The 281,575-nt window shown below is 39.1% G+C and overlaps 26 protein-coding genes, 1 long non-coding RNA gene and 1 pseudogene across 63 annotated transcripts in view; 15 read left to right on the plus strand and 13 right to left on the minus strand.

The window, feature by feature from the left end:
* Positions 1-11,344: 11,344 nt before the first annotated feature.
* LOC116050916 lies at positions 11,345-13,397 on the plus strand. The gene is made up of 3 exons (XR_004105208.2): positions 11,345-11,650; positions 12,901-12,971; positions 13,105-13,397. It is a non-coding gene; the product is annotated as an uncharacterized LOC116050916 (long non-coding RNA).
* Positions 13,398-21,106: 7,709 nt separating this feature from the next.
* Positions 21,107-49,211, minus strand: LOC116052759 (muscular LMNA-interacting protein). Of its 7 annotated transcripts, none has more exons than XM_035992735.1 (12): positions 48,978-49,211; positions 42,023-42,145; positions 35,111-35,248; positions 32,715-34,307; positions 32,008-32,079; positions 31,414-31,491; positions 31,250-31,333; positions 31,086-31,145; positions 30,565-30,609; positions 30,057-30,119; positions 29,817-29,939; positions 21,107-22,049 (listed from the first exon to the last, which is right to left on the minus strand). In XM_035992735.1, the coding sequence occupies exons 1-12, from the start codon at positions 49,005-49,007 to the stop codon at positions 21,846-21,848; spliced, it is 2,613 nt and encodes an 870-aa protein (XP_035848628.1). In that variant the 5' UTR covers positions 49,008-49,211; the 3' UTR covers positions 21,107-21,845. The 7 variants fall into 7 exon arrangements, with proteins under 7 accessions (XP_035848628.1, XP_035848627.1, XP_031159447.2 ...); XM_035992734.1 differs by having other exon boundaries at positions 30,565-30,612; XM_031303587.2 differs by having other exon boundaries at positions 30,565-30,642.
* Positions 49,212-51,021: 1,810 nt separating this feature from the next.
* LOC116052769 (protein scribble homolog) lies at positions 51,022-53,960 on the minus strand. 3 transcript variants are annotated; one of them, XM_031303603.2, is made up of 7 exons: positions 53,619-53,960; positions 53,049-53,288; positions 52,791-52,880; positions 52,647-52,724; positions 51,898-52,173; positions 51,697-51,747; positions 51,022-51,480 (listed from the first exon to the last, which is right to left on the minus strand). In XM_031303603.2, the coding sequence occupies exons 1-7, from the start codon at positions 53,754-53,756 to the stop codon at positions 51,334-51,336; spliced, it is 1,020 nt and encodes a 339-aa protein (XP_031159463.1). In that variant the 5' UTR covers positions 53,757-53,960; the 3' UTR covers positions 51,022-51,333. The 3 variants fall into 3 exon arrangements, with proteins under 3 accessions (XP_031159463.1, XP_035848645.1, XP_031159456.1); XM_035992752.1 differs by lacking the exon at positions 52,647-52,724; XM_031303596.2 differs by having other exon boundaries at positions 52,647-52,880.
* A 762-nt stretch (positions 53,961-54,722) lies between these two features.
* Positions 54,723-78,978, minus strand: lrrc1 (leucine rich repeat containing 1). Its single transcript, XM_031303614.2, has 14 exons — positions 78,363-78,978; positions 69,380-69,497; positions 68,621-68,699; positions 66,241-66,330; positions 63,394-63,450; positions 63,129-63,192; positions 62,209-62,283; positions 61,600-61,744; positions 61,196-61,314; positions 60,623-60,706; positions 58,577-58,692; positions 57,876-58,048; positions 56,640-56,779; positions 54,723-56,098 (listed from the first exon to the last, which is right to left on the minus strand). Exons 1-14 carry the CDS (start codon positions 78,519-78,521, stop codon positions 55,940-55,942), a joined length of 1,578 nt encoding a protein of 525 aa, XP_031159474.1. The 5' UTR covers positions 78,522-78,978; the 3' UTR covers positions 54,723-55,939.
* Positions 78,979-83,784: 4,806 nt separating this feature from the next.
* On the minus strand, positions 83,785-89,522 carry eloal (elongin A, like). Of its 2 annotated transcripts, none has more exons than XM_031303630.2 (11): positions 89,380-89,522; positions 88,446-88,502; positions 88,227-88,339; positions 87,185-88,133; positions 86,992-87,094; positions 86,746-86,913; positions 86,564-86,661; positions 85,114-85,294; positions 84,865-84,976; positions 84,229-84,335; positions 83,785-84,031 (listed from the first exon to the last, which is right to left on the minus strand). In XM_031303630.2, the coding sequence occupies exons 1-11, from the start codon at positions 89,455-89,457 to the stop codon at positions 83,970-83,972; spliced, it is 2,028 nt and encodes a 675-aa protein (XP_031159490.1). In that variant the 5' UTR covers positions 89,458-89,522; the 3' UTR covers positions 83,785-83,969. The 2 variants fall into 2 exon arrangements, with proteins under 2 accessions (XP_031159490.1, XP_031159486.1); XM_031303626.2 differs by having other exon boundaries at positions 86,992-87,097; positions 89,380-89,521.
* A 2,611-nt stretch (positions 89,523-92,133) lies between these two features.
* klhl31 (kelch-like family member 31) lies at positions 92,134-96,276 on the plus strand. 2 transcript variants are annotated; one of them, XM_031303635.2, is made up of 3 exons: positions 92,134-92,235; positions 93,200-94,405; positions 94,501-96,276. In XM_031303635.2, the coding sequence occupies exons 2-3, from the start codon at positions 93,231-93,233 to the stop codon at positions 95,231-95,233; spliced, it is 1,908 nt and encodes a 635-aa protein (XP_031159495.1). In that variant the 5' UTR covers positions 92,134-92,235; positions 93,200-93,230; the 3' UTR covers positions 95,234-96,276. The 2 variants fall into 2 exon arrangements, with proteins under 2 accessions (XP_031159495.1, XP_031159501.1); XM_031303641.2 differs by having other exon boundaries at positions 92,140-92,235; positions 93,203-94,405.
* Positions 96,277-98,779: 2,503 nt separating this feature from the next.
* On the plus strand, positions 98,780-109,364 carry gclc (glutamate-cysteine ligase, catalytic subunit). The gene is made up of 16 exons (XM_031303654.2): positions 98,780-99,460; positions 100,431-100,543; positions 104,262-104,444; positions 104,967-105,080; positions 105,336-105,394; positions 105,647-105,783; positions 105,918-105,992; positions 106,215-106,331; positions 106,748-106,886; positions 107,013-107,125; positions 107,217-107,309; positions 107,409-107,513; positions 107,641-107,722; positions 107,810-107,919; positions 108,397-108,517; positions 108,630-109,364. The coding sequence occupies exons 1-16, from the start codon at positions 99,311-99,313 to the stop codon at positions 108,809-108,811; spliced, it is 1,893 nt and encodes a 630-aa protein (XP_031159514.1). The 5' UTR covers positions 98,780-99,310; the 3' UTR covers positions 108,812-109,364.
* Positions 109,365-115,270: 5,906 nt separating this feature from the next.
* On the plus strand, positions 115,271-130,216 carry elovl5 (ELOVL fatty acid elongase 5). 4 transcript variants are annotated; one of them, XM_031303671.2, is made up of 8 exons: positions 115,271-115,528; positions 121,523-121,587; positions 122,038-122,225; positions 123,983-124,060; positions 124,645-124,816; positions 126,044-126,168; positions 128,352-128,486; positions 129,630-130,211. In XM_031303671.2, the coding sequence occupies exons 2-8, from the start codon at positions 121,530-121,532 to the stop codon at positions 129,756-129,758; spliced, it is 885 nt and encodes a 294-aa protein (XP_031159531.1). In that variant the 5' UTR covers positions 115,271-115,528; positions 121,523-121,529; the 3' UTR covers positions 129,759-130,211. The 4 variants fall into 4 exon arrangements, with proteins under 4 accessions (XP_031159531.1, XP_031159533.1, XP_035848647.1 ...); XM_031303673.2 differs by having other exon boundaries at positions 115,412-115,435; XM_035992754.1 differs by lacking the exon at positions 115,271-115,528 and adding an exon at positions 117,568-117,701 and having other exon boundaries at positions 128,352-128,481; positions 129,625-130,216.
* Positions 130,217-137,227: 7,011 nt separating this feature from the next.
* Positions 137,228-144,000, minus strand: fbxo9 (F-box protein 9). Of its 2 annotated transcripts, none has more exons than XM_031303710.2 (13): positions 143,796-144,000; positions 142,926-142,997; positions 142,439-142,570; positions 142,309-142,366; positions 141,823-141,922; positions 141,377-141,504; positions 141,162-141,276; positions 140,832-140,950; positions 140,151-140,241; positions 139,971-140,066; positions 139,778-139,871; positions 137,716-137,870; positions 137,228-137,643 (listed from the first exon to the last, which is right to left on the minus strand). In XM_031303710.2, exons 1-13 carry the CDS (start codon positions 143,796-143,798, stop codon positions 137,535-137,537), a joined length of 1,272 nt encoding a protein of 423 aa, XP_031159570.1. In that variant the 5' UTR covers positions 143,799-144,000; the 3' UTR covers positions 137,228-137,534. The 2 variants fall into 2 exon arrangements, with proteins under 2 accessions (XP_031159570.1, XP_035848640.1); XM_035992747.1 differs by having other exon boundaries at positions 143,901-143,994.
* Positions 144,001-145,533: 1,533 nt separating this feature from the next.
* On the plus strand, positions 145,534-156,077 carry LOC116052847 (serine/threonine-protein kinase ICK). Of its 3 annotated transcripts, none has more exons than XM_031303684.2 (14): positions 148,127-148,468; positions 149,386-149,648; positions 149,729-149,783; positions 151,485-151,606; positions 151,721-151,800; positions 151,901-152,033; positions 152,115-152,286; positions 152,495-152,662; positions 152,756-153,136; positions 153,516-153,724; positions 153,916-154,058; positions 154,810-154,926; positions 155,047-155,154; positions 155,301-156,077. In XM_031303684.2, the coding sequence occupies exons 2-14, from the start codon at positions 149,548-149,550 to the stop codon at positions 155,456-155,458; spliced, it is 1,947 nt and encodes a 648-aa protein (XP_031159544.1). In that variant the 5' UTR covers positions 148,127-148,468; positions 149,386-149,547; the 3' UTR covers positions 155,459-156,077. The 3 variants fall into 3 exon arrangements, with proteins under 3 accessions (XP_031159554.1, XP_031159544.1, XP_031159550.1); XM_031303690.2 differs by lacking the exon at positions 148,127-148,468 and adding an exon at positions 150,928-150,960 and having other exon boundaries at positions 149,387-149,648; XM_031303694.2 differs by lacking the exons at positions 148,127-148,468; positions 149,386-149,648; positions 149,729-149,783; positions 151,485-151,606; positions 151,721-151,800 and adding an exon at positions 145,534-145,584 and having other exon boundaries at positions 151,954-152,033.
* A 3,663-nt stretch (positions 156,078-159,740) lies between these two features.
* On the plus strand, positions 159,741-161,596 carry gsta.1 (glutathione S-transferase, alpha tandem duplicate 1). 2 transcript variants are annotated; one of them, XM_031303713.2, is made up of 7 exons: positions 159,741-159,844; positions 159,940-160,066; positions 160,172-160,223; positions 160,464-160,596; positions 160,693-160,822; positions 160,973-161,098; positions 161,254-161,596. In XM_031303713.2, exons 2-7 carry the CDS (start codon positions 159,980-159,982, stop codon positions 161,386-161,388), a joined length of 663 nt encoding a protein of 220 aa, XP_031159573.1. In that variant the 5' UTR covers positions 159,741-159,844; positions 159,940-159,979; the 3' UTR covers positions 161,389-161,596. The 2 variants fall into 2 exon arrangements, with proteins under 2 accessions (XP_031159573.1, XP_031159579.1); XM_031303719.2 differs by lacking the exon at positions 159,741-159,844 and having other exon boundaries at positions 159,862-160,066.
* Positions 161,597-161,820: 224 nt separating this feature from the next.
* Positions 161,821-164,436, minus strand: zgc:163080 (uncharacterized protein LOC799515 homolog). 2 transcript variants are annotated; one of them, XM_031303739.1, is made up of 5 exons: positions 164,355-164,436; positions 163,812-163,894; positions 162,562-162,663; positions 162,383-162,470; positions 161,821-162,282 (listed from the first exon to the last, which is right to left on the minus strand). In XM_031303739.1, exons 2-5 carry the CDS (start codon positions 163,885-163,887, stop codon positions 162,240-162,242), a joined length of 309 nt encoding a protein of 102 aa, XP_031159599.1. In that variant the 5' UTR covers positions 163,888-163,894; positions 164,355-164,436; the 3' UTR covers positions 161,821-162,239. The 2 variants fall into 2 exon arrangements, with proteins under 2 accessions (XP_031159599.1, XP_031159590.1); XM_031303730.2 differs by having other exon boundaries at positions 164,313-164,430.
* Positions 164,437-166,553: 2,117 nt separating this feature from the next.
* On the minus strand, positions 166,554-177,794 carry agpat5 (1-acylglycerol-3-phosphate O-acyltransferase 5 (lysophosphatidic acid acyltransferase, epsilon)). Its single transcript, XM_031303751.2, has 8 exons — positions 176,949-177,794; positions 176,249-176,318; positions 176,054-176,169; positions 175,848-175,937; positions 174,329-174,419; positions 172,993-173,154; positions 169,049-169,172; positions 166,554-168,479 (listed from the first exon to the last, which is right to left on the minus strand). Exons 1-8 carry the CDS (start codon positions 177,165-177,167, stop codon positions 168,254-168,256), a joined length of 1,098 nt encoding a protein of 365 aa, XP_031159611.1. The 5' UTR covers positions 177,168-177,794; the 3' UTR covers positions 166,554-168,253.
* Positions 177,795-178,786: 992 nt separating this feature from the next.
* mcph1 (microcephalin 1) lies at positions 178,787-211,589 on the minus strand. 5 transcript variants are annotated; one of them, XM_031303826.2, is made up of 17 exons: positions 211,474-211,589; positions 210,473-210,527; positions 210,287-210,378; positions 210,074-210,192; positions 209,839-209,923; positions 208,530-208,641; positions 208,317-208,448; positions 208,131-208,211; positions 205,080-206,180; positions 203,930-204,048; positions 201,140-201,177; positions 200,851-201,013; positions 200,678-200,755; positions 184,523-184,564; positions 184,318-184,372; positions 179,379-179,616; positions 178,787-179,280 (listed from the first exon to the last, which is right to left on the minus strand). In XM_031303826.2, exons 2-16 carry the CDS (start codon positions 210,504-210,506, stop codon positions 179,393-179,395), a joined length of 2,475 nt encoding a protein of 824 aa, XP_031159686.1. In that variant the 5' UTR covers positions 210,507-210,527; positions 211,474-211,589; the 3' UTR covers positions 178,787-179,280; positions 179,379-179,392. The 5 variants fall into 5 exon arrangements, with proteins under 5 accessions (XP_031159686.1, XP_031159678.1, XP_031159691.1 ...); XM_031303818.2 differs by having other exon boundaries at positions 184,318-184,381; XM_031303831.2 differs by lacking the exons at positions 184,318-184,372; positions 184,523-184,564 and having other exon boundaries at positions 178,787-179,276.
* angpt2a (angiopoietin 2a) lies at positions 184,130-197,303 on the plus strand. Its single transcript, XM_031303845.2, has 9 exons — positions 184,130-184,767; positions 189,026-189,181; positions 190,303-190,424; positions 190,526-190,764; positions 191,148-191,275; positions 191,637-191,738; positions 192,343-192,509; positions 194,090-194,220; positions 195,627-197,303. Exons 1-9 carry the CDS (start codon positions 184,498-184,500, stop codon positions 195,797-195,799), a joined length of 1,488 nt encoding a protein of 495 aa, XP_031159705.1. The 5' UTR covers positions 184,130-184,497; the 3' UTR covers positions 195,800-197,303.
* Positions 211,590-211,619: 30 nt separating the features above from the next.
* Positions 211,620-212,505, plus strand: LOC116053101 (cold-inducible RNA-binding protein B-like). Its single transcript, XM_031304027.2, has one exon. It carries the CDS (start codon positions 211,806-211,808, stop codon positions 212,310-212,312), a length of 507 nt encoding a protein of 168 aa, XP_031159887.1. The 5' UTR covers positions 211,620-211,805; the 3' UTR covers positions 212,313-212,505.
* A 2,506-nt stretch (positions 212,506-215,011) lies between these two features.
* Positions 215,012-220,928, minus strand: npy4r (neuropeptide Y receptor Y4). Its single transcript, XM_031303854.1, has 4 exons — positions 220,692-220,928; positions 219,573-219,689; positions 219,303-219,434; positions 215,012-216,601 (listed from the first exon to the last, which is right to left on the minus strand). The coding sequence occupies exon 4, from the start codon at positions 216,553-216,555 to the stop codon at positions 215,203-215,205; it is 1,353 nt and encodes a 450-aa protein (XP_031159714.1). The 5' UTR covers positions 216,556-216,601; positions 219,303-219,434; positions 219,573-219,689; positions 220,692-220,928; the 3' UTR covers positions 215,012-215,202.
* Positions 220,929-220,969: 41 nt separating this feature from the next.
* Positions 220,970-221,886, plus strand: LOC116053098 (cold-inducible RNA-binding protein B-like). Its single transcript, XM_031304025.2, has one exon. It carries the CDS (start codon positions 221,158-221,160, stop codon positions 221,704-221,706), a length of 549 nt encoding a protein of 182 aa, XP_031159885.1. The 5' UTR covers positions 220,970-221,157; the 3' UTR covers positions 221,707-221,886.
* Positions 221,887-224,167: 2,281 nt separating this feature from the next.
* On the minus strand, positions 224,168-226,686 carry LOC116053111 (beta-microseminoprotein). Its single transcript, XM_031304036.1, has 4 exons — positions 226,657-226,686; positions 225,640-225,745; positions 224,798-224,900; positions 224,168-224,420 (listed from the first exon to the last, which is right to left on the minus strand). The coding sequence occupies exons 1-4, from the start codon at positions 226,657-226,659 to the stop codon at positions 224,300-224,302; spliced, it is 333 nt and encodes a 110-aa protein (XP_031159896.1). The 5' UTR covers positions 226,660-226,686; the 3' UTR covers positions 224,168-224,299.
* An 898-nt stretch (positions 226,687-227,584) lies between these two features.
* LOC116053012 (sphingomyelin synthase-related protein 1-like) lies at positions 227,585-235,437 on the minus strand. Of its 5 annotated transcripts, XM_035992746.1 has the most exons (7): positions 235,325-235,437; positions 231,015-231,641; positions 230,806-230,901; positions 230,527-230,644; positions 230,207-230,357; positions 228,851-229,173; positions 227,585-228,819 (listed from the first exon to the last, which is right to left on the minus strand). In XM_035992746.1, exons 2-6 carry the CDS (start codon positions 231,635-231,637, stop codon positions 228,869-228,871), a joined length of 1,293 nt encoding a protein of 430 aa, XP_035848639.1. In that variant the 5' UTR covers positions 231,638-231,641; positions 235,325-235,437; the 3' UTR covers positions 227,585-228,819; positions 228,851-228,868. The 5 variants fall into 5 exon arrangements, with proteins under 5 accessions (XP_035848639.1, XP_031159723.1, XP_031159747.1 ...); XM_031303863.2 differs by having other exon boundaries at positions 227,585-229,173; XM_031303887.2 differs by lacking the exon at positions 235,325-235,437 and adding an exon at positions 235,289-235,304 and having other exon boundaries at positions 227,585-229,173.
* Positions 235,438-235,484: 47 nt separating this feature from the next.
* On the plus strand, positions 235,485-236,711 carry LOC116053072 (dual specificity protein phosphatase 13-like). Its single transcript, XM_031303970.2, has 3 exons — positions 235,485-236,049; positions 236,124-236,338; positions 236,450-236,711. Exons 1-3 carry the CDS (start codon positions 235,736-235,738, stop codon positions 236,656-236,658), a joined length of 738 nt encoding a protein of 245 aa, XP_031159830.1. The 5' UTR covers positions 235,485-235,735; the 3' UTR covers positions 236,659-236,711.
* Positions 236,712-236,937: 226 nt separating this feature from the next.
* LOC116053081 (dual specificity protein phosphatase 13-like) lies at positions 236,938-238,304 on the plus strand. Its single transcript, XM_031303981.2, has 3 exons — positions 236,938-237,226; positions 237,377-237,591; positions 237,695-238,304. Exons 1-3 carry the CDS (start codon positions 236,988-236,990, stop codon positions 237,904-237,906), a joined length of 666 nt encoding a protein of 221 aa, XP_031159841.1. The 5' UTR covers positions 236,938-236,987; the 3' UTR covers positions 237,907-238,304.
* A 682-nt stretch (positions 238,305-238,986) lies between these two features.
* On the plus strand, positions 238,987-240,948 carry dusp13a (dual specificity phosphatase 13a). Its single transcript, XM_031303957.2, has 4 exons — positions 238,987-239,463; positions 239,635-239,760; positions 239,842-240,083; positions 240,563-240,948. The coding sequence occupies exons 2-4, from the start codon at positions 239,636-239,638 to the stop codon at positions 240,781-240,783; spliced, it is 588 nt and encodes a 195-aa protein (XP_031159817.1). The 5' UTR covers positions 238,987-239,463; position 239,635; the 3' UTR covers positions 240,784-240,948.
* Positions 240,949-241,001: 53 nt separating this feature from the next.
* On the plus strand, positions 241,002-242,206 carry LOC118493243 (annotated as a pseudogene).
* Positions 242,207-242,410: 204 nt separating this feature from the next.
* On the plus strand, positions 242,411-246,511 carry LOC116053082 (dual specificity phosphatase DUPD1). 2 transcript variants are annotated; one of them, XM_031304003.2, is made up of 4 exons: positions 242,411-242,572; positions 245,270-245,457; positions 245,541-245,764; positions 245,876-246,510. In XM_031304003.2, exons 2-4 carry the CDS (start codon positions 245,279-245,281, stop codon positions 246,097-246,099), a joined length of 627 nt encoding a protein of 208 aa, XP_031159863.1. In that variant the 5' UTR covers positions 242,411-242,572; positions 245,270-245,278; the 3' UTR covers positions 246,100-246,510. The 2 variants fall into 2 exon arrangements, with proteins under 2 accessions (XP_031159863.1, XP_031159856.1); XM_031303996.2 differs by lacking the exon at positions 242,411-242,572 and having other exon boundaries at positions 245,084-245,457; positions 245,876-246,511.
* Positions 246,512-246,777: 266 nt separating this feature from the next.
* Positions 246,778-255,333, minus strand: adka (adenosine kinase a). 4 transcript variants are annotated; one of them, XM_031303918.2, is made up of 11 exons: positions 255,106-255,333; positions 252,154-252,228; positions 251,158-251,211; positions 250,138-250,216; positions 249,823-249,995; positions 249,610-249,718; positions 249,223-249,393; positions 249,062-249,097; positions 248,835-248,949; positions 248,652-248,738; positions 246,778-248,547 (listed from the first exon to the last, which is right to left on the minus strand). In XM_031303918.2, exons 1-11 carry the CDS (start codon positions 255,195-255,197, stop codon positions 248,411-248,413), a joined length of 1,128 nt encoding a protein of 375 aa, XP_031159778.1. In that variant the 5' UTR covers positions 255,198-255,333; the 3' UTR covers positions 246,778-248,410. The 4 variants fall into 4 exon arrangements, with proteins under 4 accessions (XP_031159778.1, XP_031159770.1, XP_031159785.1 ...); XM_031303910.2 differs by having other exon boundaries at positions 251,140-251,211; XM_031303925.2 differs by lacking the exon at positions 255,106-255,333 and adding an exon at positions 254,131-254,299 and having other exon boundaries at positions 251,140-251,211.
* A 945-nt stretch (positions 255,334-256,278) lies between these two features.
* Positions 256,279-260,784, plus strand: ap3m1 (adaptor related protein complex 3 subunit mu 1). The gene is made up of 11 exons (XM_035992749.1): positions 256,279-256,388; positions 256,504-256,582; positions 256,912-257,189; positions 257,690-257,861; positions 257,967-258,104; positions 258,683-258,768; positions 258,881-259,014; positions 259,303-259,510; positions 259,838-259,982; positions 260,085-260,333; positions 260,467-260,784. The coding sequence occupies exons 3-10, from the start codon at positions 256,917-256,919 to the stop codon at positions 260,183-260,185; spliced, it is 1,257 nt and encodes a 418-aa protein (XP_035848642.1). The 5' UTR covers positions 256,279-256,388; positions 256,504-256,582; positions 256,912-256,916; the 3' UTR covers positions 260,186-260,333; positions 260,467-260,784.
* A 772-nt stretch (positions 260,785-261,556) lies between these two features.
* Positions 261,557-281,575, minus strand: part of LOC116052919 (vinculin-like) — a 25,118-nt gene continuing 5,099 nt past the window's right edge. The window contains exons 2-24 of one of the 7 annotated variants that reach the window (XM_031303771.2): positions 280,754-280,824; positions 279,464-279,614; positions 278,743-278,851; positions 277,935-278,057; positions 276,893-277,053; positions 276,585-276,587; positions 275,091-275,181; positions 274,849-274,996; positions 274,608-274,761; positions 274,187-274,362; positions 273,334-273,524; positions 272,931-272,957; positions 272,386-272,585; positions 271,907-272,035; positions 271,657-271,806; positions 271,439-271,547; positions 270,977-271,279; positions 270,756-270,880; positions 269,658-269,843; positions 268,300-268,476; positions 264,328-264,531; positions 264,132-264,236; positions 261,557-263,817 (exon numbers count right to left, since the gene is read on the minus strand). In XM_031303771.2, coding sequence (XP_031159631.1) covers positions 263,671-263,817; positions 264,132-264,236; positions 264,328-264,531; positions 268,300-268,476; positions 269,658-269,843; positions 270,756-270,880; positions 270,977-271,279; positions 271,439-271,547; positions 271,657-271,806; positions 271,907-272,035; positions 272,386-272,585; positions 272,931-272,957; positions 273,334-273,524; positions 274,187-274,362; positions 274,608-274,761; positions 274,849-274,996; positions 275,091-275,181; positions 276,585-276,587; positions 276,893-277,053; positions 277,935-278,057; positions 278,743-278,851; positions 279,464-279,614; positions 280,754-280,824 — 3,240 coding nt within the window. In that variant the 3' untranslated portion in view covers positions 261,557-263,670. The remainder of the gene's footprint in view (positions 263,818-264,131; positions 264,237-264,327; positions 264,532-268,299; positions 268,477-269,657; positions 269,844-270,755; positions 270,881-270,976; positions 271,280-271,438; positions 271,548-271,656; positions 271,807-271,906; positions 272,036-272,385; positions 272,586-272,930; positions 272,958-273,333; positions 273,525-274,186; positions 274,363-274,607; positions 274,762-274,848; positions 274,997-275,090; positions 275,182-276,584; positions 276,588-276,892; positions 277,054-277,934; positions 278,058-278,742; positions 278,852-279,463; positions 279,615-280,753; positions 280,825-281,575) is intronic. The other 6 variants (XM_035992733.1, XM_031303779.2, XM_031303788.2 and 3 more) reach the window with 6 other exon arrangements.

The following is a 281,575-nucleotide window of genomic DNA, read 5'->3' on the forward strand; positions in this document are numbered from 1 at the left end:
GACAGTTGACTTTTGGTTTCACATGGGACACGAACCCAGGTCTCCTAAGTAAAGGTCCTGTGTTTGATTGAAATGTGGCGCTCTTAAACTTTGTCACCTCGCTTTCTCATTTGCTCTTGTGATAATTACTACAGCCACAAAACGTCACTGTGGGTTTTTATGAGCGGCTTGCACAAGTTTTCTGGGTGAGGACATGCTGAAAGAAATAGTTTGATGTTTTGGGAAATATGCGTATGCACTTTTTTTGCCTAGATTAAGATCAAAACAACTCATTTCTGCATACGCTGAATATGAAGCTACAGCCAACAGCCACGTAGCTTAGCTTAGGATAAACACTGGAAACCAGGAGTAAGAAAATCCTCCTACTATACCTCTAAAACTCATTAAATAACACATTATATTGTTTAATTTGTACAAAAATGTCAAACTATTCCTTCAAGCCAACAACAATTATACAGTGTGTGATATGTAAGATGAATATGAAGACACTCTATTCTTTTCTTAAGATTGAAACACCTCTGGTGGTTCCACTGTGGCTTCACCTGAAAAGACCCATGAAGAACAGAATATCTGTGCCATTGTTTAGTTGTGTCTTGCATCTGGGTGAGTGTGGAGATAAAGTAACCTATGCATTAAGTCACAGGGAGTTTTCTTTCCCTGAAGCAGCCTCCATGTGAGTCACCTTTTGTGAGACACAATCCATGCTCCTTGCTGTTGTCATGATCAGTTCCCCTGGCGGTTCTTGGCTCATGCTGGCAAGTCTGAGCAAGTGTTGAGTGTCGTTCAGTCGTCTGCTTCACATTAGCACGACTATGACCATTGAGTGAATACAAAATACTAAGAATACGGATCAGTCTCAAAGGCATTTAATAATCGTTTACCTGCCACCATGGCTTTATGTTCAAGTTCTTTTCGTGTCTGACTGTAAAAACAAATATTTTGAATAGTTTTCTTTTGAGAAAAATCCAACAGAGACTGAGCAACACACTGAGTAGACACAGAATTATAATTATGATTTTACAGCCGTATTTGTACCTTCATTTTGCATCATTTAAATCAGCAGTCCACATAATGATGATGATAATATTTAAAATGTAAGCGGCATGATAGCATATTCATATAAAAGGTGACATCAAAGTTGTCGGTTGATTTGAATTACAGGTTTCACTGTATATGCTGAGGCGCATGATGTCACACGAACCTGTTCATTAGAATGCGTTGTTTAAACACAGGAAGGAGAGTTGTACAACCACATGGTTGATAACAGCTTGTTTTGTGGTTTATATTATGAAGTCAGTAGCCTGTAGAACAAGGAAGTAATAAATGTGGGAAGGCCGCAGCAATCAAATTCTACTGCCATGCAAACATACAGTTAATTGCTATTTCCCAAAATAAATATAAGAAACACAAGCAATTAGAGGACAGGTGCAGGTATGCTGCCTTACAAAGACAAAACACAGGCAATATAGTTGGTCAAATGTATTAGTTAATTATAACCTGTATCTGTTTTACTATATAAAAATATTATAGAAATATGTGATTTCTGAGAAAACGGCTTTATAAATTTGCAGTGACTAAAAACCGTATCTCACTCTAAACAGCATGGATGGATTTGTTTCAAAGTTTGTATGTGTGTGGAAGCACCAGAGACACAACATAACACCCCAAATCCCAGAAAAAGTGTTTTTGTTCATAATATGGGCACTTTAAATCCAACATTTTTTAGTCTGGGTGGGGGGGGTCGGCCAACTTTTTTATTCATGAAAAGAGCAAAATTTCAAAGTGGCTTGTTTGGTGCATATTTATCCATGTAGCTCTCAGTCTCGACCCCCTAGCAGATGGGTCTGACCGCATACGTGGAGTTTGCTGGGGGGGCAGGAGGGGAGCACTGCCCCCCTGGTGGCTCAAACGGGTAATTGCATTGTTTAAAAAATTAGTGGAATAATTACATCTGGCATGACCAGATATTAAATAAATATCTTAAATAACACAAAACAACTAAATGGTGATAGGTAATGCATCTGATTTCATATACTGCTTTGGTAAAAAAAAAAAATATTACCTGGCTGACAATGGGAGCAGCAGGACGCAAAAAAACGAAACTTACTGTTGCACTAGTCTGGACATCTTGCCGTGCCAACCTTGCAATAAAGGTTTCCTAAATGCCATGTATATAAATGTGATGTCAGCTTACTAATTGATTTCGGGTTTTGTGTAGATTTGGACTTTTATACGTTTATTCCACTTTGTTTAAACGGTGAAGTGGAGAGGCCTCGTATAGGTCCAACACTGATTGTTCACTGTTACATTTTAGTTGAATTTAAGCGTCTGTCTATTGCGTTCCAAAACAGCCGTGCCGCGATTGGATTTCATAAGGGCGAATTGTTAAATTGTTACAATGTAACTTAAAAACTTTAAAAATAAACATATATGTTTTGGAATATAATGTTCAGCTTCGGCAGTTTTACCTATGTGCTAAAATATACAATGACGAAGCCTAGTGACGAGTCCATAGCAACCAGTGTTAAATTGGTTATATCCCAGCGTCCTTTGCTGAATGGTCTCAATGTTTTATTGTTCTATTTCATATGAATACTAGTTTACTAGAGGAGTAACTTAGTATTTGAAGTAATGCAGTAATACATGAAGTGTGCATTTAGTTTCCATGCTTATTGTGTTTCCACAACAATGTTAGTGAGTAAATCTACTGAAATGGCCACCACACCATAACAGAGGAGTGTGATGTGTAAGATGAGAATGCAGAGGTTTACTCCTGTATATCATGGCTGTAAAAATCAAATGGTATCTGTACATCTTTGGTAAGTGCTAACTTGGACGCGCGGGCAGGGTCATTCTTTTTTTTCAAATCGTTTTGGAGGCCATATGAAAATTAATACTGACGAAGGGAAGGTCACGTCTTTTTATATTAGAGGCCACAAAACTCTTCCGGTGACTCCTTAGTTAATTAAATAACGAGCAGTCCGTAATCACTTCATGATGGGAAGAAGAAGAAAAATGCCATTATGTGACATTTCTGCGGAAAAAAATAATCTCTTTCATGCAGCACATTTTCACTTAAGAACATTTTGGATTTAAAAAGAGTTACATCCAACTTTCAGCGCAATATCTGTTCATATTATTTTGCTCTGTGTTACTATATCAGGTAGCCACACCGCCGTCAGCCTCTCCAGGAATAGAATAACTCCCAGCTGGGGAACAGTGTGACAGCAAGAGCTCTCTGACACTCTAGATGTCAGAGAGCAAGTCCATTTTTATGTGGCTGTGCTAACACCCGCAGCTTTTGTTTATGAGTTGTTTCCTATATTACTCTCATCTAAGGCTCAATCCAAATAATTATCTAACTCTAACAATTAGTTCAATAGCCCATTTTGCCTTTTATCGATTATTATTATTGATGGCTTTTTGCAATCTTGATCAATTCACACCTGTCTGATACTTTTTCTCTTTATTTTAATTGGAGGTAATGAGGGAGAGAAACAACAAAGGAACATTGGAGGAACGCATTGTGCACATAATGCAGTAGAACTTGAAATATAATATAGGCAGCAATAACAAAAAAAACTATACATTCAATCTTGAATATTGTTACTAGACTCTTAATAATCTTCCAAAGATTATTGATTCTTTGACTGATAACTTCACTCGTGTGCAAACAAATCAAAGAGAACAGACTTCAGTATCTTATACTTATGTCGTACTATTCCATAATTATGACTTTGTATCATGTAATTATAAGATCTGTACCTCATAATCAAGGGAAAACACCTTTTAATTGTATTTTCTTTTATGAGGACATGGGGGTTTTGTATTTAATTAAGTATTAGTGGGAAAAACACAAATTAAATAAAGGGAGTAAGTGATATGTTCACAGAAGTCTCTATGTTTGGGTTTCCACGTGTTCACATGGATGATACATACATACAGTGGAAATGATTTGATCAAATTAAGAAATATCTAATTTCCTATCTCTCTGTTAATATAGTTATGGACAAAAAGAAAGTTCAACAACCTATTGTTCATTTTCATTTTTATGTTTGATACTGACTCATATATATTTGTATATTACTTAATGAAAACCCAACAATGTCCAGGATGTACCCTTCGAAGGCTGAAAAAGACAGCTACATCACCTAATTAGAATAAAGTCTAGTTTGTTCCTACAGCGCTAAAAAGTGCGCCCATATACTGTAGAGCTGTGTGTAAAAGATTGTACTGTCTCTTTCTATACAAAGACACGACACTTGTATTTCAACACTTCTTAATAGATATTAACAAAAATGCACTATTCAATGCTCTGTTAAAAGTCAATTCTCTTTGTAACTAAATTAAATACATAGGCTTATTTTTCCCCAGTCCCACATTGTCGCCCTTCTTGTTCCAAGTTGCACAAAAACATCATTGACCCACAGATGAGAGGACAGAAGAAATGTTGAAAATACCAAAATCAACTGTGAAGTGAGTTCCACTTACCATTTCATACTGATGCTACATTCAGGGACACTGTAAGGAGTCAAGATGATAATTTCTGCATTCATTTAGCACTGATTATATCAGGACCTATACACAAATCAAAGAAAGTTGTCTCCCCTTAAATTATTTAAAGTAAATATAATGAGAACAATATAAATATTTGGTTGAACACAATTAAAGACAAACATAATTACCCTCTTGTAATATTCAGGCAGCAATTAGCATGTTAGAAGATTTCCAGTAAGATCCCCACACTTATAGTAAGTAAAACATGCATTTGGTTTTGGTTTTTGTGTTTGAACATGGGTATATATTTTTCACGTCATTCTGTCTGGACCAAATGAAATACTATTGCTATTTAGGACAAGTGTTTTGATGAAGTGATACTAACCCCGTACAAGCCTGTGATTGAATGCTGGATCGGTGAAGGTTGGGAATAATGCATTAGAGTATCATGCTGTCAGGAGATGCTGTCAATATGTGTCACACTGCGTCCTGTGATGATGTGCTCAAGCAGCATCCAATGAAATACATCATGGATCATTTAAAGCATTTTATGTTTAGGGATTTTACTGACACTTGTGAGTTAATATACAATAATTGGCATTGCATTTCTCAGTTGTGGTCACATTCTTTGTTTTTAAAACATATTTGACACATTGAGAAAAAAAGGAACATGATTAACTAGCATTATACATTCAAGAGAGGTGACAATTGGCTGTTATAAACCCCTATCCCAAACAGTGATTGTTCAAAAATTGCTTTACATCTGTAACTATGGACGGCCTGTCAAGCCTTGGATTTGCCTTGCACATGCTGAAGTGTGGTGCATGAAGCTTTGATAGAAGTGATACTCAGCGTCTAAAGAGTTTGGAAAGTGGTGTAGTTTTTTATCGCCTTTTCAAAACCAAAACCCAAGAACAAAAGGATTAAACAGTGTGTTTATCTGCTCTAACATGCCAAAACGTTTCCTGTGAAAAAGCAACAAACACAAACATTAGATTACGCTATAGTTAACCTTTTCATACACTAATAAAACAAATGTATTTAAATTAAGCAAATTACTTGCATGCTTCTTTTTTTTTTATAGATTTGAGCAAAGATGTAAATTCAATCTGGCATTAAGATGTTTTCACATGAACACAGTTAAAGGGGTGATTGAATGCAAAACCGATTTTACCTTGTCATAGTTGAATAATGACAGTTTAGTGGGTAAATAGGACATACATAGAACCTCAAAATCCCATTGACACCTCTTTCCTCTGCAAATCTCACAATTTGAAACTGCCTCTGAAAACAGGCAAATCTCAACGAGCCGCCGATTTGAGTTGACGTCAACTCGGCGGCTCCTCCTCATTTGGCTCTAGTCTCTATCTTTGTCACGGCCAAACATTTACATAGGCCCCTAGCTAACTGATCTGAGGTCAGTTAGTCTTCTAACTCTAGGTCGCGCAAATCTCAGACACTTTTTACATTGTTCGCCTGTTCTTGCATTACTAAATTCACTTCTGAGACTTTTTTATGCGAGAAATCAACTATGTAGAGGTCAAATATGAGCCGTTTTACGAAAATTGATGGCTAATTGCAAATTTTGTCCGACTGTGTGTCGCAGTTCAGCAGGAGCTCAGCAGGCTACGTGACAGCGGCCGGTGCTGCCTCGCCGCCCGGCGTGTCCTACTTCATAGACTCGCTGTGAGCTAGCTGGATCTCCGTCACGAAAGGAAGCCTGCGGTGCTCCATACCCGCGCAAAGTCACCGGTTCTGGGTTACTGGACTACAGAATGCCGAGGCCCTGATGGAGCTCCAGGGCCTGCAGCTAGCCGCGATTCATAGGATTGAAGGGACAGTATCAGCTAACAAAATCCCTAATGCTCACAAAAATGCATTAAATTGAAATCGGACACCATAGTTAGCTTTATAAGACATTGGGGTACATGTTCTGTAAGTGACGTAACAAAATTCAAACTGTAAATATACGAAAGTTATGCCGAAAGTGTAGCAACGATTATTATTAAATGGGACACATAGCCACATATGCTTGCAGCTCTGGAGCTCCGCGGAGCCCCGAGCCCCGGTCGTCCAGTAACCGAGAACCGGTGACTTTCACTGGGTATGGAGGTTGCTGCTTTCTCGTCAGACTGTGTGGAGCTCCTAAAGTCCGACACGTCTTACTAAATTTGCAATTAGCCATCAATTTTCGTAAAACGGCCCATATTTGAGCTTTATATAGTTGATTTCTCACTTAAAAAAGTCTCAGAAGTGAATTTAATAACGAAATAGCCCGACAAACAACGTATAACTTTGCAGTGTCTGAAATATGAGACCTGCTGTCTCGTCTCCAATGTGTTTCTATGGGGTTCGCTCAAACCAATCAGCGCGCAGCTCATCTAAATATTCATGAGCATACCATATTTGGAAGAAAAGCTCTTGTTACAAATAGAGCCATATTCACAGGGTAGTTAAGGGCCTAATAAAATAGCATTCGGGCAATTTTCAGCCCAACCAATGTTACATACTCTATTAGGAGACCTTAAGGAACAGTGTGAAATACCCTATATAATCACTCAATCACCCCTTTAATGTTTTTTTAAAGCGGTGACAAGTTGGTGCAGACTAAACATAATTGCAGCATACAATGTAGTTGTGGATACCTTGTGGAAAGAATTTTTATCTACTGCCCTTGATCTGCACACTAACAAATGCTCAAGTATATTATTACTGTCCTGTACACGCATGTAAAGTCTGATGCAATTCAATACAATAGACATGCAATAAACACAATCTTGGTGACGCTTCTGTTCACATGTGTCAGTTATGGTCATGATTTAGGTTGCATTAATACACAAATCCATAAAGTTCATGTGTTTGAATTCCATTGAAAGTCTGCAGAAATTCTCCCGCTTTTTACTTTAAGATCTTTTTTATAAAATACAGGATTTGTCAGCTGCACCAGACTGTCGACAGCTTCATTAATAACCCAGAAATACTAAAGAACACTTGAGAAAAGTAGTCGCAGTAGTTTGCATAATCCACGCCAGCAGATACCTGAGGATACAGCGTCTGATCCGTTTAACTCCTTTGTAAAACCTGAAACTACTGACTTCAAATTAAGGGTACTGGGGAAATGAAATACAAATCCAGTAAAAGCTCAAGTTCTCTTTACTTTTAAATGAAAAATTCCACTTCCCGAAAAAAACATTATTTAACACCGATGAGATGTGAGAACATCCAAAATATAACAAAATACAACTATTTTTATTAGATTCCAGATTAAACATGCAGTCTTTTTCTCATTGTCAAAATTATTTCTGCCTCCCAGATACAGAGAGAAATGCCATACATTTTACCTGACAAAAATATTTCCTACACAACTGCGTTAAAGACCAAAGCTCAGTGTATGTCTGTGTTGTTTGAAATGTTGCTGTTGTGTTTGGTGTGAGACTGCGGGAATCCAGAAGTCAGGTGGGTAAGTAGAAGGTACTGGAAGAAGAAACAGGTGTGTTGCTGGCTCAAGTAATAAAAGGCTAGATTGAGATGTAGTAGGGGGTCTTTGTCAGGCTGCTCATGTAGGAGGAGATAAGGAATTCAAACACAATTGTGGTAATTAAAGTATAAGAGGAAAGCTGAGGGAATAACAGAGTAGCTGAGGATCTTAAAGGCTGGACAAGTTTTCTCCTGAGGCGTTTCTAAGTATACACTGGGCCACAGTGATAAAACACCTATACAATAAAAACTGTTAGTCATCCTGAGTCCTGTGTATTGTTAGGTTTAGGCAACAGAAGCACTTTGGTTAATATTAGGGAAAGATTAAAAAGACTCTCCTGTTGAAATCAGAGTTGACCTCTTTATTATTTAATCAAGACCATGATCTTTCCCCAATTACGTGCCCTAAGTGTCTAAACATAACCATAAATGAAATAATTGCTACAAGTAGTTAAAAAGAAAAAGGTTGTCAGTGAACTGATACATTCAGCATTAACATTAACAGTGTTTCCTCATCATGTTTCCTTCGAAATGTATTTGCTGTTACAAACCAGTATTATATTCTCTATAAGAAACAGATATTACCCCAAATTGCACAACTCATGTCACAACACGTATAGTAGGTGTCCAAAACCAACACGCTGTCTGTGGTGCATTTTGGTTTGTAGTGGTCATTCCTTATTTATCCCTCCTCCCCTGTGCTGCCTCCCCAGTGTCAGTATCTCAAGATGACATGCTGATAAATGTAGCCTATTTATTTATCTATTTATTTATTGTCAATAAAACAGTGTGTAATATCGCTTGAAATGCCTGACTATTTAAAAGGTGAATGTACCTGTAAAGGTTGTTAGACATTGTTAGAGGTTGCTGTCTCCAGGCTACACTATTATCAGCTGGACAATTATGTAATATTCAATATACTAAAGATTCCTAAGAATGATATATGATACAAATCACTGTATCCTCATTTATCAACATGTAAACCTGAAATGAACTAATTTGGATTAAATTAATCTACTGTATATCATTAAGGCAATTAAGGTGATGTTCACATACCAACCTGTGAGTGTTCATGCTCCCAGTCTACATTTCAACCACATGTGCTGTAATTTTACTGCATACATTGAGGCAGTCATGATGCTGTATAACAAATGAGCTGAGCTGAGTTTGTTCACAGTAATATTTCATTCGGCATATTGCCCTTCTGTGTGAGTACTGTGTGTATCAACAAAATGTTGTTTTAACAAGCTATCTGCCCACACCTTTTTAGTTATTGCTACAATATGTATTTTGTTGTTGTGTGAGCACTTGGGTACACATTGTTGTTTTTATTCTATTTAGTTTTACTGAACTCTAGAAAGAGTTCCTTGTGCATCATCTGAACTGAACATGGGCACTACCACAGGTATATAAATAAATGTAGATTTTAAAGTTGTCCAAGGTCTTAGCTAAAAATCTGAGATGGTTTGCGGTGCGCGTTAGCCAAATTAAAATTATAGTATTGCCATCTCTATTTACTTCTCTTCCAAAACATTCCCATTCTAATTAATATATATGATACAAGTATTATATATTTCATATAGACAAATACACCTAGTCAAATCTGAATGACCCATCTCCAAAGACCAACGTGCCAAGGAGGTCTGGCTTTGCCTTATTTCCTTTGCCATTATTGGGCATGCAACATTCAGAAGTTAATTCACTGGTTCAAAGACAAACCAACTGCAGGAAAGGCAGACTGGCCAACACCACCTGGACTCAGGTTTGTGCAGCCTTGCCCCTTCTTAGCAAAACTTTGAGTTCAAATATAATAGTTAATCACTCACCAGGAATATGGGCTCAGTTTAGAGGACATTTTGTGCAGCAAGGAACTTCCACCCTCTAACCCATGAAGTCAAATCACATTGTTCATTCCCTCCTGTTCAGCTCTATGGTTTAAAGTAGGGATCAGATCAGTCCATAATGTACAATATTCATAGAAGAAACATTTGCATCTTTCTCTTAATTATCCCAAATCTACAATTTAAGAACCATTTCTTAAATGTCAGTCCTGAGTATGGGGGATGTATGTATGTCTCAAGTTGTGGTCCTGAACTCAATAAAAATAAAAACTCAATGTCTGAACACTCCTTTAGTGGTCTGATGAATGAAGCCCTGCAAAATGCCAGCATCTATTCAAAGAAAAGTAGTCATTATTAGTCAAATTCTTGAGCAATGTTCCTCATATCGTAATATCAAAGTCATGATACAATTACCACACCCACATAAATAAAGACATTACACATCAGCCTGTAAGGACTTGTTATGATGCCCCAGTTAGTATGCTTTAATTATTACAGTGGGGATTTAATTTTTGACTTCATTGGTAAACTATACTTACTATATCGAATGGCTGTGTGTGCAATCTAAACTACTGAAACAGATAGACCAGTGATGGTGCTTGCAAAAGGGTGAACCACACCTCCTTAGTGAGATAAAACAAAACAAAAACAGTTCTCATTCATAGATCAAACTACTCCTGAACTGGGGTTGTGTGTGAGGACAATTTCAGGGTCCGTGTACGTTTTGATAGTTTGTTTTTTCGTTTGAACCACAAAACAAAATAAGGAGAAACCACCTGTTTTTCGTTTGTAGTTTCAAACCAAAAACAAAGAAACGGTAAAAAAAAAAGAGCCGTTCTCCCGTTTTTGGTTTCTGAATCCAAAAACAAAAAACGACTAAACCAAATTCAAATAACGGTCCGATTTTGTTTTTTTTTAAATTCCTTTTTTCATTTCTCCGTTTGAATATCTACATTAAAAGAAAGACAAGTTGGCCAAGTGACCCGGAAGTAATAGTAAATATAGCCTATAAAAATAAAAGCCAAGCTTTTAGAACGGTCATAATATGCAGCACTAACGTTATACCAGAGTAACGTTAGAAGAAAAAAATCAATCAATAAATAAATAGGCTTATATAAACCTGGGCTGAAAGAAATCTGTTAGCAACAGTAGTTTATTACAGTGATTTAATATCGTGCCTATCCACGTATACATCACCAGTCACGTTTAATGAGCGCATTGTTTGGTTCAATACAGTTGGTAATAGTTAACCTAAGAACTTATTGTGTGTGCAGAGTTGTTACTGTTATATTATATAATTAAATTAATATAATGGAAAAGCTACAGAAAAGTGTTGGGCCCATGGTGGGGCTATCATTGGATACCGCCTGATGCATTTTGTTTTTCTAGCACCTCATATTCATTCAAGTAGTCTTCTTTGAAATGTGTACCTTGACAATGTTTTGTTTACATTCCAGATTGATTATAAATGCTACTTGTTGTCAGCAATTACTAGGCATATTGGTAATATTAAGCAGAATAGCCTACACTCTTAGAAATCGCTGTATATTTAGCAGCACAGTAGGCTACTGTAAAAATCTACAGTGCAATACCACATTTCTTCATTACAGTAAAATACTTCATTTTATGTTGCATTGTGGGTAATTTTGATGAAGCGGGAATATTTTACAGTATATTTTAGGCTTGCTGTAACCTGGCTGTAATATCTGCCATGGCAATAATACAGCATTGCTGTAAAAAACGACTCCTGATGTCAGTTACTCAGACAGAACACCAAACTGGCCCCCAGATACTGAAGGAGAAGCCTTGCTAGCGGGGGATGTTTGGAAGTTTTGGTAAGTTTGGTTTATTTTATGTATTTCATGCTAACTTTTATCATAATGTTTCATGATTATACGCTCAAGTGTAACGTTACCACAACATCGTTCTTTTTTTTATAGTGTGGGGTGCACTGGGCATCCTAAAGTTGCGATATCCTCACACAGAGTAATTTTCTAGCTAACCTTGTGACTTTAGTGTGGATAGCAAGTGGCTATCCTCCGAACATATTGTAGCCTACAGTTAATTGCATATCTTGTTTTTTTTTCTCTGAACAAAATACCCTTACATTTGTTCATACTAACTTACTTGTTACAGTTAACGTTACGTTAACATTAGTCTAGCTAGTAAGTACGTGTTCTGCCCATTACTTTCCAGACTCCGTTAATATATTGCTCAATTTAAAAGATCTGGGTTCCCCTTGACACATATAGCTAGCTAATACTCCTGTTTTATAACGTATGACTTTGTATGACTCCTAAAGAAAGGCTTTTCATTTCAGCTTGTATTTAACTTAAACAGCTATTCTGTAAACTACCTTTAAACTAAAGTGAGATGAAAAAAACCTAGCTAGCTAACGTTACTGTTTGACATCCCGAAACAACGCCAGTTAGCATGTCCACGGAGCTTTTATAACTTAATATTTCATTAAATTAGAGTTCTGCTTCGTGAAACATGATGCCGATTTGATCAGAATAACTTAGTGAATTACGAAAAGTCTGTTTGATAATTTTATTTACAGAAATGACTGACGAGGCAAATAAAATCTTCAACTCGTTCACTGTCTGAGGCAAACGTCCATTAATATATCATTAAATTAAACAGAGCCGAGCTTTACCAGTAAACATCTACTCCTTCTTAAAGATCATTTATGTTTTCTTACGACTCATAAACATTCACTAACTATTTCGTCGATCATGATTTAACATAATTTGGTTTTAACTTTAACTCCATGTAAAGAGATTAATGATGTTTCCCAGGTAACGTTAATGTTCGTCTGCTTAACGTCGCAGTTTACACATTTTTATTATTACTGATTCATTAAATCGGAGTTCTACAGAGTCAATCATGACGCCGAATTTAACGGTAGCAGAATAACTAACTTATTAAGACAAGGTATTTTTTGTCAGGTAACAAACATCAGTACCTATTGTCTCATAACCAATAATGACATCCAAAGTGAACCCACATTCATCACTATAGTCTACTCATGTTTCCTGGGACACTGTAACAACTCTTTGCTTAATGTTGTTTTATCATGATGCAGGTCACTGCAACCCAAGCAGACATTGAGGCACATCAGATGACCAGACAGACAGCCCCACCCTCATTATGATGGTAAGTAAAATACAATCCCTTTATAATGGAATCCAGTCAGTTCCTTCCATTTGTGCAACACAATAGTAATAATATATGTGTATGATTTCAGAATAAAATACTGTAGGTAACAGGTTTTTTTTATTATTTTCAGGTGGATCTATTGAGGGAATTTTCATCATGAGAGCTGGACAGCAGTGAAACATTTGCAGCTGCCTGCTGCTGCTCTTTGTGGAAACATGTTGAAGGATATCAACACTATCACATTTGACTGAAAGTTGCTGCAGCTCTCTGGGCTGAACTTGCAGGAAAAATGTGAATGTCGTCGAAGACAGGAAAATGTTGAAAATTTTAAAAATGTTTAAATAAAATTATTTTTTAAATTAAGAACAATGTTTGGATTGCCTTTTGATTTGTATTTGTTATTCTGAAGTATACCTTATTAGTAGTACAATATTAGTAGCTGGAGATTATTATATAATATTATTTATAATAGTAATGATCAATAATATAGTAATAATTAACAGTAATGTATCAATATTAATAAAACTACATATTACAGTACAATAGCATCAAATTACAAAATACCATAAAAATATAGTAAAATACTGTTTGTGCTTTTACAGTATTGTTATATATACTGTAAATTGCATTACAGTACAGCTGCAGTAGTTTGCTGTAAAATCGATTTACAGTAACTTACTGGCAACCGTGCTACCTGTAATTTACTGTAAATATACAAAAATTGTTTAGACTTAACTGCCATCATTATGTATTGCTACAGGACCACACTACAGAGAACACCTCCTAAAGTTTGGATAATATTTATGGAATATCATTTATGGAATTGTATTTTTACTTTTACATACACACATTTTTCAGATAAAGTTCATGCAGTGATGCACAGTTCACTTCTCCATCATCTATTGCTACGATATCTGTCATTGCACAGTCCAAATGATATACTGAGCTGCAGTCAGAGGAGTGAAAGCAAACAAATGTTGATTGCTTATGCTGCTTAAGACACATAGGTGTACAGACACATTCTCATTTCTTAATTTTATGCCATTCTAAAACATTTTTATGTTAACATTTAAGCTTTCATGAAATATAAAGACAGTGCTGCAAGTCTGATCATAAGTAAGGACAGTCAAAGTGTGGACAGATGAGGTCACCACCCAGGAGAGCCTTGAGGATTATACATCATCAGTGTGACATCTTACATCAGCAAATGTGTTGATGATGTGGTGATCACCTGACTGGAAACATCACAAACTGGTATGGGATGTGCACGGCCCAGGACTGGAGGGCTCTGCAGCGGGAGATTAAAACTGCTCAGAAGATCATTGGTACCCATCTCCCGAGCATCAGTGATGTCGGTGAGGTGAGGTGAGGTGCCTACGCAGAGCCCAAAGGATACTAAAGGACAGTACCCACCCAGCCACAGCCTGTTCACCCTGCTGCCTTCTGGGAAGAGATATAGAAGTTTCTGCTGCTGCACCACCAGACTGCAGAGCAGCTTTTCCCCCAAGCTATCAGACTCTTAAACTCTAGTTCATCCTCAGTACTGCTCCACTGATTAACATTAATTTGATTTTAAATAAAATCAAAATCAAAAACCAAATGAAATGAACAACAATAAATACATCTGTATCAGTAATCTTGATTTAAAACAGTTACCAAAGACACCATACAGTCAGTCATTTAAATACTGCCACCTGCTGGTAGAAAGGGGGAACATTACGGTGGAAACCACATTAAATATTCATTTAATTATATAATATAGTGCTAACAGTAACAACTCTGCACACACAATAAGTTCTTAGGTTAACTATTACCAACTGGATTGAACCAAACAATGCGCTCATTAAACGTGTGGTGATGTATACGTGGATAGGCACGATATTAAATCACTGTAATAAACTACTGTTGCTAACAGATTTCTTCCGGTCCAGGTTTATATAAGCCTATTTATTGATTGATTTTTTTCTTCTAACGTTACTCTGGTATAACGTTAGTGCTGCATATAGAGCTGGTAAGTCCCGCCCCTTCCGTAAAACCCCGCTGGACCTCAAAGTTGAAAAACCGTCAATGCAAGTGAATGGGAGAAAATAATTATTTTCTGGTCCCGTTTGAATTGTGCCATGAATGTGAACATATGTTGTCTGTGAATTTTTTATATAATTTTTCATGTAACGAGTTTGACAGTATATTGCATGATTCTTCGGCTAGCCGTTGTGGAAAAGACAAAACTAGAAAGACTACATGTCGCATATGTGACGTCACCCCATAACGCATTTTCCCTCCATAAATCACGGTGCGATAATCTATGAAGACAGATCGAGATGCCTGTGTGTTTTGTACCCAAATGTCACCATTCAAACAAGCTTTGCTTTTGCTACAGTAACTGCTACTAGCATTTTGCTAACGTGCTAGTTAGCTATTAGACTCACCGAAACATTATAACGCTTTTCTCTTCGACTGGCGTGGACAACGCCGACCATCTCCCCACTTGCGAACTTAAACCCCTCCACATGCCCAGACCTGAAGTGGTTTTCACCACGCTCAATTAGTTTGTCCTCTCCCTGAAAGAATGCGGTGAAGTGCACCAAAGACACAGCCATGTTTAGCGGGATCCATGTGCTAGTGGTGGTGACGTATATAAAACGCGTCGAAAGCAGCGAAGAGCTGTAGTCCACAAAGTGCTCTCACACAAAGTCTAACCGTATCAAAATTCTACCCGCTAAATTGAAGCATTCTTTACACGAAAAATTATATAAAAAATTCACACACAACATATGTTCACATTCATGGCAAAATTCAAACGGGTACAGAAAATAATTATTTTCTCCCATTCACTTGCATTGACGGTTTTTCCACTTTGAGGTCCAGGGCGATTAGCGGAAGGGGCGGGACTTACCAGCTCTATTATGACCGTTCTAACAGCTTGGCTTTTATTTTTATTGGCCATATTTACTATTACTTCCGGGTCACTTGGCCAACCTGTCTTTCCTTTAATGTAGATATTCAAACAGAGAAATTAAAAAAGGAATTAAAAAAACCAAAATCGGACCGTTATTTGAATTTGGTTTAGTCGTTTTTCGTTTTTGGATTCAGAAACCAAAAACGGGAGAACGGCTCTTTTTTTTTTTTTACCGTTTCTTTGTTTTTGGTTTGAAACGACAAACGAAAAACAGGTGGTTTCTCCTTATTTTGTTTTGTGGTTCAAACGAAAAAACAAACTATCAAAACGTACACGGACCTTTCAGGTAAATAAAGAATCATTTTAGATATTTCTTCTCCAAAGCCTCTGCACTAAATGTCTGCAACTGGACCTTGGAGCATTGACACATTTCATGTTTTGAACACAAAGTGGAAAGACAAGCTTGCTGGTTTATCTGGTTTGCATTGTTGTGTGTGCTCTGGTGCTAATGTGTGCGTGCTCGGCTAACTAATGCACAGTGAGAGCTGTGTTGTAACATCACCCTGCTATGGCTCAGTATTCACCGTCAGTGTACGTGTTACTTGATTGTGATGGATATACTAATAGAGCAGCAGACAGACCACTTTATTGCACTGTTGCACTAAATTTGACAAGTCTTTTCTTTGTGCAAGAGAGAGAGAGAGAGAGAGAGAGAGAGAGAGAGAGAACCTGATGTTAAATCGTTGGCTTTACACTTCAAGTTTGGGTCCAGGCCAAAAAAGTTTGTTACAGTAGCCGTTGGATTTAAGTCAATCAGGCTGGTGTTGGAAACTTCTCTACACTGCACTACCAGGCCAAAGCGAATCTTTCCCTCTGCATTACTACAGTGGCACTGGTGCATTTTTATGGGTTTGTGCAGAATGCTATCTCAGCTTGTTTTGTCATTCATCTGTTTTCACAAGATTTCCTGCACTACCTTCTTCATGTTTGTTGGCAGGAAACTGATACTTTATCCTCCTGTCTGGCTGTCTGCTGCATGTCTCCACAGCTTTGTAAGATCTTAACATCCATGCTGCCCAGAGGATGAATCCTAATAACTTTAGTGGTCCCTCTAGTGCCATCATGAGGTTTACATTTCCAGTTTTAAATGAAATATCTTGCAACTGTTTGATCCATGTCATTTGGTACAGACAGTCATGTCCCCCTCAGAATAAATAATTCTCACTTTGATAATCCCTTAATTTTTTATATAACACCGCCAGCAGGTCGACACTTCGATTTGTCATTGGTTTATGACCAAAGACCTGTAAAACTAATAACATTTCCATCAGCCTTGCATGTCATTGTGAACATGTTAGCATTCTAACATTTGCTAATTATCACTAAACACAAAGTAAATCTGAGGCTAATGGGTACAATTAAATTACATTCATTTTGTATTGGAGTCCCTGCTGTTTCAGTGTTTTAAAAATTCATAGTAAATATTTATATAAAATCTTAACTTCACAAGAGCAGCCTAATCCATGTATTGTTCCAGTGCATTACAGAGATCGTCTGACTAAGCACCCACACAAATGAATGACTATAAGCACAACATGGGTCCTCACACTCCACAAGGGAAATGGTCAGTTTGGCTGCTGTGCTTTCTGTTCAAACACTATCAACACAAAAAACATCCTCCATTAGTCCATCCACAAAGAGGACAACAAACAAAAATAGAACAAAGTTTAAATGCAATGCTATGTGGGATGTTAGGTTGCCTACTGCAGACAACATACATATTATGGAGTTCTTTCAGTAACAAACAATGATTTCTTATTCAAGGATGAAACAGTTTAACAGTTTTTTCAGCCTAAAGCAAGAATTGGTCATTCTTGTACAGTTAAACCTTTTCTTTTATGAACGCTAAAACATATTTTAGGGACAATTACACACACAATTGCACACTATCAATTCAGTATAATAATTTTTTTAATGTTCTGAAATAAAAATTTAAAAATCATGCTCCCAAAAGGTTTCTGCTTCAATGCCATCCAAGAAATTATCTCCTTGGGATTTTCTCACAGATTGGAGGAGCAGGTTATCGATTGTTGCCCATCCGTCATGCTTGTGATGGCAGCTGGCTGGCACAGCTGAGAGGAAGCTTAAGATCCAAGTACTTCAAACCAACTGATCTCAGCTTATTAGCTGCAGCCACAGTTTGCAGTATGTTACATCAAAGTGGTCACAGAAACACTCACTCATCTCATCATGGAATTGAAAACTGAACTCACTTTTGTTGTTGTCAGTCTTCAGAGATTCAGCTCTCTTGTACATACATCACAAGGGAGCAAAGTGGGTGTCAGGCTGACTCCACTGGTGGAGGACTGGGGCTTGGGGGTTATTTTTGACCTTCCTGAGTCTGACTCTCTGTGCCCCAGAGACAGATGAGACCAGTAATCAAAGTTCATATAAATCCACAACCCCTGCGTCTCATATCAAGCTTGAAAAACAACATGTTATTTCATCATTTTTACATTTATTTAAACCTCAGGGTGCACTGATGTCAGTACATGTCAAATTATGTTATATGTTGTGATCTTTAGCCTTTATTGGATAGAGTATTTGAATTATTCTGGTCCCAAAACAAGGCTTATATTGAATCAAACACACATGCACAAATACAGAAAGGGAGACTTCATTATATATAGTGGGGATAGTAGATAACTAGATAACACATAGTAAGGAAATATGTATTGTTAAATTACTAATAATGTGTTGAATGATGAATTAGTAGTTATTTAGCATTGAGTGATCATTGTATGACGTCAAGTGGGAGTTAAATAAATGTGAGCATGGTCAATAAATTACCATTTAGTTACCCTACATTAAAGATTGTTGCTGACCGCAGATTTGATTGCTCTTTAGACCATTTTGTTTTATTTAAGTGCAACTCTCCTAATTATGACCCCATGGTTGTTACCACCTGGGTGTTGGTGTAAACTGTACAAGTCAGAAAATGCTGTATGAATAATTTACCTTCTTTCTTTTTCCAAGACAAGTAACCATTTTATTTTCAGTCATTTAAGGCTTGTTCATAAAACACTGACTGATCCAGGTCTTATATAAAAAAGTACAATGTCAACCTTGGTTGGTGGTTAAAAATGAATATAGATGTGCACAATAATTGAGTTGATTGACACAATTGTCTTTTTTGTCTTTGCTGTGAACATTTCCACAGTCTCCAAGGGCAACAAGACGAATGTGTCCTTATATCCTTTGTTTTATATGCACGGTCTTCCGCTTATGTATTGATGAGTCATGTTGATTTAATCTGTAGAACATTGCTGAAATAAAGTGAGAATTATACAGTCAAATGATAACATTTTAACATTGTCCACAGAAGACACCGCTACCACAGCCAAACTAGAATGTAAGAGGGTGAAAATGTTGACAAAAACTTGAAAGTCAAAGTAGATCTGATAAACAGGAGAGAGCAGCGTGAAACTCTGAGGCTGAGAGCACTACAGCAGAAGAGACAATAAATTATATTCTCATATATTATCATTGGAAACTGTTTGGAACACTTTCAAAAAATACCTGGCAGGTGATTGAATCAACCATCTGTCTATCACGTCCGCCGTTGTTTTGAACCACCGTCACACCTAAACCCCGCCTGTAGCTGCCAGTAGCTTCTCACCCGATACTGATTGGTTATTTTAGGCTGGTAGTTCAGACACAAACGCATTACTTGTAGCCTAGTCCATAAACCCCTGACATTCCACTTCCGGGATTGCTCCGGTGCTGCAGGAAATTCCACCGGATGCATGTATTTTCCGTTTCCTTCCGCTTTCTTTGTGTTGGAATTTTAAATTTGGTGGATTTTTGAGGACTATTATTGACTGCTCCTCAGATCTCTGCAGGGTAAATTGAGACAGCTAGCTAGACTATCTGTCCAATCTGAGTTTTCTCATGCACAACTATTTTGCAGCGGCTCTGTGCAGACCTTAGCACCGCCCATGATGATTCTGATTGGTTTAAAGAAATGCCATTAAACCAGAGCATGTTTTCCTTCCATCCTCTAATGCTATGTGGAGTAGCCAAACCCTCCTTCAGTGCACTTTGGAGGAGGGTCTGGCAAAGCAAGACTCCTTGTAGCCTGACAAGAAGGATTTTCGCGTGATCTCATAATATCGCAAGAATCCATCTACCATGCAAGGTAAAACCAAATCAGACCTAGATTAAAAACTGCTCAAAAATGAACCATGTTTTAAAATGTGGCCAACAGATAAATAAAGCTTATATGTCCAACAACCAAATGACAGCTCTCTAAGCTGTTGAACTCAAGGTCATGGCTACCGTTCAAGATATTTTTATAACGCTGCTTCATCATTCTTGATTGTGGGCACATGTTTGAAGTTGGACTTCTTTGAGGTCCACAGCAGGTAGTGGAGGCTGAGAGTGCATCAATCATCAGCACCGTTTAAACTCTCGCTTCTCCAAGAGCCGCTTTGAAGTTGTCTAGGCTTTTCGTTGAGGATTTCTAATCAAGCGTAGGAACATCCATCCATTAGCTACACCCACATATTCTTTTAGAGGATCACGGGGGTGCCAATCCCAGCTAAGGTGCAGTACACCCTGGACAGGTTCAAGTTCAAGTTTATTTTCATGTGCATTTAAAAGTACAAAGAGAATGCAATGAAATGTGTTTGCCTTGGCCCTCTCTTCTCATAAAAAAACTATAAATATAATTTGAATAGAATATTAAAAAATGACCTGAATACGTAGTACAATCTAATATGTTGTAGCAAGCTAAAAACTATCGCAGCCATCACTGAAATAGAGAAGGATAAAAACGTCATCAAATAAATAAATCCACAGCTGCAACATCACTGAGTGCCGCTGTTCATAAGTCTCACTGCCTGAGGGTAAAAACTGTCTCTAAGGCGGGATGTCCGAGCACTGATGCTCCGTAGGCGCTTTCCAGACAGGTTAGCAGTCAATCACAGAACTGACACAAAGAAGGGTGTAGGAACACCCAGGAGAGAAATCAAATGATCAGCCTGTAGCACTCCTGCTCTGTAAATAAAAGCACTTATGTTCTTTGGAAGATCCTACCCATTAATAAAATGCCTGCATACCCATTGTTCTCCATCATACCTTTTATTAAGCAGACGTTTATGTCATTAGCCTGTGATTTTCTTTGTTGATATGAAAATATACATTTAGCAACAGAAGGATATAAAACTCAGAGCATTGGGAAAGACAGGGATGCCCTTTATTACATATTACAGCTTTTTCTCAACTCATTCAACAATATTAAAATAGTATTTTCTTTAGAGGTGAATAACTTACATCATTTGCATGATGCTTTATGTTATACAATGGCCGTGACCATGTTGACTGTTTGTAAATTCAACAGCCTGTGAGACACACAAAGGGCCTTTAGTTTTTTTTTTATATTTTTCTTTTGTAATTCAAAATAGATTTTAACTTACTGGGCCACATCACAATTGACCTTCCTTTCTTTGCTGTTGGATATTTTGTACCAATTGACTAGTGTTCGCTAAACATGTCGCCTAAACAACAACTGTCCAAGCATAATTTAGAAACAGTAGCAAGGCACTGCAGGTCTGTCAAGCGTTGGATTTCTTTACATACTATACCAAAGCAGTCTACCGCTGTCTGAATCTAAGGACTAAGAATTTTAAATGGTAAATCTTCTACCACTTATTATTGTAAAATATGTGTCATGTGCAAGTGGAAAGCTTGACCGGCATAGCAACAGTAACTAAGGGGTTGGGGCTTAGGGATCGGCTTTTCAAACCTTTGCTGGCAGTACATATGGATATGCACTCATTCACTAATTTAGGTCAGGTGCAATTAACCTGTCATTCCTCCTCTAACGGTAATGGTATTGCATGCTGATTGTGTCTTAGCAGAAAATATTGTTTATTAAGAAATAAAAGAATTAGGGGTCAACGTTTAATGCTTTAAATATGAGTCTCAAAAGCTTCCATCCGCCTTTTAGATGGACTAAAAGATGTTGAGGCATCTTTCACAGAGGGACTCATCTGGTCTGCAGGCTCAGTAATCTGCAGGTCACATACTGAGAATGGACCTCTTCTTTCAGGCTTCCACTCTTCTCTCAACGTGTAAAAATCTGTTCCTGCCTCTTCATGACTCATACTGTGCACCTGAAATAGAAACGGACACAATGGTTTTTAGGTTCATGCATTTATAATAAGAGAGGCGAGAGGAAAAATCCAAAATAGCAGCAATTTCTCATCAGTTTCTACTGATTTCCATTTAGGACTGATTTCAGCCCACTGTGAAATTGCTTGAAATTAGTTCCCCATGCGGCTGCTTAAGGTTTGCAGTGGGATGAATATTCATTGTGTATTTCATTATAATTGACATCTTCTGGATTGCATGGTGACTTCAATCACCTACTATACAATTCTGGGAGGACCTTTGGGCTTATCAACCTAATTTTGATGCTCCAAACTGATGTGTTGTCTGCTATATTGTCTAAAAGTCAGGGACGAGAACTCTGGTCTTTGTTTGTTTGATTGATTGATTTATTTGATGATTAAAAAAAGCACATATAACACTGCACAGCAGTAATTATATAGGCCAACATTAAAAATCTCTGAGGATAATAACACAATAAAGTCCGAATAGCTTATTTCCATTGTGATCCTCTAGTAAAACACTTATCAGGCCACAAAATTAAACAGCACAACATTTGAGACAAGTGCAGACAATACAATCAACATATAATAGCAGGCAGCAGGGTAGCTATGTCAACATGCTATTTGTTTTCTTGGGAATAAAAATAAAAAATTAGAATGGAAACTGAAAATTCTACATGGTACTGTGTAGCCATTTCTACTAGGCCACTATAAACGTGTTCAGTGAAACACTCAGTTTCAGATTTCTGGTCGGATTATTCCACTGTACTGCTGCACTGTAGACAGATGTGTTTCAAATGCTGCATATGCCCATCCGTCCACGTCAAAATACTCATTTCTGCAGAATGTGGAGGTTATAACAGCCATTTTCATGTTATACTCACAAGGCTCACTTTTTAATGGGATTTGTGTCATCCCCCCCCCCAATGAAATGAACATCACAGGGATCACCACACAGTCTAACAAAAGAAAGAGTGTTCCCTTTCAGATTCAGTAGCTAGACTGTCTGCGCAGGTGCAGTGGTGCCATGAAGTGGCAGCAGAATATTTTCCAATTTCTAGTAAAGCTGCGAAAGAGTAAAGACTTTTAAATGTCGGCGAGGCTCTTCCTTATGGACAAAATTAAAGCCAAAGAGAGGATTTGATAAACATGGAGGTGGCACATAGTTCAGTTACACACAGCATTTATTATTAATGCATTAGAGGTAAGTGGTTGGTATTTCACAAAGCAACCCAGCACTCAGAGAAACAAGCCAACTGCAGCATAAAGGTGGTTCAGGTGTTGAATACAAATCCCTTGATCAAACAGTGCAATGCTTCTCTTCTTTTGTTATGTTATGTTTTGTTTTGAGGCTCAACACAACACATTACTGTTCACTTTTCCCCTGCCAAGGCCGGTAGAGCCAGCATCTTTGACACATCTGTGTTCAAACCTGCTGTGTTTAATTCTGTCAGCCTTTGTACACTGAGCGGAAGGTGCAAACTTTATTCCCAAATTAAAGGTGCCTTGTAGAGTTGTATTGTAAACAAGCAAAAGTTATGTTTGAATTTTATATCTTTTCCTTCCTCATAAAACATTTGCAAAGCTGATTTAGTTTTATAATGCTGCTGCAGTGTTTACATTCATTGACCGTTTGCTTGCTAACAGTCTGCTTCTTCCTCGCTGCAAGTATTGGCACATTACCGCCACCTGTCGATCAGTAGAACAGTGTGAAACCACTGAAAGGGCGTTGTATTGCGTCACCCTCGTGACAATCAAACAAAATGGGGACCCGCTCATAAACACATTGCTCTATAGCGCTGCTAGTGGTCAAAAACTCCACAGGGTACCTTTAAGAATGTATCTATGCTTACAATGAAGAATACTGCCATCCTAGATACAACAGTCAATTAAGATAACAAATGAAGAAGAAAAGTAGACCGTAGACATGTAGCCATTCAGCCATTCAGCCGGGGGAGGTGAATAAAAGGTCTGGCAGGAAACTCTAAGGACAATGGAATATAAAGCACTGTTGTGCAAAGTCAAAAGAAAGACTAAAATTATAGTAAGCTGCAGAGTTCCTTTCAGGTTATCTAATTAAAATGCATATTACCTCTCTAAGTGCTTTTTTTCTGTCTCTTTCAAATTGACTGACCTTTGACCATCATTATCTGCTTTCTTTTCCTTTTCTTCTTTCTTTGCCTTCAACAGCTCTTGTCTCTACGTCTTTACCTTTATAATTGTATTGAAACACATGTTCAGGAGATACACTACTCAGCAATATAGAGAGATATATTATATTATATCTTTTGTACTTTCAAACAGTCACTTGTGGTTATGGTGATCCCAGACTGTGGCTCTAAAGTCACCCTTGTCTGTGATTAAAATATTAAAGTGTGATCGTTGAGTTGGGATTGGTTCAGGAAATTGCAAAACAAACTAGAGACCATCTTGTGAAGGGATTACATCAGCTGCGACACCAAATCAGACCAGGGCCGTAGAGTGGGGGTGTGGGGTCAATGGCCCCTTTCCGTACTTCCTACTTCCGGCGCCCTTGTTCAAACCCAATCCATCTTCAAAAACACTCTTCATTTTGACTAAACACCTGCAAAGTTTCGTGACTGCATCTTGCATGGTTGTGACGCTATCACAGTGACAAAATCTGGCCGCAGACAGACAGACCTATAAACACCTGGCAAAGTACTCAAATCTGCTTCTGTGGTAGTATCGCTGCAGTAGTCTCCAGGACCACATTTTGCCATGATGACACACACACACACACACACACACACACACACACACACACACACACACACACATACACACACACACACGCAAGGTGAAAACAATACCATCCGATACCATACCATTTCGCTGTCACAGCAAAACAAAAGTTTTTATATTAAACCATTTTTCTTTATAGTTTCCAATTATCCATAAATAGTTATTCTCATGCTGCTAATTATTGCCACAGCATTTAATTATACCAAAGACAGATTCATCAGCCAGTCAGGGATTAGACCGTATACTGCGGAGAGGTATACCAAAGACTGTAGTAAAAGAAGATTTTTGAAGCATTAACATCACCTTAAAGATAGAAATCCAACAAATTGCAATCAAAGTTAATTCTAAAATTTGCTAAAATCATATTTAAAATCACATCTCATTTATTTAGTTGATAACAGCACTTTGTTGTTTTAGTTTTCCAGGGAGTAATGTATTCATGACTATTTCTAGGCTTGGCGCAGTCCTGAAGTCTCCACTGGCGGCCTGGAAACCTCTATATCATTATCAATGTGTTAATTTTACGAGATTAAATGTGTTAATTGGTGAGCTTTCGAGGTACTGCTAGGCGGATTTTGTTACTGGCAAACAGAAACAGGCTACCTGTTTCCATCTGTTTCCAGTCTTCATGCTAAGCTAAGCTAATCAGCTGCTGTCTGTAGCTTGAAATTCACTGTACAAACTGAGAATGGTATTGTTCTTCTCATCTAACTCTTGGCAAGAAGGTGAATAAGTGTAATTCCCAGAATGTGGAAATATACTTTCAATAATCACAATATCAAATCCCACACCCAAATTTAAAAAATGCATATTCATGTCTGCAACAAGTGTACATAGATTTTGAAGTTTTATTTATCCTCACTGCAAACTTTAAGCAGAAATGTTTGTTGGCATTGCACACAACAACTTCAACAGTGTGTAAATTAAACTTAACCTTAAATGTAATTAACATGAGCTGAAATATATTATTAAGCACCTCACTGCATTATGTCGACTGTAATGGATCAAAGATCTGAGGTTAAAAGACCACAGTAGGGTAAACCACACACAGTCAACTGTGCCAAGGTACACTGTAAGAAAAGATACACCATATCTACTCAATAAAAATGAGGCAACAGATTACAAGCAATATTATTAATTAAATTTCACATGGTTTGGTATTGAGTAAATATGAATTAAGTGAGACCCTTAATAGTTGTCCATTTAATATGAGTATATTCGAATAGAAAACAGTACAGAATTAATTATAACCTAAACAAAAATATTGAGTTGATTTGAGAAAAGATAAACTCCCTAATGTGTAAATAGTACTAATAAAAAATAATTTAATTCTACATATCAATGATATATAATTGAGTAATAATCATCTACATTAATCTGCACATCGATTTGAATTTAATCAATGCAAAGAATTAAATCTAAATATTCTTTCTTAGGAATAACTAGTCTATGGCCGAGAAAGTACAGAACTTAACAAATACTCAAATAAGAATTTTATTAGCAATTCACTTTTGTGCTTTCAACTCATTGTAGTAGTGCTGGGAAGTATACCGGTATACGGATATTAATTTCCCATATGATATGAATTTTTCACATACCATAATACCGGTGCAATGCCGCAGAGAACGCTATGGCCAAATTGATCTGCGAGTGACATCAGAACAGGAGTCCTGTTAACTTCGTACCCTTCTCACTTATGGTTGTGACAACGACAATTAACCCACAACTAACTCTCTTTAATAGGATACAACACCATAGCACACAACTATTTGTGACTTTAACAATATTTAACACTAATAATTTTACATTTAGCCTACAAATTTACACAGCCGAACGGCATGCTGGGTAACATTATAGCTGTTAGCTAGCTAGGTTGACAGGAAGTGCTTTTCAATTAAAATTAGCCTGATTACATTGATTTGAATTAACTCAATATTCTCTCTATTTGGGATTAGATAAATATAATGCTTATGTTTTATTTAACTACAATGGTTGGATTTTATTCCAAACATTTTTATTTGAAATTTAATTAAATATTTGCCTCAAAATCAAAAACACAATCATATTGAATATATTTTACCTAATACATTAATTCAAATCTACATGACCACAGAATCATTTCTTACAGTGTAAGTGCCGATTGCATCAAATGCTGAATATCAATGTTAAAGGTTCTTAACACGCTGCATATTATTTTTCTCCACATCAGAACAAACCATTAAACTAAATACAATATAGCCTTGGAAATAAGCTACCAATCATCTATGCATCGCAAATGGTGCTATTGTTTGTCTTTCTGGAGGTAAATTGTTGCCTTTCAAATGGAAAACTGTGCGTCAAACATGTCAGGGGCATTGACTTGAAAACACCACTATAGTGAGGAAGATTGTTGAAAGCGAGCACTCAATGACATGGTTGAGGTTTAAGTGTTCACTGTCTCATCAGTTCATTGTATATATATATATATATATATATATATATATATATATATATATATATATATATATATATGACCTTGACATTTCATGTCATGTATTCAACAAATAAAGAAGGTTCAGACTATAATTTTGCATAAAGCTCAATATTACACAAGAAGTTTAACCTGTGGGTTCCATCGAAGGAGCTTTCATTAACATTTTGTGAAGTGGTCATTGCATGGAAGAAATATGGTCTCAGAAAATACAAAATGCAATCCGAGGCACACTAGGGTTTATGCAAAATTAAAATGCCTTTATTTTACACGGCAACATGTATTTAAAATGATGTTGCGTTGCGACCGACACAGGTCTTCATCAGGGTCATTGTCAGCAGTTTTAAGTGATTATTTAAAATAAATTACACAGCTATGGAATTACTATTACTACCATGTGTGAAAAGGAGCAGGTAAATGAAAACTGGCCTGATAAAGACATTTGTATTATGGTAAATGTTTTTATTACAATGTTGATGTGAAACAATGATGTCAGTTTAAACTCAATGAATAACAAATAAGCCTATTTTACCATCTCTCATTGCTGTGTATGACTAAAGGTTTGGCTAATAAATTGCCACACAATCATCCATCCTCTTGATGGCTCTTCAAACCTGTTTTCTTTCATCAGCAGAGCCCCTGGGATTCTCTGAGGCAGAGTGAAAAAGAGTACTTAAACTGAGGTGACAAGTTATATGTTGAGGTTTTTTTTTTTTATTTAAAGCTTTAAAAATTATACCCAAAAACTGCACTCTACACTGCTCCAATGTTTTCCAGCAGGATGGAAAGTGGGCCACTTTTTAAAGCTCTTCAGTTAAAGTAGTTTGACAAGAAGAGCTCTGGAAACACGCCAGAACCTCGACAGCTTGTGAAGCAAAAGGAATCGTCCTCTCAAAAGGTTTGACGAGGCTGGCTGACGAGACAGGCCATGTGGTGAAAAATCTATAAAAGAGAAAAACAGACAACCCAGCTACCCTGCTGTCGACCATGGTATTGAAAAAATATTTGAGTTAGAATAAAAACAGGAGTCTGTCACCTTTAAACCTACATTGTGTAATTTTTTGAGTTGATTATTAGCAAAAACCCCTTTGTTCTTTCACAAATATGTGCTCATTTATGTGTAATTACTTCTACCAACTAATCAAAGTATTCTCGTAAGCGTAGAATCTGCCATTTAGAATCATTCAGAATACATACGGGCGAGTCGCTCGCGTGATGGACGGCATGTTGCGCCTCCATCTTTAAAATACATTAGCCAAAGAGGGACATACCTCCACCTTTCGCCCTTTTACACTCAGTGGCACCCCGCACCGTGACAAATGCCAGGGGGAGATTACTCGCCAGGGAAGCAAAAAAAAAATTTAAAACAACAACGCGACAGGCAAAGCAAAAAGACCAAAGTTAATATTGGAGTGGCTAGAACAGCTGTGTGTAAACGATGGAAATACTAAGAGCTAATTTCAGATTCAGCCACCATAGCAGATAAAACGCGATCAGAATGGGAGGGGCTAGAAAGTAATATTCAGTTGGTTGTCATACACAATTTCACCGCTAGATGGGAGAAATTCTTACACAATGTAGCTTTAAGCTAAACATATTTCGATATCTTTCCACAGTAAATTAGGCGACTTCAGTTACATAGATGTATGGAGGCAGTCCACATTTTCTCACCATCACATTAATAATTTTAACTTGAATTTGGAGTAATCTTAACAGAGACACTGAATAAAATGCTTAGTTTACACTAAATTGTATTGCCAAATCTATAGTTTATTATGTGTTGGGTTCAAACTGAACCCCTATGTGTTAAAGCGCCTATGTGTAGGATTTGTAAATGTCGGACATGGATCTGACACTGGCTCAAACAAAAATGTATGCCATCACAATAAATTGAAAGATGTTTTAAAAATAGAATTTCCCTCTAAGTCATTATTATTTAATAAAGCAAAAGTGAGAGGGTTCAAATATTTAATACGAAAATATTGGAGAAGGAAGAGGCAAAGAGCTCTCCAACGATTACCACAGGCAGAAAGGTGTTTTTAATTTGGTATCCATTTTTTAAAGAATGTGTGTAGTCACATAAACCCATGATTAGGTCTGTTTCACCAGAGAGGTAACTGGCATTACAAAACTATAACTTATCTGTCATCAAATATTCCACCCTCAAGGTTCACTTACTAGGTTTTTGTATAACTACAAGTTTTCTTCAGCAGATGGAACTTGCTCAGGTATTATTATGTGACCGGATATACAGTATTTAGACATGTTTGGAACATACCAGGCATGTGAATGACTGCAGAGAAGTGGAATATAGTGTGATAAGTTTCTTTGCTCATTTTAAAAAAAAAAATCTGCTGCCAAAACTTGTCAAAGTTGTAACTGTCATGAAATGCATGACACAATTGTTTAACAGCCATATTTTAAAGAGTGTGAGTGATAAAAAAAAAAAGACAGATTTTGCTATTTTGCTATCACTTAAAATAAAAATACTGTGTGTCACTATATAGGTTTGAAAACACACTTTTTTACCAGCCTACCTTTTTGTTGTCAGTCGGGTTCTTGGCGACAAACTGCCTGAAAGGGTTCGGATGAAATTCTTCTTCATCCTCGACCGTCAGTCTTGGAATGGCCGTCATTGGGCGAATAACCCCAGGCTTCGTCTGGAAGAAAAGATTCAGAGTTTGAGAGCAGAGAGGAAATCATTCCTGCTTTCCAATACACTTTACCATAATCAGTGTTAGAGCAGTTGCAGTAGGAAACTAAACTTGAATATGTACCTTTTCTGGATCAATAAGCTTATTTTCCACACCGGTAGATGGGTACAAGCTGCATACAGACGCCTGAATAAACAAAGAAGAAAAACATTTTGTTAGTGTCTCCCATAAACCTGAAATACTGATCAAATAAAGCACTTGAAGTACTGAAGGTTATTGTAAAGGCAAATGAAATGATCCCAAAACGATGAGCTATTCCTTTAATGTTGTTGCAGTTGGTCAGAGGTTGACAAACATCATAAGTTCTGTCTTCAACAGCATTTACCCTCCAAAGAGTGAGCCTTTGTTCATGCAGGCTACATCAACTCAGTGTTCAGATTTTTGAAGCAGTAAAATTCCTGATGGAAAATATTCTCTTCATATCTTTGAGGTGTAGCTCACAATACAAGTGTTTTGAATGATAAAATGTTGATTTGTCATAACATACTGTACTGTCAGTAGTGGGTCCTGTGAGTGTAAAATCCAGTGAAAAATGTTTGCCGTTAAACAAAACTATCTTACTCTTACTCACATATTTGGTTTCACGTCCAAAGGATTTTGTTAATGATGAGTTGTTCTGCTGAAAGTAAAGAAGGAAAGAATGAAATGTCTAAAACAAAACAACAGAGTTACAACAACCTCTTCTGGTGGGGAATTGGAAAGATTTCATGTGAAAATGACATATCCCCCCCCCTAGAAACCAGGAAGAGCTTTCTCCCTTGATGAATAATGAATGAACAATTTTCATTTCTCGTGCTGATGATTATATAGTCAGAATTCACTTTTATCTCATGTCCAGTTTGTGTTTCAGTGAAACACAGAGCGCTGGTTTCCATGGCTCCAGGTTCACTACAGTTTGCTATTAGGTTCCTATTTTCTATTTAATTTAACTTTATTGATTTACAATATTAGTCATAACTGTATTGTAGCTGTTCTATTACTTTCTGCATGCTGTTGGTGAGAGATGTTATTCCTTTAAGAAACTTGAGTGGCAAATCAAGAGTTTAGGAGCTTGCCATTCTTGTCACATGCTGATAAAGAATCACTCTTTACCTGCAGATCAATGTTTGTAGTCGATGACCTGGAGGGCTGCTGTGACTGGGATGTTTTGCTCTTAAAGTTTAAAAAAAAAAAAGAATCACTCTTAATATTCAATAGACAAACAAATCAACATTTGCAAATGTTTAATTTTATATGATGTAATCCTTTGAACTCACTGCTGGAATGGAATTTGCCAATATCTCATCAATAACTGCATAAAGATCATCTGACTGCTGCCGGAGCTCAGCGGGTGAGCACATCTGTAGAAAATAATTGATATTAACGGACAGTTGTGTGAAGTGTGCAGTGCAAACCAGCAGTAATGTGTTCAGAAATATACCTCAGCGTGGGTGTCTGCAACACCTCTGTCCAACCTGTCACACGGACTCTCTTCTCTCTCTAGTTGCTCGTCTATTGTCTGTGAATGCAAAGCAGAATGGACAGATTGAGCTCCCTGTCAAGACTGCTGCTCCGTGTGAGTGATTATACAGGAGGCTTAGACAACATTGCAGCAACTCTTCAATTCATATTCATCCACTCTGTATTCTTCTCAGACATCTCTCCCTCCTCCACAGCTCTAAATGTACCATACTGCAGTGTAAATGACACAGCAATATGCCATATTTCTCTTTGAGTCTGTTTTGACTTTTACAAGGGTTTAAAATCAAGACTTCTTGCTTTATTGCCTGTAAATCCATCTGAAATAAGTTTTCTGTCAACAAATGTTTGCAAATACAAAAATGTATTTCTCTAAGTAAGTCTGAGGAGTGGACTTATACCTTATGAGTTTATTCCTATTTCACATTCACTACATAATGGTCCAGATGGCAACATTTGCTAGAGTGCCTGCATCAGGCTTGCATTAGGGCTTCATATGGATGGTTGTTAGAAGGAAAAGAAGATGAGTTAGTTGGACAGAGTCAAGTGAACTCACCTGCTGATCCAACAGAAGGGTGTTTGTGGGAATTGCAGCGAACGATTTGTAGCTTAACTTTATCTTGTGCGTCTGGAGTTCATAGAGAGAGAAGAGTAGACAGTGAAATTAAAATGAATTCAAATTTCTGCATTTTACTAAAGATAGACGTTATAGAATATCTCACTTTATCTCACACTGCTGTAGGCTACTAATCATGCAAAACAGTCAGCCCCGCTCAAGACGCACAACAGTTAAGTTACAACCAACTTTTTCTGACTGACAGGCAACATGGCTGTGTCCCACATCGACTTATATTTCCATGCTTGCACTAAATAAATTGGATTTCTGATGGTTAATACTCAGATGTTACTTAACTTCAAGCATGTATGTCTGGCCTAGAAACCAGAGTTTTAAAAATCTGCTTTATCAATTGTATGATGATGGTTCCCTCTTGCTTTAACATATGACATTTCAGATCTGTCAATCATTACAATCCAACAAACTGGTTGAAATCTCTGCGAAGCAAAGATCTATAACAACATCAATAAAAAATGATATGGCAAACATAAACATAAATCTAAAAACAGAGAACAGCACTTGATATCCAGCTATCAAGTGAGGGAAATCTGTTTTTAACTACATAGCGAGGGAGAACAGCATGTCACAAGGAGCATAATAAATAATATTCTCAGTTTAAGCATGCATATGGCAAGCAAAGCGGCTACCTTTCTTTTTTTACTCTCCCTGTCACTGCAGTCTGATATTCCACTCCCAGGCCTTGGGGAGGGCGTGGAGCGCATGGAGAGAGAAGGGGACGGACTGAAGTCTCTGATTGGTGGAGCAGGAGAGGGCGTAGGCGTGGGGGAGTTAGTGGGTGAGGGCCATCCGGGAAAAGCCATGGGTGTGTAGTGGGAAGGAGACAGACAGTGAGTTCTGTGAAAACCAGCTGATGTTTTGGAATCAGGGCAGCTCCTCTCTGACTCACACCTTTCTGTGGTGTTTTGTACAGGTGGTGATGCCGTGTCACAGAAAATTGTGACACCGGGTGAGCGTGATTGAGAAGGCTGAAGCCGAGGAGAAGAGACAGAGGGAGACCTCAGTTGTTGAGAAAGCGAGTGAAGACTTGAGAGAGATGAATTTGGCAGGGGGCTCCATTTCTGGGCCACAGAGGTCTCTAACTTATTAATATCTTCAGGGGACGGGGAGATTACTTTTTTAAGGTTGTTATCTGCAGGGCCCTTGAGGTAAATGTCAGTGTTGATGGTCTTCAGCTCGTGGGACTTGGAAATGGACACGTGTGGGTGTTGCAGCTTTTTGGAAGTTGCACAGTCTATTCTTGTATGCTTTAGTGGGGAAACATAATTGAAGTTTGAGCAAAATAGAGGCAGTGGCACTCTCTGGAGTGTGCTCTTTACAGTTGGTGGTGAAGTAACCTTCTCCCATCTAGGTACACTGCTTGAGCATCTTTTCTCTTGAGTTTGAGGGCATGTTCTACTGAGCTCATTTGACTGCACAGGTGGAGGAGCTGTGACACTTCTATTAGGCTCCCTGTGAGCGTGGCTCTGACTATCTATAGATGCTGATGAGGGGAACCGAGAGGAAAACTCAAGGGGAATGGAGGCCACACTGGAGGCTGCTGAGCATGCGTTACAAAAGGACAGGGTCACGGGGCTAACAGGCCAGCAGGGGGTGTAAGGCCTCTGCAGAGCAGGGGACAGGACAGGAAGACGGCCTTTTCTTAGGATGGCAGTGAGGAGGGAGAGTCGGGTGAGAGGAGGCCGGTGCCGGGGAGGAGGAGGTGGGGACTGGGGACAAACAGAGGAGGACAGGCTCTCGCAGGATGTGAAACAGGGGGTGTGAACCAGACTAGAGCCAGGAGCGAGAAAGTGCCTCTTGATCTGGACGACAGTAGGGGAGAAGATGCCGGAGCGGACAGATGAGCAGGGAGAAACAGTGCGGCTGAAAGAAACAGGAGAGGTGAGAGAGGAAAGCTGCACAGCCGACCAGCTCTTCTCTCTGTCCAAGTCCTCTGAGAGGATGGACTCTCTGGATGAAGCCGGTGTGGGGAACAGGTCTGCAGAGTTTGTGGGGCTCATTCTGTCTTCTGACACAGGCGCTATATTTGCAAAGAAACCCGAGCTAACCTCAGCAAGTCCAGAGGTATCGTGACTCTGCCGCTGGGAAATGCCCCTGTGTTTATCAACAGCTGTTTCCATAGAGGCTGTCCCGGCAGCTACGTGATTGGGGGTATTTTCAGACTGAACCCTGACTGAAGGAGAGGCTTTGGTTTGAGAGAGGTTCAAGTGATCCGGTGAAGGCTGAAAAACAAAAAAGCAAAGTGTGATTAGTTGTTTTTATGCGTTTCACTTTAAAGGTGCACTATGAGTTCCTGCGTGACATCACTTCTGTTGACGTTCCAAGTAAATTTCAAACAAAACAGAGCAAGCTCGCCCCTCCCCCCATGTTCCGTAACTGTCATGACTAACTGACTAACTGTCACTAACCCCCACCCCCGACCATCTTGTCGGTGATTGGCTGGAGCGGTTTGTTGTATTTTGGTGCACAGGCTGTGCCTCTAGTGTTTGTTTGACGTTTACGACCCCTGTGTTGTCTCCCGAGACCGGGCTTTTTCACAGTGTATTCAGGGGACAGGCAGCTAGCGGATCAAGGAGAGATGCCTAAGATTTGAGACAAAAATGAAATCGCGCTGAAACCATGTAGGAACTCATAGTGCACCTTTAAATTCTTAAAAAGCTAGCGTGACCAAAATGTGTGCAGAGAAAAAGAAAGAATTTTGATGAAATCTATATCTGACACTAACACAACAAACCCATTATAGAGTAGAAACTATGAAACTTGTTGGGTTATTTGCATATTGACTAGATTCTAATTATACTTCTCAAATTTGAAAGGCAATAAATGTCCACCTTGGACTGTTACATCCATTTATTTTATGCCCTGACAATCCCTTTATGTATGCCAACTTGATAATAGTATATTTATCCTGCAAATATACAGATATATTCCACACACACACATGCACAGATATGTGAATATGTCAGTAACAAAGCTTTCAGTCATAGTTTCCACATAATATTAAGAGTGCACGTGTTGTACTTACTTGAAGTTTTGTCCCTGGTTGGACTGTGTTTCCTGCTCCACCCTCCGCAGAGTCTTTTATAAAGACTATCTCTGCTTTGAAAATCTCCCTGTCCGACATGATCTCCCCGGCTGTCTTCTCATGGGACACTGTTAAGTTCTGACAGGAGAAAATGAGGCAAATGTTTAGGAGGAACTGAGCAAGTGAAACCTGAGAAAACCCGAGGTGAACTTCAGCGAGCCTCTCTGAGCTCAGGGGGTGTGCTTGGTTTCACCACACCACACCACATGCCAGCCTCACACATATAATACATATGTACATGTACATGTCCTGCTGACGTCAAAGTTGTACTATTCTCATGTGCAGAACTGAGCAACTGAGCAACTGAGGAGAAGCCTGTAATTAGAATACACACCAATTTAACCCTAGCTCATCCTGGTCCCAAATCTATTCAATTCAATCAAATATGAAAATTCAAGCATTTGTGTGCCAAAACCAATACAATTAAGGGGTTAAAGCTGAAAAGCATAACCTTCTGCAAGATAAGGTGCTTAAAATAGTGTTTAAACTACAACAAAGATGACAGAGCGTCCAGAGTCTTGCATGTGTGTGATGTCACCACACATTACCGTTGTGTAAACAGCTGATGTCCTTGACTGACCAGGGAACATCCTCGATAATTTGTTGTATTGCCTGTGAAACATAGAAGTACTGTAGAGTAGAAGTACTGTATTACAGGGTAACAGGTACCTCCATTGTATATAAGTACTTAACTTAGTTACTTCTTACCTCTGATAACTAGACCCTAGAAAATTATATCAGCATGTGGTAAAATACATCTTTATATTCATTATGTATTATCTTGTGTTCACTAAGTGAGTTTGACATTTTGGAAAAGTTAGATGAGAATATCAATACCACTCTCTCTGTATGTTAAATATGAAGCTAGCCAGCAGCCAGTTAGCTTAGCTTAGCATAAAGACTTGAAACAGGGAAACAGCTAGCCTAGCTTGGCCTATAGGTAACTAAAAGGTAAAGGTAAATCCACCTATGTAAATTACACAATAGAGTATGATAGGAATACATGGATTTTTGCAAAATTAACATAATTTACATACACTCCACTTTGTTTAGGCTACAATTTCCCCAGTGAGAACAGACTTTAATATCAATGTCCCACAGATCAAAACGGGTGTGACTGCAATTTCATATTATTTGACCAAACTCAGGCCATTATATCCCATAGAATATGATTCAAATTGTTGTGGTTTATTGAATGTCCATGAATTTAAGTGGAGCTATAAAGAGTAAGTGATTATGACATGCATCATTCCTGACATGAACTCCCACATTTATAGTAGCCTAATTATGAACCAAAAAATATATATGACACCACATGATGACACCCTTCAGCTTTTGAAATGAATGAAATGAAAAATATTCTCAGTGCTTTTCTGTTACCTAACTGTAGATTAGCGTTATTTAAATAAATGAAAGGCTGCCAGAATGACACTTATTCCTAGGACTGTATTTAACATAAATGTCACCTCATGTTGATAATATCACCACATGTTGAGTGTTGAAAGCAGTTATATTAAGAACTTGGATTAAATGCACAGTGAGTTGCTGGGATTTTTTCATTGACATGTCTTCGTACTGCACATATGATGATACCGTAATGACTCTGACAACTGGCTGGAATTAAAGTTTTCCGATATGAAATTTAAATCTGTTTCCATGAAAAAGCCATTAGAGTATTTTAGATAAACAGTAAGTTTATGCAAGAGTGATACATTCTAGCTATTTTTGAATGAATTGACTATTTTTACTATTTAATCCTATTTGACGTGGCTCTGTCTTTAGGCAAAGATCTTGAGTAATTAAGATTTGCTCAATTTATTCTGGTTGCTTCTCATTAGCTGAACTAAATGACATGGCACGAAACTAAACAAAATGTCTCACAAACATACTGTGTATTTCAGAAAGGAAATATCTGCTACCACTTAAACTAATTTAGTCTGTTTGAAGATTTGTGATGCACAATTAGTAAACAGTAATAGAAAAAAAAGTATTCGAAGCAAGAAAATAATTAGACAGGGAAGATGAAGTATTGTGCCTTAGTAGCCTACCTCATATTTCAAATCAATGGTGGCCACTCAGAATGCAAACTGATAATGGCCACTTGAGGTTAAAATAGGTTGAGGTTGAATAATGCAAAAGCAAATTCCTTTCTTTTGAATAGGAGCTATTTAGAAGTGTAGGCTGCTCTGAATCACAGTGGTGGATTAATGAGCTGGCATCTAAATATGGCAGTTGTCTTTCCGCAGGGAGTATCACTAATCTGTAATGCTTTAAAACGACTAAATGTAGTGCAGCAGTACAAAAAGCAGGTGTGAGAAAGCAAAAAACTGATCTTGTGCCACAACTCAAGATCAGTCACTACTCAATAATCTAAAGGTGTTCTCACCTGACTTGACTCTGAGTAACATCATCATTAGTTTTGGTATGCATTAAACAAACAAGATACAACATATTAGCAAATGAGTCTTCAGATTTTGTTATCGTTGGGTCGAGCCAGGCTAGCTTTTTCCCTGTTTCCAGTCTTTATGCTAAGCTAAGCTAGCCGGCTGCTGGAGGTACTGTAGCTTCCCATTAAACCTACAGACTAAGAGTCTATAAGAGTGGTATCGAGCTTCTTATCTAACTCTCAGCAAGAAACTTTTCCGTTTATGTTACATTCATACAGTTTAACATGCTTAGTAACAAAATATGAACACAAGAACGTGCATTTGTACAAGTTTTTATTTTCTCACATGCTGGCATTTAGTCCTACTACTGCAGTGGTGGAAAGGAACTAAGTTCAACATTTACTCAACTAATGTACAATTTTGATGTACAATTACTTGAGTATTTCTACTTTATGCTACTTTATACTTTTACTCCCCTACATTACAGAGGGAAATATTGTATTTTTTAATCCTCTATGACAGCAACCCTATTGTTTCTAGTTACTTTACAGATAATAATTTTTCAAAAAGAACAACTCATCGCATCATAAAATATGAAATATGAAATTGCCAATTGCTATATAAAGTAGATTAAATTTGCTTCAGTTTGAAATACATGTTGTGCATTAATAATCCAACATTGTAATATACTAATGTAGAAATATAAACATCTGAAAGGAACCATTCTGCATAATGAGTACTTTTACTTTTGATAGTTTAGGTTTATTTCGCTGTCAAAACTCAATTAAAACTTGAATGCAAGATTTATATTGTGGCATTGCTACTTTTGCAAGGCCTAAGTAAAGGATATTAGTGCCCACTGCTAGTTATAAAGCAGCAAAGTGTATCATCAAAACCAAAACGTGGCTTTTTAAATCTCTAACACTGCTCTGTGGTAAAAATAACAACAACATAAGAGAAAGATGGAGATAGAGTTATAGAACAAAAAAATTGAGTGGAAATGGAGTTCAAATGAAGACATGGTAGAAAGAAATGAGCACAAAGCCATGCGTGACACACAATCTAATATAGCTCATTTAAGAAAAGATAATACTCCCTGTACGCTACAACACGGGGTTATTCAGTATATTATATGTTGTTGTGAGTTTATAACACAAAGGGATTTAGGTAATAGCAATGTGGGAGGTTGAAAGACTAATGGTGCCACCCCAGTGCGAAGATCTTTGAAGTCTGACTCCAGGCAGCAGAAGAAGTTGGCTATCCTGAGGCACCCAGAGCTGTGGCGCTGCCATGATGTTGATGCTGGATAAACATCCTTCAGCAATCAACACTACAGGATGTTGGGGGTTCACACCAGCCCCCAGGATGATAGCTTTCAAGAACTTTTGGTTGAACATTTGTAGTTTGGGTGCATTAATGTAGCCTACATAAGCCCAAGATCAGAAAAAGAAGAACTTAAAGAGGATCTGTCAAAAGAAAACATATGGCAAAGAAATATTAATGCCTTGTGTGTTTTCTGTTGGCATTTGCCTTTCAAGCAATTGTTTTATTATTATTATTATTATTATTATTATTATTATTATTCAACGTACTGTAAAAAATAATGGCCTTCTTCTATATAATGCACTCTTATATGATGAACGGAGAAATCCTATTGACACCACAATAATTGTGTGTGTATATATATATATATTAGGGCTGTCAAAAATAATTAAATAATCTGAGAAGAAAAAATTACGCGTTCAAAAGAATTACGCAGATTAATCCATTCCATATTGAGGTTTGACCCGGAGCCGTTCTAGCCACCATTAACTGTAAAATGAAGGAGGGAGACGAGAATGTGCTGCCTGGATCATTGATTAGAACATTTACTTGTAAAAATCTTCTTCCTGTCAACCCTGGTTACCGAAATCTGGTGCCACTGATATGTCTGCGCTTCTCTCTGATGCTCTGAAACAGACGATAGGCAACACAAACACCACTGCACGTGACGCTAGTTAACACTACTATACTCGACAGCAGCTAATGTTAGCCTACCGCTAGCTAGTAGCTAGATTAAAAACGGTTAAAATGCTGACAGCTAACGCTAAACGGTGTAAAGTTTGACTGTTTTTTACTGTAGAGGATTCAACACCGGTATGTAACAGCTGCCGTCGGAGAAACAACACAGACGGTGCGTTCAATGAAACTGGTAAACTACAGCCTCGTGGTGCATTTGAAGTTATTGTAAATGTCCTTACCATCTGGTGGTTGTTTTTGTCGTTCAACAGCAATTTACTAGTGAAATAAGTTATTGTTATTGTTATACATTATTATTAAATCATTTCATTTTGACCATATGGTCTTAGCAATAAACAAGCCGTTCTTTAATGTCACCGACTGTTGTTTAGTACCCTTTTTTTTCTTTTCTTTTTGGTTCAGGCACCGTTAATTATGTATGCGGTTAATTTCGATTAATTAATCACAGATTATGTAATTAATTAGATTACATTTTTAATCGATTGACAGCCCTAATATATATATGGGCTGTCAAACGATTAAAAGTTTCTTAATCGCGATTAATCGTTGAATTTCTATAGTTAATCGTGATTAATCGCATGTTTTATCACATGATTAAAATTCTATTATTTTGCATTTCAGAACTGTTTTTAAGTACATATTAACAATGGAAAGCCATTCTTACCAGTGTATCTTGATTGGGAATCAAATGAATGCAAAGAAAGTGACTTTATGAACTTGATTTTAAGATTTGTAGTTGTTTATTATATATTTAATCTAGTCACACATTTGAATTTAACAACAACTTTGAAAGCACCACAAGGCTGTAAATTACCAGTTTCATTTACAGCCTGTGTTTTTCCGACAACAGCAGCTGCAGATTGTTACATCTTGGTGTTGGAATCCTCTACAGTGAAATACAGATACACTTTACACCGTTTAGCATTAGCTGTCAGCATTGTAACCATGTTTAATCGGTTTGATCCAGCTACTAGCTAGCGGTAGGCTAACGTTAGCAGCTGTCAAGTATAGTGTTAACTAGCGTCACGTGCAGCGATGTTTCTGTTTCCTGTAACGTCTGTTTCAGAGCACCAGAGAGAAGTGCAGGCGTATCAGTGGCACCAGAATGAGGCACCGAAATCCGCGTTGCTATTCCTGCAGCAGCAGGATGTGTTACGAGGAAGTACGGCAAAATAGTAGCCTGTTAGGCACGACACAAAGCAGAGTGAAGTGAAAATAAATTAATAAATGGCGGCATGCGATTAATGCGATTAAAAAAATTAACGCATTATGCTCGACCCTTAATCACATCGCGATTAACGCGTTAATGCTGACAGCCCTAATATATATATATATATATATATATATATATATATATATACACACACACTACCGGTCAAAAGTTTGGGGTCACTTATAAATTTCCATCCCACTCCATTACAGACAGAATACCAGCTGAGATCAGTTGCATTGTTTTTTTAATCAGGGCAGCAGTTTTCAGATTACATTATGTGCTTACATAATTGCAAAAGGGTTCTCGACTTTTGATTTTAAATCATATCAATCAATGATGTTCATCCATTAGAAGGAAGTTATGGTGTAATTGCTAAAATGCCGCAGGTGAGAGTGAGATTGATTCTTCCCCAGGAGCAATGGTGTGTCCTTTCATCCTTAAGCCACTGACATGATCATTAGAAACTAGGGTCCTTTGAAAAGGCGGGAAAGTTGCAGAATCAAGTTTTCTGGATCATTAAAAGTTACAATTCAGAGGAATCTCAGGCTCATTATTGGCCAAAATTGTTATTACTGTAAGAGTTTACTGCACACTCAGATTATGTCTTTTTTGTCTCTATTGTTGAAAGTGTTTGAAAGTGAAAGTACTTTGCAATATAAAGTATTGTTTGTCAAGGCTCATAAGTTTAATAAATTTGCAATATAAAGTATTGTTAGTCAAGGCTCATAAGTTTAATAAAAAGCAATGTCATCTAGAGAATAAATGGAGAGTGTGGAACAGAAAGTCATATCTGTCACATCGAATATAAGAAGAAAGTGGTCATATTGATATTCTTATGCAGGGACCGTCTGGGTGCATTTAAACTGGTGATCTTAGCAAGTAGCACGAGGCTGTGGGCTCAAGAATAAGATCACATCAATTTAACCGGACAGGCTGAGTGGCTTCATTTTCAATGCTGCGGATTTCCCCCAAAATATAGCACATGAGTAAGTTTGTCCACTTGGAGCTAGTCTCGATTTGCAAACAGATAGTGATTTAAAACAACACTACAAACACAAGGTGACAGCTAAATCAACACTATATATATGTTCATTTTGATAAACGCCTTGCAATCAAAGTTACAGATCAAGAGTGTGTGTGTGTGTGTGTGTGTGTGTGTGTGTGTGTGTGTGTGTGTGTGTGTGTGTGTGTGTGTGTGTGTGTGTGCTGCTGCTGCTGCTGCTGCTGCTGTACCTTATTTGGTTTTTCTGTCAAAGCTCCAGATCTCTCCTCCTCAGTAACAATGTTTTTAATTGGTAATTTCTGCACCACTGGCAAAAACGTGAAAATACAATGGGATGGCACTCCTATTGAAACCTGTAAAACAGAGAGGAGAGGAACAAATCGTCCACATGTTACAAGCTCTCGATTATAATTTCTAATATTATCTAATATTCTTTACTTACAGTAAATGATGAGTCATGCACAATGGGACTTCTTATCTGTTAAAGTTTAAGGGGCCATGTCGAGGTCTCCATAAAATCCATGTTTCAGTCACTCACAGTTGAATATCACTGCATTTCAGCTTCTTTCTAGCCCGCCACTAATGAACCATCATCACACTCATACAAAGATCAGGCACCCTGCAGCACAAAACCTCGCCACACCCAGACTCAATTAGGAGTGATGAGTTGCAATTAAATCAGCTTATGTTCTCATCTGATTAAGGCACCTTACCACACACATATTTTGTGTGCTGTGCTGTTAGTTTGGGTGAAAAATGTTGAATATTATGCAGAAACTCTGTAATAAGAAGCCAAAGATGCTTCTCTAACAACTTGAGCAGCTTTGTAATCTATGGGCCTTTTCCACTGGGGTGGTTTCCACTGTTGTCCAGCAAGCAAGTTCATGGAGCTAAATTTCAACGCTGTTTAAGAGATTATATAAAAGTTCCAGGTACTCTGGCAGCTTTGCTGGCAGTGCTGTCGTTAATGATTTGTCAAGCACTTGTGTCGTCACATCATTAAAAAAAATGTTTTTGTTGCTGCACATAAAACATAAGCCAGGCTGTTTCCAGTATTTATTCTATATGCTAAGCTAATTGCCTGCTGGTTGTAGCTTCATATGTAGCATAAAGATCTGAGAGTGGTACTGATCTTCTCATCTAACTCCCTGAAAGAAATAAGCCAAAATATTGAGATTCCTAAGAAGGAAATACTTTGTTGAATTTGCACCAGTTTTCGAGTGATCCCAATACTTACTACAGTGAGAGCTCTGCCGACATGTGACATAGATGAAAGGAGCTTTACGTTTTTAACACATCCTTCTGGTGCAGCAACTCCTGACTGATGACCAGCTTTTAGCACCCTGGATGTCATTTTTATCACATGATTACTAAAAGATGCCATTATCCAAGATTAGTTTAATTGCCAAACAGATACGTTGGTGTCCTCTGTAAAAATGAAAAGGGGCTATGTAAAACCACGTTGGTGTTGACATTATTAAACAAACCCAGGGACAAGCAGTTCCATAGGGCCTACTAGGAAACCTCTGTACTGTCCACGGAGGTGACCTGTTAAATCCGGTTCTCAGCTTTTCCTGAACCTGCATAGTTTAGTGGGTGTACACCGCAGCATTCACACTATCAGCGATAATGGGTCCATTTTCAGCACCCATGCTAAAATGCATGAAGAAGTGAATCTGTGAATTGTGATGGATAAAAGCTTTGCCAACAAAGATAAGCAACATCTCTGCGCCTATAATCTTGAAGGAATTGGAGTCGTAAAAATGTAAATTCAATCAGAACATCCATATGTTTCCAGTTGCTAAGCTTACATTAGGTAAATTGCAAGAAAATTGCATCTGTAGAGACGACTGTTGAGCCACTCTATATGTTGTATATAAATGTGAGCAATGGAAAACATTTCCTATTTATTCTCACTGCAGCAATCAAAGCACATACTCGTCAAAAGTAGGCTACTTCCACTTTTCTAACTGATCATGATTCTTCTCTCCACAGTGTTGACAGATCATTTGCAACATTCAAACTGGAGGGTAAGGGCACTGAAAGTTCCTTCACTAATCAGTGGAGCTTATTGTAGCACATACTTGAGATTCTGTCTAAAAATAAATCACACAGCCTCCGCTGGTTGATGTAGACCCAGTCAAAGTAATATAGGCCTAGGCTAATTTGTGTTAGATTAAATATTTGAAGAAGACACAAAAGCTGCATCAAAATAAAATGATTACCAAGATGATTACAAATTACGATTTCTCAGAACTTCCATTTTCAAATGTAAAACTATATGTTTTATTTGAATAACATGCTGTGGATCCTGCTGGGACTATTTCATTGATGTTTTCAGAGCAGTTATTTATCATTTCTTACTTTGTGCATCATGCAAGACACAGTACATATCACATGCTGGTCTTCTAGAAAGACTTCACTCAAAGATAAATGTGCCAATACTGTGTTGATATCTACACAAATCCATTTAATCTGAGGGAAAAACAATATTTGTAATTAAAATGTCATTTCTCCCAAATAAGGTTTTCAGCAGAACATTCATTTCTTCTAACAGCTTGAGTCTGTCTATTGTTCTCTTTCTTTGAATTACAAAGTGTAGCGACCGGACGTGTATTTCTACGCCCCAGTCACAAAGCGATCTCTCTCTCTCTGTAATTTCTGTAATGTAAAACTGTAATTGTAGCCTATATGAGGCTGTATGTGTATGTGTGTGTGTGTGTGTGTGTGTGTGTGTGTGTGTGTGTGTGTGTGTGTGTGTGTTGTCTTGTTTAACTATATTCGTGGGGTCCAAAAACCAGGAATACAGTATACTTGTGGGGTCCGGACAGCTTTGTAGGGCCAAAATGCTGAACCCCACAACTTTAAAGGGCTGTTTGAGGGTTAAGACTTGGTTGTAGGATTAGGGTTATAATTAGGTTACGGTTAGGGTGAGGGTAAAGGTTAAGGTTAGGCATTTAGTTGTGATGGTTAAGGTTAGGGTAAGGGGCTAGGGAATGCATTATATCAATGACGGGTCCCCACAAAGATAGTGCCACGCACTATGTGTGTGTGTGTGTGTGTGTGTGTGTGTGTGTGTGTGTGTGTGTGTGTGTGTGTGTGTGTGACTCATCTGGATTCAAATGAAGCAAAGGTCTTATCAGCTGTCAAAACAACAGTATTTTTGCCTCCAATGTCAAAAATACTGGTCTTAGCCGTGTGTCCAGTTAGGCATTAAAATAACTGCAGGCCCAATATCATAATGTCTTTTCTGCCAAAAAAGAATTTTTCAAACCAAATATGTGGCTTTTTGAGTTCAATACAGTACTGAGCAGGATGTTTGGCCTTTCTGGGTCATTATATATCCCAAAGAAGCAGAAGACAGACTCATGGAGCCAGATTTAGTCTCTTAATCGCTGGTGGGATGTAAATGAGTACATTTACATTTAGTATTTAAGTTTTTATACAAATTCATAGTTATACTCCATTGCATTTCAAATAGTGTACTTTTAATCCACTTTATTTATTTCACATCAATACTAATTGCTGGTTACTTTACAGCTTCGTATTTGTGATGAGTTTTTAAAATATGATAAATATAGAAATAAAGAAAATACTCAATAGCACATGTACAATAGTTCAAATTTGCACCACATTCACTAGCTAAGTGTAACTGCAATACACTTAAAAGCCATAGATCCTCTGAATGCCCTAGGTCTCTAGTTTGTGGTTGTAAAGTTTCATGAGGCTGCGATTATCCTAGAGCAGGGATTCCCCAGGGGTACGCGAGCTGCCACCAGGGGGCGCGCGAGAGGGAAAATGTAATGGCGGTCTGTTTTTTTAAGTGGGATTTTTCCATACAATAAAAAAACATGAACAGTAAACATTTCCTTTGTAATCGCTTTTATTTTAAATAAAAAAACTATAATTTATTAGTTTTTGATAGAAACGTAGAAGAAGACAGCTGCTTCTTCTACGCACTGCTCTTCTTTTATGCACTGCAGCCGCTAGGCTATATGCGTGCCAACTCGTTTCATTCATTCCATATATATATTATAAATATGCTTAACTGGCTGAAATCAGGGAAACTGTCAAGTGGGACGTCTTATGATAAAGTTGTTAGTCACAAAGGAGGAGAGGGACCAAGAGAGAGTGAGGATTTGGAGGCAACAGAGACAGAGAGAACAGAGAAAGAAAATGAGCGGGAGTCAGAAGATGCGCCGGAGGAAACCGAAGAGGAGGGAAGGAGATGGCAAAAAAGAGGTGATGAGGGTGAACACCAGACGGGGAAAAAAAAGAAGCAAATATGATGACAATTATCTGGGTCTGGGCTTCACTTGGATCGGCGATACAGATTGCCCGAAGCCTCAGTGCGTGTTGTGCAGTGAAGTTCTAGCAAACAGCTGTCTGAAGCCGTCTTATCTCCGTCGTCACCTGCACACGAAACATGGCAATTTAAGTCAAAAGCCCCTTACATTTTTTTAAAGCAAAGTTGGAGGAGTTGCAGAAAAGCCCAAAAAATGCAGTTTCATTCATGCGTTGAGTCTACAAAAGACGCATTATGGGCTTCATATCTGCTCAGTTACAGAGTAGGGAGAAAGGGGCTGCCGCACACAATTGCCGAAGACATGTGTTTGCCAGCGGCCAAAGAGATGGTGGAGTGTATGATTGGAGAGAAAGAGGCAAAAATATTGGACGTGATTCCTGTGCAATTTAATTCAATGTACTGTCGTTCTAATTTCCATAACCGTTGTGTTATGATGATGATGATGCTAGCTCCACGGTCATTTAATAGGCTTAGCCTATTGCTGCAATGTTTCTTTTACGCGGCTGAAAATAACCGTGCTTTCTGTTACTGAGCCTGTGTCTGTCACTTGTCCTCTTAAAAGTGGAAGCTTGTGCGTAGCTTTGTTGCATTATATTGAAAGTTTGTTGATGTTGTTATTGTCATGCGTGTTCTGGTTATTTGCGCATGATTAAACATGAGTCTTTATATGGCGATAAAACAAAGCTTTGTTGCGGTTTTTTTTTGAAGTGGGGATTGGGGGTGCGCCAACCCGGTTGGGACATAGAAGGGGGTGCGCAGGAAAAAAAGTTTGGGAACCGTCACAACAGGTCATGTTATACGGTGAGATCAAGTATCCAAAAATGGTCTGACTACAATAAACTGGCTGGTAGTAACTAACATCATCACGCATGAATACAATTGGCCTCATTCAATCCACAAGAGTCCACACCTTTCTAGTAATACCAAATGTATGCATATCCAAGACTGTTTAGTGACCGCAGTATGCAGAAATAAACAAATACACCATATTAGAATAGGCGAGAATAACACATTTTATTGCATGAGAAAAACAGCATGGTTTTTGGCCCAAACTGCATGGGATTAGCATCAAATGGTTACCCATAGAAGCAATTTTCAATCAGATATCTTGAGGTGAGAGGTCAAGGGACCCTTTCGAAAATGGCCATGCTATTAATTTATTTATTTATTTTGGAGCTCCTTTTCTGACAAGCTAGCATGACATGGTTGGTACCACTGGATATCTTAGATTGTCTAGTTACATATGATACCAATTACTTTTAAAAGATATTTTAAAGCCAATAGCTTTAAAATGAAATGGAGCCTGCTACAGCCTCTGAAAGACAGTAAAGTCGGCCTAAAAGAGTCAGGCTGGAGTAGCCAGAAGCAACACCGTGACCAAAATATTTTCCTCAGAGATAACAGCGATTCTATAATCAGCTATAAATAAAGAAACAGAACAAATGCCTTGACTAAAATAATCATGTGCAATCTTATAAACTTGTTTATGTATTCATGTTCTAATGTAGGCCTAACCCCCTTGTTTGCATGTCCTGTGTAGTCAAAGCAGAGTAAGTTTATACTGTGAAAGGTCAAAGCAAGCATTTCCTTCTTGCCCATCGGAGCCCTCTTGAATGTTTAATTGCGTTGAGTGTTGCCGAGGTCATGCCGTCCTCGTAGATCACATTTCCAGCCACCACTGGCTCACTGTGCTACATGTCGCCTCACTGTGTGCGTGCTCTCACTCAGTTATTTCTTGAGGCATGTCGGACCCGTCCCAAAGACCGAATACAAGCAGCAGTAAATCATTTCCTGAAGCAGACCACCCTCTGTGGGGACCTTTGAAAGGGACACTCATAAACAGTGAGCAACCAGAAAGTGACAAATGTACTTAAAGGAAACATACTACTGATTGAATGCAAGGGACGTGATTCCTTGTGTAATTCTTCCTCTGTAGAAGCTGCTATACAAAACAAAAGTTCAACTGTAAGCAGCATCCATATATGCATTAATCACATATTCACTCATATGTGTTTGCCTTTGATGATGCTCAGTTCCGTGCCACATTGAGCATGGGAGCTATTGGTTTTTAGAGGAAGAGCATAATTGCTGTTGTAAATCTGAAACCGCTGTGCTCCACAGATGTTAAAATGCATATCTAAATAGCTCACGTTGTGCCATAGTAAACGCATAAACAGTTGGGTGTGTCACTAAGTAAAGAGTTTAATTACAGACAAACACACGACCCCTCCCTCCAGAGTAGATATGGCGTGCAAATGTAGCCCACTGCCAGCTGCTACTGCTACAGAGCACTCTGGGTTATCTCTCTCTCAGATTATAAACAAATGTTATAATTCCAAGTCTCATACACAAGGACGAAAACAAGAACAAAAATGCACATATCAATGTCTGTAATTTTTAGTAGCAGCATATTTAGGGAGAACATGAGTGTGATTGAAAACAAATAGCTTTTAAGAGTCGGTTACAGGCTCGTTTAACATTACTCACATACTTTAAAGTTTATTTCCTATGATGAATAGCTGTATAATGCATAATAAAGGTATCAATATGACCTTGCAGTGCAGTGGCAAGAAGTTAAAAATGTCATAAAATAAATAAAAAATAATGATATACTTGCAATTTTCACAACATATTAACACTGATAAGATGCATTTACATTAATTCTTGTGAGTCTTGCTTTTAAATTCACCAGAAGGCAGTTTGGTAACTGTTTTTCATCCTTGTTGGACAGAAAATAACAGGATAAGTATCAAGTAGCAGTGTGTGAGTATGACTGAGTATGTGAGTGATATTACTTCAGCTTGACAGCAAAATCCCAATCCCCAAGAAGAGGTTTTTCATCCAGTGAAAGAAAAACATCTATTTCCAAAACCTCTTACCTTACCCAGACTCTTACTCACACGGTCCATTTCTACTTCAAATGCCTCTCCATTTAGAAGTGTTGCTTGGGTCCAGGATTCAGGAAAACTTCTGTCAAATGTTGATCAAAGCATGTACGAAAGCATGCACACCTTTCAGCCCGTCTCGCAAAGTTCAAAGTGTACTGTTGGTGTGTTGTATTGCCCTGCAGATTTCCTTTTATAGACACATAATAGCCACAAATAGCTTACAGACAGCAGACAGCCCGCTGGGCACCAGTAAGTGTTCACGCTTGGAGCTACAAACAACACAACGCTGTTGTCTCAGGCAAGTTTTCTTGTTCAATTTTAGCACTTTTTTTTTAGATAAACTTATTTTGTCTCCAAAGTTGTGTATTCCTCCTCAGCATGGGTCTTTCATATATTATATACTGCCACAATATGACAGACGTCATGCTGAAAACATGACAAATATCTTGGCTGACTGAGCTCAGAACAAAAATAACAGAGATGATTGTATCTAGTGGACAATTAAAAAAGCCTGCTGAGAAAATAAGTGTTGCCGTGTAGAACAAACTAAAGAGTTTTTTTTTTTTTTTTTTTTTATGAAAGATTTGTTTTTAGCACAGGTCTGTGAAGAGCTCGCATTGTGTGGTGAAGCTGTTTGAACAGAAAACTAAATAAAGGCATCACTGTCTGAACTTGCACATCTGACAAATGAGGATTTTTAATACAGAACCGATACTTTTAAATTCAAATGAACAATATAATATGTTCATTCAGTCTCCAGATAATATGAACCCTTGCCAGCCAGCAGACTGCTGCGACAAATCAATCTCAGCATGTTTCCAATAATGACTTATCAGGGGGCTTAAAACAAATTCATTTACTTGCTTGTTTGAGGCTGCATTGACTTCTCTGTTCCCTTATCAGTGAGTGAAAGCAGACCGCTGGAGTGGATGCTAATCCTTTAAGAACACTACATTCTTCATTCCTGTCACAGCTGTTCGTGTCTATTTTGACCCTGCTGTCCCCCTGTCTCACTGTGGCAGCCGCACACAGAGAAAATCACAAAAAGACAAAGCATACACGTACACCACAGCCTGTTCCTCTTTATTTTACCTCTGGTGTTATGTGATTTGGTATTCATTCAGAGGGACTCGGGATAAAAAAAAAACATCTGATAAGTGCCTGAAATTTAAATATGTAAAGAGAATCAAATTTATTTTGTGTAAAGCAGTCAATCTTAAATTATAGCCTTAAACCATTACATGATTTGAATATAATCCTGTTTCCCTGGATTAATATCCATTATTTGTGGAAAAGGCAAAAAGTCACATTTGTTATGATTTCTGGCGTGTGACGTGACACTTATATTGTGGTAGTACTGGATTTAATCTCGTACACTGGATGTTATGTCCCCAGATTATTATCACTCAGCAAACAGTCCTCACTGCAGAGCATCACTGTTAAAACAAGTAGTCATGTCATATTTGTGATCATAAGCAAACGTTCATGGGGTGGACACAATAACACAAACGTGCAATATGGTGCAATCCAGCACAACATTATTGCAAATTACAACAACAAATCTGCCAAACCAACACCTTTCTGACACACTGTCAACTAAAATGTATCTAAGGGAGTGTCTTTGCAGGGCTCTTTTACTGAATTGCAGTATACTGTGCAGGTGTTCATACGTCTCAGCATGGATTTGTCTCATTTACAGCTCAAAGAAAAGAAAGGCCTCTTAGAGCAATGCAGCTGTGCTTTACTAAGAAAGTAAACACTGAACAATGAACTGTTGTTACTGTGAGCAAGATATCTGTTCTCTTTTTCTTTTTAGAAAGCAGAGCGCTCATGATTCTGAATTTAGCAGATGTTCAGTCAAATGAAGGTCTCTGCAAGACTCAGACTCCCTGTTATGCACAGCCGTGTGGCATTTTATCTCGGTACAGACTATAAAATGTTTGAGAGCTTGGCATCGCCATGGGCAGAGACACTATTTACCAGCAACATCCATAATTTACAGCAGGGCGGTGTGAAGTAGAGGTAGCCAACAGCATTCATTGTTTAATTGACTTTATTTAAAATTATGACATGTAATTCATGTGGACATGAGAGAGCAGTCTGTTCATGCTTTACAGTCTCTGTTCTATGTAGTTGCACAGGCAAAACTCTGTGGTTTTAGTAATAAAAACAAAGTCTTAAAGTTGCAAATGACTTTAATATCACCAAATAGACTATTATTAGCAGCAATCTCTGACAGACAAAAAGCTTAAAAAACACATTCAAACAGTTTGTTTTACACTAATACACCACAAAGAGCTGGGTAATAACAGTCTGTGTCCTTCATGTATGTACCCTTACACTGCGGTCAAGGTGGGTAGAAAGCGTTGTCAGAACAGTATACCTGTCTGTCAGGGATGTCACAGTCATGTAACGGCTCTCTGCTGGGGGTCTGTGTCCATAGCTCCACATCTTCATCTGAGATAGAGGGATGAGTGAGGATGATCCGCGGGATCTGTCAGAACAAGTTGTCATGTTTTACGTACATGCATGTCAGAAAAAGTCATAATGTCAAAATGTCATATAATTTAAACAATGTTTGTTTTTGCAGTTGTTTTTTTAATTCGGGAAAGGTTCTAATGAGCAGTAAACCAAAGTACCCCTAAGGATACATGTACCCCCATTGGAATAACACTGCTATATCCTAATGAGGGATGAGAAATCTGCTTACTGTCATTGTGTGTTTCCCCCCTTGAAGTGAATCATGTTTCATCAAATCAGACTGAAATACAAAAAGACAAGACAAAGAAAAGAAGTGTATAAGAATGACTTATTTTGAAGGGGTAAACCACATATGGCTTGAGGCACATCATAAAACAATGGTGAAATTTAAAAAGTGTACTCTGTGCTGTGATTGGAGTAAACCACCCACAATGCTGCTGCCGTTGCAGACAACCGCCTCAATCTTCTTGGACAAACCGTCTTCCACTCTCTCCGTCTTGGGCTGTTTGCCTCTTTGGTCTCTGCCATCCTGGGTGCACGGCTGTCGCCCTATCACGTCCAGAGGATCCTGATGTTCGTCCAGGTCACATACCTCTCGAGGTAGCAGCTTTTCTCTTAATACTTTCATCTTGATGCAGCTCCCGGCATTCCTGAGGGAGCTGACCGCCTCGTGGTGGGTCGCCGCCTGCATGTTGAGGCCATTGACCTGGAAGGACCATGGTCACATTACACTTTCAGTCTCGGTGAAAGTAGGAGCAGGAGTCAGAGGTGAGGAATTAAGTCACACACTCACACACAGCATAGGTTATCTGAAAATAGCATGCATATTCCCACTACAGACAGTGATGAAGGTTTCTAATCAGCTTTAATTTACAAAGGTGTGAATCTACAGATTGGTTTAGGCTTTTTTATTTGTCAGCCTCATTCTGGCTATATCTTCTTAGGGGAAGTCCCAGCTGTCGAGTGTCCACTGCTGGTCTTATGCATGGATGTATAATGCCCTCCATTGGTCACAAGAGGAACACCAGCAGGAAGTAGGTTTTGTAATAATATTCTTACAGCCAGTATAAAGTACAAGTATGTGATTTCCATTCAGTCAACAATATGTCATACACTGGTCAGTGAAAAGGAAATTATGAACAAAGATTACAAACGTGGGAAAAATGATTCCCAGCCTACCTCCAGCAGTCTGTCTCCAACATGGACCCCTGCCTTTCCCGATGCTCCCTCTTTATTTACTCTGGAAATAAAAATTCCCTGAAAGGAAATAGACAAGTTAGCCTGAGAAAAGAGCACTGCTAGTTCTGTTGTACCAGAACTCACCTCATCTTGGTCTTTGTAAGGCAGAGAGCCCTTCCCACCAGCAATGCTGATTCCCAAACTACCGCTCTGGCTTGACACTTTGATCTGTAACTAAAAGGAAATTGTTTTATTACAATATAAAGCTAGGCCTGAGTGGAGAAAATACCAACAAAAATTAGAATAGCAATAATTTGCCACAATCAATAAAATTTCCAACAGTGCCTAGCACAACCGCATAGAGATAATTAGACATTTAAGAAAGATACTGCGTGCAGTTACTCTTAAAGGCACTTGGGAGACGAATGATTCCTGAGGAAGGGTCTTCTCTGTCACCAAAGAAGACTTCAGATGCCCTGTGATGGAGGAGGTCTTTATGTTGGGGATGGGGTCTCCTTGGAGACCAGACCCTGCATTAAGAGCTCTGTGATGCTGAGACTTCCTCCCCTCTCGGGTTTCACCTCTGTGATGGCGAAGCCATCGTGGTACGGCATCACTCTCTGGCAGCTGGCCTGTACCATCCTGGTGATAAGAAATAGTCCAATGCTGTTATATAGTACTGCTTGTGTATGACATACATCTGTGGAGTCTGATATTTCACTTTGAATTCCTCACAAGACATTTGCAAAATGAGAAATTGTAAAAGGATGAGACATTCAGTTAAATAGGCATCTTCTCAAACAGGGTTTCTTGACATGTACTGTGATGATGACGAAACTAGAATAAGTGGAAACCTGCAGCAGAACAGTTTATTAATGTCTGCAGTGGCTGATAAAAATGTGTATCACCATATCAAGAGAAATCAAGATAAACAACATGATAGCTAGAAGATACCTAAACTGGAAAACAGACCTCCTCAGGTTGCTCAAGTTCCTCTGCGTCCTTCTCTGCACTGGGGCAGTGACCACAAATGCTGTCGCTGGCCGGGAACAGTTTGGGTCTTTGCTGATGACATTCTTTGTTTGCCACCCAGCTGAAGCCTGGGATCATGGCCCAGTTTTGGCCATTGGTCCTGAGGGATGGGTTAGTATGAGGCTTTCTACATTCCTGGAGATAGTCAGAAGACACCAGCTGTTGCTGAAAATTTCAATGTAATGTCTTGAAGGAAATGAGTAGTGACAGTGATGGATCAGTGGGGAATACATTTGATGAAACCACGTCTCTCATCTTGAAGTGTAAACTTGTGATGTATCAAGGCAGGACATAAAGTAGGATCAGCAGAATTTCTTTTGCCTAAATGTGTCTTCCAATACATCTTGAGAAGGAGGCAAGGATGATGCCATGCTTGAGATGCATTGTAGTCTTACTGAAGAAGCCTCTATTTAAGGATAGTGAGAGGCCATCTAAAGCACCATTATTATTATTATTATTATTTTCTTAGTACTAACAGTTTGGCGCCTGAAACTGAACATCAGTAATACCAGTAACTTTTACTTTCTAGTGAATTATCAGTTTTTAAAATATGTTTTGACTTAATTGATAATTCACTGAAAAGTACTTGTATAGTTTTATTTCAACACCAAAGATAAGTATGCCCATCTACAAATGGTTAATCAAACATGTACAATGAGATTCAAATAAAGGTGCACTTGAACATTAAAAATATGCATTCATTCTCTGATATACTTAAAGCATGCCAGCGACAGTACAACATGCAGGACGCGCAGGGTGGACAAGTCAAACATGGCACATGCTGGCAGTGCATTACGGTAACATTGTGCACTACTGGACAGACAAAACAAGCAATGGAGGGGTCAGGAAATGGAATATTTGGTTTGTTGCCTCAAAGAAAGCCAGTTTAAGGCAAAGCTTAATTTTATATTATATATATTATATTATTCTTGGATATGGATAATAAGAAAAACAACACCAAATGAATCTTGTTTTTAAATCTGATGATTAAGTCTTCCGTTATTTTCTCTGAAATCAATAGGATTTAAAGGAATAAGAAACATGTTTAGTGTTGCACTCGTTTTATTGATCAGTGGTTAAAAAGTCATCCAAACCTCAAGGCACAGTGCCCATTTGAGATCAGTTTTGTGCAGTTTGATCAGAAAATAATTAAAAACATAAAAACCAACACTTGAACCAATTTCTCTTGTCCACTTTTTGCAATATATTTAAAAACAAATGAATACAAATTAGGATGTACCATCTAAAAGAATTTGAGAAACGCTGAGAAGTGCATTAAAGTGGAACTTCTTACAACTGTATTTTTAAAGGATGCCATCCTTGTGGTACAAACCTCTCCCCAAACCTTTTTTTTTAATATACAACTGTTTTTGGCATCTACTTGAAAAACATTGCAAAGCAGTGAAGCACAGCACATATAAATAAGACAGGATTGTTACTTCTGCATAATTATGTTGCAGATGAGTAATTAAAGATTGATGTGCAGTACATAGATCCAAACTTAATTAATCATATCTATTTAATCTAAAAATAGGTCTTGATGTTTTACAGACAAAAAAAGGATTGAAGGCCATCCACTCACCCAATGACAAGTATATGGATTGAATAAGACATCAGTGACTGTGTTTTGTTCATTTCTTCGATTTAAAAAAAAGAAAAATGTACCAAGTTTGCAAAAGAAGAAAAGAAGTTAAAAAAATCTGCAACTGATTAAGAAATGTGCTATACATTTTTATTTACATCTGAGCTGCCAAAAAGTATAAAAGTATCAATATTCACAAGAGACTGTACAATAATCCTTAATCACTAGGTCCAAAAACTCCTGCTTTTATGTTTGCCCGAAATGTAAAAAGTATCCACCCAGTGTTTTAAAATAGATATAGAACAAATATACATTTACGAAGGTTTGACCATATTATAAAAGACTTATAATAGTGCAACTACCTAATGAATGTTTTTAAAAAGAGGCATTTAAAAAAGTAACAAATCTTTAAATATCTTTTTAAAAAAGGAGCATCTCTGTGCAGATTATTGCTGTGGACATTAATTAAAAAGAGGAAGGCACAAAAGCCCGGGTAGACTGAGTCAAACATGTTTTACACAGGACTGGAGATGGAGTAAGGTTAAAGGCGTCCAAGGGGTTTAATCAGGAGGGGAAGGCCACACCAGGGTTCGTAGGTAAAATAAAAAAGGGGGTCTGCAGGGTTGTGCAGGACGACACAGCGAGACACAGGAGGTAAAAAACATTTCTGAGGTAAAGGTCACACAGACGTGGTCACTCTGTCTGCAGCGTTATTGACCTCGTTTTTGTTGGAGTCCAGGCCTTTGGCAGCGTTCAGGTCGTTGCGGATGTTCTCGGCTGTTTTCTTCATCGTCTTTAGCTCGCCAGGGTGAGGCGTGGCCCGTCGAAGTAGTGTTCCCTGTGCAAAGGACAGGAGATTCAATTATTGGCACATTTTATAGATCTGTAGCAAAAAGAGTAATTGTTTACAGTACATCTGTTGTAAGTGGTGAGCATAGGACAGGATGGTTTAAGGCTACCTCATAACTGAGCACAATTGCAAAATGCAAACATTTTCCTTGCAAGTAGAGAAATGTAACAGAGAAATGTTAAATCAAATAAGCTTTTTGGATGTTGGATGAAACACAATTTGGATGTTGATCTAATTACAGTTAAATCGTGGAGGAAAACAAATGTTTTTAGCCATGCTGGTGGCAAGGTTCTTCGACGGTCCACCACTGTTGTCCAGACTGAAATATCTCAAAAATTATAATATGCATTTTGATTCAATTTTGTGAAGACATTTATGGTCCCCAGAGGATTAGGCCCCTGACTTTTGGTGATCCTCTGACGTTTCCTCTACCACCACCAGCGGCTTAAAATCTGAGTGAAATATCACCAATATTACCAACTTCTGGATGGATGGCTCTGAAATTTGCCCACAAGCTTGCTAGTCTCACCTTGTCGTCATCCTCCTCCTCCTCATCATCCAGAAAGTGAATGACACTGATCCTGTTCATGGCTTTGTTGTCCCATGTGTCATCTGCCATGTCATTCACCAGGCTCTCCAGTGCTCCACAGCGGGCAAGATTATCAGAGCCTGTGGTTGTTTTTAAAAAAGACAACACTTTGTGTTACTGGAATCCATGCTCACGTCAAAATGCTCAGATATAATTACAGTGCGCGCTGAAGTGAATACTTCAGCAGATTAAAATCAATATGGCTGTTATGATTGCTTCTCCACAATCTGCCAACTCAAGAAATGAAAGCTGTCACATAACCCAGCACTCATAAGAGAAAGCATGAAACTGCCAGATCACAGTTTCAAATCCCAGCTTAGTCACAGGCTTACAGCAACACAATCTTCCCTGCCCCCAACCTTAGCTTCAGCCTCACCCGCCTGACCTCCGCCAGTCTTACATCTGCATCTCTCCCACAAGAGAGAGAGATGGCACGTCACAAAAAATGAATGAATACATTTCTGAGGGAGAAACAAACATCTTTTTTTAATAGCAAATTACAGTGACAAGCAAGCAACAAAGACGTTGCAGTTCATTCCTGATAGATTTAGACGGAAGGCTGTGGATGACAGCGAAGAAAAGAAATTACAATAAACTGTTGTATCAGGCAGAGATGGAGCCGGCCCTCAGCCGCATCTCTATACCCAGTGGGCGAGCTTTTAATGGCAACAGGCCAGCTGCTGCTAAGCCTCTTTAGCGGTCCAATCCACCACATTTCTGAAAAACATAACCAAGGAGGGCCTCAAGGGACAGAAGAGGCCCTGATGTGTTACAGGCTGTGATCCCTTACAGGACCACATAATCGACAGATACTGCAGGGGAGGATCAGAGGGTGCAAAACCCACTGTGCTTCATCATGTGATAACGTCAAAACCGCAGGGCACTAAATACTCAGAGACGATGCAAGAACTGATGAGGAATATTACTCAAATGTCACAGTGTTGGCACCAAGTCATCTCACTCTAGAAGAAGCCCGACACTTAAGGAGCACTGATCTATAAACAGATAGTACACATGCAAAGAAACACTGTTCATGACCACACATGCTGTCATTTTAGTCCGGTATGAGAGAAAAAGTCTAGATACGGTCTACGCTTCTGATAATTCAAATGATTCATGAAGATTATTCAAACATCTGAGGATTATTTTATGCTTCTGCTTGATTAAAAACATTACCTTTAATGTCTGGTTCACATGGTTGTTGTGGCAGCAGCACGCAAGTGAGCACCTTCTCGCCTGAGTCAGGGTCATCGTCAGTCTGAAAGGTGAGCAGAGGCTGCGACTGGTTTTCTGACAACCATAAGGCCTTCAGTCGTAGCGTGGTCAGTGACATCGGTAAGTGGGTGAGCCTGAAAACAAACAGGATGTAAATCACTTACTTGCTCATATCACGTAGGATATAAGAAACCACAAGGTACCTGCAGGTTTGCAGCTGTTTAGACAATGTGGAGGAGGAAAAAAACCACTCCCCCGTCACAGAGGTGAACATGTTTGTGTGTGACTAAAGCAGCAGACATCGCTGCAGCTTTATCTGAAGACAAAGCATGGACCAAAACCGGCAGTGGCAGAGAAGAGAAGCCAAAACAACCTCTGACTGACGGTGAGTAATATAGTCAAAAACATCAAGATAATCTTTAGGCATCAGAAAGTATTATCAAGTATTAATCAAGTTTGATAAATAAAATAAATAAAAATCATGTTTCAGTATTTGGTTTACTATTCAATCACAAAGTATTCAAATCCCTCAATCACTTTGTTTGTTTGTCTTGTGTTGGACCCCAGGAAGAATAGTCTTCACTACGGTGATGGCTAATGGGGATCCTTAATAAACAATAAACTTGAAAAATAAGAATATATGAATGTGTTGTTCAACGTACCTATTTCCAGAGACGTCTAGCACGTGCAGTTCTGTGGCTTGCGACAGCTCTGACGGTATCCTGGTCAGTCTGTTCTCTCGTACACAGAAGACATTCAGACCACTGCAGCCCCCGATCTAAGTAACAGAAGAGACAACACGATTAGGCTGCACGTCAGTCAGTGTACACATGTCCAGTGAAGCAAAAACATAGTACATAGTATAGGCAGACACAAAGGTTTCAATTGTATTCATTTTTTCCTAGTAAAAAAAGCTATGTAAATGCATGTGTGTATAAATCTTTTTAACAAACCCAGGACAAAAGAAGCCAGAGTAAATCTGCCAGCATGTGTGCACTAAATGGCAGAGCAGTTAAATTTCAATGGGATGTGGCAGAGGGACCTAAAATTAGGAACAATTAGGCCTAGCAGCCAGACAAAGCAGAGACTTGATGGGCCAGCGGCTAGACTGCAGTTGTAATCCATAAATGTGCTCAGATACAGACCTGAGCCGGATACAAGTATTGTTACAGAGATTCATTATTTTAAAAAGGAGCAGGTTAAGCACATCATCTGCACAGGTTAATATGAGATGTGCTTATTGCATTCATAGTCATCAGCACAAGGAACAAAGAAATTACTAAAACAAATCAAACACATTAAGTGTGCTTCCATGTACGTGCGGAAAAAGTGATCACCAATCAATAGAATCCATAAAACTGGGCCAATGGTCAAGTAGATCAGAAAAGCACAAATCAATACTTGGGCCATGGTTACACTGTGGTTGTTAAGAGATGTCATGCAATGGTGGTTTGAGAAAACAATGATGCCATCGATTCATTATCTAGGCCAACTGTTATTTTTCTCCAAACACTGCAATCTTTGCATTATTAAGACACAGGGGCATTGTACAATGTCTGAAGAGGAAGCCTTTCAGATGAAGCTTTAAGCCAGGCGGACCTTCACTTAAACAGACAAGGGGTTAGAAAAGAATGTCACATACAAACACAATGGAGACACTCAGACAGAGCTGAACTAACCAGAGGACTGAGCAGTAAACGTGAAATGAGAGAGCTCAACAAGTAAGAGCATTGTTGATCCACGCGTGAATGAACTTTAGACAGTTTGAGCCAATGAAAATCTCAATAGGTGCAATAAAGAATTACATAACAACAAATGCAGTCTAACTTAACAGCATTGCATCAGTGTACTCAAAACAGAGAAAATCACAGGTTTGTAATAATTAGAATGTTATATTGCAGGTCACAGCAGTTTCAGACCATTAATTGAGATGTACAGTTCAAATCTAAACTGCGCCACCTATCTACCTCAAAGTAACAGCAGCGATGGTTTAGACCTGAAGATGAAGAGCGTGTCCATGTGTACCATCTACAGGCAAACCGTCTGCAATTTTGACACTTGCGCGCACTTGCGCTACCTTATAGCTTTTATTTTTTAAGTAATTCTGTTTAATCTATGGATATGTATACATGTGTATATACATTTTATATTTTTTGTGCCCGAGGACCCCCTGGAAAACGAGATGGTGCGTCTCAAGCAGGCCCCCAGGAAGTGCACCAGGCTTTAAAGCAAATTGAACATAGTGGGTAAATAGTGCAATTGCAACTCCCAGCCCATCACGTAATGCCATCTGGTCCAAAAAGACTTTTTCCCATAGACTTACATGGCGAAAGAGACGTCTTAATATCAGTGTCACAACCCCCGCAAAATGACTAATTTCATTATCAAAATTTTATCCAATTCGGTCCAATAATATTTGGAAAGTCTAGAAGAGCTCCACGATTATATCATTTAATCACCATTCAAGTTAGTGGAGCGCCAAACCGGAAGTAGCCAGCTCGGCCGGCTGTGTCTCTAGTGCGGCGCACAATGCGGAAGCTGTGCCGATCAGCCGGGTCATTTTTGGCTCCATGAAGGCTTCAGGCGCCAACTCTCATAGGAACTGCAGACACTGTATGCAGTTCTTATTATACACCCATGGTCTCAAGGGGTTTATCCTCAAACTAGATTAGAAATAAATGATGTTGGTTCATATGTGAAAAGCTTACCTCCTTAGGTAGTGATGTTAGCTGGTTTCTGTCACAGTTGAAGTTGGAAAGTCGCTTTAATTTCCCAACACTCCTAGGCAAACTCTGTAATAAATTAATCAAAACAATTAGATAGAACATAAGGAGTTTTTAAATACACTGGAAGCTTAATAACCACACAAGAGTATTTCCTTATCTCATTTGTCTCTTTGCATTCTTTAGAACAACTTATTAAACTGTTGTTTGATCAATTTGTCAATTTATCCAAAGGACAACATAGACAACAAAATCATCATGTGTCACCAATACAGTGACAAAGAGAGAGATATGTTGCTCACACAGTCCATTCATTTATTACATTTGTTATATTATATATATTATTTATATATAATATTATATTATATATATTTTATATTTTTTATTCTTTATCCTTTAATTATAATTATACCAAAACCATTATGCGATGTGCTTCTGCTTTCATTGACTCTGGTTATGCAATATCTACATAAAACAGCTAATGAAAATGAACTATATAGGTACCATTGTTTTCTTTCAATTTTAAAAGACTAGACAGTAATACAGTTGCAAACACACCTGTAGCTGGTTCTCTGTCAGCACAAGTTCAGTGAGGCTTTCACAGTTACCAATGCTCTCTGGAAGATAAGTTAGCCTATTCTGATCAGCTTTCAATATAGAAAGTTTCCTTAGTTTTCCTGCGGAGAAAGAAACAAAAAAGAAAAATAAATAAATAAATAAATTTATATTATATATATATATATATATATATATATATATATATATATATATATATATATATATATATGTAAATTAAAATAAACCTTGTTCAGACATTGATTAGCAAACTGATGAAGCAGTTACTGTGATACTGTGGAAAATGTATGCTGCCATCTTGTAAAGGTATGTGAAAACATACCAGAGACAAGCTCCCAAGAGTTATAATTATGCTAATAAAGAGCTTGGAGGATTTACACGCTTACCAGTGCTTTCTGGTAAGGCATCAATGAGGTTCTGAGACACCAGCAGGTCAGTGAGTGACACCAGGCCACCTAACTCCTCCGGAAGTCGCTCCATTTTGTTTTCTGATACATCCAGACACAACAGGCTTTTCATACTGCCCATCTCCTAAAGTTCAGAGCAGAGACTTGTTGTAAGTAAAGTTACAATAACAGGGCAGCAAATACAAGCTAAGAAAGCAGAGTAGAATCAATGTTGTTTATGCATTTAATCTCAGGACTTGGGCCACGACATGGGACATATATGACCACTGATAATGTAAACATGTCTTTATACAGTACAATTGAAATGAATCACTGCACCACATTTATATTCAGAGGACACATTTGTGCATTTCAGCCAACATGACTCAAAGACAAGATTTGTCTTATCTTGGGGTAAATAAGAGGACTGTTCTTGCTCAAAATTGTATTTTCTGATTGTATTTGAAGACTTATTAAGGTGTGTCGCTCAAAGCCCTATATGTTTTGTTGCACACAGCAATTAAAATAACTATATGAAATGGTGGTACTCTATTTAATACAGAGACAATAACATATTCTAGAATACAAGAAACAGATTGATAAGCTTACTGAGGGGATTTCGGCCAACTGGTTTCCATCAAGCCACAAGTCCTTTAAGCTGACAAGACAGCCTATTGACTCTGGCTATGTGGGAGAAAACATGTAGGGATGGAAAGAGTAAGAGAAAGAGTAAGCGAAAACAAAGCAGAAAAATACAATGTAAGTGACTTGATTCTGATGATGTACTTAGTTTTCCTTTCATTCAAATTACAAACACAGTGCCACACAGCAAGGTGCAGTCCACTGGAAGCATAAGCACTAAAAGTCAATCGTTTAATGAAAATAAGGTTTCACAATGCTCCCATATACTTCTATCTATACTTCTTATCCCCTAAGAATTGGAGGCTGCACTGCTTTCTTCAAGAGGGCATTTTAGCATGGCTACTATAAATTTGTCAATTCAAAAATTACAATTACCATATACTATGGTATATGAAATGCATAATGTATTAGGCATGTGTACATATTTAACATTTCTTTACTATATTTATTAAGTGTCAACAGTAAAACAGTAGTTTTAAGTTTTAGAACTGTACCAAATATCAATTATCAAAACTGAGAGCAGAAAAAATATCAGATAACATCCAACAATGTACATAATTGAGTTAAATGCACACATGATATATAAAATAAAACACATAAAGAGCCATTTCTTGACAGCCTGACTTTGCTTCTTTTGTCAATAAATCATTCACCATCAGAGTCCGACTGCTCGCATAAGATTACAACTTAAAACCAAAGCTCAAAGCAGATGGCCATCCTCTTTTCTGGGTGATAAGAGGTGAAAGCTGTTCTCGAGGGATGCTAATCTACTTGGGCTTGACAAGAAGAAAATAGGAGAAAAAAAAGTTTCTTTCTGCTCATTTTGTGAGCCATGTGGCATTCTTCTGAGTAAACATTTCCCCCTAGCCTACAGATAAAACACTTACCAAACTGTATAGTTCATTATTTCCTAGGTCGAGCTCTTCAAGTCTATGAAGCATAGATAGTGACCTGTGGATGACACGTGCAAGGGAAGTTCAAATGAAAATACAGTCAAAATTAAAATGCAAACTTGCTTCATGTAATATAACTTTTGAACCTCTGTTAACAAGGTAACGTCGCTCCTTGACATGTACCATTGAAGAAAACACAGCCTCTCTTACAACAATATATATCCACATAAGTGGACAGTGCAGTTGGTTGAATACTTACTCTGGTAGGAATGTCAGCAGATTTTCCCTGAGTTCTAGTGATACCAAATTGGAAAGGCTGCAATGACAATGGCAAACAGATGATTATACGTTTCTGAAAATGCTTCGAACTGTAGTTTCTATACGACTTCTACTCGTATCTCCACAACACAGATCATTATTATACATGATGCTCTGAGTATTTCTAAAACAAGGAGGTCAAAATGGTTGTGAAATCTGTCCTTGCAATCAGATATCTGAGAACAGGAAGTATTTTGGAGGTGTGTCAGTCTTATCAGGGCTGTAAAATTGCGGTAGCATAAACAACTACTGCATACTTTAAATGAAGAGTAAAATGTCTCCATGGCTGTCATAAAGCAAAGTACAGGGTTGCTTGCATTTCTGCTTATGTACGCCTCAGTACTGTACATGTACTGGAGGATTTTATAACACGCAACTAGTACAGTGCAAAGTCCATCTTGTTGATCAGACTAAATTATTCAGCCTTGTGTGGCATTAGAGACAGACCGAGGAGTCAACAAAAGGCCTTTCCGTTCATAATGTGAGCAAATAAATGTTTGACTGAGTTAAAAGGGATTAACATAATCTAGTAGGTATGTGAAATACAATGGCTACTTTTCCTTCATCTTGTGTTTTCATTCACCACAGCAGACTGCTGGGCCGCTAACTGTCAGAAAACATTCCCATCGCAGGAGATAAACCCCTGATGTCATTTAACCCCTTGAACGTTAATCATATCCACTTCTAAAAACCCACACTATGTTCTTCATTACCTTCTTCCCTTGACAGAGAGCAGGCTTTAGGTCACTGCATTATGTAAGATAGATATGGGACATATGTTGGGCACATGCCGTACCAGGAGGAAAGGGGTGTTAGGAGATCTCTTGAACTCAGACTGACTTTGCCGGTAGGAAAATTGTATGTCATAAAAGGTAACCCTAAGAGACTGTGTGCAAAATAAGTAGTAAACAGATTCATATCACTGTTCAGTTTGTTGTTGTTGCCATGGCAAAAGGATATGATAAATAGAAGGAAGCAAGAAATTGAAATACATTCTGTCGATCAAAAACACTGTGTTGCTAGTTAGCACATGGTTTGCAAGAAGACCACAAATCAGAAGTATTATTTAGGACATTTCCAACATTTCAGTTTAAAACAAGCACACATTTTAATTTCCGTTGACTTTAGTTTTGTTTTTAGGTTTGGTTTAACATTTTGCAGAATTTGTTTCAACCACAGAAATATCTAGAACCTGAAGAACACACAGCACAGCCACAATTGTTTTAGCACACTTTTAGCCCACGTAACTATAATCCATTACAGTATGGATCTTCATCAGAAAATCCATCTGGTGTTTTGTGTTTTGCATGAAATCTAATTTAGGTCTATCAGACTTAACACTGAACATTAGATTAACATTAAGGCTAAAAAGCCTATCTATAAGTAGCGTAGTCTTATTTCAAAGACTACAATCTTGACTTATGATCACTAAAGGAGCAAAAAGAATCCTTTCTTGAATCAGAGTCTGGCTCTCCTCCGTCTGCCATGCATCACCCCTTAGAGGTTAAGCAGTAATTCTTAATTTATGACACCACGGCAAGCCAAGACACATCTCTGTTTAGTTTAGCTCCAACTGTTTCAGCAGTTATCTAATGGTTAAAATATGCCATCCAGAGCACTGCCAATAATTATTTAAGAAGTACTACTGGAAAACATCAGCACAAGCTTTACTGTAGTTATCAACGTCAGAAAAAGGCATTTATTTTTGTAATTCTGTCTTAAAAAATACATTCAATTAACATGGTGTTATGCATTTAAGAAAAGAAAGTGTCTGACTTTCTCAAAAGTTACATCCCAGTACCTTTTAAATCAGTCAAATGCCAGGATATTATCAACATTTCTAACCAAATGTGCATGTAAAGAATAATTTCATTTTTGTCCCTTTAATTCAGTTTCCCTTGAACTCCAAACTTCTACTAAAAATGTCCCTTGTGGCAATTTGACCGAAAAACACATAGTTCTGTTATTAAATCCAATTATAACCAAACTCAAACAAGAAGGAAGACCTCATAAGAAGAAGAATGTGGTCCAGAAATGCTTTTTACTGGAGCAGATTATATGCCATCTCACAACAAGCCTTTTTCCTTTCATGAACAGAGACAACGCAGCCAAGGAGTGGACACTGACTGATGTGTCCGTGATGAGTAATGTGGTTGGTATGTTTTTCTCCCACACAGCCATTTTCAGATTTTCGACCCCACAGGGAGAGAGCGCTCTGCCTTTTTATTACCAGGAGTTTACAGACACGTCTCTGCTGATTGGGTATCACCTGTGACCTGAGCCAATAAACTAGAGACACACCCAACTTCCGCTGTGCTTTTCTTTTTGCATTGTTTCTGTTTTCGGGGTTTGTGTGCTTGTGTTTGTTTTTGTAACTGGTTGTGTTGTGTGTATATGCAGCGTGTTTGCTAAATGCTGCGCGTGTGTTGTCAAATTAATGAAGAAGATGTTTTCTTAATTTGCTTGTGTTTTGTCTATTTGCGTGTTTCATTAAGTTGCAGTGCGTTTGCCCCTGTCGGCCACCGTAAATATGTGCTTTTAAAACAACTGAAATTGGTTTATTGAAGTTAATAATGTAGAGGTGAAATGAATGGCTATCCTAGCAAGAAAATGCAGTTAGAGACAGGTGGAAAGTTACATGACAAAAAGTCCCTTGACATCATCATTACATATACATCATTATATGCAGCTCAGGCTGATATGAAACTGTGTGGAAATGTTTTACAGACAAAGGCAAGATACACTTGATATGTCAAAGCAAATATAATGAAACAATGCATTTACTTACTTCCCAATGTTATCTGGAAGAACTTGCAATGAAATATCATTGATGGAAAGGCATGTAAGATTCCGTAGCTCTGGAAAACTTTCTGGTAACCTGAAAAAAAATAAAAGGCCACAAGGTAAGATTCCGGTGGAAAAGGAATGCACAGAGAATTATTTAATTAAAAAAGTATTTTTGACATTAACTTGAGGATGAAAATTGGACTAGCATTTTACGGCTAGCAAGAGAAGAGGATTCTAATTGGATGCCCATGTTGCTTTGTTTCTACGGAGACTGTACTGTACTGCGCTTGTTGCTTGTCATCTTTGCTGTGTGCCCTGCCCTTTTCTATGCTTTACATAAAATCTGATGTTTTAATTTGTATATGATCAAAAAGGAACAAATCGGGTCAAAATATTCCTGTTAGGCTGTGATTACACAGTACAATTTGTTGAATGCTCCTGAACATGTTATTAGTAATTGTTTAGTGCTACACAAACAGTCCATGATAATAGCGGTGTGTAGAACAAGGCAATAAAAGTCACCGTGCTCAGGTCTCCTGAAAAAAGGATACTAAGTAAGTGAAGACTCTTCAAGATGGCTTTTAGTTAGTCAAGGGTTTCTTATGGTTGTTTATGTTTTCTATTTGTATTTAATTTTCTTGTATTTTAATTTGTTGTACTGTATTACTTTTTATTGTGAAGCACTTTATGATTCTTTATCTGTGAAATGTGCTATATAAATAAACTTTACTTACTTATTTACTTACTTACTAAGTGACCATATTTTCATTTTCTAAATGGACTCATCTGCTTGATCGAGACAACTGGTATACGTTTTTGTCAGGTTTTTGGGGTTGGCCAGATGGGACTTCTTTAATGCTAGTTGTGGTCACACTTTGATCAATAGCAGCAATAACAAAATAGTGCTTCTCCATTTTTGGTGGTAGCTGTAAGTAATTGTCTTTGAGCATCCTACATAAATGTGAACTGGTAAGACAAAAAAGGCAACTTCTGCTCTGGTATTACTCTTCACAAACATTATTCGGAATAATGCAAGCCAGAGATCCTTTTGAATAACACTAATATGCAAAGCCTTGAAAATCAGGTATTAATAATAATACATTTTATTTATATAGCGCTTTTTATGGTACTCAAAACTTGTATTGTCCAAGTCTTGTTTGCACTGTCTATATTGTTGTTTTTAGTTGTCTGTATCTGTCTAGCACATACTAATGTCCTGTACCAATGTTTTTGTCCTCGTGTGCCGTAACTTTATTGTTGTTTTAGCTGTCTGTATCTGTCCAGTCCATGCAGATGTCCTGTACAAATGTTTCTGTCCTTACGTGCTGTAAGTTGTGTTCAATGTTTTATGTTTCTGCAGAACAGGAACCTGCTGGAAACCAGTTTTTAAACTGAGTCAGGCCCGTTTATATTGTAACTTAATGTTACTTTTAACTTTCCTGTATAATAAATGAATGAAAGAAAGAAAGAAAGACACTTTACAGTAAAAACAGCACATATAGCACATTAAAATAGATAAGCAATAAAACCAACACATAAAACAAGCATATAAGAAGCAATTAAAAACAATAAAACCAGTAACTTTCAGGTGAGAAATGTAAGACTATTGTATGTGGAAAGCTAATCAGAAGAGGTGTGTTTTGATAAGTGTTTTGAATGTGTCCAGGTCAGTACAGTCACAGATGTATGTATGTATGTATGTATGTATTGTATATTTTATTAAGCAAGCTATCATACATTTTTGCACAACTAAAATTTAAACTGGACCCTTCCATCAATCCCCAAAAGACAGGTCCTTTAATAACAGAGCCAATACAGACAACTAAATCATATTTATTCATATTTTCTGATGCTGTCAAAACAACATCATGACTATATTTTCAATTATGATTTTAAGTTAAAACACACAAAATTTGTTTTTTCATTTCAATTTAAAGTATTGAACACCAAAGCCTTTGTAATTGGTCCACCTAAACTATATACTGCAAAGCAATGAGGCTTTGTCCCTGCTGAGGTGCAAATTAGATTCAGTCTCACCCACACAATAAAATGCACAATCTGCAATCTGTCAAGGAGAGTGTGTGAATGTCCATAACAGCAGTGGATCTTAAAACACAGACAGTGGAAATAAAATGTCCTCTCCACAAGAAAAATGCATCTTTTTATTATTTGTTAAAGATGTACTCTCTGCTTTTGCTATCCCAAAATGTCTTTATCTGGATAAATGGGCCTGTTCATTGAGGGGAAGATTAAATATCAAAATCAATGAAATGTATGGTTTTAGCAATGTTACAAACCCAGACAGTTGAATATTTTAGAAGAGACCAACATTAAATAAGTATTAAATAGGACTGATGTGTAATCATAATCTGGAGGATTACCTTGTTAATGGATTTCCACTGAAATCTGCCACTTGGAGGGCTTTGCAGTATGAAATGCTGTCTGGAATTTCCATAATGTCTGAATAAGAGAAAAGGCACTGGTTACAACACTCCTTATTAAAAAAATAAATATATGATACAGCAGTAGTTAAATAATACATGCCAAGATAATATGTTAAAGAATTTAAATGCAAGCGATAAACAAAAAATGGTATTCAGAGGTGAATCTAATGTAGAATAAACCTGTTTTATTATTCAATAGTTATGTTACCCGTGTCTAACTCTTAAATAAACTGCATTCAATTTTGACCACACAAAAAACATGTACCATTGTTCAAACCACTTCCACTTAATTAGAACTCAACACAAACAGCACTGTGTGTTATATATCTGTTTTTGCTTTCTTTTAACTTCTGATGGTTTCGCTCTACAGCCACAACTGTGAGTAGCCTGCTCTGTTGCAAGAGAAATCTCACCAGCGTATCTAAAGGAATATGTCTGGGTCTATACAAATGACTTGGGAGATTCTGGCTTAATGCAAGCCATGCTTTATTTGTATGCATGTTTGTTGCATCAGTTTCACTAATGAGGAGTACATCTGTCAGTGTGATTCATTTGCTGACATTAGCTGTCTTGCTTAATTGTAAACATATTCTTGCAGAAAAATACACAGAAACAGAGTTATGAAATCTAACATGTGCTATAATATTCTCGTTTACTTTTGTGCTGGTTTGGCATTTCAGTGTTTGCCCTTCTTACCATTTCGAGAGACATCCAGTTCTACCAGCTGCATGAAGTTGGCTATTTCTGGTGGAAGTCTCTGGATCTCGTTGTCACTCAGGCCAAGTTTTCTTAGTTTCACCAGCTGGAAAAATGGCTAAAAGGTGAAAAGAAATGCATATTTACGAAAAGGTTTTAAATGTTATCACATTTTAGGAATGCTCTTTGACAGTTGCAATATTGAAATATTATGCATGTATAATATTATACACTCTATATTATGATAACTGCATGGCTGCTCTTAACAGCCATAACTGTATGCTTTTTCACAAATGATATTTTGACATGAATGGATATTTTGAAGAGAGGGGGTTTAATAGCAAACATGTCAAGTGGTCCTATTGACAAAACACCTCCACTTTTAATGATAAGCCATTTTTAAAGAATTACAATTAGCAGGACAAGTGTCCTCATTGGAGATATTTAGATATTCAACAATCTTTACCATGGATGTCTTACAGCAGGTTTTTACTTTTTGTCTCCTAGTTAAAAGTCTGTGTCTCCTACAGACCCCCCTCTCCTTTCTACTCTGCTTTTTTTTACACTATCAGACTGAATGTCGGGCCTCAGATAATCAGATACAACACATCAAATTGTTTGGAGAGGTCATGGTCACAGGTTGCAACTCAGAAGTACAGAGATCCGTCTCTATTGTCAACTTATAGGAAAGAATTATCCAGTTGGCACACTTATTGATATGCAAAAGCAATTATCACAAGCACATACTTGACGCCCAGAACAAGAGCAGGCAGAACCTTGCCTGTGTGGTGGTAAAGCAGGTAGCTAACAATACTGCTTCAGGTTACCTGAAAGTTTGGCTGGAACAGAAAACCAGACTCATGAATTTCCCCTCTGGCCTTTGTTTTTTCTCTGCTATTGCTAGTTACAAGGAAGCTGGCCATGAGAGCTCATCCATGAATGCAGTTACTAAATATAGAGGTCGACCGATTCATCGGTTTTGCCGATTAATCGGCACCGATAGTTGATTGGTGGAACTATCGTTATCGGCAAAAATCCATACCGATACGCGAAATAAAAACGCGATTACGCGAAATAAAAACTATCACTGATGCCTCGTGTTGTTTATTTTCGACACGTGTTACTGTGCGCTGCACGGAGAGCACATGCTGTGCTGAGAAGGCTGACATCAGATGCGCGTTTAAAGCATTGACAGCAAAAAGGTATGTATACAGTACATTTTGTCATATCATTATAAAGTTATTAATTTGTTGAATAGATGCTGCATTAGTAGAGAAAGAACAGCACAACAGTATATTTGTTTGCTTTCGAGGCGGAGATGACGCTAAACATTAGTAGTAGGCTAACTTACCTCTAGCGGTTAAAACACGGACAAAAATAAACGCAAGTCTGACCCAAATGTCAGAATCGGAACCCTAAAGGATCGTCCACGATCCCAAACGGCACCTCTAATTCATATTTAGATAATTTAATAACAGTTAAACGTAGAGACTTACTGATTGCTGCAGCTAAAAGCTAACGAGTTAGCCGTCACGGGGGTGTCTTTGGTGTCTTTCTAGCCTTTACAGGTGATTTTCTATCCAGCCTGGAACTTGTGCCTTTTTTCGGGGTTGTTGAGCATTAAATCCAAACTGTTACATCCAAGAATTATCCACCTGATGTCCATAATTCATCACATTTTCTGTCATTTCTGCCGCTAACTCCGTGCTACCCATAGACAGTAGGTGCTACCGACAAGGATCTCCCATGATGCCTTTGTTTATGTTTTCAACCAATGGGAAGGCAGGTCTGTCACATATTACGCCTTATATGGGCATCCAAGCGAGAACAAAGAGAATAAAGTGGGAAAGATAGATCCCTCCAGGTCAGAGATCGTCTGTTACCGTTCTAAACCGTTCTACAGAGAAGAATGGCGTCACTGTTTTGAGATTTGGCATACATTTGGGCCATAAATTTTTTTGAAGAAATGTAAATAGTTTGTTCTTTATATGAATTATAATGCTCATTATGTTTATTTTTGCACTGGATGACTCCAAATATGTAGGAGAACTGTTTTAGACAACACACATGCTTGTGTAGCATTGCTGTACAGTTAAACAGTTACATGTTGAGTTTAACGGTTTTTATTTGTTATTTATTACTTTTTGTTTCAGTTTGAATGAATGTCTTTTATTGACTTCAATATTTATTTATATTTATATATTTATTTCATTTAGCATGTTTTCATGGTTATATACAGTTTTTTTATTTTTATAATAAAGTTCAGCACTGTTTTACTTGGAGTGTCATGTTTGTTTTTATCCAGTATCAATTCTAAATACTATCGGTCGATTAATCGGTTATCGGCAAATACGGCCCAGCCTAGCTATCGGTATCGGTAAAATCCACTATCGGTCGACCTCTAACTAAATACTTACATTTATCATTCAATGAATCACTAAAGTTGACTATTGAATATGATCCGAACCTTTTTTTGATCTTTATGTCCAGTATTAAGGCTTAACTATTTGGGGGAGAAAACTAATTGCGATTTTCCTGCCAGATATTGTGATTACGATTCGGGATTTTTTTTTTAGCTTCATATTGCACCTTCTACCTTCATGTTAAATAAAGTGATACAAAAATAAATAAAAGATCCACTGAAAATAGGACATTTCTGTAAACAATCTGTGATATGTAACATTCTCTCAGCATTTATCTTATGAAAAAACATTAAATATAATAATGAAAAGAGAAATAAAAAATGTTAAATCAAAGATTACACCAAACATTCAACTAAATATTTCACATTTAATTAATCGTCGTCTTCACGATTGGCTAATCGAATTCTTTCAAACCGCAATTTCGATTTGAAAAAGATTCATCATTCAGCCCAAATACATATTTTTGCCTAAATGTGGCTAATTAAACAACTTTGTTCTCCATTCTTGTGCACAAGCCTATTGCACTTGTTGCACAAGGAATGCAGCAGCGTAACACAATGGCTGTGTATTCCAAGCAGACAAGTTGATTAAGTTGCATGTTTCTACCTTTCTATAACTTTGATAGACTCTTTTATGCTGTAACAATGTGTCACTGTTGGAATCTATTGTAACCAACCAACATGAATTCAAGCTGTGACAGCTTTTTACAACCACCTGTTTACCACTCAAAGTGTTTTAGGTAGCGTATGGCTGCAAAACTGGTAGGGGAACACACAAAATGTGTCTTTATTTTAAAGACAATAGTAGACCAGTGTTCCCCTTTGGTTCCCCATTATATTAGCTTACTGTCATGGAGGTGTATGCTCAGGTTAATGTAATGTGTTTTGTAAAACTTTACTGAAGCTGTTATAAAAGGTTTAAAAATAAAAAAAATAGCCTCACTTTTTCTACCAGCCTTAATGACTTCTGATTAATTCTTAATGAGTGTGCCACTTCCAAACACTACCGCCCTCAAACTACAGAACCCAGTGTTCTGTTTCTGGATGTTAAATGTGGGTAAGGACAAAAAAAAATTGATAAAAGCTATAATCACCTGCAGCTCGGTGTGAATGCAATGTGTAAAATGCATTTGCATTTTTGAAAATAAGACTTAATGATTAGGCTGGTCACTATCTGTAGACCATGTCCAGATACAGATCACATTTTAATAATGGGTGCACAATGAATAGGCGTCAAGAGCTCAAGAGTCCAAAAGTCAAACTCCACCCTATTACAAAATGCACATGTCTTTCCAAGTTCTTAAGACAGTTCAAACGTAATGACTGCTGTCTGAGCTTTGCATCTTAACCACCTAATTTCACTTTTACATTTAACTTACTCACAAAACATATAGGGTGCAGTTGGACTTCCAATCTCACAGCTCAAAGATTTGTCTCTTGATGATATCATCAAGGGAATCTTGACTTGTACAAACTTGATCATTTCCAGAAAACTAACCTGAATTGTGGAAGATCAGGAAAATAATGAAAATTCAGTATTAAGGTTTATTATACCATTGTGTTTACTACTCTCAGACTTCCTACTTGAACTATGCCACTCCTTTTTGACACAGCAATCAGAGTCGGAAGCAAACACAGGTACTCCGAATCCTTCAAGGATTCAAAACTTTCAGCTCAAGACAAAACAAAGGCTGATTCATTCAAATGCTTTTGTCCCTCTCTTATTCTCTTGATAACAATAAAGACAATCAGAGGAGTAACTATAAAGAGAAATACATAATTGATTCGGTATTACTCTAGTCGCATATTTGCTTTGCGAGTCTTGCATTAGCATACTGACAGAAAACCTGTTCTTCCGGGTGTCATTCAGCGCCACGCCCCAAACAATCACCCGTGTGTGACAGACAAAAACCAAAACAGGCTGAGTCAAGCATACATTAACCCGAGTCAATGTTTGAATCTTCAGTTTCACCTTCAGCACTGTTTGTTAGAGAACAAGCAGAAGCCTGAAGGTGGTTTGTGGGAAGTGAGTGCATGAATTAACGCACTTCAAGATATCAACAAAAGCCCTTAATATATTCATACAATACAACAAGTTTAGTAACAAAATTCTTACATGACCTAACCAAAACTTTAGAAAAATCATCATTAAAAAGCAGCAGTTTTTTGCCAGGCCACAACCCTACAGCCATTTAGACTTAAGTAAAAGACATGACATGCTTAGTGGAGTCTAAGGTTACATGGTGATATGCATACAGTATTACATATCACAGCATAGGCCAGAGTTAAAACTGTCCAAACCATAGCCACGTGCAGAAACTCTACAACTGTGCTACCTTTTTGACAGTTTTTTTTCTCTCGGAAGAGTTAGTAAGTCATTTCAACCACCAGCTTCCTGCTCTGGGATTCATAATACCACTTGATTTAGCACTTACACTCACATACAGCATGTCAAAGGCCCTGCAGCTTCCTGGCTCAAAGTGGCTTCTTCTTTCTATCACTGTGTGTGTCATTTTTGAAAGGCCTCAATGGTCCCCAAAAAGCTGCTCGGGCCTGAACAAGGTGATTGTTTCGTCCAACTAACCGAAGATTATTTTGCATTTTTGCAAAATTGCTGCCAAGTAATTGTCTGTGGATTGACAAACTGATTAACTGACTACTTGTTTCAACTATAGCCTAAACACATTTTTGATGTTGGAACAAAAATTTATATCTGGTAATTTTATTGCTTTTCAGGCTAGTTTTCAGACTGTAAACTAACGATTACTTGTATTTATAATCTGCCCAATTAATCGTTTAGTCTTAACAAATGTCAGAAAATAGTGAAAGATTCCCATTACAATTTCCCACAGCCCTAGGCGATGTATTCAAATTGCTTGTTTTATGTGACCAACAGTCCAAACCCTAAATATATTCAGTTTACTATCATATATGATAAAGAAAAGCATCACATCCTCACATTGAGGAAGCTGCAACTAGAGGATGTTGCTTGAGAAATGATTGAAACGATTAATTGATTTAAAAACTGTTGCTAAAATTTTCTCTCAACTGACTTATCGATTCATTGACTAGTTGTGTCATTTCTAAATAACTCCATTATGCATTACATCCATGCAGATGTAAGAGAGATTAAGTTATTTCCTTTGACACAGCCACCAACACCTCTGTCTTACATTTTCACTGGAGCTGGGAACAGTGAAACTGGCATTTGTTTTTAAACTGGACGAACAGGCAAGAGCATTTCCAGCAAGTCTTGCATTCCTTTTCTTCTTCTTCTCCAGTTAGTTTCTTAGTTTGGCGGCTGTTTAGTAAGCTAACAACTGTTTACAAACCATAAGGATGGTATGCATCTTGAGGGCCAGTTGCTAAAGGGAAACTTTGAATAAATAAAGAGACAGAAATTACTGTTTGCTAATTTGGTCCACTGCCTCAGCACAAGCATTACATAAAACAATCGAAGAAGAAGAAAAAAAGGTGCCTAGAAGAAATAGGGCCTAGGAATTAAACATGCCCATACAAACCTGTTCTACATGTCTCCATGACTTGGTCAGCAGATCTTTATGTAAAACCACTGAAACTAGCTCAGGTTTAACTTGCCTCATCTTGTTAATGATAAAACACACCTTTGCCATTTCGTCTCACTGTTAAGACTTGTGCACGTTTTTTTATCTGCCTGCTGGTTGAAATGATTGACTTGAAATATGTTACTATGTCTTTGTTACATCACTGTCATGACAAAATAAGTGGTCAGCATTCATTCAGCTACCTCTGAGGCAAATGTAATGGGGCCACACAGCGAGTACTGAACTGGACTGATACAAAGGTTTATCCAGTTGGACGTGTCTTGGGTTCACTCAGCAAGCATTGATGACATTAGTTACATGCCAAAGAGTACAATAAACAGTTTCTCTTGCTGCCAGCCCTCTACCCTCTAAACATACTTAGAATTTTTCTGAACTGAGTATAGAGATGCCTATACTGTCACGCAGTTGTGTGTGTTGTCCCAATGTGAGTACACCTGCTAATCACACCCTTGCGGGCACAGACAACAAATAGATGGTTTTCCCTGCCAGTGCCTAGTTTGTCAGGTGTACTGTCTGCCATGTGTGTCGGTTCATGTTTTTTTGGTCTGTACTTAACAATTCAGGTCAATGATTCATAATGATTTCATTAGAAAACACTAGTACATACAAATGCACAAGTGAGGCAACAACAAAACACATAATGCTGTCTTTGTTTTCAGTAAGAATACCTGTTGTACTGTGCTTTTCTCCAATGGACAATGTAAGCAGTGTGCCATGGGAGGTTGCTCACATTATCTGAGTTCCATCACATTTCTATGGACATGCCAGGCCCTCTTTCTTTCCTTTATGGGTCCTGTAAAGTGTAGTCAAAATCATTGTATTTTCTATTTAGATCAAAACCAAATAATCGACTTAAACTACTTAAAAAGTTGAAGAGCTAACCAGTAGTTTTATTTATGGTTGAGGGATGTTTCCTTTGTGAACAAAAGAATGACATGTCAATGGCACAAAATACTGTAGTCCTTCAATCCAATCAGCTTTTCATCTGATCTGACCATGACTTCAGTTATACACACTTTTATTTAGGTCTAAAATACACTCTTCAGAGCGGAACTCAGAGCGCCTCCTACAATAAAACCGGTTTGGCTGAAAAAGTTAAAAGGAAAATGCTACAAAACAACAAAAGTCAGTCATTCAGTTTACTCACTGTAGCAGATCTTGGCTATATATCAGAAGTCACAACAGGTAATTTTCTATTCCTTTATTTACTTATTTATTTATAAAGGACAATGCACATTAGTTAACATTTCTGTAAATGTGCCAGTGTTAGCAAGCTGGCTAATTTTCAACTGCAGTACTTTGGCAAGATGTTTTAAAAACCAGTGAGGTGATGGTTAAAATGTATCAGAAGACAACAAGACGCCATAAAGACAGCAACAAAAAAAGCATTCTCAAGAAGCCATGCAGAGCAGCACGAAGCAACAAAACACAGCCAAGCAATACTGATTATAGTCATTTTTTGACACATAAAATGCAAAGCAATAAGCACAGGACATAAATAAAATACAAAAATCATGATAGAGAGATCTTAATAAAAATGTTAAAATATGCATTTACAAGTTAGTAAAATGATGATATAAGTCAACAAACAAATAAGCCATGCAGCACAGAGTTGAAAGACACGACTATAAAAGATCATACCACATTGTTATAAAAGGTCAGCCTCTAGGGATCATCAGTTTCTAGCCCCGACATACACAATTACATGAACCATTCGTGCCCATGGGGAAAAAAACGGCAAATCCTTTAACTAGTATCCCATTTAATCCAGAACGCTAGGGTCACAAGTAAGAAGTGACGCTTGTGTATCCCCACCTCACCAAGCCTGTCAGTAATTCACACAGAGTAGCCCCCCCTAGTCCTCCTACATGGTTTATATTAAAGAAAAATAGAGTGGCGGTGATGGAGTACTTCAATCATCATATGATTCACAATGTGTGTGTGTGTGTGTGTGTGTGTGTGTCTAAAGTGTTAGCCTACAGTCATTTTTCTGGTTGTGACTGACTTTAAAGATGACCTAATGTACTATGAATATGGCTCTTCAGTGGATATATGGTGTTGAATCAATTATTTCACTAAATAGGATACAGAATCGTTGAATGAATGTAAATCATTTCAGTAACTAATCAAGCAAAAAATACCAATCAGTTACAGCTTCTTGAATGTAAGGATTTTTTTTTTGCTACTTCCGTCAGAATTAATTAATTTTTTTCCCTTCATCAGCGGATGGCGTTTGCTTTTTTTGTTGTAAAAGTTAATTCCAAGATCAATCATGAACCATCAACCTTTACATTAATGAGTGAAACAAATGTCTTATTTTAAACTACCTTCTTGGAAATCATATCCACACTACTAATGATTTTTCTCTTAATTCGTATCATTTAGCCTACCTCTACCATTGAACAAATATTACTCTAGATAGAGCACCATTACTCATACCTCTTTAGTATGTATCAGGGTACAGAGTCATAAAGATTGTGACTTTGGATTGTATCAGCTGTTGAACTCCCTGAAAGAGTTAAGACATGTTATGCTCTCTGCAAACAGCCATGGCTCTCTGTCATGCAGAAATCATCTCTGACCTCAGCCTGGGACCACCTGCCCAAACAGGTTTGACGTATCAGACAATATGTCTTGGCTTTGCAGTAAGCTGTGAATGCCTGAGACGCCAGGGACTCAAATAAAATGTTTTATGATCAAAACCCAGACTGTGGCATGTATGCGTTGAGTTAACCTGCGATGGGAGGTGTAGTTCAGGGGAAATATCCACCGACACATGGTGCCTGCCTTGCTGATCTTGTGTAATTATTGTCCCCGGCTCCCACCAGACTCTCACGGGATGCCTGATCAGCTCAGTTAGCAGCTCTGTCTCAGAAACACTTTAACTGGAGGGACGCATTTCGTGTTACCAAAAATAAGCTACACTGCCTCTGAACCTGCCATTAAAATGAGTGAGCGGAAGTGGTTTTCTGCTTACCTTGGGCAAGTCTCGGAGTTGGTTGGCATCCAGCAACAGCTCCTCCAAACTCCGTCCGTAGCGATAAATCTCATCGGGCACATACAACAGGGAGCAGTGGCGTTTATCGATCATCTCAACATGACGGTTGCACCGCCACAGGGGTATACAGTGAAACATCACGGGGGAGGTGGGGATAAATCTTGTACCCGTGCGATAAACCAACAGCGGGGAGGACTGGGGATGCAACAGATTGCTATGGCGGGACAGTCCTGCACTAATATACTATCAAACACAAGTGAAGCGAAACTCACAGGAAAGTAAAAACCGAAACTCCAACTGCAAGTAAATCGTGTTACCGAGCTAACGTTCGGCGACGAACATGGGAATTATTCTCCGTCGTTGTCTCACTTTGGTTAGTTTGTAGGCACCTGTTTTTTCTCTGCTTGGTTCCTCGTCTCACATCGGCCGCTTTTAAAGCCCCTCTTTTTAGCGTATAGAACACAGACTACATCTCCGTGTAGAAGGGGGTAACGTTAGCATTCTTATTTTTTCGTCTCGTCCCGGAGTTAATTTCCTCTCCCGTTCAGTTTCTGACCCGGAACATTCACTCCCTCATTCCAATCCTACGTCATCGTTCCTGGCTGCTCCTCCCTCCGGTCCCTCCTCTGGATAGTCCCGTCCCTATGGTCCCGCAAAGGGCCGCCATGATGGGGCACATAGAACCGACAACAGACCGGGGGGGGGGGCTCTGGCTGAGAGGGAGAGGAGGACACCCAGAATAAAAACTCTGAACCTCAAGTGTGTATTAAAAGATATTTAAAATAAGGCTATAGTAAAATGTAGGCCTACTTGTAAACTTAATTTAAAATATGTTCCAGCAGCATATTTGAAACTGGGATTGACCAGTTACAGGCCTATCATATTGTGGCTGTGGCTGTCCAATCCGTTCTGCATGTGCATAGATGTTTGAGGTTTGACCTCAAATGGGTCAGGATAGCCCATTGGTCAGGGGATAGGTTAAAATGCAGTAGGCTACGTATGAGGTAGATAGTGGCTAATGTTAGCAATCTTTAGGCACAGTAGCTGACATTACTGAGTACATTCACCTAGCCTACGTAATGACTGTTCTGTACTGTAAGGTAGCATATTGTTTAAACCACTATCCCGTGATTGTCACTTTTGTCACAGTGGCCATTGTTCAGCAAGTTACATTTTCTGGCTTTACGTAAAAGCAACAGTACCCAGTGACTGCCAATGTTGATTTACTCAAGTACTGCACTTACAATTATAATTACAATTATAAATACGTACAATTTGGAGGTATTTGTACTATACTTGAGTATTTCCGTTTTATCCTTTATTCCAGCCCACTTCATTTCACAGATAAATGTTTTATTGGAATTACAATTAAAGATTTTACAAATTGAAAACTTAATCTGATTATAAAATTCATTTTAGCTCCACATCAGCTAGCTACAACATCAAAATCTGCCAAATCTGCTGAAATAATGGTCTTAAAGCTAGATTTTGATAAAGGCCCCCTTATCGAGGCAGGTTCTCAAGATCACATAAAGCAGAACCCATATTAAATCCCTTACCATGCCTGTTATACTAATTGCTACACAGTGAACATAGGGCTTGTGGGGCCCCTGGGTTGTTGAAATAGCGTTGCCAAGTTGGTAATCCATCCTTGTTATCGTGACTCCCCAGGTCCTTCTCACTTCTATTTAATTGCATCCCCGGTTCCTCCACTTGCCTCCCTTCCTAGGAAGCACTAGAGAGACGCGAGGAAATCCTGGGAGGGGAGAGGAAACAAGCAAATGTGTTTTAGAGGGATGAGACGTCCTTTCCTCTCAAGCGTCACATGAATTTGTCAGCTGTATGGGCAGAGTTGGCAACCCTTTCAGCTGCACAGCTTCTGGGAAGGCTGCTCTCGTGTATCCTCGCTTATAGCTCCTCAGTGATCCCTCCTCGATGCTCAGGTTCAGCCGAGGAGCGAGGAGCTATCAAATAAGGGACGTGGGATGTACCCCCCATAATCTTTTAACTCCTTTTCAGGTCAAAGGTCAAGGTAAGCTCCAGCCCTCTGGTCCAAGGTCCCCCTTGTGGAACGATAGCATCATTTTGCCACTCCCTCCAAGGTTAGTAGGGCTCATAGACTGCATAATATTAGTGGACAGAGCATGTGTGACCGTGACGTCACCCATTGGTTTGTGGAGATCTGCTATGAGTCGTCGAGGTTGCCGTTACGGGCGCAGCCATCCTGGTTGCGGATGTGACGATTTTAGACGAGAGGGAGGAGCCCTTACACTCTACGTTACGTTACACACTTTCATTGGCAATCACATCATAGCCACACCCCAAAACACCCCCTGCTTTATCGCCGATTTTAAAATCAACGAGACCATAATTAAAAAAATTAACATCATTCTGTATTGCAGAAGACTTAAAACTAGCGATTGAGACCATAAAGTCATTATGAAAATGTTTACTGAGTTAATAAATCAAGTGAGAAGTGGGTCACTTTCTCATAGACTTCTACAGAAACCAACCTCCCTTTGCAACCGCACATTTCGCCCCCTGCTGGAATTCAGATAGAATGCAGGTTTAAGGCACTTCCGCATTTGCAGCACTTCGCCGAACCGGATGCTTTGTCCATTAATATTATACGGTCTATGGTAGGGCTTCAGCTCGGACCTAAGCCAATAGCTCTCTACCTCTATTAGACATTTGGAGTATTAGCAATTTATACAATGGTAGTTTTTTTAATTCCCAGTCTATTTTATTTTTTTTTTTTATTTTTATATCAATAAGTATGCCTCTGTTGCACTGTACTGTATGAACAGATCCATGAGAAAAGACACTTGCTCACTCACAACCATCAATCCTTTTCTTACTTTCAGTTACATCACAAGAAATAAGCCTCTAAAATTCAACATTTTAAAACTTTAGCAGTAAGACACTTAGGCTTGTTCGAGATGAGCCAGGTCTGCACAGAATCGATCACCGGCGATCGCTGCCCAATGCATGCCGGTTAAAGCAGTTACACACCGGGCCGATAATCGGCCGTTGGACAGTCTGGCGAGGTCAGTGACTCGAGTCTGTTCGGTGTGTTCCGTGCCGTCGTCCGTTGGAGGAGCTGTCGGCCTTCATTTTTGCCGACCTGACTTGCTGGGTCGGAGACAGGGCAGTCGGGACTCACCTGGAAATGGCAAGCGTGATGAACGTGACTAAGCCTCTCAAAATCTGACGTAAATCTTTTAAACTGACCTTTGTCGATCTGAAATGAAGACAGATTCAGCAACTGCATGGCCAATTTCTCGCTTAAAATGTTTTCAGAAACACGTTTTGGTGAACTATTTTAGCACAATATGAGATCGTAATCTGAATGAGTTGCCAGTAATGGCCATTCGAAAAATCCAAAATCCGGAAGCAGCAGCCAGATCCATGTGATGCGTTCATCCAATCAGCTGCCGGTTTTCATTTTTTGGGCGACAATACAGATTAGTGCCGCCTGCTGTTATGGAGACATATTACGTCTCGTCACTTTGGCGTGTCCCGAGGCACTTTTTTGACCAACTCGGGGAGACTGATTAGTCCAACTGCCTTTTCTGCCAACGGTCGGCCGTCTGGTTGGTGTGTAACTGCCTTTAGATTTGTGTCCAACTTGATCCCGACTTGCTCTGACGTCATGCACACGTGAGCAACGATAACCTCACGAGATCAAGGCGGCCGCAGTTCTGAGACGCAGGCATAGACTGTATATAAGAATGGACCAACAGACCCCGTTGCTCTGGACGGAGACCAGTGAAGGCCTTTAGAAGCACTTTTCTGGTGAGCGCTGAGCATTACTGCGCAGCCTCCAACTGAGAGAAACGACGTAAATGTGACGTGAGCAACGTGTCTGAAAGTTGGAAGTCTTCTGGTAGCTGTGCCGAGAGAAATCTCAATCATTCCCAATCTTGCAGAGAAGGAGAGCGTAGGTATATGTAAGGAGATAACGTGGACACAGGCTAATTATTGCTAACTAAAATGCTAGTTAACATTAGTAATTACACTTAAACAGCTAATGTAAGTCCAAACTGCCTGCGAGCTTCTCCTGTACTATACGGTAATTCCTCTACTATGCGACAGTAAGTCGCATGGTTATGACACAATCGTTAGCCTATTTTTACAAAAACGTATACTACGGAGCCATAACGTGAGGTACAAGGTAATGGAGCCTTTTATACATTGTCGTGTTTCTTTAGAAATAAACAATGGACAAATAAAGTCTTTAAACGCTTCAGATGTAAAGTTATTTACTGTCAAAGTGACGTCAAAATGAATGGCAGTCAATGGAATGCTAACGTCGGGTGATCGCTTTGTAGCATCAAAATGGCGCCATAGGAGATTCGAGCTCTGAAGCGAAGCTTACCCCCTTGGACGCAGGCAGTGCAGTTGCTTTTTCCGACTGCAAGACCCAGGCAGACCCAGGGCATGCTGGGAAACGCCTGTCTCTCAGCTGATTGGTTCAGAATCAACTCAACATGATGATTTTATATAAACTTTTTATTGATTTTGAATTGGAGGGATTTTAACCATTTGTCTGATTTAAAGGCTTATTCTGTACAGAACACGTTGTGTGGCTGATAGTGATGTTTAGAAGTCAGAGAGACTAAATCCGTTCAGATTACTGATCATCTACAGTGTGTTAATTAAAATCAGCAACAGATCGCATGTAGAGCATTTTGAGAGCTACTCTGTCATAATAAAAACAAACTGGAGACTGTGTACAAGCTGATGGGTCTGATAACATTTTATTAAATCGGACCACAGTGTTTCTGTGACTTCCTGTTTAGCCTGAAGTCTGCTGGAATCGGCTGTAAACCGTCCGACTTGACAGCGGATTTTTGTCACCGCCCCCAGCTGCTCTCATCCACTTTACAGGTGAGGCACAGTTCATCTCGAACAAGCCTAACAAGCCCCATGAGAAATAGGGCAGACAGCAGATGCCTTGCCCAATAAAAGACAACAACCTCATGGCAATCACAGTAAGTTGACTTGCATTCTTTTCATTATGTGGAACAATTTGTTGACATCTTCTTAGAGTTGTTTGGCTTAAAACCAGATGGATGAGAACAAAATGTACATTAACCATTTGATATGAAAAACTCTAAATACAATTATCCTTTATTATTATCCAATATTGTCATTGGTTCACTTTTATTTGGTTCAATTTAGTGTTTCAAGATGTAAGAGGAAAATTATCAAAAATACACAAATTTTAAATCAACATTTATCGAGACAATCTGAAATGTATGTAGTTTAAAAAAAAAAAAAAAACACACTTCTCTATATCCTCTAGAGGGAGCCACACCCCATTAAATGACCTATAGACTGACCTTGTTTAGCACAAACAGGCTAAAAGACAAAATATCAAATCACATCAAATTTGCTCTTACATTTTCCCTTTAATAGTAAAGACAATTCACAGTTATAGAGAAAAGATCATGGCAAATGTCTGTATATTTAGACAAACAGAATAATCTAAGGTGAACAGTCCTATTGTCCAAAGTTAATGAATGATAGAGTGCACTTTCCCCACATCCACACACTGCAAATATCAAGATCATATAAGAGCATTTATCTGCGTCCCAGCTGTTTCTTAAATGCCTTTAAGGACTTTGCCATCATTGGAGCAACTCCTGTGTGAACAACAGGGGGGGAAATAGGGGATAAGGTAAAATAAAAGGTCAATCATCAGGATTACACAAGTTAAATCTATATGTATAGCTTTCATTCTGACCTTTGAAGAAAGTGACTGGACAAAAACCACAGTTGGACTGGTTTGTAAAGTTGTAGCAAACATAAGATTGCATTTACAATACTCTTGTCAGCTCACTTGTTTTTTTGCGAGGGTCTTGTGTATTGGTTGCCCCTGAACTGGTGCTGCTGGATCTGCTGGGCTCATTGCAACTCGGTCTTGGTCTGTTGTCCTGAACCTTAACGCTGATATATGAAGAAATAACAGTACAGTGCATAATTCAAATCAACATAATTATTAACAAAACAAAGCATGTTAAATTACAAAACAAGTCTCCATCTACACTACAGTTAGTGAGAATAACATTCTATGTTGTGACAGCTGGAAACAAAAGGGAACCAAGGCCATCTCTAACCAGAGAAAAACAAGTTATCCAGCAAATTGCTCCAATTCCTGTTTGTCCCACCTCCCCCAAAAAGCATTATCACATGAGTCTCCAGCAGGTTATGACCCTGCTAAGCTGCTGTTGTTGAGTGATCACTTTGTAGTTAAGGGCTTCAATGTTGAAGAGGAGCAGAGCATGCACAAGGCTTACTAGGTGTTCATGTTTTGCCAAAGGAAAATGTGCAACAATGCCCCAGTTTGGCTCTTATAATCCTTTGTTGTGTAACTTGAATATTCATGAACACATGTATCTTAAAAAAAAAAAAAAAAAAAATTACAAACACAAAACCTGTGTAGATATTTCTGTATATTTAGAATGCTGAAACCCACCTGCACCTGAGTGGAGGCTGCTGAACAGCAGTTCCATGAATTTCCTGCTGAATTCGCACATCTCTCGGTGGCTTGGCAACAGTGTGAATAAATGCCATCTTCACCTGCCGACCTAAAAAAACAAAATGGTGTCACAGTGTACAAGCTGTACTTTTCTACAGTATACAATAACATACTGAATGTTTCATGTTCAACTGTTCTGATGTTCTACTAAAGATTAGTCTTCCAGTTTCAGTGTACAGCACACACCTTTGGGTTTGCTTGAATGTGCCGAGACAATGCTTTTTGTCAGCCTTTTGAGTTTCCTTTCCCTCTCCTCCGACAGCCTGACATACATCTCTTTCCATGATTCATACTCCTGAAGTTTGGAGTCTTTGAAGTCCCTCTGACAATGTTTTCCCCATAAGTGGTCCGTCTCTCCAATGTAAATCTTTGGAAACAAACAATTACAGGGCTAACAACAAATACACACCTGTGCGCTCAAACTAAATTCCGATCTATCCAAGGCATACACTCAGTGGCCACATTAACAGCCTTTAAAAGGCCCATTTAAAATCGGACACATCTCAGCATATAAAGTGTGACAACAAAGTCAGAGGTTAAAAGGGACAGATAACCCCAAAATCAAAAATACATATTTGTCTTCTTCCTTGTATTGCTATTTATCAATCTACTTTGTTTTGGTGGATGTAGCAAAGATATCGGCCATAGTAATGTTCGCCTTCTTTTAAATATAATGGAAGTAGATGGCACTTGGCTTGTGGTGTACAAAGTGCAAAAAAATACAACTGAAAAAATTAACAGCAGTCTCTTCCCAGAAATCAGGGTTACTCAAGTTAATCCCCAGACCTTGCTGTGATCGGTAGGAACTATTGTATTTCTACCGAACTACACCCGCTGCCGTACTCACGAACGAGAGGCTCGCCACTCGTGGTCCGACATTGCTAGCTTGTGGAGATTAGCTTATAGCTAACAGATGCTGCTAGCTCACCTGAGCTAGCTAACGCTACAGCTCAGCCAAGAAGGACGGCATTAATATTTACATCTTACGCTGTCACGACCACGAGTATGCTTCCTTCTGCGCGGTAATATGGTTGGTGGGTGTAGTTCAATAGAAAGAAAATAGTTCCTATATGAAACCGCTCACAACCAGGCCTGGGGATTATCTTGAGTAACCAGGTCATGATTTCTGGAAAGAGACATAGCTGTTCATTTTTTAATTGTATTTTTTTTGGCACTTTGAGCACCACAAGTTCAGTGCCACCTAGTTCCATTATATGCAAGAGAAGACGAACATCTCTATGGCCGACATCTCCAACACTGGGCAATTCATGCCAAAACAAACTAGATTGATAAATAGCACTACAGGTAAGAGAAAATATATTTATTTTTGATTTGGGGGTGAACTGTCCCTTAAGTTACTGTTCAACTAAACATTATACATAAGACTTGCCATCGACGTTCATGAAAATGTCAACTTTGTACACAAGACATCTAATAGGCAGGTTTATTAATTACATTCATACTGTACTCCCAAAGGACTATATCCCTTAGGTTTTGAAGACCCTATCTTTTCCTTTATGAAAATATAGTTATAGACGACAAATGGGGGATCCAATGCAATGCTAGGCAGGTGTACCTAATAAAGTGGCCAATAAGCGTGTGGTTGCTTTAAATTTAGTCATATTCAAATTCTTACTGGGTTGTATTCTTCAATGCGTAGCAGCTGCTCTGGTGTACATCTCTCCAGCACCGGCTCGAGGATTTCAAAAGGGACTCCGCCAGTTTCATAAAGCACTGAGGAGAAATCTCTGCACCTAAATATAAATCCAATAAACTGACAGACTGATCAGCAAAAAAGTTTTTTTGGGCTTTACTCACAGTTAATATTATTCTGGAGTGTGCGGATGCACTGTTGGTGAAGGCTCATCATGGTTGGGAGGAAGACGGTCTTGGCACCAGAGTACACTTGCATCTTTTTGTTAAGTCGTTGACCAGTGAAGCCTGCAGACTCCTCAGAGACGTCACAGAAATCAGACTCCTTGTCAACTTTAAGACAAAAGAAGGATTGTCAAGAACAAAACAAGCAATCTAAAAATACAGCTGTATTTGTTATGAATACAGTACCTTTCCTCTCAAAGTTCTCAACACTGAATGGCTTTTCACATTCAGGCAGAACAGCAGGTAAAGGAATAGTAAATGGAATCAGTTCCAATACCGACTCCTTAAACTTCTGAAATATGAAGGATTATTAGTCAAATTTAATCAACCGTGGCCTGCACTCTAAAAGTTAAACATTTAAAAGCATTGTCAAACATACCTGTGTTGGAGAGGTAACATTTATAGACATCACAGGTGACGTGAAAGGTTTCATGCCAGGATATTTTGTTACTTCCTCTTTTACAGTCTTGATTGTTTTGGGAGGTTTCTTCGCTCCCGATCTCTCTTTTCTCTTAAAAACATTCACGTCGTAGTTCAAGTATGATTCAAAAGACAAGGAGGGCTCCTCTGGGCTCCTCTGGGCTCCATCTCGCTTGTCTTTGTGCTTTATTTTGGCTTTTTTATTTTTTTCAGACTCTTGTTTGTATTTTACAGTGCCGTGCTTCTCTTTACTTGTTCTTTTCCTTTTTGTGTTTTGGGGCTCTGAGATCTTCGATATTTCTGAAGATTGGTTATCTTTGACATTAGCCCGCTTCAACTTTTCTGAGTGTTTGGCACTAGATTCAAATGAAAAAGACTCTTTGCCTTCTTTTAATGATTCTTTTAGTTTCCTATTTGACTCTTTTTCTGACCCAATTCTTCCACTATCAGAGCTGCTTTTCAATTTTCCCATAGAAAAAGAGCAGGATTTCTGATGAGAGTCCCCTGAGTTTTTGTTTCCAAGAAAAGTATCAGTGTCTCCTAATTTCCTGTTACTCTCATCACCTTTCTTCTTCTTGGAGACAAATGAGCTGTCCATTTGATCCTCTTGGTCCATTTCAATGTTCTTTTTCGAGATGTTATTCTTACAGATATCCTGGTTTTCTTGTTGACTTTTTTCTTGTTTTTCATTCTGGTACTTGTGTTTTTTCTGTTCTTCACATTGTTTCTCTGAATCGGCTTTCCTACTCCCTGTTTTGAAGAGGGCCTCGTCTGTAGAATCTCTCTTACCATGAGATGCTAAGCCATTGTTGTTTGAATCGTCCATGGTCAAACTTCCATTATTTGGACAGTTTTGTTTATCCTGTTTGTCTTTAACAGACAAACTCTCTAATGCATCCTCTTTGTAGCTGCATCATGGAAACTCAAAATTAAGATCTCAAACACATAAAAATGACAGTATACCGTTATATAAAACAAAATAAATGTTAAATATACATCACCTTGTGGATTCCTTAGGGACCAATCTTTTCCAATCCCTAACTAGTGACTTGGCCAATTCTCCAGCCTGTTCATGTCTGCGCAAGGAGTTAACTGTTTTGCCAATTCCAGTTTCCTAATTTATATGCAGACACAAGTCAGCGCAGTCCAAGAAAATTTAATTTATAAATTCATATGCAAATATATTAACACAAAATACATTCTTTAAAACAGAGACTCACAGAAAGAATGTCTAATGTGATATCCAGATCCTTGAGTTTCTGCAAAATCTTTACAACCTAGAAAGAGATTAATTAACACATTAATGTTAGTGTGCTTTAACGTGGTTTTCATGCTAGGACAAAAAAAAAAAAAAAATCAAGGAAAACCTGACATGCCAAATATGGTAGTCCTGGTTTTGGATCACCACAGTTGCTGATTGTGCATTTAGAGCTGAAGCTATGTATGGGACCTCACACCCCCACTTAGGCTGCTCCTTTTACTCTGAACTATAAATGGATGAAGCTGCTGGTTGTTATAAAGTCTCACTAGGCCTATATCACATTGTTTTCAGGTTGTGCTTCAACAGTTTAGTGAGACGTTTTTGAATTTACATTTAACTCTAGCCTAATATAAACATTTGCCCATTTATAAAAAGGCATCTATGCGTGAAACCGACTCAAACATGCATGCAGAGCGCCCCTGCCTCCACTGATGATGGACAGCAGCCATAAGTTGAACAACTGGAGGAGTTGCCAATTTTAGCAGCAAGGAACCTCCCATTTAAACAGCCTGACCCCCACAGTGGAGTGCTTAAAATGCTGTGTGGCAGCAGCGCACATGTCACTGACTGAAACAGCTCTCAATCAGCCGGTTGGAAGCTTGAAGGATCGAGACGAGCAAAATCAAATAGAGAGTATATTTTATAGCTCACAGATTTTGACGGAGACGAAGCTGTGGATTTATTGTAATTTCATTTGTTTAGCCAATAAATAAATAAATAAAGTAGGGTTTCAAAAAAAAATAATTGCGAACCAGCAGTAATGTTTCTGGAGCAATTATAGAGTATTGGCCTAAAGGCTATCGCAAATGATTTCTTCCCTAAAAGCAGAAACGTTTCCCTTTTAGCTCTGATCTGCTTATTGTGCGCAAGGAAATACTAATCATTGTATCTACCGTAGCAGACTCTGCTGTGTCCGTCAGCTGAAGTTTGAACCGCATGACTTTCTTCACCACATCAGAGCTGCTGGCCATCACGGTGATTCACGTGCAACCGTCAACGCACACCGGCAGCGCGCGCCCGTTGATGACACTAATATAATGGGTGGAGCCGATGACAGAAATGGTTTATAAATTATAAAACAATTAAGCATGTGTGTAGCTGTATATATGACAAAAAATAGACATTGATATTCATGAACACATTGTTGCTATAGAGAAGAAAATTACAATAGCCTATTAAAGAAAACTTTCTTAAAATTTCTTAAAATCTGCAAGTCCCTCTTTGGCAACTAGTGGCCCTTTGAATGTACACATTGGGCTAATACAAGAGAGATGTATCATCTTTCAAAGCAGAAATAGAAAATGAAATGCATTTTAACATTTAAACACCTTTCAGGTTTCATCAAACAACACATCAGCCAAGAAACCAACCATCCAGTATGTGGGGTCACTCTTACGCTTTGTCAAACTGCGGAATTGACCTTTTTTCAGTGTGTCTCCTTAGACTTTTGTATATCCTCTGCACAGACAGCTGCAGGACTCATTTTAATAAACACAGGACATTATTAAATGTGCTGGCAATGAAGTGGTGCTCAAGTGTCTTCTTTATATTTTCATTTTTATTTTCTTAAAGGGGTGATAGAATGATTATATAGGGTATTTCACAATTAAGGTCTCCTAATAGGGTATGTAATATTGGTTGGGCTGAAAATGGCCCGGTTGCTATTTTATGGGCCCTTAACTACCCTGTGAATATGTAACAAGAGCTTTTCTTCCAAATATGGTATGCTCATGAATATTTAGATGAGCTGCGCGGTGATTGATTGAGCGAACCACATACACATTGGAGACGAGATGTGTTATACATTGTTTGTCTGCTATTTCGTTATTAAATTCACTTCTGAGACTTTTTTATGCGAGAAATCAACTATATAAAGCTCAAATATGGGCAGTTTTACGAAAATTGATGGCTAATTGCAAATTTGGTAAGACGTGTTGGACTTCAGGAGCTCCACACAGTCTGACGAGAAAGCCTGGGCTCCATACCCAGGGCAAAGTCATAATTTCTGGGTTACTGGACTACCGGGGCTCGGGGCTCCACGAAGCTGGCCGGCTGCCGGCATAACTATAGTATATTTACAGTTTGAATTTGGTCACGCCAATTATATTACAGCTACCCCAAGGTCTTACAAAGCTAACACTTGTGTCCGATTCAATTTAATGAATTTTTGTGAATATGAGGTGTTTCGTTAGCTGCTATTGTCCCTTCAATCCTATGGGTAAAGATTGCGGCTAGCTAGCTACTCTTTCGGCATAACTATACTCTAGTTATGCCGAAAGAGTAGCTAGCTAGCTAGCTATTCACTTTGAATATCGTCACGGCATGTATATCACAGCTACCCTAAGGTCTTACAAAGCTTAGCTAACACTTTTGTCCAATTTCAATTTAATGCATTTTTGTGAATTTCAGAGGTCTTGTTAGGAGGAGGCAAGCTAGCTCTCATTGATAGAGCTCTGTACAGCCACGGGCTCTATCAATGAGACTCGCGGACAAGAGGCGTTTATTTCCCCGATCGTTTGTTTAAATAACTCAACACACATATCCATTATAAGATTAACTGGAACCTGTGGTGAGATTGCGGGTGTAACAAGCTCGCTGACCGCTCTCTCACTCACACACACCAGCCATTTAGCAGGAAGAGGGGAGGGAGAACAGCGAGCTGCAGGCCCTGGAGCTCTGTCAGGGCAGCGGCGTGTGATAGTCCAGTAACCCAGAAACGGTGACTTTGCGTGGGTATGGAGCACAGTGGGCTGCCGGCCGTGACGGAGCTCCATCTAGCTCACAGCAGGCCGGGCTCTGTGAAGGAGGACAGGCCGGGCGGCGAGGCAGCAACCCAGGCAGCACCGGCCGCTGAGCTCCGACACACAGTCGGACAAAATTTGCAATTAGCCATCAATTTTCGTAAAACAGCCCATATTTGACCTCTACGTTGTTGATTTCCTACATAAAAAAGTCTCAGAAGTGAATTTAGTGATGAAATAGCAGACGAACAATGTATACAATTTCTGAGATCTGCGCGACCTATTCAGAATGTAAATGTAAATGTTGGGGCGTGACAAAGCTAAAGACTAGAGCCAAATAAGGAGGAGCCACTGAGTTGACGTCAACTCGGTGGTTCGTTGACATTTGCCTGTTTTCAGAGGCAGTTTCAAATTGTGAGATTTGCAGAGGAAAGGGATGTCAATGGGATTTTGAGGTTCTATGTTCTATGTATGTATTTACCCACCAAACTGTCGTTATTCAACTATGACAAGGTAAAATTGGTTTTGCATTCTATCACCCCTTTAAATTAATGCTGGCTGATTTCCATTCAGATTGCCTATAAGATCCAACAATTAATTAATTAATCATTTTAATTTTTGCTTCTATTTGTTTTACTTGAGTATTGTAAGCCTCAAATATAAAGATATAAGTTTTGTCTTCCTTTACTAAAATCCACTCCACTGAAAGCTAATGAAATTGTTCTAAACAAAGTCATATGACCATGTCATATGAAGAGTTTCATTGTCGAGCCCCCACAGTTTGTTGACATCAATTGATTGGAGGCTATTGTGGGACACATATGTTGGGGGGAGGGGGGTATAGTCCCTCTCCTCTGCTACATGCATTGCACAATACTTGATTGACACTCCCCTAGAGGAGGAGTTAACTGCATGTCTCTTTCAGCTGGGGTGACTGCTGCTCTCTCTCCTGCTCCAGTAACTGGAGGCACAAGTTCCTCCTTCACCAGCATCAGCTTCAATTCTCAGGTAAGTGGAGCTTTCCCCTTTGCCATTTTATTAATGAAAAGGTAATTTGGTGCAGTTAATGCTTCAGCGTCATTTTTAGAAAGAACGGAAAATGTTGTTTTTTTCTCACTTACTTGGGATTTAAAGGCAGATAAGTTCCCAAAAGCTGTTGACCTTTTTGTAAAATTAGTTTTTAGACATAGCCATGGTGACAGTGCTTCAGGTTTTCTAGGGTTCTGGGTGAATATTGTGAGGAGTGGCTTTTAATGAAACTTTTTTTGTCTTGTATATTGTGTTCATTGCAGACTTATTTAGAACAGCCTACAGCAATTAAATAAAATATAGAAAGACAAAAAATTAATCTTTGTCCTAATTTGAACTTAAACTGCTAGAGGACATGAGGCCTGCTGCTCATGTCTCAAAGTCTATAAAAGGAACGTCATGGGTGAGCCGTCCAGCGTTGCTATTCCTGGACATGCTGATAAATTGTGACAGATGCAAAGAGGGACATGTTGACACACTCACTCACTCCAGCATCACCTGGTAGCATGCATGTTTTCAAAGGTGTCTAGTAGTGTCTGAATAAATTACACTTACTCCACAAAGTAAGAAAACACTTCTCTTGGATACAACAAGTTCAGTGTACAGGAATTTGACATTATTGCTTAGTTTAGGGCAAAGAAACAGTACATAGACATGACACAAGGACAACTGACTCAAGACAGCATGTACATGATATCATTTCAAAATTAAGTTTCAACAATGTAGGCTATTTTAACAATCAATGTGTGTTGTGAATGTGCATTCCCTTAACTCCCTTCTATTTCAAGCTAAATCACTAATATTTTGATGAGCAGACCAGATTAAATCTAGGACATTTCTTTGCCAGCATATCTGTCACAAGTTGCATTTGTCACAATTTATCTATTAATTATTTCTGTGCATTATCTTGCCCTTTTCTGACATGTTTTTTGTATATTTTCAGAAGTTCTGGGCTGTGTTCTGCTGCTACAGTCATGGCACCCAAAAAGAATAAGGCAATGAAAAAGAACAAAGGAGACATTAATGAAATGACCATAATGGTCGAGGACAGTCCAATCAACAAGATCAATGGGCTTAACACTCTGCTGGAAGGAGGAAATGGCTTCAACTGCATTTCAACTGAAGTTAATGATTCTGCGTATGCCCCAAACCTCTTGGAGGGTTTGAGCACCATGAGGCAGGACAGTTTCCTCTGCGATCTAACAGTCGCCACCAAGTCAAAGTCATTTGATGTCCACAAGGTTGTCATGGCCTCCTGCAGCGAGTACATTCGAAACATCTTGAAGAAGGATTCGTGCCTACAGAAGATCGACCTGAACGATCTCTCACCCGTCGGCCTTGCCACAGCCATTACATATGCATACTCAGGAAAGCTGACCCTGTCGCTGTACAGCATCGGCAGCACTATCGCTGCAGCCATACTGCTGCAGATTGGTACCTTAGTGAAGATGTGCAGTGATTTCCTCATGCAGGAGCTCAGCGTGGAGAACTGCATGTATGTGGCCAACATCGCTGATGCCTATGACCTCAAAGAAACCAAGGAGGCGGCTCAGAAGTTCATGCGGGAGAACTTCATTGAGTTTTCTGAGATGGAGCAGTTCCTGAAGCTCACCTATGAGCAGATCAGTGATTTCCTCTCAGATGATTCCCTGCATCTTCCTTCCGAGGTCACAGCCTTCCAGATCGCCATGAAGTGGTTGGACTTCGACGAGAAGAGATTGAAGTACGCGGCAGATCTCCTAACTCTCATCCGCTTCGGCACTATCTCCGCCCAAGACCTGGTGAATCATGTCCAGACTGCACCCAGAATGATGCAAGACCCTGAGTGCCACCGTCTCCTTGTTGATGCCATGAATTACCATCTGCTGCCATACCAACAAAACATCCTCCAGTCACGCAGAACAAAGGTGCGCGGTGGCCTCAAGGTGATATTAACAGTTGGTGGTCGCCCTGCTTTGACAGAGAAATCTCTCAGCAAAGAAGTTCTCTACAGGGATGAAGATAACGTGTGGAATAAGTTGACTGAAATGCCAGCAAAGAGCTTCAATCAGTGTGTGGCAGTCTTGGATGGCTTCCTGTATGTGGCAGGTGGTGAGGATCAGAATGATGCAAGAAACCAGGCTAAACATGCCGTTAGCAACTTCTGCAGGTAAGAACTAACTGTCCTGTTTGATTTTTTAATTTGTTAAAGTTAGGTTGTATAGAGTTGGAATATAACTGCAATCCCTCTCACACATTTTTTAGATATGACCCACGCTTCAACAGTTGGATTCACATGAGCAACATGATCCAGAGGCGCACACACTTCAGCCTCAACATTTTCAATGGCCTCCTGTTTGCCATCGGAGGGCGAAACGGTGATGGTGTTCAGGCCTCTGTGGAGTGCTATGTGCCCTCCTCCAACCAGTGGCAGATGAAAGCTCCCATGGAGGTGCCCCGCTGCTGTCACGGCAGCTCCCTCATCGATGGCAAGATCCTTGTATCCGGAGGTTACATCAACAACGCCTACTCCAGGGCTGTGTGTGCATATGACCCCTCCACTGACACCTGGCAGGATAAAAGCAGTCTGAGCACACCTCGAGGATGGCACTGCGCTGCCACCGTGGGAGAGAGAGCCTACGTCATCGGTGGCAGTCAGTTGGGAGGTCGTGGGGAGAGAGTGGATGTCCTCGCCGTAGAGTCTTACAACCCTCACAATGGGCAGTGGAGCTACTGCACGCCTCTCCACACAGGTGTGAGCACGGCTGGTATTTCCATTTTGAACAACAAGATCTATCTCCTCGGAGGCTGGAACGAGGGCGAGAAGAAGTACAAGAAATGCATTCAGGTTTTCAACCCTGACCTCAATGAATGGACTGAAGATGATGAATTGCCAGAAGCTACAGTCGGCATTTCATGCTGTGTTGTCACCATACCCACGCGGAAAACACGAGAGTCCAGAGCCAGTTCAGTGTCTTCTGCACCAGTCAGTATATAAAAGTTTAGACAATGATAATGTAGTTTACATGTCTAAAGGTCTCCAGCTATCTGTTGCATAAATCTTAGTTCTAAACTCTACTGTTAGTCCATTTTTTGGGGGCTAAGATGATGTTTAAATGGTCCCCAACGTTCTTCAGATGAAAAAAAAATTATAAAATGCAAGGATTACAAATTTGTGAACATATTTTTATAGGATTTTTTTTAAACTCCATTCATTAGAAGCAAATGGAAGCCTTGAAGTGTATTTTCAGTATTTATAGTTTAATAATTAGTATAATTGGCATCATTAAGGTCAGATCATGTTTATGATGGAGACAAACTGGACATAGGAATAACCAATTGTATTAGCTTTAGACAGAAACGTACCTTTGGGGCCAATTTAGTTGGGATAATTTCATTAGTTATTTTTCTATAGCAAATTTAGGCCTAATGTTATTAATTTTTATTATTTAAAACTCAAAAGGTATGAAAATGCAAAATCACTGCTGTTGTTGAGATTAATCTGTAACAGTATTGTCTTTTTTACCTAGTGCAAAAAAAATTAACAATATTGTGTTGTTTGTTTGCAACACAGTCCTTATTGTTAAAGGATTAAAGGATTTTGTGACATTTATTTATGAAAATTATAGCTACTGTGATTCTCAGATACTTGAACAGAACAATGAGCTGGAATGAGTGTCGGCATCACCTACCTACTGGAGTAGATGCTTGTGATTAGTGTTTAAACACACTACACAGAAGGGCTGCAGTTTCTCTGTCTCATATACAGTAGGCTACTCAGTGGTCTTGTGTCGTATGATGTGTGATCATCATAAACACTATCAGTGCAAAGAAATGGATTCTGTTGGGAAAATGTTGGAATGATGAGGGTTGAATGGGTTAAGATGTGACAGCAATAAACTATTTTGTAAAAAAGGAAAAGAAAAATAGAAGTTGGGAACGATGTTAGCCTGAGCTTTCCTGGAAGTCATGAATTCCCTGACTGCTCATGTATTTTTATTTTTTGTTTGTTTTTAAATTAAAAAGATGAAGTGTAAGCTACTCTGAGCCATCGTCATTTATTCAAAAATCTTTTTCCTTTTTTGTTGTTGTTCTTAGGTAAATTTTCTAAAAGTGGTAATATTTGTGTGACACAAAAAAAAAATCTCTTTCATATTTTTTTTGAGCACCATAAATTATTGACTATTCTGCCCTACAAAACAAAAAGGCAGTAACTGCATTTTTGGTCAAAAATGAGTTATTATCATTTTCATGACATTCAAGGCATCCTTTGTTATGTGACAAAACATCTTATCTCAAATGTGTGTCGTTTTGGAGAAAAATGGTAGTCGTTTGTACAGTAACTGCAAAAAGCCCTAGTGAAACAAAGCAAGAATACAGTAACTGCAAAATAGGGGTAAAATATCAAATTAAATATGAGGATTGATATGTACAAAGAATAAGCTAATATAAAGTAACAAAAACAGCCACATGTCCAATAATCTACCTACAACTACTTAGCTGGATGACAGGATAACTTGATAACAGCTTAGCAATGTGAGACTTTAAGCAGCCGTTTCAGCACCAGAACAGCTTCCGGGTGGAAAATATTGACCTAAAATGGTCAAATTAGTTTTGGTTTTGGTATATCCATGTTCAGGAAAACAAATGGTTCCAAATATTTCAAATACAGTGTATCTAACACACCCAGAGCCCAAGTTGTGGCAAAATAGTTTTTGGAGAATCTGTAGTTACTGTCTTTTTCCTTGGTATGGTGCCACGTTTTTGGTAAGTAATACAAAGCAAGAATACAGTAACTGCAAAATAGGGGTAAAATATCAAATTAAATATGAGGATTGATATGTACAAAGAATAAGCTAATATAAAGTAACAAAAACAGCCACATGTCCAATAATCTACCTACAACTACTTAGCTGGATGACAGGATAACTTTAAAGTCATTTTTCTCAGTTCTGCACTCTGCGTAGTTACTGCCTTTTTGCTTTGTAGGGCAGTATTGCGGTATTTGCGGACCAGTAGGAACATGAAACCATTATTAGAGGGCTACATTTCCCGATTGAATCATCAGGTATGTACTTTTTTTGTCTTTAATCCTCAGTGGTTTCAAAGAGTATGAAATCTGTATATGTCAAGCCAAGAGACTAATGTGTGTATTCTTTATATAACTTTACACATATTTAAGTATTCACATAAATACAAGGACACAGCAGGTGTTTGCAGCACCAAATTCTGAATTATTAAAAACTCTGAAGTTCACTGGCATTGAGTGAGTATCCTACAGCTAATTGTAGCTTTTAGGTCTACCTCTACTTTGTTGTTAAGCATTTTAACTGTAAAACCACAAAGATTTGAGCTCCTTCTCATTTACACTGTAAACATACTGTGAGAATGAGGAAATAGGGCTTCTGGCATGTAACATGAGCCAAATGAATACATAAATTACCATTACATTATGCACAATACATTTTTGTTGTGTCTCTGCAAGTTCATTAATCTCCAAAAATGAAGCATTTCAAATTCACCACCGGTTTCATGCCATCTCTAACAGTCAATGTTATTCTTTAAGCCAAATTCTTTTAAGCCGTTTGTGAAATTTAAGGAATTTTAATAAAGCAAATGTGTAATGCAGCCTTAACTGATGAGAGATGTCTATATTTGTGTTTTTGTTCTGTCTGTAGGCTACACCTTTAGAAAGATTAGTAGGCTAACAAACAGTACTTCCTTAATCAGTCTATGGAAACCAGAAAAATCAAGAAAATGAAGTGTGTTGAGAGTTGAGAGTTAAGCAACATCCTTATTTGGGGCAGATGTCAGTGCAACACACCCTCTCAAAACATTCGAGTGCTGTGTCATTATTACTATAACTCTTTTCTTCTATGATGTTGCATTCAGGTGTTCCTGATAAGCTGGTACTTCCCAAATTTTAGTTGTAAACATGAATCTTTCATTTTAATACTGTGGTTTGGAAATGATAAGACAGGGGACCCAATGAGTAAATAGCTTTGTGGTGGTTGTTGTAGAAAAAAATAGCACTTCTGTTTTGTGCTTCTTGTGAGCAATGTGTTTCATTTTGTCTTTCAGAAAATGGCTAGCCATGGACAATAACTTGTAAAAGAAAACAAATTTAAAAAAAAAGAGAAGGAACGAATGAAATTAGCAGGTTTAAACAAACTGAACTATGAACATCTTAATTTAGGACACATTAAAATGTTTTTAATTATGTAATTGTTTTATGTTGTATTAGCAACTGTGATTTTTCCCCACACTGATTATGAATTTACAGAATGTAGTGTCCTGGGTCTACAAGCAGAGTTTGGCTTCTGTTATTGTTTATTATTATCCAATGTTCAACTGTGTCTAAGAGGACTTACCCTTATTTTACATACATGATCCCAAGAAAAGACGGTAGGCCTACAACCACTGCAGACCACATTTTCTGGTGATTTCTGCCTTGCTTATCTGTAAATCGCTATTTCCGGCCGTACTTAAACGTAGCATCGCTACAGGCAACCGTCTGCTAACAGGTCAGTGGGAAGAATGCTGAGTCATTGTTGCGTCAGTCCGCTCCGCCTGACGACATCACGTGTGTGAAACCAGGAGGGCGTACATATGTACAACACATCCCACTGAGAGAGAAGCAGACAACGACCTAACGACTAGTTCACCTCCCTGTCATCCCATCACAGAGCTGCACACTAACCGAGCCGAGGTTAGCTGGCACTAACTAAGTAACGTTAACTCGTCGGGTTTTTTCCGGGAGAACAGCCATATCAGCCCTCGGGTGTGCTTCACCGAGCTAACAAGGCATTATAAAGTGATGAGCAGGGGCCTCTTCCTTCTGGATGCCCTGCTAAGGTTACCGACAGGGTACGCCGCTTAACAGCACCAAGAGACTCTGCTTCAGCCTTTGACCTCCCGGACAGCACCTTAAGGATCCAGGCTCTGCCGGTTGTTTGGACCGAGACTTCATGCTAGCTCCGTGCGAGTTGGACAAACAAGCTAGCTAGCTAACGCTCGGCCTGCAAGTTCATATAAGACACCAGCCGTCAGATCACACTTCCAGCCTGTCTGTGCGATGGGTTTACTGTCACAGGGGTCTCCACTGAACTGGGAGGAAACCAAGAAGTATGCAGACCACATCAGAAAGCACGGCATCATTCAGTTTCTCAACATCTACAATAAGGTGAAGGAACGTCAGAGAGATGTGTTGAAATGGGGCGATGAGGTAAGAAACGAGCTTTTGTACTTAAAATGATCCAACGTGTGGAAAATGTTGCTGCTGTCTGTTAATGCCTTAGATAGATCTGTCTGTCATGTGTCTGTGTGCATGATGCAATAGTGGCCTTTTATTGATTTAGAAAACTATTTTACTGTTTTTACAGTAACTGTAGAAAACAAAAACGTTTAACTCAAATTAATCTGCAACTTTCAATATTGTGTAATTTCGTAAGAGGATTTGCGTGTACAGAAGGTGCTGCCATGACATCTTCCACTATGTATAACAGTTAACGTTATTATCTCTATGTAAGTTGATTGAAAAGGTAATAGTTGTTACTGGTTGCATTTCCCAGTATTAGTGTCAGCATAGTTGCTAATAGTTATTCACTAGTTAAAATAAACATCTGCTTATAAAAGTTAATTTTTGAGTATTAGCAATTATTCAGTCTCCTAGTAACTGTCTTATAATGCTAATAATCCAGACAGTACTACTGCTAATTCAGGAAGACACTCTCTGTTTAGTAAACGTTAACACAAAGCCTGCTGTACTGTACTATTTGTTAACATACAGCTTGTGGACTCTTCTGTTGCAACCTGAGGCTTTTGTCTTTTATTCAGAACTTAACACTAGTTTTTGCCCGCCACCAGTCCACAAAACTTCAGTGTGCTATAGCTTGAACAAAGTGTTTTGGTTTCGAACAATGTGGAATGCTGTTGTTATAGATTAATCCCTCTTTCAGACAGGGGATTACAGGGCAGCAGAGTCAAAGTCAAGGAAACATAACTGATGAATTGGAATGGATGTGATGGCGTCCCACTCTGATCTTGAACACGTCTGCTTTGTGCTGTAGTCTAGCGCGGATTAAAAACTTGGTTTAGAGGTTAAAAGAATATGTTGAACGAATAAAGCCGTGGCTGTAAAGCATGTTTGAATGTTTGACTGATAATGTGTCCTGTTTGTATTATTTACTTTTAAGGTTGAATACATGTTGGTGGAATTGGATGACAAGGATGAAAAGGTTCGACTCGTCCTGAACGGCGGAGATGTTTTGGAAACTCTCCAAGACCAGGGTGAAAAGATAAACCCCAAGTAAGTAAGCTCGCCACAGACTACATATTAAAATATGTAGATGTCTCCATACTGTGTAGTTTTAAAGGAACAGGCCGACTTATTGGGACTTTAGCTTATTCACCGTATCCCCCAGAGTTAGATAAGTCCATACATACCCTTCTCATCTCCGTGCGTGTCGTAACTCTGTCTGACGCACCCACTGCTAGCCTAGTTTAGCCCCGATCCTGGAGGTAACTGGCTCCAACTAGCCTACTGCTCCCAATAAGTGACAAAATAACGGCAACATTTTCCTGTTTCCATGTTGTGATTTGTATAGTCACAGTGTGTACAAATAACAAGGTCACATGAGACACAGCCATCTTCTAACCGTATATAAACTGGGAACTATATTCTTAGAAGGCGAAGCACTGCTACTTGGGCGGAGTGATTAGCGCAACACCTGAAAAGCACCATTGTTACTCTCTGCTCATCACCACGGGGCTTCTCAGGTGCTGTGAGCAAATCACTCCACCCAAGTAGCAGTGCTTCGCCTTCTGAGAATATAGTTCCCAGTTTATATACGATTAGAAGACGGCTGTGTCTCACGTGACCTTGTTATTTGTACATGCTGTGACTATACAAATCACAACATGTAAAAAGGAAAATGTTGCCGTTATTTTGTCACTTATTGGGAGCAGTAGGCTAGTTGGAGCCAGTTACCTCCAGGATCGGGGCTAAACTAGGCTAGCAGTGGGTGCGTCAGACAGAGTTACAACATGCACGGAGATGAGAAGGGTATGTATGGACTTATCTAACTCTGGGGGATACGGTGAATAAGCTAAAGTCCCAATAAGTCGGCGTGTTCCTTTAAACGAGAAAGACCATAAGTTACTTAGATAATTTTGTTTTTGTTTGGTTTATGGCTTCCTTCCTCCAAATATGCATTTGTATCTTGTGAAGTCATGCATGGTTCAAGTGAAAGTTTTCTGTCTGGAAGTAATCATACCCACAAATAGATCATCAAACTCAGTTATAGCAACACTTACATTCTTAATCTGAATGACATTTAAGTAAATGCCACACCTCAAATGTCAAGTGGCAGTGCTGTTGTTACATTAATGGTTTGTTTTGGATCACAGTGGGCTATTGACGGGCTGATAGTAAAACCTTGGCCTGATATGTCACGCTTCACAAAAAGTAGAGGCAAGACTAGACTCTGTATAGAGGTTAAATCATCAGGTGTCATCACGCACACTTACACAGGTATTTGTTTTGTTATCACTAAAGCCGCAACATACCCACATCATTATTTTATGTTTGGCAGATAAGACCACTTCTCAGGATTGTGTTGATCCTGATCCTAAAATGTTAACATGAACAGGGACAGTTGATGACGGACACGGCTCTCAAGAGAAATATACACTAATATGATTTTGCGATGAACCACACACACTGCAGCTGCTCAGTTAGGGGTTGTTTGGCTAAAGTTCTTCAGTTGCTGCATAATCTATATTGACTTTTAGGGATTTTTCTTTATTTCTCTGCTTGTTGTGAGGCGCGTGGTCCATTGCTTCGGTTGCTTTCTGCACTTTATTTTAGTAGCTCACTCCCACTGCAACATCCACATTAGGACAAATCCCTCTGGCATGTAATTCTCATAGCTCCACCCAACTTCAACGAAAACAGATCTCTAATCGGCTAGATAGAACACCTGGATCGGCGTGATCAGTACAGCAGAGGCAGGCAGCATTGCCCTGTTAGTCTCACCGCGTTTCACTCGCACTGAATTTGCCTGCAAGCCTATATATAAATCGGACTGTCAATTTGACTTTCAAAGTCACCATTTATTCATCATTTATATTACATGTGATGATTAAGTCCTGGGTGCTTTTGCTCACATGCACAAAGCACACCACACAAACAAGTCTGATCTTTTTTAATGAAATGTTGCAGCATTTTAAAAAAAGTTCTATTAAAACATCAGCTTTTCCAATTCACACCAGTTAGTGCCATTAGAAGCAGCTACAGCTCTCAGTTCTTATGAGTGTGTCTCCTCTAGCTTTGCACACCTAGATCTTCCCTGTGACAGATCCCCTCGGACTCCTTAAAGTGGGTCGGGAAATGTCAGCAACCTGTTATTATTTATGTGATGAGCAGTGTTCTTCCTCACATGTTAGTATTTAGTCCAAAAATGGAAGATGTTTGGAACCAACAAGTCTCTTATTTTGTAGAACTCAGAGGAAGACAAATCCCCTAAAGTGTAAAACAGCACTTAAGGATTGACCAAGAGAATGAGGAAAAAGAGTCTCTGGTCTATTAAGACAAAAATGGAACCTTTTAACTAGAGCTGCAAAGATTAATCGATTAGTTGTCAACTTTTAAATTAATCGCCAACTATTTTGATAATCGATTAGTCGGTTTGAGTAATTTTATTTAAGACAAAAGTAAAAATTCTTTGATTCCAGCTTGTTAAATGTGAATATTTTCTAGTTCCTTCTCTCTTCTGTGACAGTAAACTGAATGTCTTTGAGTTGTGGGCAAGACATTTGAGGACGTCATCTTGGGCGTTTGAGAAACAATGATCCACATTTTTCACCATTTTCTGACATTTTATAGACCAAACAATTAATCAATTAATCGAGAAAATAATCAACAGATTAATCGACTATGAAAATAATCGTTAGTTGCAGCCCTACTTTTAACACAAGATAATTTGTCTTATCCTATTTTAAAAGGTTACATATTTGTCTTAATAGAACAGAAAGTCCTTTTGCTTTTGATAGTGTTAGTGCGCTCTGTGTCCCAGAGAAGGTTCAGTGTTTCATCAGTTTGTTATACCCGTCATTTTGATTTATACCCCAACATACGTTTCTATCTTGTACATAGCATGTAGCCCACATAAAGTTCCTGAAACCTTATGGAATTGGATTTACTTTGACTCACTGTGAACTGCAGGAATTTTATATTGTGTGCATTTTAACATCATCTCTGATCTGGAAACATCTCAGAGATAAAAGGATCTGAGTTCAGTTTGAAGGATTTCAAAAAAATAAGGTGTCCCTCTTTGAGCTTGGATTTTTTTTTTTGTGAATTTAAGGGAAATAGTTATTTTAATGAAGTCGAGACAAACTGTGAAAAAAGTGAACCTATTTTCTCAGCAGTGTCTGGGTGTCTCTTTTTTCAACATAACTGTTGAGATGGTAAAAAAAACAAAAACAAGTTTTACAAAAGTGCTCCAGATAAATCCTACAAAATGTATTGTATAGGTGATGTGAGGATATTTGGCCTATGCACATAACAATCAGAGCTCCTCCTCCCGGAAATTCCATTTGCATGTCCAAACTATAGTAAAAATTCTTCTTCTTCAAAAAAGAATTCTCTACAGGCGATGTAAATGTGTTTGTACAAGCTCGCTGCGTGTTATGCTTGCTTGCTGCCCATGACGTTGGTCTGAATCTGTGGAGCCAACTTCAACCAGGGGAAATACCAGTGACAGTGGGAATAGTAGAGCCCATGCATTCCTCATTACTGCCCCTCTGTCGCACACACACCAAAGAGCACGCTCTGGAGCACAAATACGACACGTTCGTTTGCCGTGCCAAGATTACGGCTGACATACGATAAAGGAAGAGCGCTCAGTTTATCCAATCAGAAAGGTCATCGTGATACCAAGATCAGGGGCGTTTTCTCGATGGCCTCCTTTCTTGCTGACCTATAAAAGTAAAATGTTATGACAACACTTTTCATATTTGTGCAGTCACCCCACACTTTGGAGACCAGAGTATGGCAGCTACATGATTGAAGGAACCCCAGGGCAGCCGTACGGCGGCACAATGTCAGAGTTCAACACTGTGGAGGGCAACATGGGGAAGAGACGACGAGAGGCCTCATCGGTCTTGAACCAGAATGAAACCCTCTGCACCATCACCTCGTTTCCAAGGTGCTTTGCTTTACATTGAGCAAGTGTTTGAACCCTTGTTGATAACTGTTAGTGGAGATCAGAACCGTGTCCATAGATTGATATGCAGTCTTTGCAATTGTGTGCAATATATTTTATTAATCAATTTGACGGATTCTATGTTTACAATATTGACCATGAGGTTCTTTTAACTTTAAAACAGTGTTTGATTGGGCTTAACAGAATGAGCAACAAAAATGTACATTTTGATTATCATATTTCAGAGCTGCAACGATTAGTTGATGAGTTGGTCAATCTACAGAAATTAATTGGCAACAAATTTGATCATGAATAAATCGTTTTTTAGCAAAAATGCTGATTTAAAACAAGACATTTGACATATGTAACCTTAGATTGCATTTTCTTCTATTTTCTTTTATATTGTTTAGACAAAATAATTAAGGAATCACTTAATTGAGAATAATTGGCAGAATAATCGTTACTAGGAACAATAATTGTTAGTTGCAGCCCTTAGGTATGTATGTTTTGATCCTTTTTATTTAGGTTAGGTTGCCCAGGTTTCACCAAACCAGAGCACCGGCCGACCCCTGTTGAAAAGGGAGTGTCGAAGTCACTGTTCTTCCCAGATGAAGCCATCAACAGACACCCAAGATTCAGGTAAGCTTCATTATTCTAGCTTCCTACAGCCTGCACGTGTTTGACTTTACTAGTAAATTGCAGGATTGTTGACCTTTGCTCATGATGAGCAAAATCAGCTACTTAATAAACATATAATTGAATATATATATATAATCTGCCTCAAAAATCCAGTGCTATAGCTATGCTATGCTATAGTGTGCAGCTGTGAAAGACAGATTGTGCCTGTAGATTATGACTATAAGTGTGTGTGTGTGTGTGTGTGTGTGTGTGTAGCACCCTTACCAGAAACATACGTCACAGAAGAGGAGAGAAAGTCGTGATTAATGTGCCAAGTAAGTTTGAATGAAATGACAGGTATGAACAGTACTATATAGTTTTTATCATAAAAAACTTCATCAACAACCATTAACGGTACATTAAAAAAACAAAACACGTTGACATTATTCTAACTGTGTGTGTGTGTATATATATATATATATATATATATATATATATATATATATATATATATATATATATATATATATATATATATATATATATATATATATATATATAAAACACTATTCCTTCTCGTGTTTCAGTCTTCAAAGACAAGTGCACTCCATCTCCATTTGTGGAGGAGTTTCCTGAGGATGATGGTGAAGCAGCGAGGGCAGCTCTGCCTGATCATATCTACATGGACGCCATGGGCTTTGGCATGGGCAACTGCTGCCTGCAGGTACTGAATGAACTGAGTCAGAGTCTTTGTTGCCTTTTAACAATCCTTTTGTTTTCAAACAGGAATGTAAAACTTTACGATCCCAATAAGTGATTTATAAATGTACTTCAGCCCCTTTTTTCATGCTTTTGCAGGTGACATTCCAGGCTTGTAGCATTGATGAGGCAAGATACCTTTATGACCAACTAGCAACATTCTGCCCCATAGTGGTGAGTCGATAAATGAAGCTTCCTGTCAAATATTGTGACTATTTACCTGGCTTCTTCTTCATCTGGACTCTTATATAACTAATAATTAATTAACTGAATCAAATATTTTGAAAATATAGTCATTGTTTTTCTATAATCTAAATAAGTCAGAGATACAAGATTGTGTGGCTTTGTTTATTGTTCCCATAACTTCATAAAACACTACTGAAACTCTCTTTCCAGATGGCGTTGAGTGCGGCCTCACCCTTCTACAGAGGCTTTGTGTCAGATAATGATTGTCGCTGGGAAGTTATTTCTGCCTCGGTGGACGACAGGACGCAGGAGGAACGCGGGCTCAAGGTGAGCCGGCAGACTGATAATTGATTAGCGTGTAAAAAAACATGCTTCAGTCAAGTCATTATTTTGTGAATGTGTTTTGTTTAGTTAAACCTCTGTCTGTCACTTTTCATTATTGACACTATAGTATACATGTGTGGGTCAACCTTTTTCATAATTTGATTAGGTTATTTATTTTGTCCAATGTAGGAAATGCTACTGTTGTCTCTGTATTACTGAATTACTGGAGCTTGGTATGTGTTTACTTAGATGACTACCATCATAGACCAGAACCATGCATTCTAATTGTACTTGCTGCATCTTTAAACCTTTTCTCAAGCAAAAGGCAAAAGCATGTCACATAGATATCACAGTAACATTGTTATGCTTTAGGTTTGTATTTTGAGTATAATGTATGAAAATTACTTTTTTCCTCGAAGCCTTTGAAAAACAACAAATACCGGATCTTCAAGTCAAGATACGATTCAATCGACAGCTACCTGTCTAGCTGTGGTGAGAAGTACAATGACATTGATTTGACGATAGACGAGGAGATCTACAAGCAGCTGCTCGATGCAGGTACAGTACAGAGGAAGTTATATGTCTAAAACACTTACATCAATAGAAATATTCAACTTCGCAGTCAGATTCCACTAACAGATGTTTGCGCAGTAAAGAAATGAAAAATCAGCTTGCTGTGTGTAGGAATTGACAAGCTGCTGGCCCAGCACATAGCACACCTCTTCATACGAGATCCACTCTCCGTCTTTGAGGAGAAAATCCACTTGGATGATGAAAACGAGTCTGATCACTTTGAGGTGAGTAGAAGAAAGCCAACCATGTGTCAAAACACAATACAGGCTTACCTCCAGTGTAACTGAGTATTTATTCAAACTTGTCTTCCTGCAGAACCTTCAGTCGACCAACTGGCAGACGATGAGGTTCAAACCTCCACCTCCGAACTCCGATATCGGCTGGAGAGTTGAGTTCCGCCCCATGGAGGTAAATACAACTGACCAGGCTGTTAGTTGTAATCTGTGTTTATATTCGATGACATGGCCTTTCAAATACAGACAAACACATGATGGTTTGATCTTTCAGGTGCAGCTAACTGACTTTGAAAACGCTGCGTATGTGGTCTTTGTCGTCCTGCTCACCAGAGTGATCTTGTCCTATAAACTGGACTTTCTGATCCCATTGTCAAAGGTAAAAACAACTCAACATTTTTACAGTGTTTTATAAAATGTTAAGAGGAATTAGATTAAGGAAGTAGCACATAATAATATACTTTGCAGACAGTGCTCTGATACAGTAATCCCTTGTCTTTCTTTAGGTTGATGAAAACATGAAGGTTGCTCAGAAGAGAAACTCTGTCCAGGAGGGCATGTTTTACTTCCGAAAGGACATCTTTAAAGGTGGGTTAGAACAAAAAGTACAACGTAGGGTCAGTGCTAAAAGCCTCACATAGGAGTAGCTGATCTATTTGTATTTTGCACCAATAGGCTGCAACCCAGTCCTTGATGGCACAGCCTCAGCTGAGAACGGCTTGGAGACTGATGGTCCTAATGAGGAGTACACGCTAATGAGTATCGACACAATCATCAACGGAAAGGTAATTATTGGCTTACGCTTGATGACAATATTTCAACAACTATTGGATGAATACAAACATTCATGGTACCCAGAGGATGAATCCTACTTACCTTTGCTCTAATGCCACCATGACGTTGACATTTTGTAGGTTTGACGCGTGATTGGTCTTGACAACTATTGGATGGATTACCATGAAATTTGCTACAAACATTCAGGTTCCCCTCAGGAATAATTCTATCAACGTTCACTTTCATATAGCCTCAGCTGTACTTTGTGTTTAGTGCTAATTAACAATTGTAACACACTATACTTGAGTTGGAATAATGGGAGGTTTTCCTGTTCCTCTCATTCTGTCTACATTGCGTGATCGTATTTAGTTCAAATCACAGCTGGGCATTAGTACAGTCTCACAGAGCCGCTAGCATGGCTGACGACTCCCAGTCTTGTTTTAAGCCCTCTAATAATTACTGCTGTTTTCTTCTGTTTTTATCACCAGGAGGGAGTATTTCAAGGGCTTATACCAATCCTTAACTGCTATCTGGAAAACATGGAAGTGGATGTGGACACCAGGTGCACCATTTTGAATTATCTGAAGCTCATCAAGAAACGTGCCTCAGGTAAATTTGCATTAAAGGGCAACACTTAATGTTCTCATAAGCCAGAAGCTGATTTTTTCTTTATGCAGCTTCAACTCTGAGCGCAACTCCTAATTTTTGTGATCTGAAACAGGCGAACTGATGACCATGGCCAAGTGGATGAGGGAATTTGTTGCCAAGCACCCGCAGTATAAGCAGGACAGCGTCCTAACTGACAAGATCAACTATGACCTATTCAGGAAGTGCGACAAGATTGCGAAAGGCGAAGAGCAGTGCCCGGAGCTCATTGGAAACCCAGTAAACCGGTTTAAATGAGAAGCGCTGCAGAAATGCACCACCATTCTACAAACTCGCATTTAAAGAAAGACCAAATGTGTGGCTCAGAACTAAAGCGGTCCAATTTTAAGAGAATGCAAAACAGCATGTATGTGTATATATACTGTATCAGATTTGTATCATTACAGATTTTTTTTAATAGGGTTAAGACATGCAAAAGGTTGTGTAATAGAAATCAGATGTGTATTTATTTTTCTCTGGAAATAAAAAGGTATCTGTGCGAGAATATAAATGTAGCAAAGAGTTGTACAGTAGTCTACTTTTAATCTTGTGTTCTATAAATACTGTACTTCCACTCTTTAAAACATTAACATCGTGGGCATATTTTTGTTCTGGGTATGAGCTTTCTTCGCTTTTTGTAGTGATTTTTTTTTTAATTTCTTTTGCATTTTAAGAGAATTGTTTGCTTTGCTCTGCTGACATTGTAGTGGGACCTTAGAGGTAGTGTTGCATTCAGTTGGAAAAGGTGAACCATTGTTTGCAATGTGATGTTGCTTCAAAATAAATCTGCACAACAGGAGTCTTCTTACAATTTCAGTGTATAGTATATGGATGTATGTACTGTAGTGTTTTATGGAATTCTTTTTATTTAAATGAGCCATAGGAAGTGGATTTAATTTAGCCACCACAAAAGCATCCACATCAAGCTTGATCTTGATCAGCCTTCATAAAAAAAAAAAGTCTTGAAATCTGTCCAACTAGCTACATTAACAGCATTTTCATTGATACACCTGCAGTGAGCAAATTCACATTATTTGAATGGCGGATAGCAACCAGGAGCCGACAGAAAGTCTCCGTAAGAATTTACTTGTGTCCTGAATAAAGGACCTGTTAAATAAACCAAATGTTTTCGGCACATATGACAAACTGTAATATGTTGACATATGTAGGTGCGTTTGGGTGGCTTTGCCAGTCCTGACCTCCATGAAGAGAGGTCGAAGGTCAGGGTCTGACAGAGCAACACAGCTAAAGCTGTTTGAAGTGCATCTCTCCACAATCTTACCACTATGTCACCTTTCCATAATCTTAAATACAGCTTCTATCACTAAACACATCAGTTATTCAGTTAAATCCCTCACAGCATATTTTTAACAGGTTTTGTAGTCAAGAACAGCACACAAACTGCAGTAACGCTTTGAGCAGGGGTGGTTTTAGTGATTTGTTGTTGAGGTCTGATGTGAGATTTCATGTGAGGTTTTCCATTTTGCTCAATGCAATCGTTGCTAGTATCCAAAAACTATTTGGAGGCAGATCTTTGCGGTTAACAATACCACAGACCTGAAGGACAAATAAGAATTCCTAATGAAGTAATACAAATGCCCTTAAGTCAGTTAGAGGAAGACATGAAGAAGTAACTGTAGTGAATAAAAAAAGATGTACGATCCTAAAAAAAAAAAAAGGCCAGTGGACTTAAACAAAACAGCAGGGAAAATTAAGGAATCAGAATGTGGATAGCATGTGGCTGGCTTGATAGTGTGTTTAGCCATTAGCTTGCCAGCTACAGCAGTTTACCAAGTAGCACTGCAAGTAGTCCTTACATCACCAACCTTTGAAACACTTCCTATTTCACTATTAATTTGGCTTTGGCACTGTGGTATAGTCACATCCAATTTCAAAAGTGTCATTACACACATTACAGATAACACATAGCTCGCATATCAGGCACAAACTCTGTCCTGTCTGTGTTGTCCTGTGCACCATTTTATATACACCACTCCTTTCTTTCCAACTACTCCTCCTAGTGGACACACACACACACACACACACACACACACACACACACACACACACACACACACACACACACATACCCCTCTGACACGCCAAAAAAGAAGGTGCTCTACACTCAGCATCCTTCCTCTCAGAGAAAGTCATGATGCCACAACAAGTCACACGCAGAAAATCAAATGCAGCTAGTTGGAAAGCCAATAATGATAGAGAACAGACAGGAACGCTAAAGATGTTCCTGATATTCTTTTTTTAAGTCTTTTCTTTTACAGTAATACTTGAAATGTCCAACAGCCAATACCTGAACATTTTCGTCCACAAGGTGGTGGTATTGAATCACAGCTATACATAACACTGAGCTGCAGTGACAAATAACAGTAAGAGCATTGCCTCAATTTGACCTCTTGGACCAGATAATGATTATGGCTGGTACAGCCTCCCCATTAGAATGGGATATGCATGCATTAGTGTGTTTAAATAGTTGGTCTTCAACACAAACATGCTTTGATGATAAATGTTTAGAAATTCTGCAGAGATATTGAAACAAAACTTAGTCTCCATAGGATTTTGGGGAGAATATAGTAATACGAGAACAGTGAAATTACCATAAAATAGTTCACAAATACAAAGTAAAAAAAAAAAAAGGTATTAGAGACACTTGATGTGAAAACGTGTTTAAAGCAATAAATATGCAGCAGGTCAGTGAATGTTACAGCCATCTGTCCCCACTAATCCCGTGGAGAAATAGGTTTTTTTCACAGCAGACATTTTGACTTGTAATAGAAAGCGCAGGTGTTACTAGTAACATTTATGGTTCTGATCGACTCAAGTGTGGCCGGTGACAGTGAGCCAGCATGCACAATACCAGGACCCTGAAGCTGAAGCAGCTAAATTGAATTCAGCCATAATTCATTTTATTATTTACACTTGTGCTTTTCTGCTGTGACATGTCTTCTGTGAAAATAGGCTCTCAGTGATCTGATCAGAGCTGATGCAATACAGTATGTACACTGGACATTTTCTAGAAACCGTACACAGAGCAAGTCAGTCATGCCAGTCTAGTAGCGTATTGAGCAACCTGTCAATGGCATGTGCCTTATGAAAACCTTAAAGGGGAACATCAAAGTCTGTTTACAGGTCTTGGGGAATGTCTATGTGAAAAAAGTTGTATGAAGCCTTTTGTGGCTTCAGAGGGAAAAAGTCTTAAAATGCAGCTCAACGTTGGTGGAAGCTGAAGACAAGTTTGAAAATGAAAGAAATCTGGAGGTGTGGAGATAGAAAGTACCAGATCTTAGTAGTACAGTTTTCATCTCTGGTCGAGGCTACATTAGCCACTACTTGCAGAAGATTGTGTCATCCGGCGACTTTTGCGCACAGAAACTTGAGTGAAGATATACCTCTTCTAAAGAGATCATCATGTTTTTTAATCATCCATGTCCTCCTTGGCTACTAGCAACTGCGTGGAGGAGGGGTGGGGGCGGTGCGCAATCACGGAAGGCTTCTATCATGGCGCCAATAGTTTTGTTGTCATTACTTTTAATTCCTCATAGGGGCGACAGAAACTACGCACTATAGCTTTAGCACATTCTTGCAATTCAAGCATAGACAAAGAAATGGACAAAGTGACGCTGTAGACGCTCCAGTGAAGGATATTCATTCATCAGAGCATACGTAAAGTCATGGTGCCTTGGGAAAAAGAAAATGAGCTTGGAGGACTACATCCATACGTCTCGGCAATGACTCAAATAACGTATTGATGAAGTCATCTGGAATAGCAAAGAAAGCAGTCTTGCAGGACTCACAGAGTTCATCAAGATTCGTTGGTTTCATCTTCCAAGCCTCCTCCTTTATCTTACCCCAGACATGCTCAATAATGTTCATGTCTGGTGACTGGGCTGGCCAATCCTGGAGCACCTTGACCTTCTTCGCTTTCAGGAACTTTGATGTGGAGGCTGAAGTATGACAAGGAGCGCCATCCTGCTGAAGAATTTGCCCTCTCTTGTGGTTTGGAATGTAATGGGCAGCAATAATTTGTTGATACTTCAGGCTGTTGATGTTGCCATCCACTCTGCAGATCTCTCGCACACCCCCATACTGCATGTAACCCCAAACCATGATTTTTCCTCCACCAAACTTGACTGTTTTCTGGGTGAATCTTGGGTCCATGCGGGTTCCAACAGGTCTTCTGCAGTATTTGCAGCAATTGGGATGCAGTTCAATGGATGATTCATCAGAAAAATCAACCTTCTGCCACTTTTCCACTGTCCATCCTTTCACCAAGCTGTGGGCCTTTGCAAATGCAACACACTTTTTTAGTTGTCTTCTGTTTAATGCTGGTTTGTGAGCACTAATTCGGCCATGGAGGCCACTGCGTGAGAGAATTCGACAAACTGTTGTTATAGATACAGGGGTTTCTGGTGGCCAGCCCAGAAAAAGGGCTGGCCCTGGACTGTCGAAGCAACAAACGGTCCTCTCGAACAGTTGTCTTATGGGGTCTGCCTGACCTGGACTTGTCATGAACTTCACCAGTTTCTTCATATCTTTTTCTTATCCTCTCCACTTGACGTTTGGATACATTGAAGATGTCTGCCACCTCAGCAGCAGACTTGGTCTTCAGGCTCTTGTTGATCAGCACTTTGGTCTGTGGTTGAATCTTTGGCATGTTGTGAGAGGTCAGGTTGTACTTCACATGAAGGTCTGGTGTGCTGGAGTTCTTTTTATACACACCCAGGAATGTGTTAATTACAGTATTTGTCACAGGTGAAACTCTAATCTGTGATTGGTTGAATCATATAAAGACACGACAAGACTTTTGTCCAAGCCAAATCTGACCTTTCTGTCCTAATTCAATGATAAAACTCAATGAATGATACAAAACTTTATTTTGGTATAATAAGCATAATCCAGAAGCCTTTGCCTTTCATATAAACCATTTCTGATTCCAATTGATCAACTACAAGTCAAGTTATTATTTGTTGTTCCTACAACTTAGATAAGCGACAAGACTTTTGTCAGGCACTGTATATAAGAATGGACCAACAGATCCCGTTGCTCTGGACGGAGACCAGTGAAGGCCTTTAGAAGCACTTTTCCGGTGATTGCTGAGCGTTACTGCACAGCCTCCAACTGAGAGAGACAACATAAATGTGACGTGAGCAACGTGTCTGAAAGTTGGAAGTCTTCTGGTAGCTGTGCCAAGAGAAATCTCAATCATTCCCAATCTTGCAGAGACGGAGAGTGTAGGTATATGTAAGGAGATAACATGGACACAGGCTAATTATTGCTAACTAAAATGCTAGTTAACATTAGTAATTAAACTTAAACAGCTAATGTAAGTCTAAACTGCCTGCGATCTTCTCCTGTACTATTCGGTAATTCCTCTACTATGCGACAGTAAGTCGCGTGGTTATGACACAATCGTTAGCCTATTTTTACAAAAACGTATACTACGGAGCCATAACGTGAGGTACAAGGTAATGGAGCCTTTTATACATTGTCGTGTTTCTTTAGAAATAAACAATGGACAAATAAAGTCTTTAAACGCTTCAGATGTAAAGTTATTCGCTGTCAAAGTGATGCCAAAATGAATGGCAGTCAATGGAATGCTAACGGGGGGTGATCGCTTTGTAGCATCAAAATGGCGCCATAGGAGATTCGAGCTCTGAAGCGAAGCTACCCCCTTGATAGGAGGTACGCTTTTTGGAGGCTCGCTTGTTCTCTTAATACATCCATGCGCTTACCCCCTTGAATTCAAGTTGGTTGCTGAGAGTTGCATGTTGGGCAATTGTGTATTAGCATACTTAGCTCATTATTTTCATTATTTTTGTTGATTAATTTAATTGAAAACAATAATATATTAAACAAATGTCACAACCCACCCACCAACAAAGCAAGCAAATATGTCAAAACGTTTTTAATTTTGGCATTTCCACATAATACAGGACTACAGAAAAACAGGAGAATGACAGTTTTGTTTTTTGTCTGCCATTTCTGTTCTTCAATTGAACACTTTCAACATCCTCAATGATTCATGTGAGAGACAGAGACAGATGAGAGAGATGCAAGAAAACAATAGAAATTAAATGTTTTACATCAATATTAAAACCCACATTGTGAAGTAGAGGATTTGAGTGGTCTTCCTTCTTTTCTCATTTGTTTGTCTCATTTGTTTTTTTCTTTCTTCATTCTGTTTTCAGCTTAATTGATGAGCCAGTAAAATAGGGAAGGTGTAAATTCCTTACAGGCACTGTATGTATGTTTCCGCACCATGCTGAGGGAATATCAGGCCTTGCTGCCTAGAAGACGGCTGCTCTACAACTGCGCTAAAACTGGGTAATCGTTTGCATATTCGTGCACACAAGAAGCTCGCACGCAGACGCATTTTTACATTACACACACACACGTTTTTGTGAGAAAAAGTGTTGTATGTGCATGCTTTGTGTGTGTGTGTGTGTGTGTGTGTGTGTGTGTGTGTGTGTGGTGTGTGTGTGTGTGTGTGTGTGTGTGTGTGTGTGTGTGTGTGTGTGCGGTCAAATTAGTGTATGTGCATGCCTTTAATGTGTGTGCGTGAGAAAAAGCGAATTTGTGCATGATTTTTATGTGTGTGTGCAAGGAGAAATAGGTGTATGCGCATGCTTTTTATGTGTGTGCAGAAAAAGTGGAGTATGTGCATGCATTCTTGATATATGGCCTAAACGGCCCCTCATAGTAAAATACCGGGTCACCTCCTGGCTGTTACCCTCCTGCAGGGCAATGGGCCAGTCTGCGTGTTCCTCCCACTATTTTCCACTGAGTGACAAGGCTGCACATTGTGCACAGACCGGCCAGCCAGCCAGCCAAGGTTACACAGTCGCTTTCTCTCTCCTGCCTTTTAACGTAAGCAGTCCGCGGCACACAGCTGCATCTCTTCATCCACACTCAACATTTCGCTCTTTATCTAACGCGACCGGACGGCAGGGTGACTTTATGGTGAGGCTTTATATTATATTATTTAAAAAGATAAAGGAACATGTTGCAGGGCGCATATCGTCTGTAAGCGATGAGTTTGGGTGATGCTGAAGCTCTGACTTCTAGGCTACTGTCTGTTACTGTATCCTAGGATGCGATCGACATTTTGCGATAAGTTTTTTTTTTTTTTTTTTTTTTTTTTAGGATGATGTAATGAGATAACCGCTGCCATCAGCTCACATCTTTTTGTTTAACTGGAGACCGGGCTGCTGTTTCATACCGTGCAGTAGTAGCTACAGTGCGTTAAGTGCAGTTTAGATTAGCCTACACGTGTGACCCGACGGAAAATTACAAGTGTACAATATTGTGGTACAAGTAAGCGGTATAGGACGCAGATTCTACAATAGGCCTAGTCTCATGCATTTGTCATGTGTTCGCGATACTGCATCATATGCTATATAGCCATATCAGACAGACAGCCGAGTGCTACTAAACTGTGTGTTGATAGTTGATAGTTGTTGTCAAACTTCCTAGTGAAAACTTTCCATCTTGCTTTTCTAGATCTATTTATCTATCTAATACTCTTACAAGGGGTAAGCAATACGCACAATCCCAAAAATGTGTAATTTTATATCGCAATATCAATATATATCTTAATACAATATAGAAAATCTATTGGAAAACTTATTGATAAACTAATGAATTGATGTTTTTGGTTAATCCAGTCAAATAATAACTTACAAATGCAGGTAGCCTATATCATCAGATTGATGCAAAAATCATGCAAGTCATGCTGATTGATTTGCAACATTGATCACAATGTCCTAATACAATTATATATTTTACAGTTTTTTACAACTGTTTACACATGCTTCAAAACTTTGTCTCCTTTTTAAAAAAAAACAACTCTATAAACATAATTCCTAAAACTGCACACACAAAATGCCTCATCTCCACACTGCATTCAAAAATGAAACATTTGCATCAAATGCTAAACACTTGTTTCATTATTTTTTGGATATACCATGTACACACTGTTGTTCTAAATCTATGGGGTGGGTGTGGGGGGGATCACCAGTGATCAATAAGTGTGGCCCTGATCTCATCAGAGATCGCTCTCCTTCCTTCTCTTCTTTGCCCTCCTCCTCCTCTTCCTTTTTGAACTTGTTCTCATGTCATCCCCTGTCTCTCCCTCCTACTCCCCTTGCTCTCTGTTCACTGTTGGCATCCATTGTTCATAACATGTTACCTGACCATTGACCTATTTATAGGCCTATACTAAAGCAGTGATTGGTTGGTGATCAGGTAAGCAATTAGTGTCTGCACATGTGAGGAGTGTGTGTATATCTGATGAATAAGCATTTTGATTGGTTGTGTTTGGAAAAGGAAAGCAAGTCACTTCCTGTTAGATTTTTTTCTCTAGGTAGAGAATTGTGTGTAGTCTTTTGAAATAAGGTGTTTTATGCAATTTAAAACTGAGTGAAAGGCTGAGAAATGGCTTATGGTTTTGTAGATTTGGTGTCTCATTTTGCTCTTTGAGTGAGAGGTTTCAAAATTCGTGTGACATGTAAAGATTTTATGTGTAAGCAGTTGCACTGTAAAAAACTGTAAAGGGAGATCTACCTTGGTATTAAGAAATCTATGATATTTATATTGTTGTATATACTATCATATTGCCCAACCCTAACGCTTACAGTAGCCTACATTAGACTTTTTAAATAAATCATCATCTGCTGCAGTGATGAAACCAATAATTTTGACCAAGTCCATATGCAGAGGCATTAGTATTTCCTTTGATTGATGGGACATATTTTGCAAGGCTCCAACATTTAGCTAGCACAGACTCACTGATTGGCTATTGAATGCCCTCCTGTTGTGGCTCATCCAGCTCTGATTAAGGCCTTGCAGATAATCATGTTTTGGTGCAGCCTAATGCATCTCTGATAATAAGAGCACGGATATTACTGTACTAAGGTTGAGCAGAATAAGCCTTATTTTGTTATGGACAAATTCAACAATCCGTGGTATGCTATGTTGCCTGGGCGGTCCCTTCCAACTCCTAGCCTGGCTCTGCCCTCCTACGTACTTCCGCTCAATTTTTATTTTCCTTCAGTACAAATGAAATGTACGAGAGTCTGGTAGGACCAGGCTATCCAGCTCCTACCCCAGAAAGTTTTTCTTGGCTTGTGTGGAGGTGAGTGATGATGAACAAAAGACTATGGCCCTGTCCCAATACCTCCCCTTCCCCTAGATTTTTGCCCTAACCCTTGTTTTTGCGCGTTCTCGTGTAGGGGTAGGGTGTCCCAATACTTTAGGGAGCAAGGGGGAGTGCTATTTTCCCCTTAAAATCAACCCTCAAAACATAGTGAGGTCCGATGCAGGCTTAAAATGAAGTGAGAGATGAAATTGCCCAGGATACCTTGCGAACTCAGCGAGCCAGCCAAATTTTTCAACCAAGATGGCGGACACCGCTGGAAAGGAACAATTGAATTGTATGTATATTTTCGCAAATAAGCATGTAAAAATTTCGAAATATGTTGGAATGTGTTAGTTTGATGCACATTCAAAGGACTGTTGAGTTTTGAAAACTAATGTTAGAAAATATCTCACAAAGCTATCTGACGATGTTTATGATAGCTGCCGAGTGCTTCGTAATAATAATAATATACATCTGATCTGGGTAGTTTTGTCAATAAGGATGTATGTTCCGGCGTTCATATGAACACAAATATCCTGGGCTTATCCAGATTTCAATCATATTCGTGATATGGCGTTTATGAGGACGGAGAACCCTGAGGTGAAGCTTCAGATACAGTTAAGCGAAAGCTAACGGGAAAATTCTCGTCTAGATTCGAATGACTGCTGGTCTGTTACAAACTGGATTATGCATGCAACAGTAGGCTATCCCGGTTTCATTTAAAGTACTCCAACTAGTATATTATTATGGATACTTATATCGTGATCATAAGTGGGATAGTTATGTGCATGTAAACACACTCATCAGATCGTACTGACCATTCAAAAATCCGTCTTGTTCTCTACCTGAAACAAATCCACAAGGCAAAGAAGACGGCGAATGCGTCTTCTGTTTTCTACATCTCTTCTCTGTTAATTAATCAGACGTAGATAAACTAACACAGCCCACACAACAGGCAAAACTGCTGGAACCGGCATTTTCCTTGAATGAATAGTAGTAGGCTACCGGTAGACACATTGACGCTGCGCGTGACGTAGGTGAGCACGTTCGCTACGCTAGTTTGCATATGGTGGTGTCCCATCTCATAGGGAAAGATCTTCATCCCCACTTCCCTCATCGAGGGGACTTTACTGTCGTGGAAGTTTTAAGGGGGGAGAAATGGGACAGGGCCTAAGCAGCCAGTGCCGCAAGTTTACCGCTAATTAGCTGAAAGACTTCATCATTTTGATCGAAGGCTCCTCATCTTATTATAAGTGTTTATTCATTATTGGTGCAGTGTTCTTTCCTGTAAAATTAACAAAATTGCAGCAACAACCTTTTTCAGTTAATGTGAAGATTTTCGTTGAGATTTTTCAAAAAGATTTTGTGTTATTTATTCCAATAACCACAAAAGAATTAAAAAGATGTATTGCCATTTGCAAAATAAACAAAACTATGTCCCTCTCCTTGATGCAGTCAGTCACCTATTCTTAATATATACTTGAAACTAGTAGCATAGAAAACATACACATTGTGGCAGAGTTTCTTTTTGCTGTTTGTGATTAACCTGGTGAATACTAAAGTGTCTGTGAGAACTGATTATTTTGTTGAGTGTTTATTAAATCTATTAAACGTAAGGTAAATAAGAAAAATTGGTAAGCTAGTCAGTTGTGTTAATATATTTAACGTTTTGTTTAAATTTAAAATAAATAATTATTTATTAACTATTAGGCCTTTTTTTCCTTGAGCCCCTGCCGCCCAAAATGTCTGTGCACGTCCCTGCTTGTTATATACATATTTGTTTCTTGTGTGCAATGGTGCAACTGAAATTATTAAATTATGGCTATTTACAGGATTAAAGTGAATACTTCTTTATATGGATTAAAATAAATGTAAATGCATGTAAACAAAGTCACTGGTGTGCCCCACTCAGTTCTATTAGTCATATTTCAATATCATATAACTTTATATAAGAGCTGCATTCAGATTGAATTGAGATGCTTTACCTAAATTTGATAGATGGAATCACATTTCTGTCTGTAAAGTCCAAGAGTATTCTGTTAACCTGTATAGCTGTCTTTTACCTTTTACCAATGACAAAGTTCCACATGACCCATATAAGAGCCACAATAGCTTATATCTTATCTCATGAAGTGGTGTATGTATGAAATGCCAATTCGTATGCCATTTTTGGCGTGTTGTCAAGACACATACTCACTTTTTAGCGTGTTTATCAATGCCGTTTGGCCTCCATTGACTTACATTACCTTGCGATTGCGTGTGAATTTACACCGTAGCGAGTAGTATGAAAGGCCGAAAATCCACGTAGGAAGGTTGGTTGTGGTGGTGGATGGGTCAAACAAACGACTTTCACCCAGGAGACCAGGGATTGTGTCCCGCGTGTCACATTTCCTAAACTCAACTGTTGCTTTCTTCTTTTCCTAAACCCAACCGGTTATTCTTTTCCTAAACTCAACTGTCGCTTTCTCGCGATAACACACCAAGTGGCGTGTATGTTTATGTCCGCTGTATACAGCGTAGACATACACGCGGATAGCTCAAAATGCGTACAGATAACACGCCACTAGGCTTAAGAAAGTGGGCATGTATGTTTACGCGAAGTCATGATGTCATGTTGCAGTAGGAGGCCTGAAGTGATAGAGCAGACAATATAAAGGATTGTGTGCATGTAGGATTGTGTGCATATCTCTGGGGTGATAATGAATAAAAAGCGTGTGAGAGTTATCAGGTTTACAGCAAGAAAATCAGCTGCAGGAAATTGTACAGCTGAAGGATCTTTATAGAGGGCTGGTTGTTCCAGAGTTGTAAGGCTTTGTGCGAGAAAGCTACATAAGTCTTATTACAAAGTATAATTTAAAGGAAGAGATTTCTCTATTGTAAAAACATGGTAATGCAACATAACATGTTTCTCCAGATGTCAGTCAAAATACTTCCTGCAGTTCGACGAAGATAACAGACAGAAAAAATATCCAGCTGTGAACATCCAGACATTCATAGAGTTGTGTAAATGACCTTCTTCTTTAGATCACAGGGTTGATCTGACTATCAGAAGCATAGCGGTGGAATCTGATATTATATAGTATATAACATACTGTTTATGGAAAAGATACTCACGTCTGACAGAGAAAAACTGCACTTTTCAACTTTTTCCTAAATGTTCCACAGGCAGCTGTTTGATCAGTACATACACACCATACATGTTTAAAACACTCACAAAGGATAATAGGGTAATTAAACAATATATGATAATGCACCACCATAAGTTGACAGCTTTGTCAGGAGAACATGCACAAAGATTTAGAGACGTTCTGCGATTATTAAAACCTGGAGCACAATAGCAATAATGAATCTACACATTTCATTACCTTCAACAATTTAAATGCCAGAACATCACTATACAACAGTGTAGAGATGGGGTTATCATCTGTACACACCTGCCTGCTGGCTTCTTGTTTTACAGAAGTGGCCACATTTGATCTGTTGTCTGAAACCACAGGGATGTAAAGGGTTAGTTATTGGGACATGGGACATATTAGAGAGCGTGGGTGGACCAGCTGGAGCACAAGCAGACATATACAACAAACATGATAGGCATGTATCAACACTGACTTTGAGTTACATTTTGTTATTTAAACACTACTAAGAGGTAATACCGAATTTTCAGAAGACTGTTGTTATGATCACTAAACCGTCAAGGCCTCTTTCAGGCAGATTAATTAAGCTTATCATACTTAAAGCTGCACTCTCCTGCCAGTGCGTTGCCAACAAAAACTCACGCTGCTTTATATTGTTTTTTTTGTTTTTCATTTCGTTTTTAGGTGACAAATGGAGACCATTAATCATAAACTGAACACGTACTTTGAGACATGGATGGGTCCCAGAGGCAAGTCAAGTTTTTATTGTCATCTTAGTTGTTGATATAAAATCTGTTGCTGTTGTCTTAAATGTGTTTGTCTCCCAACACATTGCAAATACTGTATTCAATGCAAAAGCTCAGCAGAGTTCTGTAGTTAACAGACAGGTGAAGGTAGCTGTGAAAGTAAAAATTACCTAAAACCTTGACTAAAGTCTTTTATTACATGCTGTACACATGTACAGCATGTACATGTACATGTACATGTACAGCAGATGTCTTGTGCAAGTATTTGCACAAGACATCTGCTGTGGTTTTTCACTGTCTGGCTGCTAACCTTTCGATTGTTAAAGCAAACATCCCTCAGTGTGCACACTGCTGCTGTTTTCTCTTTTCAAGTTCATTGAAAGATAACAGACTATTATCAATGAGGCCACCTGATCAACAGTGACAACTTGCCTCTTTATCACCATTTTTCAGATCAGCGGGTGAAGGGATGGCTGCTGCTCGACACCTACCCACCAACCTTTGCACTCACAGTCATGTACCTTCTGATCGTGTGGATGGGGCCCAAGTACATGAAACACAGGCAGCCGTACCCCTGCAGAGGCCTCCTGGTGCTCTACAATCTGGGCCTCACAGTCTTGTCCTTCTACATGTTCTATGAGGTAAACAGACTGCTCGGCACTGAGATATGTGTTGATGTAGGCCAAAGCAATCACTGCAATGTCACACTGTCACACTACAGACAGATTATTAAAAGAAAAGAAAAAAGAGGAAATCGACCTGAATCTGAGCCGCATGCCCACTAAAAACTCTAGTGACCAGATATAAAGCCTATGGACTAGTATGTTTAATTGAAGGAATACTTTGATGTTTTGAAAAATGCACTTATTTGCTTCCTTGACAGAGATGAGAGGAGATTGATACCACTCTCATGTGTGTACGTTAAATATGAAGCTACAGCCAGCAGCCGGTTAGCTTAGCAACAGCCGGTTAGCTTTAACACTTGACTCTGATTAGACTCGGATCTGTTGCTACTGGCTTCTGTCTCTCACTGAAAGCTACCATTAGACAATGTTATCAGGGAGTAGGAGGGACACAGCTGGATGCTGACAGGCTCATTAATTCAGCCATCAAATCCCTCATATACCCTCACAGACATCAGTACAGCCATCTATTGTTAGCTGGAAAACTGCTGACAGCTGACTATATAATTGAAATTGATAGATGCACTGATGTAAACAAACTTGGATTATTTGGCAAGGAGCCTGATCTGAATTTGCTGTTTAAGTTGTATCTGTCATTTTGTGTACCTGTGAGCACCTGGAAGCCAGAACCAGATTTAGCAGTTTTGTGTACGTGTACAGTAAGTCTAAAGTAACTGTACTTTCTTCCCCATCCAGCTGGCAGAACAAACTATTTGTCTTTCTGTTTGCATTGCATAAGGCCCCAGTGGAACTGTAGCTGTGTGATTCATTGAACCTTGTACTCTGACAATGCCCTGGCCATGGGGTGAACTTTTGGCCATCCAATCATGCCACCTGATCAAAGTACAGGGCAATTTTGTTCTTGTCAACTTTCCAGGGCATAGTGGTTGGTCACATAATGACTGTGATTAAATGTGTTTGCGATAATATTTTTTGTTACATTTATAGGCTGACTAATGCTGCTTTAGGTTTGAAGAAAGAATCAAGGAGGTATATCAGCTTAGAGGGCTGTCTGTACTCTCCCGATAAACTACTTCATTCCGTTGCTGGTTCTTAACTGGTGGCAGTTACTTGGCTCTGCTGTTAGTTAGCAAAGACTTTCACAGCAGCAGGCAAAGACAGTGAATATATATTGATTTGGTGAATCAGCATTAAGCCACGACATATACTTGCATTTGAATAATTATTGTTTAAAGGGGCATGACACTGATTTTACACATTCACAGATTTGTTTACTTGTCACAGAGAGTACTACTCAGAATATAAACACAGTTGTATAATGGCTGTTGTGGCTTTTGTCAAGTGTGAAAAAAAACCTGAGAAAGCCTGTGTTATAACAGAGTTATTGGAGACACTAGCGTATGCCAAGCAGGGACGGTTGAAGATAAATCAAGTCAAACATTAACATTTTTGTTTACAACAATATGTACATGGTCCCTTACAACATAATAAATAGTTGAGTTGCCTTATGGGAAGTCTGAGATACAACATATTTTCCAGCTGAACCCATACTAGGGATTAACAGGATATCTTGGCCCAACGTTATGGATAAACCACTGGAGTACTACTTTAATGTACAAAAGTATAGGTAAATAGATATTTCTGTATTTGCACTTCTTTTGCAATACCTCCCTGTGTGCTAAATGCTTTAATTAAATTTAATTAGCTTCCAGTACATTCGGTGATAACATATTCTAAACGGCTTTTTTCTTCAGCTTGTTACTGCTGTGTGGTACGGTGGCTACAACTTCTACTGTCAGGACACTCACAGTGCACAGGAAGCAGATAATAAGGTCAGTCTGATTTACACCGTTCAACATTTTTATGTTTATTGCTGAGGATTATGTTTTCATTTGATCACGTTTGACATAATTGTATTACGAAGTAATCTATTTCCCAATCTGTAAAGGTATAAATACCAGTTATTGTAGGACAGCTAGAATATATTGCCCTGATTTCTATGGGTGAGTACCTGTAAATCCCAGCAGATAAGCTGAAGAGACAGAGTCAATTTAATCTGACTCATGTCATCATGATGACTCGCTTTGGTGTCCCTACTGAGCTCTGCAGTAGAGGTGAAAACAAGGTTCAGTAAAACGTGCACAGGTTTGCAGTTCTGCGGTGATTAAATGAAACGTGTTATCACTGTGTCACTACTACAGATAGTGAAATTGCTTTATTATTTATCCTTTCAAGGACCTTCCGGACAGACGTCGGTGTAACACCTTGTATGATAAATAGTGTTTGCAGGAATTTGGGAGGAACTTTTGGAATGTATTTTCCTGATTTGTCATCTCTATCATCTCTTTAGGAATATAGTTTTGTTTTTTTTAAAGTTTTTTCTTGTGTTTTATTTATTTGCTGCATTTCCTCTCAGATCATAAATGCCCTGTGGTGGTACTACTTCTCCAAGCTCATTGAGTTCATGGACACCTTTTTCTTCATACTACGGAAGAATAATCACCAGATGACGTTTCTTCACATCTACCACCATGCTACCATGCTGAATATCTGGTGGTTTGTTGTGAACTGGGTACCCTGCGGCCATAGTGAGTGTTTTAACACAACTTCACCCTCCAGTATTTACTGTTTGGCCCGAAAGAAAGCTAAATAATTTAAGTGCTCTAATGTTAAACCCATTAGCCCCAAAAACAGCCACAAAGCCTTAATGGCCCTGACACACCAACCCGATAATCGGCCGTCGGACAGTCTGGCGAGGTCAGTGACTCAAGTCTGTTCGGTGTGTTCCGTGCCGTCGTCCGTTGGAGGAGCTGTTGGCCTTCATTTTGGCTGACCTGACTTGCTGGGTCGGAGGGCGTGCAGTCGGACTCAATGACCAATCTGATTGGTGGAGTGCTAACCCGGAAATGACGAGCGGGATGAGCGTGATGAAGCCTGTCAAAATCCGACGAAAATCTTTTAAATTGACCTTTGTCGATCTGCAATGAAGACAGATTCCACAACTGCATTGGCCTATTTCTCGCTTAAAATGTTTTCAGAAACACGTTTCGGTGAATTATTTTCGTAAAATATGAGATCGTATTCCGAACGAAGCCGCCATTATGCCCGGTTGAAAAATCCGGGAGCAGCCAGACCCATGTGACGCGTTTGTCCAATCAGCTGCAGGTTTTCATTTTTTGGGCGACAATACAGATTATTGCCGCCTGCTGTTATGGAGACATATTACGTCATGCGCATGCGCAGAACGCACGCTCAAGTCGGTGTCGCTTCGGTGTGTTCTGAGGCACTTTTTGGACCTCGGGGAGACAACTGATCAGTCCAACTGCCTTTTCTGCCAACGGTTGGCCGTCGGGTTGGTGTATCAGGGGCTTTAAGGACACTAAGTGACACTTATTGACCTGAACGCTGCTGCACTGTGTAACATAGCCTACTTTTTGTGCTTTTCTATTAAAGTTGTGCAGAAAAAAGCACAGCAGCCTGCAAGCAATGGAGCTGTCAATTTTCCTACACTAAAAATGTCCTTCTTAATTATGCCTTTTACTATTGATTTTAATATAATGTGAAATTTCTGATCCATAAACACGTTTCATTATTCATCAGATGTTCAATATATTAGTTCTGTATTACTTTACTGTTAATGGCTTCTATTGATTTAACATGAACTTTGTAGTAATGGTTCCAAATGGAGCAGACTAATGAAAAGTTAGTAGCTATATGATCATTGCACTCCTGAATGCAATCACTTGCCATTCACGGACAGAAATTGCTTGCAGTAGATGAATAACTACCAGTGTCTCTCTTCTGTGTCTCTACAGCATACTTCGGCCCCACCATAAACAGCTTTGTCCACGTTGTGATGTATTCTTACTACGGTCTGTCAGCCATCCCAGCCATGCGGCCCTACCTGTGGTGGAAGAAGTACATCACACAGTTACAGCTGGTGGGTTCATCCTGTAGTTTCTCGCTGGTGGTAGAAGAAGTGTTTAGATCTTTTACTTAAGTAAAAGTAGCAATAATAATAAAAGTATTTTCATTAAAATGTACTTAAGGTCAAAAATCAAAAGTATGCAGAAACAGGCTTATTTGATTATGATGTAGTATTACATATACTGTATATATTGTATGATTATTATCACTGATGTAATGTGTAAGTAGCATTTTACTGTTGTAGTTTAACTGTTGGGCAGTTTAATATGCAAATATAATTACATCCTAAAAATCTTATTTTGCTTAGTTAAAGAAGTCAGTCAGTGCAGTAAGAATACTGTATTTGACTTTTTAATTTAATTCAATTTATTTAAAAAAAAAAAAAATGCTAGTATGTAGCTTGAAAATTGAACAATTAAGGCAGGTTTCTGCAAGCAGAATAATTGAAAAATGAAACTGCTTTGAAAATACAGTAGGTTCAATATATTCTAACCGCACTCATCTTCTCACTTCTACTAAAGGAAATGTAACTTAAGTGACTTAAAGGTCCTATGACATGCTGCTTTTTCGATGCATTTATATAGGCCTTAGTGGTCCCCTAATACTGTATTTGAAGTCTCTTTCCCGAAATTCAGCCTTGGTGCAGAATTACAGCCACTAGAGCCAGTCCTACAATGAGCTTTCCTTAGGATGTACCATTTCTGTCTGTAGCTTTAAATGCTATTGAGGAGGAGAGATGGGGGCAAGGTGGAGGGTCGGGGTGTGGTCTTGACCAATTGCCATGCTTCGCTCGTTTGCAAGCCATGATGTCTCTCTTTCTCATGGGCGGGCCAAATTCTCTGGGTGGGCAAAGCAGAGAAAGGGGAGGTAACTTTTCCCCTTATGACATCATAAAGGGAAGATTGTTACGTGGCAGGGAATAATAGGACCCAAACGCAGAGAGCAGGCAGGCAGACGACAGTTGAAGTGGAGGATTTATTTTATCAAAAACACAAAAATAAACCAAGGGAGTCCTGAGGCTTCAGCAGGCAAAAAAACAATTCCAAAAAGAAGTCAAAAGGGAATCCAAAAAAACAGAGAAGTACAAAAAAAACAGGAACTTGTGAACAAAGGGAATCCAGGGAGCACAGAAACTGATGAGAGCTGACACTGGGAGACACAAACACACACAAACTAACCGGGTAAGGACACAAAACGACCTGACAAGAGACAAAGGGAACACAGAGGCTAAATACATGAGGTAACGAGCAAATGAGGGGCAGGTGATACAGCAGGTGAAACACATCAGGGCGGGGCAGGACAATCAGACAAGGCGGGAAAACACAGGAAGCAAAACTAGACAAGACAAGACAGAAAACAGACTATCGAAATAAAGCAAGAAACAGAAACACAAACAATCCTCACAGAAACATACACAATCAACAGGGAAATACAGAAAACAAACAGAAATATACACAACATAATAATAGTCAAAAAACAGGGAAACAAAACACTACAACAAAGATTCCAGATCGGCCCACCTGAGCTTTCATTTTCTCAAAGGCAGAGCAGGATACCCAGGGCTCGGTTTACACCTATCGCCATTTCTAGTCACTGGGGGACCATAGGCAGGCTGGGGGAACGCATATTAATGTTAAAAAACCTCATAAAGTGAAATTTTCATGCCATGGGACCTTTAATGAAAGACTAGAACGACTTGACAATAAGGAGATGTTGTGCACTGAACAATAATACAGTTAATATATTTTGTAAGAAAAAAATGAAACATTATAAGTAACTCTTAACTAGCTGCCAAATAAATGTATTGCAGAAATAGTACAATATTTAACTTTGAAATATAGTGAACTAGAAATAAAGTAGCATTAATTAGCAATATTTAACTAAGAATAAATTGCAGTACATGAGTAAATGCCCTTTCAACAGTTTACAAAATTCATGGGTGTATTTTCAGTCTTTGTCCTTTGATTTGTATGTGATGATTGTTATATTCACATTACATTGTAGAGCTGATGTTGCTATTTAGGTGTTGGACTATTTTCGGCAGGATGCTCTTTAGCTTTAATACAGTGCAGGCGCTTTCACTGTCCATTAAAAGATATTTTAGACTCTGGATCAATATTATGTTTCTATAGGCTCTCTGTGTCACCTTCTCATTCTAGTATGTGTCAGCATGTGCATGTTGTGTTTCCTCCACAGATCCAGTTCTTTTTAACCATCTACCAGACGATGTGCGCAGCCATATGGCCATGTGGCTTTCCCAAGGGATGGCTGTACTCCCAAATAAGTTACATGGTCACGCTCATTTTATTTTTCTTAAACTTCTACATTCAGGTCAGTTGGTTTTTCCATTTTAAAGTGATGTTTTCTTATTGTCAACACATCCCATGAAAAAAAAAAACTATGAATTGATCCCACTTAGTATTGTCTGTGTAGTCAAAGACTTCCATTGTTGTACAAAAACTATTCAAAACACATAGATGAGCCACAGTGAACATGGGCACTGTAGTTTATTTTGAGTCGATCCTACAAAATACAGTCCTGCTGCTGTAAGTACCAAATGTGTGTTATTCTGCAGCTGGAAATAGTTCCCAACAAATGCACTATTTACTCCTGTTTAATTAACCTGTTGTGTATTTTGGGCTGCTATATGAGATCCATAGTGAGATACACCTGATGGATTGTGGGTAACTTTAGCTTCCATTGTTAGTGTTAGCCATGCTGCTGTAGAGCCATGTTGCTGGGGTATTAACGGTCGTAGTCCGGGTTATCATTGTTATATCTGGTAACATGGAACAGTGAACATAACATAACATAAACTTTACTAAAAACTACAGTGCCAAGCTTTTTTAGAAATTAAATTAAACTGTATATTCCTCTCCCTCCTACTCCCCTTGCTCTCTGTCAATTGTTGACATCCATCTGAATTTTTACCTAATTATAGGCCTATAATAAAGCAATGATTGGTTTTCGTGTTTGCACACATGAGGAGTGTGTGTGTGTGTGTGTGTGTGTGTGTGTGTGTGTGTGTGTGTGTGTGTGTGTGTGTGTGTGTGTGAGTGTGTGTGTGTGTGTGTGTGACCTGGTGAATAGCATTTTGATTGGTTATGTTTGGAAAAGTTAGATTTTTGTGTCTTAGGTAGAGAATTGTGTGTAGTGTTTATGCAATTAAAAAACTCTTTGAGTGAGAGGTTTCAAACATTGTGTGACATGTAAAGATTTTGTGTGAATGCAGTTGTAAAAAACTGTAACACATAACATCAACAAATGTTTTTGATATGGAGCCCTTACATTTGTGTTTTTAAAGAACTGTGACCAAGCTATGTACTGACTGGGACATTTAACGCCAACTATCTTACAGTATAGATATATGTGTTTGAGTAATTACATTTAATTATTAGGTAACCCGTTAACCTTATGTAATTTTCAATGATAAAATTATGTGTAATAACATGTTATCTCTGCCTCTCTTTTAAGACTTACAAGAAGCACAGTGGGTCTCTCAAGAAGGAGCATCACAAGGCCTCTCCTATATCAACAAATGGAAATTCAAATGGGACGCCATCTCTGGAGCGCACTGCACACAAGAAATTGAGGGTGGATTGACATTTGAGAAGGCGCCACCTCATTCTCAATGTAGCGTGTTAGCTAATGCTGCTAAGAGTTATATGGATCTTCTTATCTAGAATAGTTTAGCACTCACTTGAGATGAAATAAGCCATAGTTACATAAATCGAGATACTTTCCATGTTTTTGAACACGTTCCTACACATTGATTATATTAATTAATATAGTATTAATTTATTAATATAGTAGAGTATTGTAATATGGTTGCACAATATTGCCTCTTCTGCCCTCTAGAGCAGGGATCTTCAACAGAGGGTCCGGGACCCCCAGGGGGTCCTCAGAGTCAATGGAGGGGGGCCTCCAAATTATTGTTAATTGTTCTGTTGTGTTGGTATTTTTTTCAAAAATTAAAAAGTCTTACCATGGATCTAACATATTATTAGCAAATATAACTCCCCTCTGATGATAGGCTTACTGGCCTATAGGTAAGGTAGTCACTAAGGCCATCCACAGATACAGTTAATCCTAAGGATTCACTGTGCCACATGTATGTTTAACATTAAAACATGATTTATAAAATCATGCCAACACTTATTTTAATAGCTTAGTATTCTATGCAAAAAAGGTATGTATAAAGGCTTTAGGCCGCCCTACACATCACTGTAGGCCCAGTTTATTATGCAACTTAATTTTATACAATATATGCAGTAGGGTGTCCCTGCTCTATCTTTCTCTCAGTTAAGGGGTCCTTGGCTTAAAAAACATTGAAGACCCCTGCTCTAGAGGAAATTCACTTCAAAGCAAAAAATCTCTTTCTTGCTACCAGCACACACTAGTTTTGACTCATTCCATGATGCTTTACCCACAAAAGTTCCAAAGATGAAAGCTAAAGTGAGTGTGTTGGCAGCTGAGGGTTTTGTCACACTCAATGACGTCTCTGTTCCAACAACCTAAGGGTCAGTTAAAATAACATAGGCTTGCTATGGTCCTTAATGTGAAACTAGAGCATGCATCTTATGTCTTGCTTTAACTTACTCCTACCTGTGCTGTTGCATAATCCTGAATTTTGCCCTGTGTAATAATTTAATGCATTTCTAATGGCAGGTTGTAACAGCAGACGTTTTGCTGAATATTTGCAGAGGTGCAGGGTCTCTAATTTGGAATATTTAGCCATCTAACCAAAGCATAACCAAAGCATAGTGTACTGTCCATATTTAAACCAGTTTAAGACATAATGTTGGAGGGCAGTTGTTGTGTTTTATGAGCACAATATAAACTTAAAGTGTAACTCTCGCCAATATGCATCCTAGGGTCTTTTTGTGAATATACCCGAGTCAAACTTTCGTTTAAAAGCATATTTAGGACGCGCCACTTTTAAGATTTACCGTTTTCTCGTTTTTCGGTCAAATGGCCTTTTGAATGGGAGTGCTAGGGGCACTTTTATGCTAGCCTCAAAATAGCTATTTTTAAAACACTAAGAAGGCTCGACACAACATGAAACTTTGCTCGAAGTAACACCAGGGGCTCTACACAGGAACACAAGCATTGAGAACATTGTTTGTGTACCCAGAGTTTACTAAAAAGAAAGGTTTTGAGCAACTCACTGTAGCTGTTGTTCTTGCGGTCGCCGTCTATCGAGCCGGTCAAAAATAGTCGAGGGAGGAGAGTAAAGATGGAAAGCTCCAAAAGCTTAGTTCCATATAAATGCACGGATAATTCGTTGTTTTGTCGTTAGTGAAACACAATATTGACCTTGTAGTTGAAAAAGGAGCCTCATATAAGAATGACATTTCCTCCTATGGAGTCTGTTCATTCGCATTCAGTGATCGCCTATTTTGGACTGGGAAAATGGCGGATAGCGTAAACTGCTAACGTTAGTTGCTCAAAACCTTTCTTTTTAGTAAACTCTGGGTACACAAACAATGTTGTCAATGTTTTCGTTCATGTGTAGAGCCTCTGGTGTTACTTCGAGCAAAGTTTCATGTTGTGTCGAGCCTTCTTAGTGTTTTAAAAATAGCTATTTTGAGGTTAGCACAAAAGTGCCCCTAGCACTCCCATTCAAAAGGCCATTTAACCGAAAAACGAGAATACGGTAAATCTTAAAAGTGACGCTTCCGTCCTAAATATGCTTTTAAACGAAAGTTTGACTCGGGTACATTCACAAAAAGACCCTATGTTGCATTTTGGCGAGAGTTACGCTTTAACATCCCCCATGTTATAAAAATCAGTTTCCTCTCACGCTGTGCTATTTTACTGTAGCTCTATCCAGTAAATGCAATTGGAACTTGAATTCATTGAAATTAATTAAATAAGGCAACACCCATTAGGTCTGCAGTGCAGCTGCTTATTCGGTATCAAGTGAATATTATCATACTGTATAATATTAATGTTAAACACTCAAGTATGTTGTATTCGGATAAACTTTTTATATAGTCATTACTGACCTTAAAAAAACACAGTGTCCATTTGGTAGGTGCTCGAGAGCTTTTGATTGTCATATCTTCCTCAACTCATGGGTTTTGCCCGGTTGTTGTGAGAAATCCTTATAACGCTAATGGGAAAAGTAAACATCTACAATTCCATGACAACTGGGTAAACCTAATTTATTGAAGATTATGTAATATGTTCAAAAGTTATTTTCTCAAATAATATATAGTATATTTTTTTATTTTTGAGTCTTTACATAAATAGGGTGCCTTCTGGACCAGTTGATTTGTTTTATAATGTAGCATTTTTAACCTTTTCACTATGCTATCACCAGATTCATGTTGGTCTTTTTTAGACTAATATGTGTCAAACTTCCAGCTCAAATCCTGTGCCTGACTCTTTATGTTTTTGAAAATATCAAATGTCCTAAACTATAATGCCTAACAATTGACACATACTGAGTGCAACAGTGATGTTTATCCTATATTATTTGGGAGATTAGCTTGTATGCTTTCTTGTAGCTAGCCTGACTCTGTCTAAAGGTAACAAAATCCACCTACCTTACCAGCACCTCTAAAGCTCACTTTAGACCTTGTTACCTTTGAACAGAGCCAAGCTAGCTGTTTCCCTTGTTTCCAGTCTTTATGCTAAGCTAAGATAACTGGCCAAGATAACTAGCCTTATATTTAGCGTACAGATATACGATCAATCTTCCCAGCTCTATGCAAGAAACAAACAAGTATTATTTTTCCAAAAACATTTTACCACATTAATGTGTTTTCTTAAAGTGAAAACAAAAAGTCACATGAGAATGAATCATTTGTTTTTTGGTGGAGAAAGAAGGTTGTAGGGATTTAACTATCACTTACTCTTACCTAACCTAAACCATTGCCAGGGGCCTAAATGCTGGTATAGCAGACAAAGGTACAAGGAAGTTTTAATTATGAACTCTGCAAGTTTCCCTCGCTGTGGAGCACTGCTGCACTGCTCTACCATGCTGAATCAATTTAACGAGCTACTGTATGGCCTTAACCACTGAATGAGCATTACATGTTGCTCAAATGTAAAAGTGACCTAGATTCATGTTCCCTGCATCAGAAATTATTGTTAAATTCGGAATACTACATACAATGGCCACATTGTGTCTGCTTGATGAATCTGGTCTGCAAATATCTGCCAACAACAGGAAACCTGTTTAACATGCATGAACCATATCGTCTCAGCAATTGAATTATAGTTTTCTTATTTCCAACAACATGCCATCCCTGTTACAGGTCTTCCTTCGTGCAAAGTGATAGCGCTGAAGGTAACAGGGTTTATATAATTAAGGGCTTGATTAGCATTAAAACAAACCCCAATTGGTAAAGGCCAAGGAAGCATATAGGTATGTAATGATATATTACATACATTTTATAGATTGTTAAAATAAATATGTATATTTTCTGAAATCTGGGGTGAATCTGGGTTAACATGTTGTGACTCATGCTTTACTTACTGTATCACATTAAAATCAAACTGACATTTTAAACCTACTTGTTTTCCTTTCATGAAAATGATGTAAATGTTACAAATAATGTAGCTTGAAGACAAACAATATCTGTACAGCAACAGAGTTGAATGTTCACTGAGCCTTATAATTATTTTTGGATTTTAATTCTACCTATTTAATGGTTTGTGTTAACATTTATTAGCCATGTCAAAGGCTCGATGGCAATGTTAGTTTGTCGGTTGGTTTATGCTAACATGCTAATCTAAGATGGTGAACAGGGTAAACATTACACCTGCTGAACATCAGCATGTTAGCTTTGTCATTGTGAGCATACCACAAGGCTGTAAGTCGAATTATAATGAATATATTATAATATAGATTTTTAAAGGTTAGAAACTGGATTGAATAAATAAGATACACTATAACAGCTATGCTTTATTAAAGTAATATAGATTAGAAGTTTTTTGAACGAAAGTATCAACAAATAATTTACAAAATGATAAAGATATGAGAGGAAACAAAACTCTTAGGTGAATAAAATGATAAACCGTCACCTCATTTGCAAAAATCTGTTTAGTTTCAGCTTGTGTATTAAAAATTGTGAAAGAAAAAGTTTAAAGAGGACTGATGCTTTCCAAATTTAATATTTTTGAATTTTCAGCCATTCAATCAAGCCTGTAATATTGATAATGTGTTTTGTCTGCTTTGTCTGTTTTTCTTTATTCTTGATCCATCCATAAGTGCTTTCCATGGATTGAGGTTAAAGTTAGCGAGGATGTTGTGAGCAAACATGACGAAGGGTTATTAACCTGCACAGGACTTCCTGCCTACCAGGAAGTCCTGGTAGGCAGGTTTTGTGACCTTCCGAAAGAGTCAGGCTAGCCGTTTAGCCTCCGTTCCCAGACTTTATGCTTCGCTAAGCTAAGCGGCTGCTGGCTGTAGCTTCAAACCAATCACAATCGTCTTGGGCAGCGCTAGGCGCCGGACAGAGCCCCGGTGCCTCTGCAAAATAGCCTCAGGAAGGAACTTGTTTTGGTGGAGGCCTACGTTCAAAGTTGTTTTAGTTGTGCAACAGAAAACTCAGATTGGACAGATAGTCTAGCTAGCTGTCTGGATTTACCATAGTCCATAGTTAACCATAGTCCTCATAAATCCACCGGAGTTTAGCATTCCAACACAAAGAAAGCGGAAGGTAATGGACATTCGGCCGAAAAGATCATTCGGCGGGATTTCTGGCGGCACCAGAGCAATCCCGGAAGTGGAATGTCGTGGATATAAACTAATAACAAAGAAAACATTTCTTAGGAATACTTGTTTTTATTTCTTTGTATGTTTCTATTTCTTGGTATGGTATGGTAAGGTATGTTGTATGTTATGTCTGTGTCTTTTGAATGGACCTTGAGTCTGGAATAAAAAGTTGATGATGATGACTAGCTAATGCTGCCCAGAGTGACGAGGGCCCGAGGCAAACAAAAGACTGCTCTTGCGATTCACTTTAAAATTGCTCCTGGGTGCAATTTTCACAAGGCTTTAAGTACATAATTGGTTGATTTCATTATTCTTCCACTGATTGTACTGTATGTCAGTGTAAGCAAATTCAGTCCTTCCAGGATTTCGCGGCCTTTTTTTGAGATTGTTGCGGCCCAAAATGCCTGATTTTGCGGGAGCTTTTGTAAAGAATTGCGATAAAAGTTGCAATGTCTTTTGTATGTTTGTTGCAATGAAGTTGCAGGAGACAGTGAAAGTTGCAAAAAAAGTTGCGATTTTTTTTGTATAGTTCTTTAAAAATAAAAAGGAAACTTGTTTCGGGGAGAATAAAACTACTCAGGGCTGACATTTCCTAGTAACCTTACCAAAAAGGCTCAGGATGCTGCAAATGTTGGTATAATATGAAAATGGCTGGTGGATTTAAGACAAAAATAATAATTTATTGAATGAATCAAATTTGAACATAGTGTCAGTGGCTTGTTGATCTTTACATTGTTAGTTAATTTCCTAACCTGGCCTGGGACACACATTCATACGGTTTGATAAAGTACTTATCTTACTTTAACATATCATTGCACTTACAATAACGAGCGTAGCTGTCCTCAATTTAGCTCATCGTGTCGTATCATCTCCGGTTTTTCCTGCATCCACCTTGTGTGTTTGTGTTTGTGCGTGTGCGTGTCAGTAGCGGGGGGAACTGTATGAGCAGCAGCCCCGCAGCAGCCCCGCAGCAGCCCCGCAGCAGCCCCGCAGCAGCCCCGCAGCAGCCCCGCAGCAGCCCCGCAGCAGCCCCGCAGCAGCCCCGCAGCAGCCCCGCAGCAGCCCCGCAGCAGCCGCTGACTTTAGAGTGAAAAAACATTACAGCGTACATTGATGTTAAAATGTATACAGGTTGGCAGGGCGGTCTGAAATGTTTTGCACAGTCTTCCGCTGTACGTTTTGTTGGTAAATGTGAGATGTTCGAGTCTCGTCTTCGTATCGGAAACAAGCTCTCTCTCACTCCCGCTTGGTCAGTGGCACTCAAGAGTCACATTATACTGACGTAAAGTCTGGCACGTGGGACTGTTGGGATTGGTTGAAGTCACGGGAAACTCCGGTTATTGGTCAAATTTGCAGATAAATTGCGGTGATTGGTCAAAATTGCGAGTCGCACCAAAGTCACGGTGATTGGTTGAATTTGCGTGAATTGGCGTGATCGCGACATCGCGAAATCCTAGAGGGACTCAAGCAAAAAACAACTATGACTTCCTCACAGTGATGATGTTTTTTTTTTTTTTTTTTTAAAAAGGTAGAGCACCACGACCTCTGGTGATAAAGAAAACCTGAATTGGATTTAACCAAAAATTTGTCATACAAATAATAATCATGCTAACATGAGTAGAGATGAATCATGAATTACTGTAATTTGAGCATTGCATCATTCAGAGTGGATGACCATTTATTTCTAAATTCCCCTATTTGAATGCATTTCAATTTAAAAATGGCAATGTTGTTACATTTAGCTGGGTGGAACAATTAACATTCAGTGCTGCAACTTAACTGCTTCAGCTTTGTGACAGATGAAAATTGTTTTTATCTCAAATTACAAGATTAAGTTGTCCTTTTTTTATCAACTGATACAAAAGCAGCAATAGACTTACTTGCCATTTTAATTAAGAACTTGCAAGAGACTATATTTCCTTTAGAATATCTTTGAAAAACCAACAAGCCACAAATCATTGAGCCTAATCCAATTCAACTTTCACATTCATTATTATTTTTCTCTGCAAATCCTGTTTGATCTGTCCGTGCTTGGTTCCCAGAAAGTGTAATATGTGGATTATACCCGTGTGTCCTCAGCAAGACAAATGATGTACTGTAGAAGTCTGGAATGGAACTGCAATGTCTTTTCACGGGGGTTGTGCAAAACATTATATCATTTTACCATGATGTATAATTTTTCCCTATAGCCATCAGTGATTGATGAAGAATTGTTCGAAAATACCCAGTTACACATCACTACATTGAGGATGCTATTTTAGTTTTGGAACATTTACCCAGTTCCCTTCTATGTAGTATTTGTCAATACAAGTCCTTCAGTTAAAATAATTAAAACTATAAGAGCATATTCTGTACACCACTGTTTATTTGAGGGAGAAAGTGCACCATGACACAAACACAGTATGGACATTCATTGCTTGGAACAGGTGGGAAAGGTTGCTAATTATTTTAGCTTTCAGTACATTATCATAATTTCTGAAATCAGAAAATAAGTAGTATTCTATTATGTAAATCTGAAACATAAAGTGTTCGCATGTAGGAAACAGGAGGGTTCATATATTAACACCGTGAACCAGCTGCAGCACAGATTAAACAAGCGGAGGAGTATGCATGTTGTTAAAATGGTGGATGAATTTTTGCTGTCTCCGAGCTTAAAGAGGCTGCTCAGAGAAAGCAGTGTAACTCTTCACACGTGCAAAGAAGAAGGGTGTGTACTTGCTGTCCACGTCAAATGCTGTGACAACCGTTTCCCCAGTCAGCCTAAAAACAGAATTAATGTCATTTTTGAAACAAATAGGGAAATATCTTTTCCACTACTATTGGTACTCTTACTTGTAATTGATGTGGCAGGAGTGGTGTATCCACTCGAGCTTACTGAACATCTGACGCCCCCCAGAGGACAGATGCAGTCCCACATGGAAGCTGTGTTCAGCCTCCGGAGCTGGGTTCCGCCTGCAGAACCGATTCCTTTGAAACTCAGTCGCTTTCTGTTAAGAAATTTGGAATTTACAGTGCAGGTGAGCGTTCATGTGTTAATTAGTAACCTGCTACTATGACATTACTAGTTAAGGAGTAGTGCAACAATTCATATTTCAATTTCAGTAACACTACTGTAATGAGTAAAATACTTGTTTCTTTTGTTATCAGCCCCCAATGCATGTTAGGTTAAAAATAAAGTAGTACATTAATAAATCCACCCGGTCCAGGATATGATTCCTTAAAAGTTAGTTGTCTCTGAGTATAAAGGTTATAACTCCCTGGTTTTATAATCAATTACTTTGAATGAAATGCTAAAAATCTAAATTATGGAGTGTGAGATAGTAAGTTGTAGAAAGTATTAGTTTTTTTTTGTTACTTTTAATCATATTTTTCTTTTCCTGGGGGAAATGGGGTTCATAATGAAGTAATTAATTTGTATTTGATTTACACATTCTTTAACTTTGAAAAAAAAATGTCTAACCAAATAATTAAATACGGTATGTTTTCATTTCAGAACTAGCATTAGTAGAAAAAAAAACGTCTGGTGGCTTTGTTAAAATGTCACTACACAAAAGCCCATCTGTAGTGCATTAAAGGATCCACAATGGCCACACACACTTTCCTACATTATATTTCTTTCTTTCTCACCCTATGAACTCTCTCCCGAAAAAACTGGATGTTGTCTACCATAGTGCCATATGTTTTGTGACCACAGCCTCCTATAACACCCACCACTGCAACCTCTATGCATTAGTTGGCTGGCCCTCGTTACACACTCGTTGCTTAACTCACTAGTACCAACTCATTTACAAATCCTTGCTAGGCAAAGCCCCGCTGTACCTACACTCACTGGTCACTATAGCTTTACTCAAGCAGTTATATCTCCTTGGTCACCCCAAAAGCCCATGCTTCCTTTGGCCGCCACTCCTTCCAGTTTTCGGCTGCAAATGACTGGAATGCACTTCAAAAACCCCTGAAACTCAAAACCCTTATCCCACTAACAGCCTTCAAAGCACGTCTGTCTGAGCTCATGTCCGATCACAGTACGTGCTAACTGTTCATCATTCATGCTCTGTTTTCGCACCCCCTTATTGCATTCCATTATCTCTGTCATGCTCCATTGCATATTTGCACAGATGCACATCTTCACCTGCATTGCTATCACATTCTGTTTACGTTCTTTTGCACTAGTCATCTGCCCAGGTATGCTCAACTGTTATTCCTCCCACCTTTGTTGTCACACAATTTCCGTACACCACAATCTGCACTAACTGTATATTGACTCTTCACTACATTTCAGCATTTATATAGTCTGTCTATTCATGTATACTGTGTTACTTCTGATCTACATCACTACCTAGACCACTATTTGCACTAACTGTATATTGACTCTTCACTACATTCAGCATTTATATAGACTGTCTATTCCGGTTTACTGTGTTATTACTGACCTATATCACTAACCAGACCACAATTTGCACTAACTGTATATTGACTCTTCACTACATTTCAACAATTATATAGACGGTCTATTCATATATATTGCATTATAACTGATCAACATCACTACTAGATCATAATTTGCAATTGTTTTTGTTTGACTGTTCACTACATCTCAGCAGTGTTATAGACTGTCTATTCATGTATATTGTGTTATTACCATATCACTTTCGCATATCCATCGCCTTACTTACACTTCACTTTGCACCAGCTTTGTAATGCTTACTTAATCTACACTTCATGTAGCCTACTGTATTCTGTATTCTTGTATTGTATTGAATGTTAAACTGTATGTTGTCCTGCATGCTTATGCTTTTCTTGGCCAGGTCGCTGTTGCAAATGAGAACCTGCTGTTCTCAAACGGCCAACCTGGTTAAATAAAGGTTAAATAAAAAAAAAATGAACTTAGTCTCACCTCCTCCTTTTTCTTGCAGACCACAGCAAAAACTTTGGTTTGATTGTCCGTCTCCTGCGACAGACGGAAATGACCGAGCATAACAGAATCCATTCTGTAAAATGAAACAAAATTCAACAATCATGAAAAGAGCTGGCAATCAAATCTGTGAAATTGTTTTTGATGTTGTGATGTCCAGAAAACAGAAGTTTACCTGATGTTCTTTGTACGCAAGCGAGGAACAACGGCCAGAGGGTCCTCAGGGGTGGTCAGCATGACAACTTGGCCACTAGGGAAGAACCGGAGGTACCTGCGATAACAATGTCAACAGTTAGCTGCGATATCTACACAACTCACAATAAATAAATAAAAACAATTTAAGTCAAACATCTACCTGTAGTACTCAACGTGATGCCAAGCCCTGTAAAATCCATCCAACGATTCCTCTCCTTGACGAATGTATGAGGTCTTGCTGATATAAACACCTGTGAAAATAATATAAATAGAAAGCTCAACATGCAGCATTGGATGTTTAGTTGACTAATAATAGAAAACTGATTTACTGGTACGCTGGCAGCCTTATTGGCCAGTATTAACTTTCAGAAGCAACATCAAGATCGGTCCAATATTATTTTTAGCCAACTGGCTATTTAAAACATTTGGCTTTTGAACTTGTGTGTTGTGCATAAACTAAAGCTTGCATCTGTGATTTTTGTAAATAAATAATTATTATATCTACATGTGTGGTAAAGAATCATAATGCAATTTCACACTACATTTTGTGTTTTCCAGTATTGAACCCAAACATACAGTAAGCCCAGTGGTATGACATTTCTAAAGTTTTTAAAGTAAACATTTTCAGATTTCTGCAGTGACTGATTGAAATGCTCCAGCTGATCCAATAACGTTGCTGTAGCCCTCTTCCCACTGCAGGGGGCAACACTGTGCTGCATGTTAAGAGCAGGTATGTTTAAAAAAAAATGTTTTGTTGATATGGGTTCCGAAATAAAAGATATCAAGACTGGTCTCATAAACTCTGACGTAGTAATGTGTAACTGATGAAATACCTAATTACCATCATAACGCACACGAGGCCTTCGCAGGAACATCTCCCTCCAGGATTTGAAGGGTACAAGTTTGGTGCAGTTCCGTCCCCACACTCTTAAACAGGCTAAATGCCAAATCTCAGGGTCCCTGGAGAGAAATAAAAAGTGAAAAAAAATAAGATTGATTTAACCATGCACATAGAACTGGCTATTAATTACTTTATCTATTATGCAGCAACAATGTGGAATCCCTAATTGCCCGATTCCAAATCAGCAATTTTGAGAGGTAAAACCTGAGGAAAGCAGCAGTTGACAGACAAGCTGTAACACATCTGATCTGTTATGACAGAGGGGCTGACCTTGCACAGATGTAAAACCCCCGGCAAACCAGAGAGAGCTGCTCCAGGGCTCGCATGTCAAGATCACTCGACACGACCCAACGGAATATGTACATCATGATTTCCCGTGGCAAGGCTGCAGCCAAATAAAACAGGAAACAAATTAGTTACAATAAATACAAGTTGATAATGACTCTAGGCATATTTACAATCTAAAAAAAGAGACAGATTTTTACCTGAAATGTGCATCTGAGTCAAATCCAACTCAGGACTGCAGATCTTTGGAAAGGAGCTTTCCACATTGAGCTGCTGCTCAAAGTAGGCAAGTAGATCCTCGATCTCATCAACATTATTGTCCTCCACGCTGCAATAAATACACATGTTCAGCCATAAGCAAGGACCTGTGTTTGTTGTTGGTGTAAATGCGTCAATCCTGGCTCCATGACCCACTCACAACTGTTTCTCCACTCACTTTAACTAAAAGATTAGTAGTTTTAATACGGTCACCCTTTAGTTAATAGGGCAGATAATTAAAGTCCTCTCAGCCATAAATCTAGCTGACAAATTTACTATACTTAGATTATCACAGAGACAAAGACGCTTAATTAACTTTTGTTAATTAATTTAGGATTTTGTTTATCAATCTAGGTCGGCCCATATCCAAAAATGAAAAGCAGCTTACTAGTTTCCTCCAACTCGGTCTGCATCAGCAGGACGGCTGTAGTTGATTTTAAACTCAATGTCAGGTACAAGCTGCACAGCCATGCGATAGAACTTGATAGCTGCAAGTAAAGAAAGACATCAAATGACACATTAACAAGAAAATAAATATGAAGTGCTCAACCAATGCAATCAGCTGATTTTGTTTCTCAAAAGTCTATCATATACTAATACAAAACTATCTGGGTGGATTAAACACGCTGAATTACTGTCAATAGCAATGACATCTGAACTGTTGAAATTATTCGCATTTTAATTTAGGATAATGATTGATGGTTAGCAAAAAAACAATCTGATATAATGTAGCATTTTCCACCAGCTTACTCTGTAAATTAACTATGACATTTCTGTTAGTTCCTTAAGAATTAGCTTGTTGTGATTAACATTTACCTTTCATCCTTTAACTAGTGATTTTGATCAGCACATACATACATACATACATACGTACCCTCATAAACGGCTCCATTCTGCTCTTCTTGAACAGCTCTCAAGAACAGCTCTGTGGCCTGAGGGAAGAAGACTCATTCAGTCAGTCATTCAACACACATTTCACCTGGAGAAATCATTTCACAACTTACTTTCTCCTCCCTGGCAATATCTTGTGTCCTCTTTAGACCTTTAGCTCGTAGCAGTCGGCCACTTAATCCACTTGCTCCAGAGCTCGGCTTGAGCTCAGACATCCACTGATCTCTGAACGCATTGAGCTCCAGCTGCAATTCAATGACAAAGTTATTAAGTGCCAAAAAACAGTCCTGAGTTTCTTTGTTCTCAGTCTTACTATAATAGGAAGAACTATTTGGAAATTGGAACCGTGTGAAATAGAGTACATCAAACTTCTACATGGCTGCCGAAATTTAGAATGTTGATGTTTTTCTTCATTTGACCTTTCTTCAAAACAAATCACAAAATACCTACACCATATGGAACAAAAAGATGTTTTTTTGACTGGAGTTAATAAGGGGTTCTTATTGTACCTAAATAATAAGACTTGGCTCAGTATTCTGTAAAATATGCAGTATATAAAAGAAATCATCATTTAGTGTATGTCCATAGCAGATTTCATACCTGAAGGTTTGGGTCATCTGAACTTTCATCTTCATCCTCAATCATACCTGCCACATCTGTATTTTCTTCAGCCTGTACAAGGAAGAAGTGAAGTATTACTTACATTCACCACAGGAGCCATTTGTCCTTAAAACTGTCCTTAAAACTGGTTAGATCTGTTTAGTTTTTGGGTGTGCGGGTTCTTGTAGATGACTGGTTTACTAGGTGACATCGGCCTAAACTGTTATTTTGGCCTCGCCCACACTGAAGTTGACCTAATTCTTTTAAAAACAGGTGACGATAACAAAACAATTAGTGAATAAATTGATTAGTAAATCAACATTAATTTTGAGAATCCCTTACGCCTAATCATTTTTGTTAGGTTCTGAATGATGAAGACAGTCGGAGAACAGACACAACATAGGATGTAGACTCTACAGGACGATATTTTTCCTTGGCAACTATCATGTTTTCCCCAAATGATGTATAGCTTTTTTGGCATTATATTATCAAATGGCTTGAGAAATAGTGCAAATAGCTGTAACGTTAAATGGGAGCTACATTTCCCCGGGGAGGATGCCCCCAGACCCCCCAGGTTTGGGCTGAGCCCCGAATGTTTACAATGTCTGGCTCCGCCCTTGGACTAAGAGAATTAATCTAAGTTAACTGTTACAATCTCGTGCCAATATGTCGTTAATTTAGCTAAAAGGACTTGTCGCTAAATTCTGGTCACAAACATGTTAGTGTTTTGGTAACAAGTCAACCCTGAAGTGACACGTCGAGCAGCGCAGCAACTACTGCAGCTAAGTTAAGGAACTGTGACGTTAGCTACGTCAGCTAGCTAGCTAACACCTTTCTATTTGTATAACTGGTAAACGCACGGTGACCCACCATAGCAGCTTGTCTAGTAGGTCTCCTTTTTATCGTCACAAGCGGTTAACACTAGCGTTTACAGTTCACGGTCGGAGAAACGAACAACACAACGGACATATTTACGAGCTCGCAGGAACGCAGCCATTCCGCTGAGTGACCCGGAGGTTCAGTGACACAGGAAGTCAGGAAGTGTGGCGAAGTTGAAAAACAGGGAGAGCAGACCGTGGCTGTATTAAGAGAACAGCAGACTAGCTGCAGGTTGGTTCTTTTATGGAGGACGAAAAATGACCTATTTATCAGGAATAAATACATAAATAAATGGTTAAATTAATGAAGTAATATATATTCTAAAAAAATTACATAGAATAATGTATAATAAAATAAAAGCTGGAATGAGCCTACATTAATAGATCATTATGGTCCGGCTCTGAGACCACAGCAAACAAAGTAAGCACACAATAGGAATCAACAAGAAATTATTTAACAGAGATGAATTTAGTTCAACCAACAAAAATGTTGATGCTAACAAATGAGACTGGCAGGGAAACATAATGCCAGGCTAAGTTGATATTAAAAAAGCCACGCCTATATACAGAAAACACACGCAACACAGCAACAACACACACAAGCCCTGGCCCTTGAAATAACGTTCTAGGAACATTCCCAGAAAGTTATTTCTTTAAAACCTTTATAAAACTTGTAGGGAACAATCCCCCCGAAGGTTCCTAGAAGGTTAACATTGTAAAGCTTAATTGGAGTTTTTATACATTATTATTTAATGTAGTAGTAGTAGTAGTAGTAGTAAGCTAGTAGTAGTAGTAGTAGTAGCCTAGTAGTATTAAAAGTGGGGCTGCAACTAACAATTCTTTTCATTATGGATTAATCTGCCAATTATTATCTTAATTCATCTTCAGGTGTCTTGTTTTGACAACTACAATATTCTATTTTAAATTATATAAAACAGAGTAAAAGTAACTTGCATTTGAGAAGCTGTAACCAACACATTAATGACATAGTTGCTTGAAAAGGTATTTAGTTTATTAGGTTGATTATCAAAATGGTTGCAGATTATTTTCTTGTCAATCAAATAATTGTTTCAGCTCTAATAAAAATATTTGGGTTAAAAATTGTAGGCTACTAAACAAATCATTCCCAATAATTCCTCATAATGACAGTAGCCAAAACAGCATTGACTTCACATTTCTGTCCCAGTAGCATTCAAGTAGTTTATTTGTGGTAATACATCAGTCATGTGACAGGTACTCCAAAATGTGTTACCCATTCTGAGTTGACTAAATTGACAGGTGAAATATACATACTCTACAAACAGACCTACACACTGTTACTGCTATCAAAATGTGTGACCATATCTAAATGCTTTACACAATTGTTGGTAAAGCTATCTAAATGTGACATATACAGTGACATTCCTAATCACAGAATCTAATCTGTTCCATATTTACGGTGTTGAGTCTTCTAGCTGGGTGTGGTAGCTCCATAGCTGCTCAGCTTCACAAGTAGGCTGTTTCCCCTTGTTTCTATTAATTATACATCACTGGAATTATTGTCACCAAGCTGATAGTCGTGTGCTACTGCATATATCACACGCTGCACAGCATGGCCACCATCAGCTGCTCATTCGTACTGTTGACTCCGATGTTGTGGTCTTAGCTGTGTTTGCCATAAGTCAACTCCCAGCTAGATGTGAACTGTGGGTAGCATTCGGAACTGGCAAGAGCTTTCGCTACCTGGCAGCCCACCAAATAGCTGCATGCCTTTGACCAGAGATGGTATGTGCTCTTCCAATGTTTCATGCTTTGACAGGTTGCAACACTGTATCTGCCTTTGCTGGACATGGAAAGAACGCAGCATGGTCAACATGGAAGTCACTGCCGGACTGACAGATACACAACTGATGCTGGCAAATGGACCAAAGCAGATCCCAGATGATGCAACGAACATTATTGAGAGGTTTGTCATACTTATTTTTGACAGAACCAGCACCTGCACCACCTTGCAAGAGGGAAGCTATTTCCACAGAAACACTCGTGTAGCAAATCCCACCTACCCGTGCTGCTCTAATGGAACATGTCAAGAGAGCAGTCTACCAGGGTGCTCACATCTGGGGGACGAGACTGATACCAGACCCTGTGCTGCCATCACCAACTGACTGGGGGTGGGTGAAGCCAGAAGTAATGTACAGCTCCACTGGACGACGTTGCCACAAGCATCAAAATCATGCCACAAGCTTATCTCTTGTGGCTGCAAGAGTGGCTGCAGAAAGCGCTGCATGTGCAAGAAGGCTGCATATCAGTGCACAGGCCTCTGCTTCTGTGAGAATGTGCCAGCTGACTCTAACTGTACGTACACACCGCCGCCGACTTGAGCTTCTAAAGATACCGGAAGTCATTCATTTTCAATGGAAGCTGGCTATAAGGTCTCTTTAAGTAGCATAGTTAATGGCTTCAATACATTCACTGAAAAGTGTTACATGGCCTATGTTAATATGTTAACTGTACTAGCTATTGCTAGGGTTTAATCCAGATATAACTATACTATTGCAATTATTTTTTATTTTTTTATTAATCACTTTCATTGTAAAAAAACAAATTTGTCACTTAAAATTGTATGTAAATCATATCTGTGGGGTTGAAACCATGGAAACAGCAGCTTGGGGGTGGCCAAAGTTGTCTATGCCAGTAACCACTGTCAGCCATGGTCATTATATGGTAATTAAAATAATCTGCAGTGGCCTAATATCCATATATCTTTTAAATATATTGTGCTATAGTCCCAATGTTGGTGCTTTTATCACAAAATGAACAATATAGGTTAGCTATGCCGCCCCACTATATGGAGTATTTTACTTTTAGCTAAGGATCTAATAGGCTATGTTTAACAGTGAAAGACCTTCGATCTTCCCCATCTTCTTCGATCTTTGACTTTGGATAACTAAGGGCGTTTTCACACATACCTCATTTGGTCCGGACTTTCGGACTTTTCAGTTTGATCCGAACCAAAATTAGAGGTGTGAAACCTCCCCCGGACCACGGTCCGGATCAAAAGACCAAATTTTGGTCCGACCAAAAGAGGTGGTCTCGGTCCGGACCAAACTGAACCATGGTCCGGTTCGTTTACAGTGTGAAAGCATTTTTTGGATGATTCGGACTTTCGGACCAAATACAAGAAACTCTGGCAGGCTCTCCTTGTGTTACAAGACCGGGGAATAGCTCCTTTAAGGAATAGCTTGGTGCTTAGTGTGTAGGCTACATGAGAGAGTGAGAGTGACGGTGAATGCGCTCAGAGCAGACAGCTGTCGGCTATCAGAGCAGAGAATAGGCCTACATCAGCAGTTTATTTGTTAAGTGGTAGTAAATGTACAGTGTAGGTTTCCGTTTGTCTCTGAATACATTCTCCAGAAAGTTCCAGTGTCTTGCTTCTCAACATCACAACAAAACAAAAAGAGCCGCGGCAGTAGGGGAGAGCAGCAGTCAGCTGAAAAAACTCCGACCCAGAGAGAGGAGACGAGAGGACGGGGAAGCCTGTCTACAAACCAATCAATTATAAGTATCTGGAGACGCAGCTCACGTATGTGATGACGGCAGGACGTAGTTTTGTCACGTATAGATCTTTAGTGCGCTTGCATAACCGCAGTGTGAAACCAAAACTTACCGGATCAAATGTATACAATGTAACAAAAACATGAACCTTGGTCCGGACCTTGGTTCGGACTTTCATGTGTGAAAACGCCCTAAGTACATTTTACTTCTATTTGTTTAGTTTTACTCATAGACTGTATGTTAACAGTCAATGATTTTACTCAGGGCTAAGTAAATTTTGCAACGCAGAAGGTATTTCTCCATTGTGGTATTTCGTCTGAGAATTTCCTCCACCACTGGTCTGCGTGTGTTCGTGTACACCGGTCCTTAAAAACAGGTTTGGGCCATAGACAGGTTTGGGCGGATCATTTGCTTCACTTTTAAGACGGATATTTGAACAGAGAAGAAGAATGCTATACAAGAGCATACATAGGAGGATACTTCCGGTTTTGCTTTGCCCCCAAAAAATCTTTCTCGCTCTTTCTCGGATTTCTTTTAATAGCGTTTTTTTTTTTTTTAAATCATTTCAGTGTTATGAACTATATTTATAATGGCATTTACGTCTCATGACTATGGATTAAGATTGCTTATAAGTTTGGGAATCACTGTCGTATTTATTTTAATATCTCCTGTTTCTAGCGTGGTACTGTAACGTTCGGTTTCTGTCTGCATTAACAAAGTGCAGACTAAAAGAAGGGAAAGAGGAGAAAAAAGAAAAGAAAAGCTTTAAATAGTCTTCGACTTTATGCTGCAGGCATTAAATGTGTGCAGACGTTGGAGGTCGGGATGCAGTGACGTATTCCATCTCGTTTTGTATCTTTGCAGACGGAGCTGAGCATGGAGCTGAGCTGTGATTTGTTGTGACCGCAAACCGTTTTTTACAGCAACGCGAGATTATGATGAGCTCTATGACGAAAGGGCCTCGATGAAATGTATTTATGTTGTGTGTTGGACACACTGGATGCGGTTATCTGTCTTCTAACGGTGTCATCAACTGATTAGTCCGTTAAGCCTTTGGTTGGACATCGACTACTAGTGACTGACTAACGTTACTAATGCTCCTTGATGTGTTGTCGGTTTGACATGAGGATGGTGAGTGTTGTGTCTGCTGCTTCTCGTTTTGTTTTAAGTTGGGAGATAATTCAGTCCAAACAGGCCAGTTTTTCTCTCTGTAGCGCTATAATGGTGTTGTTGTCAGCAGCACCACAAAGCAATCACAAGCTAGCGTTAATTGTACCACGTTTGCTACCATTAATGCTGAGAGATGATTACTGATTACGGTCGTAGACTAGCTAACATTGCTCAAAGGATCACTTCGGAAATTTTCGTCCTTATCTCTATCGAAATGCATATATTTGACACACTTACTGTTTCACTTGTCAGTCAACACTTGAAGTTAATCCAGACATGTATAATTTTTGTCTGAAATAGTTTTTTTTCTTCCTCAAAAAAGTTTCATTACATCAATGGTAAAAAATGGGTTTGCCTGAAACTCAGATTTAAGTTGAGTACAGAGAAGCTCAAACATCCAAGTGTAGTAACAATAAGCACAACACATTTTTAGTGTTTAGTTTTCTATAGTATACCAAACAGGGGGTGTCCTTATCCCAAATCCTGTATTTAATGTTGCAGGCAGATTAAACGGTGATACTGAAAACCAGTAAAATTGTGCTTCTTAATTAATCAGCAGACATAATTAGGATTTGGAGAATAAATGGAGCCTGCCTGCTCAATACAACATCTAATTGTGCTGATATATCGGCATATATTGTGGCCGATGCATACCAAGAATTTCAATACATCATTGTCAAAGATTTGTTTTAAGGTAGTTTAGAAACAGTGTCTCCATCATATACAGTGTTTCCCAACCATTAAATGTCCCACGTAGTAGTTAGCTTGTGGTCAGTTGGTCAAGTCATGTCCTACTTGGCTTATAAAGGGCCATGTACGTTGTAATTCTTACAACTACTTAACTAACATCCGTTTTTGTTCATTCCTCTATTTCTCAGCTAGAGGGAGGCACGTCCATGACACCATGACTCCAACTCTGCCCGTGGTCTTCTGCTGTTGTCACAGGAAAAACTGGTTGCATTCAGCAGCAGACAGCAAACACATCTCTATTTTCCACCCAATTATTATCTTGCCCCAGATGCAATGGAAGGACAAGCATAATGAATAGATACACTACCATCAGACAGCTCGGGGATGGCACCTACGGCTCAGTCATCCTCGGTCGCAGTCTAGAGTCAGGAGAGCTAGTTGCCATAAAGAAGTGAGTATCTGGACAATTGTGTGTGTTTGCAATTTGATATAATTTCCAACAAGTTAGTTAATAGGAGAAATATTTTTCAGAATGAAAAGAAAATTCTACTCCTGGGAAGAATGCATGAACCTTCGTGAAGTCAAGGTTAGTTTATCTTTACCACGTTAGTTTCACACATTTGAAAAGCAAAGCAGAATTATGGAAAAATCAACCCAAAATCACCATTTTTGTACATCAATGCAGAATTTAAGCAATTTAGCGGTGCGGTTGTATCTGTGATTTGGAACAGAATGGTCCATATTTACTGATCAAGTCGATGTTAAATAGTATGTGCCCATATTAATGAACTGTTATACGCATTTGCTGCAACTGATCTCTTATTAAAGGTGCTGTAGGTAGGATTGTGAAGATCCAGGGCTTAGCCAAAAAATGTGAACATCGACAACTTCTCAGTCCCTCCCCCCTTTCCGCTAAAGCCCAAAACGGTCTCCTAAGCCCCTCCCCCCACAAGGGAGAATGAATGCGTGTGCATGAGCAGTGATTGACACGCAGTTAGACACCCCCCCCCCGGCCCTGATTGGTGCATCTGAACAGGTGGATTTTTGCAAATCGCACTACAGGCTGTAGGTGGTGCCAGAGGAGCCAGATTTTTTTTGGGAATTACCTGCTTCATGTAGTTCTACTGGAACATAGGGTCAGTTTCAGCAAATATGACAGAAAGTTAGTTTTATAAGGCTTACCTACTGCACCTTTAACTTGGCTTATCAATGTTGTTATCAAAGCTCCACAAACATTACAATTTTAGAGTTAGAGTTTTGGTTCCATTCTCCAATTTTGGGTCTGAAAAATCAACATGCTATGCTGTATTACTCGCTAGTCTTTAAACAATGTTGTTGGGGAGTGGAACAATAACATAACAGCTATAATAAATGCTGAATTTAGGTAATCATTGCTCTGTCATTTCCTCCACAAGATGTGAGCCTCCTTTTACTGAGCCTTTTCATAAATATGTACATATCTCAAACATCAAATAAATGTGACATGTAATGCTAAATGTTACACATGCCATCAGCTGTTTTGATGCTGCAGTGACCAGATAAACAACATTTTAGTGCCACACCCTGTGACTTTCTGTTTGGGTTGATTTTTCACTTTTTTTGTAGAATAGAGAAGAAACTTCATGATAACTTGATGATATGGTTAATATGCAGTACTATATATTTTTAGTTTTCAAATATGTTTTGTTTTCACACCAATTCAGTATGTTGCTGTCTAAATTTCCTCACAGCTCAAAGTCACACACCAGCTCTAAGAGTTGCAGGTGATTTTTGTGTGCTGTTGGTTTTGAGCTCTGGTTCCCATCCCTGGCCTACACACCCCTTTCCTAGAGCTTGACCTTAACGCAGCAAAACATGTGTAGAACACACTGGTCTTTAGTCCTGCTAATTGGATCATAATTACAGCATGTCACACCATACAATCTCAAATCCCATTACAGCTTTAACCCCCCCTTACTAAAATTTAGCATGGTTAAACCTTTATAATTCCAGTGCATGGGAAAAGTTTCTTTTTCTCCATCCTGCTGTTTATTTTTGCTTTTCAAATTGTAAGAATAAATCCCACCTTTGCAGCATTTACCCCCAAACTCCATTGTGTTCTTACACTAGCCATGTTCTAACATGAAGGTTTTGTTTCATCATAGTTGTAGGGCGTGCTTTTGAATGTGCTGCAGTGACCTGTGTGTTTTGTCCAGCATGGTTAGATTGACTTTTTATTTCTTCTTCAAATTCTTTGTGAATGTATTCCACATTATTCTTTCATTATCGGTTTTCTTTATTCTTTCAGTCTTTAAAGAAACTCAACCATGCTAATGTGATCAAACTTAAGGAGGTAATTCGAGAAAATGATCACTTGTACTTCATATTTGAGTACATGAAGGAAAATCTATATCAGCTAATGAAAGACAGGTGCGTATAGTTGTTATTTGTTGCATTATTAATGCCACATTTAAAACTGTATGTTATAAATGCTTACAGTTTCTCAACCGTTTGACTTTTCTAACTGTTAGTTTCTTGCTGCAGGACTCGATTGTTTCCTGAATCTGCTGTAAGAAATATTATGTTTCAGATACTACAGGGGCTTGCGTTCATTCATAAACATGGTACGTCTGTTTACAACTGCAGGATGCTAAATTAAATGTGTCACTTTTGACATTTTGTACTATTTGGGTCAAGGTGGTCATGTAATATGTCTTTGGTTAGGGTTTTTTCACAGGGACATGAAACCTGAGAATCTTCTGTGCATGGGCCCAGAGCTGGTGAAAATAGCTGACTTTGGGCTTGCCCGGGAAATCAGATCACGACCACCATACACAGACTATGTCTCGACCAGATGGTAAGTTTAAGAGTAAACATGATGCACTGTGTTTAATAGTTCAGCGCACTCAAGTCTGAGTACGCTCTCTTTTTGGACCAGGTACAGAGCCCCAGAGGTGCTCCTCAGATCCACATCCTACAGTTCACCCATAGACCAGTGGGCAATTGGCTGCATCATGGCAGAGCTTTATACCCTCAGGCCTCTTTTCCCAGGCTCCAGTGAAGTAGATACTATATTCAAAGTTTGCCAAGTCTTGGGTACGCCAAAGAAGGTAATGTTTTCCAAACGTGTATGGCAGAATTAAAAGGGCACTGTATTTGTCATTCCTTGTTAGACCTGTGTAGTGTGTGTGTGTTAATATTTTTTTCAGTTACTATTCTGCTACTGCTACTACTGTTACGTCGAATAAAAACAGATTTTCTTTTGTTAAATATGATGTTATGTGAATGCGTAAGATGGCCTGTGTCTTCTCCCTCTAGAATGATTGGCCGGAGGCATACCATCTTGCAAGTGCAATGAATTTCCGTTGGCCTCAGTGTGTTCCCAGTAATCTGAAGACACTGATCCCAAATGCCAGTCCTGAAGCCATTCATCTGATGACAGACCTGCTCCAGTGGGATCCCAAGAAGAGACCAGCTTCTGCCCAGGTAGTGTCTGGCCTACGCTTCCTGACCTCCTCGTAGCTGAACATACAGAATGAAAGCTGATGTTGTTTTGTTCAAATCTTGATGTCTTTACAGGCTCTCAGGTACTCTTACTTCCACGTGGGCCAGGCTTTGGGCACTCCTCAGCAGATCCTGGAGCAGGGCAGGCCTCAGCCAGGCTTTGTGCCGCCACTGGCTCGTTTACAGTCACAACAGACGCTGCAGCAGCAACCCCTGCTGCTTAAGCCTGTGCCTCCCTCCCAGCCTCCACCTCCCAACCAACACTGCTCCCCCCCCAGGCCTCTCCAGCAGATCCAGCCTTCCCCTGTATCTGCAGCTGCTCAGGCGGCAGTGTACCAACGGCACACAGAGCTGGTGCGAGAGCAGCAACCGAAGCACACCCTGAAGCAGGAACAGACCGGAGGAACACCACAGAGCCATCTTCCTTATATTGTTGATAAGAGTCTCCAGAGCAAGGTGAGGCGTGAAACATTATGTGTGTGTATTTACTATATACAGTATCTGTTACTATTATTAGCTCTCCTGAATTGCAAGTATTCCCTCTTTATGTCTTCCAGTTGATGAATAAATGAATGAAGCCTTTACATATAAATGTAGATGTTAAACCTTGGGCTATAAACTTGGCCTGCTATACATCCCTAAAAATGGCAGATTTATGTAAACATTTAATCTATTGTTTACATCAAGTGGTTCCTTACTTTGCTGGTCTTCACTTTGTAGATTGGTTCCACCAAAGGGAGGCTGATAGCCAGAATCTGCCATAATAACTTGTTTCTTCGAAAAAAGGAATTGCGGAAAATATTCCTCGCATGCATGCTTGATGTTGTTCTTTTAGCAAACAAGACAGGAGTCAGAAAAAGCAAACCTACTGAGCTATCAGTTGAAACCTAAAGGAGGGCGGCGGCGCTGGGGCCACGGCACAGGACACCTTAAGGGAGAAGACTGGGACGAATACGAGCAAACAGATCTGACATCCATAAGTATTCTCGGAAAAAGTAACTTCTCCACAGAGAAGTCGAGGCAGGGCGAGGACGCACTGAGCAGGTGAGGCTATGATCTCCCATCAGATGGTAACTTTTAGCAGGGGCAGAATGAGTGCCATCTGCACTGTAATAATGTGCAAACCAAATATGCAAAAAGGCAACCCAACACAAGATCTGTAGCCATACATCACTATTAATACAAGGAGGTAACTCGCGCTACATTTGTCTCATTGAATGTCCTCTGTCTTTCAGGTATGGAAATGTTCTGGATTTCAGTCGACCCCGTGAAAAGGAAGATGCACCTTTAAACCTGAACAAAAGTACAGCCTACCAGGAGCCATTGAGAACTGCTTCTGCCAAACAACATTACTTGAGGCAGTCAAGATATTTACCTGGTAATATATGTAAGACTTCACTTGAGTAAAGTAGATGTTAGTAGGACTAAGAGTAGTCTTTAGTCAAATAAATCTACACCATCTGTGTCTACAGGTGCTTTCACACCTAACCTGGTTCAGTTGGATTCAAATTACCTCTGGTTTGGTTTCAGTACGTTTGGTGTTAAAGAACATCAGCTCAACCACAGGATTCTGTAAGACTAGATGTGTGTTTGCAGGAATTAAAAAGCTAAACTACTATTAAATCCATCTTCTGGCTATGAACTGTCAAGAAAGTGATCTCATAGGCAATCTTTATACAGTACAGTGTATTTAAATGCACATAATTTATTAACCATGGTAAGACATAGGCACGTCAGCACATGGGTGCAGAGATTTTCCCCGATCAGTCAAATTGCAAAGGAGTTAAAACTAATCTATACTTTGGCAGTAATGGTAAAAAACATCTCTTTTTCATCCTAATATTCCTAAAATGATGCCCAGTTGCAGCCAGGAAGCCAGGACTAACAATGCTCATCAGTTTTTGTTTTTTTTGTGAGAACAAAGAACATAAATAAACCCATCAGGTCCAGTAAAGTGCAGAATGACCTGCCATTCACCATAATGTTTACAGCCAGTGTGAACATGAACCTGGCCAGAACTAAAATGCAATGTCTCTTTTTTTCCCCTTGGTCCTTTTTTTCTGACTGGGACTTGTGTTTATCTTATTCCTAAAAAAAATGTATCTTATAATCTTTACTGTCTCCTTCAGGCATTGGCACAAAGAAGAACGTGGCCATAAATGCCAGTAAAGACTCGACTGGAAGCCATCTTTGGGGCAACAGTAGTATTCCATTTGGAGGGACTCTGCCAAGCAGAGGGGCTCACGGTAATCTCCCAGTACATCTTTTAACTTCACTGTAATCTTTGCAATTTGTTGGTATCACTAGCTTCAAATGAATGGATCTGGTTTTTTTTTTTGTTTTTGTTTTTTATTTTAAACTATCAGGTACAAATACAATCCCAGGTGGATACATGCCGTCGTTTTACAAAAAAGACATTGGTTCTGCCGGTCACAGAGGGCACCAGGTTCCTTCAGTGGAATCAACAGCATCAAGTGAGGATGAATTTCAGAGCTTAAAACTTTCTGTAATATTCAGCTATTAATATGTTAACTTATATAAACTTTTATATAGCCCAGCCACCTAACAATGCCTTTTTTAAAAACCTTCAAACAAACCTGTTGTTGTGATACTATTTTAGATTATGCAACATGGCAGTCTGGCCGGAGTCCGATGAACACCTCTACCAACATGTCATTGGCCAACAAGAGCACCCCTCGCTCGCAAGTGCTGCCCCGCCCGCCGGTACAGTCTATCCACGGCCGAACAGACTGGTCTGCCAAATATGGACACCGCTAGTGCCCTGCCTGGAGCTCTGATCTTTGCTCCTAAGAACTCTTTCACCTCCAAAGAGTAGGCCTAGTTGTTTTATAATCAGAATCTGTACATACATCTTACACAGCAATAATTTTGTTTTTCATTATGTGTACTATGGATGTTGTGAGTTGTAAAATATCTTATGTGTATATTTAAATGCAACCGGCCAAAACCAGTGTTTTTATTTTGTATTTCTGTAACATAACTACTGTCCTACAGAGGTTACAACTTCAGTTTTGTATCAGATTTATCACTTAATGTTCACCAACCTGTATACATAATATGCATATTATAATTTTATTAAAAACTTCACTGTGACTAGTGTTTTTGTTTTTGGCTACAACTAATTATTTGCCTCTGGAAAGTTAAGTCGTTTTTGTTTTTAGATGGTCGACTTGTCAGGTAACTATTATTTGTGCATTATATGTTTTTAATGAAATTCAAGGCTATGCTTTGATTTCAGTAAAATGAATATAATGCAGGTGTACTGTACAAATCTGATTTAGTTGTTAACACGTTTTACCCCTTTGGCCAAAGTGAGTGTGATTATTAAATTGACAGTTATTGAGTATTATTAAACTTTTGACTGGGTACCAACATGTTCAACGTGTGTAATATTTTTCATGAAACACGAATGAATGAATCATGAAATTGATCAGCTGACTGCAGGCCCTAAACTTCTTGTATTACTTATCAGTCCATTTTCTGCACCAGGATGAGCACATCAGCCCTGGTAGATGCTGGCCAGCTAGATTAATCTGCTAGAGATTAATCCATCAGCAGTAGCTCACTGTTAATGTTAATATTACATACATGTGTATGTATGTGTAGCCACAAGTCAAAGGAGAGAAAAAAGGAAACATTCATGGCACACCAACATTATGTTAATTATTAACTTTCCATTTGCTACATAGCACCATCTACAGGGGTTCCAGTGAAATAGAGGGAGGAGCATCTCGCTGCAGTCTGCGGGAAGCGGGGCTTGACATCAAGCCCCGCCCACATCCAAGTCAGTCTTTTTTTTTTTTTTTTTTTACCTACGTCGTCTCCCCATACGCTCGAACCATACAGTCTATGGCTCGAACGGACCTAGACGGTAGCAAACCTCATATCCTCTTGTTTCACATTAGATGACAGAAACTGATGTAAGCTAAACACAAACGACATTTCATGCAACAACAGTGAACTGTAATTGGGCCCGTGTACTTTTTCGTTCATTTGATTTCCGACTTTGAAACGAAAAGAGTGGTTCGGAAATAACGTAAGACTGCTCCGGTGAAAGCCTTGTTTTCATGAGCTTCTGGGGCTAGCTGCTAGCTAGCTCGGAAGCTACATCTGATGGAAGGCAGGTTGCTAATTAGCCAATGCTAAAAAGTATGGAAGTAGCCTACTAGTTTCCCCTGCTTTCTATCAATATTCCTCAGTATTTGTCTTTTGGTGTAGTTTGCTAACATGCTCGTAGACATGTAAATGAACTGTTTGCGTGCTAGCTAAGTCAACGGTCAACACCTTTTATATTGTAACGTGAAAGCTCAGGCTGCGTTAGCTTCAGCTAAACCACAGCAGCAACTTGCACTGCCCCGTTAAAATGCAACTTCAACCCTCGGATATAACGGTAATCACGTAGCGATTTTACTGTATCTAAACATCTGTATGTGTGTTCGACCTTTTGAAATACTTAAATTAGGTGTGTTACTGTGCAGGTAATATCCGAGGAGCATCTCGCATGATTGTGAGTTCTCCTGAACCAGACTGAGAGACCATTTAAAGACTCAGGAACCCTTTGCAGGTGTTTTGGATTAATTAGCTGATTAGAGTGGGACACTTTTAGCCTAAAATATTGAACCTTTTCACAATATTCAAATTTTCTGAGGGTTTTCATAAACTGTAAGCCATAGTCATCAAAATGATAACAAATACAGGCTTGAAATATCTCGCTTTGCATGTAATAAGTCTATATAATTAGTTTTACCTTTTAAGTTGAATTACTGAAATAAATGAACTTTTGCACAATATTCTAATTTTTCGAGTTTCACCTGTATGCTTCTGGTTCACCTGTTAATTGTTAAAGCAAAATCGCCCCTTTGTACATTTGGTTGTGACTGAATTCTTGCTGTTAATATGAAAGTCCATAACGAAACAACACACCATTCTACTTTTGAGGGCTAAATTAAATGAAATATGGCTCGTTTTCCGTTTGAACACACATTGTCATCAATATTAACAAGGTTTAAAATGACCCATTTTTCAAATTTGGATATCATTTCAAAATCAGAAATCAGTAGTAACTACATGAAAACTTCACTGTTGCATGAAATATCGTTTGTTTAGCCTAAATCATCAGTTTCTATCTAATGTGAATCAAGAGGCTATATCAGCTTCGCTACCAGGCTGTCTTTTTTTTTTTTTTTTTTTTGTCTTCAAAAAACTTTATTATTCAAGTACAGCTCCATAAACACATTGAAAACATTAAATGCATACATACATACACGACAAAGGGGCGCATTAAATTTACATTAAAGAGGTTGTAAGGCATTGTAAATGTTCAGAGTCCGGATGGCTTTCTTATTTGTCAGTCCTTTTTTAAGGTTTTAAAATATAATTTCATGTCATTTTTAAATTGGTGACTAGCCTATTCGGTTTTCTTTCAGATCATTTACATTTATAGATATAAAATTTTCATATAAAATTAAAAGATTCAAAATAAAAAACATGTCATTTATCCAAATAATTTTCTTCATAGTAAAAAAATTCTACCAGGCTGTCTTGGTCATGGATGTATTAAGAGAACGGTCTTGGTCCGTTAGAGCGTATGGGGAATGACGTAAATAAAAAAAAAAAAAGACTGACTTGGATGTGCGCGGGGCTTGATGTCAAGCCCCGCCTTCCCGCAGACTGCAGCGAGATGTACTTGAATAGAGGGCACATATACACAATGTAAGAAGTGATAAACACATCAGTGGTATAAATTGTGTCAAACTAATAAGCAGTGGTGGAATGTAACTAAGTACATTTACGCAAGTACTGTACTGTACTTAATTGCAAATTCGAGGTACTTTATTTGAGGATGTCCATGCTATGCAACTTTATACTTCTACTCCACTACATCTCAGAGGCAAATATAGTACTTTTTACTCCACTACATCTGACTGCTTTAATTACCTTTCAAATGACCCCTTTCTGTTCAGTGTAAAACATGTTTGAATGTTTTTGACAAACTGAAGGATGAAGTGTTCCATGTGTATATCCAACGAATATATATATATATATATATATATATATATATATATATATATATATATATATATATATATATATATATATATATATATATATATGTATATATTTGTTGGATCTGGATGGCACCTAGAACTTGGTTTCAGCATGTTATGATTTGATATTATAAATAAAATTGAATTGAAATTGTAAGGGTGGAACTATTAACTAACTATTCCTTTTTTGTTAATAATCTGAATCTGCAAAAATAACTAATGTTGTCACAAAACTGTAGTGGAGTAGAAAAGTACTTTAATTACATTAATTTACATTCCAGTAATTATTATTATTATCATTATTATTATTTATTTATTTGTTTATTTATTTATTTATTTTTTTAATGTTTTGTTGCAATATCCGTACTGAAACGATAATTTTAAAAGGACAAATTGAAAAAAGGAAGGCAGACTGCCACGTGCAGCGCCTCATTTGGATGTGCCTGACGCTTTGGAGCTTAACTTCCCTACGTTTCTCCTACAAATGGGCCTTGAGCTTGTTTGGAGGTTCTAGCAGGGAGCGCAGCTACTGGTACACCGAAGGATGGACGTCCGCCGGGGGAACCATCGTCCTCTTCCACCGAGCGCGGGGCTTCGGGAGGGACACACATGGAGCGGTGAGGGAGGAAGGGGACACCCGCCTAGCCAGCCAGATCAGCCGAATAAACCCTAGCGATCAATGGGGTGACAGATGTCGCAGCCAGATCGCCCTCACATCCAGTAATATACGGGGAGGCATGGCGCTTTTAACAGGCAGTACAATACAACCCTTAACTATCACGGTGTCAAATATCGACGCAATGTTTATATTACATAGTAGTACACGTAAAAATCTTGTCATATTTATAACTGTAAACTACGTTGATACTTCGAACTTTTCACTTAAAAAATATTAAACGAACACGGTCAGTGAGTATTTTTCCCATGATGTCTAGCGGCAACATGTTAATTAGACATGTTTCTATTGGCCAGGACTAACCAATCAGAGACTTCGGATGTTTCCCCATCTTTATACTTTCTTCGCTACGCACAGTCTACGACGCTACGTCTGCTGACTTCACCCTGATTTCTCTGCGGGAGCTGGGCCTGTGTATAGGTATGACACTAAAGAAATAGTTTCTGGTAACGTAACGTAACGTGCATTTGCATTCAATAATATGTGCTATTTAATCTGTCTCTTTTTAATTTTAGAGAGTTAACGTTACCGTTACACTTCAAAAATACTATAGCCATGGCTGGGAAAGTTGTGCTGCACTACTTCAATGGGAGAGGGAAAATGGAGTCAATCCGTTGGCTTTTGACGGTTGCAGAGGTCGAGGTAAGTGATGGGTGTGATGATATTAATCCGAAGCTTGGCTGTCTTTCAAGAACCCCAAACTTCCTGAATGTGCTGTGAATGTGTTATGTAATCTCGTGTTCACAGTTTGATGAGATCTATCTGACAACTCGTGAGCAGTATGAAAAACTCCTGAGTGGTAAGCTGGTTTTCAAAAAGGTGTTTACAAGCTAAAATAAACCTCTCTGCCCTGTTTTCATGTCACATGTTTACCTTTTCAATTTGTTTATCTGTTAACGTCAACCCATGATGCAACCTGGGTGAGACATTGTGAGGTGAAGATCTTACAAGTAACATTGTGACCTGTTAACCATTAAATCAATGTTTTACCACTTGGGTGTGGCGCTCTGCCTTACCTGCTGCTGTGTTTCCTCTGCAGATGGAGCTCTCATGTTTCAACAGGTTCCTATGGTGGAAATCGATGGCATGAAGCTTGTTCAGACAAAAGCAATCTTGAACTACATTGCAGAGAAGTACAATCTTCATGGAAAAGATCTCAAAGACCGTGTCATGTAGGGTCCATTTCTTTATGTATTATATTAAGTGTCTTTTTATGACATGATTTTAGTGGATGGACATGTCACAGTAGGCTATGTGCTTTCCCTCAGGATCAACATGTATTCAGAGGGAATATTTGACCTCATGGAAATGATAATGATGTTGCCCTTCAAAGCAGATGCAAAACTGGAACCCATTAAAAGTAAAGCAAAGGACCGCTACCTTCCTGTGTTTGAAAAGGTACCACCATGCTTACTGTACATATTATATGAAATGGTGTGGTCTAATAACTGATAAATCTTGTTTAAAAACCACTAGATGGAAAATGGACCTGTTGATGATTAAATATGATAACTAAACAATATATTATGTCTTTGACAAACATTCCAGGCGCTGTCTGGGCCCATATACCTGGTGGGAGGTAAGCTAAGCTGTGCAGACGTGCAGCTGCTTGAATGCACCCTGATGTTGGAGGAGAAATTTCCTGAAATCCTTGCAGAGTTTCCCAACGTCAAGGTAAATGTGTGAAAGTGACATACTGTATAAGGCAAAAACAACAGAAAAAGATAACTTGTTCCTATGAAATCCAAATATACTGTTAGTAATCATAAGAAAAATACACACTGATTACTGAATGCTCTGTTTAAGAATAACTTTCTGTTTCCCTCCAGGCTTTCCAGGGTAGGATGACCCAGATTCCTGCCATCAGCAGGTTCCTGCAGCCAGGCAGCAAGAGAAAGCCACAGCCAGATGAAACATATGTGAAGACCATCATGGAGGTGTTCAAAATCAAGATTCCATTGTGATAAACTCTGTACATTCCTCACATAGGAAGTGGGAGTTATTCATTATGCAAACACAGCATGTACAACATGTGGATCAATTATATTTGCTGGTTTGTGTTGAGGCATTATTCATCAAAAAGCATGTCATGAATCTATGTAATCTTTCATAACATCACATAGGTGTTTTCAATGTGAAGGTTCTACTAAATAAATGTTTCACTTTTGACGAAAATTTCGAGAATGCTGCTTTGTTTTTGTTGTGTTAATTCAATGACAGAATGTGGATTATCTCCACATAAAAAGAAAACCATTAATTTAAGGATCATATTTGTTTATTTAGTTTTGCTATCATTACAAAAATCACAAACATTTACTTCATTTTTAAAGGTAACATACAGTAGCATGTCAACAGTCAATAGTACACATTTTGTTCTTTAAACTTGGCCCATTTTGTTTTTAGTAATTTGAATATTTAAGATTACTAACGATCGTAGTAGCAGTCTGCAAAACTGAAGTTGTAGTGTATACGGTAAACGCCCTGCCAACACAAACAATTGCGCCCACAAAGCTCACGTGCATAATTAATTGTTAATCTCAAATTATGAGTGACATTCATGCACGTGCTTATATACAAAATCAAAAACTGTTTTATTTATTAAAGAACAGATTTACTGCAATAAGGTTAGACATTAATCTGAAATCTGTTAAACACCCACTGGTAGCTTTTGCAAAGTTTCTGGTCACATGAAAGTTAAGTTCCCATACAAAAGGGAGGACTTGTTCTAGTACGGTAACTGGGAATGCTGTTTCCTTTAAAACAAGGCTGGTTCATTGAGAGAGAGCCCTCAGTCTGGACATGGTTATTCCTCCAGTCACACCATGAGGAGTAGTAACAGTCGAAACACCATCAACAAACTGTAAGAAAGAGTAATCAAAATGTATTAAAACAAGTGTGTTATAACCCATGTGTTCTCTCAATAAACTTTACTGCATGTTGAGCAAGTTGGACTCTGACCTTAGCCCTGACATAATGCCGGCAGGAATGAATTTTCCAGATTTCTTGTATCTCGTTCCCATCACGAATGAGAGGAGTCCCGAGGTAACTGAAAGAAAGAAAACACCATGACAATACCAATTCTCTAAAATATGAACTGCTGAAAATCAATATATTAGGATGAGCTTAGCCACACTCACGCAATAAGACCTTGATGTCTTTTGGGTCATTAGAGATGTTGTATGCACCATAAGCAGAGAACCAACCAAAAACTAAACCAGCCATCAGGGACATCACGCTGCCTATAACGACACAGAGACACATGATGATAATCAGGGTGCACATATGAACGGAATTTCGTTCATTTTCGTACAACCTCAACCTCACAGTCTTCTTTTGTCTTGAGCCTAGAGTAAGTGTTGTGAATATGTTGTATTCCATTCTGTGAGAACTCTGAACAAAGCAACAGTTTGTATCGTAAATTGTAACACTGTTTTCATTGTTGAAGATGTATCTGTGTGAACCAACCTTGAACCAATCCTCCTCTACTCGGGACTCTTTCTTATCTATCTACTCTCACGTCATCTAGGTGAACGGAGCGATCGTTAGAAAATGTATATATCCTTGTGTGTTTTATTAAACCTTTAGAACATTGTGAACTGAACCCTGCATCGCGTCCCTTTGTTCTCTGAGCTCGCCACTGATTTCAGTATCAACTCACAGAGGTCAAGCCAGAAGATGATAGGATTCTGGCGCCTGGGTAGCTCACCTGGTAGGGCAGGCGCCCACATATAGAGGTTTACTCCTCGACGCAGCGGCCGCAGGTTCGACTGCGGCCCTTTGCTGCATGTCATTCCCCCTCTCTCTCCACTTTCATGTCTTCAGCTGTCCTATACAAAATAAAGGCCTAAAATGCCCCTAAAAAAAATAATCTTAAAAAAAAGAAAGAAAGAAAATTTGTTGCGAGGAACAACCAACAAACCCTGATCAGAGGACCTCTGAGACCTGCTGATGTAGGGCTGCAGAAGCTCTTCCAAAAGGCTCCAAAAGTGATCACAAGGATCTTGAACTGGATTCTAAATTTGACAGGAAGCCAGTGTAAAGAAATCAAGATCGGAGTAACATGACACATTTTGGAGGACTTGTTCAAAAGCTTAGCAGCATTTGTCTTCATCTCTGCAATTCATGGAAGTCTTCCTAAGTCAGATGATAAGAGCATTGCAGTAAGACAGGAGGGAATTAATGCATGAATAAGCCTTTCCAACTCAGCTGGGGACACAATGGACCTGAGTTTAGCAATGTTCCTCAGCTTGGTAGAAGCAAGAGCCAACCAAACAATTTACATGCTGGTCAAAACTCAAAGCCTGGTCCAGTAAAACACCTAGATTACAGAGGGTAGGTTTAACAGAATAGGATAGAGAGCCAAGACTTTCAAAAAATATATTTCAACCTTTTCTCTTGTATCCAATAAATCCTCCAATGGCAATGGCTGCAGCATAGCCAAATCCAATCCAGTCCACTGCCATCACAAAGCTGTAAACAGAAGTTAAGTCAAGTATGTTATTCATGTTAAATAACAAAGCTTACCAAAAAAACAAAAACAGACTGGTAATCTACGATAAATCAATTCTTAAACTGAAGCAAATCTTAAGTCAATTTAGTTCCCACAAATGAGCAGCCTAGCTGTAAACTTTTTAGCACAATACTTTACTTAACTAATATTTTAGTACTTTAACCCTGTGATCTATCCGGAAGATCTCTAGGTGTCGCTGTGAGACCTTTAGTGGTTAAAACATAAAACGACAACAGAGGAAGCGTAAAAACAAACAGCCCTACGCCTAATACATCCATGCCCTACATATTCTATTACAATTTACTGAATGCGAAGTACGCATTGTTATCAAATTATCATTATACATTAATTGAATTCGTCTTGGTAAATATTACATACCTCGAGTCCAAACAAATGAGCAGCAGCACTTAGAAACGTTACCTTCAATCTGTGACTGCACTTCCTCGTTACAAATCACAATACGCATGCGCCATTTAGTTCAGACTGTGTTCGCTGACATTTGATAAAGTGGGAATGTAGTATTTCGGAAAATTAATCGTTTTTCTTTGGTTCCCAATTTAAAAAATAAAAAAAAAATCCTATTGAAGTTTTGTACATAGTATCCCCCTGACCATACAAGATATATAGGGTGATATCAGGTAAAATAGGCCATCAGGTAAAATCATAATGGGTAAAATGGGCCATTTAAGGTTTGGGGGTCCCAGCCCCTCTGGAATTTAGAGCCAATGACTGCAAAGGATTTCAAACTGTTGTCATAACTGTGCTTGACAAGTAACAGGTCATTTGATTGGTTTATGGTTGCTATGGTGGGCGGGGCAATAATTCAAATCAAGACTGCACCAGAAAGCTGCATGGTAAGTAGCCTGTCATACCAAATCTAACTAAACTATTATAAGGATGATAAATCTATAAAAAAAAAAAAAAAAAAAAAAAACATGCACATAAAAAAATATGCATAATATCTGTCTTGATGGCATCAGTCAGAAATAATGTTGTTAGTTTGGTATATGAACATATTTTTTGAAAAAGTGATGTTTTTCTTGGCGGCCCAATTTACCTTAACCCACTGAGGTAAAATGGGCAACATGGTTTCAGCTAAAATGGGCCATCATCTGTGTCACTCACAAACACACATACACATGTGTTTGAGTATGTGTGAGTGATTGTGCGTGAGGGTGTGTGTGTGTGTGTGTGTGTGTGTGTGTGTGTGTGTGTGTGTGTGTGCGTGTATGTATATGTATGTACGTGCGTACACACACACACACGCACCCACACACAAACACACTCACCATGACCGCCCAACAGTAATAATGGTAGTAGATATTTTATTTAAAGTAAGTATGGCAAACGAGAAAAAAGAGGGAGAAAGAAAGAGAGAGGAAGTGAGAGGAGACAGGATGTGTGTGTATGTGTACGTACGTGCGTGCGTACACACACACCACCACCACTGACATCAGTTCACTGATCTATGCTGTTCCAAAATGGACTTTTTTTAATTGCACATTTGAATATGTGGGTTTGCACCCAAAATGTTTTTTTTTTTAATGGCACATGAATGTGTTTGTTTAATGCACTTTAAATGTTATGTGACTGTATAAGCAACTGTGTTTTAAAATTAAAATTGATGATAAATTACTATTTCCCTTTGCAGTTTGACTGGCCCATTTTACCTGAAACTGCTCATGCAAAAAAAGTTGGCACAGCTGATGTTTCAAGAACTGTAGGGCCTAAATAATTATATTTTATTACATAATTTCAACACAAAATTACCAAAAACAATCATTATTAATCATAAAAACACATGGAAACAAACGATTTACCAAAAAGTGGCCCAATTTAGCTGATATAACCCTAGAAGAAAGAAATGTAATCTAAGAAATAAATATAATGAAAAACAAGATAAGAAAAACATGTTATAATAACAATATATCACCATTTTACAGCATTTTTAGCAACACCAGACCACATTTTTACCATTTCTTATTTGTTTGATTCGTTGTCTCAGTTAAGTTTTGGCCTGAAATCTGGAAGTGTATTGTTTTGGTCACCATCTCAGAAAGTATGGTCTTATTTTTGAATACTGAGTCTAATAACTCTCAAATAAATTATTCTTTCTCTTGGGTACATATCACATTGAAAAAGCCAGAATTCTTTAGTTGTCTACCAAAAACCTTCTATAATTGTATCTGTAGGGATTGTCAGACCCACTTCGGTGTGCAAAAAGTAGCTACATAGATACTGGTTGGTCCCCTTGTTTAGATAAAGCTGCCATATGCAGTCTGCTGTGTCCACTGTACTTAATGAGGACATGGAGGCAATAAGGTACACAATGCACAGAGGGCAGTAAGTGGGGTGTGGAGGTGGTTGGTCAATATGGGTCCAACAGCAAATTTATTCTGGCCATAGTCTGTCCCTCTGGCAGCTCAAGCCCTCAAACCTGTAGGATTTACTTTAAAATTCTTGCTCTGATAATGAAGTTTCCAAACATAAAAAAAATAGTTAGCCTAACTCCAGCAGTAAACCATTGTGCCAGTAGTATTGAAATATACTTGCATCTCTAATATCTGGGACTGAATAAGTCTTTTAACAATGTGTTTAGAATCAGGACAGTAAGACAAATTTGACTCCCCAAAGAAAACCACTTTATTTCACTCTGACCAACCCATTTCCAGAATTTACATACATAAAAGGTTTCATCGTTTAATAATAGTCCTCAAAAAGTGTAAATCAATGCATTCTTTGAGCAAAATAAGCCACTATGAACTGTAGACAATGTGACCACATGCTCCAGCAGAGCGCTTCAATGCAGCCACCTTGTGGAAAAGAGCCACTGTGGCCCTCTCTAAGAGGGCTGAGGACCATCTCCTCCAAAGAGAAGGCACACATTTCCAAAACCAGTTGGCATTAAATACTGTCTACATAGTTTTCCTCATTAGTTAGTCTGATCTTGTCAGGATAAAAATAACTATAAAATGGCTGACAACAGTCATTTAAGAGCAAGAAAGGATTATTCAAGTGAGGTATTGGAGCGGCATGTAAAAACTATGAGATTTACCGATACCATCCACGAGGAAAAAATATCTCAGAGTAACTCCAGACAAGGACGAGACGGCAAACATGTAAAGTGACTCGTGGGAAAATGCAATGGTATCATTACAGTAAACAACAACAGTGGACAGAGAGTGAACTTCACAACACAGTGACATTTATAATATAAATGGCTTTGAATTCACAGGAACCTGTGATATACGGTTAACATGGCTTTGTCAGCTTTTTGCAAGGTAGATACTTCTGTGTTAGCTGTAACATGGTATTCAAAGTAACAAATGGATATAAAAGTGATGGAACTGTGAATATACCATTATACAAAAAAAAAAAATCAAATTCTAATGTAATTAGGCCAACAACAAAAGCATTAAGTTTCTTTGCGGTCATCATGGTTAATACACCAGGTTTTGGCAATGATTGACATTGGGGTTAAAGCAATATTTATTGGTAGAACAAAGACTCAAAAATGTACAATAGATATTCTTTTTAAGAATATCACGAATAGTGAAATCAATATATTGGGTGTTGGAATTTATATATATTTTTGCATATATGCATAAATGAGTGTTTTATAGCTACATTCATTATCAGTATATAAAATAAATTGATGTCATATGAATATTTATGGTAAACAATGCAGCTGGTGTCATGTTTATGAGCCCCTATAGAGGACTGTATGCTATTCATTTTGTTCGAACGTAAAAACATCACTCTAAAAAGGAGCAAAGTGCATAAACTTCCTAAAAGGGGCTTGGCATAAATAACATAACCAATGCCAATGAGTCAGTGCATTTAAAAATGAATAATCTATCATCAACATCTTTGTTCATCGTTGTTCTATGTCATATTAGAGCTTTATAACTGGCCAATGTTTGATGGAAAAGTGAGCATGCATTAATACTGATTTGGCTAAATGGGGGGGGGCATTACTTTAAGAAGTATATAGCTATTTGTATTTCATAGTAGATAACAAGGGGCATTTTTGAGAATGCCTTCCACCAAATCCACTCATGTTTTCTTATCATTTCAGGCTGCAAATCCAAATAATGCGAGGGAACAAGTAGCACAAAATGCTTAACATTTCTCTGTATCTCCGTTCAGCTTTCAGCTCAAGGTCAACAGTGAGCCAGACACGTAGGTTAAATCTCTGATCCTCTTATCAGATACTGCGCTGCATCTGGAACACACCTTGTGTTGTTGTGATACAGGAAAATGGCAATGTCTCTCCATGTCTTTTGCGCGTCTCATCGTGGCAACCTCTGCCCTGTTCGTTAAGGAAAAGCGTTCACCCACAGCCAGCCCAGCAGAGTGCCGAACACCCAGGTTCTCACGTACAGTTTCCTGCCGTTCTCCGTCAGCAGTAATGGCAGTGTCAGCCCCCCCAAGATCATCACTGATGGGAGGGTTTTAGAAAGGTTCAGAGGCAAATGTTTGCCTTCCCCAGGGAACTTGCATATTTTGTCTCCATCCTCCGACTCGTAGAAATCTGTCAGCAGCCTTTGAAAAGACAGATCATTCTCTTAGGGAATTCAGCCCAGCTTAGAAAAGAACAAGTGTACAAAAGCTAAACAGAACATTGCAAAGATCTGTCTGACAAAAGTTCACGTAAGGATTTTTTACAGCAGTTACAGCACAAAAACTACACCTAAATCACACTGGGGCTTTTTTGTGGCTTGGTTGGTGTTGTCAATGTTGGGCTCAGTAGATGACCATTTTCCATCTTGACTATATTCAAGACAACAAATAATTTCAAAACCATATCACAGGCTCTGGACTTTGTCTTTCACGTACCCCGAGTAAAATGATCTTAGGGGTGCAACTAATGATAATTTTCATTATGCATTAATCTGCTGATTTATTTTCTTTAATAATGGTTAGAGAACCACTGGTCTATAGTAAAGGGAACTGCACATTAGAAGATTTTTTTTAGAAGCTAAGATACATACATGTGCTTAAAACTGGTAGCGTGCAGAAGCAAAACATTTGAAAACATCACTGCAGTTTCTATATTCATTGAATAACATGCAATTTCAAGATGATTAATTGTTCCACCCACACACACTTACCGGTCCTTGATTTCAAACCGCTCGTGCAGCCACCTGCGGAAAAACAGTGGCTCTGGAGGAATTTCCTTTATGTCCACGCGGTCAAAGTGTATGTGGACTCGGGGACATTCTTTGCACAAGAATTCTGTCAAACACAAAAAATAAAGAGACTAAACAAAAACAGGATAAGCCTTTCAGCGAAATGGCACGTAGAGCAAGCACTTAAAATCAACACGAGGTGACAATGATAGATTGGAGCGGCTCTGACGCTGTGATGCCAGGGCTCTCTGATTCATGAGAGGAAAGACTGGTAACGTACAACAGCTTGTTGGTCAAACTAGTGCACCAGAGTAAGACAACCAATCCTCAGACAGAATCAGACCAATGCACAGATGTGATAGTGAAATCAGTGAAGAAATGAGACTAAATCAAGTCAAGTGTAAATGTAGAAATATCAGTCAAGTTCAATTTAATGTCCGAAATACTATGTTCAGAGTTTCAACTGAATATTCATTAGTTGTATAATGTCACAAAAATCAGCATCACCCAATACATGTTCCTAAAATAAAAAATGTTTTAAGTTTTTAGTGTCAAGTCAAAATTAAAACTGTCAGAGGACTAATGAAAGAAAAGGATCTGAGAAGGTCAAGCATAAAAATGTAACCAAGTGTGAACGCTCAAGGCTACACATGTATCCCCAGAGACCTTCAAGTTCCTGTTTCCACAACATGCAATATTATCAGGAAACCGGGCAGTGCGGCCAAAAGAGGAAACTTGATCGAAGTCAGCAGCGAAAGATTATTCCACTAGCGGAGAGAGCACCTCAGTCAGCTGCTGCACAGATTTAAAATCGACCAGACACAATATGTGCCACTTCAATAAACACTGACAACTCAATGAAAGACGGAGGAGGAGGAGGAGGAGACACACAAACACATGAGTTATTTCTGCAAGAAGACACATGAAGCCAACGTCACTCTAAAAAGAAAAAACAACATCTGAGCCTCCACTGTCTGCAGCACATTTGTGTTTGTGCGGAACAATGTTCCAAAACACACTTTAAAAACAACTTCCTGGATAGAAGAAGGAAATCAACACTTTGCTCTGTAGTGACAATGCCTCCTAATCTAAATCATCATTTTCAATAAACTCTAAAGCTGAAAATGATTCTTAAAATGTTGAGTCGTCAGAAAACAAAGAGGAGACCAAACTGCTGCTAAAGAGGTGCAGGGAGCTAATTTATTAACAAAAACACTTGATGTTTGATAATTTGTTATGGAAAGTGTTCATTTAATTGAATGCATTGAATTCTCAATCACTAAGATGTTGTTCGGGTGCCTGTGTGGACTAGTTGGTAGAGCGCACGGCCATATATAGAGGATCAGTCCTCGACGCAGTGTTCGAGTCCGACCTGCGGCCCTTTCCTGCATGTCATTCCCCCTCTTTCTCCTCTTTCATGTCTAAGCTGTCACAATAAAGGCCTAAATGCCAAAAGAATGTAATGCTCATTAAAAAAAATACAATGTTGTTCAATATTGAAATCGAGATACAGAAATATGGCAACTAAATATATCAGCTTCAGTGTTTAGAGAAAACCTGTAACTGACAACGTTTCCATCCACAATCAGATGAAAATACTTAATTACAATTTAAACAGCCATTGAATGAAAAACTACTGAAATACGTTTGAACATGTTCAGTATTTATTTCTTGTGATCAGATCAGACAAAATTAAGAGAGTTGCGTTTCTTGAAGTCTCTACTTCTGTTTTCAAGAAACAAACAAATTTCCTCATTTACAACTTCTGGTTGATGAACTACCGACGCAACAAGAGCAGTAAATGGCCCACGAGGCACTGAAATGCCATTCTGATTTGAATAAAAACTTCCTAACCAAAATAAACCCCTGAATACGCACCTGTTAAACTATAACATACTCTAGGCAACAAACAAAAAACTAATACAACAAATAATAAACTATGCAGAGGGAATTTCATTATACAAGCACTGTAACCTAAGGCTGTGTGAATTACATTATAATACTGAATCTGATCTGCAGAAAAAAACATCTGTCTTGGGAAGTAGGTGAGTAAATTAACATTGCCAGAGAAATAGCATGTAATAGAAACTAAAAATCCTTGCTGAGCTGAAGACCTTTATTTATTAAATATATATATCAGCTCTGGACTCCATAGAACGACAGGGATCCATCGCATGCCAAAACAATTACAAAGAGCAAATATATTTAATGTTCGAACTTTCAGAAAATGTACCCTGGTTAGCATTTGCAGCATAATTTGCTACATTTAATATTTTGAACTTGTCTGGCCATTCCTTCAAAAGTGACAAAGTTCAGTCGATATTATAATTTTTATTTTTTTTTACATGTATTGCTCAAATTCCAAATTAGCTACTGGCCCCATCACAAGTTTAAAAATGCTGTTAGCAAGTAATTGTATACTTTATGTTTTGTCCTTTTTTTTAAATTATTAACCGACTACTAATGGTAAACATTCACAGTGAGAGGTTAAATATATTCAAAGAGATTTAATTTTTTTTTGATCAAACTCAATATTAAGTCTATTATCTCTGCCAACTGACATCAATTGTGATACGAATTTTGGAACACAAGTCACATACTTTACACTAGCCATTCCTCAATATTGTACCATCACATACGTGGAAATGATTCAAACTGTTCATACTGATGAAAAACATTTGTCAGATGTTAAGTTTGGACTCTTGTAGCCGCAGTGTGAACGCAGCCTCGAGTCACTTCCTCTTCCTTCTGAAATCACTAAAGTCACCTTCACCACATGAGACCAGGAAGTGCGTGATGACGAGAAGAATGCTTTTCTATTCGCTCTGTTTTGTTTGCTAGAAACACATCGATGTTTATTCCTGACTGAAACGGGATGTTGTTGTTTTTACATTCAAACAGTGCTCGTTGAGCAACCGGGAACACAGAATAATCAAAAACTCCAAAACACGGAGTCATGCTGTTTACAGGAAGACACGGCTGTTGATGGGTAATGTTTGCTATGTGATTAATTACTGGAGGCGGTGAACACAATGTTGCAGGATTGATGATACAAGGCCTGTGTGTCTTTGGATACACCGATCAACAGAAGATAGAGGCAGACTGCAGCTGCTGTTAACTGAAAAAAACACATCTCCTGCCTTAATAACTGATATCTATACGCATTTTTTAAAAATGTAATCAGCTCCACGGGTTTTTGTACGAGTGTTTTCTTTATGTTGATTCTGCCGGCACTATCATTGAATCTTAAGATAGAAATTAGTTAGCTGGTGGATGGCACGTTCCAAGTCAAGGGAAGCAATGCCATGGACGGGTAGAATTCATTTTTAAATCATTTTTGCGAGGGAAGAGTTATAGCTGTTGCTGTACGGACTGCATTTACACTTATTAGCTGAAATCCAGCTCCTGATGTGGTCCGGCCGATACGATCGCTTTCACACCAAAATACCTCCTCTCGTACTTTAACACCTTGCATTAATGTTAGTGTGTTTTCTTATCCACATAGGATATCCAGATAAATGTGAGGTGTAAATGGGCAACAAATGGAATCATTTTGGTTTTCACCATATTACTGTCTGCTACTGTAAATAGTACAACAGGAAAGGAGCGATGACCGGGCAGAATAGAATCATTCTGGAGTCGACTGGTGAGACTACTCTTCTTCTACTCTGTGGGCTGGCCTGGCTAACTCCCCTGGAGGTGGGCTTGCATTTACACGTATTCCAGCTGCATGTGTCCTGTATGACTTTACACCCTACACAAATGAGTATTTTTATTGAACCCATTAGGACAACAGTTCCAGGTCCAGATCACATTGTGAGACCAGGTTAAATGAAGGAAGCTGTTGAAAACAGATTTTAAATCTTCTTTATAAAAGATGCTTGACTGAGATTCCTACACAGGTCTGCGGCCTGATGCCTGCTTACCTGGCATCGATGGCGCAGGTTTTCTTTGACCAGAGGCGTCCAGCGTTCCCTCGTAGGCCACTGTGACGTCATACACAGCGTCCAGGTGGTCCTGCATGGCCTCGAAGGCTACGTGAGAGGCCTTCATTCTGGGTGTAAGTGTGTGTTTCAGGACAGCCAGTCCTATGGAGAGGAACAGAAGTGATACATGATTTATTAAATTAGATTGCCTGATTAAATACAGGTAATATTAACAGTGGGAACATTAAGCATGCCTTATCAGCCTACACAAGATGCAAGCCATGTAATCGCAACTTCATCAGAGTGAGTGTTGCTGAGAACCTTTGTTACAGGTCATCTTCCCATCTGTGCTGTAATTTTCTGTCAACACTCTACTATCAAAATAATGGCTAAAACCCCTCCAAAGTACCTTAACAATAAATACATATATTATGTAAGAACACAGTAATTTTATGTAAATGCTTGTGTTTTGGTCAGTTACTGCACAGTCTGTTGTTCCCCTGTCGACGTGGCACCACCCTCTGCTCACTAATACCTCACTAATAGCAGATAATGTCATGTGCACATGTTGGCTCTCCAGAGCGATTTATTTGGATTAATGGGGGAAGGTGATATTCGGAGCTGTGGTCCAGAGATAGGCTTAATCTCTGCAGAAATGGATGCAGCTTGTGAGTCGACCCAAACACCCCACTGCCCAAAGGCATCACAATAATCATGTTGATGCAACAACTGTATTTAGCTGTGAAATTGTAAAGCTATATCTCAAATTTACATTGCAGATAAATATAATCACCATTTAAATCAGTTTATTTCACGTCCTCATGCTAAAAAAAAAATAAGCAGAAGAGTCATCTCTTTCAAACTGATTCTTTGTGAGCAATACATTCTCTCTTATTGGCCAGCCACAGGTCCATTTAGTCCTCAAAACTTTGAGCTGCACCAGCTGGAATATTCAATAAGCAGTTTTGGTGGACACTGACCAATTCCTGGCACCACACCAGTAATCCAATGATGATAGAAATTAATATAGTTTTTCTCTACAAAGCTCTTCTAATTAATTCTTCAACAAAAGGGGTTCTAAATGTCCAAGACTGATATCATGGGAAATGCTAGTGTTTTTAGAAAAAGGTTCACTTTTTTGTACAGTTCTGAACTTTGCAATACATGATTCTAATAATGACATAAACTAAAAAAATTAACTTTGAAATAATTTTTAAATCCATATGCACAACAGTAGCTTTTAAGGGTGATCACAGATCACACAACAAGAATGAGGGGGCTGTGGCGAACTATAATGCAGCAGTAGAGCAGTAAATGGCTGCTATCTTGAAAGTACCTTCTTTTGTAGCAAAAGCCTGACTGTCAGCGATCACGTTCTTGAGCTCTGGATTATATCGAGTTCCTTCTGGAAAGATGACAAGGTACATCTGCGGGGAGAAAAACACATGAAATCAAAGCCGTTTGGCCAGAATGGAATGTCTAACATTGACATTGGATTTTGTTGAACAAGAAACTGTACTGAACTTATGGTTAGAAGATACACCATTTTCATCACCTCGTTCTTTTGAATCAGTGTGGATTGCAACTGAACTGAAAACTGAGTTTATAGTTATGTAGATTCAACATACTGCTATATCCCTTCCTCTTTTCCCCATTTCAGGTCAACAATTACCAGGAAGTTGTACCCTTCTGATCATTTACTTTAGCACTGTAGTACTGAATGAAATTTATAAGAATCATTCTTTTTCATTTTCTGCAAAATAAGTAGTTGATGTGCCAATGCAGTAGCAAACTGATGAACCAATGCAGCGCTTCATGCTTCATAATGTATGTGTGATTTACTGGAACCTACAGGCAAGTAAGTTTTACTTTAACAATTTGATTTAGAGTTGATTTGATGAATTTCAATCAAACAGGAACAAAGATGAAAATGTACATGTTCATATGAGTGCACGGATTTGTGACAACTGGTTATGTTAACTTTCACCACTTCACAACAGAGCTTTCATATAGTACCTTCAGGTCAACAGGACCACTTCTGTCTACACATGCACGCACACACACTAATCCCCCACAGTTAAATCCCAAAACAGTGATTAAAAACAAGTCCTTTCAACACAATAACACATACTCCTGCATCCAATATCTGATCCGTTTCATTTCATTGGTGCTGGCGACAGAGGTTCAGATGTTCTGTTAATACATACTTAAGAAACTATTCACCTCAAAATCCTAATTACAAGTAGGGTAAGAAGAAATTTTTGGAAGACAGTATTTTGGACGATTATTGCACAAAGCTCTGCAGTGAATTTAGGTGGTGAAAGTTTAAAAAGCTTGTATTGATCATAAAAATTTGGAAAATAAGGCCCCAGATGAAGACATGATTTGTCTGACGGCAGTAACTCAGTCCGTAGGGACTTGGCTTGGGAACCGGAGAGTCGCCAGTTCAAGTCCCTGTGCAGACCACATATGAATTTGGACTGGTAGCTGTTCACTTCCTGGGAATTGCCAAGGTGCCCTTGAGCAAAGGCACCGAACCACCAACTGCTAGGGGCACATGTCATGGGCAGCCCCTTCATTCTGACATCTCTCCATTAGTGCATGTATAGGTCCTGGGCATGTGTGTGGATTTCAGGCCTGTGTGTAATAACTGACAGAGTGAAAATAATGTAATTTCCCCACTGCAGGAACAAAAATCTTAATCTTTGAAGTACTTGCTCTTCTTTGAACATCATTGAAAACTCAACTTCCGTATTAGAGGGGGAAGACATGACCGCATACAGTATGTCAACCTCAATGAGTAAATGTGCATGCCGTCAATAGGCTTATTTAGAACATTTATAAAGTGTACTCACTGGTGCTCCACATTGAGTCTGAGTTAAGAGCTTCTTCTTCATCGCCATTTCATCAAACTTTGCACTTCGTTTCACATAGGCTCCTCCATGCTGAAACAGAAAGATAATCTTATGAGAACAGCAGTGGGGAATGTGATTCAAGTTTAATTTACATCACTACATCCACAATTTACAATGACATCCAAATACTCACACAGTTGCATTACCTGAGAGAAATACCATCCGTACAGCGGGAGCCACTTGAGTCCATCTTTAAGGACGTATCTGACATGGCCGAGAGCACTCTGCCTGATGGCGAGCATGTCAGCAATGATCCAGTCAGCTACAAGGAAAGCCATAGGTAGAGATTAGACATTTACTTCAATCGGTGCTTGACACTAGATTTTGATTAAATGCATTACCTGTACATTGGTGATTAGACAGGTAGATCACATTCTCCTTGTTCTTTGGTATATCTCCATATATAACAATCTACAGAGAAAGCAGGTTGAAGGTATTACAGACTCAAGCAAAATGGTAGACTCATCAGTTTGTAAAATTATTCTACATTAAGATAAAGATTTATTTGTTTTGTTAAATATTTAAACTGCAACAGGGATTTGTTTCCAGTTCAGATTGATTTTTCCCATTTTTACAAAAACTCAACCAGCATAGACCGCAGCTTTTCAATAAACCTAAGAGGATTAATTAAACAGGTCCATTCCAATCTATTCATGTGGCCTCAGTTGGTGGGACAGCACAGACAGTTTATTACACAAATCACATCATATCAGAAATTACATCTGCCCAACAGTTCCAACAAATGTAGACACCCGCAAAAAATGCAATGATCTGCATGGGGTGCTGCATGGGGGTGCATGTAATATTAATTGCAACGTAAAGCCTGCAGGCGCAGCCAGTCAGAGGCAGCTGTCACTTATCAATCAATTTTAGTTATGACTGTGTACTTGTATTTCTATTATCAGAACATATATGAATGGGTAAAATTCCTTATCCTTAATAAACACAGTTCGACACACGGTGACCACACTAACCCACTGAGTTTAGTGCCATTGCCAGATTTACTGCAGGTTTACACGCATTACATGAAGGATCACTCACCTCAACTCCTGTGTAGTTTTCAAAGAAGAACAGGACCATACTCTGGTACATTGAGTACAACCGGTCGTCCAACTTGTGATACACCCTCGCTGGTAAGACAGTTGAGAGTAAACGCCATGTCCCCCATGACAGCAGATAAGCTGGGGCTGTTCCCAGCATGACCGTGGCTGGAAACCAGTACCGCAGCGAGTATGTGTGCACAACAAAGGAAAGCAGCATTTTCCCACCTTTGGCTCCACTAAAGTAACAGAAATCCCTGAAGTAGACTGTACAGTACTACTCTGTGAGCACTGTGAATACGTTGCCTACCCTATCTATCCGACACCACACCTGGCCTACTTTCAGCACACCTGTCCTGATAAGTCAGCATAAGAAAGTGAGAAAGCTGCAGCAAAAGGGGAGTGAGGAGCTAGCTGGCTAAAGCTAATTATAACCTTGTGTGCAAAAGGCAGTTAGCAAAGTCGGCGTAAGCGCTAACGTCCACCCATACTGCAATAGAAAAAACGAAATTAACGGATTAGTATTAACATCTCAGAAGAGCAAATCGGAAAAACACTTAAACCCGAACACTTCCAGTATCGTTAACGTTGTAAGTTAAGAAAAAGCGTTAGCCTACTATTTAACGTGTTTAGCTAGACAGCAAGTTTTACGTTACGCTACATTTGATATAAACTGTCTTCTCTAATGTGGGTACGATAACAGAGTGCAACCCAAACGTCAGCTCAGTTGTTAAAAGGCAAATATGTTCTATTTCTTTCCCTAGTTCATCTTTATCTGGTCAGCTGTTCATAAACTAGCTTCTTGCAGCAAATGTCACACACACGCTTCCCTACGTAATGTAACATCGACGAAGCTGATTGGTCAAATGCCGTGTAGAGGCCAGCCAATGGGCGGGAGCGCATCATGACTTAGATCCTCCTGCAAGTCTGGTCCTGCTTTCCCATACATCCATGCGGCTTTCCCACAAATTACATAGTACATGCATAGTGCCATTTTCAAAAGCAAGTCATAGTGTTTACTTAATTTCTTACAAAAGATTCACATCACATTAATTCCAATTTATAATCTTTAATACAAAATAATTCAATCCGACACGGATATGATTTAGTAATATTTGCAGGGAAGGTGGGGTGATAACAGGGTCTTGCCCATAATGCTATCAGTCATATTGTGCTGACCTGACCTGATACAATTCTTTATTTTACTGGGCTTGGCCTGATAAAGTGGCTCCAAAAGCTGGGTGCAAAGACAAAGAGGCAAGTAAATGTTACAGCTAAAAACTAATTTAATCATCTACTTGGCAAATCACTGTTCTATAGTGTTTGCATTATACTTTATGAACCTAACATATTACACATGCATGTATCAAATACTTTAGAAATAGTAACAGCTGTTTGTCAAAACTACAAATTCTCAAGTAAGAATTTAGTACATTTAAAGTATTGTAGTATATGAGTCATTTTGTCACTTTCCATCTCTGCTGCCTAAACATGACTGATAAGTGTGAGTACACACTGTGATACATCAGCTTGTTAATTTGCCATCTGTCACCCAGTGACACGGCTGAATGGACACTTTTGAAGGTTGATCCATCAAACCACTATGATTTGTCCTTTTCAAAACCAAGTGGTTACTCGCAAATTAAATTCATCTTGTCACAAGTTAATTTCAATAAAACCTGGAAAATAATAAATTACATCACTCAAAAAAAAGTGATATCTGTTTTGGTCCAGAGGGCATCTGCAGCGTGTATACTGTTGCCAATTGCAGATCAAGTAACATTGTTTCTTAAACAACTCTTTATTTGAAAGAACATGAGAAAACCAATGATCAAATCAAATTAAAAAAAGTATTTATTAAAAATGACATCACAAAACATTTCTGTAAGGATACAATGTGTTATCTCCATAAGAGTGTTAAACTGGCTCAGAAAGTATTTTTAAAATCACAGCGTTATGAATAAAAACCAATCCTAAGGCTCACTCTCTGCCTTGTTGATTACATACTAATTTATAGGAAAAAATGCAAATAATAAAGTCTCAACATGCATTATGTAAAAGCAGTTTTCCATGTTTCACAGTAACTTAGGGCGCTGTTGAATGATTGCTAGTTCTCAGCGGTAACATGTTTCCATGGTAACCGGGGACTAAAGTCTTTCAAAACTGAATATTTCAGAGGATTTATATAAAGCCCCTGAATACAAGCAGGATGATAAACCTGCACAAGAGGAACACTGTAAGGTAGAAACTGAGTTTATGTGACCAGGCACAACATAAATTTCAACTCAAGTCGTAGTTATCATATGACAGCCGCTTCAAATGTGTGATACTATCTGAAATAAAATCACAAAAAAATGAGAGATACAATTACTAATGACATAATAAAGGAATTTAGCAATTAACACAGATTGTGTAAAACAAAACGTCTCACCCAGCACCCACTGCTCAGACAGGATCCTGCTTCCCTCTGGTCTCCTGCCGCTGTACTTCCCGATGCAGATACCAGCCTGTCGCACAGTTTTGCAGACTGTTCCTCCACAGAGCTGGATCAGCTCCACCAGACTCTGAGTGGGTGGCTGGGAGTGATGGGATACAAACATGGCTGGCTGGCCTTGGAACAGGTCCTGCTGGTGCTCCCCGGCAGACAGGTGCCTCTGGAGACGACAAATCTAAGAAGAGAAACTGACAGGTAATGACCTTCCAAATTAACTCTTTTCAGAGAGGTACAGTCAGGATACGGTGACGCAGAAGCTGATCATGTTCAGCTTCTCTGTAAAAAAACAAAAAAGAAAAAAAAAAAAACACACCAGAAGAACAGACAACAGCTCGACATGCTGACAGCATGCTCATCTGGAAACTACAGGAAGTTACTTGTCCAAGAATAAATTCAGTCCAATCATCTTTTTTTCTATTAACTCATTGGAGTTTGTAATTACTTTATCAGTTTCAAGTCAACTTAAAATGTCCTGTTACAACATTTAGAGTAAGTTAAACCCACTCAGGTGTTTTCAGTTACTCTGATTAATTAGACCTCTAGTCTGGTTGAAGCTGAAAATTACATTATATCACCAAACTCATCTGCAGGTAATGCCTATTGTTATTCATTCGAATAACAATAGGCATTTTTTTACCTGCAGATGCTTTGACTTGTTATAGTAGAACAAGCACAGGTGTTTCTAATAATATGTCCCTGATTAATATAAGTGTCCCAGTAAGCCATGACAGTGTGACAGTGAGTCAGCATGCACGTTAGCAGGACCCTGAAAGTAAAGCAGCTAAACGGAAATTAGCTGCTTCAGTTTCACGGTTTTACAACAGTGTTTTTCCTGCTGTGACATGTCAAACTGTTTCCAGTAAAAAAAAAAAGGCCCTACCACTGCAACAAAGCTAACAGGAAAGTGAGGGAGCCGTCCGTCAAGTATGGTACAGTATATACACGTCCACAGTCCTGAGAAGAGGCCTAATAAGGCAACATAAGTGAAAACACCTGTGTGGGCGGACTATAGGTGTGTAGGGCCTTTAAGAATTCTAATTATGAGTTGAATTAATGTCCATCTGATTGTTCACTAAATTCATCAAAATAAGTTTGTTCTAAAATGTTACATTGATATACTTCCCAGCATAAATCGTGTGTTTGGATTTCAAGAAACTTTCTCTCTAGTAGTTATAGTGAATTTCTCTCATAAAGATTAAAATAATACTAACCATGATGATAACTTCAATCTGCATAACACCAACCTGGCACATTTACATCATATTGACGTTGATGAATGTGTGCTGTCCCTGATAAATAAATTAAAGGACAATTCCGGCGCAAAATGAACCTAGGGGTTAATAACATGTGTACCGAGTCAAACGTTCTCTGGGATCGGTTTTCATGCTAATTGAATGCGTCTCTAGCTTTAAACAAGTTACCGCAAACCGGTAGTTAGCTGCTAACGCTTGCTTTCGGGGCAGAGGGTAAATTGCTATTTTATACCACTAACAAGGCTCAAAATAGCACCACACTTCAACAGTAGCATAACGAGGGTCCCTACATGTAAACCGAAGCATTGAGAACTCTGTAAGTGTACGGACAGTTTATTAAAAATATAGATTATAAAATCACAAACGCTGTGTTTGAGCTATGTTACTGGTTGCACGGCGTTCGTCGTTCGACTGCTCATGACTGTTTTCCAAGATGGCGCCTGCATGTAAACATGAACGCTACTGTCTTTATCTTTTTAATAAACTGTCTGTACACTTACAAAGTTCTCAATGCTTCAGTTTGCATGTAGGGACCCTCATTATGCTGCCATTGAAGTGTGGTGCTATTTTGAGCCTTGTTAGTGGTATAAAATAGTTTTACCCTCTGCCCCGAAAGCTAGCGTTAGCAGCTAACCAACGGTTTGCGATAGCTTGTTTAAAGCTAGAGACGCATTCGATTAGCATGAAAACAGATCCCAGAGAAAGTTTGACTCTGTACACATATGTTATTAACCCCTAGGTTCATTTTGCGCCGGAATTGTCCTTTAAGTATTCACTTAAACCCAGAAGGATATCAATTGTTAGTCATCACAGCCACCAATTTGAAACTGTGATTCAATACTGAAACTGGCCTGAAGGTGGCTGCTAGTGATACAGCTGAAGCTGTGAGAATTTGGCACGTGAAAAACAGCCACTACTGAAATTTAATAGCAACTAGCTTTTGTTAGTATGAGTAAACATTTCTAAGTCATTGCTGAACTTACTACAGTTTAGTACAGTAGAATAACATTAACTAACTTTAAACAAAATATTCACCACTATTTAAGTTAACCTTTAACTTTAAGGCAGCCTTATATTTTTAGATTTAAATAACACCAAATCCCATCAGAATCCCATTAAATAAGACAATTCCTTGCTCACTGTTGAACTTGCGTACAGGTGAATTACAATGGCATCCTATGTGCCTGGTTTCATTTCAGCAGCACACATTGTTCATAGTGTATTGTCAACTCTGTCTAACTAGATAGCATGTGAATCTCTTTGAGGCTCTGTTTCTTTTTGGGTTTAGTGAGTGATACCCTAAGCTCTCACCACAGGCCTACTCTGTATCCAGCAGGGGTCAGTTGCTAAACTGAAGGGGACAATCTGCTCTATTCTAAAGTTGAATGCCAGGAAACAAGCTTTAACGCTTTTAGTCTTTTGTCAATGTTCACACAGGTTTCACTTAACGTCAAGTAATCAAGGACTGGTCAGAGGGTTCAGAGACAGGGTCAGGTTAACATTAACCCACATTGTGTACTTTAAAAGGGAATGATTGAAGAATATATGTAAGGTCTATTTTGTGAGAAAGGAGGCTTTAAAAACTAGGATAAATACAAAGAATACATTAACAGAGAGTTCAGCAGAAGTCACATTGTCTGCTTGTAGCATGAGGGCATGTTTAGTGGGTGGTATGTTCCCGTCCCTGTGTGTTCAACTGTTGACATTAAAGTTTGAGTGATTCAGCCTAAACACCTGAAAGAAATCAATGTTTTTAGAATGACGACAAGTCCTTCCTCTTTGGTAATGTACCTTAAATATGTTGCATTTCCCTTATACAGTAACTATTACATCAGCCTACTTCCTACAATTCTGTTTTGGTATTTCTATCCAACTGCACAGGGCAAATCTACGGCTTTCCTGTCAGAAAATTAAAAATGGTGCAGTTAACACTAAAATGTGATTATGCCATGGTAAAATGACTATTCAGTACACCATATAAAGCTCAATCGATCTACAATTACTTTGCAGACTGTTAAAAATGGACCATGGTCTGTCTGTATTTCAATGATTTTACAGTTAGTGGGAGTAAAGAGTGAAGCTACTGAATCAATAGGAGATTGTCTTTGATGGAGGCACATTCCTGCAGTATAGGACAAAACATCCTCCTATGTCAATGCCTTTCCTGCACTACACACCTGCAATCTGTTCCCCAGAGCCCTCAGACAGACTTCAGCAAAAACGTGGTTGGAATAATGCTGCAATTAGGGGGAAATGCCCCAAACTTTCCATTTGTGTCTTGCAGGACAGTCATTATAACAGGTAAAAGTTGTATATGGCTGTATCATTATATGTTGTGGGGAGCCAGTTCCCTAATTTTTCTAGAAAAACGTAACCCAAGGGTGATTCATTTTCAGAACCATTTTCTACTTAAAAACATTTTTTCTTTAAGCCACAGAAAAACAACTTACTAATTCAATCTTTTCAGGCATGTTGTCTGAAAAATACTCAGAACATGCCTAAAAATGACAACACTGCCTTTAATAATTCTGGAAAATATCCAATCTTTTTATAGAATATGTATTAGTATTAGGTCTGATCATTTACAGTATTAACAGTCACGCTTGACAGATTCACAATGTGTGGGATCACTTTTTGTCTGCTATTTCAAGCTAGTGTAGACGTGAAAGTTTGGGACAGGATACAGAAAACACCCACGACTTGCCCACATATTCAAAAGCTTTCCAAATCTCTCATCTAACAAGGTAGCCTCCACTTACAAAACTGCATTTTCTTGTAAGAGAAAATAAAGAAACAAACAACTTTCTGATAACTTTTTTTTTTTTTTTATCTGAAAGGGTAAGAGCAAATCATGCTTCATTATACTTATGACTCAGATAGAGATCTGCCAAGTACATTTCATCTAATTCTTGCAAAAACCTACCCTGAAGCAAAGGCAAATAAAAAAGCCTAAGACTATTTTGTGGTCAGAGGTCATCAAGTGGCAACTTTAGTTTGTACCAATAACAGATGATATGAGACTTTGTGGACTGTGAGACACGAAGAAAGACCTGGGAATTTTGGATGGTTTTATAACATTATGAACTTGTGAAATAAATCAAACTGGTGAAAAAAAGAAATGGAAAAAAAGTTCTCAGCAAAAGGGAAAATCAGTAGATTTCAGTGGATTTTGATTTTAATATAGATTTAGCATCCTATAAGAAGAAATTAGGAACATTTTTCTTTTAAATCTCCCATTTAAAGATGCAAGTGTGTTTGTTGTAGACCGGGAAATATTTTTCAATGAATGGGATGGACACTGCTACTATCACAGTGTGTGCTGAATGTGGACAGCTGCATCCTGAGTAGCTGTTCTACTAAAGAAAAAAAAAATGTGGGTATAACAGAGGATATAGTGGAAAGTGTGTAGTTTTGTGCATCTGCTGTTGTGAAGTGAGTGTGCACTGAAAGGAATCTCCACTTCACTGCTCTTCACAGTGAGTGGCGGCAGTGAGGGGGGAGTGGTTTAGACTCACAGTTAGCTAATCAGAGGGGCCACGGGCAGCTCAAACAAGTGGTTGGGGGCTTGATGAGAAGAGCACATGCAGTCTGGCACCGGTAACCTAAAGGGAATGACACACTACCTCTAACTCCTGATGCCTTTTTCTCCTCCTTCCACTGAGAGGTAATAAAAGGAGTCTGCAGAACCTCAAGAGGATTGTTGAGGGAAGACATCCAGTCATTGAGAGAAGATTAAGGATAGGTCAACTGACTTATAATTGTACTAACTTTGTTTTAAGGTAAATATTATATATAGCTATACTATGAAGATGCTGAATGTGGACTTACTAGTTTTAAGTTTCTGCCTTTGTCTGGGGACAGGACAAAGTGCTGTGGGTAAGAGACAATATCAGATCCAAAACGGGCCGTGTAGCTACACCTTTCTGCTGCCTGAGCAGGAAAACTGCCAAACCCAGAGCAGCAACTATAACTATCCAGTTCAAAAGGATGGACCTGTGGACAACGAGGAGTCGGCTCAGAGGCTGGAACAACTGGAGATCATCATGGAGAACAACACACAGTGGCTGCTTAAGGTAAACTTGTGTCACACCCATGATATCACATCAATACATAAGACTGCGATATCAATGACTGCCTTGATTACAGTTATTTGAGAGTGATCGTTTCAGAGGTAAATAGGATGAAGTATACTTAGGTATCTGAAGCAGCATGATGTGTAAAAGGACGTGCTGAGGAGCTATATTTCCTCTACACAGGTGTCACTGGAGACATTCATACTTCCTTACAATTTTCTGGAAAGGAAAAAAGTTAGCATTTTAAAGAAAATCAAACACCTAGTATAGAGCATGAGAATAATTTGGATGAAATGTAGACCACTAAAACGTTTGATGAATTATCTAATACTGTCAGTGCAAAAGGACATGATGGGTTTAATGACTGACAATAACTCAACACAGCTGTCTACACGAGGGATGCATACTTTGCTTTCAGTTTGCTGAGCCATTACTTGTGTGATTGAAAGAAGTGAACGACCTCCCTCTCTTCTCCCTCTTTAGAGTGTGATTACTGATCAGAACTATACAAGACAAGAACACCTCACAACTTGATCACACAATTCCCATCTCGTAACATAAAAAGAGCTCCGATCTGTTCCACAGGAGCGCTCAGAGGGCACAAAAGCTCAAGTGCTGCCTCAGAAATCAAAGCCTGCTCGCAGGACAAGTGAACATTTTACAAATTCCGCATCTGACACAGGTTACATATTTCTTAAATACAAAGTAGGGCTGGGTCGATAAGGTTTTGTACCGATTCGATTCTTTCACGATACATGGATGCCGATTCGCTTTGTATTGCGATTTTCATTTATTGTGATTCTACACGTATTGCGATTCAATAGTATTGAAATTTATATCATTAGACATCTCTAAAAACTATTTGTTTTATAAAAAAGAATGCACATCACATGTCAGTCAGTCAGTCTGACATTTATTTAATTTGTAAAGAAGTACATAACATGTATTTTATGCTTTCGCTCTGTTTTTGCTGGAAATGGAAATATATATTTATATATATTGATTCTCGGGAAAAGAATCAATTTTAAAAATCGTCTAAAAAAATCCCGATCAATCCCAATCAATTTTTTTCCCTACTCCTACAAAGAAGCATTGCTGATTAATGATGTGTCACCAAAGATTTAGCTGTATCAACATAGCTGTTTGTGTTTAAATGAAGGACTCCAGTGCGTTCTTCTGTTGTGCGACTTCACCAAATTAATTTGCACATTAGAAGATAAATATGGGAGAAATCTCAGCTCAGGTGTGATGGTTAAAGTTTCACAACACAAACGTTCTTTCCTAAAGTTAACTTGATACTAGGGGTGCACGATTCAGAAATTGTCACGATTCGATTCAATATTGATTTTTAGGCTCAAGATTTGATTCAAAATCGATTTTCGATTCAAAAACGATTCTCGGTTAAAAAAACAATTCACAGTATGTAAATGTAGTTACTTTTCCAATGTGATTGCAGTAGACATACAATTTAAAAGAAAATAAACAACAAATTAAATGTAGTTTGATATTACTTTATATGTCTTCATACAAAAATAAAAACGTTTGCAACTAAAAACTGCAAAGTGCCAAGCTTTGGCCAGCTTTCAAATACATTTAATTCAAGTATAAAATAAAACTGTTAAATAAAAAGAGCTTTTCGTTCAGAGTTTGGTGGGAGTTTAGAGCATTGAAAGGTTGACTGGCATGTTAGGTACTTTAGGTTGTTGTTCGTCCACGTCTTTAATGTTAATCTCTGGGTGATGGCGTACCCTGGGAGTTCTCAAGTTTGTGGTGTTTCCAAAATACTTAACTTTCGCTTTGCAAAGCCTGCATATAGCATGATTCCTATCAAGTTCCATCTTCCCCTTGAGGTTATAAAAGCCGGAATGTGCCCAAACTCTCGCCTTCAATGAGGATGGAGCAGGTTGAATAATTCTTTCTGTGAGGTTTGCCATTGTTTGCGTCAACTAAACTACTTCTGCTGCACTCGTTCTTCTTTTGATTATAACAAGAGTGCCCAGGCGTCAGTGTGAATTTGATGCAGCACCATCTATGGGAATGTCGAGCTAAACTCATTCAGGACAATAGTATACACGCCATTACAAAATAAAAATAAATAAAAAAGAACCGATTTTTGGAATTCTATGAATCGATTTTGAATCGGTAGAGCTTCAATCGCGATACAAATGTGAATCGATTCTTTTGCACACCCTTGATACTTTAAACTTGATACTTTGCCATAAGGAACAAAACTGATTTGTATGAACTAAAGCACCCAAATATAATACAGATTCTCACTATTAAATAGCATACCTTACCACAGCTCTGCAAAGTGGAAAATTAGCATAGACTTTGTAAACCTCCATCAGTAGGCAAGTGTGCTATGGCCATTATTAGCTTAGCAACCCAGAACAAGTATGTAAAAAATACTATTTAATTATTCAGCCTGATAAGCTGTAAAGTGTGGTAGAGAGGTCAGTTGTCACAACTTATGTCATCACAGATAAAAGAAAGCCACATTTATCCTACAGCTAGACAGTAGTAAAACAAAATACTAAGTAAGTAAGCTTGCTACCATGGGTGCAGCCTTAATTCATTTAAAATCATATATGTAATTATACTGCTGATTAAAAGGTGCATAGGGTATAATGTACCCATTCCATGTTGTGATAGGTTTCTGCTCCCCATTATCCTAAATAGAATTAAACAGGTAAAGGAAATAGGATGGATGGATGATATAGAACTTTACTTAATCATGGTAGTGCCTTTTTTACAGAAGTGGCTTGAGGGATGGAAGAGCTTAAATAGTGTAAATAACTTGAGAAAACAACTAATCGCCACCTAAGTTAGAGGAATCAGTCACTTAAAAGCTTAAATAACTTCACACTGCTGTCACATAAATATTCAGGATGTCTACAAAAAGTAACCGTCCTATGATCCACAAAAATGCTTTTTCTGAGCTTTATTTCAAAAAGATTTTCCAAATCAGTAAACAGTAGACTTCCATCAGGTGTGATTTATCTATTTAAAATAGTCACTTAATTTATCCTTCCTTCCTTTTTACACTGCACCAGCTAATGACAACTGAGGAAAAACAATGTGTTGAGGAACACAGTTACTCCTCACTGACGCCTTTGAGGCGCATGAAGTAAACAACTGATTAGATCAATAACTGTCAATGGGACATCCTGCCAAAATTTCAAATGACAGCCTTCCACCTACTACAGATCCCTTTGTGTATCCAAGAACATAAACAAACTTGACGTCATGAAAGGAAGACAAACAAAATCAGCACTAATTGCAAATGTTACTTGTATTTTCCATAAGAAAAATAATAATAAAATCTGTCTGTTTGGGGTTGCATTGCTGACTGATGAGTAAGTAACAAAAGTGATTATGCAAACTTACTGCAGATGACAAAGATATTAAACTACACTGGTTTCCAGTTGCACACACATGTCATACTGTCATGAAGGATGTAACTCCTCATTCAACACTTCCATCCTGTTTACGAGTCGTATGACCCGATTGCCACTCAGGAACACCATGCAGGAAATAACTTAATGATTGGTCTCGGTCTAAATCTGGCAATACTGTAAGGTAGATGAGAACAAATCTCGTAAAGATGAAACATTGACCATTTCACATCCTGAGGCCATCTATGCTCATTGTATTATTCCTATGATTAAGAGGTTTGATATGGGCAAGGTTACATCACAACTGTAAATGTTTTTACCATGCATAAGTCAAGATGATATAAATAAATAAATTCATTTGTTTCAAGATTCTTATTATTAGTTCGTATTGTAATATTACTTTACTAAGAAAATATTACAATCTATTACTTTCCACATTTTGACCTTCAGGACAAAACAATGATTTTCATGTGTGAATTTAAAAGAAGCTTTTAAATATATATTTGACACCATATGATAAAAAACTATTTAAAATACCTCGTCATGGGACAGTTCTGTTCAACTTCATCCTTGGCTCTATTTAAATAATTGAACAATGGTGCTTGATCAGAAATCTCTATTATAGCACCATCAATATATTTCCAAAACAGGTTGTTAAAGGTTCAGTAGAAAACAAATGTAAAAATAACCTTTTGTCATATTTGCTCACACTGTCACTTACAGTAGTACACGAGACAGATAATCTTAGAGAAAAGCATGTTCCTCTGCCTCCTCCTAGTGCTCCTAATGGCATTTGCAAGAACAATCTAATCAGTGACTCTTTAAAACTGTCTCAAGCTAATTCTCTTGCTTCTGTGCTGCAGCTGGAGAACTACATACAGGACAGCATGAAGCAGGACATGGTGCAAATCCAACAGACTGCTGTACACAACCACACAGCTACGATGATTGAAATTGGAACAAACCTGCTGAGTCAAACCGCAGAGCAAACAAGGAAACTGACCAATGTGGAGGCACAGGTGAGGCTGTATTGCCCGCTACTTTTAGAGGCTATGCAACAGGACTGTCAAAACAGTTTACACATAGCATAATAAGCTTCTTAACAGAATAACATGCTAATGTAAATGTGGCGCAAGTTGTTTTTTAATGACATGAATACATGTTTAACATTCCTTTGTTTCCATTCAAAGATGCAAGCCTAAGTGTGCTCTGCGATACACTGCATTAAATAATGTAAAAGAAAATATGCAGAGGGAAAAACAGGCATGACTGCGTCAGTTTATTATTGTGGCTACACGTCAATGACCTTATGTGAGCCAACTGTACAGCATTTCCTGTTATTAGCACACTCGTATTCCCAAGAAAGGGTCTATCAGTTTGTCACAATCAGACATCCGTCTGTTCAAAGGCATCAACAGCTCCATTGGAGACACATAGCTAGGATCCATGTAAACAACCTGCTTTTTGCTGAGTTCAGTTCCTCCGAACTGGGAAATTAGAGGCAAGGTCCCTAACCGCAGAGTTTAGTTCAATACGTCTGTCTGTGAAAATAGGTGGATTTTGAATGTTTCCCTTGTTCAGGTATGTCTGCTGTATTGGAATTTGGTCGTTCTTTCCTGTCATGTTTTTGCCTTTTGCAAATGGCTGTTTGTTGTTCACGCTAGAGGTGCAAACTGGGCTTGTGTTGAACTTGACCCACTAATAGAAGACAGAACTGAATATCCAAACTATTTTGACAAATTGATTTTTATACACGTTTATTGCTCTTTTGCCATACCTTCTTCTATGTTACATGCTTTTTTACTTTCTTTTTTCTAAATTGCTGCAAGTCATGTTGTTATTTGCATACTGTATTGGAGAAATGTCAGATGCAACTTCATAATTTCACAGTAAAATGTCAATAGTAGAACACAACCTGTATCTAGTTGTGAGTTAAACTTGAGACCGTGTTGTGTTGTGTGGAGAAACAAATAGCATTATTGGAGGATCCTGAGACCTTCTTGATGCTAATGTGAAGTACAAAGTGTTTATATCACTCAAGAGCATTTAGAAATCTACTGATGGATGAATGGACCATTTTACAAGATATCTCTTGTACACAGCTTGACTGAACTGCTTCGCCTTGTTCTTTTGTTTTTAGGTAATTCATCATACAACTCGACTTGAGCGTCAACTTCTTGAAAACTCCTTGTCAACTAACAAGTTGGAAAAACAACTAATTGTCCAAACAAATGACATCAGCAAGCTGAATGACAAAAACAGGTGAGGACATCAAATCGCAACATATCATAAAATCACAGGCCATACTAAACTGTACAGTGTTGTGCTAATGTGCACCGCTGAACTTGTTACCCTCTTCCCAGCTTTCTGGAGAAAAAGGTGGAGGAGATGGAGGAGCAGAGGCAGGTGGAGCTGAAGATGCTTCGCGATGAAAAAGAGCAGCTTCAGCTTCTAATACTGAGGCAGACCTCCATAATCGGCGAGTTGGAGCAGCAGCTGCTCAAAGTCTCCTCCAACAACACTGTACTGCAGCGTCAGCAGCAGGAGCTACTGGACACCGTGAACAACCTCATTCACACCATCTCTGTCGGTTCAGCTCGAGGTGAGTCCGCACTTCAGGTCATCATAACCTCTTTGATGCACTCTTAAGTTTTTATTCATATTTGTAAAACACATCCATACTTGGGAACTGCCAACCACAGTCTGCTGTAGCCACTTGAAATCAATTTAACACCTGCACAAACTAATCCAATCAAATGGCCCTGCAACAACTTTTTTTTTTTGAGGCCAATATGTGTTGTTGTGCAGTTGTCATGAATTACACAAAAGATCACATAACTTTAATTACCACATGCCTCACTGTAAAAGCAGTAACACTGAAGAAATGAATGACCTTTTTTTTCCCTCGATGTGAACTTATCAAAGGAGGACGGTTAAATGCCATACAATTGTGTGTCAAAATAACAAGGCTGATTTCTTCTGCAGAGAGCAAAACTGTCATGATGCAGGACACTCCTACCACATTCATGGACTGTGCTGCTGTCTTCAAGGCAGGAAACACCCAAAGTAGAGTCTACACTCTCACATTACCCAACACTACAACAGAGGTTAAGGTACAGTAATCCTGTTAAATTGATACAGACTTGGCATGCACTGACCCATCAACACTTACTCAATCTTGTAAATAAAACCTCTGGAAGTGCTCAGTAAACAGTATTGTGTTTGAGGGCGGGGAAGTTAAATTAAAATGTTCTTAGACTTCCATTAATGATGTGCATGCTTGAGCTAAAATGGTGATCTCCTTAGAAACTTTTCAGTTAAGACTTGGACTTCAATTCTGTGTACCTTCCGTGCAACTTAACACGTTTTGAACAAACTCAAATAAGACAGCATTGTCAAATTATAAATGAGCATCAATTCCTCACAAAGAATTCATTTTTAACTGTAGCAACTCCTTTTTCCTTGTGTTTGAAGGCTTTCTGTGACATGGAGACAGAAGGAGGTGGGTGGACAGTACTACAAAAACGCTTTGACGGCCATGTTGACTTTCACCGTACGTGGCAAGAGTACAAAAAGGTAAAAGCTATCAAGAAGTAATTCTTCCCTTTAAAAAAATATAACCTAGGCTACGGTTTTCATTCCAAATGCAATTCATTCCAATACAGTGAGCAAATTTGGTTTTGGCCATCAACTGAGAGTGATTTAAAGGCCTGGTGATTGTACTACAAACACAGAGCAGTGCATCTGAAACTTAAAATCTACAATCAAAAAGAGGTCTAGATGAGTCGCCAAAATAGACCAGTATTGCCAATGCCAAATAGGAGATAAATGAGCCAACGCCGTGCCAAAAAGAACCTCAAGTCCCTACTAAGCAATCTTTACCGAGGAAAGCATTCATGCCATTTCCTTTTTTCCTACCACAATGCAAGTTCAGTAAAAACTGGCATACTTTTTTATCAACATCTCATTGGGAATGTGAATATTTGTTTAACTGCTGAAAGTATCTTCAGTATTCTGATGAAATATTTTAGTTACAGGGAAAATAACGTTCAGTGTAGTAGCCAAGAAATGTACATGGTGGTCCTCTGTTTGCTGTTTTTTTTAATGGAAAAAGCAACCTACAAGCCCCTCCTGCAGGGGTTCAACAAAGTTTAATTGCATTTCTTTTGTGACTTTTCAGGGGTTTGGAGATCCTTCAGGTGAATTCTGGTTAGGAAATGAATTTGTCTCCACACTGACAATTCAACAGTCCTATAATCTAAGGATCCAGCTGAGCGACTGGGAAGGAAACTCTGGATTCTCACAATATGACCAGTTTTCTCTCGACAGTGAAGCACAAAATTACAGGTACGTTGTACTGACAACATCAAAAAAACAAGTGGGTCGGGGAGACTGGGTAGCTCACCTAGTAGAGCGTGCGTCCCATGTACAAAGGCTCAGTCCTCTCTGCAGCGGCTACGGGTTCAAATCCAACCAGCGGCCTTTTGCTGCATGTCATTCCCCCTCTCTCTTCCCTTTCACGTCTAAGCTGTCCTATCAAATAAAGGCCTAAAATGCCAAAAACAAATAATCAAATAAAAACATAATGTGGGTCAGATGCTTGGTAGCAAATACTGAGCATTTTGTTTAATTTCTGTTTTAAGTCAAAAATGTACAGCTCATGTAGCTCAAGTTGTTAAGGATAAAGAAGTCCGAAAATAAACCACAGCCTCAAAACTTAAAGCCTTGCAATTATTATGAAAGAAGAAGAAATTAAAAACTATGTTAGTGACAACCTACAGAGGCAATAGTCCTTAAAACAAGATGCATAAAAATCATCTCCAAAGCACCACATGTAGTGTAATGGCAATCTATTTTATACATAGATTTCTTCCCAAAGCTAAAAGCATATAAGCTCTGGTTGTAATTATTTCATCATACCTACATTTTTTCCATACTTCTAAATCGTCACCCACATCTGCTTTTTTTAAGCAATTCAAATAAATATAATAATGACGATTCAGTCAGATTATCAGGCTAGTTCACTACAGTTGGTTCACTGACAGGCAAGATGACACCACATTAATGGACACAGTGACAGTGCTGAATTCACTCTAGTTATTAAGTACTAACATTAATGTGCAAGAAGGATTAATTCTACAGTCTTGACTGATAATGTATTTTGACAGAGTGTCCTTGGACCGTATCACACATATCTCCAGAAACCTACTTTTGAAAAAAATAGCTCAAGATAAATGCTGACCTCCTAGTTTTACTTAAAAGCAAAACACATTATAGAAATTCCTCTAGATGGTGGTTCTTTGCTGTATCTATTTCCTGATACTGACGTACTGGAATCAGCCCCAAAAAAAGGTAATAAACTGGCCAGTGTTTGAAAAATAGGAAACACATAAAATGCTTTGGTTTTTGAACATTAACTTTGCACTTCTTGGCAATAACACAACATTCAGAAGTATTTTATTTTCCAAATCTAAGCTGATTTCAAGAGTGGAATGGATCCTTCCTTTGAATTTGAAAAACAAAGTTTGAAATGCTCCAATTCAACACAGTTCTTTTTAAGTCTACTTGACTATGTCTCCAGTTAGTTGGCTCAGTATTTCCAAATAGCTCTTACAAAGAACCTTCACATAATAGCACAACACAAATCCTTTGGGGAAAAAAACAAAAATAGCATGACAACATATCAAATTGCCAAGCTGCTTGTGAAAATCACAAGCAGAAAAATCAACAAAAATGAACATTACTGTATAGTATTGAACAAAACTGTAATGCAAAATGCACACACTTCAATCCTTATGCCAAAACCCATTTTAGACCCAGTACTAGTGAAGCTGTGGCCAAAGAACTGTATAAGGGAGTTGGACGTTGCCTTTTGAGGAACAGCAATCACAGTCTTCCTCCTTCATTTTTCCTTTTCCATTCTACAGGATACACCTTAAAGGCTTCAGTGGAACAGCAGGCAAAATAAGCAGCATCGGGCAGCCAGGAAGTGATTTCAGTACAAAGGATGCGGACAACGACAAATGTGTTTGCAAATGTTCACAACTGACAACAGGGGGTAAGAAACACATTTTTGTAAATAACTTGAGCTTTTGAATAATTGTGCTCGTCAGGAAAATACAATAATCACGTTGATTCGTGATGGCACTTGTTGTGGAACAAATTCCAACCCACACAAATCTTGGAACTCAAAAAAAAATTCAAAATATTCAAGGGGCATTGTAAGGGCTCCTTTACTTTTGTGGCCAGGTCAAAGAGCACAATTAGCTCAAAGTTAATCACTGATCAACTCATTGGGGAATTCAGCGCCTACAATGGCTGACATTCACAGCCTGGGAACAGAGCTTTTCCCTCTCTCCTCTTGTAGTTTAAAGGTCCTCCTCCATTCCCTTGAAAGTGACTCCACTGCCAGAAGTTTGTCTCCCTCTGAATTAGGGTCTGCCAAGTGAGCATTAAAGCATGAAAACCCTAACCCTCTCCCTTTTTCCCATGAGGCCTTTCTCACAGGGGATTTCATATGCACATTATGCACAATCATGACTGACACTGACCTTGTTAAAGAGTAAAGCAGAATCTGCTTTGAATTAATTTACTAAATCTGTATGAAACCATAAGTATGTTAAACCATATTACCAGCTCCAATCATTTATTTTTAACTGAAAGATTAGATTTTCAGGTTTACTTGAACGCTGTTTACAGATATACATGCTATTCCTATGGACAACGAATGACAGCCCAGTTGTTATACTCAAATTAAAAGGGGTATGTGTCCACGATAACTGACAATCTCTATGATGACACCTCTACATAAGAGCAGTAGCAATTTTACTGTCATATCCAATCAGATGCTGTCAAATGTGAAATGCCTGCCTTGACACCATGACACGTATTTCCACTTTTTAACAAGTAGCTTCTAGTTGCTTGTGTGATGACATAATGACATGACATAGATTGAGCTACAGCTAAAGTGCAAAACAGTTGAAAAGTGCATTAATGCTTTTCATTACATAGATTTTTCAAGCATTATTGCTTGAAAAATGTAATTTAATGCTCATTTGTTTTTTTAAATCTCAACTTTCTCTATTGATTCTATATAGTAGATGTCACAGCTTTTTAACGGTTCAGGTTTTATAAGAGTGTAGACAGTCTCCAGATGGCACAGTTAAAAAAAGCCTGCCAATACATTGAAAGTCACCACAAGAGAACAAAAAGATGGTTTAGCTCTGAAAGGGGCTTTGCAGTTTGAAAAGTATCCTATAGCTATGTACAATCATGCAGCTATAGGATACAATGTATCCTATAGTGACAAGTGTGAGTTTTTAGCCCACCAAACTACTTCTTAAAACAGGTTACCATATCATACTATAGAAAATACAGCAAACGCCATCCCTGTTATACAGAGTTGCATGCATTATCCTCTTTGATAACATTACATCTAAATTTACGTTTGGTTTGATGTTCTAGGTTGGTGGTTTGATGCCTGTGGTCCGTCCAATTTGAATGGGATGTATTACCAACAAGGCCAAAATTCAAATCGCTTCAATGGAATCAAATGGTATTACTGGAAAGGCTCGGGCTACTCACTGAAGTCCACTACAATGATGATCAGACCAGCAGACTTCTCGGGTTCCCTTTGAACTGTCACGCTCAGATTAAACAAAGTGGGAGGGAAATTCTGCTGACGAACAGCAACAAACAACAAAACCAAAAATAAATATTCTCAAGGGAACCAAAGCACTTCATGAACATATTTTTACATACCTTTGGAAAGACATATTTTGTGCATGTTTATGTGTACAGTAATTTGAAATAGAGACTGACAAAATGACAAATATCTATACTGAAAATACTTATGACTGGTATGTATAGATAATTAGGTATAATAATTACATTGAGTAATTACAGCTAGCTAACCAGTCAGAAGAGGCCAGAGTAAATTGTGACATTTAATCTAATGTCTTTAAAGATTGTAATGTCCAAGCACCCATTTAACTATGTTTTAAATAATAGCTGCCTAAGTCATTGTAAAAAAAAAAAAAAAAAGAAGAGACAATGGTACAACACAGAAAAACTGGCTCAAAGTGATTATGATTCTGTTGAATGCCTAAAATGTAAATGCAAATGTAAAAAAATGCCACAGAAAATGTTTCTCTTACGATGCTGTTTTTCTCCTGAGAATGTATGTGCATTTGTTGTTTAATTTATATGTAGATTTTAAGTTTGATATTTAACATTATTATATATGATGGAGATTTGTTAGTTTGACATCTTGAATCCTAGCTAGTTAACAATGTTATTGCACATAGGCTACACTAAGTGGAATTCTTTTAATATAATTCTGCAGCACCTTCCCACTTGCTCATGCATGATGATCTTTTTGCAGTCATTTTTATTTATGCAATCTTTCTTTTAAAGCTTCAAAATCCTAATTTATGAAAAGGTTTTGGAAGTGAGGAAGCTGAATTCCTCACCAGTAAACACTGGCTTTAGATTTGTTTTGGAGTGTATGACTGTAATACTCTACCAGCTGTTAAATACCTGAAGTTGAAGACTAAACATAACCACAAGGCACAGAGCTTAAAACGTAAGCTCTAAAGTCCTTCTCAACAATATTTCTGTTTGACACAAAAGTGCCAGATCACCACAACTTTTTCAGCAACGTTGTATCACTTTAAGTACAAAATAAAAAAAAATGAAATGCTCAAAAGTTGCATTTTCTATTGTTGCTTTAAGGTCACTAATCACAGTTTAACTTCACATTTCAACTCTAACCACCAAATCTTCAGAAGAGCGATATGGGCAAAGTTAATAGTGGGCAATATGGATCAAATCTTTTATCACAGTATATGTTAATTTTATAGTGTGATATTGATACATGTTGTGGTACAGTCAATTTGGGGTTGTTTATGGATAAAACAGCCACATGGGAATGTTCTGTTTTTGGCTAATTCAGCTAATTAAATACCTGACAAATCAAGGAACAGTACTTCATCAGATTAATATAAAGATCAGTCCAATAAAGCCATAAAGCAGTCCTGATCATTGTTTGTAACATATCCCTTAATGGTCTTATGCACGGATATAAAGGAAAAGTTACAGTAGAACCTTCATTGTCACAAATGGTTGAGTTAAAGTTAAAATGGCAATCGGCAAATCGGCCTCATGTCATATGTAAGCTTCAGTCTTCGGAGGTCATGCATCATTATTTGAACAGAGACACATCATTTTACGTTACAAGATATCCAAAAGATGTGAAAACAATATTATATAATATATAAATAATACTAAAATCAGTTTCTATCAATAAACCTGGCAACATCTGAAGGCAACATCACGCTCCACAGGGCACAGGTAATAAATAAAAGAGGGAAGCATGTGGTTGCCAAACGCTGGAATGCATCCGTAAGTGTAAAGGAATGACAAACAGCCATGGGGACATAAAAAATACTTTGTCACAACAAAAGCCATCATGCAATTTCAAGAGGAAATGTGTTGAAATGTGTCTGCATCAAGACCCCACGTCTTCCCTCACAGTGGCAGGAGCGGACAGTGATGAGTTCAGGAAGAGGCAACATTCACAGTTCACACAGGATGCTTCGGGAAAAACAAGCGGACTGAAAATGGATGACTGGCAATAAAAATTAGCAGGTTTCCGTCCAACTTCCTCGGGTTTGCTTTTACAAGCCTTTATTAGTTTTGTGCATCAAAATGGGGCGTTCCAAAGATGACTTATATGTAGAAAATCATTTATATAAAGAAAATAATTATAACTATGAAACTGAAGAAATGTAAACCATTGTCTTTAAAAGTATATTAAAGCAAAATTACGTAACTTTTTTACCTTAAAATAAAAGCTTCTAAATCATTTTGATCTTACTCTGACTTGTAATAGGGAGAATGGTGCCTGTCATCCCCACTCTGCGTGCCGATCGCCTGTTTTCGCATGTAAAGCTTTGTTTATACTCGTGCAAGACACCGTGGCACTGGCCTCCGTAGATGGTATGTGAGCTACAAGCATGCACCGAGAAGTTTATGCTCAACACATTGTTCGTTGCAGTATTCTCCGAAACATCAGGGGGCGACCAAATAAAACAATCTGTGAATAAGCAAGAAGTAGTAGAGAAGAAGTAGAGAGTGGAAGTAAAGGAAAGCAGTCTGTCTGGCAACAGTAGTAAACAGATCCATGATAAACACTGACATACCGCCAAACATTGCATTTGTGTACTCCAATTATTAACGTTACTGTCGCTGATCTCCAAGTCAGAATTACTGTCTGCTTCTCGATGTTATGAAAACTCTTTCCATTAGACAATTTTTAAGCTTTGACAAAGCGTTCTCATGTTTTCCCACACACCCTCCAGCAAAATGCCTTTTTCTTTGCCCAGTGTATTGGCTCTCTCTTACCACATATTTAAGGCTATTTAGTAACTGTTCCTTTGGTCTGTACATGAAGAATCATTCAGATGTTTGTACAGGCGAACCTGCTCAGCCAGTCTTCCCAGCCAAACCGTGTTATAATGGAACGTGCAGGAACGGGCTGATTGCTTGACCTGTCATATTGCTGCTTGTAGCTTTCTCCAGAACCACTGTACAAAATTACTTACAGAATAACCCCAGAACACTTATATGCAATTCAATATGCAACCCCACTGTATACTACTGACTTGTACTACTGTATACTTCTACTTCAGAGGAAAACATTGTACTAATGCATTTAGCTGACAGAGAAATGTTACTGGTTACATTGCAGATTCAGATTTTACTGGAGTGTAATTGGAGTGATTACAGACATGGCTTATGGCGGTGAGCCATGTGCCAGACTGATCTCATGAAGTGGCGTATGTATGACAAGCCAATTCGTATGCTATTATTGGCATGTTATCAAGATGCATACTCGCTTTTTAGCGTGTTTATCAACGCCGTTTGGCCTCCATTGACTTACATTACCTTGGGATTACGTGTGAATTGACGCTGTAGCAAGTAGCATTAAAGGGCGAAAATCCACGTAGGAAGGTTGGTCGGGGTGGAGGATGTGTAAAACACAGGACTTTCACCCAGGAGAGCGGGGATCGTGTCCCACGTGTGACGTTTCCTTTGTGTCCCGCATGTGATGTTTCCTTTCCACGTTTGTTCTTTTCCTAAACCCAACCCAGTTTTTCTTTAAAAAGAACGTTTCCTAAACCCAACCGTAGCCTCGCGATAACACGCCACATGGCTTTAGAAAGTGGCGTGTATGTTTACGCTGTGATGTTGCAGACTGCCGTCCGCTGTATACAGCGTAGACATACAAGCGGATAGCTCAAAATGCATACAGATAATACGCCACTGGGCTTTAGGAAAGTGGCGTATATGTTTACGCGAAGTCATGATGTCATGTTGCATGTGCCACCCATCCAGCCTCCAATCAGCAAAAATATGCGTTAATCAACCACCAGAATCAGACCGAGTACAGAGAGAAGTGGTGTGTTGTTTAATTTAACACTTCAGCACAGATATTCATTTCCAAACAGGCATAACGGCTTGATGGTTATAAAGTAACATTAAAGTATGGATTTAATTAGCACAGGTATTTTGCCGGTGGTACGGTTATTAGTGTTATAAATTGGCACACTTACACAACCTAGTCTGAGTGAGACAAAGGAAGACAGCTCTCTTTGCCCGGTCAGGCTCCGAAATGACGTTATCTTCTGCCTTCTGCTTAGAAGTGGTGAATTTACAGCTCACAGCAACTTAATACAATATAGTGTTTGGCTTTTGTTTGATATCTCATGTTGGCAAAATATGCCTTTTTAGTGAGTTTCCTCTTAGCGAAATGCTCTAAGTGAATTTAAGCTGGGCTTTTATTGTGAAGGGTAGACACGGAAGAGCAAGCGTTTGACAGCATTTTTTTTTTTTCTCAAGCTTTAGTGTGGTCGTTTAGTTTTATTCACCTTATTATCCAATATCCAACACTGTCCAAACTGTTCCAAAATCCAAACATCAAGTTCATTTGGTACCCAGGAAGCCAAGTGTGAAGTAGATCGGATGAACGGTTCTTGAGATATTTTAAAGGACAGGACACGAAAGACATGACGTAACTTTTTGGCTTGCACACCTCATGCTGGGAACACCATGGCGACCATAAATCTACCTTAATTTTGCCAGATAGGATTAAATTACACTCTCAAGCTGTATGAGCACCAAATCGCAAGAAACATGAATGTTACACAATGTTGCCTTAATGTGCAGCTCTAACTTAAGCTTGGTATTTGTCCAGGACTAAACTGGCGGCTAGAAATAAAAATAAATCCATATATTTACAGGCTTAATTTTGTTACATTTAGAATGGATTATATAGGCAAAGGCATCAATATTAGAGTGTAATGCATTGAAAAACTCCGATATGGCCATTAAAACAAAAATCTGATTGTTTGCACTAATGGAAAACATAATGAGGTTTATAATGAAATTGAATGCTGGTAGTATGTGTGTCGTGAACACTTTTACTAGTACTACTGCACTAGTAATGAACTCACCTGTGCTGCAGGAAATTGGTCTGAAAGTTCATACGGTTCCTCTGGAATCCACTGCCTTTGCTCCAAACACCAGAGGATCTACTCAGGAAAAATGAAAATAAAAGATAGTAGAACACTTTATCATCATTTAAAATTATATAATGTAATGGCTTTGAAACATACAAACTACATACCCATTCAAAAGACAGGATCCAGCAGCCACGAGCTATGCCCAACAGAATATTGAGAGTCCGCCGCTGACCCCCAGACACCACATGAGTTGTGCTCTCACAAACTCGGTCAACGATTGAAAAACCACCCAGTGCCGTCACCACCTGAGCCAATGTGTGCTGCTTCCTACAAGAGGAGAGTAGAGTAGAATGCATCCAACACAAATGATTTAATTAAGACATATTTTTACCAGCTTTCTCGCCCGTGCTGGTGACATTTATCTTAAGACAAACAGTTCATGTTTGTACTTACTCAGTGGGCATGCTTGTCATGACCAATGTTCTCATAGCCTGAAACAAAGATAAACACACAAAACTTAACCAAATATTTCTTTACTTAAATGATCATGGACACTTGAACTAATTCTGTGTAGACTTAATGTAATTGTAAGCAATTAGACAAAAGCTAGAAGTGAAATCAAATGAAACCATTGCACAATATGTTTTTGAAAATAAATGAGTTTATGTCTGTGTTCAATGCTTTCATGCATTTTATTTTTGTGGAGTAATTCTAAGCCTTATAGTGTGTTCAAGGAACCCCTTATTGTATTGTGTCACAATATCCACATATTTGGCAAACAATTATTAATTCATTATTAATTATAAGTGGAGCCATTACAGAGCACAGATTTTGCTTGATTTGTTTCCTGGCTTTTGTTTGTAGAAGCAATGATCACAGAAAAAGGAAGTGAAATCTGTGAACTTTATGTGGAACAAATCTATACTTTAAAGTAGCCAATAATAGATCTTTTTCACGGCAGACATGTTGACATGTCATAGTAAGAAAAGCACAGGTGTATTCAAAACCATTAATGATGGCTGCATTCCACTTAGGAGATCTAGTCCCTGGTGTTGTGCATGCTGACTCACTGAAATAGCTTACTGGGACACTTGACGGAACTGAGCCATCGTTAAGATTATCATTTTCAGCTGTGCTTTTACTACTAATGTCTGCTGTGAAAAAGGTCCATAGAGTTATCTATAAATAAAAACTGTTTCAAAACACTGGGAAATGTAATGCATGTATGTTTCTTTTGGGTGCGAGTTTGTGAGCTGGTTTGAATGATACAGCACTGAACAGGTAATAGGATAATTATTCAACAGCAAGACAGACTTTCAATAACCCTGCCAGATATATAGTTACATAGAGACCAAAAAAATCAAACACCCAAGCCATTAAATGGAGAAAAACATATTCAGAGCCACTGAAACGGAACAGTAAATTTGTAACCTGATGACTGTGTTCCATCCAGCCACGTACTTTGGCCCCAAGATAGCAAGTCATCATCGACACAAACACCTGAACAGCAGTTACATACAGGACCACCGGGCCCTTTCCTGGTACACTCTGATATCTGGTCCGCCAGCTGGAAGTCAGGGGTTAAGGCCTGCTGCACACAGTGGTGCCAAAACAGCCCACCGGTCCCTCCAACACCAGTCACACATCACATTATCCTTGATAAGCAAGTTGGGAATTCATTGTGTTGGTTATCATCACTCCATGACTGCTACTCATCGGTTGTCCTGACAGACGTTTTCTTCAAAAGGAAAATGTTTTGATATAACAGTTAGTTAATGATCGACAACAGGGATATTTTCCTCTAACACTACAGCACTGCCAAAAGGTGACAAGAAAATCTGTTCATTTTGAGGTCTTTCAAACTTAGTCAAACAACTAAAAACATGAGCAGCTATTCTAAATGTTCCTCAAAGGGGACTTTGGCTTATCTTATAAGTGGACATGTTCTGGCAGAGGCACAAAAAAAAGGCATTGAAGAATGAGTTGGACATAATGAGTCTTTGACAAAGAGCTGGTGTGAACTGCGGCATGGCCTCTGAGGACAAGCGCTCCCAGCACAAATGAAAGAAATTCTTCACTGTATGAGTAGGTCTCCTTGATAACTGCTACAGTACTCCACTTTACACAACTAACAACTAAACATTGACTGAAAATACCATGGGCACATATAGTAGCTCATGTCAGTTAACATTGGTGAACAGTCTAAGCTACTTTTTCTGACTTTCAGCTATTATTGAAAGAATCTTACGCTTAAAAGGATTCATGAAAACTTCAAGTACATTTTTTTGAGTCTAACAATCTCAACGGCAACTGCACAATTGCACTGTATTCACCTAAAGTCAAGCAACATGAAATATATCATGCTTACCATCTGCACTTTCAATAATTGGTAAACTATGCGGATGTGACCTTCGAGAATGTATCATGAATGGGTTCACCAATACTGCCTCACATTTGAACATGAATCTATTATCAGGATCTTTACAGAACTAAGAGAACAACTACAACCATCTCTGTAATCAGGCTACAATAAAGTCAACCCATAACAGATCCCTGGAGGAAATGACATCATGTTTGGCTTTTTTCAGCTTGTTGAGGTTACCAGCGTAACGAAAACAGAGCCCAGGTGCATTTCACAAGCAAGGAAGTTGTACACTGCCATCACAGAGGCAAAACACAGGAAACCCTCAGGACCAGACAGAACCTTGTGACTAGATGCGTCAAACACCTACAGCTATGGAAGTTTAAGACCTTATGGAGGAAATACTAATACTAATGCTGATGCTGATGATAAAAAGGACTGGCACACACTTTACTGATGTTTTGTTTACTTCCTGAACTTCCTATAATACAGAAAACCATGTCAGCACATATTCTGCAACTACACTAAATTTGGAAGATAAATAAAGGGCAACTTAAAGTAAATAAAGAAAGTGTGAAAAACACAGAGAAATGTGTCAACTACATGCAATTTAGCTGGTATTAAAGCACAACGCTGGACAAATGTATATACATTAGCAAACGGGAGATTTGTAATTAAAAAATGCAATGTGCAATCCCATGTCACAGCAATATCCTTAATGAAGCTTCCCAATGGTGAATTAATACTCAGAACAACACAATAGGAAAAATGTACCATTAACATACATTATTTCTATGGAAAACTTTGAGTCAATGCAAAAAAGTCTTCAAATTCAATCATCATAATTTACACTAAACATTAAAAACAATCATGTCTTTTACCTTTGTTTTGTTAACCATGTTCTGAAGACTCAAGCTGACTTGCTTATTGTGATTTTCTTCTTCGCCTTCAGAGGGGATCTCTGTTAAAACAGCTGCAGCTGTATGTGCATTTCCCCTACCTACATTTGAAAACAAGAAAAACAATTGAAAACTGGGGGGGGTGTCACTCAAGCTATCACACAGGAGGTGCGTTGTGTGTGCGTGTTTATCTCTCAATTTACACCTGGCTACAAACAGTAACATTAAATTGCAACATTTTTAAACCAATTACTACCACAACTACAAAAAAGTAACAGACTATTCACTCAATTTTATTAGAAATTAAATACATTCAAATTAATCATTATTTTAAAAGGACTCAAATATTCGCAGGTCTTATATATTGTTCAAGATAAACACATTTTCAATAAAATGTTAAATAAACTCAGCTTCAAATATATGAGGGAATATTATCAGTGAACGTAATAATTCTATACTACATCAGCAGCTCAAAAGAAGTACAATACGTACAATCTGCAATTGACATGCCATCAAAACAGCCACATCACCACCAAAATGTTGAGAACAGCTACTTTGCTCAAATTAGCAGGTCTTTTAGTACATGAACTAATATTAAAATCAAAGTTTTTTAATGTTTGGGCAAGTTGTGAGGTACACACACTGGACATGTTGCCAGTCTATCACATACTTACAAACAAATTCACATTTTCGGGCAAATAAAACTTCCAATTCACCTAACTTGCATGTCTTTGGATTGTGCGGGAAAACCATAAACCAGAGGAAATGCAGAGGCATAGGGGAGAACACATCTCAAACTCTCTCTATATATATGCTGTATATATACACACACGTGTGTGCATATACATCAAACTTATGATCTAAATTATAAATTAGGTCTTCAAAAGACAAACATTCAGAATATTACGACTATTCATATGAAAAGGCCTTATATATTTAACATCACCTTCATGAGTGAAAAAATAATTATGTTGCAAACATTTTAAAACCACAGACATGACCCAGGGATTACAGCAAAATGTACAAACCTCCACCATTGTGAAAGTTCACCGTTAGTAACATTTTTGTTTTGTTCAGTTCATAATGATGACAATAAAGGAAAATTGTTACATGTTCTAGCCTTACTACTCACTTTCTAAGGTATGAGAAGGGACATTGACATCAGAGTTTTTCTGCAGCTCTGATATTGTGTTAGTGAACATTGTTGGTTGTACTGATGTAGATGTTCTTCTCTGCTTCACTGTATCACTTGTAGTTGTTCTGGTGCTTGTAAATGGCAAGGTGCTTTGTCTTTGCCTTTTTACCACTAGTGTTACATCGCCACTTGGACTCTCCAATGCAGGCAGAGATTCTTTAACATCCTGTTGTGGATGACTTTGAGGCTCACTGCTTGCATCAGACTGCTGACTTGTTCCCAGTTTCCTCTTCTTTTTACGGTTAGTTTCAGATACAACGCTTTCACTACTCCTTTGTTTTCTCTTCTTTGGGACAGAGTCTAACTCAAAAGGAATCTGAATGTCTCTCTTCATGGGTAGATTAGGCAAAGGTAATCTCTGGTGGTGGTTAGCTGGGGAGAAAAAGTCCTCAAACACATCATCTCCATCAGTGGAACCTGAGGCAACAGTTTTAGGGCCACCAGATAGAGTGAAAGATCGTACCAAGGCAGAAATGGATGCTCTGGCTCGTTTTGGTATTTTCTGCAATGGGGTAGCGGTTTCTTTTGACAGTTCAACTGCAGCATCAACTAATCTGGCTGGTGACGAGAGGCCACTAGATGCAGCTTCTGAACAAAAATGGGTCTTAGTCTCTGTAAACGATTTAACTCCTTTCATTTTTCGCATTCCCTTTTCAGATTTGTTAGGTGATGGACTAGATGATTTTATTTGTGATCGCCTTTTTTCTTTATGAAAGTTTTTGCTGTTGTCAGATCTCCTATCCTGGCAAGGACTTTTGTGTTTCTCTGCTGGCTTTTTTCTGACTGAGGTCCCTATTGAATCTTTTTGTTTATTCCCTTCATCGTCCTCTTTGTCGTTTAAGTCAGGAAATTTCACGGAGCTTGAAATCCTTTTTGGCACATCATGGCAGGGTGAGAGCCATGGCTTTTTGGAGCCTTTCCTGTGGCGTTCAAGATGGTCATGGTCAGTAGCATCAACTTGTGTTCTCTCTTCTTCTTTATCAGGTGAGTAAACAGGTGCAGCAACAGAAGCACTGGATTCATCATCCGACTGGTCATCTATATTAAGGAAAAATAATAATAATTAAGGGTTCTGTGCATCATTTAGCCATATTGTATTTATTTGCCAGTGTGTTTGGCTGTATATGCAATGGCCTGAGCTATATAAAACCACTACCAGCTGCTGCCATTTTAAATTGTTCTTAACTTCACAAATTGTGTAGAGCCAAATTTAACAAGAGGCTTGTGAGGAGCTGCTCGTATAGCAAGTTAAAGAGACCACACGCAAGGCTGCTTGGTGCTGTCATACTATGTTTTAAAGCGTTTTTAATGTTATTTCTTTACGGTTTGCAAACATTCACCTCATTTTATGAAATTGAGCAAAAACAAATATGTAGGATGATGATGATATACTCCACAAGAGCAAAGATTCAACTTCAATATTTCGTATATGGAAACAAATTAAATCGCACTTTACCCACAAAACATTACCCCTTTCTTTACCAATTGCAAAAAACCCATCCTTTGCCCCTTCTAATTTAGATCAGAATTTAGGATTATGTTGTATCCGTGACCTGTACATGGAGGGTAAATTTGCTTCCTTTACACAACTACAGACAAAGTTCAAACTACATAGCAATAATTTCTTTAGATATCTACAGGTCAGAGACTACACCCGAAAACTCATGCCAGGTTTCGAGACACTACCGCAATCTATGCTAGACGAATGTTTCACTATACTATAAGATAAATTTATTTCTAATATATATAACAAACTACAAACAATGTCTTCCCCCTCGTCCAATAAATATAAAGATAATTGGGAGAAGGACATGGGTATCCATATTCCTGATGACATCTGGGAAGACTCTCTGAGATTCATACACTCCTGCTCCAGTAATACGAGACATTGTCTTATACAGTTCAAAATTATACATAGGCTTCATTTTTCAAAACTAAAGATCCACAGCATTTTCCCGAACGCTTCATCAAGCTGTGATAAATGTCAGTCCCTCAATGCAACACTTTTTCATGCCTTTTTTTCTTGCTCTAAAGTCACCAACTATTGGTCTGATGTATTTGATGTACTGTCAAGAACTCTTAAGACTATATTGTCCCCGGAACCATTGTTGATTATCCTTGGCACATCACAGTTATTTAAGAAATTGACTTCAGCCCAGCAGCGGTTCATCTCCTACTCTATTACTGCAAAAAAGTTACTTCTAAAGTCATGGAAAGGGCCGACGATACCCACTGACAAAATGTGGCTCCAGGATATGTCCAATACCTTACATTTGGAAAAAATTAGATATTTGTTAAAAGATAATCTCTCAGGTTTTTATAATATTTGGCAACCCTTCATAGACTTCTTACAATCAGTATCTGTATAAATACTTACCTTCTTTCATTCTATTTGTATAAACTCTTATTTTACTTATTGCTACAAAATTGGTGTTCTACTCTCGCAATGTTTGTTTTTGTTTCTTTTTCTCTGTTCTGTTTCGGTTTATATGTACATTTATACAAAAATACTTGAGCCTCTCTTATATTGTTGATTGAAAATTGTATAATATATATATATATATATGCTCAATAAAAAAACTCAACATAAAGATTCAACTTCAAGAAGCACTTGTTAAGGTACTAAGTCCAAGTACAAGTGCTATCTTGGATTTTAACACATGGGTTCATCTGGCTTCATCTCGTTGCTTAACCTACCAGCTAACTCTGGAAATATGCTTGTAATGTAGATTCTAAATATTCAGACATATGCAAGGTTGTCCCTACCATTATAAGGCATAGGCGCAGCACCCAAGCCATTTTGGGCACCACCTAAGCCAAATGAATGTAACTAAATGACTTTTCTCAGATCTAATGATTGTAGTTGGTTCCCAGTGGACTTCTTTAGCAAATTTTGTCTGTAAGCTTTTTGAATGTTATTTATCTGATTTCTCCCCCCCCCCCAAGCAATGCAATTATCCATAGATCAGTAACACCACATTTTCTTACACATTAATTTGAAGACGGGTGGTGTGCTCCCAAGAGAAGGCTTCAGCCCAGTGGGTGAGCAGGATTCAACCATTTGAGAAGCTGAAAGACAGTGATATAAATGTGAATTTCTGTTGTTTTAAAAGTACTGAAATATTTTTAAGACCTTGTCAGGTCATCAGCCTGTACAACTGCTGCTGCACAAACCTGTAAGTGAGAGGTTTTCCCGTTTCTCTTTCATGTCTTTCAAACGCTGTGCCATATAATCTGATCTTTTTAACGCAGGGCTATAGACTATTCCATTCTCTTCATCAATAAAGATGGGTGACACATCTGTAACTGTGGGTAAAAAACAAAGGATGTAGTTTGTCATTTCACATTTGTTTTTTAAAAGTTTCTAAAGGTGCAATAATCTCTTACCCAGAGGTTGTTTTGGAGCTAGGTCTTTCATCAACTTGTCTAACTTTTTCCTCATGCGTCTGTCGTTTTCAGGTGTCCTCTCTGGAGAATCTTTTGGCTGCATGCAACGATGCTTAACGTGAATCAAACAAAAGAAAAGTTTTGAACAGGTAGTAAATATTTACACGTTTGAATACTTTTAAGGTCTAAATCACTTAAAGTGCTCATATTATGCTCATTTTCAGGTTCATAATTGTATTTAGAGGTTGTACCAGAATAGGTTTATGTGGTTTAATTTTCAGAAAACACCATATATTTGTTGTACTGCACATTGCTGCAGCTCCTCTTTTCACCCTGTGTGTTGAGCTCTCTGTTTTAGCTACAGAGTGAGGCATCTCACTTCTGTTCCATCTTTGTTGGGAGTCGCACATGCACAGTAAGTACTGCTAGCTAGTCAGTTGCAGAGCATTAGGGAGTGCCATGCTAGCAGCTAGGCAAGCATTATAACGTGTGTTACAAAGTGAAGCATGTTCGTCACGGAAGTAAAGGCTGGACTACAATAGAGCTGTTTGGAGCAGTTTGTGAACAGTGTTTTCTCTGGAAGATGGTAAGACCCTTTGGGGTGGACTTTGGGCTTTTTCACTTTGTAAACCTATAACATGCACAAAAAAAGATATATAACACAATGAAGGAAAGGGGAAAAGCCAAAGAGCATAATATGAGCACTTTAAAGTAAAAGGCCATGTTCTCACTTTGCTTAAAAAGCTGAACAATGGACAAATTGCTTTATCACTCAGTCTATGCAACACTATGACATTAAGATCAAATTCACTGAATTTATCACAGCAGTGAAATATCACTAAGATTTTTTTTTTTAACATAAGAGGCTCCCAATAGGTTATGATTAGTTGAAAGAAGCCATAATAACAGGTTATATTCACAAGCTGTTTGTCTACATACTGGTTCCAGGTGAACTGGTAAATTCACACTAGCTTCTTTTAGGGCAAACTATCAAGGAAAATGGTAGTGGTAGTGTAATTAATCTAAACACTACATTTCGCCGAGGTTCTAGTTCTAGGACTTGTGTGGATTTTTCTCTATGGTGTATGGTGGTAAGACAGTGAAATGTAAAAAGAGATGGAATAAAATAAAAGGTATTGCATTAGCTCTTGTATCGTGTATGAATTACACGATACAAGTGACCCTCGGTCAGTGACCCAAAATCAGCACAATGTATGGCTCGACGAACAGTGGTCCAACACTGATTTACAGTGACAGCTTAAACTGTGACACCAACATTAACATCTTATGTAAATCTGACTCCACTCACTTTCTTGTTCTTCAACAAAGGATTGCTTTCATCATTAAAGGCTGGATACAAGTCTTCATCCACACACACACCGTCATCGTAACATCTGGACATCATTTCACCAAGAATAAGCCACATAAAGAGATTCAAGAAATGATTTAAGAAACCATCTTGTAACACTTCGTAACTATACAATCAAAACATATCACAGAATTATTAAAGTTACAAAGTACACAACTTTCAGTGTTATTCTTACCTGCCTACCCAGAGAACAGAGACAAGCCTCACACCACTTTTCTTGGCATTCCTCCATGTAGCCGGGTGACCATTGTTAAAGACTACATGTGTGACTTGTTTACTGAATGTTTTTGATACCTATAAAAGAAAATACATTTAGGTTTAGCAAAGTATACGCATCTATGGTCAGTACAATATAGTGCAAATGTATCTATGTGTGCTGCGGTCTCACCTGGGCTCCCATTTCTTGCAGCTGCTGAACGAATGGTTTCGAATAGTTTGCCGTTTTGTCTGATGACCACACATCAACATAGGCAACGACATCTGCAGACACATTGAACACAGTCATATGCGGACACCATAAGCCCTAAAGTTCAGCTTAGATTAACTGCAGTAAAACTAGGATGATGTACAATACCTTGAAGAGCTGAACACTTGTTGGTTGTGGTCATTACTAGTCTCTTTAGATTCACCTACACAAAGAAAAACAAGCAACTCATCATATTTGTCACGCTGTAATTTAACTTCAGAAGGGAGGCTTCTGATCTAAAGCTGTGCTGCTTTCAACTTGTAATGCCACTGTACTGGAAATTGAAAGTCTGGTCTGTATGAACACCTGCCTCTACCTGCATTATTAAAACACATTACCGTACTTATTTCCACAATCTATAACATGATGTGTTATAACTTATATATCCATGCAATGTAAATCCGCATCTTCCTAAACTTTTGATAAATAGACATCCTGTCACTAATCTAAAATTGCCCACATTTTTTCTTACAATATTTTTCCAAAGATGAAGCTGAAAAATGAAGAAGCAGTTCTTTTACAAATGTCCTATTGCACCAAAAGTTAAGGATATCCACTTTAAAATTCTTTATGGAATATATCCTTTCTGGGGAATTTTCAAAACGTCGTTTTGGTATAGATGGTAACAATTTCTCATTTTGGGATGTACATATTGAAACAACTTAACATTTATTTTATAAAGGTAAATGGGCTTATAACTTAACGTTAATAGACAAACTTAAACGTGCAGAAAACCCCTAACAGGTCATTGTTTTGTTTTTATGTCATTGCTTGTCTTGATGCTTGGAAAGAACTTTTTAATTTTGTACTATACCACTTTTGCTTGGAAAGAACTCGCTAATTTCAATATAGTTTGTTAAAAAGTACTTCTGTATTGTGGTCTATTGTAAATGAAATGACTGAAACGTGAAGAGTTAACATTAGCTAGCTAAACCACCTAATGTTAGCTAACATTAACGTTAGTTACGTAACAAGTAAACGAGAATCAATGACTGTAAAGGTTAACTACATACGTTAGTTAATGTGTACGTTAGTGTAATAATAAGTTAGTATTAGCAGTACAACACGGTGAATACAGACCATTGTTTTAATAATTGTCGTGCACTTACTTCTTGTGGCTGTGAGATTTAAATTGCGCAGTTCCCTAACTGCAGTTGTTTAATTCACACCGGTTCGCGCGCGCAGTTTGTGATGCAATGCATTCTGGGACAAGGGCCATCATTGGGTGATGGGTAACAAACGTCACTTCCGACCTAGAAGCGATGGCAAAGGGACCACGATGCGGAAGTGAAGCGTTTCTGTACAAAAGCCCCACCTAAAGTTGGTGTTGCAGTCCGCCAAAAAAACACAAAGAAGAAGCGAAGCTCTCCTTTCTTCCCGCTCTCAGTCGACCGGCTCACCATCAGCTACTTTACTCTTGTTAGTGAAAGCTACACTAAAGATGTCTGACGAGGGTAAATTGTTCGTCGGAGGACTGAGTTTTGATACCAACGAGGAGTCTCTGGCCGCGGCCTTCGGCAAATTTGGAACCATCGAAAAAGTAGATGTGATCAAAGACAGAGAGTCAGGCAATTCTCGCGGTTTCGGCTTTGTGAAATACGAGAATTCAGAAGATGCAAAGGATGCAATGGAAGCCATGAACGGCAAGACGCTGGATGGTCGTGCTATTCGGGTGGATGAAGCAGGAAAGGGTGGTGGACGCTCCGGAGGAGGTTTCGGATCGGCCCCGAGAGGACAACGAGGTGGATACGGCGGGCGTGGGAGAGGAGGTGGAGGATACTATGGAGACAGGAGTTATGGTGACAGAAGTGACCGAGGCTACAGTAATGAGGGGAGATATGGTGGTGGTGGTGGCGGCGGCGGAGGTGGCTACAGGAGTGGCGGATCCAGAGACAATAGGGGTCAGGGTGGATATGGATACCGTGATCAACACGACTATGCGGAGTAAAAATCTCCCTGATTCACGATCATTCCTTGACTGGCTGTATTTCAAAGATGCGCTCCTCAAGAAAAATGTCCACGTGTTATTGCTGACCTTAGTTTTTGTAGTTCTCTTGTATTAACGTTAGCTAAGCTCAAGCATCTTAAAAATGTACCCTTGATTTTTGGTCATTCCTCAATAAACTATGTTACTAATTACAGTTCAAGACTCATTATATTGCTTGATTGGGCATCTTGATTCATCAAAGGCCGTTTGGTAACTGCATCCGTTTAATCTGGTTACTCTGGCAAACAACGGCTGTAGACTTTTGTTCAGCACGTGTTGATCCTCCATTCTGATTTTTTTTTTTTTTTTTTTTTCCATCCTTATCACAATGGAGGATCACCACGTGCTGAATAGAGTCAACCACGTGGTATATATTCTAATTTGATTTATATTATATAAATATCAAATGAATGCTATATTTAAAAATAAATCCAGGACAGTCATGTCTGCTGGAGCTTGCTTTAGTGTTGGTGAGGGAAGCAGTTGAGATGCTCCCCTTTGTGATTGGGTTTGACTTTGGTTTAAATATATGGCAAGGTTATTTAAATATGAAAAATAGGCTACAACCAATCTTTTCTCCTTTTAGTCAAAAGGGCCACACATCCTAAAACTACATTAGGCCTATACAGGATTTTTTTCCAGTTACTTTTAACTGTAAATTAAGTATTTTTACATAGTAATTTCAGACAGAGGGGAAATAAATAAAATCTTATTTTCCCTCTGTGGCTGACCTACCTCTAAACTGAGTGAGGAATTATTCATAAACAGACTTTTGGGGAATTCTATGCCTACTTTTACTATTAAAAACTTAGTCTAGCTAAGCCTCCTGTGTGTATTTCCCATAAAGAGGGAATTCATTTCATACTGGTGAGCTACACATCCAGTGGCCTGCTGTTCATGTAGTTGCAATTAGCAGCATTCTTTAGTGTGTGCAAGGTATCTTCTGTGATCTCAACATGTGCTGTAAAAGAACTCATCTTGTTTAAGTGATCAAAAATGTAACTTTGTTTCCCCAAAGTGATATCTCAACTGGGAACAGTTTTGAATTTTATGTTCTTTGTTATAATCAACTTTTTTCTTTGTCAGTTTGGCTTCAGGGAGCCTATTAAACGGATTGTAAAAAAGGGAGCACAATGTTAGAATGTAGTCACCTGAGAAGTCTACTTTAAACCTCGACAGTGAAAGAAAACCTTTTGAAGAACTATCATTGCTATTCTTTCTGTCTCTCTTGACAACCAAATTACTATGTAAAAATGACTTAATTTACAGTCAAAAGTGGTGGAAAGGATTTTTATTATAGGCCTAATGTATAGTTGTATGATGTGTGGACCTGAGTTTGGATTCTGTCCAGACTCAAGTTTTCTGCAGTTAGCTTGGAGTGACTTATCTAGATCATTCAAAGGCTAAAATGACATAAGATGGTGTGTGTGTAGCCTATTGTGTGGTAGGAGTCTCTCAACTGCTGCCCTCACCAACACTGAGCAAGCTCCAACAGACATAACTGTCCTGGATTGAGGTTGAACTTGTTGAAATATGGTACCATGCTAACGATTTCAGGTGACTTTTTCAACTTCTTTGGTGTCCAGATACAATTCATGTTTTAACAAATACAAGTTATTATTTTTTCTTACTTCTAAAGACATCTCATTGTCTTTGCCGACAGGCTGCCTCAGATTAGTCAATTTACAATTTGCATTTGACAGTCTTTACAGGTTGGATAGCTACATTATTTTGGGAGACAAACTATCCAATCTTTGAAAGCATTAATTCTAATTTGCCTTGTGTTTTTTTGCCATGCAGAAAAAAGAACAATTTGTAAATATATTGTTTGATACAGAGAAAATAACAAGACATTTGAGGTAGTGGATAAAAAAAATCTTGTTTTTTTGCTAATATGGTAGTCCCACTAATTTGATTATTAAACCAGGAACATATAGGCCTACATGACTACATTGGCCTACAGTCTCTTACATACATGCACAGTCATAAGTGAGCATTTGGATTAGGTAGATAAACAATGGTATGTAATCTATATGTAAACAGGCCTGAAGTGTCATGGAAGATTTGAGAATCCTTCCCTGTGCCAAAATGATACACAATTTAATATCCATTAAAAGCCAAGTGTAAACACATTTAATGTTATTTGGATATTTAACTCATCTAAAGCAAATTTATAATTTAACGATGTTATAAACTCTTACATTTTACCTCAACGTCACATTTATCACACAAAATGTTTTTCTTCACTGTAGAAGCTCACATTGATTTCACAGTACAAATGTCATAAATACAAAATAAGTAATAAAATGTAAGAAATAAAACAGCAGCACTACAAAAACCAACATATAGGAAAGTCTCTTAACAGTTTGTTGGTCTACCACAAGCCTCGAGAACAGCTTCAAACAACACCTTTATTCCAAAAGATATTCCGCCATTTGGTGTTTTGATGATCGTAGGTTGGTCAGTAGCTCTCTAAAGTCACAGTTTAATTGATGTCCAACAGGTCACACGTTCGATCAGTTCCTGTTAGTATAAAATGGTAAAATAAAAAAGCAGCATACTGTAATGAATAATATTGTATACAATTAGTAGGAAGCGTTTAATAGGGACACAGCAACAGATTAGTTTGAAATGAGACATTCCTTTGAAACGTTTTTTTCGTAAATCAACACACTCCTTACTGCTGCTGCTGAATAAGATAAATCAACATTGTACTGCACACTTTAACTTCAAACCACTGACAAAATCGCCATTAAAGGTAGAACAAACAGCAGAAGTTAGTCCTACAACTGTACAGTGTACGGGACTATACCCTAATACAGCAGTATCCTTCAGGGTTGTCATATCAAAGTCAAACAGAGTTGCTCCTGCAGTTGAGAGGCACAGAGGTGCGGGACACTTCCATGTGTACAGTGGACATGGGGAAATGCTCACACTCTTCCTCTAGCTGGCTGCAGCGGCAGTGCAGGAGCACGTCTCTCACCTCCTGCCGAAAGTTGGAGTTGAGGAAGCCGTAGATGATGGGGTTGATGCAGGTGGAGGACATGGCCAGCAGGTGGCAGAGGGAGAACAGCAGGTTGTGGTGGCAGATGGGCAGAGCCTCCTGGTTCCAGTCTGACACCGCGTTGAAGATGGTGAGCGGCAGCCAGCAAAGAGCAAAGGCTGTTATGAGGACGACCAGCATGATGTTGATTTGGCGACTGTGGGTCATGCGCTGGCTCTCTGGGGTCCTGGTGCGGTCCAGCATGTCTTTGCGGTGGCGAAGGCGCACAAAAACTCTAACATAACAGAGCAGGACCAACAATAGTGGACCACAGTACTGGAACAGCAAGAGCCATGTGGTGTAAGCGAGCCTGTGTTGCTGGGATGGCCAGTGCTCCAGACAGACCTCTATATGTGGAGAGGTGGGGACATGAGAAAAGAGGTCGCGGTATGAATTTGGAAGCGCAGATGCGTTTTTGTATGTGTAGGAAACAGGTTGAGGTGGAGATGCATTGGGATTAGCCTGAACAGAGGCTTGGTGATGGAGTGGAGACTGGTGCAGGTTCACATTGGTGTATGGCTCACTTGTGAGTAGCTGAAAGGCCAAGAAAGGTGAGGAGGTGAAGCAGGCCAGAATCCAAATGAGAACGACCACCATGTAGGCCTGAGGAATGCTTGGTTTCCACCCAGAGGGGTTAATAATGAGCTGATGTCTTTCCAGAGCGATGAACACCAGAGACAGTACAGACACCGTAACAGACGCACACTGGATGAACGGCACCAGTCGGCATAACAGCGCCCCAAACACCCAATGGTCCATTAGTGTGTATATGACAGTGAAGGGGAGGCAGAAGACGCACACTAGGATGTCAGAGAATGACAGGTTGCAGATGAGAATGGCAGTGACGTTGACTTTTTCTCTGCGACGGGCGATGATACAGATGAGGCCGATGTTCCCCACCAGCCCCAGCACCATTGTCATGCTGTACCACACAACTAGACACGCTGTGAGGACAGGAGACATAGGGCACTGCTCATAATGCCCGAGAACAGCGAGGTCTGAGAGGAGTTGGGTCTTATTCCCCAACCACTCCTGCACAGACTCATGAGTGCTTCTTCCCTCCTCCCATGGTAAGGAATGTGGAGAGGTGGAACTGTTGAAGGGCAGAGGCAGAGCTGTCGTTGACGGAGAAGACTGGCTCTCGTTGCTACTCAGGGACATCTCACCAGGACCTCTATGTCATCAGCCCCCAGGATCAAACATGCATCTTGAGACAGAGAGAAAGCACAGAGGGAAACAGTAATCACTTGCAAAGCAGTTACTCTTATAGTCAAAGGTTCTGTTCATGTGGAATTGATACTGTTGTTCTGAGAGAAGCAGAGAGTGAAGGAAAGGCAATATCCTATCATATCAAACATCCTATCATATTCTATCCTGTGGCTGAGGAGAAATAAAGCTTAGGAAAGATGCCACGTGTGAGGACTTCTTTCTAAGTCACTGTGAGATTGTGTTTAGGAAAGCATTGTCATTAAAACATGCCCTTATGTTCTATCTTTAGCCATGCTAGTGGCATGTCTGTTGGGATGACAATGTCGGTTTGTCTCAACAGCTGTTTAATGGATAGCCATGACATTTTATTAGTTATTCATGGTTCCCAGAGGATGAATTGTTATGACTTTGGTGAGCCTTTGACTTCTCTGACTTTAGTGCTATCATGAGGTCAACATTTTAATTTAATGTCCAATACTTTGGTTTATGACCAAATAAGTAAAAACTAATGACTTTCCCATCAGCACTCAACTGTACTTTGTGTTTAAGGCTAAACCTGCTAAACACAGTACAACCTCAAGGAAGATGTGAAGTTTACTTGTAATTGCTCTAATTTTGTGTTGATTGTCCACAAAATACACTTACAGAACATTACACACCATAGTGAGGTATATTATGAGACATTTTAAACTGTTCACACAGTTTATAATATGCAAAATGTGATTATAATTTACACACGGTAATTTGTTTGCTATAGTTTTAGTATTTTGTACTTAGCAATACTGCAGTTGCACGGAGTAGTTTCAGTTCTTGGGCTTAACAATCACTCTCTTTCTCTTATTCTTTACCCATCTTAAGACTTGCCAGTTCTCCTCCCTCAAATGAACCCTCCAGTCAGGTTTCAAGACTGAACATAATAGCTAATGACAATAAAATTAATATGCATACATTTGCACAGAGCTTTCTATTTGTCAAGCAACAATGATTTTTTTAGTATGCCGGAGTGAAAGGGTATGACATTGTCACAATCCTAAAAATGGATTCTAGCTCTCTCCCCTAAAACCTCTGCCATGTGAAAACCAGCATCGCGAAGAAAATGAGCCTGTCATTTTCCATTAACGGCACACACACTTCGCTATCAGTCACTTCACACTGCATCATTACTAACCTACTCTGTCAGTGTGTTGAGTGAGCTGCAGGCAGGGTGATACAACATTGATCATCCGTTGTTCAGTGATGAAAGGCAAGTGTAATGTCACCAGTAACCAGATGTAACTAACAGCTGTAACAAACAGCTGTTAACATGCAGCTGTACCAGAATGGAGGATCCATAGACACCAGCAGGAGAAAACGGTTAAATTTCCCAAATAGGCAAATATGGTCCTGTCATGTTGCAACGATGTGACACTGTAGGATGCACATCCAGCAAGTAGGTGTGTCATTATGATCGTCCCATTCCAGAGAAAAATCTCTGCAGGATAAGGAACACTGTGACCTGACACCGCTCTGTCCATCATATTCTTCTTTTCTGCCTCAGCAAAGTGTCCTCCATCTCTGAGAATAGTGCTCTCTGACAGAGAAATGAGACACTGGCTGACTGTCATTTCCCTTCAACCAGACTCACCTTGATTCTCTCGTTTGTATTTTTCTGAGAGCAGTCATGCTGTGCTACAATGGGTTTTTAATTTTTTAACCAAAATGGTCATTAATGTTTTTCTAAAATTTCTTCTGTAGTAGCTTCCAATAAAACATTTTGTAACACTGCATGACAATTTCACTTTTCACTATCTGCCAAAGAGTCTCTGTAGCAATATCATGCCATGTTAAGATGGTACTCTTTATGACTGCATCATTGCATTAATACATGTTTCCTTGTAGTATAAATAAGCAAGTTTGAAAATGGAAATCACAAGCAGACAGCTTGCATACTGTATACGTATGTGCTTGACAGAGATTCAAAGAGAAAGCCCAACCTCTAAACTCCCCTCTGTGCAGTCACTGATTAAAAATCTATTTATAAAAAATGTGTATCTTAAAAGATGCTTACTGTATTAATAGTGTGCTTGAAAAAAAAAAAAAAAAAAGAATCCCCCCATTTCTATATTACAACTTCACACCAGACCACCACTGAATATTATCACTTACTGGATTCCGCGTATGAATTCATTTTGCACACATACCCAACACACTCCGTCAGTTTGACTATTCAGAATACATTTTCTTTCCTCCTGCATGTACAGGAGCAGGATAACAGGTGGGCACTGTAGTGTGCTCAACCTGAGATGATGACCCAAGCCTAATTTTTTTTCAGCTGGGAATGTCAAGACACTATTATTATGAATAATGTCATGAGATGGGATTTTCACACAGCAATTGCAACATTAATGCATGTACATATTTTTTTCCCCCTGGTTTCCTGTTTATTCCAGATGTCCTGCTGAAATCGGATGCATATTCTCAAAAATACCTTTTGTGTACTGCTATTGTTTCAATGTATCATTCAAACATATTTGCAATAGTTGAGACATACAGTATACTTGCATATCTGTGGACACTATACAAGCTGACAGTGGTGAAAAAACACAGCATTAATTTTATAACTGATTAACAAAAATAAAAGACACTGACCTTTGCTGACAAAGATCATTATTGTGCGTTACGGATCATTATTGTGTGAAAAAAAAAAATAGAGCACTCACATGGTGGGTTGGCTGGAGTGTAGTGTCTCAGTGATGCCAAGATGACAGAGGAAACAATGCTCTGAACAGGTATGAAACCACAGATATGAGAGTTGGAGAAGGAGCTGAACATCACAACCACCAGAACGTTTTCTGTCAGAGACAAACAGGGAGGGAAGCACCCCTATTATTGGGCAGTTAGAGCCTTCTGGGTGCCAAAGACCCTCTGAGCACTGAGCTCTGCTGTCACACAGTGGTGAATTTGTTCAATTACAATGCTAAAAATGACACCTGCTGTACGTGCTGTTTGTCTTGTCTGACTTCATCACCACCTTGGCAGAGCAGGCATCCTTATCAACATCCAACTCACAGTCCTCAGAAACGTCTAATGTGTTTGCATCAGGCATCCTGAGAGACAAAAACGAAGATTATCATGATGAAAAGAAAAATAGAAAAAATGATAGAAAAACAGTCTTCAGAAAAGGGGCCGGGGCAGTGTATTGAAATTATGAATTGGCTAAAAGGAGGGGAGTCTTTCTTTTGTCGTTTATTGTTTTTTTTTTTTCCCACTTCAAATTTATATTTAATTTCAGAATTCCCTTGCACTTTGCTATATAGACAACAATACTGTCTTTGTATGAGAGCTTTATTATTATTATGTTTATCTCTTCATGGGATTTGTTGACAATGAGGAAAATATAGGATACCACCGGCTTTATCCTTAAAGGTCACACACTCTATAGCAGGGGTCACCAACACGGTGCCCGCGGGCACCAGGTAGCCCCCAAGGACCACATGAGTAGCATGTAGAGTAGCAGAAATCATTAACGTGATCAGTGTCTTCACATAGATGAGTATCATTAATCATTAATAATCATATATAACTAAAGGCAAACTGAGCAAATTAGTTATTTCAGAAGAGTGTATCAAACTGGTAGCCCTTTGTATGACTCAGTACCCATGAAGTAGCTCTCAGTTTCAAAAAGGTTGGTGACCCCTGCTCTATAGTCATACTGTAGTTGAAGAAAAACAAAAAAATAGTAACACTTACATTCAGTCACTAAAAAAGTTGAGCAAATGCGTATAGACGCCTGTCAGTCATCCCAAATCCACTCCAGATCAATCCTTCTTTCCCTTCTTTCCCCAGGAATCACCGTACGACTGAGGTAGAAATTAGACATCAGTTATCTGTCATGCTATGGATGTATTAACAGAATGTGCTGTAGTCTTGCATTGCCAGATCTATAACCCTACTGCACAGTTGAAAATGGCACACCATATATCAACCAGTGTGTTTTAATAGTTGCCGTGCCCGTATACATCTATTTGATTATTCACTCATCACTTTATTTATTTATTAGTGTATTTGATGATATCATTCAATTATGAAGTCATAACTTAAATAATTACCTGCTTGACACGTCATCATGAATAAAAAGACAGTGAGTTTGTTCCTGCTGTAGTACTCCATCAGCAACTCGGACTCATGGCTGTATTAAGAGACTGCTCGGACTGTGTGATGGTGAGAAACTAATGTGACACATACTTTATGGGACAGTGAGGTTTAAACATAGACAGTATATAAGAAGGGTTTAAATTGCACAATTTCTTTAGTTCGCGCGTGCAGTTTGTGATGCATTGCATTCTGGGACAAGGTCCATCATTGGGTGAACGTCACTTCCGACCTAGAAGCGATGGCAAAGGAAACATGAAGCGGAAGTGAAGCGTTCCTGTATCAAAGCTCCACCTAAAGTTGGTTTTGCAATCCGCCAAAAAAAACACAAAGAAGAAGCGAAGCTCTCTCTCCCCCCGCCCCTCTCAGTCGACCGGCTCACCATCAGCTACTTCACTCCTGTAAGTGTAAGCTACACTAAAGATGTCTGACGAGGGTAAATTGTTCGTCGGAGGACTGAGTTTTGATACCAACGAGGAGTCTCTGGCCGCGGCCTTCGGCAAATATGGAACCATCGAAAAAGTAGATGTGATCATGGACAGAGACTCGGGGAAATCTCGCGGTTTTGGTTTTGTGAAATACGCCAATCCAGAAGATGCTAAAGATGCACTGGAAGGAATGAACGGAAAGACTCTGGATGGTCGGCCTATTCGGGTGGATGAAGCAGGAAAGGGCGGTGGACGATCCAGAGGAGGCGGAGGATCGGGCCCAAGAGGACGAGGTGGATTTGGCGGGCGTGGGAGAGGAGGCGGAGGATACTACGGAGACAGGAGTTATGGTGACAGGAGTTACGGAGATAGGAGTGACAGAAGCTACGGCGACAGAAGCTTCAGTAATGAGGGGAGGTTTGGCGGCGGCGGCGGCGGCAGCCAGTACCGGAGCGGGGGTGGCGGATACAGAGACAATAGGAGTCAGCCTACATATGGTGACCGCTCTTCATATCGCGAACAACACGACTATGATGCTGAGTAAACGTCCCCTCGATTCAAGATCGTTCCTTGACTGGCTGTATTTCAAAGATGCGCTCCTCAAGACAAATGCCCACATGTTATTGCTGACTTTGTAGTTATGTTGTATTAGCTAAGCTCAAGCATCTTAAAAATGTACCCATGATTTTTGGTCATTTCTTAATAAACCATGTTACAAATTACAGTTCAAGACTCTTTACCTTGCTTGATTGGCCATCTTAATTCATCAAAGGTAGTGTGTTAACTAAAAGACATCTTTCATCTGATTAGTAAATTACTGTAACGTTTTAAACGTCCCAACAACGGCTCTCCACAGGGCTTATCATACAGATAAGCCCACAGGGCTTATCTGTATTATTGATACATCGATGGGGGCTCGTTTTTTCCCTTTTTCTTTAGTTATTTCCCCTCAGTCTCTTACCAGATTTTAAACTGAGTGAGGAAATAAATCAAATTACTCCATAAAGACTTAGGGGATTTTATGCTAAATTCCCTTTACAAACTTAGTCTAGCTGAGGCTCCTCTGTGTTGCAATTTAATTACCAAAACAGTGAATTCCTTTCAGACTGGTAAACTACACAACCGAAGTGGTCGGATGTTCATGAAGGTGCTGAAAGTATCTTCTGTGCTCTGCTCAACATCTGCATGTTAAATGTGCTGTAAAATGTATCTTGTTAAAGTGATCGACAAATGTAACTCTGTTTCCCCAAAATAATGTCTCAACCGGGAACAGTTTTGTATTTTTTTTTTTTTGCAGAGTTCGTACAGGTGCTGGCCATACATACACGCATGTAAACAAACCGCTCTATAAGGGTTGTAAACAGTAATACTAAAGGGCAATGCAAAAGTGCAATGGTGCTGGAATAAGTAGGCTAAATATTAATATAACAGGTTGCTTAGCCTATATATCTGAGCTAGGTGGATATGACAGTGAAAATGAACATTACCTTTAAATGACATCGCTAATAATGTTAACGGTATGTTAGTTCCTTCCATGTATAATCGTCCTTTGTAAGGCCAGTTTGGAACTGGTTAAGTCCTCTGAGGCCAGGTTTGGAACCTGAATTGCAACATTTTATTTTCATCTTTTATCTGTTCTTAAAACATTTTTTAAATCGTTTTTAAATGCTCTTTAATGTTTTATGTAAATCACTTTGAATTGCCCTGATGATGTGCTATACAAATAAAGCTGGCTTGCCTTGCCTATAATAATAACTACTTATTATACATACTTCCGACAACTGAAGATGTAACAAACGTTGACCAAAGATGCTCTATAGATCTCGCGATAATTTGTTGCTGATGCAGAAACAAGTCTCGAACAGAGTTAATTTTCTGCTGATTTATCCGTCTTTAATAAATGCCATGTTTGAGTCGTAATGTTACACATGGATCCAGTTTACTTCAGTGACTATGGGCGAGTGGCGCAGTTGCGAAACCCACGTGACCAAATACAGGAAATTACCCGTTGCGCTGTCTCGCTTAAACCATAGGCTGTATTCACAGTCATTGTTCTAAAACATATAGCCTACATCTTGATCATGAGTGTATCTTATTGACCTCGCTACATCCATATTATAAACCGTCTCTGGTTAAACTAATGCATAGCCAGTTAGCGGCTTACTGAGGTGACTACACTTTACAGATGATAATATAGATAGAAATGTGAACTACAGACACCTGTCTGCGCTATCACTCACTCACCATACCGTGGGTGTTTTGGTTCCAATTGTGTGTGGATCGTAGCCAGCAGAATAACATTTTTAGGTGTGCTTACTAGATTTTGTTTTTATGTTTTAGGATAGTCTACTACTCACATTCTGGTGTAGGCCATCAGAAATTCATAGGGAATATAATTAAATATCATTTCAAAATATAAATAAAAAAATACTTACATTCAATCATCTTATTTTTATTGACTCATAATGATCAAATTAGATTAATCAACATCAATAAACAGTAGGCAGTAATAAAGTACAGTCATTTGTCACCCTTCTGTAGAATGATTTTGGTTGTTTATAGTAGGCCTACAATGACATCTGATTTAATGTGAAGAAGTGAAATAGTCAGTAAATACATATGTAATTTACCACAGCTGTAATGTGCTGGAAAAGCTTAATTGATTTGCACAATATTTTTTATGCATTTTGTTGAAAAAGGCTTAAAAAGCTGACTGACTGCCTACCTATTTCAATGTTCTCTTATTTTACACATTTTCAGTAAAGATGAAATTTCAGTTATTTGTCTATTGATTGTTTTATATTGGCTCAGCCAAATTGACTTCCCATTCTGCGCACTGAGCTCTGCTGTCACACAGTGGTGGATTTATTCAATGACATGCTGAAAATGACCAACTGTAAGTGCTGTTATAGAGACATAAAGCAGGCAAGAAGAAACAGAGCTGCAGCGGGATTTTAGGTTTAATCTTGTCAGTGACATTTAAAACATGAAAAACAAGACAAATGTTGATTAGTCTATGTTTATTGGTAGTTTGTTGTATGTACACAAACTAGTTGATAACATACAAACAAGATTAAAGACCCTATAACCTTGGACTTCAGTTGTCCCTAATGTGTACAGGTCACTTTGTAGTGTGTTCAGATAGGGTTACACTCCTTTGTCTTGTCTGACTTCATCACCACCTTGGCAGAGCAGGCATCCTTGTCAACAACCAACTCACAGTCCGCAGGAACGTCTACTGTGTTTGCATCAGGCATGCTAAAAGATAAAAAGAAAGAATAATTTTAATAAGTTTAAGTCTTCAGAAAATGGCTTCGAACAAATTAGGGACTATAACAAAAATTATTAGAGATGGGGGGGGGGTGCAAGAGATGGGTCATAAATGAAACACTATGCCGAGGACAATATTCCTGTCTCTGTCTCAGAGCTTTATTTTTTCCATCACAATCAACTAGTAGCTTTATAGGACCAATATATCAGTTGGGTGAAACACAGAATACACATACATCTTTTATTTGTTATCATTCATGCCAAGTGTTTCTTTAATTATAGTAGGCCCCAATACTTCTCATACAGTTACTTAGAAAGTGGCTGGAAAATGTGTAATGTAATAAATCAAAGCATGAAAATCATACTTGTTACTGCAGCTCAAGCCCTCCCTTGTACAAGAGCACGCCATGCAGTCTCTGTTCCATTCAGAGCCAAAATCGTGCTGCTTTCCATCCTCATCCACACACCCTACATGTAAAAAAATAAAACCAAAGTTCAGAGGAGCTGTTGAGCCACTTATCAAGCTGTGATAAATGTATGGCAGTGACTGTGTGAGTGTATCGATGTGTGCATATACTGTAGGTGTGGTTTTGAGTCAGCAGGTAAACCAGGTAAACAAACAAACAGCTAAATGATGCATTCATAATGAAGACATAGATGAATAAGGACTAAATAAGAGAGTGTCCTATATTCAACACTTTTAAAACTCATTTAAAACAGTGGCTTCTAGAAAACCAGAGATGCACTCATTTTTAACAGTCACACATTTCTTTACCCATACACTTTCACTGGTAAATCAAATGCAGTATAGAGGTGGATGAATAACATCTTTGTCATGTATGCATCATGTATTTTTGTTTTGTTTTGCTTGTTTGTTTTGTCAATGTCACTGTTATGTGTACCTTTTAATGTATAGTGAATGAGCGCTGTATGATTGCTAGTTGTCTCTGTTAGTCTTATGTCACCTGCCTATAGGGACTGCAGATGGAAAGTAGTTATTTTAACTAATACTGGCATATTTACATGGTGTTTTTATACAACAATGTTCATAAATATGCATGGTCCCTATCAAATAAACCAATAAAAAAAATAAAATAAAAAAAAATAAATGCTAGTTTGTCCACCTTCCTTCCAACATAGCAGAGATAAGTTGCTGCCAAACTGTTGTTATATTCTGTCTCTTCCAAATGTTGTCATGTCGACTCACCCTTTGGAGGGTTTTTCGGATCTTTCAGCTCTAACTTATGGAAGAAGCCATCAGAGTGACACAGGACAACCAGTCCCAGCAGACAAAGAAATACATGGAGAGAAGCCTAAAAGAGTAAAGAAAAGACAAGATCTGTAAACATGGTGCATGTTTTATAGTCCCTGCAGTGTATTTACACACTTATTTATCATCCTTTTAAGATCTTCTAAACATGGAAAGGAAATGTCTGGCTTTTATTCATGCCTGTTTTGTCTCATACTGGTCAGACAAACCAATTATTTTATGTGAAAGAGACTAAAAATGCCAAAAGGAAAACATGGTTTACCGTTAGTATCAGTAGGCCTTTGCTAGCATTGTAGCTATTTGCATGTTTAAGTGATTTCTCATCATTCCAAATCATTCAGTTCTATACAAAAGGGCACTTGAATACATTTACATGCAAAAGACATTTGTGTGCAACATACTGCATGTACAAATAAGATTGATGTCATTTAGTCTGCAGGAGATAGATTTGTAAGGATTTGATTCACAGTTTACATTAAGCAAGACTAACTAGTCTTTAAACCACTTAGAAGTGTTTGCACCTTATCTGCAGTATTTACATTTGTGTAATAATCTTAATCATTATGTGAAGGAATCACCAGTAACATTATTTACTAAACCACTTTTGTTGTTGAATTTACTTGCTGAATTATCTTTTACCACCACCACTAAAACTCCTACTACTATAAACAATAATACTATTAATAATAATATAATAAATGGTGCAGAGGGACTAAACTTGAATCCTGCAGGAATTTGAAGGTAACTGTACATTACTTAAATTTTGGCCGTAAAATATAAAGTACAATCTGCAATTATGTCTTTAAAGTCCAACATATCTATCCATATCTTGTGTAGCATATTTTATAATAATAACAAAGTCAAACTACAATTTAAGACCTGACTTTACAAATAAAAGACTCTTATTCCTAAGCTCTACATGTTCATGGCTTCTCTAAATTATCAAATACGTACCATCCTCAGATGTGAAGTGAGCCGGTCAACAGGAAGCTGGTCTATGTGAGTACTCTCTAACGGAGGCTTTATATTAAGGTGTGCACCCCTGCATATCTTTATTGATAATATTTGAATAGTGATATGACAAATAAATGTTTTTATCAGATATTTGTTCTAAGGTGGGGAAGAGAAGCAGGTATGTTGATATTAAAGGCACACCTCAGTGAATCATATTGTATTATTACTAATCTACATCACTACCTAGACCACCATTTGCACTAACTGTATAGTCTCTTCTCTACATTCAGCATTTATATTTCTGCTTACTGTGTTATTACTGATCTACCTCACTTAATAGACCGCGACTTGCACTAACTGTAAATTGACTCTTCACTACACTTTAGCATTTATCTAGACTGTCTATTCATATATATATTGTGTTATAACTGATCTACGTCACTAACTAGACCACTAGATTAACTGTTTATTGACTCATTACACCATTGACTCTTTACACCATCTCAGCAGTGTATTGACTGTCTGTTCATGTATTGCATATCCATCGACTTACTTACACCTCACTGCGTACCGGCATTTGTAATGCCCACTTAATCTGCACTCTATGTAGCCTATTGTATTCTGTATTGTATTCTGTATATGTATATTGTACTGTATTGAATGTGAAACTATACGTTGTCCTGCACGCCTATGCTTTTCTTGGCCAGGTCGCCGTTGCAAATGAGAACCTGTTCTCAAAGGCCTACCTGGTTAAATAAAGGTTAAAAAAAAAATGACATGTTGACATTTTATCTGAGGTGTGCCTTTAATATCAACATACCTGCTTATCTTCTCCACCTTAGAACAAATATCTGATAAAACATACAGTATACATTTTCCCCATGACAGATACTGCATGTTGTTTTTAAAAACTCACAAGAAATCTGGATTTCTAATAATATGTATAATTGATTTTATTGAAAAAATGCAAAAAGCAAACCCATTAGTTAAAAAGCAGCCAAGGAAGTTTGTAAAAACTGTTAACCTTATCTGTAAACTTTTATTTCTGAGCCAAAAGGCAGAGAAAGATTAAGATTATTAGTTCATTACTAAGATCATTATTAAAGATAAATTACTTGCATTGCAAATAAAGCCGCACATTGTAAACAATTATTAAAAAGATATAGTTTGGATCAACCATGGCATAGTAAACAATATACTTTTGAAACTTTGTAATCCAAACAGCAAGTCTTTGTACTGTGCAACAGAGGAAAACTCTGAACAATAAAACTTCAACAAAATCCATCTTCATACATTTCTATACTCATTACATAATTAACAATCTGTAAAAAAACAACAACAGAGCATCAAATTAGGATAAAGAGATAATTATACTAAGGACTGATTGGCAAAACTGAACAATACAATACATGTTCAGATATTTGGTTGAGTTTAAGTGTAAATGTAAAAAAAAAAGCTACACTATCCATAGGACACTATGTAGAGTTCAATTTATGAAGTGTAAACGAAAAAACAAAACAGTGACTGAAACAGAGCTCTTTTTGAGGAGAACAGGAATTGTTTTTTCTCGGTGCACATCAAAAGAAACAATTGCTCCTTTGGCAGTAGTCACCAAACGTGTCAAATCTCTTTGCAGCAAAACAAAATGTAAACTGTCACCACAACAACTTCCAAAAACCCACAACTACAGTACCAACCTGCACTACAGCGGTGTGAACCACGATCAGTTTTTCACTGTAGATGTTGAGTGAAACTAACAACCCAAATCACACGTGAACCTTAAACATCTCCAAAGTGGAACATAGGCCTCATAATACACTACATTTCTTTGTTTTACTTGGCAATACTGTGCAGTTAACTTTAAAAAATAATAGTTTCATATTTTGGGAAATAAATGTATTCGCTTTCTCATCTAACTCTGAGATGAGAAGATCAATACCACTCTCTGAGAGTGGTATTGATCTTCACATCAAACTTTTGGCAAGAACGCAAATAAGCATATATCCCAAAATGTCAAACTATTCCTTTAAACATAAGATTATTTGACAAAATAAAAAACATCTATTTATACAAATGGGGGGGGGGGACTCCCGCATAATACACTTATAACCATCCAAAGATAAAAAGCAGCATATCAAGTAAAAAGTTTCTCATTCAGGTTTTAAGATTAGAGTCCATGCGAATTGCAGCTTCTGATCTTTAAAAGGCTAATCTATCCAATCAGAGTTTTCATGAAGGCTGGTTTGTTGAAGGGCCAGTGATACTGGTTGGGGACAGGTCCGTTGACATTGCACTCAAAGAAAGAGAACATGGGGAACCAAATGCGCGCCCTCCTGCTCTGCTGGTAGGCTCGGGTGTTGGCTAAAGTGTGGTAGTAGAGGAAGAGGCGGGTGGTGATGTAGAAGGCGATGAACACGTCGATGGAGTAGTGCTCGTGAGCCGCCAGGATGAAGAAAATCCCAAACAGGTTCAACACCCAGGAGATGGTGTGAATCAGATTCCAGGTTCGTGGAGTGTCTGCAATTCAAAGGAAACATTAAAGGATAAATATAGTGATATATATTATATTTCTTATTGTCAACAAATCCCATGAAAAGATCAAAACAAACAGTGAATTGATCCAACTAACAACACTGTAATTTATGTTGAATCAATCTCATCTACACATTCCTGCTGACTTGCACAGCAAATTAATTAATCCATGGCTTAAAGTAGTCCCCAACAAATTTACTCACTAAACATTACAGTGTGCAGCATACCCAAAGCCTGATACAGCTTATTCCTCTGTGCCATGGAGCTCTAATGTCGCCAAAGAACAATTAAAAACACATCAGTGAGTCTCATAGGCCCCCTTTACACCTGGCATTAAAATGTGTTTTGGGTGATTGGATTGCAATTGGTTAGTGCTAGACCACATGAAAGTACATGTGTAAATGCACCTAAAACACAGGACGGATTGTGAGTCGATCGGACAAACCACAACCAGAGGTGGTCAGGGATGCTTTGTTACCACATTAACCACAAGTGTAAATGCAATTGCGTTTTTAATCCACATACAACAACTACCAGCACCGGCCTCTAACAGGTCCGGACGCCGGGAAGAACACAACTTTCAGCCCAGACACCGACGATAATCTCCATGCAGCAACAAGAAAAAATTCCCTTTACAGAAATAAAAACATAAAAAAATAAAAAGCATCACAGTGCAGCCCGGTGCGGTGTTAGTGCTGGGGGCTGAGGTTAAGGTGCTGGTGAATGGTGCATCTCCAAAACTGCATTTCAAACGGTCGACCTCAGCAATATTTCTATCCGTCCTGTGGTGTGTACTGTTTATGTAAATTACTTAAAAGGATTTCTTTAATAGGAACTAATTGGCTTGGCTTCAGAAAGTATTGAGAGATGGACAAACACTACTGTTTTTTGTCTTCAAGGGATTTGTTGACAATAAGGAAAATATAGGATAGCACCGGCTTTATCCTTTAACAAAGGTCACACATACTCTAAAGTCATACTGTAATTGAGGAAAAACCAAAAAAGTATTGACACTCACATTCAGTCACAAAGAAGTTGAGCAATGTGATAACAACAGTGTGTCCACTGAACATGTAGTCTCCACACGTTTGGACGCCTGTCAGAGTCATCCCAAATCCACTCCAGATCAGTAGCGCCCTCTGTAGCTTTCCCCAGGAATCCCCGTATGTCTGAGGAAGAAAAGACATCAGTTATCTGTCATGCTGTGAATCACACGAATCACAGTAGGAATGCTGAGTCAAGAATAAACTGTAACACTGACAATAGCAACAAGAATGAATGGCCACTCCACAGTTGGCAAATGGCAAACTTTATCTAATCTGCACATAATTTTCCCACCTTACTAGCACACTTCAGGTGCTGCCCAGGCACAGAGAGCGAGGTGACAAACATGGTGCAACAACGAAGCAAAAACACAGTTCCCATCAAAGAACACAGTCGTCTGAAGAGAATGGACCTGAAATAGAGAAGAACATTCAAGGAATTAATTCCTTGCCCAAAATGTTTATATTTGCATGCCAGACACCTTGTGTTTTAGCGGTGATGTGGTCTTCTTGCACATATTATTATAACACAGTGGATTAGTGATGGGAATACTGGAACGGTGGACTACAGTACCTGTGTTTGTGGAGGAGCAGGATCAACAGAAACATGTAACACAGGATGAGGCCACAGGCCTCAGCCATTGCAAAAGCCCAGGGGATTCTAGGAACACTGCCAGAGTACAAAAACATGTGTATTAGTGTGCAGATTAGATATGAGTGCGAGAGAATGTGTACATGAACTTTGGAGTATGCTCAACATGCACTGGATACATGCACTTATACCTGTCCAGAAATATGTCAGGCAGTGGTGGGTACGTCCTCATGTCCGGGACACGCTCATGTACGATGACCATGACAAAAGATGTGAATCCAAACACAAAAAAGACATATATGGAACTGATGATCGTCTTCCACACCTCTGGGTCCAATCTACCGGCCAGGTGCTGCCTATACCTCCCATTGGAGTGTGTATGACACACTGCAGCTCCTGAACCGTATCCAGATCTGTGACCATTCCTCAACCTCAGCTCAGTCCCATTACGCAAGCCATCCCCTCCGTTATAACTCCTGTCAGCCTCATCACAGCTCCACTCGCCCCCTGCAGCGCCCACCGAGAGCCCAGCAGGGAGACTGTCTGTAGGCAGGAGACCCTGCACCTCCAGCTGGGCCTGGTTCTGTTTCTGGAGCCGGCGAATGGCTATGGTCAGCCTCTTGATGTCTCCCAACACGGTGAGGCCCAGTGGAGACCCGCGCAGGTCAGCCTCAGTCAGAGCCAGCAGGCTGGGGCCATCCAGGCGGTGCTGGGCGCACAATAGCTCCACATACTCCCCGAAGCCTTCTTCCTGCAGCCACTGGGCCACCTGCTTACAGCTCCAGGCACTCACACTGTCCCCTGCCGGTGCCATGTGACTGCAGATACAGACATGTACAGTATTAAGTCATCAAAAATGAAAATCATTTTTGATAATTACCACTTCTTTCTCCACTGTGTTTTCACCTCTTGATTTCATTACTGTCTTTGTCACTGTCAGCCCTGTTGTTTTAATGCAAAACTGCCTGAAACTCACCCATTGTCATTACTATTCAATGTGCATACTATGACAACCACTTGTCTAACTGTATATAAGCCAGGGCTGTGACTAACAATTATTGATTAATCTGCAGATTATTCTCTCAATTAATGAATTAGTTGTTTGGTCTATTAAATGTCAGAAAATAGCAACAAATGCCCATCACATTTTTTCAGATTCCAGGTGATATCTTCAAATGTCTTGTTTTATTAAGACATGAGTTTACAGTGATATAAAACAGAGAAAAGCAGAGCAAATCCTCACACTTCACCTCACCTTATTTTATCAACTAAGTAATAATCATTTAATCAAAATGCACATCACAATTTCCCAGAGCCCAAACTGATGTCTTCATTCAACAAATCAAAAGTCCTTAAATCAAAAGCTATAAAATCTACAATATTATAGCTGAAAGGATTAGTCAATTAATCAATTGTCAGGACATGTATCTGGAAGTATTTTGATAATAAATAAATCATTTGACAAATTTTTCAAGCAAAAACTCCAAGCAATCTATTGTTCAAGCTAATGAGGATTTTGTGCTTTTCTCTTTTATGTCATGTCAAACTGAATATCTTTGGGTTTTGGTCTGTTGGCCGGAGAAAATATGTAATTTGAAGACATCCCCTTGGGCGCTTGGAATTATTGACTGACATTTTTCACATTTTTCTGACATTTCATCGACTAAATAATGAATTAATAATGAAAATAGTTGTTAGTTTCCGTCCTAAATGATATAAATCAGAGAAATGAAGCAAACCATCACATTTCAGGAGCTGAAACCACACAAAAAATGCACTTTTGTTTAAAAAAAGACAAACAATAACACTATAATACAGTAATACATACTGTGAAGGCATGCATGTGGCAGAAATGATACACTAGGACTGCTACTAGGGATGCTGCTGTGGGGCAGCTTCTTTGTGCTCTTATTCGACGTGACCCAGCACTACATACTACCGGCTACTTAGGGCTATTACATCATCTATGTGGTCTGTGACTGTACAGTAAAAATATTCACTGACACCCCGATCCACAAAAAGCAGGCCTATGTTTTACAGTATGTCTCAAACCAAACAAACAGGAATTTAAACTGACTTGAGTGTGAACATCCTCTCTGTTCCATAGATGTCATTTTATATTAAAACAAAAACAAAAAAGTGAGTCACTAACCATCCACAAAACAAGCAGAGTAAGTACGATCCTCTCCCACAGACAGACTCAGGTACTGATGAACAACACTCTGCTTTGTCTTTTCCTAGTTTTTGCCCTTTGACCCTCTGATAAGCTCACTACAGGGCTGCTCGCCCTGTCGTCCTGACTGCTTCAAAGGTCTGCAAGGCTAAACCAACATGACTATTAGCTGCTGAATGTGAGCAATAGTCTACATGCTGACTGAACAGCAGATACAGACTTCAAATTACCCAAGTAAGCAGCTTTCAGTTATTAGCAATAAATGAGAGCAAGACAGAGAGAAATGACAGCACTAGGTTTATAAAGGATGACTACTATAATATATCTATAAATGCTCCTACATAAAGGAGCCAGTATTTTCATAGCTGGTTAGTACTTAGACAGTTACAGTAATTGAGTGAGCAGAATTATAGAATAAGTAAGTCTGCTCTGTGTTTACTTACTGGATCTGGGAACTACGACAATTTAAGGGCTGCAACTAATGATTATTTTCTTTATTAATTGATTATCCGTCTGGTCTGTAAAACGTCAGAATATTATGAAAACAGTCCAACACCTCAAAATATTCAGTTTACTGTAATGTAAAAACAAGAAAAGCCACTAATCCTCACTAGAGATGAAACGATTAGTCAATTAAGCTGCAGATGGAGAAAAAAAGTGTTTTAATCATCGACAAAACCATTTATTCGAGCAAAAATGTAAAATATTTGATGGTTTCAGCTTTTCCAATGTGAGATTTCAAATGAATGAGCAGACAAATCGATAAAAAAAGTAATTGTTAGTTGCAGCCTCATATTTATATTTCAGAAACTGGAACCATAAATAAAATATAAATGACTGATTAAAATTGAAATCGATCGATCGAACTGTTAAAGCTCTATTTAAAATATTGTCCATATTGTTATGCAATACCAAAAATATCAGTTGAAAATGGCATGTCCCGCCTTATTCTGCCTCTGATTGGCTTACCCTGACAGTCTCTAACCCTAGCCAATCCCACTAGCCTAAACCTGACCAACCAAACCAACGAAGTCAACAAGTACTGGCTAATCAGAGGGGGAGTAGGGCGGGTCATGCCTACACCATGCCTACACCATGCCTTCGCCATCCTAGGAAAAACAATTTGCCGTCCCTCACGGCGCTGAGCAAAGCAAACAACTGTGAACAACTGGATATACTCGTATCTCATTCATCTAAAATGCATGTTTGATGTTTTCACGTTTCAACACTAAGCAGTTAGTCCGATCGGTGGTGAGTTGTTGCTGTTCGTAACGACAGATTCATTTGGTTGTTCTTGGACGTGATGAAAGCAAGACAGAAAATATGAACAGCAGAAAGGGCCGATAGGTCGGATCATCGTGTTTAGTCAACTCTAAACGTTACAGTTATGGCTGAAAATGACAACAGAAATAAACAAGTTTGCCGATTTCTCCGCAATTTAAACCAACTGCCTACTCGGAAGTGATTTTTGTGTTAGCGCGACGTCACAGTGTTTGGTCTTTTGATCAATGAAGGTTTCTCTTGTCATTCATTAGGCTACTCATTTTTTTCTGAGCGTACCACCCTTAGATTAACAGTCACAGCTGATATGACATCGCACTGATAGCATACTGTTTCAAAAATAGCAGGAAATTAGATGGTGTCAATAATCTCCCAATAATCATCACACCAATTGAAGTTTGTTGTATAGGCCTACCATCAATAATGCAGATCATATGGTGAGTAACTGCGAGTGAGTAAGGTGCCCATACAGGACAAATCCAGCTAATTGGCTGATGATTAATATAGGCTATTTACATGTCTGAAACCTAAAGCAACTTACCTGGGTAGCTGCTGCTCCGTTCCCTCAGAAAAAAACTATTTTTAACTGGCCTCTAGATGTTATTGGCAACATCCTGCGGCTTCTCTGCCCATGTCTTTTCTTGGGGATTCATAAGTGCCATGTCAGCTTGTTTGGCTGGTTTACAGTAAGTCACAGTGAGCAGTGACACAGCTGTGAGAGAGAAAGCCCTTCAGTGTGTGTGTGTATATGTGTGTGTATATGTGAGAGAGAGAGAGAGACACACAATTTGACAAAGGGGTCATAGTCTGTTTAACACAGGACCAAAAAGCAACGCCAGACTGCTACATTTCAGCATGAGATCAGCTCTGAGCGATTCGATTCCATCTTTATGATGGTATGGAAAAGTTTAAACATTATTTTCTTCACATGAACAAAACAGTAGAATACCCTTCAACTTTGTATGAGAACAAACAAGTCATAGGAAGTACATTTAGTAGTTTCAAACTTACTTTAAAAGATTATATTAAACAGCAGTTGCCTCTTACCATAAATCTACTGTCACTGTGCTGGCAGAGGGTGTAGATATGGGTGTAGATGAGCTGTCTGTTTAGAGAATTTCATGGCCAACATGCTTCTGACAACTAGGCAACACCAAACAGGAAGAGACAACAATCAACAACACCAGTAAAGAAGAGCTATTGGGCTCATGCAGGGCTGCTAGTAAAACCCACACTGACATCTGCTGGTCACCTTTAGGTAAAACTAGGGTCTGTTTACACGTTACGTTTCTCTAGATAAAAAATAAAAAGTAGATTTCATGGACTATTTGGTTTAAATTTGACAGCTCACGGACAAGCACAAGCATAAGCAGTGGTTTCCAAAAACGGCAATGTAAAAACACATTTCCTTAAGTGAAAGTTTGGCTGAGAGTCAATGCCAAACTGGAACACCTGTTTATGACAGTCAGAGGCTGCAGCAACCAAAGCAAAGGCAACAGACAGCAGGGACATAACAGAGTAGTTATACACCCTATAAACTTAGAAATGACAGATATTAAACCAATCTCTGAGGTTAGATGTGAAGACTCTGAGCAGAGAAACATCAGCGCCACAAACCCAGTAGAGGAGGAAGAGTCCACATGTGCGACAAAGGATTCAAAGAGGACGTGGGCGATCCCGTCTCTCCAGGAGCTGGAGGAACTTTTACATTCTGCTCCACGCTCCTGTCGCCACGGAGATGAGGTGTGGCCAGACCTGTATCTGGGGGACATGTGAGTATCCTGCGCTTTATTTCAATTCACCTATATGTGTCTGAATTGTGCATCAAATGTGGTATTTGTGTCAGGTTTATGTCTCATGACAAGCTTGGGCTCTGGCAGCTGGGCATCACTCATGTGCTGAACGCAGCACATGGGAAACTGTGCTGTAAGGGCAGTGATGATTTTTATGGAACCACAGTGAAATACTACGGCGTCCCAGCCAACGACCTGCCAACATTTGACCTTTCACCTTATTTCTACCCTGCTGCTGAGTTCATCCACCTGGCTTTGGCATCAGGAGGTACCATACGCTGCCACAACATGTTTTCAGAGGTGATACTACATAGAAACAGTTGCTGTGGGGTTACCTGTATTTTCAGTGTCTTTGTTTGTGTCTTTTAATGATGTCAAGGAAAGGTGTTTGTGCACTGTGCTGTGGGTGTGAGTCGCTCAGCTGCGTTGGTCCTAGTCTACTTGATGATTCATCACCACCTAAGTCTTCTGTCCTCTATACGCTGTGTGCAACAAAAACGCTGGATTTTCCCAAACAGAGGCTTCCTCCGACAGCTTATAGCCCTGGACCGAAAACTGAAGGATGAAGGGTTGAATGAGCCAAAATAAAACAAAGAAGGGAGCAACCCTACGTAGTAAATCAATAGGATTGTCGTCCCTTAGTCTGCAGAAGTTAATGTCCTCATTCACCATGCAAGCCTGTCTCCATTTGTACCATTTACTGTATGTATGCACTAAACAGTTCAACTGTGTCCATCCCTCCCCTCCCTTGTCCTCTCCTGATGTGACCTCAGTGGGGACAGAGAAAGTTCCCTGTCTTTTCCTGCTGGACCTTTGGCATCAGCGAACAGACTAATCAATGCAACAGCAACACCATTAAATAACTCTACATCCAGTCGGAAAGAACTCACTGAACACAGAGAGCTAATTTTGGAGGCATGCTCCATTCAAACAGCCACCTGCTGTCGTCTCTCACTGAGCTGCACACTCTGGTGCTGAAGGGACAGTGGACACAGACAGTCTGTTGGGGGAGCACTCTGTGTCCGAGGAGAATGTCGGGGAGCAACCAGCTACAGGACCTAGTGCTCATTAAAGAACTAGAGCTCATCTTGGATTCCTGCACACTGGAGCTCACACCAGTGGATGAAGTCTGGCCCAACCTGTACATAGGAAATGTGTGAGTGTCTTGTGTTTGTATATCTGTTGCAGTAACCTCCATGAGCGCTGCAAGAGATAAATTGATCAGTTTTATTAGCTTGTTAAAGTATTGAACCTGTGTAACTGCATCTTGACTTCCCTTTGTTTGTCTCTTTTCTGTGTTTTCCAGGGCTGTGGCACAGAGTAGAAAGAAATTGCATAAGCTTGGCATCACTCATGTCCTGAACGCAGCACACTCCAAGCAGGGAAGCATCGGTGACCAGAGTTTTTATGGGAACACCGTTTACTTTGGCATCCCAGCAGAGGATTCTGACTGCTTTGACCTCAGTCAGTACTTCAAACCTGCAGCTGACTTTATACATAAAGCCCTGAAGAGCAAAGATGGTACAGTACATGAATGTGACACCTGCTGTCCCATCAAACCTTTATATTTTAGCGGTCTCACATTGTCTCTATTTCCTTTCTCATTCTCCATCCTGCTCTACAGGAAAAGTGCTGGTCCATTGCATCATGGGCGTGAGTCGATCGGCCACTTTGGTCCTGGCTTTCTTCATGTTGCGACAGCGTCTTTCTCTGAGGGACGCTCTGAGGCATGTCGTCCAAAAACGAGCTATTTATCCCAACCGGAATTTCCTGTCTCTCCTCCTCAAACTGGATGAACAACTAACACTCAAACGGAGGTTGTGTCCTCTCCTCTGACATTCGTCTTTGTCTTTTTTCACCTTCTCTAAACTCCTTCATCACATTAGATCTCTCTTTCTTCCCATGTATTACACTCCACTCTAATCAGTATGGACAATTTCTATAAATAATCAGAACGTGTATGATGTAGTAGAGGTGTGAGTTTGACGGTGGTGAACATTTAAAGTCCATCTTTTTATTTCTATGGATCTAAGGTCTACTTTTCATGTACGAGTTTATCTTCCGGGAGCAGCAATGGTCATGCGTTGTGTGAAATATTGTAAATATCTAATTGTCATATTTCGCTGAGGTTTGTTTTTCATATTAAAAATGTATTCAACTATAACCTGTCAATGTTGTCAGGCATGTGCACAAGCTTTTTAAATGCAGCTTTATGACTCATTGTGAATCACCATTAAAGATTTATATCTTTTTGAAATATTTTGCATACAATTGAGAGTGGTAAACCATATTTTTAAATATGTGTTTTAAACATGTATGCACATTACACATTTTTGACAAAACATAACTTTGAACAGTTTGCTTAATAAGGTGCCATGTCATTCTTCAATAATCCCTTAGATCAGAGTTTGTTTTTTGTTTCAGCCAAATTCTTTTGCATTAACAAAGACATGTCTTCTCTGGTAGCAAACATTTTAAATGATTTTCATTTAACCAATATCTTATTATCTATTGCCATACCATTCTAACAAAAACAGGCATTAGACTGATATTGTGCCATAATTAAAATTACATTTTCACAAAAGAATTCTTTGGTTAGGTGAATAATCTCAACTTTCTAAACAGATTTCAGTGTAGTCTCATTAAAACCGAGGGGACATATGAATACAGTAACTAAACATTGGATATATTTTAAACTAATGATAAAACATAGTGGGAACCAATATTACTATATAACTCCATTGATTGAGTTTTCAATTAATTTAAATTCATAACAAAAGAAATGTGGCTTGAAGATTTCTTTTAACCTGGAACTGACATCATGTTAACTGTCACTCTTGTTCTTTACAGTCATCTAAAGGAGCAAAGAGAGTGCTGTACTTACACTTACTTATCCTTTATACCTTGTTACAAAATGCAACAAGCATATCCTACATTTTTGATTTATGGTAAATAATTCAGTATGATGTAAACACAACAAATGTAGGTAGCCAAAAGTTAACACGTCACCGGTGAATGTTACTCACACCCTCGATCATATTTCTTAAAGGAGCAGAGCGTTACTCTGCAACATAGAGACCCCTTTAGCACAGAGTGTATTACATAACAGTCTGTGGCCATGGAAACTAATGGCAAGTGAGCCAATGTTAAAGTTCAAAGGATAATACCACATTGTTCATAAGAATGAAACTACAGGCATGTAGTCAAAATGGATTAAATGTATTTCAAAGTGCTTGAACTGCTGATAGACACTGTACATTCTGCAGGATGTTTTGTCACTAATAAGTGTATGATTACAGAGTTATTAAAGGAAACAGTCATGTGGGTGTAAGTCTTTACAGAGAAATAAGAGCAAGCACGGTAGGAGAAGAGTTTGCACTGTTTTAAAGTGAGGTAAGTTCATTCACAGAGGAAACAGGTTAATGTGTGTTTGTTTGCTCAGTCTGTGATTGTGAGGTCATTGTGAGAGGAATATTGTTAAGAAAGGCAGCAGTGACAGGGGAACTTTGTAATTTAACAAAGTAAACGCCTTGTATGTGCTCTTTGCCTGTGTGTGTTTGCCAGTATGTCTCTCAGGGATCCACCGTACGAACCTCCTTCTGTCTCAGAGCTGCAGGAGTTCCTGCTGGCAGACAGACGACCTACAGGACATGTCAATCAAGTCTGGCCTAACCTTTACATAGGCAACGAGTAGGTTTACACACAATGCACACATATGTCTATATAAACATCCTACATTTATAGAGAAGTGAATGCATGATTGTGTTTCAGGGTGGCGGCTCGTGACAAGGACACTCTCCACAGTCTGGGCATAACTCACATTGTAAATGCTGCTCACCGACCCACCAACCCTGACGCCGGCCCCTGTTTTTATGTCAACACTGGCCCACGTTTCTACAGAGACATGACAGTGGATTATTATGGGGTGGAGGCTGATGATGCAATAGAGTTCATCCTTAGTCCTTTCTTTTACCCGACAGCACGATACATCGGAGCTGCACTGGCCATAGGAGGCAAGTCAGTCATCTAAGTGTGTGTGATTGGATTTACACTCAGTGGCCATTTTATTAGGTACAATCTAATGCAATCCAATACAACTGTTCTGCCATAAAGTCTAATTTGATGATGCCTATAATGTTTATTTTATCATTTCAGTCCTTACTGATGATGTTGTACTGGACTGCTTTATACTGAGAGGTGTTTCTAATACTCTGCCCCCCTCATGTATGTAAATAGGGAGGACAAAAAAGAAGAAGCACCTCTTAATATAATGAAGTCCAGTACAACACCACCTTTCACTATGATCTCAGTAATAAACATATAATTGAATTGACACATTTCCGACAATGTCAACACAAACTAACATTATGAGCTTTGTAAAGATATATGTAATGGCAAGTCTGTTGTATTGGATTGTACAGGTGTACCAAATAAAGTGCATATTTGGCTGCATATCTGGTGCTGAAGGTAACAGCAAATGTCCCTGTCCCAGGACGAGTGTTTGTCCACTGTCTGATGGGCGTGAGCCGCTCTGCAACATTGGTGCTGGCCTTCCTGATGATTGTTGAGGGCCTGAGGCTGCTGCAGGCGGTGGCTGCTGTCAGACCGCACAGAGACATCTGTCCCAACCCAGGCTTCCTACTGCAGCTCCGCAGCCTCGACATGGGCCTGGAGAGGGAGAGGAGGAGGCGACGACAGGCCCAAACACTGTAAAGACACCCCCAGACACACACAAAGCCATACACATCAACATATGCACACAGACACACACAAATCTTTATTGCTACAGAGGTCAACCCCAGGAGGAGAACATACCATATCTGACAGACCTAAGGCAAATTCTTTGGACCAACAGGAAGCCAGTGGCACCTGTCAATCAAGTCTTCAAGTAGATTTTTCAAGTAGAAAAATCACAACCAGCAGCTTAAAATGTTGTGAAAAGATATTACAATGAATCAGGTTTCTTGTGGTGTGTGTCTGCAGGTCTGTGGCGCAAGGTAAAACCACACTCGTCTACGGGTGCAACTCACATACTGAATGCTGCAGCAGGTCAACACCGGATCAACACAGGTCAGAAGTTCTAGTGACCTCGAAGTGGAATACCACAGAGTTGAAGCTGCAGACCGTCCGGAGTTCAACCTCCGACTTTTCTTCAACCCTGCTGCACAGTTCATAGACAGTGCTCTAAAGAAAAGTGTTTTGACAGCCAAAGCCAATTCATAATGTGAACTACTAGATTAGTTCCTGCTTTATTTGTGGGTATACTAACTTCTAAACATATTACTTTATGTTGAATGTTATCTATTTAGAGCTTTCAGCTGCACAGGTAATTGGTGATAAAGAGAGCCAACACCTCCTCTTCCACCTTTAGATAACTAATCTTTATTCTAAAGACATTAGAATTTCATTTCTGCTCCCTCATCTACCCTTGTAATCCTTTCTTTTAATTTAAAAGTAGGAAAAGCGCAGGTGTACAATACAATTAATGATGATTGAATTCCATTTAGCTGCTTCAGTTTCACATGAATGTCACAGTTTACTGAAGACACTTGAATAGAACAGAGCCATCTTTAACGTAATTAGTAACACCTGTGCTTTTCCTACTTTGACAATTCTGGTAAAAAATTTGACATTATAACAATTATTTTGTAAAAGTGTAGTACTTATCCATGTATCTTCCAGGAAAGGTGTTTGTGCACTGTGCCATGGGTGTCAGCCGCTCTGGTCATCTGATGATCTGCCAGGGCCTGTTGTCAACAGAGGCCATCATCGCTGTGTGTCTGAACCGGGACAATGGACCCAACTCTGGATTTCTGGAGCAGAGCCTCAGTTTGCAGAGCAGACAGATCACAGAGGAGCGTGCTGACACATCATGACAGAGCATGCCCTTTCACCTTTGCCGGGCACCTGTTTTGTTTGTATCCACCTCTTCTATAATAACAACATACAATCTGATCATCTACAATCATCTGTTACAAGAAGTCTCAGTCTCATATATTATCTCTACCCCACGTTCAACAATCAGTAGACTATAACAACTTAATGCTTTAAGTTTTATGTCCCCAGAAATAACTCTCCCCACACCTGTTCACACACAGTGACATTATGTTGACAATAAAGCAACATGCCACTACTATTTTTTGATCTGGCATTGTTTCATGATTCAGTGTGTTTCTTCACCATATAGCCTAAAAGAAAGGGGCGACATGGTGAAGAAATACACTTAGGACTCAGTTCCCATTATGAAGGCTGTGAGAAAGGGTCTCTGGGTATGTGTGTGTCACGTTGTTGAGGTCAGGTGTTGCAGACCAACTGCCTAAAAATATCATCTTAACCACAGAGCAGTTACCATTCCAGATCTGGATTTCAGCCTTCAGGCATACTGCAAAGGGAGGTCTCTGTTGATACACACACACACACGTTTACTGAGAAAAAGTTGAGGTGCTGGTCTGCGATCCTGCTCAGGAACGGATTAAAAGCTTTAAACAGTTATAAGAAAGAGGTAAGTCATTTTTTTTTAAGATAGTACTTTATGACAATCAGCCTGTAGAGTAGGAAAAAAATTGAACAAGCCATCAGTGTATTTTAAACAGCCAATATTGTGAGTAGATCACAGCCCTGAAGTGACCACAACCAGCTTTAGTTCAGGGGGCATCAGAACACTGTTTAACTCTAAACCACTCAATCTGAGAAAAATGTGTGTCAAAGGTTTGATATAAAAAAGGAGCATGAATGTGCAGCATGTGCCTTGCGAAAGTATTCGGCCCCCTTGAACTTTGACCTTTTGCCACATTTCAGGCTTCAAAACATAAAGATATAAAAATGTAATTTTGTGAAGAATCAACAACAAGTGGGACATATATTGGATATTTCAAACTTTAACAAATAAAACACTGAAAAATTGGGCGTGCAAAATTATTCAGCCCCCTTAAGTTAATACTTTTAGCACCACCTTTTGCTGCAATTACAGCTGTAAGTCGCTTGGGGTATGTCTCTATCAGTTTTGCACATCGAGAGACTGAAATTTCTGCCCATTCCTCCTTGCAAAACAGCTCGAGCTCAGGGAGGTTGGATGGAGAGTGTTTGTGAACAGCAGTTTTCAGTTCTTTCCACAGATTCTCGATTGGATTCAGGTCTGGACTTTGACTTGGCCATTCTAACACCTGGATAGGTTTATTTGTGAACCATTCCATTGTAGAATTTGCTTTATGTTCTGGATCATTGTCTTGTTGGAAGACAAATCTCCGTCCCATTCTCAGGTCTTTTGCAGACTCCATCAGGTTTTCTTCCAGAATGGTCCTGTATTTGGCTCCATCCATCTTCCCATCAATTTTAACCATCTTCCCTGTCCCTGCTGAAGAAAAGCCCAAACTATGATGCTGCCACCACCATGTTTGACAGTGGGGATGGTGTGTTCAGGGTGATGAGCTGTGTTGCCAAACATAACGTTTTGCATTGTTGCCAAAAAGTTCGATTTTAGTTTCATCTGACCAGAGCACCTTCTTTCACATGTTTGGTGTGTCTCCCAGGTGGCTTGTGGCAAACATTAAACACTTTTTATGGATATCTTTAAGAAATGGCTTTCTTCTTGCCACTCTTCCATAAAGGCCAGATTTGTGCAGTATACGACTGATTGTTGTCCTATGGACAGAGTCTCCCACCTCAGCTGTAGATCTCTGCAGTTCATCCAGAGTGATCATGGGCCTCTTGGCTGCATCTCTGACCAGTCTTCTCCTTGTATGAGCTGAAAGTTTAGAGGGACGGCCGGGTCTTCGTAGATTTGCAGTGGTCTGATACTCCTTCCATTTCAATATTATCGCTTGCACAGTGCTCCTTGGGATGTTTAAAGCTTGGGAAAGCTTTTTGTATCCAAATCCGGCTTTAAACTTCTCCACAACAGTATCTCGGACCTGCCTGGTGTGTTCCTTGTTCTTCATGATGCTCTCTGCGCTTTAAACGGACCTCTGAGACTATCACAGAGCAGGTGCATTTATACGGAGACTTGATTATGTGGTGTCTTAAATAGTAATGCTGTGATGCTGTATGAAGAGGAATCCGCCGACACTGTTCTTGATTATAAAAAGGTTTATTACAAGCAAAGATTCAGCATCAATTTAACAGACCCATGGATATCTGGAGAGACGACCAGCCCAATCTTCAAATTCTGTCGCTCTGCCTTTCCTTTGTGTGAGCAACGTATATATCCTATGCATTGTATCAACATAGGGCGTGATATGTGTGAGTACATGGTTCGACACAGAACTTAGCCAATCAATGCCTGTTATCTGGCACAACTCCAAAAAAGGTCTCTTCTGTCTTGGGGGGACCCCTACGCAAAGTTTATAGAAAGTTATAGAATGGTCATATACTACAATTACACACAGGTGGATTCTATTTATCATCATTAGTCATTTAGGTCAACATTGGATCATTCAGAGATCCTCACTGAACTTCTGGAGAGTGTTTGCTGCACTGAAAGTAAAGGGGCTGAATAATTTTGCACGCCCAATTTTTCAGTTTTTTATTTGTTAAAAAAGTTTGAAATATCCAATAAATTTCGTTCCACTTCATGATTGTGTCCCACTTGTTGTTGATTCTTCACAAAAAATTACATTTTTATATCTTTATGTTTGAAGCCTGAAATGTGGCAAAAGGTCGAAAAGTTCAAGGGGGCAGAATACTTTCGCAAGGCACTGTACAACAGAAGTGTACTGTAGATTGAAACTAAGAACGTGGAGGATCTAAATATTAGGGGTGTGCAAAAAAATCGATTCACATTCGTATCGCGATTCAAGCTCTACCGATTCAAAATCGATTCATAGAATTACAAAAATCGATTCATATTTTTTAATCTACTGCAATCACATGGGAAAGGTAACTACATTTACATACCGTGAATCGTTTTTTTAATCGAGAATCGTTTTTTAATCGAAAATCAATTTTGAATCAAATCTTGAGCCTAAAAATCGATATCGAATCGTGACATTTTCTGAATCGTGCACCCCTACTAAATATCTTTGCAAATGGGCATGGAAAAAAAGTTCAAAGTTAATACATTAATAATCTAAATCTGAGTTAAACTATTGCCTTAAGAGGACATTTTAGAGGGCTTTAATTTTCATGTAACAATGTGCAGACATTTTTTTTCTTTTAGTTTTTGATTACATTCAGGGATGTGTGTATGTTTTCTGGCCAGCAGAGGTGAGCTATGTCCTCCTGTGTGGTGAAGTCCAGAAGCAGGAACCCATACACAGCGGTGCAGGTTGACCCAGACAGTGACTACATCACACCGGGAACATTAGACCTGGAGCAGCTGTTCTGGACCGGCACCGGGGCTCAGTATGCACATGTCAACCAGGTCTGGCCCAGAGTCTACATCGGGGACGAGTGAGTAAATGCACAAAGAGGTGGTTTCATGGTTCTAATGACAGCTTCATACTGAGTCTACTGTATGTGTAACATGAAAACAGGAAAACAGCTCTGGAGCTGCCTGGTCTGAGGGATCTGGGTATCACACATGTCCTTAATTCAGCAGAGGGAAAGTGGAATAATGTGCTGACTGGTGCTGATTACTACACTGACGTGGACATCCGGTACTATGGTGTAGAAGCTGATGACAAACCTACCTTCAACATCTCCCAGTACTTCTGCCCTGCAACCCAGTTCATCCATGAGGCCCTCAGTCACCCACAGAGTAAGTCCCAGGGGAAAAAAAAACTTTTAACTGAGATCATTCTCTGAAGAGGCTTGTATGTTTCACTATGTTTCTAATGATTCCATCTATCTTTACTTCATTTGGTTCTAGACAAGGTGCTGGTGCACTGTGTGATGGGTCGGAGCAGGTCAGCAACTCTGGTCTTGGCATACCTGATGATGAAACACAGCTTAACTGTGGTGGATGCTGTTGAGCATGTGCGACAGCGCCGCTGCATCCTGCCCAATCATGGCTTCCTAAAACAGCTCAGAGCCCTGGACATCACGTTACAAGAGGAGAGGCTTAAACAAAAAATAGAGATGAAACACCAATAATGCACAATAAATAGATAATATGCCCGTGTTTACTACTTCGATTTTGCTTTTGAATCTCTTAGGTATACAAAAATGTTCAACTGTTGTATCATTAAACTCTGTTTTGTTTTTCACAACTGCGTCATGTAAGAGTTCAAATGTCAAATTGAAGAATGGGGTGTCCTCAGGGCTTAGTGATGTTTTAAAGCAAGAGCGATTTTGTCTAAGTGTGTCTACTGTAAGTGTATGACCAGATTTCAATGAGTGAGGCACACAGAGTAGGTCCTGACACTTTCAGATCTACAGTAGGACATGAGGGGCGAGAGCTAAGAAGCCTAAAATTCATTCACTAATTTGACTAAGTTGACTTGAAGCAAATTGTTGTACCTTAGATTGGGTACGTACTGTAGATCGCTTACTAAGAATTATCTTTGATTAAAAATATATATATATATATTTTTTTTTAAAGATTATTTTATGGGGCATTTTTAGGCCTTTATTTCCACAGGACAGAATAAGTCATGAAAGGGGAGAGAGAGGGGGAACGACATGCAGCAAAGGGCCGCAGGTCAGAGTCGAACCCGCAGCCGCTACGTCGAGGAGTAAACCTCTATATGTGCGTCTGCTCTACCAACTGAGCTAACCCGGCCATGATTAAAAATAATTTCTTAGGATTTAAAAAATGAATAAGCAAAAAGATCATAGCTTTAAGTTTTATTTGTGATTTTTTGTGAGATGGGTAACTTGAGAGTTAAGACCAGGAATTGTCAAATTATGCTTTTTGGTGATTTTGAACATACAAAAATAACCACATATTCAACAGAGAGGGGCAATACGAACAGATAGTTTCAAAACACGAGAGTATTCAGAAAACTTACTTTCTGCTCACCATGACATTTTTAGAGTACATCTATATTCAGGATAATTGTATTCAAGTATTTAGTTTGTGGTCTGTTGCACAGACCACAAACTCAGGTTAATACAAGTGGCTTGAAATGTTAGGCCCCATATCACCAGTGTGGCCTGAGCCTTAATTTAGCTTATGTTTTTGATTTGTTTCCCTGATTTCTTTTGTATCGCCCATTTGCCAGTTGTACCAGTTGTCGCCTGACAAAAATATCAAAATCTGATGTTAAAAAAAAACATATTTCAATTACATTTCCATCTGATTTAGCAAAGCGGACAGTGCTAAAGTTGGATTACATGTTGATACTGCAAGAAATCAACATACACCCAGAAAGAACATATTATTTAAAAAATAAACAGGAGGAAAAGTCAGATTTAATACCCACTGTATTGTAGAGACCATTCAAATATATCTTTCTACCTTACGTGCATTTTAAAGATGTGTCCATTTCCACCCCTATAAGCCACTAGTTGCCTATAAAGACAAATGCAGGTTCACATAACACTTGTGGCCTCTGCAAACTTTGTAACATTTACAGATTAAGGAAAAAAAGGCACTCGTTACTAAAAGCACCTGCCCAAAAAACAGTGTGAGGAAAAACAAACTTCCACAATGTTGAAGGTAACTTCTGAATATAATTGACACAGTAAAGCAGTCATCACAGGACTAAGTGGGCAGAGGCTTTGACACATTTAAAAATAGTGCAATTCAAATAAAAACATTTGGTTTCATAACTGGCCTGTTAAATTAAATCTACACAAATAAAAATGAATAAAATCAGGAATAATGAATCTTTAAAAAAGTCTAAAACAAACCACAACTGCACATTTCAATGCAGTATCCAAATCCTCCATTGACAGTGACATTTTATGCATTAGTCCTTTGTTTTTATATAATGTGTCCTCCCATTGTAAAATTAGCTTTGATTCTGTCTCCAAGGGGAAGAAACAACAGACTCTAGAGATGTCAACACGAGAGCTTGCAGCAGTCTGATGGGCGTCAGTGCAGCCAGACGTTGGCAGTGTCAGAGCCAAAAAACATTTAGAAACAAAAACAACTGTCCATGAAAAGACATTTCCCATTTAGATCCTTTGTGTAAAGCAAAATTATCACTTCCTGGGATGTTATCATAATTCCTTTATGGTCATTTATGTACAGGTGTATATATAGCCAAATCTCCATTGGCTCTTGGCTGTGTGATCCTCTGGGGGTCCCAAGTGGAGAACAGAGACAGGCACACATGTCAGGGGGGCACCCATCTAACAATTGGAAGGAAATTATCTGCGGATGAATTGTGAAAAATAACATGGACGGGTGGCTGATTAGAAAGAAATGTGGCTATGAGAATTGAGGGTAGTATTTGTAGAAAACAGTGGAAATGATGGGTTGCAGTTGCGTATGGCAGGTTGTATGGAGTATGAGGTTTCAGGCTGAAGGACAGTTGAAGTCAGGTTTTTCTGGGAAGGTGCAACCTGCTCGTCTGATGATGACGTTGGCAGCGTAGTGTGCTGCCTTCACACACTGATCCAGTGGTTTCTCCTGGACCAGCTCAGACAGGAAACCTGCCACACAAAGGGAAACAATTTGAACAGAAACCCGCAGAAAACACAGGAAAGACAAAAAGCAACCTGGAAATGTATCAAATGAAAAGAGAGGACACTCTTACCTCCTACAAAGGCATCACCGGCACCATTTGTATCAACAATATCCTTGGGGTCAATCTTCAGTACAGGGAATGTCTCGATCTTGTCACCTGAACAGACACGTGAAGAAAATGTTACGTCTGCAGTATACTTCTAAGAGCAGTTTAGAGAATGAGAGAAATATAAGGAAAAATACAAAATCTTACTCATGGCCATAACAGTATCATCCTTCCCTTGGGTGAACACTACAATCCTCTGTCTCTTTGTGTTGTCTTTGGGCAAAGCCTGGGCTTTCTTTGCAATTTCCTTAATGTCCTTAGTCTACAGACAAAATAAACATTAACACAACCAGTTGATAACGCACAAAATACATGAAAAATGCAGCACTAATCATTTGCAAATACTAAAAGAGACAGTGAGTCAGTACACTCACCTCGAAGTCTTGCGCTTCAGCGAATTCAACTGCCTCCTGAAGAATAAAAATAAGATTGTGTTAGAGGTAAATATGAGCTAACCATCAACATCTGGTGGACACAAAGCACTGCACAAGCACATGCAGCCATCTGAAGAATGTACTGTGAAGGTCTGGCTTACGGTCTCATTGCCGAACAACACATCAACGTAGGGCATAACCTGCATGAGGTTATCCTTGAAGAACTGGCAGATGAAGGGCGCCGAGAGGTTCAGGCAAAACAGCTTGTTGTTTTCAGACGCATTCTTCGCCACTTTCAGGATGGACTCCAAAGAGACGGTCAGGAAGAAACCCTGGAAGCAAACGGTGACATTGGGTCAAGACGGATCTGATTTTCAAATCTTGATGGGTTTCAATGAATCACATGGGGTAAGGTCTTGACTGCACCAGTATGTCCGGAAATTACCCTGTGGGTCCTCTGGTGGTTACCCCGAGTACAAAGGGAAAGTGACAGTACGTCAAGTAAATGGCACAACACACCATATATTAGTTTGGTAACTACTACTTACAGCAATATAGTAGACTTTAGCTTTTTCCACCAGCTTCCAGTTTTCTTCCAGGTCTAGATGCTTGTCCTTCTTATAACAGTTAGCAGCAGCTAGGTTAGCTACCAGAGACCTGAGAGGAGGAAGTAAAAAAAAAAAAGAGATGAAGAGTTATAGACAGATGAGATTATAATGAATCAACATGTGCTTATTATTATTATTATTAGAATTACCCACCTGTTATCTCCAGTGATGCAAGCAGCACATGTCCCTGTGGGCTCTTCATCTTGCTCGTAGTAACGGGCATCGATGTGGGCCTCCTCAGACTTCTGCTTCAGGATCCCTCCAAACTTGTCTTTGCCAATGCAGCCAAAGAATGTGCCCACATTATGGGGTTCTTGGATCATCCACTACGGACAGCCACAACAGCTCTGATCAGCATCAGTCGATTAACTCTACTCACTGTGGCCAACATTCACAGTAAGAATTCAGAGCACTGATGTAGTGACGGAACAGGAAGTTAGTGAGTTTGTGTGTGACTGACGCACTGACCTGAGCAATCTTTATAGAGTTCTGTGTGGCTCCTCCAGCGTGGTACTCAACTTTAAACTTCTTCACTAGCTCCTCAAATCTACACACAGAGACAAACATGTCATTCCCATAATTCCATATTTCCAAGAGAAGATTCAATTAGGTTTCATAAAGTTTGTTTCATTCTTGTTCACCTCAATATGTTTCTTTGTGGTGCTGGCTAAGTGCCTCAAACCTCACAACACACACAATGTATAAATTATTTCACCTCACATTGTTTTTATACCGCTCCTGGAAACAGACAAGTTTTATAATTTACCCATAGATTATTTGCTATATTACATTACATATCAACGATCAGAAAGGAGCTGGATAAAGACAAAAATCATATTAATGGCTTCCCTATTAACCGAGCCTCCACTTACTGAGCACCTGACATTACTGACTCTAAAGTTGGGAATCATGAGTACAAATCTTCCCTTACATAAATTATTCATATATGGAGATGTAACTGTCTTTAGTGGTTGCATTAAAGTTACCTCTATCTTTTTAAATTGAAACACCTGGCTATATCAAATGCCATCCTCAAAAACATGTTTAGTGTAAATGTGAATATCTTACATAACAAGCACTATTGCAAATGTAAAATAGATATTACTAGAAAACTACCTGTTCTCATAATTATAACTGTGGAGAGTCATCAGTTTAATCCTCTCTCCCACAGTCAGTCACACACGCCTTTCTTATCTCCTGCTGTTAAATGTTTGCTTTCTTGCTCAGAGGGACTGGGAGGTGAAGTGTCCTGCTTTGCTATTGGTTCTCAACCTCTCTGTGCTGGATCTGCTGCTCTGCCATTGGCTGTCTTTAACGATACAGAGGTCAATGGGGGTGATTTCTGGTGTGCGCCTGTTTTCACTGGCCTGCTCCAGAAACAGAGAGGAACAAACTCTGTATGAATTTAGACATTCATTTTCTCCCTGTACAGACCACAAACCACAGCCTATACTGAAAAAGAACTGTTGCAATATAGAAGATACGAACAGTGCTTTGTGTTTGTCCTCTGCCAGGATCTGGTCATTGGGTTTCAGAGTGTATCTGCAAATAATTAAAAGGAGAAAAAAAGAGGCATTAGTTTCTCAAAGTCATCGGAAACATATACTGCATCAAACCCTTCTGTTTTACCCATCTAACCCTGCCACTGTTTTATTCCATAAACAAACTCCACAAATGTGTCTAAGGAAATAAAATACACAACAAGCATCTTGATTATGTGTTTATGTTTGTGTGATTATGTATTATTGCAGAAACAATGTTTCCACAAAAAGTGGTGCTGCCAAATGGGTTGTTCCCTCCAGTGGAAAATGTAATGAATGAAATAATTTAGTCATAGGTAGAAGCTTTGAGAAACCCTGTGCAAGTGCATTTTGTTACTACCTATCATCCCCACTCAGTCCAAAACAATATGTTGGTTAATAAAGTGAAACAGAGTCTAGTTTCCTCAAAACACAAAGGTAGGTTGGGGCTTAAGGTGCAGCTTTAGCACTGCTTTATTCAATGTGACTGAATTAGAACTGTGGTTGGTTGGTTTAGCTCTAATCCTGGAGTTTACGCAAGGGGCTTGAGAGTGGACTCTGAGCTGGAACCCAAAGGAGCCCTTTGCCCTGGTCAACTAGTGTGACAGAGCTTGGACAGACCAGAAAACCGCTGCTTTCACTGTGTAGGTTTCCACTACACAGTAAATAAATAAAAAAATAAATAAGTAAGCAAGTAAGTAAATAAATAAGTAAAGTAAAAATATTTTAATTATTACTGCTTTTGCAGGAACCCCATAACCTTAGACTTCAACTTAAAAAGTGGATTGTTGAGTCACACATTTTGTGCTCTGCTGACTGCACAAAATGTGTGTCTGCTGAAAAAAGAATCCAGATATCTGTTATTTATTTGCCTTTAAAATTCTTGAGGAATTCAGGACCATAACAAGCTGATGACAGCACTTTCTTTAGGTCACAAAAATCTTATTCCATTGCTTTAACTTACTTGTCCAAGAAGTCTTTGTCCACTACAGCAGAGATGTCCAGTAAGGGGTTTCCCATCCCAAAGAGTGAATTAGGGCTGAAACATAAAGACGAAGTGTTACAACAAAAAAAAGCTCTACATGGCTTGGCTTTAACATGACAGCACAGAGCAGCACTAGCTTCCTTTTTAACCTCTATGTAACAGTAGTATTTTTTGGAAGAGCAAATAGCCCTCCTTTCAGCACAGTGTAGAAAGGAAAATTTTCAATGTGCAAATCATGTTTGGTCACTCCACTGAATGAGCTGGGTTTTTATTCCAGTGTAGACCCTTTATTTGCAAAACCCACAGTTTTGTTTCCATGTGACTTTAATCACATGACTTAAACCTTCCACTTTCACAGACTGAGAAGCAGAAATAGCACGTCTGAGAGAGATAGTTTAGAAACATGCATGACTCATCAACAAACATTACAAAGAATATGGATGTGGTGGTGGCTGAAGTCTTTACACTGGCTTTCTGTGCCTCAAAGAATTGATTTCAAAATACTTTTGCTAGTTTATAAATCACTAAACGCTTTAGGGCCAAAATACATTTCTGATCTGCTACTGCACTATGAACCCCCCAGACCTCTCAGGTCGTCTGGGACAGGACTGCTCGTTGTCCCCAGAGTCAGAACTAAACAGGGGGAAGCAGCGTTCAGTTTTTAGGCTCCACATATCTGAAACAAACTCCCAGAAAACTGCAGGTCCGCTGCAACTCTCATTTCTTTTAAATCAAGGCTGAAGACCTATTTTTTTGATGTTGCCTTTCTTTAAATAATTGTTCATTTCTTAAACTGAAGTGGCATTGTTGAAACTGTATGACAATCTATATAAGCTTATAAAGAGAATTAAAAAGTAAGACCGGTGGGACCAGCCTGTTCTGGGAACAGCAAGGATTGCGCTTGGATTACGTGTATAGAGCAACGGCTTATACATTGTCCCATATTGGCAGCCTAAAATCTCCTATTTTATCTGCTTTTATATGTTGAACTGTTTTTCACTGCTCTTTAATGTTTAATTCTTATACTGCACTGTAACTTTTGTTCTCGTATTGTATCTGTTTTTATGTAAAGCACTTTCAATTGCCCTGCTGCTGAAATGTGCTATAGAAATAAAGCTGCCTTGCCTTGGTGCTGCGGTGAAGACCCAGTCAGTCATGTATGTAACCACGTTATGACAGTCACAGCAAGGCAACATCAGGACAGCTGTAGGCCGCATGTGTCTCTGTGTTTGTACAGTCTGTTCTGGCTTGGGGCAACAACTGAACCCAGAGCTTGAATATCATAGCAAATAATAGTCCCGAGATGCCAACAAACAACATTTTAAAACAGCACAACAACACTTAACTTTGTGTCAACACATACACCGGAACTTACACATCAGTAACCACCAATCATCCAGTGGGTTAGTCTACAACGTTTGCTTTTCTATAAAGAAATACTGAATGATCTAGTACTACTGCAAAAGCACCAAGAGATTGTGGTAGCATCATGTTAATAATGTGTGAACTCAAATCTGTCTTGGTGTCATCTTCACTCCTGAATGTTAATCCTTGGTGTGACCACAATTTTGTCTGTGTTTCTGGGGAAAACCCCAGATGGTGAAAGTCTCTGAACACAGCCTCTGACATACGTCACCTCCACGTGAACATGTACTGGCATATGGTCAAACCTTTCTTTCTACACTCGCCTGACTAAGATTGAATGAGGCAAAAAGAAGCAATGAGGAAGAATGTCTTTTAAAATAAAACAAAGCATATGGAGACGTAGTTAAGCACATGGGTTTTTTTCACTGGAAAACAGAAGATGCATGAATAGACGCCACACCCTTGCTATCATTTCCTACAGCACATATGCCAATATGCAGTCAGAAGATTACTGGGCTTGTGCAGCCAATTACACTGAACCACAACCCATGTCTGCCTTTAGATCAATTCTCTATGCCAACGTAGTCTTACCTTGCAGAAGACATTGTGTTCCTCTCTCTGTGTACCTGACAGACTTGTTGAGCAACCTAAAACCGGCTCAGAAAGAGCTAAGGATTTTAAAACTTCACAATTTCAGCTCAGTGTGCGGGTAGATCGATTTTCCCCTGCAACCCCAGCTCCTCCTACTCGGGACTGACTGATTGGAGGCATCTCGAGGAGGAAGGGCCAGAACAGTCCGCCTGTCTGGTGATTGGCTTGTCTTGCCGACCCCAGGCTCAATCCACTCACTTTTACTCTTTTGGAGCTAAATTACATCGTGAGAAGCGTGCTGATGATAGTTGCTACTGAGATAGCATGATATTACAACAGCAGATTTCAGTTGAGTTGAATATGCGCAATTCGCCGAGTGATCCACCGTGCCAGTCAGCTTTATTCAAGGGGGGACATCAAAACATTACATTTCACCAACACGTGAATCCTTCGCAATTCATTGTTTGGGAGCTGCTACAGGATGGCCCAGTAAGATTTCTTTACAGTAATCATTGCTAAACCAAGCAACGGAGCAAACCCTTGGCACTGAATGAACGTGTCCGGATCAGTCCAAGTATTTCTTTCTGCAGCTTTTAAACATGCAGGGGCAGGTGGTGGTCATGTTAAACTTAGATTAGATATTGGCACACTTGCTAGGACGTTTTTAGACAACAGCAGTCTACACGCTCCTGGCCTAGCTAACGTTAACAATTATTGGGTATACGTCAATGGACTTTACACCGGTCATTATTGATAACGACCGATCTCTTTTCCCCACCGTGGTGGTTCATGCAGATATTTAGTAGCCTGTAGAAACCCACTTTTAAAACATCACTCACATTCCATTCACGCATTCATAATGCTTACATTGTAAACTAAATATTTGCGCACATTAGCATTCAAACAACTCCGAAGAGACTCGTGTCTCCTCGCACCGCAGAGAGGCAGTTTGTTAGCTTATTTTTCTTTGGTCACCTTAGTTTGGCAGAAGTCTTTTTGCTCGGATACTCTGTCTTCTCCTCCTCTGAAAGTTTTTGTTTCTTTGCTTTTGGTTCTCCAGAAGCCATGGCTGACAGTGCACGTTGCAATCACCTCAACCGGTGTGAAAAGGCGGCCGTGCTCGTGCTGCTAACAGAGAGTTAAAAAGGACGTTTATTCTCCGGAGTAAAGCCTCGCAGGCAGCCGTTGCTTCCCAAGGCCGTACGTGTGACGCCTTCACAGAGCTCCACCAATCAAACGCCTTAGGTTTGGCTGGTGTGCTATAACTTGCACAAAGTGTTTTACATCTCAAAAGTTCATAGAGTATGCATCTTTGGAATTAACATTAGTTCATTACAATACAGCTGAGAAAATATAGATTAAAAATAAATACCTTCTGAATACTTTCCATTTCCTATACTTTATGTATATTTTTTATCCTATGTTGTGTATTTGTGTTATTCTGATGTGTGTACATTTTTTTCTTTGAGCTGCTGTACCACAGGAATTTACCCAATGTGGGATTAATAAAGTCTATCGTATCTTATCTTATCTTCAAGTAAAATGACTAAATAGTAAGTGAAAATAAAATGTTTATTTTAAAAAAAAGTAACAAAACAAAAGATAAAGAAAACCTCTAAAACCCACTGTACACACTATCCAGCACCATACAGCAGAAAGATAAAGTTAGTAACTAGCTGGTAAGATGATATGGTGGAGCATTTAGCTTGGGTAAAGACTAAAGAGATAAATATTTCCCACAGGAGATAATTTTACTTTGTAAATTGTTGCACGTCTATCTGGTGGATCTCAATTTAAGATTAAGTCAGTGCAGTACTGTTCCAGGAATTATTCAGCAAAGTATTTCTAAATGAAGTTGAAATACTCGACAACTTGTTTCACTTTGGTTTTTGCTCACTGCAAGACTACAGTTTGGTTATCAAATCTAGTCTTTTTGCATTTTTACATCTGAAACCTGACATGAAGGTACATTTTAAGTACTCAATTAAATGTGAGGTCTGCTTTGGATGAAATTAAATTTGGCTGTTGGAAGAAGCCTTTAGAAATCTATAAATGTGTGGTATTCTGAGGATCTGCACCATGGATGTATTATATACATGGATGTAATGATTATGTACCTGCACGAACACCTGAAAGGCGACACTCAGGGCTACAAAATCCCAAGCGCTCACATACAGATCAGCTGCCCGCAAAGATTGCCTGATTATAAAGTCCGACACTTTGCTCTAAAAGTATCGATCAGGTTGACACTAGAGTTGGTATGTATTTACACCGTCTGAAATTTATTTTAATACTTTACTAATAGTATTTGGGCCTTGTTATTTTGATTTATAGATATGTACTCGTGACTACGTTGTGTTTACGTGTGCATAGATCTGCAGGCGTCTCTTCAGCAACTCAGGCAATTTCTGGCATACTGGCACCATATCCTGCAATATACCGGAGTTAGCAGGTAAACTTTAAACAATACGTTAAACTTTGTATACATCATCCTCTTTTAAGAGGATTTATTATTCTCTTATTATTATTTTGTCTTAACATTAACAAACAGATGGTAAAACATGTCCGAAGTTATCAATCAGTTTGCTAGCCAGCCGGTTAAGTTACCTGAGATTAAAGTTAGTTTGACAGAATGAAAGTAGATACATGTTGACAAAAGTGACATTGCTTTACATTTAAATTTGCATTGTTTTGTTTTGGGCGCAATGAAATACTTAATAAGGAGTTTTACGTTTTTAAAACCTCTCTCTATCTGTCACTACAATAACCTCTTTGTTGCAGCTGAGATGATCCACAGTCTGTTCCTGATTAATCACTCGGGAGACATCTTCCTGGAGAAACACTGGAAGAGTGTCATCAGCCGGAGTGTGTGTGATTACTTTTTCGAGGCGAAGGAGAAGGCAGTGGACCCGGAGAATGTGTCCCCTGTCCTGCAGACCCCACACCACTATCTCATCACCATATACAGGGACAAGCTCTTCTTCCTTTCTGTCATCCAGACTGAAGTCCCTCCACTGTTTGTCATTGAGTTCCTGCACAGAGTGGCAGACACAATTCAGGTGTGATTAAACTGTTCATTTTGATACATGCCAGCATTTATAACTCAGACATCTTTGGTTATGTTCAAACTTGTTGTCCTGTATAAACAGATTGCAGGATGTCTAGATGTAGTCTCCTAAAACACTGTGCTGTTGTCATACAGTATTTCTCAATAATGCAATCCACAATGGAAATGGAGGAGCTACTTACAACCTCAACATGTCCATTATTTCACTGTGTAGTTAAAGTGGCCAACTAAAGTCTGTGGTTGCAACTGTTGGAGAATTTCCCATTAATACAACAGTAAAATATGTTGATTTCTTGTATACTCACTACAGAAATGTACTAAAACATGTATATAAATCGTACATACTGTAAACAATTAGTATGAGGTATGGAATTGGGACTCATGTAGGGTCTTAATGGGAAAAGACTAAGGGTGCTGCTTTTAAAGACTGACAAATCCAGTCAGATTTTCTGCAACAAGCTTTTTTTTTTGCATTTGTTTTCTTGTCGACAGGACTACTTTGGAGAGTGCTCAGAAAGTGTAATCATGGACAATGTGGTGACCGTGTATGAGCTGTTGGAGGAGATGCTGGACAACGGCTTTCCACTAGCAACGGAGTCCAACGTCCTCAAAGAGATGATCAGACCTCCCACCATCCTGCGATCAGTTGTCAATACGCTCACAGGTAAACAGAGGTCACCCTGACTCAGTCTAAACTGTACCGCCTGCCTACTTATCTACAATATTTATGTGCACATTTATATATTTGCCATTCATTTGTGTTTTCCAGGAGGTAGTAATGTTGGAGATACATTACCAACTGGTCAATTGTCCAATATCCCATGGAGGCGGGCTGGTGTTAAATACACTAATAATGAGGCATATTTTGACGTGATAGAGGAAATCGATGCCATTCTGGACAAATCGGGTAAAAACGAGCACCCATTTGATCGCCATAGATGAAGAGTAAATCTATGGCAGTGTTGTGGAAATGATCTGCAATCACTCAAGCACACATAAAATAATGCACAACAACATGGATGGATTGAAGGTTAAAGTTATTATGTATTAATAAGAGACAAACCTCGTCACGAAACCCAGGGGTCTTCTGAACCAAAGAGCCAGAGAATGCATTGTTTATACAAGACCTGATCTGAAGACCTTAAGAATTCATGGGCTGATTTGCAGCATCTGACTTCTCAATATAGAATGTAGCCTAATGACAAGTAATCTCAACAAAGCAAATGATCTTCATCTGACTTGTTTTTCAGTCTTTAGAAAACAACGTGAACCAAATTCACATATATATATATATTTTTTTTTTTTACAGTTCCCAGATGAACAGAATGAGCAAAGTCACAGAAATCAAAGCTTGAATAAATGATTAAACAAAGTTTCATGAAAGTTTACTTCCACAGCAGTTAGAAGTGTTTACTTTTTATAATTATTGTATAAACAATGTGGTTACTCTTTAAACTTGCATCCACTTCAATCTTTCTAATTTAGGTTCAACAGTATTTGCAGAGATCCAGGGTGTAATTGAAGCCTGTGTGAGGCTCACTGGGATGCCTGATCTGACGCTGTCCTTTATGGTGGGTTCATTTCCTCTCAGCTCTGTGTGTTTCTGTATGTGCTCTCGTGGTCTGCTTGTGCGTCTGTCAGAGTGTAAAATTCACTCGCCGCCCTTGTTGTTTTTGATGACAGAATCCTCGTCTCCTCGATGACGTGAGTTTCCACCCATGTGTGCGGTTTAAGCGCTGGGAGTCAGAGCGTGTCCTGTCTTTCATCCCACCAGATGGAAACTTCACACTCATGAACTATCATGTCAGCTCTCAAAAGTAAGCATAGGCACATCTGGATGTCTTATTTATAATTGAATAAAAAAAAAAATATATGTGTGTAAATACGTAATCTGGTAATCAACATCTTCTAGCAACAATCAAATCTTTGTGTTTAATTTCTTTGGGTTTCAGTGTGGAGGAGTGGATCGAAATTCTGGTTTAATTTCCGCAATAAGTATTCACTTGTTACTGTGTTCACTTGGTAACACAAGCTGGTTGCTGAATGCCTGCTGAACCTAACCGTTTATTGTCATCATGGTCAATTCCTTCTTTGTCCTTCCTCAGTCTCGTGGCCATTCCAGTGTACGTGAAGCAGAGCATCACTTTCTTTGAGATGGGACCTTGTGGTCGCCTGGACATCACAATCGGACCCAAGCAGACCATGGGGAAGACAGTGGAGGCCTTGATGGTCACTATCCACATGCCTAAAGCTGTACTCAGTGCCAACCTCACACCCACACAGGGAAACTACACCTACGACCTTGCTACCAAGGTAATCAACTGTTTACAAGGCCGTCCTCAGCAGTGATACAGTTAGTAGAATGTGGACCCCTTTATCCTATCCATGTCGAGCATACTGCTCAGTTTTTGTCGATCTCGTGCAATGCCATATTGCAAAGCTGCTTACATCTTACCTGCCTACCTCGTAGGTGCTAAATTGATAGCCAGAGTAACATTACAACTACCATTTAAAAGCAGGACTTTTTTTAAGATATGCATTTGCATTTTGAAGCTCTACAGTGACTCTATAATGAAGAAAATAAAACAAAGATGATTTTGTTTCATTGTCCTTACTCGAAGCACGTTTGTGTTTTGATAGGTGTTGGTTTGGGACATTGGGAAACTGAACCCCCAGAAGCTTCCTAACTTAAGAGGCAGTCTGAGTCTGCAGGCAGGAGCCCCCAAACCTGAAGATAACCCATCACTCAACATTGATCTGAAGATTCAGCAGGTGGCCATATCAGGTAATCCATTCCTCGCTACAAGCTCGCTTAATCTTTTAACTGGGCCAAGTTTAAAGTGCATTTTTAGTCATTGCTCAATATGCTTCTTTCCCCTCTGTACAGGTCTTAAGGTCAGTCGGCTTGACATGTATGGAGAGAAATACAAGCCGTTTAAAGGGGTCAAATATCTGACTAAAGCAGGGAAATTCCAAGTGCGGACCTGAGTAATGACATGTCAGAGGACAATGGTCAACAATCCAATGTGCCAAATAGGGGGCAAGGCAATCAACTCCAACATGTCTTACATATCCTCTGGCTCATTGTTATTAACGAAGAGTTATTTATTATATCTTTGGCTATATATATATATATATATATATATATATATATATATATATATATATATATATATATATATATATATATATATATATATATATTAAAATATATATATATATATATATTAAAATATATATATATATATATATAAATATATATATATATATATTAATTAGTATTTGTGGCCTGTAAAGGGAAGCCTTAATAATCAATGTGACCTTGTTGAAGTGCTTCTAGTTTCTATCTAGTTTAAATGTGCTGCATTGTATGGACCATTCCTCCTTCCTTTTTGACTTTTTCTTTTCTTTTAACACCTTCTGAGTGTTGCCTGAGGGAAATATTTCTGTTTGAAAAGTGACACTCACATTTTAACACACCTATACATATAATCTTGCATGTTGCCTAAACGTAAGCAACCATGCCTTCGAAAACGTTTTTACATAATATAAGGTAGCAAGTTTTATACTAAAGATAGATAGATAGATAGATAGATAGATAGATAGATAGATAGATAGATAGATAGATAGATAGATAGATAGATAGATAGATAGATAGATAGATAGATAGTGCAGGTATTTCTTACACACATTCACTCTTTAATGAGGCCTTTGGGTAGGTAAAGGTGCTTACTACAGCACAAATGTATGTTTTGGAGGCCTGAGTGGAAGTTACTTTTTTTCAAAATATATCTTTACATCTAAGGTACATTGTTTGACTTAGGGAGAACTATCTGCAGGGCCTATACACAGTTGTGTAAAAAGGAACTCACGGAAATCTACAAAATCCTCACATAATCTTGAATGCAACTACTTTACTCGGCACAAGATTTGCACAATCAATTGTTGACGTGGAAAATACTACTTAAAGCTCCTTAAGAAGTTGAATCTGTATTCCAGTGTGTAATATGTCTTATAAAAGCTTTAAAAATGTGCCTTTTAGCCATGCTAGCAGTATGGGTAGTTTTGGTTTACTAAATTAATGAGCCTCAGCTTTACTGTGCATTTAGTGCTAATTAGCAAATGCTAGCATGCTTACACACTAAACTAAGTTGATAAACATGCTCCAGCCATAGTAAACATCAACTTCAGCATGCTAGCATTGTCATATTGAGCATGTTAGCATATGGCAGTGATGGAGTACTCTAGTCCTGGACTCGGACTCGACTCAGTTAAGTCTTACTTCCCCACAACACTCATTGATTTTATGTTGTGGTACATGTAACTTATGAAAGGGAATAAACAGGCAGACTCCAGTCATCATTATTATAGTCTTTTATTCTTCCAAGGCACAGCTGATGTGTTGGCAGGGCAAGAAGCTATCAGAATACATTCAGGGTGTGAATGAACACAAGTACACAAACAAATACACCCTGTCGCTCTCAGTGAGGGGTCAGTGACTGCTACATGCTTGGTAGGCCCAAATAAAGATGAAAATGCAAAAATTTAGATCTGTCCCTTAACCACCATGGGGACGGCTCTCTAATACTGATTAAGTGAGGAGGCTTAACGCATACACACATACAGATTCTCTATTACAGAATAGAACAATAGTTACATTTACCCAGCCATAAAAATGTGTAATAAAACTTGATGAGATACTGTTTAGGGAATGAAAATATGTATTCATTGATCTGCTTGCATTTAATGTTGATTTACCAATCATTTGTTGTTGAACTGCTGTGTAATTATTCCAGACAAAAGCAGCTACACCCACACTAATACCTACTGGCATTAATGCCTGATATATCACATACAAGGTTTGTTTTTGTTCTCAAACCACCTGGGTCTTCTAGAAAATCTGTGTTAAGATGATGCTTCAGAGCATTCAGAGTGGGACTACTTAGCTCACACATGGAGAAAAGCCTAAAAGCAGGAAGTTGAATGGCTGTCTAAAATCATTGGTTTTGATACATTTTGAATAAAACATCCAAACAGTTCAACTGTTAGAGTGCAGAAACAAAGCACTACAATTAGTTAAAAGAGAAAACATTATCTCTTTTTTTTTTGCTAAAAAAATAACAGACCTCAAAAAGTACCTCAGCATCTCTAACGAAATGGTCTGTCTTGTTTGTTATAACCTGGATTTTAAGTGTTAAGATGAGGCTTACAATAATTTAAAACAAATCCTTTGGCATTGTGCACTGTTAAAGTTGAATATAGTTAAAACAAAGAACTCAAAACAGCCATAACAAAACAGCTCATCTCGCCTTACCTTACTGTCAGTCATACTGCAACTGTCATGTGAAAGTCTCTTACCTATTAAGTATCAACCTTCCTGCAATCAAGGTAATATATATTGACAACCATACATTTAAAAAAAATTATACAATCACTTTTGAAACTGTATAATTTGCCTATAAATTATAACACTTTTAATTCAGAAGACCTTTTAGTTCTTCAAGTATGAACATCACCGGACAGCAGTGATGTTGTATCACCTTTGAATTCATAGATCTTCAGTTAAGAACAGTGTTATTACTAAAAGTAAACATGAGGAGAGCTCATCAGCTCACACAAGACTTTACACTTTAATGTCTAACTCAGTGTATAAAGCTCATAGCTGAGTGTTGTCCATTAAACAAATAATTACTGTATATACAATTGACAATAAGAAACTCACTGAAAAAAAAAAAAGAATAAGAGTAAACCCTCTAGGAGATAAGTATCTTAATGTCATAATTTGCCTTTAGAAAATAGAAAAAAATGTCATGCAAAAAATATACCTGGGTTTTGGATAAACTCTTGTAACACAACATACCAAAAATATATATTATAAACTGTCTCGGATTAGCCTACGTGATTCCACAGTTACAGATAAAGAGAACTGGATAGCAAAGCTGAACTCACTCCAATAAATGAAACCTGCTTGGTACCAAATCTAATGGTTACTGGTAAGCACCACATCACCATCAGTTTCCTTATTCAAGAAGTGCATGTTTACTCATGAGTATGCACATTGCTACTTTTATTCAAGGCATGGATGGATTACGAGACAATGGGCTCCTGGGCACAGACATGCGTCGTTTTGTAGTGGTTACACATCTCTTTATAGTTTTGTGTTGTTTTAATGTCTCTTTGTGCTTGTTTAGTGTCTCTTTGTGGTCATTTTGTGTCTCTTTATAGCCTTATGCATCTTTTTGTGATCTCTTTGTGGTCGTTTTGTGTCTCTTTGTGGTCATTTTGTGTCTCTTTGTGGTCATTTTGTGTCTTTTTGTTGTTGTTTTGCCCCTTTTTGTAGTTATTTTGTGTCTCTTTGCAGTTGCTTTGCGTGTCTTTGTAGCCAGTAGGCCATTCAGTAATCCATACATGAATGGAGGTGTGTGCTATTGTTGCCAAGTTAAAAGTGTTACTTTTTCAGTGACCAGGTTTGTTTATTGGTACCAGGGGGTTTTGCGCACCCAGCGAAGGGTGCATCCTGCATCAGTGCGGATCTTGATGGAGGCTGCTTCTGCTTCTCTGACGGTCTCCTTCACTGACTGCATCAGATTCTGGGCGTTATGGACCAACATATCTGTGGCCTGGTCAGGGAAACATTTGGATAAAAAAATAACACCAGAGATGGGACAAAATTAAGACAAGTTATCAGAGAGAAGACATTTACTCATGTACTGTACTCAGGTACTTGTACTGTACTAGTATTTTGATTTTGTACTTTTACAAAATAATTAGCTTTTAGGCATGCACTGATCCGCTGGGCCAGTCTCTGATTGACTTGGGCTCATTATAAAATTCAGTGTTACTTCAGTTATCTATCACTATTTAAATTTTGGGGAGAAAGAGAGCGCTGTTATTGAAGTGGTACTCGATATCATGCGCAATTTTAGGAGTTTACCTGCTCTGACTCCTCTTCACTAATGTTTGTTCGTCCCAGCATGGTGGCTTTGACAGTAGAGAGGATCTTCAGCTGAGTACTGATGGTTGGGATTCGTTCACACACCTTTGGAAGAAGAAAAACATGTAATTCATTTTCTGTACAAAACAGAAGGACAAGGGCTTTTCAGCATGTGTCTATATGAGTATGTCCTTACCTGCAGCAGGTTAGTTCTGATGCGTCTGTCAGTGCACTGCTTGGCCACTTCTTTAGCCAGTCTTGTCACCTCATCTGAGGCCTTGGCGATGTCCTTAGCACACTGAATAAGTGCTCGCTTGTTCCCGCTTCCACCACGCACCAGCCGAGACATTTCTGCCATTAGCAGAGCCATCCGCTTGGCTGCTGCTATGATGTCATTACCCTGTGAAGAGCGGAGAGGGGGTAGAGGAGGAAACAGTAAGAGCTGTGAGCGAGATACTGGAGAGGAGCATGGCTTTGGATAAGAGATGATGAGAATGCAATAGAAACATCTTGTATGAGTCATGTTCCCACACATTTTTCTGATAATAATCATAGGATCGTAGGACACTGAAAATTGTGTTATCAAACAATAAATGAATGCTGGTGCTTTGTATGAATGAGTTTAATGACAAAAGCAAAACAGGCACTACATTTACAAGCGGAAAACTGCATGCAGGGTCAGTGCAAGTTAGCACATATTCTTCAACCCTCACAGATTAAGATAATTCTCAAATTTATATCCGTAGTTTTGGAGGGAAACAGTGTTGAGGTCCTCACCGTCTCCCTTAACATCACAGTCAACGTGAGGTTAGTACACATTAGGTGATGTTCACAGTGTTGGGGCAATCACGCACCCAGAGGCTAAGAAGCAGAAGCTGGTGATCATATCCGACAAGCAGGCAGTCTAACGTCAAAACTACATCACCCAAAGGTCTTCCAGATCTTCTCTTAAATGTTCAAAGGACACAGGATTACTAGTTTTTAGCTGTTGTCAGGATTTTACAGCTCTGAAGGTTTATACTTCTAACTGCTGCTTACTTGTTGCCGATTTGGAGAGTTTGGGATCCTCTGGTCGCCTCTCAAATTACTGCTTATTTCAATTATGGATTTATACTGCGGATTATTTTCTTGATTCATCCATTCATCCCAACTGATCAACAGAAGACGCCATGGCCTGCCATAGCACACATCCTTGACTTGAATTGATCTGACAGACAGACCCCAGGTGGTGATGGTGGACAGACACACCTCTTCCACCCTGAGAGCACCCCAGGGCTGCGTTTTGAGTCCCCTGCTGTACTCCCTCTACACACACAGCCACTTTCAACTCCAACACCATCATCAGGTTTGATGATGACGCAGCTGTGGTGGGTCTGATGACAGACAACAATAAAAAAGGCCTACCTTAAAGAAATATAGGACCTGCTCAGTGTTCGAACTATATCGTGGCCTTTGGGGGAGCCCGCTTTTTTTTTTTCACCAGGGGGCGTGGGGCGGGGGGGGGTCGTGCGCTTGCGACTTACAAAGATACATAACAGCTACAAGTGTATGGATAGAGGATTTACCCTATTATACTTTATCGACAGGAACTGATAGTTCAAACAGCAAACAGCCACCCACAAATAGTCTATAAACAAAGCATCAGGCTGTCTTTGAGATTTCACATGAACAACGGTTAAAGTTACTCAGTCTACCGAAGAATACCATAATTCCTCTGTTCAATTAGGCCTAAGCGATGCAACCCAAGCTTCCATCCTTAACCGTTTTGCCAGCAGCGTGTTAGCATTTGAACAAAGTACTGTGTGTCCACAGTGTGTGCAGACTGTAGTTACAGTATTGCCTGAGGCCTTTTGGAGGAGCAACACTTAGGTTTTAGTTTGTGATCTCCCTGCAGGGTAAACGGTCTCTGACATGTTCCGTTTGAGCTTCAACTTTACTCTGCAAACAAAAGTGTATTGGGAGTTGCACCTGGAATTGCCTCCAGCCTGAAAATAAACAAGAACGTTGCTATTAAAATGTAAAAAGGTGAAGTGAAAAACATGCAGACTTACTTGCATCTATTCTGAATAAACCCAAAGGATGCAGCCAATGGCCAAGTGTGACTTTGCTTAAGATGCAAAGGCATTATACTGTCAGCTATTCCATCAATCAATAGATAATCTCTCTCAAGGGTTAAAGACGACACAAGGGTTAACAAACAGCCATGTATATGGGCTCTTCCAGTCTCTCCACTGCTGGCTGTTCCAATTTAATGGGAGAGAGGAGCAAGAGGGGTTAGGATGGTGACCAGCCTCTGACAAGCTGTTACCACCATCATCTACCAGAGAGGACATTATTTCTGCAGCCTCTTCTTGCTTTGTCACCCCGGCGGGAGGTGTGCTAACAGGGCTTGCAGCAGGTGAATTGGTCATGCTATTAACGTCATCGCTACACAATTTCTTAGTAAAATCAATTAAACTGCCTGTTTTCTTTTTGCCATGGCTATATGATGCTAACTGCAGAATGGATTTCAAGGACTTTGCACGCCGATTAATGGCCTTCAACGTTTATATTTTTTCTACGAATCTTTGAGTTAAAGGTGCTCTAAGCGATGTCACACATTTTTTAGGCTACAACATTTTTGTCACATACAGCAAACATCTCCTCACTATCCGCAAGCTGCCTGTCCCCTGAACACACTGCGGTCTCTGTAGACAGCCCAGGCTCCACAAACGGCAACAAAAACAAACTGCGCCAACCTGCACCACGAACCATAACAAACAGTGTTCCAGCCAATAACTGACAAGAAGGATTTGGGGGTTGGGGGGTTAGTGCACGGAAGGGAGGGGGAGGGGACGGGATGAGGAGGAGGGAGGGGCAAGCTAGCCTCCGTTTTGTTTGACAATACTTCGAACGTCAACAAGAAGTGACATCACCCAACATTGCTTAGAGCACCTTTAACATGTACTAAACATGAGTTGAATTTGCACTGCAGTGCCGCCACGCCTTGATGCTCATGACAAGAATAGCATGTATAGTTATCTTTATTGAAGTGAATTAGGTTTAAATCGCTGTCATGCATGAATGAATATTTTTGCAATTTTACACATAATAAATCACGATGATCACATTACACAAAACTGAAATTGCACGTCAAAATGACACACTGTTAATATTTTTAGAGACAGCCCCCCCCCCCCAATTTTCACAAATCACGTTTTCAGGGGAGCCCATGTCTTATTAAGGGGAGCCGAGCTCCCCTTAATAAGCTCCCCCTAGCTCCCCCTAGCTCCACCGTAGTTCACACCCTGGACCCGCTAGTATCAGGATAACAACCTACTCATGAATGTCAGCTAGACTAAAGAGATCATATGACTTTGGAAAGAATCACGGAAGGAACTAAGCCTCCCCTAATATCAACAGGTCCTCATGGAGAAGTAGGAAAGCTTTAGGTACCTTGGTGTTCACATCACCGAGGGCAGTACATACTGACTCATTGGTGAGAAAGGCAAGGCAGAGATTGTTTCACCTCAGACGTCTGAGAAAATTCCAGGTATCCACTCAAATACTGAGGAATTTCTACTCCTGCAACATTGAGAGCATCCTGACAGGGAACATCACTGTCTGGTATGGAAATAGAACCAAACAGGACCGCAAGGCCCTGAAAAGAGTGGTTCGTCGACTGAACATACAATAGGCAGTGCTCTACCCTGCCTAAAGGAAAGGTTACATACACATAAGGGATCACATTTCACTGGAATTGTAACTTATATGATTTCATGTGACAAATAAATGGTGATGAAACTGATTTATTGATTGATTAATTAATAGTACAATCTTAGCGTGGCGTCAGCAGAACCGTGTGTCAACCATGCCTGAGTGTGTTGCAACAACAGCCACAGCTGGTTGGAAGTTTCCATGGTAGTGGCAGATGCAGTGCTCATCGTTTGCACAGCCACAGTGACTGTCAGCTAGTACCATGGCTAGTACTCCAAAGGGTGTTCATTTGTCCTGCAGGGCTTTCCTTGTGTGGTACATATATCTGTTTGCATGTGTGGATGTCTGTGTCTGTGGGGTCAAACAGCTGTATGATCCACTCAGCAGCTCAAAACACTGGGAGCCATTTACAAATACCAAACTGACCCACATCTGGTTGTGTGTGCACTCATGTGCATGTGCGTGCGCAGACCTTGCTGGACCACTTGCGCGCCTCCTGGTGGAGAGACTGGGCTGCTGCCAGAATGGGTTGATTGACAGGCTGGTTGGAGGGCATCATCAGCAGTTCTGGCTCATAGTCATCCTCACCATCAGTAAACTCATCTTCATCATCTACCTCTCTCTCCTCTACTGCCTCCTCATCCTCAGGCTGGGTGGGCACGGGGGGGTGGGGGGGATTGTTGGTGGTGGTTGGTGGATCAATTGGGATGGGAAGGAAAGGGAGGGAGGCAAAAAAGGAGGGAGGAGGAGGAGATGGGAAAAATGTGGAGAAAAAGGGGAAAGAGGAAGCCAGGGATGGCAGGAGGGAAGGAAGCATGGGAAAAGGAAGCATTTAGTACAGTATGAGAGGCACTGGATGGAAGAACAGAGGACAGGAGATGTACAGGAGGGAAGAGGAGTGAATACAAGCACTGTGAAGAAGCAGGGAGAGGGGAGGTGAAACTGCACGCACAAGCAAAGATAGAAAAAAAAGGAAAGAGGAGCTGGTTTGGGCAGGTAGCAGGTGGATGACAGGCCTTACTCTGAGGCAGTGGCTGAGTTGACAGTTTGTAAAGCATTTGCAAAAGCATACAACTGTAGCCAAATCCAGTGGTTGGCATCCTTCTAGTGTATTTAGGAGTCTAGCAGTGTGCTGGGAAACTGAGTGTGGCGCAATGCCATAAAAGATAAGAAATATTTTGTGCCTGGTTTCCAAAGACACCTCTGATGCATAGCATTAAAAAGATGTTGTCAGGAAAGCTATAGAGGGTAAAACGGTTACGAGCTTCACAAAGATAATAAAGGGTTATTTACACAGTTTCTCTACACAAAAACAATTGGACACACATACAGAACATAGACCCCAATAGGGATAAGAGTGCAAAGAATACAAAGTCTACTGCAAATATATAGTGTGCTTGGTCTCTCGAGGAATGATTGACCCTCCACAAATTACTAATTTGTTATATTTACTTTGTGCACGTAAGTGTGTACGTGTAAGCCATTAACAACCTTAAATGCCAACACCTTGAACAGATGACAGTTTCCAGTTTTCCCTCTGAAATTGGATTTGAGCCACTGATCTCCACATTCCATCATCAACATGATTTTAGGAAAAACTTGATTTCAGGATATTCACAGTGAGATGAGAAGGCACTTCATCATCGGACAAGTGCATTATAGCCAACAGAGAGAAAAAGTTCAATCCCTGAAGTCATGTCTATTAACATGACATAAGGATATCATTAACCAGATAGCTTAGAAATGTATGTATGCTACTGATTTTGAAATTAAACGCATTTGATGGGGTGGATATGCAAACTGTAGATTTCTATGTTTGTGTGAACTGACCTTGCTTGACCACTTGCGTGCCTCATCGTGCAGCTGTCTGGCTGCCACCATCATGGGTTCGCTGAGCACCTCTCCGGCCTTCTGCTCTGGGAACTCCTCATCCTTCTCCTCTGGAGGAGGGGGCCGAGGCGGGGGCACCTCGCCCTCTGGCAGGGGGGGCTTGGGTGGTGCCTGCTCATCACTAACCTGGAAAATACACATATAGACACACATATCTTACTGATACATATGTAGATCAGGAACAAAGGGGGATGTGACTTTTGCACCATCTAGTGGTTGTATCAATAAAGACATTAAACTTCTACACACTGGGGCTTTAAAGAGTAAAAGCAGAGTTTGCTGCCCTCTCTGGTTGAAAGTTTCAGGCCTGTTTCACCTCTGACCAACATGCAATTGTGTTCTGTTGCACTTGTAAAAACACGCATCAGTGATGTCATGAGGTCCTGGAGTACAGCAGTACATCACTGCAGCAGGGTGAGGAGTTAAAGCACTGGAAGTCAGCAAGATATGATTTCTAGTAGTTGTTAAGTTACTCTTTAAACATGTGATACCATTTTGGTTTTGTTATAATCTCCTAGGCTATACTGTTTGTCCCAATATTGCTTTTTTTTGCAATACTGATTGCTTAAATGTAAATATTTTTAGACTGACAGTAAAATGACCCAAACTGTTCTTAATTTAGCAGAAAATATGGCATTCATGTGAGACCCAATTACTCACAGTAAAAAGCTGATTGAGAGGTATTCAGGGTCTTTAAATGGTGTTTGTTACTAGGTAAAACAGGCCTGAGGATGAGGTATTTGTTTACATTTTATTCAGTCTTAACCTTTCATTTAATCTTCCACAGGAATTTAAGTGAGTATGCACTTTGCAACACCCAACTTCACATTTACAATTACACCTGAGGGCCCACTCTAACCAGTTTTCTGCTGTTGGACACTGAGCAGCTCCACTGGAGCAGTTGGCAGATCAAGGTCACTGCTACCAAAGCTGATAAACAATTACTTTCCCCATCTGTATTAATGCATTCATTTTTAGTAAGTGATGGTAGGAAGGTTTACTGTGGATAATATGAAATATGTGTTTGAATGTGCGTACATGGAGTTGGTCCAGGTCAGGTGGTGGAGGAGGGAAGTCAGGCTCCTGAGGTTGGAAGGCTTCTCTAACTTTTCCAACTGCAGCCAGGATCCTCAGACACGAGTCCAAATAGGCCTTTTGCAGAGCTGTGGAGGAGAAGGTGGAGCATAAAGAGAGACAATGAAGTGAATAAACCTGTCATACAGTATATTGAACATGTGTTGCATAGTGTATTCCTGTACCTTTATCTTGTATGTTCCCAGCCACAGCTTTAGCATCCATCACCATGGGTGAGATGGTGTGGGAGAGGATGTCTGACGCGTGTTTCACTGTGTCTCTGAACCGTGGATCTTCAGAGTTCTCCACCTCCCTCTTAGCCACCAAAAGGACCCGATTAGCTCGTCTTGCTATGCTTGTTGCCCCGGCAACAAGCATTTGGGGCTGAACATTCGCCATGGCAACTCGGCACTTGTCGATGTCTTTTTTTATAGCCTCCTCAGAAGCATCTAACAGAGATTTGGTGTCGATGGCCTCGTCCACCAGACCTGAGGCCACGCACGCACGCACGCACGCACGCACGCACGCACGCACGCACACACACACACACGCACACACACACACACACACACTTTGTTAATGTCATTTGGAATATATGTGTTGAGATCAACAAGAACTTGATCTGCAACTAGAAAGAAACTTCTCACCAGTAAGTCTCTCAACATTGTCAATCCACTGGTTCTTCATGGTGTCAAAGTGCTCGTATGCTGCTTTGTTTCCTGGATTCTTCAACAAGATCCGTGCAGCAGAGGTCACCTGGACATCAACAAACATGCCAGACTGTTTAGACAGACTCTGACAGCTACATGTTTTAACCAGTGTATGCAATGGTGCAAATCAGGGACGCCTAAACAAACATTAGCACCTGTGGTGTGAGCTCCCTGGCATGTTTCACAGCAGCATGAATCCCCTCTACTGTACTCTTATTGCCTGTTCCCACAGCAGCAGCCTTCTCTGCAGTAGCCCCCAGCCGACCTGCGTGGGCTTCAAAGTTCCCTGCACGCTCTTCAAAAACCTACAACAAATATTAATGCTGGTTATGAAGACTACAGACATAATCATCCGCTTTCATTCGGTTTCCATTTTTTACACACAGATTGTTGTACGTTACTGACCTCCTCTCTGTTGGGGGCATCGGGGGGAGCAGTTGCAGCCACAGCCAGCAGTTTGATAGGGGTGGTGGTGTCACTGAAAACATCAGATACTTCCTGGGTCATCACCTCCTGCATGTGCTGCCTCAGGTCCTAGTAGAAGCAGAGAGTGTTATATGAGTCCACTAGGTGGAGCTCTGCACCAATACTTTGAATTCCAATGATCACCCATGCATCATAAATACAGGACTCCATGTTTTTTTTATGGCTGCACCATTCGATCAAATGGAAATATTCTAGATGTCTTGTGCATCATTTTATTTACATTTCCCCAAAATTTAGCCTGACATATTTGGTATATTTGGAAACTTTGTGATCTGTACTATCACTTAAAATTACCTCTGTGCGTTTGAACAATGTTTGCTGCACAGAGTAGGTTTGTAATGACAGTGGAGTGATTCATTCATAAATTAATGTGTGTGTTTGTGAGACCGTTGAGCTACCTTGAGGCTGTCCTGCAGTTGTGCGGCTGTAGCTCGTGCATGAGGAGCCTCAGCCTCGCCCCTGCTGGCCATGTCCGCCAAAGATGTCATAAGAGTCTCTGTTCGGTCGCAGCGCCCAACCATATCCTGCCGATACGGGCCCAACAGGCCTCCTGCCAGTCTCCTCCCTTCTCCAACCATTCCTCTTATTGCTGCCTGACCTGGGGAGAGACACAGGACACAAGTCATTTTCACATCACATATGGATACACAATATTTCCTATAAAAATAAAAACCCAGATACAACAACAACAATTAACAACAGAACAATTACAAGACCTTATTTAGACATGAAGCTTCTCTAAATTGCAGCACAGTGATTTTGTATTTGTTGCTTACGTGATCTAATAAGTACTAGGAATGCAAGGGGTGAGAAATGACTGTAGTTTATATATCTTATCTTGTAAATTAGAGAAGAGGTCATAATGTTTCTAAGAAGTCATTATGTGATTATTATCTGTAGTGTTTGGTCATATCCTCTAAGAAAACATATAGTGGGCAGGTACCTGTGTTCCACTGTAGTATCTCACACTCTGCCCCCATAGGGAAGCATGGGAGGAAATAGAAAACAATCAAATGACCAAACATGGATACAGCAACAGGCATCTAACAAAGCATTAAAACAATGCTTCCTAAATGACTATGTTAAGTTATTCATTCATTCAGTGATTCACTGTGGGCATTTAAGGAAACGGCATCAGTCACCAGCACAGTCATTTCTGTACCATATTCAGAAATGTTGAAAATGACACACTTTGGACCACAAACACCTCACATCTTTCAGGGTCCCATGACTACTTTCTTGACACATCCACACAGACTGACAAAAGGCATGGAAGGTCAGAGCGTTTATTTTAAAACTACTACATCATATACAGATCCCGAGAGCTGTCATCCAACCCCGCTCACCTACTCCTCTGTCGTCTACTCCGGGGTTGTTCGCCCAGCGGAGGGCCTGCTCCATCTTGCCCTCCAAGGTGACGGCAGGTTTGGCAGGTCTCATGTTAGCCACGGCACGGTTGGTTTTGGACTGCAGAGTCAGCAGTGCCGCCCCAATCTGCTTAGCCAATGCACGGGCCTCCGGGCTGTCACCTTTACCCCTGAGACAGTAACAGATAGAGAGATGATGTGAGGGGGAAACAAAAAGGTGTAAAAGCTATGAAGCGTAGAAATTCACCATTAAATATGGGCTTCAAACCCACCAAATGTCTTACCATAACCTTGTTAGACACCACCTTAAAGGAAAATACAATCAAAGGCTGATGCCACTTTTTCATCTGTTTTTGTTAACATTACTTTTTGTCTTGTGTAGCCACAAATAAAGACATAACAGTTCAAGGAAATATATCGTGAATTTAATTACTATTGACACATCTAAGGCCAGAAGAATAATTATGACAAACAAACTGCCAATCAGACTGCATCTGAAATGTATTTCAAATATGAAATTCAGTGGCAGGAACCTTGAAATAAGTGGTATTTTCCTTTAGGTTCTTGAATTAAGTTTTGATCATCAAACTGTTACTGACCCTCCACATAAATACCATAGCCCCACCTGTTTCACAACATATTTAAAGAGAAACCTTATTGTAGGACTGACGCCCAGGGTTGACAGGCAACAACATATTTTCCAGGCAGGTAAAATATGCCACCTAACGGTGGCATGAGGTTGCAGTTTTAGCCTAGAAAGAGAGCGTCTAAGAATTACATGAAGTCACGAAACATCATTGGTCGTGCATGTGTCCAAAGAAGGAAAGCGTACTGTTTACGTAGCTCCGCAAGTCTGGCGGTGAGGCCTGCGATCTCACTGATGGAGCGCAGGATGTCATCCCTCTCTTTGGGGTCTTCACATAGATCGGCGATGCGCTTGGCCTCTGCTAGCAGTGCTCTGATGTTCTCCTCTCCCTCAGGACCGCCGTTAGGATCAGTCAGCCAGGCCTAAAAATGCACATATATGGCTTAATTCTCATCTAATGAAATAAGCAACAAGGATGTCTTCAAGGATGGGAAAAGTTAATGAAATATTGTTTATTCTAAGCATTTCACGATTGCTCTTATTCACATTAGCTTATGACTTAAATTGTTGTTGAACAAAAGAAACAGAAATAGTATAAATAGAGGAGTAGGTATTATTCACTGGGGAGAGGGTTGTCATGGATAACTGTGTTGTTGTTTTATCTGACCTGTGCAGCGTCCAGCCTCCTGGCAATGGCCTGTTTAGCATTGATTAGAGCCTCCAATCTGCGAGCAGCACTGTCCACTTTGCCAAATAACAAGTCTAAGCCCTGCGAGCACTGTCCTGCACGCTGCACACACCCTGGGGTCGGGCCCTGGCCTCTGTCATGAAAGAAAAACACACACAGCTAACACAAGACTACAAAATGCATACAAACATTAACTCACATATCTCTACCACCACACTACCTGGCTCGTAGATCTGCAATCTGGTCAGTCATTTGTCCCAGAGCCTTAGTGGTTGCCAGTATGTCTTTCCTCTCCTTCCCAGCACACAGCTCTCCCACCTTACCAGCTTCATCCAGTATCACACGCAGGGCAACCTCACCAGGGTCTCCTGGGGACGACGATACACCACAGGACCACATTGTGCAAAAACATCTAAAAAGCTGATTGAGTGTTTTAGCAGAAAGCATGGAAAATCCAGTTACCTGGTTGTCCATGGGGGTCTTTAAGCCAGCTTTTAGCTTGTGCCATCTTTGACTCGATCAAAGCCAGAGATCTCTTCAAAGCCTCCATATCCTGAGGGTAAGGGTAAGAGAAAACGCAGCATTGTGAATATAGCTCTGTCAAAACAGCAGTGGGTATAAAATAACATGATGGGTTTGACTCAACATAAATTACAGTGCTGGTGTTAAGCTTCAATGTTTATACTTTATCAGGCTTTGGCTACAGTAATACTTGTTAATAGGAACAATTCATTGTTAGTTTTGATCATTTTGTGGGATTTGTCTACAATAAGAAAAATACAAAATATCCAATCAGCTTTTTACTTTAAAGAAAAGGATCCCAAAAATGTTTGTTTGTATGTAAGAATGTAATTATTGATGAATTACAGACATTACATCACATTCATGTCAATAAACAGTTACTGCATTAGAAGCGTCAGAGCAAATAGTATGTACTTAATTGTAGTCTCTTAACCTGGCGACCCCAAAAGTTACTTTTATTAATGCTATTTATTATCTGTAATATACAAACTTAGTAATGCATGATTTATTAACCTTCATAACAACAAAAGTCGTTATGTTGCATTTCAGAAATTATGTATAGAGATCAACTGTTAAAAAATAATAAAAAATAAGAATTACTTATGAAAAAGATAGAAATGAAACATTAAAGGGGAACTCTTTGCTTCATAACAGTGGAGAGGATAAAAAGCCTTTTTCCAGCTCAGAGGAGAATGAACCGTTTAAGTGGAAGCGTTCAATACAACCCATCTATTATAGATGTGTTTGGACACCAACCAGCTTATTTCTATAATTCATGACCTGAGTGGAGGACAGTCATCGTGTGCCGGTGGTTCCCCCACACACTGACAGTAAGTGCTTATCACAGCTCATACACAGCTCAGTATGCGGTATGTCAGCAGCAAACACACAAAAAAACACAGACAGACAGATCATTGTCTGAGGTAGCTGTGTGCAGAGAAACATGCAGGGTTACAGGTTAGACTGATGAAACAGATCTTGACTTTACCAGTAAATTATCTTGTGGCACAGTCTCTAACTGACGTGCCCAAATAAACATTTCCAAGAGAGTATATTCTGCCCCAAAACAGTATCTTATTGTGCTACTGACAGCTCCATCACACAGTAAACATTAGCAGCACGAGAAGGAAAATACCATGATTGAACATGGATTGAATGTCTGAAGCTGGTATTGTTACAATCTTACAACTGGCATCTGTTTCAAGCCATTTGACTCAAATGGACATCTAGAGACAAACAGATGCACATATAACAATATAGTGACAATATAGATCACATCAGCTAACAGTCAGTGGACTAAAACACATGACACACTAACTGTTAAATACCAGCATGACAGATACATATGTAAGCATGAGGACATATTTCCTTCACTCTTTCACACAGGCACACTTGCATGCTGGAAACTGCAGAGGGGGAGAGAAACAGGCTTACCTTCTACAGTGAGGAAAAGAATGGAGGAGGAAGGTAAAGAAAGAAAAGAAAAAGAAAAACCAGGAGTTATACTACCGAGCAAAAAGAAAAAGTGGAGACAGAAAGAAAAGAGTGAATTTTTTCGTAGATGCTCTCTGCAGCACAGAGCGATGTGTGAATAGAGTGTGTGGCTATGTGTGTGCAAACAGGCTCTCCAAAGCAAAAGTGATTATCTGATTTAGGTATGTGGGGATCTTTTAAAGTAGTTGTGGGGGTTTAGGTTATAAAATGAAGAAAATCAGAGTTCAAATGTGCAGCACAGGTCATACCTTATTGGCCCAGGCGTCTTCATCCCACGTGGTGAGCTGCAAGACTCTTATGATCTCGTTGATTTCAGCGCTCATCTTTTCAAAAGTAAACCTTCTGTTCCTCTCTGCCTCCTCAACGCCGGCACCTCGACTGCTCTTGGTTGCGACAAAAATCTTTATAGCTGAGGACAGAAACATGAGTATTGAAAATCCCCCACTAGTAGTGTAGTTTAAAAAAGACGCTGTGGCAAACCCCAAAACCAGAAAATATTCAACAAACAAAAACTACCATCAGAATAATGTAACTTGCTCCAATCCTTTAAATTCTAGTGGCTTTAAAGCTGTATTAGCTTAATTTTTGGCCACTTGGAGGCAGCGGAAACAACATACACTTTTATACATAAATATAAAATACTTATATTTATACTTTATACTATTTAAGTTGATATGGCAAACTCCACCTCTCCTGAGTGAAAAATCTGTCTCTTTAGCTGCTAAATGCTGCACCATGTTCACCATTTAGTTGCTAACTTAGTCTTTCTGTTGCTGCATGTAGCATACAGTGGGTTTGTCAGATCTTTTTCATAAACCACACTGGTAAGAACGGTGAGAGTGAACCAAAACAGGAAATTGAAAACAAAAACAATGAGCTGAAAGATGGTAAAATGCTCTATAGAGCTGAGGGGACTGCAGAGTCAGATGATAATTATCTGCAGGTTCATCACTACCATTGAACCCTTTCAAAACAGTAGAACATATTGATTATAGCAACTTTATGTTGCAAAGTGGTTTGTGATTTTGCAAGCGCAACAGTTTTGACATTACATCCACATTGATGTTTCTCTTCTTTTCTGGTGCAGTATACAGTATGAGAGCAGCTAGTGGGCAGGTGTGTGTAGTCTGACATCCCCAGCAACTAATGACTGTAATTATCAACGTTGCTATAACAACTGTTGGATGCTCAGTGACCTGCAATGTCGTTTGCACACACACACACACACACACACACACACACACACACACACACACACACACACATACAAACACACAAAGTCGCACAAACCTGATATAAGAACAGGCAGCAGCTCTTTAACAGTGTTCATGGAGTTGACTAGCATCTGTCGGTGTTCTTGGTGCGTCAGCTCCTGCTGCCTCTCCTCAATCATCTTTGACATTTTGGTCATCCCTGAGGGGAAGAAACAAAAAATGGGGAGTTTTTGGGGGAGAATTTATTGTTCTGTGAAAGTTAGAGGTCACCATAATCAAACCAACCAGCAGGTAGAATGCAGCAAATAGTCCTGCCCTTCAATTTGTTAGCGTTAGCATCACAGTGTTCACTACGCTACGATCAGAGACCGAGGGCATCCTCCAGCATATTCACTAACTGAGTAGCTCCAACACATCCAAACAGATCATTACTTCATGAACGACTGATCTCGTACAATCACAGCATCAGTCAAGTGTGAGAAAACCTTGGCATCAGATTTCCTCCAGCTCATTATGCCACCGTGCTCTGACAACACAATTGACCTTCTACCTCTGATGATAAATAGCCTGTTTATGGTGCTGCTCTCCTGTCAGTGAAAATATCAGATCTTTAATCACAGCATCTTAGTGTCAGAGAACAGTCAGTTTAGTTTTCATCATGGCAAATGTGTCTTAGATTACTCTAACACAAAGATTCATTGCACTGTTAATGTTTTATTGGTGGCCATTGTAAAACAGAGCCACAAGTGCAAAATATAGTGTCATGCATTTGTGATAAGTATCATTTGGTCTATGAAATGACCGAAAATTGTAGACAATTTCCTTTCCTTCAAAATGTTTCTTTTGTCCGAAAAGAAAAGAAAATAAAGAAAGCTCCTGCTGACCTGGTCCCAGGTTCTTGGTGTAAGTGATGAGGTCCTCCATGGTCTCCACCACCTCAGCTACTGTCAGATACTCTAGGATACCCTTACACACACGAATTATCTTACGCACCTATTAGATAACATAGACATAATCACAAGCAGATCAAAAAACAACGGCTGATGATGATTATACACAAACTTCTTTATTACAGTAAGAGAACAAAATTCAATCTGTGCATGAGCTGTTTTTAGACAGCGTTGAAATTATCCTGTTCTTTGTGTGTGTGTGTGTGTGTGTGTGTGTGTGTGTGTGTGTTGGTATGTGTAAAGTCTTGTGATGTTCGTCTTGTGACTGTGAAAAGTTGCTCTTTCAAAAATGAGGCTAGTGATGAGCCATGGTGAGCATTATCCCGTGCCCAATGTGATTTCACTTATCAGACACACACACACACACACGCACACACACACACACACACACACACACACACACATGCAGACTGGTACATATCCTCACACACAAATACACATCCTGAGTTATGATAGAGGGAAGTCATTTGATCTCAGTAATTAGATCTGGCTGCATTTGAGGCTCCATTACAGACTTGCTCAAAGCTGAGTTCCTCCTTTCTCTGTGCAGCTATATAAAGCTTTATTTCCCTGAAAGATACCACACCTCTGAAGTAAGAGTGATTCTCAGGTCACATACATGGATATGAGGAGGCAAACACACACACACACACACCTCTGCCTCGTCAAAGGTGAGGAGCAGGTCAGACGTTCCAGACAGTATCCCTCTGGATCCATCGATCAAGTAATCTCGCGCAGGAACAGAGTATGGATCTGCCTTTAGCATCTGAGCCGCTTGGACGAGCTTAGAGCTCGAGTTCTCCACCCTGAAAATACACAACTGGCTTAAGACGATCAGCATATACATTTACCAATCATAGGAATGTATTGCCTTGTAAATCAAAAAGATCAGATCTCATGTCTAGAAAAGAAAACCATATGCCACTTGCTTAAAGAAGCTGCTCTCCTGGTAACAAGAGATGGTTACGAGGTGAGCACATAGGGAAGTGCACCAAATTTGAAGAGATTTTTCTGTTTAGTTCTGCATTTGAAAGTTTGTCTCATCGATATAAAAATGCAATGACAAAGCGTTGATGCCCAGTAATAAATCTTGGATTTAGTTTTTTTTGCAATCATGTCAGCCTTAATTCAGTTAAATCTACCAATTTCTCATTTACAATGCTATAATGGTCAAAGTTTAGGACTTTCATTTTCTAACTTGAATTGCCTATCAGAGATTAATGATTAGCTTAACCTGAAATATAGATTTTTAAAGCAGTTGAATAAAGCCAAGTCCCTCCTCTTTCTGACCCCCATTGGTCAGGGTATCAATGGCTGCTGGTTCATCTATATTTAGGCTGGTTCACATTCCCACACGCCCCTTTCTAAGCCCCGTGAGTGAGATTTATGGTGTATGTGCAAGTGGGCCTGAGAGAGCAGTGTGTGGATCTGCTGGACCCTTTTCTTAAAACAACGACGAATTCAAACGAAAATCATGACGAGAACAAATTGAAAATTCAATTATATCAAATGCACAGTAATAGGATAAACATACACACAAATGCAACACATACAGGCAAGCAAACACAGCCAGACGTCTATGCCCCAGGATTGCTGAGTAGCAGCTCTAAGCTGGCACCCAGAGTTCATGTCAGCTCTTTGGATGCAAGCTGGAAAACAACAAACAGCCTCTCAGCGATCTGGATGCAGAGAGCCGGACAGTCGCCCAGGCTCGGCCTCAGAAGTGGCTCTTTGTTGCAGCTGGGCGCTCAGCCATGTTTCCTGACATTAAATAGTCTGGAATCCTCTTTTCAACAAGTTCTCTGTGAGATAAAGTGGATCATTTCCATAAATTTGTCACTGTGTATTTCTGTGAGTGACTGTGGGTGAGAGAGGGACAGAGGGAGTTATACAAAGAAACAAGAGCAGTGCTTTTTCTTGCACAATGCTTTAAATACAGACTTACTTAATGAATGCAGGAGGCATGTCTCTCTTCATCACCTGGTCCTCGGTGGTTTGAACAGTCTCCTTCCCCACCTGCAAAACACCAAACACACACACACACACACACACACACACACACACACACAGATCAACCATTTATTTTATTATCATAAGCTGCAGCAAGTAGGAAAGGAAATACTATTCAAGTAAGCGCTATTAATAGCCTGAAGGGTGAACGGGTGTGTATCAATTCACACCTATTTCAACCATGCGTGCATGTCATATCTTTCAAGCTTCGAGGGCAGGCAGCTCGGGCTCTGGTTGAGTCGGACGCCTGTTATTCTACATGAGGCGGGAGATGTTTATGCTGCTCTACTGGAGGTCTGTAGTCATCAGTACAACATCAACAATGTAGAAAATGTTTGGAGTGTAATCATTTTCCACATTAAATCAGGCACAACTGATAGTCGGGACCTGGTAAATGTATATGCTCTCTTTTTTTAATGAACAAATCGAACTTGACAGTCGTTAACTGTGAGTATTGATTTTTTCCTCCGCCTAGGCCCATGTTCATATGGTGATGCAGCTGGCTAAAAAAACTACATGTCTGTGAAACACATCCTACAACACACACAAACACATGCAACCACACAGTGACACACTTGAGATGCAATTACTGTAAAGTGAGATGATAACATCAGTCTCTTGCTGCTGCGTCAATGAAAGTCTGTTACGTAAAGTAGACTTTCTGGCTCCAGAGACTCAAGAGTTGTTGTTCAAAACAACACAGATTCACCTACACAACACTGAACCTGTCATGTGTGGCAGTGGTGTATAAATGAAT

This window comes from Sander lucioperca, chromosome 15 (genome assembly GCF_008315115.2).
Source record: "Sander lucioperca isolate FBNREF2018 chromosome 15, SLUC_FBN_1.2, whole genome shotgun sequence".
NCBI lineage: Eukaryota > Metazoa > Chordata > Actinopteri > Perciformes > Percidae > Sander > Sander lucioperca.

Bases quoted from the DNA above. Each gene is read 5' to 3' on its own strand.
- LOC116052759 (XM_031303587.2), bottom strand. From the start codon at position 49,007: ATGGACCGTGTGAGTAAGAGTCTGGGTAAG. The intron at 42,146-48,977 runs GTAAGAGGTTTT...TCTGTTTTACAG, and splicing joins TGAGTAAGAGTCTGGGTAAG to GTTTCAATAGGAGTGCCATC. The intron at 22,050-29,816 runs GTAGGCTGGTAA...TTTCTATTTCAG, and splicing joins ACCCGACTGACAACAAAAAG to GTGCACAGTATGAGTCATGA.
- LOC116052769 (XM_031303596.2), bottom strand. From the start codon at position 53,756: ATGATCCCAGGCTTCAGCTGGGTGGCAAACAAAGAATGTCATCAGCAA. The intron at 53,289-53,618 runs GTCTGTTTTCCA...TCTTATCACCAG, and splicing joins AACTTGAGCAACCTGAGGAG to GATGGTACAGGCCAGCTGCC. The intron at 51,481-51,696 runs GTAAGCAGATTT...TTGTTCTGACAG, and splicing joins GGGGGAAACACACAATGACA to ATCCCGCGGATCATCCTCAC.
- lrrc1 (XM_031303614.2), bottom strand. From the start codon at position 78,521: ATGTTTCACTGTATACCCCTGTGGCGGTGCAACCGTCATGTTGAGATG. The intron at 62,284-63,128 runs GTAAGTGTTTTA...TCTCCCACATAG, and splicing joins ATAATGAACTATACAGTTTG to CCAGAGTCAATAGGCTGTCT. The intron at 60,707-61,195 runs GTGTGTTTGCAA...AATTTATTACAG, and splicing joins TGACAGAGAACCAGCTACAG to AGTTTGCCTAGGAGTGTTGG.
- eloal (XM_031303626.2), bottom strand. From the start codon at position 89,457: ATGGCCAGCAGCTCTGATGTGGTGAAGAAAGTCATGCGGTTCAAACTT. The intron at 88,503-89,379 runs GTAGATACAATG...ATCTCTTTCTAG, and splicing joins ACACAGCAGAGTCTGCTACG to GTTGTAAAGATTTTGCAGAA. The intron at 88,340-88,445 runs GTGAGTCTCTGT...CATATAAATTAG, and splicing joins TCACATTAGACATTCTTTCT to GAAACTGGAATTGGCAAAAC.
- klhl31 (XM_031303635.2), top strand. From the start codon at position 93,231: ATGGCACCCAAAAAGAATAAGGCAATGAAAAAGAACAAAGGAGACATT. The intron at 94,406-94,500 runs GTAAGAACTAAC...CACATTTTTTAG, and splicing joins GCCGTTAGCAACTTCTGCAG to ATATGACCCACGCTTCAACA.
- gclc (XM_031303654.2), top strand. From the start codon at position 99,311: ATGGGTTTACTGTCACAGGGGTCTCCACTGAACTGGGAGGAAACCAAG. The intron at 100,544-104,261 runs GTAAGTAAGCTC...ATATTTGTGCAG, and splicing joins GGTGAAAAGATAAACCCCAA to TCACCCCACACTTTGGAGAC. The intron at 105,784-105,917 runs GTACTGAATGAA...ATGCTTTTGCAG, and splicing joins TGGGCAACTGCTGCCTGCAG to GTGACATTCCAGGCTTGTAG.
- elovl5 (XM_031303671.2), top strand. From the start codon at position 121,530: ATGGAGACCATTAATCATAAACTGAACACGTACTTTGAGACATGGATG. The intron at 124,817-126,043 runs GTGAGTGTTTTA...GTGTCTCTACAG, and splicing joins CTGGGTACCCTGCGGCCATA to CATACTTCGGCCCCACCATA. The intron at 126,169-128,351 runs GTGGGTTCATCC...TTTCCTCCACAG, and splicing joins ACATCACACAGTTACAGCTG to ATCCAGTTCTTTTTAACCAT.
- fbxo9 (XM_031303710.2), bottom strand. The intron at 140,067-140,150 runs GTAGATGTTTGA...TTGTTATCGCAG, and splicing joins CATCACGTTGAGTACTACAG to GTACCTCCGGTTCTTCCCTA. The intron at 137,871-139,777 runs GTGAGACTAAGT...ATTTCTTAACAG, and splicing joins TCTGCAAGAAAAAGGAGGAG to AAAGCGACTGAGTTTCAAAG.
- LOC116052847 (XM_031303684.2), top strand. From the start codon at position 149,548: ATGAATAGATACACTACCATCAGACAGCTCGGGGATGGCACCTACGGC. The intron at 152,034-152,114 runs GTAAGTTTAAGA...TTTTTGGACCAG, and splicing joins GACTATGTCTCGACCAGATG to GTACAGAGCCCCAGAGGTGC. The intron at 154,927-155,046 runs GTAATCTCCCAG...TTAAACTATCAG, and splicing joins GCCAAGCAGAGGGGCTCACG to GTACAAATACAATCCCAGGT.
- gsta.1 (XM_031303713.2), top strand. From the start codon at position 159,980: ATGGCTGGGAAAGTTGTGCTGCACTACTTCAATGGGAGAGGGAAAATG. The intron at 160,597-160,692 runs GTAGGGTCCATT...GCTTTCCCTCAG, and splicing joins GATCTCAAAGACCGTGTCAT to GATCAACATGTATTCAGAGG. The intron at 160,823-160,972 runs GTACCACCATGC...CAAACATTCCAG, and splicing joins ACCTTCCTGTGTTTGAAAAG to GCGCTGTCTGGGCCCATATA.
- zgc:163080 (XM_031303739.1), bottom strand. From the start codon at position 163,887: ATGGCAGTGGACTGGATTGGATTTGGCTATGCTGCAGCCATTGCCATT. The intron at 162,471-162,561 runs GTGAGTGTGGCT...TCTTTCTTTCAG, and splicing joins AGACATCAAGGTCTTATTGC to TTACCTCGGGACTCCTCTCA. The intron at 162,283-162,382 runs GTCAGAGTCCAA...TCTTTCTTACAG, and splicing joins GGCATTATGTCAGGGCTAAG to TTTGTTGATGGTGTTTCGAC.
- agpat5 (XM_031303751.2), bottom strand. From the start codon at position 177,167: ATGCTGCTTTCCTTTGTTGTGCACACATACTCGCTGCGGTACTGGTTT. The intron at 174,420-175,847 runs GTGAGTACACTT...TTCTCCCCGCAG, and splicing joins AGACTCAATGTGGAGCACCA to ATGTACCTTGTCATCTTTCC. The intron at 169,173-172,992 runs GTAAGCAGGCAT...TGTGTTTGACAG, and splicing joins ACCTGCGCCATCGATGCCAG to AATTCTTGTGCAAAGAATGT.
- angpt2a (XM_031303845.2), top strand. From the start codon at position 184,498: ATGAAGATGCTGAATGTGGACTTACTAGTTTTAAGTTTCTGCCTTTGT. The intron at 191,739-192,342 runs GTAAAAGCTATC...GTGACTTTTCAG, and splicing joins CGTGGCAAGAGTACAAAAAG to GGGTTTGGAGATCCTTCAGG. The intron at 194,221-195,626 runs GTAAGAAACACA...TTGATGTTCTAG, and splicing joins TTCACAACTGACAACAGGGG to GTTGGTGGTTTGATGCCTGT.
- mcph1 (XM_031303818.2), bottom strand. From the start codon at position 210,506: ATGACCACAACCAACAAGTGTTCAGCTCTTCAAG. The intron at 208,642-209,838 runs GTGAGTGGAGTC...ATTCACGTTAAG, and splicing joins CTTTGTTGAAGAACAAGAAA to CATCGTTGCATGCAGCCAAA. The intron at 208,212-208,316 runs GTTTGTGCAGCA...ACTGTCTTTCAG, and splicing joins GGAAAACCTCTCACTTACAG to CTTCTCAAATGGTTGAATCC.
- LOC116053101 (XM_031304027.2), top strand. From the start codon at position 211,806: ATGTCTGACGAGGGTAAATTGTTCGTCGGAGGACTGAGTTTTGATACC.
- npy4r (XM_031303854.1), bottom strand. From the start codon at position 216,555: ATGTCCCTGAGTAGCAACGAGAGCCAGTCTTCTCCGTCAACGACAGCT.
- LOC116053098 (XM_031304025.2), top strand. From the start codon at position 221,158: ATGTCTGACGAGGGTAAATTGTTCGTCGGAGGACTGAGTTTTGATACC.
- LOC116053111 (XM_031304036.1), bottom strand. The intron at 224,901-225,639 runs GTGAGTCGACAT...TTTTACATGTAG, and splicing joins TCCGAAAAACCCTCCAAAGG to GGTGTGTGGATGAGGATGGA. The intron at 224,421-224,797 runs GTATGATTTTCA...TTTATCTTTTAG, and splicing joins GGCTTGAGCTGCAGTAACAA to CATGCCTGATGCAAACACAG.
- LOC116053012 (XM_035992746.1), bottom strand. From the start codon at position 231,637: ATGGCACCGGCAGGGGACAGTGTGAGTGCCTGGAGCTGTAAGCAGGTG. The intron at 230,358-230,526 runs GTGGGAAAATTA...TTTCTTCCTCAG, and splicing joins ACCTGAAGTGTGCTAGTAAG to ACATACGGGGATTCCTGGGG. The intron at 229,174-230,206 runs GTGAGTGTCAAT...TTTGAATTGCAG, and splicing joins CAACTTCTTTGTGACTGAAT to ACACTCCACGAACCTGGAAT.
- LOC116053072 (XM_031303970.2), top strand. From the start codon at position 235,736: ATGACAGTCAGAGGCTGCAGCAACCAAAGCAAAGGCAACAGACAGCAG. The intron at 236,050-236,123 runs GTGAGTATCCTG...TATTTGTGTCAG, and splicing joins GACCTGTATCTGGGGGACAT to GTTTATGTCTCATGACAAGC. The intron at 236,339-236,449 runs GTACCATACGCT...AATGATGTCAAG, and splicing joins CCTGGCTTTGGCATCAGGAG to GAAAGGTGTTTGTGCACTGT.
- LOC116053081 (XM_031303981.2), top strand. From the start codon at position 236,988: ATGCTCCATTCAAACAGCCACCTGCTGTCGTCTCTCACTGAGCTGCAC. The intron at 237,227-237,376 runs GTGAGTGTCTTG...TGTGTTTTCCAG, and splicing joins AACCTGTACATAGGAAATGT to GGCTGTGGCACAGAGTAGAA. The intron at 237,592-237,694 runs GTACAGTACATG...CCTGCTCTACAG, and splicing joins AGCCCTGAAGAGCAAAGATG to GAAAAGTGCTGGTCCATTGC.
- dusp13a (XM_031303957.2), top strand. From the start codon at position 239,636: ATGTCTCTCAGGGATCCACCGTACGAACCTCCTTCTGTCTCAGAGCTG. The intron at 239,761-239,841 runs GTAGGTTTACAC...ATTGTGTTTCAG, and splicing joins AACCTTTACATAGGCAACGA to GGTGGCGGCTCGTGACAAGG. The intron at 240,084-240,562 runs GCAAGTCAGTCA...TCCCTGTCCCAG, and splicing joins AGCTGCACTGGCCATAGGAG to GACGAGTGTTTGTCCACTGT.
- LOC116053082 (XM_031304003.2), top strand. From the start codon at position 245,279: ATGTCCTCCTGTGTGGTGAAGTCCAGAAGCAGGAACCCATACACAGCG. The intron at 245,458-245,540 runs GTGAGTAAATGC...ACATGAAAACAG, and splicing joins AGAGTCTACATCGGGGACGA to GAAAACAGCTCTGGAGCTGC. The intron at 245,765-245,875 runs GTAAGTCCCAGG...ATTTGGTTCTAG, and splicing joins GGCCCTCAGTCACCCACAGA to ACAAGGTGCTGGTGCACTGT.
- adka (XM_031303910.2), bottom strand. From the start codon at position 255,197: ATGGCTTCTGGAGAACCAAAAGCAAAGAAACAAAAACTTTCAGAGGAG. The intron at 249,394-249,609 runs GTAAGTAGTAGT...GTTTGCTTCCAG, and splicing joins CTAAAGTCTACTATATTGCT to GGTTTCTTCCTGACCGTCTC. The intron at 248,739-248,834 runs GTAAGATTTTGT...GTGTCTGTTCAG, and splicing joins TGATACTGTTATGGCCATGA to GTGACAAGATCGAGACATTC.
- ap3m1 (XM_035992749.1), top strand. From the start codon at position 256,917: ATGATCCACAGTCTGTTCCTGATTAATCACTCGGGAGACATCTTCCTG. The intron at 258,105-258,682 runs GTAAAAACGAGC...TTTCTAATTTAG, and splicing joins TGCCATTCTGGACAAATCGG to GTTCAACAGTATTTGCAGAG. The intron at 259,983-260,084 runs GTAATCCATTCC...CCCTCTGTACAG, and splicing joins TCAGCAGGTGGCCATATCAG to GTCTTAAGGTCAGTCGGCTT.